This window comes from Oncorhynchus clarkii, chromosome 25 (genome assembly GCF_045791955.1).
Source record: "Oncorhynchus clarkii lewisi isolate Uvic-CL-2024 chromosome 25, UVic_Ocla_1.0, whole genome shotgun sequence".
Taxonomy (NCBI): domain Eukaryota; kingdom Metazoa; phylum Chordata; class Actinopteri; order Salmoniformes; family Salmonidae; genus Oncorhynchus; species Oncorhynchus clarkii.
In genome coordinates this window covers 15,453,634-15,709,818 of record NC_092171.1, presented here as the reverse complement: position 1 = coordinate 15,709,818, position 256,185 = coordinate 15,453,634, and the positions used below count along the sequence as shown (strand labels likewise).

The 256,185-nt window shown below is 44.2% G+C and overlaps 10 protein-coding genes across 14 annotated transcripts; 6 read left to right on the top strand and 4 right to left on the bottom strand.

Annotated features, from left to right (window-relative positions):
- The first annotated feature begins 10,547 nt into the window (after window positions 1-10,547).
- LOC139383317 (polyadenylate-binding protein 4-like) lies at window positions 10,548-21,081 on the top strand. The gene is made up of 15 exons (XM_071127802.1): window positions 10,548-11,194; window positions 14,308-14,501; window positions 14,596-14,711; window positions 15,759-15,898; window positions 16,058-16,152; window positions 16,316-16,453; window positions 16,625-16,720; window positions 16,825-17,094; window positions 17,363-17,453; window positions 19,266-19,385; window positions 19,510-19,643; window positions 19,800-19,890; window positions 20,076-20,206; window positions 20,311-20,415; window positions 20,665-21,081. The coding sequence occupies exons 1-14, from the start codon at window positions 10,999-11,001 to the stop codon at window positions 20,410-20,412; spliced, it is 1,914 nt and encodes a 637-aa protein (XP_070983903.1). The 5' UTR covers window positions 10,548-10,998; the 3' UTR covers window positions 20,413-20,415; window positions 20,665-21,081.
- Window positions 21,082-21,664: 583 nt separating this feature from the next.
- LOC139383474 (peptidyl-prolyl cis-trans isomerase E) lies at window positions 21,665-26,077 on the top strand. The gene is made up of 10 exons (XM_071128029.1): window positions 21,665-21,714; window positions 22,050-22,148; window positions 22,324-22,367; window positions 22,764-22,790; window positions 22,952-23,033; window positions 23,128-23,231; window positions 23,341-23,464; window positions 25,067-25,252; window positions 25,389-25,531; window positions 25,651-26,077. Exons 1-10 carry the CDS (start codon window positions 21,684-21,686, stop codon window positions 25,717-25,719), a joined length of 909 nt encoding a protein of 302 aa, XP_070984130.1. The 5' UTR covers window positions 21,665-21,683; the 3' UTR covers window positions 25,720-26,077.
- Window positions 26,078-28,717: 2,640 nt separating this feature from the next.
- LOC139383932 (gap junction beta-4 protein-like) lies at window positions 28,718-33,804 on the top strand. The gene is made up of 2 exons (XM_071128547.1): window positions 28,718-28,807; window positions 30,924-33,804. The coding sequence occupies exon 2, from the start codon at window positions 31,056-31,058 to the stop codon at window positions 31,878-31,880; it is 825 nt and encodes a 274-aa protein (XP_070984648.1). The 5' UTR covers window positions 28,718-28,807; window positions 30,924-31,055; the 3' UTR covers window positions 31,881-33,804.
- A 15,103-nt stretch (window positions 33,805-48,907) lies between these two features.
- Window positions 48,908-51,780, top strand: LOC139384028 (gap junction beta-3 protein-like). The gene is made up of 2 exons (XM_071128658.1): window positions 48,908-49,027; window positions 50,235-51,780. The coding sequence occupies exon 2, from the start codon at window positions 50,313-50,315 to the stop codon at window positions 51,150-51,152; it is 840 nt and encodes a 279-aa protein (XP_070984759.1). The 5' UTR covers window positions 48,908-49,027; window positions 50,235-50,312; the 3' UTR covers window positions 51,153-51,780.
- Window positions 51,781-55,299: 3,519 nt separating this feature from the next.
- On the bottom strand, window positions 55,300-65,610 carry LOC139383320 (hydroxymethylglutaryl-CoA lyase, mitochondrial-like). The gene is made up of 9 exons (XM_071127809.1): window positions 65,456-65,610; window positions 65,007-65,096; window positions 64,686-64,793; window positions 60,140-60,235; window positions 59,797-59,945; window positions 59,593-59,656; window positions 59,240-59,428; window positions 56,593-56,718; window positions 55,300-56,335 (listed from the first exon to the last, which is right to left on the bottom strand). The coding sequence occupies exons 1-9, from the start codon at window positions 65,552-65,554 to the stop codon at window positions 56,234-56,236; spliced, it is 1,023 nt and encodes a 340-aa protein (XP_070983910.1). The 5' UTR covers window positions 65,555-65,610; the 3' UTR covers window positions 55,300-56,233.
- A 9,885-nt stretch (window positions 65,611-75,495) lies between these two features.
- LOC139383423 (UDP-glucose 4-epimerase-like) lies at window positions 75,496-80,735 on the bottom strand. 2 transcript variants are annotated; one of them, XM_071127966.1, is made up of 11 exons: window positions 80,546-80,735; window positions 78,417-78,550; window positions 78,143-78,258; window positions 77,847-77,960; window positions 77,351-77,527; window positions 77,099-77,212; window positions 76,884-76,950; window positions 76,619-76,704; window positions 76,381-76,458; window positions 76,055-76,169; window positions 75,496-75,880 (listed from the first exon to the last, which is right to left on the bottom strand). In XM_071127966.1, exons 2-11 carry the CDS (start codon window positions 78,535-78,537, stop codon window positions 75,810-75,812), a joined length of 1,059 nt encoding a protein of 352 aa, XP_070984067.1. In that variant the 5' UTR covers window positions 78,538-78,550; window positions 80,546-80,735; the 3' UTR covers window positions 75,496-75,809. The 2 variants fall into 2 exon arrangements, with proteins under 2 accessions (XP_070984067.1, XP_070984068.1); XM_071127967.1 differs by having other exon boundaries at window positions 78,143-78,255; window positions 80,546-80,710.
- Window positions 80,736-81,738: 1,003 nt separating this feature from the next.
- Window positions 81,739-83,918, top strand: LOC139383823 (kazal-type serine protease inhibitor domain-containing protein 1-like). 2 transcript variants are annotated; one of them, XM_071128397.1, is made up of 4 exons: window positions 81,739-82,808; window positions 83,036-83,196; window positions 83,354-83,501; window positions 83,636-83,918. In XM_071128397.1, exons 1-4 carry the CDS (start codon window positions 82,328-82,330, stop codon window positions 83,752-83,754), a joined length of 909 nt encoding a protein of 302 aa, XP_070984498.1. In that variant the 5' UTR covers window positions 81,739-82,327; the 3' UTR covers window positions 83,755-83,918. The 2 variants fall into 2 exon arrangements, with proteins under 2 accessions (XP_070984498.1, XP_070984497.1); XM_071128396.1 differs by having other exon boundaries at window positions 83,327-83,501.
- Window positions 83,919-89,564: 5,646 nt separating this feature from the next.
- On the bottom strand, window positions 89,565-90,815 carry LOC139383566 (uro-adherence factor A-like). The gene has a single exon (XM_071128151.1). The coding sequence runs from the start codon at window positions 90,813-90,815 to the stop codon at window positions 89,565-89,567; it is 1,251 nt and encodes a 416-aa protein (XP_070984252.1).
- A 21,570-nt stretch (window positions 90,816-112,385) lies between these two features.
- Window positions 112,386-114,045, top strand: LOC139383869 (insulinoma-associated protein 1a-like). Its single transcript, XM_071128456.1, has one exon. The coding sequence runs from the start codon at window positions 112,386-112,388 to the stop codon at window positions 113,802-113,804; it is 1,419 nt and encodes a 472-aa protein (XP_070984557.1). The 3' UTR covers window positions 113,805-114,045.
- Window positions 114,046-116,987: 2,942 nt separating this feature from the next.
- Window positions 116,988-255,013, bottom strand: LOC139384186 (ral GTPase-activating protein subunit alpha-2-like). Of its 3 annotated transcripts, XM_071128905.1 has the most exons (40): window positions 254,788-255,013; window positions 226,307-226,417; window positions 222,990-223,039; window positions 208,162-208,219; window positions 207,043-207,086; window positions 206,736-206,916; window positions 206,131-206,246; window positions 205,789-205,927; window positions 204,744-204,949; window positions 204,137-204,379; window positions 203,559-203,738; window positions 202,974-203,108; window positions 202,706-202,854; window positions 200,296-200,407; window positions 199,817-200,054; window positions 197,169-197,342; window positions 194,978-195,127; window positions 192,337-192,459; window positions 191,776-191,861; window positions 191,378-191,642; window positions 186,380-186,573; window positions 186,156-186,254; window positions 185,837-185,992; window positions 180,266-180,394; window positions 179,854-179,982; window positions 179,605-179,663; window positions 179,277-179,385; window positions 178,464-178,574; window positions 178,280-178,348; window positions 177,851-177,988; window positions 175,116-175,296; window positions 172,903-173,698; window positions 172,352-172,423; window positions 170,731-170,854; window positions 170,496-170,651; window positions 167,048-167,206; window positions 162,018-162,145; window positions 127,603-127,727; window positions 123,343-123,383; window positions 116,988-120,571 (listed from the first exon to the last, which is right to left on the bottom strand). In XM_071128905.1, the coding sequence occupies exons 1-39, from the start codon at window positions 254,891-254,893 to the stop codon at window positions 123,379-123,381; spliced, it is 5,805 nt and encodes a 1,934-aa protein (XP_070985006.1). In that variant the 5' UTR covers window positions 254,894-255,013; the 3' UTR covers window positions 116,988-120,571; window positions 123,343-123,378. The 3 variants fall into 3 exon arrangements, with proteins under 3 accessions (XP_070985006.1, XP_070985005.1, XP_070985007.1); XM_071128904.1 differs by lacking the exon at window positions 123,343-123,383 and having other exon boundaries at window positions 254,788-255,003; XM_071128906.1 differs by lacking the exon at window positions 194,978-195,127 and having other exon boundaries at window positions 254,788-255,003.
- Between the last annotated feature and the right edge of the window lie 1,172 nt (window positions 255,014-256,185).

The window sequence follows — 256,185 nt, the reverse complement described above, 5'->3', positions numbered from 1 at the left end:
AAATAGCTGTGGAGCTCCGTTCCCCATCAAACTGCAGAGACGAATGGGAGAAACTCCCCAAATACAGGTGAGCCAAGCTTGTTGCGTCATACACAAGAAGACTTGAAGCTGTAATCACTGCCAAAGGTGCTTCAAGTCGTGTCTCTCTTTTTTTTTTTTAAAGAGACAAGAAGTTGGAAGGAACTATGTGGACTTCACTTTAGAGCATGGAAGAACTGATAATTTGTAGATGTATAGCTTGTGCCAAACACTTCGGACTATCGGATTGGAATGGCAACACGTGGAAACCATCAAATTAAAATGAATGGAATCCGACTAATGAATACACCTCTGATCAGCAGTGTCCGTGAAATGTTTAGCATTGTAGTTTGTAAGTGAAGGCAGGACTTTGTGACCGACCTGGATACAAACCAATCATACACACGCCTCAAGGCCGCATTAGCCCACACCAGAGACCCACACCTAGGCTTCAGCTCTTTAGTTCTGTGAGCTATTGCAAGTCTTCAGGTCAGATAACTCCTCATTCATGTGAGGGTAGTTAGTCAATGCCAGGAGGGTAGGCCATCTTCCTGGGTCTCCTGCACGTGTGGAGAAAGGTTCCCTAGTGAGGAACAAAGGCGTGAGTATGGTATTTTAGTCGAATAGTGTAAAAGCCTGTCACATGCTTCCCAGTCGAAACAGTTTGCGCATATATTATGACAATTTTGTGACGTTTTTGTATGTTTTGGTGTTCACCAGGGTTTTCTTTTGGCTCTTCATGCACATCATTTTTTTATTCAGGCAAGTCAAAGTTCAGTAGCCAAAGTTTACGCCCATTCATCTGTGATTGGTCAACAGTACTACTAGTAGGAGTGGGAACTATGGACGGGATTCTTCAATTAATTGTTTGTTGTCATTCAACGAGAGAGGACTCATTTTTATGCAAAAAAAAAATCTTATTAAGATGTAAAATTGCTCGCAGACGTTCACTCATTTTGCCAAGCCAAGTTATTCTAGGTGCAAACTGAACCTATGTATGCAGACACCTTTTTCGTCTCTGCATGTAAACAAATAACCTCACTACTTACAGAATCTGTTCAATCAATTCAACTCTTCCATTTTTGAAACTTCAATATATTCACACAAGTGTATCTCGTCTACTAGCTTTTTATTAAAGGACTTACATATATCCTTATGGGATCAAAGGGGCACTTGTTGGTAATGCTAGAGTAGCCAATGGCATCAGGGACCTTGTAATGCTTCAGCAGGCCCTGACCTCCACTTATAATGGCCTTAACCATGGAAATGGATAACCCCACAGTGGAGGTGGTTGCCAAAAGACCTGACACAAAACTGCCCACCAACAGCACCCACATCAGCAAGAGGGCAGGGATCAATTAACAAAAAAGCAATAGAGACAGTAGATCTTTTTTTAAGAGGCTCCTATGTCCTCCACTCGTTACCTGTATTAATGGCACCTGTTTGAACTTGTTATCAGTATAAAAGACACCTGTCCACAACCTCAAACAGTCAAACTCCACTATGGCCAAGACCAAAGAGCTGTCAAAGGACACCAGAAACGAGGCTGGGTCTTTCAGCATGACAATGATCCCAAACACACCGCCCGGGCAACGAATGAGTGGCTTCGTAAGAAGCATTTTAAGGTCCTGGAGTGGCCTAGCCACAATAATTTGCAAATATATTAATTCAAAATCCTACAATGTGATTTTCTGGATTTTTTTTTCTCATTTTGTCTGTCATAGTCGAAGTGTACCTATGATGGAATTACAGGCCTCTCTCATCTTTTTAAGTGGGAGAACTTGCACAATTGGTGGCTGACTAAATACTTTTTTTGCCCCACTGTATAGATGCACACACACACACACACACACACACACACACACACACACACACACACACACACACACACACAGTACCAGTCAAACGTTTGGACACACCTACTCATTCAAAGGTTTTTCTTTATTTTTTACTATTTTCAACATTGTAGAATAATTGTGAAGACAACAAAACTACGAAATAACATATGGAATCATGTAGTAACCAAAAAAGGTGTTCAACAAATCTAAATATATTTGAGATTCTTCAAAGTAACCACCGTTTGCCTTGATGACAGCTTTGCACACCCTTGGCATTCTCTCAACCAGCTTCATGAGGTACTTGCCTGGAATGCATTTCAATTGTGCCTTTTTAAAAGTAAATTTAATACATTTGAGCCAATCAGTTGTGTTGTGACAAGGTAGGGGTGATATGCAGAAGATGGCTCTATTTGGTAAAAGACCATGCCCATACAATGGCAAGAACAGTTCAAATAAGCAAAGAGAAACGACAGCCCATCATTACTTTACGAAATGAAGGTCAAGCAGTCAAGGAAAATGTAGAGAACTTTAAAAAGTTTATTCAAGTGCAGTCGCAAAAAACATCAAGCACTATGATGAAACTGGCTCTCATGGGGACCGCCATAAGAAAGGAAAACCCAGAGTTACCTCTGCTGCAGAGGATACGTTTATTAGTTACCAGCCTCAGAAATTGCAGCCTAAATAAATGCATCAGAGTTCAAGTGACACATCTCAACATCAACTGTTCAGAGGAGACTGTGAAATCAGGCTTTCATGGTCGAATTGCTGCAAAGAAACCACTACTAAAGGACACCAATAATAAGAAGAGACTTGCTTGGGCCAAGAAACACAAGCAATGGACATTGGACTGATGGATATCTGTCCTTTGGTCTGATGAGTCCAAATGTGAAATTTTTAGTTGCAACCTCAGTGTCTTTGTGAGACGCAAAGTAGGTGAACGGATGATATCTGCTTGCATGGTTCTCACCGTGAAGCATGGAGGAGGAGGTGTGATGGTGTGGGGGTGCTTTGCTGCTGACACTGTCTGTGATTTATTTAGAATTCAAAGCACACTTAACCAACATGGCTATCACAGCATTCTGCAGCGATTCGCCATCCCATCTGGTTTGGGCTTAGTGGAACTATCATTTGTTTTTCAACAGGACAATGACCTAACAAACCTCCAGGCTGTGTAAGGGTTATTTGACCAAGAAGGAGAGTGATGCATCAGATGAACTGGCCTCCACAATCACCCGACCTCACCCCAATTGAGATGGTTTGTGATGAATTGGACTGCAGAAGGAAGGAAAAGCAGCCAACAAATGCGGGAACTCCTTCAAGACTGCTGGAAAAGCAATCCAAAAAAGCATTCCAGGTGGTTGAGAGAATGCCCATAGTGTGCAAACCTGTCAAGGCAAAGGGTGGCCACTTTCGAAGGAGGCAGACGTTTTACGTGTCCCCAACCAATGTTTTTTTTCTCGTTTTTTAAAAACGTATTTTGTACATAATTTTGCCGTTACCGTCTCTTATGACTAAAAATAAACTCTGGACATTAGGACTGCGATTACTCACCACGGACTGGCAGAATTGTTTTTTGCCTTCTAACGAGTCTGAGGAGCCCGCCGCGAACGATATACTGCTTTCTCGGGAACAGGCCCAGATCCCCGTTATTTGCGTGAAAAGGTGGTGGAGAAAAAGGGGCCAAAGGGTGGGCTGCCTTCTGAGAATTCGTAGGCGATCAAATAAAACCCCACTTCCTTCCATTCTGCTAGCAAACGTGCAATTGTTGGAGAATAAAATAGATGACCTACGCGCAAGATTAAACTACCAACGGGACATTCAAAACTGTAATATCAAATGCGTCACGGAGTCGTGGCTGAACGACTACACCATCAACATACAGCTGGCTGGTTATACGCTGTACCGGTAGGATAGAACCGCGACATCTGGTAAGACAAGGGGTGGGGGGCTATGTATTTTTGTAAATAACAGCTGATGCACGATATCTAAGGAAATCTCGAGCCTGAGGTATAGTATCTCACAATAAGCTGTAGACCACACTATGTACAGTTGGAGTCGGAAGTTTACATACACCTTAGCCAAATACATTAAAACTCAGTTTTTCACAATTCCTGACATTTAATCCTAGTAAAAATTCCCTGTCTTAGGTCAGTTAGGATCACATCATATTTTAAGAATGTGAAATGTCAGAATAATAGTACAGAGTGATTTATTTCAGCTTTTATTTCTTTCATCACATTCCCAGAGGGTCAGAAGCTTACTTACACTCAATTAGTATTTGGTAGCATTGCCTTGAAATTGCTTCACTTGGGTAAAACTTTTTGGGTAACCTTCCACAAGCTTCCCACAATAAGTTGGGTGAATTTTGGCCCATTCCTCCCCCTTTTTCCTCCAAACATAACGATGGTCATTATGGCCAATCAGTTCTAATTTTTGTTTCATCAGACCAGAGGACATTTCTCCAAAAAGTACAATCTTCGTCCCCATGTGCAGTTGCAAACCGTAGTCTGGCTTTTTTATGGCAGTTTTGGAGCAGTGGCTTCTTCCTTGCTGAGCGGCCTTTCAGGTTATGTCAATATAGGACTTGTTTTACTGTGGATATAGATTCCTCCAGCATCTTCACAGTACATCCCTGGGGCCAAGATTCCTGCCATCCAGGACCTCTATACCAGACGGTGCCAGATGAAGGCCCTAAAAAGTGTCAAAGACTCCAGCCACCCTAGTCATAGACTGTTATCTCAGCTACTTCACGGCAAGAGGTACCGGAGCACCAAGCCATAAGACTCTTGTACACCTAATCAAATGGCTTCCCAGATTATTTGCATTGCCCCTCCCCCCGCCCCCCTCTTTTACACCGCTGCAACTCTCTGTTATCATCTATGCATAGTCACTTTAATAACTCTACCCACATGTACATATTACCTCAACTAACCGGTTCCGCCACACATTGACAGGTACCCCCCTGTATATAGTCTCGCTATTGTTATTTTACTGCCGCTCATTAATTACTTGTTACTTTTATTTCTAATCCGTATTTTTTTGTTTTTTTTAAACTGCTTTGTTGGTTAGGGGCTCGTAAGTAAGCATTTCACTGTAAGGTCTACCTGTTCTATGTGACTAATAACATTTGATTTACATGATTCCATGTGTGTTATTTCATAGTTTTGATGTCTTCTATTATTCTACAGTGTAGAACACAGTAAAAATAAAAACCCTCAACTTTTGACTGGTACTGTAAGTTATAACATTCCGTTAGTCGATGACACAGTTCAATGACGTGGCACTCAACCATTGGTTGATGCATGCAACATCTGAGCAGGGGAACGCGACCTTTGCAAATGAGGAGTTTTTGTATGGGGGGGCAATGAGAGTGTGTCAAATTAAAGATAAAAATGATTTGCTATTTTGATAGGTGAGGCTTATTTGAGTGAATAGAAGTTTAATAATGCTTAGATTGTCACAAGCGTATTGATATGTTTTCTACAGAAGGTCATTGGTTCCCACCTGATCTCGCTTCCCCCCCGCCTGCCTTTCGCCTTTGGGGACATGTATTTCCATTGTTAAGTGCGATCAGTCGACCATCTTGTCAATATTATAGACAATTGTTGCCTGTGCATCAGCATGATTATGCTACACTTCGCCTAGCTACAGTTTGTGACACAAGATATGTGATAACTATGTTTCCATACTCGAAGTTACAGCTTAGTTTATACAAAATGTTGCCATAGGGTTAAATCTATCTGATCCTACCTCAGGCCAACAGCCTGAGATACCACTCAACACACGCTGTCTCGTACCCCCAAGTACTTCTCTGCAGCTGCCACCACAATATCTATTTTCTGCATTTTTGGAATCCATACGTTCCATTGTGGCGTTTTGTATGCGCTGTAACCTCATCGAGTATGGGTCATTCATAGTTGAGTCATTCCAAGTTTGCGGATGTGCCTTTTCTGTCCCCAGGAAATATAACTTTTTATGTGGTGTAAATATGGATTCCAAAAAAGCTTTAAATAAGATCAGGTGTCCTTTACCTTAAAAACTAAAAAATATGGACCTTGAATGGGAATTGTATGCATTTTTTAAACTTTTTTGGATGTAGGTGGTTTTGCTATGACCCTTGGTGTTACATCAACTTCCACAAGAAATAAGCCATACAATATTCAATCTTTCACTATTTTATAGTCCTAGTTAAATTCTCTCATCAATAACGTTTTTTTCACGGTTGTATTTATTTTTTTATTTCAGATTTTCTGTGTGGCCCTGATATCACTGTCCACGTTCTTAGTTTGCTGTAATTCTCCATTTAAGATAATAACCCCTTCCTACAATGACACCACATTCAGGAAGTGTCATCATTTCTTTGGTGGGAAAACAATGGTGCAAAACTAAATAAATGTGAGTGCACGGTGTTTCCTCCGACACATTGGTGCGGCTGGCTTCCGGGTTGGATGCGCGCTGTGTTAAGAAGCAGTGCGGCTTGGTTGGGTTGTGTATCGGAGGACGCATGACTTTCAACCTTCGTCTCTCCCGAGCCCGTACAGGAGTTGTAGCGATGAGACAAGATAATAGCTACTAAAAACAATTGGATACCATGAAATCTGGGAGAAAAAAAAACTCAGTTTTATGCACCTAACGGGTTGGAAAATGCACCTAAAAAAAGTCAGTGCCCGAGCTTGACCAATATGTTTTTCTGAAAGTCAAACGTGTCCTTTTTCTGATAGAATACACATTTAAGAAATATACCTTTTCCCGAAATGTTATGAGGTCCAAGAGACACTGTATGGTTGGAATGACCCAGTTTTCACATATCTTTGTCTAACTAACTGTAACTACGCCCCACCTCTATTACCTGTGAAATAGTTGTCTGTCAATACGGAGCAGAAGGGAATTTCAATTGTACTTCCAAAGATGTATGGCCTAGGCCTACCTACACATACATACATACATACATGTTAGGGTAAAGTAATGTAAAAGACCGCACAATCAGACTAGTTATTACAATTGAGTGTAACCAACCAGCCAGTAAGCAATTAATTTGCAAATATCATCTCTCATTGATTTTATAGGTTCCAAACTTAAAATGCTGGGCACATGCGTGCACTTACTGAATGCACATTGATTAAGGATTATCAACACCTGTGCTTTGCCAACCTGACGCTACAAATAGAGCCATCGGAGAGTCCTTGATTGACTGGGACTTTACCAGTGCTACAGGTCAGATTGGAGATTGGAGAGTGGCTTAGTGTGGTTGTGATAGAGGAGGATGGGAGCAGTTGTGGTATGCCTGTGGTTTACCATAGGGATTTGTCTAGCTGTAGAAGACAAGGCAGTGGTTTTCTCTGCTAGTACCATAAATAATGATATCCCCCTATGACACCATATTCAGTTCTTGGCTCACTGGGGTGCTGAACTTCCGCATGCGTGCAGAACTACCTCCATGTGTTAATCTCCCCAGAAATCCGTTAACATGCAGTGGAACACAGCTAACCCTGCAGGTAGATCAGCGGTGTTGTGGTGAGGAGTTCATGTTTGGTGTAGAGTACCAGAGCAAGGGAGCTCATGGGAGTGCATTTGTCTTCACTTATGAACTCACCCAGTGTGGAACTGAGATGTGAGTAGCGTATCCCAAATGCTGTTCTGACAACTATACTTTTCAATAAAATGTGTTGTCGTGTCTTTGCTATACCGGATTAAGTGATATGACATGCTATTGTATAAAATAAGTTCTCTGTAATTAATATTACCTGATTGAACTAATCATGTAAATGTAATTAACTAGAAAGTCGAGGCACCACGAAATAATGTTTATAGAGCTGTTATCTTCCGAATAAACTCTTAAAGACCTGGCAATCTTTTGCAGTCAAATCTTAATCATCACCTTATTTAGTCTCATCTGAAGTTGTAGAATTATTGGTTATCTTCACGAACCCTGGCTAACAAGTTGAATCAGCAATGCTAAATTTGGTTTAATTATTTATTTACTAAACAATCACACAGAATTACACATACACAGGATGGGTCATACATTGATGACTAATTATGTCATAAAAGAAAACGTCCCTAGCGGACGGAACAGATATGACAGCTGGTTACACAAAAAAAGGGGGTTGGGTTTTGAATGAAAGCGCGGGAAGACTGAGGAACAAAGGAATTTGGTCTCTGATCGGACCTTGTAAAGCTATGCTATCGTAAATACAGAATCTTATGCATTCTAAATAACTGCCCATTTGGAAAAGGAAAATGCAAGAAATATTTACTCTGAGCTGTGCTTCAATAGGTTGGTCGTAGATGGAAGGCCGTGTTGCCCAACAGAGATCTTCCTGTCCTCTGAAGAATGTCTGGTAGAACGGAGGCGTTGTAGTACCGTTGTGTGTTTGGTAGAAGAGATACTTTGTCCTTCCTTTCCTAGCCCACGTTTACAGCTGCTGCTGCTCACTCAACGGCTAGGAGGTATCACTTCTTTAATGAATAAGAGTTCAAAGTTCCTACCAAGCTGCCATACTTTAAGCTCACGCTGAAGTTGGCTTAGTACTGTTGTTTGATATTAGCCCTTTTAACGTATGGACCATTGTCCTCATGTCCTCGGGAACACACATGTTTTATTTTTTGTAAAGGGCTTATGTAGCAGGGCGAGAAGGGCGTGTTTCTTAGTTCACAGCCAATGTCTGTTCACATGGGCAGGGCCACTGAGTTGAGCCTAGTTCACTTATGAAAACCAATTTTCTCATTTAGAAGATAAAATTGCATTTCATCTGTTCACAAATAGTTTCATATTTAAACATTTAAATTGCACAACAATTCCATGTGAATCTGATAACTATAATGTGTAGACTTTCCAAGATACAGTTTATGTCATCCTATCATCAGTAATAATGTTTCAGATGACAACTGATCTGATATCATATTCTTTAAGTACCAACACATATTTTCAACTGGTTGGATTACCGAAATATGGTTCTGTTCACCATTCTTTTGATGTTAACAGACTCTATGTTAACAAAGGGCTTTCCAAGAGTCACATCTGTAGAGTAGAGAGAGGAAAGGGGGAAAACCTCACCAACAGGCCAACGTCATGACAGTTTCATGATTTCAAGACATGTATAACATACTACACACAATGGATTTGAGACCTATTCCAATGTCCTCCACTTAAACCCTAGGAACTCCCACCTGGTGGCTGTCTGCTTTTGTACTGTCGATACCTTCATGCCACAGGTTTGTTTCAAAGCTTCTACATTTGTGTTTAAGTAATGTGGGTGTTGTATGTTGCTTAATTACAATATTGTTCTATCTCAGGTCTGAGGTGAGTCCCTCTACACTTGTTTCAACACCAGCTCACTAGACTGGAGTCTACATGCTATGAATGTGATGAACTGCGAGTCATGATAAAGGGGACACTGTGAAATTGACACTTTTTTTTACTAATCTCTTTACAAATATAATGTTTGCATGGAACATGCAGCATCTGAAACCAGTATCTATCAAAGAGGGCAGCTAATCCACCTCCAGGTATGTGTCCACCAGGCCTGCCCATAGGACAATAAGTTCTCTGTCCACATTAGACTCCATTCTGAATTAATCTGTCCTTCCTAGACCTATGTGCACTGCAGTGTGGTCATCTCTAATCATGGTGTCTCCAGATGCTAAGTCTTGCAACAAGATCAAACCAAGGTATCTGGGCATGGGCTAGGGAAACATTGATTTATTCTATAACATGTAGCTTTAATGGGTGGCCAATCTGTTACAGATGAGAGAAGCTTAGTGGGGATGTTGTGTGCAGCTGCTGTGGCTCCAGGTGTAAAGGCTCTGAATAAGAACTTATTCATTGGTCCAGATCTATGATTTTACTTGTCTTAATGTGATTATACTATCATGGCTGTATAGTAATCTTCTAGGACTTGACAGTCCATTCATGTTTCAGGCTTATTTTAATGTATTGTCTTCTCTTAGACAGCCTCTATTGAATTCTGCCATTGATGGGGTCTGGAGCCAGCAGACTGAAAAGTTGGTGACCAAAGCAACAGACTCCCAGTTTGTGGTCCACACTAAGCTCCAGTTGTCCCAAGCCGCTGACGGCTTTCAGACACGAATTTATGAGGATAGGAGGCCTAGACTGAAGGAACCAGGGATCAGGAGTTTTGGCATGGAGGAGAGGTTCCCAGTGAAGAGGCTGAGGGCTGGGCAGCGGAACCTGGTGTTGTCCCTCCTGGATCTGATGAGGTCATTTGTAGTTTGGACAGGTTTAATTTTATTTATTCATTCCACTTGTATCCTTTAGTTAGTGTAACTTTTTCCACTGAATGGTTTTTCATTCATAACTGTTTTTATTTGTAATTTTTCTTTAGGGAGCTGGACAAGGCAGAGTAGCCTAGTCCAATGAACAAGGTGGAGTAGTCAATGAACATGTTTATACATTTGTATAAATGAATAAACTCAGTTTCTGTTATTGTAACTCCACTTTTTCAATTTAAATGTGTAACTTTGGCGAAAATATTCTCCCTTATCCTTAAAACTTAGGCGTTTTGGGCCCCTTCACACTATAGCGGGCCCCTGCTATAATGACCACGTAGTCAAACCCAGATGTCGCTGTAGGGATCTGTGGTGGGTAGTTGTGACCGTACACCCGCCGCTCTCCCTTTTACACCTCATGCACTGTTTTTTTTCTATTCCAAGTTTGACCCTGTCTATTTCCTCTGCGCACTGCACTGTCTATAAAGTGACCATGCTTTTCCCACGCAGTCTCTTTCCCCGGCCACAAAACAACCGTGAGTGTCTAACTCACCGTTCTTTAACAACTTTAAAAAACAAAAAAATATAAAAAATACAAAATAGAAAATCTTAAAAATAAATAGGCCTTCCGTAATATACAAAATAAATATACGTCGCTAAATTGTGTTACCAGGAGGCCTCGGGCTTAACCCGACGTTTAAGACAATTATATTTATCAGGAGAATACGCCGAGATTCCATTCTGTTTTAACTGTCACTTTTCCTTGTCAGCGAGTCTTGAAACTTCGATCTGAACACAAGTCGCATTCTGAGTGTTTTTACTCACAGATTCGGCCCCGGGGAACATTTCTTATCAACAATTCCCGTGATTATAGCGCGAAGGAAGAATTCATACATTTTGTGCACTCCGAGAAATGAACACAGAGACTACAGGGAGTTATCCAATGGCTTCTCTCTATGTTGGCGATCTGCACCCTGATATCACGGAGGCTATGCTGTATGAGAAATTCAGCCCAGCAGGACCGGTGTTGTCTATTCGAGTATGTCGTGATATGATCACCCGACGCTCTCTGGGTTATGCCTATGTGAATTTCTCGCAACCCACCGACGGTAAGCAATCAAGCATGCCTCCAAGATAACGGCGTAAAGAGTTGCTTGGATGTTGGATTTATTTGAGCATGTCAACAGTTCAGTGCATTCGTCCTATAGAGAATACAATGTAAAGCACATCTTGATTTTATTGAGTGTAAATCAGTTGTGATGTGATTTCCTGTTAAAGGTATCTACAGCATTCACACCTGTCTAGCACTCAGTGGTTACCTCCAGACGACATAATAGAAACATACCGATACACAGGCAATCTAAGAGGTGTAGGCTAAGCCCCAATGCTGCATGTAACAGAATGAATGAAAAACTATAGTGGGAGAGAATGTTTTCCACACAACTTGCACTGAACCATGCCTGGCACAGTGAATCAGACAACTAACACATGCAGTATGGACTCAGAATGCTTTTTACCCTTCATGGACTAACTGGTGAGTGGAGAAGTACAACATTTGGAATATCTCTTGACCCATATAGCAATAATTGTGGCCCACTTCAATGTGTCATTGTTTGAGGATTGACCAGGATATGCTCCAGGACTCCTGTTTTCACATGTACAAGACCCCTGCTTTGGATATGTTGTAACCAGCCTACTGTCTGTGTTGTGCCTCTAACTTTGAAACGGGTGGCTGCAGCTTTGCTCCAGAGTCCTGCTCCACAGTGCCTAACCCAAAGTGACCCATTTCTGCTCCTATTTAAAGGGCCATAAGGGAACCGTTCTGTAGTGAAATTAATTCCCAATACATTCCCTGCTGCCTTACAGACAGAGAGCGGAAGAAACAGCCCAGCTGAACAGTAAGGCCACGTTCCCAATGATTAGAGGTTGCACGCACCACAACCAATGGTTGCGTACCACTTTATTGACTGTGCTGTCGGGCACCAGAGTGCTAAAACATATGTGGTTTGCTGATACCTAAAATACCTATCCAGGCGTTGTAAGATCTGGCATGAGTCAGGTCGTGTTCTCCTGCTTAGACATTTCTAACTTGCATTTCCCTGCTTTCTGGGGATCATGTGATGTCCTCTGATCTGAGGAGAATAAGTCTGAATAGATTGCTTCTGCGAATACAATTCTGCTGAAACTTTTGATGTGGATTCAACACCCTTTTCTGGTTGGTTTTCTTGAGTAATTGTTGAAGTGTGTCATTCTCAACACCTCCATGTTCTCTCCTCTACATGTTGATCTGTGATGTTTTGCTCAGGTCGTAGTGGCTTACCATGTACGTGCTTGCAGGGTACACTGGAGGAATTTCCAACATTTGTTTCCAAGCCCCTGCTCCTATTGTAAGAAGTCTGAACGTTTAACACAGACTTGCACTCTTTGAATTACCACTCGATTCAACAATCACTCATCTTTTAATTGTCCAAAGTAGTGCTTTTATGTGCAGTAGAATCGTGTATTTGTTAGGAGGTGTGACCTGACACGATTGAGCTGTAGCATATGGGGTGTGTTCTACGACAGTGTGTCCGCCAACTTGTTAAGCAGTGTGGACCTATGGGGCTGTTTTCATTTCACACCTGCCACCAGATATCTGACTTAGTGTAGCTAGAGAACTCTGTGGTCACAATATAACCTGAAGGTTGTACTTTTATGACAATACACAATCAATATAACATGTCAGGAAGTAAAAGTGTAGTACAACTACCACAGATGTAGGCCTACAACTACAACCACATATTTGAGGGGAGTAGTGTTCCTTCGTGTGACTAAACTAGCTTTGGCTGACCGTCTCCACTTGGGTTTCAGCATGTCACAGCTGCATTTGTAAATAGTTACAAGACCTGGGGTTGCTTATCTGAACATTCTTGTTGAATGTGTCTCCCTCCATCAATGGAAGAGAATGAATAAACTCACTCCACACCAGCACATACCTCTCAGGACCCCTCTCTAAATATAGTCGCTCTCTCAGGCAGTCCAAATGTTGCCTGCCTATAACATCTAAAAAGTTTTAGTCTTCATACAAGGGTAATGTTTGACAATTAATTAGGGTGGCTATCAGCCTCGCCTAGAATAAACTATCCAGTTTTCAGTTGTATGACAAAATGCATTTACAGTATAATATCTTCAAACTGACCAGTGAAGTTCACTTGTTTTGTGTGTCACGTTCACTTGACCTCTTATTTGATTTCATCATGTTTATCTCTGCTATTCATCCATTGAGCAATCTCAGCTCCACATGGTGCTCAGGGTCTTTCATCAAGCATGGCCATGGGAACCTTCGAGAACTAGACAGACAGGGTGACCGTCACACACCTTCTCTGAGCTGGTTTGTGTGAAGTACAATTGCACAGCAAACTGCTGATGCCAGCAGACGCAAGGGAGCTCCGTTTTGTTTAACAGACATTTTTAGCTCTAAAGCCCGGGTGTGTGTTGCTGTGGAGTGACAGGAACAAAGGGGAGCTCTCTGGTTGGCATGTGTACCCAGATGGACAAGGGAGAGGGGGCAGGAAAATGAGAACTGGCACAACAGAAATCATGATCGGCAGATCTGGAAACGTAAATCAAAGTTACACACACTGACATAGGTAGTATGGACCATGAAAAATAATGCAATGGCTGGTGTTTATTGGAGAACCTATAAGAGAATGTAAAGTTTAAGAGCCATTTGCCTCACTGAATTATATCTGTACATGCACTATATGTCTGCCATTGTATCTATTCATTATGAGAGGATGAATCAACTATTATGACTTGTGTCTTGTGGCACTTCTGGTCCCATTTGTTGGGGTGTTAGCGCCATGTGCTCCTGCCTAGCCAACTGCCCCCCAACAGCTGCTCAGTGTGGTGGCAGGCTGAGGTCAGACTCCATAGACACATGGTGTAGTAGTTCGGACAATCCAGTAGTAGCATGGTTTCTTAAGTGTGCAATAAACTAGGGCCAGTAGTTTTTCCTGACCACATGACTTGACCAGGAGTAACTCCTGGTCCTATCCATCACGACACAATGTGGTAGTGTGAATGATTTGGGAGATGTACGTATGGTGCAGCATGGTGCGGTGTGCATGATTTGAAGTGAGCACTATATAGCATAAACAACATGGTGTTTGGTGGTGTACACAGTGGCTGATATGTTTTTGGCTCCATGATGTAAGTTAACACTCTGACCTCTCCCCTCTAGCCGAGAGAGCCCTGGACACCATGAACTTTGATGTGGTGAAAGGGAAGCCAATCAGAATCATGTGGTCACAGAGAGACCCCTCACTCAGGAAGTCTGGGGTGGGCAACGTGTTCATCAAGAACCTGGACAAGACCATCGACAACAAGGCCCTCTATGACACCTTCTCTGCCTTTGGGAACATTCTGTCTTGCAAAGTAAGATTGCAGTGTTTCTGACCATAGACATCTGGTATGACCATAGACTTGTGTACTTTTTTTAAAAAAGAGCATCAACTTGTCTCTCAAACAGGTTGTGTGTGATGAGAATGGATCCAAGGGATACGCGTTTGTGCACTTTGAAACGCAGGACGCAGCCGACCGCGCCATTGAAAAGATGAACGGCATGCTTCTGAACGACCGCAAGGTGTGAGTGTCTGATCAACGAAGAGCGGGTGGGGAGGTGTGGGGAAGGGGCTGAACTGGAGTTACATCATTGTGTAGAAAGTGGACAGTTTAGATCAATCAAGGGCAGCTAGGATATTGATGAGGATTGTACATGGTTTGAGTCTGAAGTAGGCCTATACTGTGACACGGAAAAAGGGTGAGGTTAGCAGAGGAACAGCAACCTGTAGATCAGGGATCGGCAACTGGAGGCCCGCAAATCTATCTTATTTTGTGGCCCCCGCCCCCATCAAAGTTGCCCATCCCTGCTGTAGATGCATATAACAAGCCTCTTTCTCACACTCAGTCCCCATACACCCTGTCTTTCTGTGTGATTTGCGTGAATTACACAACTAACAGTGAATGTTTTTTGCAGTGCTTACAGGGAAATGTGCCTTTAAACCTATACAACAACCCATTTCGACTCTCTGTGGTCACCTCACTCCATGTGTCAGCTGAGCATCCTTCTGTCTGTACGTTTGTCCACCCGTCCACCTGCCTGTCGTGTGTGTGTGTGTGTGTGTAACCACGCTTGTGTGTTTTAGTGATGGAGCGAATGCAGGAATGCAATACTGGAGCCAGATTGGGAGAGGTCTGCATAACAAGGTACAGTCTGAGTAGAAAAATATGATCTATCAACCTAGTCTGGTCCTCAGCTTTCCTTTTTATGGACCTCTGTCCCTCCATGCCTCAAGTCTTGGACCAGGAAACGTCATTGTGTCTGGTGTGTTCTGGGTGTATAGCATGAATGCTCACTTTGCCTGATTGTGGTGCCATAAACAGTGCAAGAAGAAGTGTGTTCAATGTTGTTCCTGAGAGGTCCTTGACTGACTCACTGTGCTGCTGTTCTATACAAAGTGCTTCTTTCATTTAATAGTCTGGGACTCCTCAATGTCAGTGCTGTGAAAACCTGCTTGCAGCCTGAAAACATGAATCTCAGAGGGAAAATATAAGAGATGGATCACAGTCCCTTTCTCCCTCCTGCTCAGGACCGTTTTACAAGAGTTGTCATTGCTCTCGCGTGGTGTTTAGGTTCGTTGGACGTTTCAAGTCTCGGAAGGAGAGGGAGGCAGAACTCGGGGCCAAAGCAAAGGAGTTCACCAACGTCTACATCAAGAACTTTGGAGACGACATGAACGATGACAAGCTAAAGGAAATGTTTGACCAATACGGTAAGCTGTGACTGAAACATACACAGTTTGCTTATTAGTGGAGACGTTTTTGTTTATCACATATTTGTCTTGCAATCTTTTCAAGGAAACTAGACATGCACTTGCATTTCTCAAAACGCATATAACTGAGTCCCATTTGTTCTTGTTTCCTCCCTGCAGGTAGAATTCTCAGTGTGAAGGTTATGACCGACCCTAGTGGCAAATCTCGAGGCTTTGGCTTTGTGAGTTACGAGAAACACGAGGATGCTAACAAGGTACTATTATACCCTCATAACAACAGTCATGTTAATACAAGTCAGCAGGCTTTTGTGGTTGGTGTAAAAAGACTAAGTGAGACAATCGTACAAATAATCGCATTGTGTTAACTTATGGGTTTACGGCATATAGACTGGCTGTAACAAATAGATCTCTACTCAGGCATGTGAGGAGATGAACGGCCAAGAGTTCAATGGGAAGACTGTGTTTGTGGGACGCGCTCAGAAGAAGATTGAACGGCAGGGGGAGCTGAAGAGGAAGTTTGAGATGCTGAAACAGGAGAGGATCAGCCGTTACCAGGTCAACTAGCATGTCACTCTCCTCTGGCACCACTATGTCTAATAGAACACTGATTACAACCAAATGCCATTAATCAACCTGACATCTTGTTTCATAGTACCCGTCCATTAAGGGAACAAGCCAGGCTGAATATGTATGTTTGTGGTCATGACACTGTTTTTCTGGTTTCAGGGTGTTAACCTTTACATCAAGAACTTGGACGACACCATTGACGACGAGAAACTGCGCAAGGAATTCACCCCATTCGGGTCCATCACCAGTGCCAAAGTAAGAGAGTGCAGCAGAAGCCAAGACAGTGCACCACAATTACTATTTTCAGTTGTGTATTTGGAGTGTGTTATCCAGATATAACACGGCTTCTCTTGCTGCAGGTGATGCTGGAGGAGGGGCGTTCCAAGGGCTTTGGGTTTGTCTGCTTCTCCTCTCCTGAGGAGGCCACCAAGGCTGTGACTGAGATGAACGGGCGCATTGTGGGCTCCAAGCCCCTCTACGTGGCCTTGGCTCAGCGCAAAGAAGAGCGCAAGGCCCACCTCACTAACCAGTACATGCAGCGCATCACTGGCATGAGGGCCATGCCTGCCAACGCCATCATCAACCAGTTCCAGCCCGCCAGCGGATACTTCATGCCTGCAGTGCCTCAGGTTAGTGAGGGAGGGAGAGAGGGTTAAAATGGGTTTGAGAGAAAGTTATGTGGGATTTACTGGAAATGCCCTTAAAATGCCCTTCAAAAAGCCATGTCAAGGTTCTGACAGTTGATATGATAAATACTGCTGTGCAAATGCCAGTAAGATAATTGGCACTGTAACAAGTGAGTCAGTTGTTGTTTATAGGATGTAGAACTTTAATTTTGTGCAACATTATTGCATACATGGTTACACTTCTGTCATTAACTGTGTGTGTGTGTCCCAGGGCCAAAACAGGACCACCTACTATGCACCCAATCAGCTGACCCAGATGAGGCCCAACCCCCGCTGGCAGCAGCAGGGTGGCAGAGGCCAAGGTGAGGGTTAGAGATGACATCATACATAATAACTAAATGTATCATGGGCTATATACAGTGCCTTGCGAAAGTATTCGGCCCCCTTGAACTTTGCGACCTTTTGCCACATTTCAGGCTTCAAACATAAAGATATAAAACTGTCTTTTTTTGTGAAGAATCAACAACAAGTGGGACACAATCATGAAGTGGAACGACATTTATTGGATATTTCAAACTTTTTTAACAAATCAAAAACTGAAAAATTGGGCGTGCAAAATTATTCAGCCCCTTTTACTTTCAGTGCAGCAAACTCTCTCCAGAAGTTCAGTGAGGATCTCTGAATGATCCAATGTTGACCTAAAGGACTAATGATGATAAATACAAGCCACCTGTGTGTAATCAAGTCTCCGTATAAATGCACCTGCACTGTGATAGTCTCAGAGGTCCGTTAAAAACGCAGAGAGCATCATGAAGAACAAGGAACACACCAGGCAGGTCCGAGATACTGTTGTGAAGAAGTTTAAAGCCGGATTTGGATACAAAAAGATTTCCCAAGCTTTAAACACCCCAAGGAGCACTGTGCAAGCGATAATATTGAAATGGAAGGAGTATCAGACCACTGCAAATCTACCAAGACCTGGCCGTCCCTCTAAACTTTCAGCTCATACAAGGAGAAGACTGATCAGAGATGCAGCAAAGAGGGCCATGATCACTCTGGATGAACTGCAGAGATCTACAGCTGAGGTGGGAGACTCTGTCCATAGGACAACAATCAGTTGTATATTGCACAAATCTGGCCTTTATGGAAGAGTGGCAAGAAAGCCATTTCTTAAAGATATCCATAAAAAGTGTTGTTTAAAGTTTGCCACAAGCCACCTGGGAGACACACCAAACATGTGGAAGAAGGTGCTCTGGTCAGATGAAACCAAAATTGAACTTTTTGGCAACAATGCAAAACGTTTGGCGTAAAAGCAACACAGCTCATCACCCTGAACACACCATCCCCACTGTCAAACATGGTAGTGGCAGCATCACAATCAGCAGCATCATGGTTTGGGCCTGCTTTTCTTCAGCAGGGACAGGGAAGATGGTTAAAATTGATGGGAAGATGGATGGAGCCAAATACAGGACCATTCTGGAAGAAAACCTGATGGAGTCTGCAAAAGACCTGAGACTGGGACGGAGATTTGTCTTCCAACAAGACAATGATCCAAAACATAAAGCAAAATCTACAATGGAATGGTTCAAAAATAAACATATCCAGGTGTTAGAATGGCCAAGTCAAAGTCCAGACCTGAATCCAATCGAGAATCTGTGGAAAGAACTGAAAACTGCTGTTCACAAATGCTCTCCATCCAACCTCACTGAGCTCGAGCTGTTTTGCAAGGAGGAATGGGAAAAAATTTCATTCTCTCGATGTGCAAAACTGATAGAGACATACCCCAAGCGACTTACAGCTGTAATCGCAGCAAAAGGTGGCGCTACAAAGTATTAACTTAAGGGGGCTGAATAATTTTGCACGCCCAATTTTTCAGTTTTTGATTTGTTAAAAAAGTTTGAAATATCCAATAAATGTCGTTCCACTTCATGATTGGGTCCCACTTGTTGTTGATTCTTCACAAAAAAATACAGTTTTATATCTTTATGTTTGAAGCCTGAAATGTGGCAAAAGGTTGCAAAGTTCAAGGGGGCCGAATACTTTCGCAAGGCACTGTATCTAGGCTATATATACAGGCTATATTTATTAAATTACTATATGTCCTAGTGACATTATGTTGACTTGAACTGCTGTCCAATAGTAACACTGCCACCCCCCCCCCCCCTCTCCTCTAGGTGGTTTCCAGGGGATGCCCAACTCCCTGCGCCAGCCTGGTCCACGTGCCAACCTGAGACACCTGGCACCCAGCGCCCAGGGCCCACGAGGCATGGGGCCTGCTGGAGCTCAGAGAGTTGGTAAGGCTGGATTCCCTCAGTATATCTGATAGCCACTGATTATAATTTACATGGTGGAAATATTACCTCATCAAGCTTGATTACTGGCTCATCATACATCCTTATGTGTCATCCCTACCATTAGGAGGTGCTGGCCAGGCTATGGGTCCTCGTCCCTCCATGGGAGTCCCTGCCCCTCGTGCCATGCCACCCTACAAGTACGCCACCAGCATACGCAATACTAACACCCAAGTGGTGCAGCCCATCGCCTTACAGCAGGTAAATCTCACTAACCTCCATCTTTAGCATAGTTAATGCTGCCTCCTTCATCCTTCATCTCTTCTGTCCCTCAAATCTCTATTTTCCCTTCCACTATTTTTCTGTTCCATCACTCCCTTGTTTTAACCACTTTCTTCCCTGTCTTCTTCCTCTCAGGCTCAGCCAGCTGTACATGTGCAGGGTCAGGAGCCTCTCACATCCTCCATGCTGGCTTCTGCACCCCCTCAGGAGCAGAAGCAGATGCTGGGTGAGTGCTGGAACAGATTGGTGGTGTGTCATATTGGTCCTTGGAAGTTCAATGCCAAATTCTAGAGTCTAGAACCTTTGGAGGGATTTTGAACATCATTGCAATAAGGTGCAATGATACAGTAACATTTGAAACCGTGAAAGCCAATCTTAACCCTCCCTGTCTCTTGTCTCTCTCTCTCTCAGGGGAGCGCCTGTTCCCCCTGATCCAGGCCATGCACCCCAGCTTGGCAGGGAAGATCACTGGGATGCTGCTTGAGATTGACAACTCTGAGCTGCTGCACATGCTGGAGTCCCACGAATCCCTGCGCTCCAAGGTACCAGGAACAGGATAATATCAGATCATAAAAATGAATCTAGGATCATATAGTGTTGGCTAAGGCTCTAATTGTTTCTCCTATTTCTCTGTGTGTTTGTGCAGGTGGAGGAGGCTGTTGCCGTTCTGCAGGCCCACCAGGCAAAGAAGGATGCCACACAAAAAGTGGGAGTCATCCCTACAACCACTGCTGCCTCTACTTCCTGATGTGTAAGACCGCTTACTAAATGTTTGTTAGATTAGTTTTGTTAATAGATGAGAAAATGTGAGCTATGATATCACCGAATCATGAGCTTTTGCCCTAGCACTGATATAATGGTGTCTACTCAAACTTTTTGGCAACATACATTAATGGTGTATAGATTTGCAAATTTAATCCATTGTTTTTGATTAGTTAAATTGTAGTGGGTTCATATTTCTTATCCAATGCTTTTTGTGTCCCCCCCCCCCCCCCCCCAGGACACAATCAACTGAGAAAAAGATGTGGAGAGATCACTACATTGGCTTCAAATGACTGGGTCATCTCTACAAAATCCTATGCAAAAATAAATAAAAACAAGGTTGAAAAAAATTGAAAAAATCTTTTAAAAACATACTTAAATATTTTTTTTAAGAGATTACAGTACTTAATTTGTCTAGTTAGCTCTGTAATACATTTGAACTTTACCAAAAGCAAAACTTCCAACTAAATAAGGCCCTTTATTTTGTGGCCAGGACAGACCCCTTTTCTCTGATGAAAATTTGCTTTGCTCTTATTCTCTGTTTGAAGGTTTTGTTTTATGATTTGATTTGGACAATTGGATTCCTCCGTCCCATCATGTTATCATGGGTGGTGTGGTATATGGTATTCTCAATAAAGGGATGAATATCAAAATTACAATGTTTGTTTTTCTTTTCCACAATAGTTTGCATACTGCCATAGCCCCATAGTAGGCATGTTCACACTGCTCATTACCCCAGGGCTAAATCTTAGGTTAACCAATGCTTGTTTGAACCGGATAAGCTAGTCCACGGACTCTTAACCCGGAGCTAAGAATAATGCAGTGTAAAAATGCCTAGTGTGTACACATTTCATTGCTCAAGTGAAGCATTGAATAAAGATTAGATTATTGGTTATTGATCAAATTATTCATTCATTTCACAACCAAAAAGCTCATTAATGTTACATGAATAACACTAGCTACCTTAGCAAGAACTGAGGACCATACAAAAAAAATTGGTTTGGGGAATTGAGAAGACAACTATTATACCAACTAGCCAGCAACAGTGATTGAAAAAAAATAAGGTACTATACTGTATTTTGAGTTGAGCTGTAAGATTTCAGCTTTTGGAGAGTCCCACTGGTTAAGATTGAGCGATAATTGTTAAATGGAAAAGACAGGTGGCGCCGGAGCTCAAACGTAAATCAACAGAGGTGGGTTTTGGTTGTAACGCACCAATCACGAGTCTTGTTGGGTTCAAGGGTTAAAGGTTACAAGATGGCGGCGACCAAACGAGTGCTGTATGTTGGTGAGTTGGCTACTCTTTGCAAAAGATTTTGTACGTAGTTACTGTGTAGTTGAAATAAACATATCTTAGTAATCTCCTGGCAATTAAGCTACACATTATTTATGTGTAAAGTGGACCAGTCTGTGAATAAGCTGGCTAGATAGTTAGCTAGTTGCAGGCAGCAAGTGTGAGTAACGTTAGCAATTTAACGTCTATCAAGCTGTTGGTTGTTGTAATGCCCCATTCGTGATATTATATGAACACCTTTAGTTATAAAAGCTTGAAAGAGCGTTTTATCTGATTTGAATCGACTCATAGTAAACTAACTTGATTGTGTGTGCCTGTTGTGTTGACAGGTGGTCTCACAGAAGAGGTGGACGAAAAAGTGCTGCACGCGGCATTCATTCCGTTCGGGGATGTCACAGACATTCAGATTCCAATAGACTATGAAACAGGTCAGAATAAATGGCTTTACCATTCAAATTTGGCATAAACAATCAGCTAAATCAGTAAAAAGAAAGTAATCTATCCGTCCTGTCTACTTAGCCGGAGCAAACTGCTACTGTTTGTAGATGAAACCCTGAAGTTTAGAGCAGACGTTAACGTCTCATGTTATTGTTTACTTTGCAGAGAAGCACAGAGGATTCGCCTTCATTGAATTTGAATTGGCAGAGGTAAGTTTAATGAAAACCTCAATGTAAGTATACAAAATTATGTTGGAGATGCTAGCTAGCATGGATCGCGGTATGCTTTAAAAATTATTTTACATACATTTAGGGTCATTTTACATAAATATCATATCGTACAGTATTGTGATTTTTAGACATGGTTAACAACGTCCACATTCATGTTTTCAGATTTATTATGTATTTTGATCACATTATTGACGTTTAGTGAAAATTGATTTGATCACTGCTGTGTTTTGTAGAATTCTAGCATTGCGCCCGTTGTTTGTCGAGTCACCTAACATCCTAATCTAGGGGTATGGTGGATGGTCATTAGTCATCATGGTGATTGTGTTGTACTGGTTTGCTGTGATTGTCTTTCATCCCCCTCTTCATCTTCCACAGGATGCTGCAGCTGCTATTGACAACATGGTGAGTGTTTGCTTCCCACTAACAAATTGGTTTAACTAACAGTGATTTGCATTATCCCTTGTTTTGATAGTATGTACTCTGAGACAGTGACTCACATGTTTAAAAGCTGTGGTATTGGACAATTCTCATTGATGCATGTTTTCCCTCTGTTTTATTGACAGAATGAGTCAGAGTTGTTTGGAAGAACCATCCGGGTCAACATTGCCAAACCTATGAGGATCAAAGAGGGCTCTTCTCGTCCAGGTGAGTGATATGCGTTAGTCTCTCTATAAAGACTTTAAACTGTCCCATGGCTTTTAAATGTGGTAAAACCGCTAACTGTATACCATTTCCTCAGTTTGGTCGGATGATGATTGGCTGAAGAAGTTCTCGGGAACGACTGTCGAAGACGCTGAGGTTACGGAGTCCACTGGAGAATCAGCCAAATCAACAACAGCAGATGTAAGTTGACTGTGTGTTCCTGCCTGTCTCTCTGCGAGTGTAGTACATTGCATAGTATCATATTATGATCTAAAAGCCTGACACAATAATATATTATCATTGATTGCAGGGCGAGCCCCCAGCCAAGAAGGGCAGAACGAACCCCCAGGTTTACATGGACATCAAGATTGGCAACAAGCCAGCAGGGAGACTGCGCTTTCTGCTCCGAGCAGACATTGTTCCTATGACAGCAGGTATCTATGCTCCTCCTTGTTATAAAGTACCAGGGACATTTCTGAAAATAGAACACTTAATCATTAGACTTCAGGGATTATTTAGGGATATTCAAATAAAATTGTATTTGTCACTCTGTATACAATAATAGTTTAACATGATTTTTGAATTACCCCACACATACAATTATCTGTAAGGTCCCTCAGTAGAGCAGTGAATTTCAAACACAGATTAACTACAAAGACCAGGGAGATTTTACAATGCCTCGCAAAGAAGGGCACCTATTGGTAGATGGGTAAAAATTAAAAAGAAGACATTGAATATCCCTTTGAGCAAGTTATTAATTACACTTTGCTGGTGAATCAATACACCCAGTCACTACAAAGATACAGGCGTCCTTCCTAACTCTGTTGCCGGAGAGGAGGGAAACCGCTCAGGGATTTCACCATGAGGCCAATGGTAACTTCAAAACAGTTACAGTTGAATGGCTGTGATAGAACTGAAGATGGATCAGCGTTGTATTTATTCCACAATATTAACTTAATTGACAGAATACAAATATTAATCAGTGCACTAAAGTAATGTGGCAAAGCAAGTCACTTTTTGTCCTGAATATGAAATGTTATGTTTGGGGCAATCCATTACAACATAATACTGAGTACTTCTCTCCGTATTTGCAAGCATAGTGGTGGCTGCATCATGTTATGGGTATGCCTGTAATTGTTAAGGACTGGGGAGTTTTTCAGGATTAAAACAAATCTACGGAATGGAATTAAATCAAATCACATTTTATTTGTTGCATGCGCCGAATACAACAGGTGTAGTGACGACCTTACCGTGAAACGTTTACTTATAAGCCCTTAACTCTTATTTTTCTTAAAACAGCATTGTTGGTTAAGAAAATATTTACTAAATAAACTAAAGTTTTAAAAAATGATATACAAAAAAAACACAGTAAAATAATGACAAGTCTATATACGGGGTACCGGTACCATCCACAGGCAAAATCCTAAATGAAAACCTTGTTTAGTATCCTTTCCACCAGACACTGAGATTAATTCACCTTTCAGCAGGACAATAACCTAAAACAAAAGGCCAAATCTACACTGGAGTTGCTAACCAAGAAGACAGTGAATGTTCCTAAGTGGCTGAGTTACAGTTTTGACTTAAGTCTACTTGAAAATCTATGCTAAGACCTGAAAATCGTTGTCTAGCAATTGTCAACCAATTTGAATAGAATAATGGGAAAATGTTGCACAATCCAAGTGTAGAAAGCTCTTAGACTGCCAAAGGTGCCTTTACAAAGTATTGACTCAGGGGTGTGAATACTTATGTGAATTAGATATCTGTGTTTCAAAAATTCTGTGAACACTTTCACTTTGTCATTATGGGAAACATTTTGAAACATTTTGAATGCAGGCTGTAACAACATTGTGGAATAGGTCAAGGGGTATGAATACATTCTGAAGGCAGGGTGAAGTGACTGGGTATCAGGGCGTATCAAATCAGAGCTCCTATGTAAAGCAGGAAACATGCAGCTAGTCTGAAGTACTGTATGCTTGTTAAATAGAAGGAGCATCCCCTAAAATCTCCAACCCTCTCGACCCTGATATCTCCTATAGAAAACTTCCGCTGCTTGTGCACACATGAGAAGGGCTTTGGCTTCAAAGGCAGCAGTTTCCACCGCGTCATCCCTCAGTTCATGTGTCAGGGAGGAGACTTCACCAACCACAACGGTACTGGGGGCAAGTCCATCTACGGGCGCAAGTTTGACGATGAGAACTTTGTCCTCAAACACACTGCTGCAGGTGAGACACGCCCAGGTCTAAATGGCTGTCTGTGAATTAATGTGTAGAGTGGTGAGGAAGTGCACGAGTGGCATTGCCATACGCAGATTTGGTTGAATATGGTTTCTGATCACAATGCTCTCCTCATGTGTAATAGGTCAGCTCTCAATGGCTAACTCTGGAGCAAACAGCAACGGCTCTCAGTTCTTCATCACCTGTGATAAAACGGATTGGCTGGATAACAAACATGTGGTGTTTGGAGAGTTGATGGAGGGCATGGAGGTGGTCAAAGCCATGGAGGTAAGTGGAGGAGAGGGACATGCATGGAGGTGGTGAAGGGGAAGAATGGTCCTATAGGTGGTTACAGACTGTGAAGAAGTTGTGTACTAAGACTCTCATGTTGTTTTCTGTCCCCACAGGCAGAAGGAACAAAAGAAGGCAAGCCCAAGCAAAAAGTGATCATTTCAGACTGTGGAGAGTATGTTTGAGTTGAAGTACAGAAGAGTGACTGTTGTATCTCTGTGTGACTGAATGTTTGAGAAAAATGAGCAGTGTCAGACTGCAGAATTGTTAAAAGGGCAAATGTTGTATCATGTACTCCAGTTGCCTATGACTCATCTGCTGTACATGGATTGTTCCTGTTGGTTCTACCTTCTCTGTGATGTAAATATTGCAAACACTTTTTTTTATAATGAACATGAACAGCTTCTGTGTCAATTTCACATTTTCCAGATGTAAAATGAAACGTTTTGTTGTATTTCACAATTCTGTACCAACATCTACTCACTATAAAATTGACCTGTTTTAGATTAGAATGTTTTTGGTCAGGTATTTTCTCTGCTATTTTTTTAAATAAAATGTCTGAAATGAAAGCCTATGTTCAGCAGCTCCAGTCCAAATTATACTGAACTAAAATAAACGCAACATGTAAATTGTTTCATGAGCTGAAATAAAAGATCCCAGAAACGTACCATTTGCACAAAAAGCTTATTTTTCTCCTTTAGTGCACAAATTTGTTTTACATCCCTGTTAGTGAGCATTTCTTGTTTGCCAAGATTATCTCACACCTGTCAGGTGGATGGATTTCAACAAGCTGATTAAACAGCATGATCATTACACAGGTGCACCTTGTGGACAATAAAAGGCCACTCTAAATGGTGTAGTTTAGTCACAACAATGCCACATGTCAAGTTGAGGGAGCATGCAATTGGCATGCTGACTGCATGAATGTCCACCAGAGCTGTTGCCAGACTGTTCATTTCTTTACCATAAACCGCCTCCAATGTAATTTTAGAGAATTTGGGAGTACGTCAGACCGGCCTTACAATTGCAGACCATGTGTAACTATGCCAGCCCAGGACCTCCACAACTGGCTTCTTCACCTGCGGGATCGTCTGAGGCCAGCCACCCAGACAGCTGATGAATCTCTGGGTTTTCACAACTGAATAATTTCTGCACAAACTATCAAAAACCATCTCGGGGGAAGCTCATCTGCATCATTGTAGTCCTCACCAAGGTATTTACCTGACTGCGGTTCGGAGTCGTAACCGACTTCAGTGTGCAAATACCTTTGATGGCCGCTGGAGAAGTGTCCTCTTCACGGATGAACCCCGGTTTCAACTGTACCTGGCAGATGGCAGACCGCATGAATGGCGTGGTGTGGACGAACGGTTTGCTGATGTCAACGTTGCGAACAGAGTGCCCCATGGTGGCTGGGGGGTTATGGTATGGGCAGGCATAAACTACAGACAATGAACACAATTGCATTTTATCGATGGCAACTTGAATGCACAGAGATACCATGACGAGATCCTGAGGCCCATTGTCGTGCCATTCATCTGCCACCATCACCTCATATTTCAGCATGAGGCAAATGCTGATCCACGCCCCTACTTTTTCTAATGTAGACTATACAAAAGTATGTGGAAACAAGTTAAAATGAGTGGATTTGGCTATTTCAGCCACACCCGTTGCTGACAGATGTATCGAATTGAGCACACCGCCATGCAATCTCCATAGACAAACATTGGCAGTATGTCTCAGTGACTTTCAATGTGGCACTGTCATAGGATGCCACCTTTCCAACAAGTCAGTAAGTCAAATGTTTGCTCTGCTAGAGCTGCTGCAGGGAAAACTGTACGTGCTGTTATTGTGAAGTGGAAAAGTCTAGGAGCAACAAAGCTCAGCCACAAAGTGGTAGGCCACACAAGCTCACAAAACGGGACCGCCGAGTGCTGAAGCTTGTACCGCGTAAAAATGCAACACTCACTACTGAGTTCCAAACTGCCTCTGGAACTGCTTCTGGAAGCAACGTCAGCACAAGAACTGTTCGTTGGGAGCTTCATGAAATGGGTTTCCATGGCCCAGCAGCCGCACACAAGCCTAAGATCACCATGTGCAATGACAAGTGTCGGCTGGAGTGGCGTAACGCTCGCCGCCATTGGACTCAGGAGCAGTGGAAACGTTCTCTGGAGTGTTGAATTAAGTTTCACAATCTGGCAGTCTGACAGACGAATCTGGGTTTGGCGGATGCCAGGAGAACGCTACCTGCCCCAATGCATAGTGCCAACTGTAAAGTTAGGTGGAGGAGGAATAATGGTCTGGGGCTGTTTTTCATGGTTCGGACTAGGCCCCTTAGTTCCAGTGAAGGGAAATCTTAACGCTACAGCATACAATTACATTTTAGACCCCTCAAACTCAACTCTGGACCTCAAAGACAGTTCCACTGCATGTTTTCATTGTTCCCCTCTAATCAGGGACTGATTTACACCAGGTGTGTGCAATTAACCATCAGGTAGAATAGAAAACCAGCATGTTCCGGACCTCGTAGGGTAAGAGGTGAGTACCCCTGTTCTAGACCATCCTGTGCTTTTAACTTTGTGGCAACAGTTTGGGGAATCCTTTTCCTGTTTAAGCAGGACAATGCCCCGCTGCACAAACCAAAGTCCAAACAGAAATGGTTTGTTGAGCCAGGCCTAATCGCCCAACCTCACTAATGTTGTTGTGGCTGAATGGAAGCAATTCCCTGCAGCAATGTTTCAACATCTAGTGGAAAGCTTTCCCAGAAGAGTGGAGGCTGTTATAGCAGCAAAGGGGGACAAACTCCATATTAATGCCCACGATTTTGGAATGAGATGTTCGATGTGCAGGTGTCCACATACACTACCTGACCAAAAGTATCTGTGACCAACAGACTCATATCTTTATTCCCAGTAATGTGAAATCCATAGATTAGGCCCTAAGGCATTTATTTCAATTGACTGATTTCCTTAAATGAACTGATAACTCAGTCAAATATTTTTAATTAATGCATGTTTATATTGTAGTTCTGTACATTTAAATGGCCCGTGAAACCGCTCATCTGCAAGGTTCACGAGCCCCACCCGCCACACCTGAACAAGTTCATTGTTGCACGACAACATCGTTATGTGTGACTGACTGCTCCACCCACACGCCTGCGTTGAGAAACCGATTTTCATTGGTAGGGTCGCATTCAAAGGGTGTTTCTCCGTTCCTATTCGGACTGCAACTTCCCCGACTGAGTTTATGGTCCTTTTGTCATAGACATTTTGAAGTGTAAGTACATGATTTGTTTACATTTCCACCTGTGTATCAATACTAGTAGTGTAAGGTTATTAGATTACGATAGAGAAAGTTTGGGTTATTTTTCATTGGTTGAAGAGACTGCGTTCGGGAAAGGTTTTCTCTATTATTTTTCAGCGAACTCACTAGAATAAACAATTGGGGAATAAAGTACTGTAGTTGCTGCATAGCCTGTCGGTGTTAAGACCTACTCTGAACATTTAACTTGCCTTTTTGCAATAGTTAACTTGCTACTAAATATGAATCTTGTCATGTATTTTTAGGACATGGGTGCTTTTGCCATCCTTGATACATACACAGTATTATTCATCATTCAATCTAATTTTGAAAAAGACGGTAAGTGTGAAAATAGCTCCCAGTTATGCCTATTTATTGAGCATTTTACACAGGGGAAAACCAATTATGTGTGAATAAAAAATGGGAATAATGTACCAAGTCAGTTGTCCAACTGAATGTATTAAACTGAAATGGGTCTTCTGCACATTTCAGTTTAAACCCCTCTAAATCTGCCTTAATCGACATCCACGTCTTCAGCGCCCGGGGGTTAAATATATACAGGGCCAGTCAAAAGTTTGGACACACCTACTCATTCCAGGGTTTTTTTTTTTTTTTTTTACTATTTTCTACATTGTAGTATAATAGTGAAAACATCAACACTATGAAATAACACATTGAATCATGCAATAACCAAAAAATGGTTAAACAAATCAAAATATATTTGAGATTCTTCAAAGTAGCCACCCTTTGCCTTGATGACAGCTTTGCACACTCTTGGCATTCTCTCAACCAGCACCATGAGGTAGTCACCTGGAATGCATTGAATTAACAGATGTGTCTTTGTGGAAGTTAATTCGTGGAATTTCTTTCTTTCCTTGATGCGTTTCAGCTAATCAGTTGTGTTGTGACAAGGTAAGGGTGGTATACAGAATATTTAATTTGGTAAAAGACCAAGTCCATATTATGGCAAGAACAGTTAAAATAAGCAAAGAGAAATTACAGTCCATCATTACTTTATGAAATGAAGGTCAGTCAACGTGGAAAATGTCAAGGACTTTGAAAGTTTCTTCAAGTGCAGTTGCAAAAACCATCAAGCGCTATGAAGAAACTGGCTCTCATGAGGACCGCCACAGGAAAGGAAGACCCAGAGTTACCTCTGCTGCAGAGGATAAGTACATTAGAGTTACCAGCCTCAGAAATTGGAGCCCAAATCAATATATTACAAGTTGAAGTAACAGACACATTTCAAAATAAACTGTTTAGAGAAGACTACGTGAATCAGGCCTTCATGGTCGAATTGCTGCAAAGAAACCACTATTAAAGGACACCAATAATAAGAGACTTGCTGGGGACAAGAAACACAAACAAAGGACATTAGAACAGTGGAAATCTGTCCTTTGGTCTGATTTTTGGTTGCAACTGCCATGTATTTGTGAGACACAGAGTAGGTGAATGGATGATCTCCGTATGTGTGGTTCCCACCGTGAGGCAATGGAGGAAGAGGTGTGATGGTGCTTTGCTGGGGACACTGTCAGTGATTTATTTAGAATTCAAGGCACACTTAACAAGCATGGCTACCACAGCATTCTACAGCGATATGCCATCCCATCTGGTTTGGGCTTAGTTTAATTTATTTTTCAATATGACAATGACACAACACACCTCCAGGCTGTATAAAGGCTGTTTTTACTAAGGAGTGTGATAGTGTGCTGCATCAGATGACCTAGCCTCCACAATCCCCCCGACCTCAACCAAACGGTGATGGTTTGGGATGAGTCTGACCGCAGAGTGAAGGAAAAGCAGCCAACAAGTGCTCAGCATTTGTGGGAACACCTTCAAAACTGTTGGAAAAGCATTCCAGGTGAAGCTGGTTGAGAGAAGGCCAAGAGTGTGCAAAGCTGTCATCAAGGCAAAGGGTGGCTACTTTGAAGAATCTCAAATATAAAATATATTTTGATTTAACAATGTTTTGCTTACTACATTATTCCATGTGTTATTTCATAGTTTTGATGTCATAACACCAGTTATGTTTTTGTTCACTCATACTCAAAGGCCATCTCTTCCACCTACTCCCTCTCTCTCTCTTCTATAGATGGCTGGAGGTAAAGAACACTCCAGAATTTGACTTGAGATCTCAACCAACAGTTTTCAACCGAAAAGGGTTTCTCACACCATCCTCCATCTTAACTTCCGTCAGAGAGGTAGATTGTGAGTCAGCTTCCCAATGAACTGGGCATTCCTCCAGGGCCTCCTCAGTGGGGTGAACAAGTACTCCACGGCATTCGGCCGTGTGTGGCTGTCCGTTGTCTTCCTCTTTAGGGTCATGGTGTTTGTCGTGGCAGCAGAGAAGGTGTGGGGGGATGAGCAGAAGGACTTCCAGTGCAACACGGCCCAGCCTGGCTGCCATAATGTCTGTTACGACCACTTCTTCCCTGTGTCCCACATCCGCCTATGGGCCCTGCAGCTCATCTTTGTCACCTGTCCCTCCTTCATGGTGGTGATGCACGTGGCCTACAGAGATGAACGTGAGCGCAAACACACGCTCAAATATGGCGAGGGCTGTCGGAAACTTTACAAGAACACCGGCAAGAAGCGCGGGGGGCTGTGGTGGACCTACGTCCTGACTCTGATCTTCAAGATAGCCGTGGACGGCACCTTTGTGTATTTAATCTATCATATCTACGAGGGCTATGACTTCCCCTCTCTCATCAAGTGTGAGCAGAAGCCCTGTCCCAACAAGGTGGACTGCTTCATCTCTCGCCCCACAGAGAAGCGCATCTTCACCATTTTCATGGTGGTCACCAGCCTGGCCTGTATCCTGCTATCTTTCTTTGAGATCCTGTACCTGGTGGGGAAACGATGTAAAGAGTGTTTCACCCAGATACGCCAATCACGCAACTCCACCATCCAGTCACGCCAGGTGGTCATGGCTACGTCTCTGGTGATCGGTGGCAAGAATCAAATGGAGTCCAACTCTCTAAAGTTGCCCAGCAAGGATGCCTCAGCCCCATCTTATACTCAAGGTTGGGGAGTAACTGATTACATGTAATCAGTCACATGTAACCTGATTACTAAAAAAAAAAAAGGTAATCAATTACATTACCAACAAAAATATTGTAATCAGATTACAGATACTGTTGATTACTTTTACATTTAGAAAAGATTTTTGGCAAAAGAAAATACATGAACACCTTTCTGTTTTCTCAATGACATTCAATTCAGCATTGAAAAAAGGTTTCAAGTTTAAGTTTGTTCCACCTGAGCGAGTCTGACCACAAGTGAAAGACCACTATGATGACACACCAAAAAGAGAGAATGTAAAGAAGTCGAATAACGAGTCTGGAGGCAATGAGAAGTATCTTCCATTTCTCTTCTGGATAGGCAAGACTTGGCCAGAGTTCTTCATTGTTCCTCTGTAGGCAGTGTTTACTTACCTTTGTGTTGATGACCGGTGTTTCCCCTCCCCCCCACTCCCGCACACTGACTCGGTACCGGTACACCCTGTATAGCTTCTTTATTGTGTTACTTTTTTAAACTTTAGTTTATTTAGTAAATATTTTCTCAACTCTATTTCTTGAACTGCATTGTTGGTTAATTGTTTTATTCGGCGCATGTGACCAATTTGATTACAACACAATCAAATTAATTCAGTCACTTTAAATAAAACATCCATCATTAGCAGAGTTTTGCACCAGGGCTGGGCTATGTGATATATTCTCAAGTTATTTGTTTGCTGTCTACCACACCTCACAACTTTACCGTTGTTATTTTTCGGAAAGGACTCAACCCTTGCCACACTGTGCCCACACCATTGCTGTTCTTATGCCCTGGGAAGTGTTACCTGTCTCATCCTCCATTACTAATAGCAGAGGCGGCTTTAGGCTTTGTTGTGAAAAGATGGCGCATACGTCAATATTGTCAGATGATGATAGATTTTTTGAATCCTTCTGGATATTGAGAGTGTATTTTTCGGGTCATGTTGTTTGTCAGTAGGATATGCACAACTATGGCTTGACTACTGACGATTCATTTCTGTGTTCATGTGTATGATAGATTATAAAATACATGCACTCTGCACAAAGCCAGTAAAGCGTGTTGATTTGAATGTGTTTCAGTAAACATAGTTGTTGATGATATGTCCCAGAATGTATATTACATGGATGCAAACAGTGAGGTCCACTTATAGGTATATTTACATATTTTTATCAAAGTGCAGTTGATCTATTTCACTTTTTTGTTTGTATATTTATACAATGCAATTTATGTGTTTTTCAAATAAATTTGATAAATACAATGACTGAAGTGCACAACAGACAGTATTCAAATGAAGGGTTTTTTTGTTCAAAGATTCTTAAATAAGGATCAAGACCATGAATAAAGTCCCTGAGTATGGTAGGAAAGATACTTTATTTCAGATTAATCATAATTTCTGAATTATACAGTATCAGTCCCATTTTACTCTCTTGTGACAGCCTTGGATGGTTTGGTTCTGGGTGCTGATATTAGTCCCATATCATCAACAGTGCATTAGTCACAGCAGTTATTCATGAAGCTCATTCTATATGGGGACCAGAACATATGAAGCACACTCTCATTGTATAAGAGGACCTGTCCATTTGTCAGTGGTGTAAAGTACTTAAGTAAAAATACTTTAAAGTACTACTTAAGTCGTTTTTTGGGGTATCTTTACGTTAGTATTTATATTTTTGACTACTTTTACCTCACTACATTCCTAAATAAAATAATCAGCTTTTTACACTATCAATTTTCCCTGACTCCCGAAACTACTCGTTACATTTTGAATTCTTAGCAGGACAGAAAAATGGTCCAATTCACACACTTATCAGAACATCCCTGGTCATCTCTACTGCCTCTGATCTGGCGGACTCACTAAACACACGTTTTGTTTGTAAATTATGTCTGAGTTTTGCAATGTGCCCCTGGGTATCTGTAAATAAAATAAAAACAAGAAAATGGTGCCGTCTGGTTTGCTTAATATAAGGAATTTGAAAATGATTTATACTTTTACTTTTGGTACTTAAGTATATTTTAGCAATTACATTTACTTTTGATATTTAAGTGTATTTAAAACCAAATACCTTTAGATTTTTACTCCCAAGTAGTATATTACTGTGTGATTCACTTTTACGTGAATCCTTTTCTATTTAGGTATCTATACTTTTACTCAAGTATGACAATTGGATACTTTTTCCACCACTGTCATTTGTATGAACAGAGGTTGGGTCCCCAGTTTAACACGTCAGCCAGAACTGTAGACCCCCCCCCCCCCCCCCAGTGGAGGAATTTGACCATCTCTGGGACAGGTTCTGAGTTGGTGACTCCTCTGTTTACATGGAAAGGAGAGAAAAGAAAAGGGATGATATGTGTAGTAAAGGTGAACACAGGGCTGTGAGGTGAAATCAAACAAGTTACTCTCACTTGGTATTCCAGAAAGAGGCATTTAAAGTTGTTCAATGATGTGTATGTTTTTGTCTTCTGTAATAGTCAACCAGGAATCAAGGACAGACCTTGTCTGTTGACACAGTGAACGTAATCTGCCTGTATCCTTTCTCTCTATTCAGCGTCTTGAGTCAGGACTTGTGGGTCTTTTACTGCGTATACAAAGAAAATAACACACCTTTGCAGTAGCAAGACTGTACAGGATTCTCTGTTAGTTCTGCCCCAGCTCCTCATCTTCTGTTTGTACACCGCCCTATAAGACAAGTACTGACACAGAACATTGGAGTATTTTTCCTGTTCTATTCTCTCAGCGTGTGGAGACATGCGCTGCACAGCGGTTGAGTCATGGGCTGCATTCCATCAGGTGTGCCCGTCCAACTGCCTGGATCAGTTGTCATTAAACTGGAGCCAAAAAGGAACTTTCCACTCCGTCCCTGTCTCCTAGACCTAGTACATAAATTACAGTAAGTGTTGCCAGGGAAGATGTTGACGTGTCTTATAAGAGGCCTATGACCATTGTAAAGATTCCTGAAGTGTGATATCTGGGAGGATCTTTTCTTACAATACCTGATGACAACTTTTAGTCTAGTGGTGAACCATTACCATCATGCCTCATTCTCAAAAGCTAGACAGAAGTCACATCCTTTGTCTATGTAGTTATGTTGAGCCCAACTGTCATATTGGCTGCATTTACACAACCCAATTCTGATATTTGTTTCCCTAATTTGTAATTTGACCAAACAGATCAGCTCTTTTGACAATCATTTGGCAGAATATCAGGATTTGTGTAAAACGCAGCCCTTGATTGAGCGACTAAAGGATTGCATTGATCTATTGGATGAGTCGTTGTGAATAGCCTGTGGAATATGAATAGAGGTAGAATACTTCTCCTTGGTGGATGTGAACAAAAGACAGAAATAGAAACCAGTTCAAGGTCAGGAATGTATGTGGGGGAGATTGCCCATTCACTGAGCTGAGACCTCTGATGCGTGGGCAAAGTGGATGAACAGTAAACACTAGTTGAGAGAGGTGTTATATGAAATTAAGAAAGTGTTTGATGTCATTGAAAGTTCACATCCCATGGGTACATACTTGTGATCCCAGTGTGTTATAATCCTGCAGCATTAGTACGTATCAGCCTGTATGAAATATAAAATATGTCAATAGCTCAGGTGTGTTTGTGTGTCTGTTTGAGAACATGGATGCTCAAATACATACTAGTTACACACAGTAAAGTTGAATGTACATGTAGGAACTGTACATTCATATAACATAAGCCTTTTTGCCTTTGTTGTTGTGTCATGTGTGGGGACATACAGTAATGTGATAGCGTTGAATAGAGGCAATCCTCCTCATAGAGCTGATATGTTCTGACATGTTTGGGGAATTATCACAAGTAGATATTTGATGATGTTTTCCATACACCACACATCTGGGATTTTTTTTTTTTTTGGCCCACAAATATTCTCCCAACAAAGATGTTCTTATGGCCATCTGAAAATATACTGATACTCTTTGTCCTGGGAACATCAACACAGCCATCCAGTAAAAGACATTGTGAACATCTTCTATGAAAGCTTATCTCCAAAGTTTGCTCATAAAAGTGGGTGGTTGCTGGTCGTATCAAGGAGAAAGGAGCCACAGTCCATTTCCTTGGAGATTTCGATTTGGGATGATCTCCATAGTAAGCAAAAACCTTCTAGTTCAGTCCATCCCTGGCCTCTCGATAACCATAAAGAATAAGAATAAGGGAATAAAGAGACAACAAAGGAAGGTCTCTGCATGTCAGTGAAACAAAAAAAAGTAAAAATAACATTTGTTCAATGAAAAGAGGGTAGAGAAACAATGAAAAGTCAGGTAACTTAAAAAAAAAACAACAATAGGTAATATGATAAGGAATTGCTGTGCCTTTATTAAAAAAGTTGAAAGGATGAATTCTCTAGCTGATTTGAAAGTGCCCCCCTCCCTCTCACCCACTGCCTCGCGCTTTCCGCTGGCCCACCTCTCGATTCAATAATAGAGTTGCCTTGCACCAGGTAAGCCTTTGATGCTTTCCACCAATCAGGTGTAAGGAACAGCAGCCAAACAAAACCTCGTATTCACCTCTGGGTGTGGCGGTCTCTTATGTTAGTGGAGGGCTGGAAGCATTCCGGAACAAGTTTCAACTGGAAGAAAGGACTGCATAGAAACAGGAGCTGGAAATCAAGACCAACACACAAACAAAACATGCTCAAGCTGCTGTTTCCTTATATCCATTTGTCCTGGGTTAAGTTAATGGAGAGATGGCCTATCAATAATATGATAATACCAATTTATTGTGTATGTAACTTAATATGTGTAGGTAGTATATACACTGCTCAAAAAAATAAAGGGAACACTAAAATAACACATCCTAGATCTGAATGAATGAAATATTCTTATTAAATACTTTTTTCTTTACATAGTTGAATGTGCTGACAACAAAATCACACAAAAATGATCAATGGAAATCAAATTTATCCACCCATGGATGTTGCAGGCAGCAGAATGTTCTCCACGGCGTCTCCAGACTCTGTCACGTCTGTCACGTGCTCAGTGTGAACCTGCTTTCATCTGTGAAGAGCACAGGGCGCCAGTGGCGAATTTGCCAATCTTGGTGTTCTCTGGCAAATGCCAAACGTCCTGCACGGTGTTGGGCTGTAAGCACAACCCCCACCTGTGGACGTCAGACCCTCATACCACCCTCATGGAGTCTGTTTCTGACCGTTTGAGCAGACACATGCACATTTGTGGCCTGCTGGAGGTCATTTTGCAGGGCTCTGGCAGTGCTCCTCCTGCTCCTCCTTGCACAAAGGCGGAGGTAGCGGTCCTGCTGCTGGCTTGTTGCCCTCCTACGGCCTCCTCCACGTCTCCTGATATACTGGCCTGTCTCCTGGTAGCACCTCCATGCACTGACAGACACAGCAAACCTTGCCAAAGCTCGCATTGATGTGCCATCCTGGATGAGCTGCACTACCTGAGCTGCACTACCTGAGCCACTTGTGTGGGTTGTAGACTTTGTCTCATGCTACCACTAGAGTGAAAGCACCGCCAGCATTCAAAAGTGACCAAAACATCAGCCAGGAAGCATAGGAACTGAGAAGTGGTCTGTGGTCACAACCTGCAGAACCACTCCTTTATTGGGGGTGTCTTGCTAATTGCCTATAATTTCTACCTGTTGTCTATTCCATTTGCACAACAGCATGTGACATTTATTGTCAACCAGTGTTGCTTCCTAAGTGGACAGTTTGATTTCACAGAAGTGTGATTGACTTGGAGTTACATTGTGTTGTTTAAGTGTTCCCTTTATTTTTTTGAGCAGTGTACATGACCACTACACTACATGACCAAAAGCATGTTGACGCCTGCTAGTCCAACATCTTATTCCAAAATCAGGGGCGTTAATATGGATTTGGTCCTCCCTTTACTGCTTTAACAGCCTCTACTCTTCTAGGAAGGCTTTCCACTAGATGTTGGAACATTTCTGCAGGGACTTGCAGCCTGGCTCGCTGTCAGCGTTCCAATTCATCCCAAAGGTGTTCGATGGGGTTTAGGTCAGGGCTCTGTGCAGGCCAGTCATGTTCTTCCACATCAATCTATACAAACCATTTCTGTATGGACCTCGCTTTGTGCACGGGGGCATTGTCATGCTGAAACAGGAAAGGGCCTTCCTCAAACTTTTGCCACAAAGTTGGAAGCACAGAATCGTCTAGAATGTCATTATATGCTGTAACGTTAAGATTTCCCTTCACTGGAACTAAGGGGTCTAGACCGAACCATGAAAAACAGCCCCAGACCATTATTCCTCCTCCACCAAACTTTACAGTTGGCACTATGCATTGGGCTGATTCTCCTGGCATCCGTGAAACCCAGATTAGTCCGTCAGACTGCCAGATGGTGAAGCGTGATTCATCACTCCAGAGAACACGTTTCCACTGCTCCAGAGTCCAAAGTTGGCGAGCATTACACCGCTCCAGCCAACGCTTTGCATTGCGCATGGTGATCTTTTTTGCGGCTGCTCGTCCATGGAAACCCATTTCATGAAGCTCATGACGAACAGTTCTTGTGCTGACATTGCTTCCAGAGGCAGTTTGGAAATCGGTAGTGAGTGTTGCAACCGAGGTCAGACGATTTTTACGTGCTTCAGCACTCGGCGGGCCCGCTCTGTGAGCTTGTGTGGCGCTTGTGTGGCCTACCATTTTGCGGCTGAGCCGTTGTTGCTCCTAGACATTTCCATTTCACAATAACAGCACTTACAGTTGACCGTGGCAGCTCTAGCAGGGCAGAAATCTGACAAACTGACTTGTTGGAAAGGTGGCATCCTATGATGGTGCCACATTGAAAGTCACTGAAAATCAAATCACATTTTATTTGTCACATGCGCTGAATACAACCTTACAGTGAAATGCTTACTTACAAGCCCTTAACCAACAATGCAGTTTTAAGGAAAAAAAGTGTTAAGAAAGTATTTGCTAAAATAAACTGAAGTTTAAAAAATTTACTTACAAAAACAAAACATGCCGAAAAAAATATGAAAAATTAAATAATAACACACTAATAAGGAGCAACAATAAAATAATAGTAGCGAGGCTATATGCAGCGGGTACTAGTACAGAGTCAATGTGCGGGGGTACCAGTTAGTAGAGGTAATTGAGGTAAAATGTACACATAGGTAGAGTTAAAGTGACTATGCATGGATAATAAACCGAGAGTAGCAGCAACGTAAAAATGGGGTTGTGTTGGGGACAATGCAAATAGTCCGGGTAGCCATTTGATTAGCTGTTCAGGAGTCTTATGGCTTGGGGGTCGATGCTGTTAAGAAGCCTTTTGGAACTAGATTTGGCGCTCCGGTACCGTTTTCCATGCTGTAGCAGAGAGAACAGGCTATGTGTCACGTGTGCTCCCTCTCCGGCCTCTAGGTCACTAGGCTGCTTGTTTCAACTGGAAGAAAGGACTGTGCATAGAAACAGGACTTGCTTCCTGACTCCCAGTCAGGATGCTTTCGATGGTGCAGCTGAGGAACGTTTTGAGGATCTGAGGACCCATGTCAAATCTTTTCAGGCGTTGTTGTGCCCTCTTCACGACTCCCTATAGGCTGTCTCACCTTTGTCGGTGATCAGGCCGACCACTTTTGTGTCGTCGGCAAACTTAATGATGGTGTTGGAGTCGTGCTTGGCCATGCAGTCATGGGTGAACAGGGAGTACAAGAGAGGACTGAGCACGCACCCCTGAGGGGCCCCCGTGTTGAGGATCAGAGTAGCAGATGTGTTGTTACCTACCCTTACCCTTGAATGTTGACCTATTTAAAGGTCTTACTCACATCGGCTACAGGCTGTGCTTGCCTTTGTAGTCTGTAATAGTTTGCAAGCCCTGCCACATCCGAGCATTGAAGCCGGTGTAGAATGCTTCGATCTCAGTCCTGTATTGACGCTTTTCCTGTTTGGTGTTTCGTCGGCGGCCGTAGCGGGATTTCTTATAAGCGTCCGGGTTAGAGTCCCGCTCCTTAAAAGCGGCAGCTCTACCATTTAGCTCAGTGCGGATGTTGCCTGTAGTCCATGGCTTCTGGTTGGGGTATGTACGTACTGTCACTATGGGGACGACGTCATCGATGCACTTATTGATGAAACCAGTGACTGATGTGGTATACTCCTCAATGCCATCGGAAGAATCCCGGAACATACTCCAGTCTGTGCTAGCAAAACAGTCCTGTAGCTTAGCATCTGCTTCATCTGACCACTTCCTTATTGAGATAGTCGTTGGTACTTCCTGCTTTAGTTTTTGCTTGTAAGCAGGAATCAGGAGGATATAATTATGGTCAGATTTGCCAAATGGAGGGCGAGGGAGAGCTTTGTACTCGTCTCTGTGTGTGGTGTAAAGGTGGTCTGGAGTTTTTTCCCCCCTCTGGTTGCACATTTAACATGCTGGTAGAAATGAGGTAAAATGGATTTAAGTTTTCCTACACAAAAGTCCCCGGCCACCAGGAGCGCCACCTCTGGATGAGCATTTTCTTGTTTGCTTATGGCCTTATGCAGCTCATTGAGTGCTGTCTTAGTGCCAGCATCGGTTTGTGGTGATAAATAGACTAAGGGTGAATTTGTGTGTGAGAGATATATTATGCATAACCTACCTAAAAGCAAAAGATCGCTATGTACACAGGTAAGATCAGGGATATTGCCTCTGCGTATTGAAAAAGGTAAGATCAGGGATATTGCATCTGCGTATTGAAACAGGTCAGATCAGGAATATTGCCTCTGCGTATTGAAACAGGTCAGATCAGGGATATTGCCTCTGCGTATTGAAACAGTCAGATCAGGGATATTGCCTCTGCGTATTGAAACAGTCAGATCAGGGATATTGCCTCTGCGTATTGAAACAGGTCAGATCAGGGATATTGCCTCTGCGTATTGAAACAGTCAGATCAGGGATATTGCCTCTGCGTATTGAAACAGTCAGATCAGGGATATTGCCTCTGCGTATTGAAACAGGTCAGATCAGGGATATTGCCTCTGCGTATTGAAACAGGTCAGATCAGGGATATTGCCTCTGCGTATTGAAACAGGTAAGATCAGGGATATTGTCTCTGCGTATTGAAACAGGTAAGATCAGGGATATTGCCTCTGCGTATTGAAACAGGTAAGATCAGGGATATTGTCTCTGCGTATTGAAACAGTCAGATCAGGGATATTGTCTCTGCGTATTGAAACAGGTAAGATCAGGGATATTGCCTCTGCGTATTGAAACGGGTCAGTATTGTGGTGAAATGGAAGAGGAAAGACTATGTAACTATTGTGACCTCGAAGAAATAGAGAATTAAACAAATTTTATCCTCTATTGCCCTTTCTACCACGATATACGCTTGCTCTTATTCCAAAAGCACACCAGATAGCACACCTGGCGTTATGTGGCTGAGTGCTGAGGAGAAAATAAAATGTGTATTTCCGTTTGCGGAATATTTAGATAAAGCCTGAGATAAAAGAAAAAGGATGTGAGTATTGTTTGGATAACCTTATTGTATTGATTTTTTTCCTTACTTTTTTTTTTACTCTTAATGCGATGCAGAAAACACCGGAAGAAGAATTATAATTTAATTACCATAGTGAGTTATTGTATTGTTTGTTTGTGTCAATTAATCCCATAAGGGATGGGTTGCCAATTGGCGATTTGACACAAACAATTAAATGTAATTTCATTTAATAAAAAAATTAAAATAGCTATGAAAAATATAGATAAACTCCCTTGGTAAATAGTGTGGTCTGCAGCTTACCATGAGATACACTACTTCAGGCGAGCAAAACCTTAATATTAGATTTTGTGCACCAGCTGTCATTGACAAGTAGACACAGACCTCCATCCCTTGTCTTACCGGAGGCAGCTGGTCTATCTTGCTGAGACACGTAAATCCCAGCCAGCTGTTTGTTATCCATGTCGTCGTTCAGCCACGACTCTGTGAAACATAAGATATTACAGTTTTTAATGCCCTGTTATTAGGATAGTCTTGATCAGAGCTCATCCATTTTGTTACCCAATGATTGCACGTTGGCTAATAGAACTGATGGGAGAGGGGAATTACTCACTTGCAGTCGGAGCATTACAAGGCCTACGTCCCCGATATCTCCGTCTTTTCTTCATGCAAATTACGGGGATGTGGTCCTTGTCGGGTGTCTGAAGTAAATCATTTGCGTACAACTCGTTAAAGAAAAAATATTTGTTCAGTACGAGGTGAGTAATCGGTGTCCTGATATCAAGAAGCTATTTTCGGTCATTTTGTACAAAATAAGTTACAAATAACGTGAAGAAACACACACAATAGCACAATTGTTTAGGAGCCCGTAAAACGGCAGCCATCTCTTCCGTCATCGTTAAAAGATCTTCAGGAAGATCTATGAATATCGCATGGCTGTGTGCTCGATTTTAAATCTGTCGTTCTGCCCCTGAACAAGGCAGTTAACCCACTGTTCCTAGGCCGTCATTGAATATAAGAATTTGTTCTTAACTGACTTGCCTAGTTAAATAAAGGTAAAATAAATAAATATACCTGCCAGCAACAGGTGTGGCTGAAATAGCCAAATGAAACACATTCCTAATATTGTGTTGCAAAGGATGTCAATGCAACAAACAAAAGTAAAAATGAAATGTGTTCAATGAAAAGAGGGTAACTTAAAAAAAACAGCTAATATGATAGGGAATTGCTGTGCCTTTATTTTACTTTCACTTCACTACATTCCTAAAATAATGTACTTTTTACTCCATACATTTTCCTTGACACCCAAAAGTACTTATTACATTTTGAATGATTAGCAGGACAGGGAAATAGTCCAATTCACGCACTTATCAACAGAACAACCCTGGTCATCCCTACTGCCCCTGATCTGGCGGACTCACTCACTTATTTCATTTGTAAATGATGTCTGAATGTTAGAGTGTGCCCCTGGCTTTCCGTAAATTTTAAAAACAAGAAAATGGTGTAATCTGGTTTCTTTAATATATGGAATTTGAAACGATTATGTATATTTTGCCAATTACATTTACTTTTGATACTTAAGTATATTTTAAACCAAATACTTTTAGACTTTCACTCAAGTAGTATTTTACTGGGTGACTTTTACTTGAGTCATTTTCTATTAAGGTATCTCTACTTTTATGACAGTTGGTTACTTTTTCCACCACTACCTAGCACCAGGTAAGCCTTTGATGCTTTCCACCAATCAGGTGTAAGAAACAGCAGCTGAACAAAAACTCATATTCATCTCTGGGTGTGGCGGTCTCTTATGTTAGTGGAGGGTTGGAAGCATTCTGGAACAAGTTTCAACTGGAAGAAAGAACTGTGCATAGAAACAGGAGATAGAAATTAACATCAACACAAACAAAACATGCTCAAACAATCTGCTGTTTCCTTATCCCCATTTGTCCTGAGTTTAGTTAATGGAGAAGAGATGGCCTTTCAATTATATGCTAATACCTATTTCTTGTGTATGTAACTTAACATGTGTGAGTAGTGTATATAAACTCAGCAACAAAAAAAAGTCCCTTTTTCAGGACCCTGTCTTTCAAAGATAATTCGTAAAAATCCAAATAACTTAACAGATCTTCATTGTAAAGGGTTTAAACACGATTTCCCATGCGTGTTCAATGAACGATAAACAATTCATGAACATGCACCTGTGGAACGGTCGTTAAGACACTAACAGCTTACAGACAGTAGGCAATTAAGGTCACAGTTATGAAAACTTAGGACACTAAAGAGGCCTTTCTACTGACTCTGAAAAACACCAAAAGAAAGATGCCCAGGGTCCCTGCTCATCTGCATGAACGTGCCTTAGGCATGCTGCAAGGAGGCATGAGGACTGCTCATGTGGCCAGGGTAATAAATTGCAATGTCCGTACTGTGAGACGCCTAAGACTACAGGGAGACAGGACGGACAGCTGATCGTCCTCGCAGTGGCAGACCACGTGTAACAACACCTGCACAGGATTGGTACATCCGAACATCACACCTGCGGGACAGGTACAGCATGGCAACAACATCTGCCCGAGTTACACCAGGAACGCACAGTCAGTGCTCAGACTGTCCGCAATAAGCTGAGAGAGGCTGGACTGAGGACTTGTAGACCTGTTGTAAGGCAGGTCCTCACCAGACATCACTGGCAAAACGAAGCCTATGGGCACAAACCCACCGTCGCTGGACCAGACAGGACTGGCAAAAAGTGCTCTTCTCTGACGAGTCGCGGTTCTGTCTCACCAGGGGTGATGGTCGGATTCGCGTTTATCGTTGAAGGAATGAGCGTTACACCGAGGCCTGTACTCCTGAGCGGCGATTGATTTGGAGGTGGAGGGTCCGTCATGGTCTGGGGCGGTGTATCACAGCATCATCGGACTGAGCTTGTTGTCATTGCAGGCAATCTCAACGTTGTGCCTTACAGGGAAGACATCCTCCGACCTCATGGGGTACCCTTCCTGCAGGCTCATCCTGACATGACCCTCCAGCATGACAATACCACCAGCCATACTGCTCGTTCTGTGCGTGATTTCCTGCAAGACAGGGATGTCAGTGGTCTGCCATGGCCAGCGAAGAGTCCAGATCTCAATCCCATTGAGCACATCTGGGACCTGTTGGATCGGAGGGTGAAGGCTAAGGCCATACCCCCCAGAAATGTCCGGGAACTTGCAGGTGCCTTGGTGGAAGCGTGGGGTAACATCTCACATCAAGAACTAGCAAATCTGGTGCAGTCCATGAGGAGGAGATGCATTGCAGTACTTAATGCAGCTGGTGGCCACACCAGATACCAGAGGTGTGGCCTCGAGTCACATGACTTGGACTTGAGTCAGACTGAGTCACAAAGATGATGACTTGCAACTCGACTTTGACTTTAACACCAATGACTCGTGACTTGACTTGGACTTGAGCCGTATGACTTGATACCCTCCCCAAGCCCAAATATTAAAAATTATGCTATTTAAAAAAGTGTGCAGCACATCAACTCTTCATTTGACGGATTACAATTTGAATCGGACAGCAGCCAATCAAATTGTGCCAGCTGAGAAAAAGTTGTGCATGGCACAATGAGCCTCCACACAGTCAGTCAGTGCAGGAACGTGATCATTGCACCCAAGATTGAGCTACATCTGGCTAGGCAGTTGGTAGCCTAAATCCTCCCTGATGTTACTGCTGTTCCTAAAACCATTGACATACATTAGCCTACTGTAACCAGACAGAGAGAGTGTGTGTGTGTGTGTGTGTTAAGGTTGGGCGTTTGTGTACAAACCTACACCGCCCCATAGCGATCCTCGATAGTCGATCACTATTGGGGGGTGTCTTTCTTTTGTTGTGTTACATATACAGAATGAGTATATGTTTGAGAAAATCACATTTCATCGTGTCATTGTGGGTTAGTCCAAGTTGAACGAAAGTTACCAAACCACGTCAGTCCCAGTACTAGACAGTCCCACTACTACGGCATGCCTAAACTGTGCAGGAAGTGTGGCCAATGTCATCTGGCTGCAGACTGCACAGCCATCTTCTGCAGAATCTGTAAAGGGGACCATCCCACCTCGGACTGTACTTCCACACGACCCTGCAACCTGTGCAGGAAAGGGGGGCACTTCTTTGAAAACCTTCCCCAATTCCTATGCCGGCAGGGCAAGTGTCAACACCAACAACACCGACCCCACCAAACCCACTGACAACACCAACTCCACCAACCCCCTACCAATCCCACCAACACCAACAACCCCCCCACCCCAGACAACAACAAAGACCCAGACCACAACCAGAGCCAGACCATTCCACAGGCACCATCCAACCTACCACCCAAGATGTCCCAGAAACGGACCCCACCCTTGTCCTCACCCAAGATGTCTCAGGAATGACCCCCTCCCCTGCCCCCATCCAAGATGCTCCAGAAACGTCCCCCACCACCTCCCAAGATGCCCCAGAAACGAACCCCACCCTTACCGGGCCCTCCATCAGCTCTCCCTTCCTGGCCACCTCTACCCCTCTTAAAACCCGGGCTAGAGGGGAGCCGGTTTCCAGGCCCACCCGCCAAAATACCTAAACAACACACCAACAAGAGACCAGGTAACAAAACAATCCCCGAATCAAAACCCTAACCCCAAAGCCAGCATGCAGGCCCCTCAAAAGCCCCCACCCCCTCAAAGGAACGTCTCCCCTTCCAAAACCTTTCCCCATACTACTCCCTACCTACCCTCCACTCTTTACTAACCCTGATCCCACACAGCTAACCAGCCAGCCTCAGTCCAGACCCCCATTGTCCTCCGAACCACCTTCATCCCTTCTATCACCCTTTATCCCATCATCCAGTCAGTACAGGGGGCCACCAGGCAGTCAGTGGGGAGTCAGGTCAAGACCCATTGACAGCCAAGAACCACCCAACAACACCAATGACCCGCTAGAGGCTCTCATCCACATCTACAATGAAATGATCAACCGCAGACCCGGACACCCCCTTGTTAATTTTTTTATGTTGATCTTGATGACATTTGATTTGCCTGAGTTTACAGTTCATATAAGGAAATCAGTCAATTGAAATTAATTCATTAGGCACCCATCTATGGATTTCACATGACCGGAAATACGGATATACATCTGTTGGTCACAGATATCTTAATAAAACAAAGGTGGGCCTTAGATCAGAAAAACAGTCAGTATCTGGTGTGACTCATGACTCATTTGTGACTCATTTGCCTCATGCAGTGCGACACATCTCCTTCGCATGGAGTAGTTGTTGATTGTGGCCTGTGGAATATTGTCCAACTCCGCTTCAATGGCTGTGTGAAGTTGCTGGATATAGGTAAGAGTTGGAACACGCTCTCGTACATGTCGATCCAGAGCATCCCAAATATGTTCAATGGGTGATGTCTGGTGAGTATGCAGGCCATGGAAAAACTGGGACATTTTCAGCTTTCAGGAATTGTGTACAGATCCTTGCGACATGGGGCTGTGTATTATCATGCTGAAATATGAGGTGAAGGTGGCGGATGAATGGCAAGACAATGGGCCTCAGGATCTCATCACGGTATCTCTGTGCATTCAAATTGCCGTAGATAAAATGCAATTGTGTTTGTTGTCTGTAGCTTTTGTCTGCCCATACCATAACCCCACTGCCACCATGGGGCACTCTTCGCAACATTGACGTCAGCAAACTGCTCGCCCACACCTCGCCATACACGCTGTCTGCCATCTGCACAGTACAGATGAAACCACGATTCATCCGTGAAGAGTAGACTTCTCCAGCGTGCCAGTGGCCATTGAAGGTGAGCATTTTCCCACTGAAGTCGCATACGATGTTGAACTGTAGTCAGGTCAAGACACTGGTGAGGATGACAGGCACGCAGATGAGCTTCCCTGAGATGGTTTCTGACAGTTCATGCAGAAATTCTTTGGTTGTGTAAAGCCATAGTGTCATGAGCTGTCCGGGTGGCTGGTATAAGATGATCCTGCAGATGAAGAAGCTGGATGTCGAGGTCCTGTGCTGGCGTGGTTACATGTGGTCTGTGAGGCTGGTTGGACGTACTACCAAATTCTCTAAAACGTTGTTGGAGGCGGCTTATGATAGAGAAATTAACAAATGAACATTCAATTATCTGGTAACTACTCTGGTGGACATTCCTGCTGTCAGCATGCCAATTGCATGCTCCCTCAAAACGTGAGACATCTGTGGCATTGTGTTGTGTGACAAAACTTTATTTGTCCCCAGCACAAGGTGCACCTGTGTAATGATCATGCTGCTTAATCAGCATCTTGATATTCCACACCTGTCAGGTGAATAAATTATGTTAGCAAAGTAGAAATGCTCACTAACAGGGATGTAAACAAATCTGTGCACAAAATTGGAGAGTAATAAACTTTTTGTGCGTATGGAAAATGTATTGGATATTTTATTTCAGCTCATGAAACATGGGACCAACACTTTACATGCTGCGTTTATATTTTTGTTTGGTATACATATTCACTATCAGCAATTGCTGAATATTTGTTGCTGTATATTTAATGCAGCATACTGTAAATTTTTGTTCATCGTGGAAAAATATTCTGGGAGGGAAAATAATCGCTGGCTCATTAACATATTTTGAGGTGTGTCTTCTAAAAGGCTATAGTTGTTGCACCCGTTAGTTCTGTACTGATTTAAGTTATATGAGGTACTACTACATAAGGGACAGATCAGAGTGATGGCTGGTGTTAAACCTTTAATGGTTGACTATTTAACCAAATCTGTTATGCCCTGTAATTACAACCAGTTTGGAAGCCTTTGTTTAGGCCTCTAGAAGTGCAAGTGATATAAAACACCAAGTATTCATTAATATGCTATAATATACAAATGCCTATCAGCCAACTTGCTTGCGCCAATCCTTCGTAATTACAGTAAAGTACTGTAAAAAATGACTTTCTTACCGTTTCTTTGTCACTTTTACAGTATTGTACTGTCTTTCATTGCTTTGACATTATAGTAATTTACAGGAAGCAGGCATCCAATTACCATGAATATTTCAGTAATGTATTAGCATTATCCAGAGATAGTCAGAAATATACCATAAGATATCTTGTTGTAATTACAATTATTTTGAAGATATCCTTAACTACAACAGGATTTTCAGTAACGATGACAGAAAAGTTTTATTTGCTATGACTATGATGTTTTTTTTATTATCAATCTTGGTTGAATGCACCAACTGTAAATTGTTAAGGACAAAAGTGCCCGTTAAATTACCAACATGTAAATGAAAATATAAAAATGAAAACTTGCAAAAACACTTGGTAATACGTCACTGGGTAATTTCAATTATATGCTGTAATTGTAATTGGTCTGTAAATTATATTACAGTAACTGACGTGGTACTGTAAATTAGATTACATGAACATTTTTGGTACCATAAAATGTATTACAGTAGCTGTACTGTAAAATCAAATACAGTAACTTACTACCAATTACTAACCAGTGAGTTACTGTACATTTTACAGGAAATGTTTTACAGTGTGGTGTAGGCCCATTCCAGGAAAAAAAAAATCTGGGCCTCAATTGGTAGGCTACAAGTTTATTTTTTAAACCCCACCCACAGACAAACGCCAAAGACACATCAATCATGACAACAGCATTCTATCTGTTGAGCGGGGCTAATCTATGCGTAAAACGAATTAACTACAGAAAACAGAAGAAAACTGATTACGAACTGAAGCACAAACAATGGATTGACATTTGTTAAGTAAGTGAAAAGTAGGCTATCTATTTTTATGAATGTATCTGCTCCTTACTTTGTGGATGAGTTTAAGAGAGCATGGTGTAAAAAGGTATTTTGATTGTTTTACTCCGCTGATGTTGAATTGTAGCCTAAAGTTTTGGCGTAACCAGATAGTCCATTTAATTTACTCTGTTACTACAAAAGTCTGAGATTTACTCTGTTCCGACATATCATAAAGTTTATAGGTTACTCAGCCACCTGAATATGCGCAATAAGAAGAGCAGGTAAAAAGTATTCTACTTTCAACTGTATCCATTCCTTTCTTAGGGACACTTTTTGAACAGTTCACATTGGCTTTATACCAAAATGTAAAATGTATAAGCAGACATAAACAATGAGGGAACAAAGAACAAATAACCATGATGGCATTGATTTCCTTCCCTGTACAGCCACACAGTAAAACTCTGATTTAATTGGAAAATTATTCTTATCCAATATATCACAGACAACCCAACTGTTATAGCCTAGTCAGTGCGTGGTAAAGTTAGTCATTTTAAGGCCTACTATAGTAGCATAAGCCTTAATTTGTATGCCCACCTGGCCCTAACCCATTGTTCCCGGGGCGCCGAAGACGTGGATGTAGATTAGGGCAGCCCCCCCCCCCCCCCCCCCCACACCTCTCTGATTCAGAGGGGTTGGGTTAAATGCGGAAGACACAATTAAGTTGAAGGCATTCAGTTGTACAACTGACTAGGTATCCCCCTTTCCCCAATTCTCATCTACTGTCATCAGTTTTTAAAATGTATTAATTGCCACATTGACTTTATATGAAGGTTGTGTAAACCTTAGATATTAATAGTTAAATATTACAAGGAGAAATAAACTATTCTAAAGCGATCTTTGTTGACAAAGTTGACTATATGAATATGAATATGTGGGATATGTGGAAGTAAACTGATAAAAAAAATCGATTGAAAAAGGGAAACAAAATCTCAGTCAATGTAGAATACCTAAGTTCTCAAATAAGAAATAATGTACTTCTGGTTGCTATAAAATGCTGTAGATTGAGGTCTACACATAAACATAGGCCTACACCCAAAAAGCTGAAAAGCTCCTCTTGTTTGTGTGGATTGTATCATACCATTTTGAAGGGCATTGTGCAATTAATTCATACCAGGATCCAGGTTACATTGATGCCTTCCCTCAACCATCTTCTCTTTTATCTACTCAGGTTGCTCCAGTGTTCCATAGTTATTGAACAAAAGGAGGCAAGTTCTGAAAAAGAGACTGTCAACATCCAGCCTCAACCATGGATTGGAAGACCTTCCAAGCCCTCCTGAGTGGGGTGAATAAGTACTCCACGGCATTTGGTCGTATCTGGCTCTCTGTGGTGTTTGTGTTCAGGGTAATGGTGTACGTGGTGGCGGCGGAGCGTGTGTGGAGCGATGATCAGAAGGACTTTGACTGCAACACCAAGCAGCCCGGCTGTGCTAACGTCTGTTACGACCACTACTTCCCCATCTCCCACATCCGCCTGTGGGCCCTGCAGCTCATCTTCGTCACCTGCCCTTCCTTCATGGTGATGATGCATGTGGCGTATCGCGATGAACGCGAACGGAAGAATGCCATGCACGGCAACAAGGACAAGCTGTACGAGAACACAGGGAAGAGGCACGGCGGCCTCTGGTGGACCTACCTGCTTAGTCTCTTCGTCAAGACGGGCATCGAGATCTCCTTCCTCTACATCCTCCACAAAATCTACGACAGCTTCTACCTGCCCCGGCTGGTCAAGTGTGAGGTCAGCCCCTGCCCCAATCAGGTGGACTGCTACATCGGCCACCCCACAGAGAAGAAAGTTTTCACCTACTTCATGGTGGGCGCCTCGGCCCTCTGCATTGTGCTCAACGTCTGTGAGATCATATACCTTGTCTCCAAGCGGATCGCTCACATAGCACAAAATACGAGGAGAAAACAGAACACCATGGCCTTGAATGAACGGTACAGCAAGGATAATTCCTGCAGCGACTGCACTCTGCCCATGTCTCAGCTGGAGAAACAACCATTAAGGTTCCAGTCCCCAGGCCACCTTCAAGCCCCTTTACCGACTCACATGCGGGCGTCTGCCCCTAACCTGTCCTCTGCAGCATAGGATGCCTGAACTATCCCAAGATTCAACCACAACATGTATGCATATGGAGCCAGGTCTCACCTTATTGATCAAACCTGCTCATGCTTGTCCTCCTTTAAGACTGTATGAGAGACAGGTTTTTCTAAGACTCTACTGTCCTATTACTGCCCTATACTGCCATGGTGCAAGGCTTTGTACTGATGTTCCATGACCCTGGGGCTAGACAACCCTGATCTTCAGCCACACCCCATTTTATACAACTCAGCTCCCACTGCCAGACTGAATACAAAAAATACAAAAAAATCTATAATTGTCTACTGTAACATCTTACAAAGCTTTTCCAGTTAGTCTCACTTTGTTTTCACATTACTTTGGGGTTTCTTGCCAGGGGTAAAGGCGCCCGCATACTAGATTTGGTTTGTTCATAGCAAAACTCGGCTAGGCGAAGTGAACGTCTGTGTTCGCATACTCCCTAAAGACTTTCGCTTGAAAAACAAGAAAAAAGCAGCAATATTACTGTTGTTTGTCCCTTGTAAGCCACCGTAGCAACAACATAGCCAGTAACACATCCTCAAAACAGTCAGAATTAATCTAAGATAAATCAAGAAATCTGTAATACATTTTTTACCGAGGATGTCTGTCGCACAATTGTATAAAGTGGATAAAATCTCAGCCTTACAGTGTTCCTCATGGAACATTGGTGTGGATACCTGATAGCCTCACATTGTCAGGAGCAGAACCTTCACAATCAGCTTCAAACTTCCATTTTGAACATTATTATTTTGATAAATAAAATGTTTACATTTAATTTACTTCAGTCTCATGTTACAGTAGTTATTTGACATTCCTGTTGACTTATCTTTTTCTGGATTCTAGACAAGTACTTGACTTTTGGCCCCATTCAGGTGTCCCTGACTGACTCGATCAGAACATCTCTAGTCAGGACATTAAAACAGACCCATGTGACATACAGGACCACAAGCGCAAAGACATCCTGTTATAACCATGTAATACAGTATGTCGTATTGATGTAGGTCCACACACGTACAGTCAGTGAAAGGATGTTTCTAACACTAAATATTGCTTTAGTGTTCATTTTCAATTAGATGTTGGAATTTCTCTGATGTGTATGTTCAAGTCATCAACTCATTGGCCCATATCTGCCAGCTAAGGACAACATCTACTTTACCGTTTCCTGTTCTGCATTCTCCCAATCAATGATGACAATGACAAAAATGGACCAACAAACATTCAAATGACTGAGTCAGATCTAGACAATTATTGTTTTACCATCTGCCTATTTCCTCATTGTGGCACAGAAACATTTGTTGAGATTCTCTGGGAGTCTGTGTTAGCAAGCTAAAGGAATCTGCATAGCAGGTCCAGCTTGTCATTCAGGTTTCTCTTTGCATTAGGACAAGGAGTGGAGGACAAACACTCCTTGTCCTAATGCAAAGAGAAACCTGAATGACAAGCTGGGCCTGCTATGCAGATTCTTTTAGCTTGCTCACACAAATTCTCAGAGAATCTCAACAAATGTTTCTGTGCCACAATGAGGAAATAGGCAAATGGTAAAACAATAATCGTCTAGATCTGACTCAGTCATTTGACTGGAACATGTTCCGGGATTCTTCCGATGGCATTGAGGAGTACACCACATCAGTCACTGGCTTTATCAATAAGTGCATCGAGGACGTTGTCCCCACAGTGACTGTACGTACATACCCCAACCAGAAGCCATGGATTACAGGCAACATTCGCACTGAGCTAAAGGGTGGAGCTGCCGCTTTCAAGACTCGGAACCCGGAAGCTTACAAGAAATCCTGCCATGCCCTCCGACGAACCATCAAACAGGCAAAGTGTCAATACAGGCTAAGATTGAATCATACTACACCGGCTCCAACGCTTGTCTTATGTGGCAGGGCTTGCAAACTATTACAGACTACAAAGGGAAGCACAGCTTCGAGCTGCCCAGTGACACGAGCCTACCAGACGAGCTAAATCACATCTATGCTCGCTTCGAGGCAGGCAACATTGAGGCATGCATGAGAGCATCAGCTGTTCCGGACAATTGTGTGATCACGCTCTCCGTAGCCGACGTGAGTAAGACCTTTAAACAGGTCAACATACACAAGGCTGCGGGGCCAGATGGATTACCAGGATGTGTGCTCCGGGCATGTGCTGACCAACTGGCAGGTGTCTTCACTGACATTTTCAACATGTCCCTGATTGAGTCTGTAATACCAACATGTTTCAAGCAGACCACCATAGTCCCAGTGCCCAAGAACACAATGGTAACCTGCCTAAATGACTACAGACTCATAGCACTCACATCCGTAGCCATGAAGTGCTTTGAAAGGTTGTTAATGGCTCACATCAACACCATTATCCCAGAAACCCTAGGCCCACTCCAATTTGCATACTGCCCAAACAGATCCACAGATTATGCAATCTCTATTGCACTCCACACTGCCCCTTCCCACCTGGACAAAAGGAACACTTATGTGAGAATGCTATTCATTGACTACAGCTCAGCGTTCAACACCATAGTACCCTGAAAGCTCATCACTAAGCTAAGGATCCTGGGACTAAACACTTCCCTCTGCAACTGGATCCTGGACTTCCTGACGGGCCGTCCCCAGGTGGTGAGGGTAGGTAGCAACACATCTGCCATGCTGATCCTCAACACTGGAGTTCCACAGGGGTGCATGCTCAGTCCCCTCCTGTACTCCCTGTTCACCCACGACTGCATGGCCAGGCTCCCACAACTCCAACACCATCATTAAGTTTGCAGACGACACAACAGTGGTAGGCCTGATCACAGACAATGACGAGACAGCCTATAGGGAGGAGGTCAGAGACCTGGCCGTGTGGTGCCAGAATAACAACCTATCCCTCAACGTAGCCAAGACTAAGGAGATGATTGTGGACTACAGGAAAAGGAGGACTGAGCACGCTCCCATTCTCATCGACGGGTCTGTAGTGGAGCAGGTTGAGAGCTTCAAGTTCCTCGGTGTCCACATCAACAACAAACTAGAATGGTCCAATCACACCAAGACAGTCGTGAAGAGGGCACGACAAAGCCTATTCCCCCTCAGGAAACTAAAAAGATTTGGCATGGGTCCTGAGATCCTCAAAAGGTTCTACAGCTGCAACATCGAGCATCACTGCCTGGTATGGCAATTGCTCGGCCTCTGACCGCAAGGCACTACAGAGGGTGGTGCGTACGGCCCAGTACATCACTGGGGCTAACCTGCCTGCCATCCAGGACCTTTACACCAGCCACCCCAGTCATAGACTGTTCTCTCTACTACCGCATGGCAAGCGGTACCGGAGTGCCAAGTCTAGGACAAAAAGGCTTCTCAACAGTTTTTACCAACAAGCCATAAGACTCCTCAACAAGTAATCAAATGGCTACCCGGACTATTTGCATTGTGTGCCCCCCCCAACCCTCTTTTTATGCTGTTGCTACTCTCTGTTTATCATATATGCATAGTCACTTTAACTATACATTCATGTACATACTACCTGAATTGGGCCGACCAACCAATGCTCCCGCACATTGGCTATCTGCATTGTGTCCCACCACCCGCCAACGCCTCTTTTACGCTACTGCTACTCTCTGTTCATCACACATGCATAGTCACGTTAACCATATCTACATGTACATGCTACCTCAATCAGCCTGACTAACCGGTGTCTGTATGTAGCCTCGCTACTTTTATAGCCTCACTACTATTGTTCACATAACACCTTTTTTGCACTATTGGTTAGAGCCTGTAAGTAAGCATTTCACTGTAAGGTCTACCTGTTGTATTCGGCGCACGTGACAAATAAACTTTGATTTGATTTGCATCACTTGCTTTCCAGTAAAATTGCAAAATCACAACCTCTCAGACTATATCACTCAACCATTAGGGACATACACGAATCCAATGGTTTACAAATATCTCAATGGATCCACCTTTGATTGGTTTTGTAGTGCCTATGAATGAATGCCAAATCCTCAACTAGTCTACTGTTATATAATCACCAGATCCCTAGGTGAGTCATTTCTTCATCCTAGCTGGTAGACATTTTGGCTACACTGTAGACGTGTCACAGACACTGGCTGTGTAAATGCACTAGATTATATAACCTGTTCTGTTAAATATACAAAACACATTCATTAAAAATGTTTGTATTTATTTTTTGAAAATACAGGAAAAAAATGTGCTTCCTTAGATTTGAGACAAACTTTTCGAATGGCTTTAATTCAGAAGTGTAACCTTTTACAATAAATATTTACATTGAATGAGACACACCAAAACCAAGAATTAAACAGAAAAAGAAAGACAAATTCCACTCAAACTGCAGGAATGGTGGACTTGAATTGTCCTAATATGGTAGGCGTGTAACTCCTAAGTGGTTTTCAAGTAAGGATAGTTGGAAGTTTGGTTAAATGGAAATAAACATGACATCAGAATGACTAAATCCTGTGACTTCCTGTCCCATAATAGAAAACAATTGGTTGATTCTTATCAATACATGTATTTTCTATTCCACTCTGCAAACATCAAGATCTGTTTAGGATACCTACTGCAATACACTGGCAGGACCCATCCCTTTGCCACTGTTACGACAACTGGCTAAACATAAGGATTGACAAATAAGGACAAGGCTGTTTGTACACCAAGCAACTGAAGTACAAGTCAGGCAATCCCTTCTTTTAACTTTGTTGTTCATGTAACTTTAAATTATATTAAAACAGCATACTTTATTCAGAATAACGTTTCCTTCCATGACTAGTGTATTTGCAATAATCATGTAACACACAAAGGTAGCGGGCAAGGCACCAGGTTTATGTAGGACATGATGTGAATGATAAGGCACCACTTGAGCAAGGCTTTCCAACTATTTCGATTTCTTCATTTATAAGCGAGGTACTTGACTTATATCAAATAATGGAACACACACAGTTCTTACAACCATTTTTATCTACAGCTAATCAAAATATATTACACCTCGGTGGCACAGGTGTGTGTTGCCTTAGTTATGCCTTTTAGCCTTGTCTGTAGGAATCACTCGTGACATCCCTCTTCTAGGCCTTTGTGGAGCCAGGTTCAGAGTTTGCAGGTGGCCTGGGCCACTTTCGAGCTTGTCTTCTTGTTAAGGGAACGACAGATAAAAGCTCCAGCATCCATCAGCTTTGGCAGGTCCACTCCCTGAGATAGAGGGAGAGGAAGGACAGAGTCACACACAAACAGGGAACTCATTGTGTGCACTGACTAGTTTAAAAAAGATAACTGGTTCTCCTACAGATCAAAACGCTTTGTGTCGAAGTAAACACTGATGACAATGATGCTGTCAATACAGAGGAAGTAGAACACTATCTCGTAACAGTTTGCCAGATTCCATTGAACTGAGGGAGGAAGTGAAAGTGGGAGACCGGTAAAAAGAGAGGGAAGAGGAGAATTCTCACCGTCTGAATGCCAAGTCCGTGCAACATGTACACCACATCTTCTGTGGCCACATTGCCAGAAGCCCCTTGTGCATATGGACACCCGCCAAGGCCAGCCACTGACGAGTCCACAACACTGATGCCCATCTGCAAAAATCAAACAGCATCTTCATCAAATGCATGCCAGTAGAATTCCAGTACTATTCATACAGCAATCAGAGTCCTCTATATTGCACTCAGCTTCAGAGTCGATATTCACGTCATAAGAAGGAATTCCCCTCGACCACGCCCAGAAATTGGGGTAAACATACCCCCATTGTAAAAGAGCCAACTTCGTCGTAGATTTTTTGTTATATGTTGTTCAATGTACAGTACATGTAACCAGGTTTTTCTAACTTCTGAACTATAGTTTGCAATGCTCCCACGTAGGGAAATAGAGCCTGCGAGAAGAGCCCTGTGGCTTCAGGCTATTCGGGTTGGGAGAGTAGGAAATGTGGGCACCCGGTGTCCAAGTAGGCTACACTTTACTACCGGTTAAAAGTTAAAAAACACCTACTCATTCAAGGGTTTTTATTTATTTTTACTATTTTCTACATTGTAGAATAAGACATCAAAACTATGAAATAACACATAATAATGTAATAATAAATAATGTAGTAACCAAAAAATTGTTAAACAAATCTAAATATATTTTTAATTTGAGATTCTTCAAAGTAGCCACCCTTTGCCTTGATGACAGCTTTGCACACTCTTGGGTTTCTCACAACCAGCTTCATGAGGTAGTCACCTGGAATGCATTTCAATTAACAGGTGTCCCTTCATAATTTGTGGAATTTCTGTCCTTCTAAATGCGTTTGAGCCAATCAGTTGTGTTGTGACAAGGTAGGGCTTGTATACAGAAGATAGCTCTATTTAGTAAAATACCAAGTCCATATTATAGCAAGGACAGATCAAATAAGCAAAGAGAAACAACAGTCCAACATTTCATTAAGACATGAAGGTCCGTCTATACGGAACATTTCAAGAATTTTGAAAGTTTCTTCAAGTGCTGTTGTAAAAACCATCAAGCGCTCTGATGAAACTGGCTCTCATGAGGACCTCCACGGGAATGGCAGACCCAGAGTTACCTCTGCTGCAGAGGATAAGTTCATTAGAGTTACCAGTCTCAGAAATTGCAGCCCAAATAAATGCTTCAGAGTTAAAATAACAGACACATCAACATCAACTGTTCAGAGGAGACTGTGAGAATCAGGCCTTCATGGTCGAATTGCTGCAAAGAAACCACTACAAAAGGACACCAATAAGAAGAGACTTGCTTGGGCCAAGAAACACGAGCAATGGACATTAGACTGGTGGAAATCTGTCCTTTGGTCTGGAGTCCAAAATTGAGATTTTTGATCCAACCGCTGTGTCTTTGTGAGACGTGCTGTGTGTGAACGGATGATCTCCGCATGTGTATTTCCCACCGCAAAGCATGGAGGTGGTGTTATGGTGTGAGGGTGCTTTACTGGTGACACTGTCGGTGATTTATTTAGTATTCAAAGCACACTTAACAAGCATGGCTACCACAGCGATACGCCATCCCATCTGGTTTGGGCTTAGTTTAATTTATTTTTCAATATGACAATGACACAACACACCTCCAGGCTGTATAAAGGCTGTTTTTACTAAGGAGTGTGATAGAGTGCTGCATCAGATGACCTAGCCTCCACAATCCCCCCGACCTCAACCAAATGGTGATGGTTTGGGATGAGTCTGACCGCAGAGTGAAGGAAAAGCAGCCAACAAGTGCTCAGCATTTGTGGGAACACCAAGACTGTTGGAAAAGCATTACAGGTGAAGCTGGTTGAGAGAAGGCCAAGAGTGTGCAAAGCTGTCATCGAGGCAAAGGGTGATTACGCATTAAGAAGGAAAGAAATTCCACAAATTAACTTAAGGCACACCTGTTAATTGAAATGCATTCCAGGTGACTACCTCATGTAGCTGGTTGAGAGAATGCCAAGAGTGTGCAAAGCTGTCATGATGGCAAATGGTGGCTATTTGAAGAATCTCAAATATAAAATATATTTTGATTTGTTTAACACTTTTTTGGTTACTACATTATTCCATGTGTTATTTCATAGTTGTGATGTCTTAACTATTATTCTACATTGTAGAAATTAGCAAAAATAAAGAAAAACCCTTGAATGAGTAGGTGTTCTAAAACTTTTGACCGGTAGTGTAGCTTGTGTGTGGAAAACATTTCATCACAGGTAAGACATTTAACTTGTATAGTCTAACTCTACTCACTCTTGTAGCTGTATCGTCTATTTGTTTGTGTTGTTGGTCTTGGCTAGCTTAATATTCTTGTTGGTAGCAAGCTAGCACCTGCGTAGCTGCTAGCGCCATCATTAAAAGGGGCATAAGAGAAGCCCTACAACATTACATTTTTGTAAGATGTGAGAAGGCTCTAGAGCAGGCAATGTTGAAAAGTCATCTTTAGACATGTTGTACCTTTCTTAAATGTAGTTTTGCAATTGACTAAAACAAGCAGAAAACAAGAAAATTACATTTGAAAAAAAGTCAAGTTTTTTTTGCTGTGAGCCAATGGGGTAAACACGGGTTGGAATCCCCATAGGCGAGTGGGGCCGCAATGTTCTATCTAATGCCAACTGGGACTATACAGTACCTGCAGGGCAATGAGAATGTTGGCCAGGGCCTGACCGTAGGTGTCATGGCAGTGGACTGCCAGAGCGTTGACGGGCACCTCCCTGCTCACCGCCTGCAGCATCTCAGTCATGCCACCTGGGGTACCCACACCTATGGTGTCACCCAGAGATATCTCATAGCAACCCATGGAGTACAGACGCTTGGCTACCTGCATTAAAGAGTTACAAGTGAAATCCTCAAGCAGTTTTAAAGCTCTATAACAATGTTCAATTAAATATATTTGGAGGATAATGACATGTATAAGGGAAGATGAGATATTTCTCAGTGAAAAGGGAAAGAATGCTAGGCTTGGTCTGAGTCAGAGGAACTTACCTGAGCCACTTTGTCTGGTGACACCTTGCCCTCATATGGGCATCCCAGCACACATGACACATACCTGAGGGAACAGAGCATGGACATAAGAGGAATGTGACCAACTCTAAAGAATGTGACCAACCCTACAGATTTTCTCCATTGACAATCACTGCTCCTCATTTTCTACCTCAGCTTCTTTGTCCGTCTGTCAGTCCGTCTTACCCTCTGACTGGCACGCCGGCCTCTTTGGCTGCTTTGGTGACGACCTCAAAGCGCTGCAGGCTCTCATCCACAGAGCAGTTTATGTTCTTCTTACTGAACAGCTCCGAGGCTGCACCAAATATGGCCACCTCTGCAGCTCCTGCATTCACCTGGGAAAACAAACAGCAACATACTTGCTCAATACCTACAATATAAAATAGGACACTGATTTTACAACAGTGTATGATGACGCTTGATGGAATTCATTAGTTATTCTAACTTCTCGCTTTTTAAGTAATTTGTGTATAGATATGATATTGCGGTGACATAAGCAGAGTGCCATGGAGCCCAGGTAGGAACTTACAGCTGCCAGGAATCCCTTGAGGTTGGGGGTCAGAACGGGGTAGGACACACCTGGCCTTCTGCGGATCCCCATCATCACCTCCACCTGGTCTGCCATCTGCCAATCAGGGGGGAAAAGACACCAAAGATGATGGATAAATGAAGATGTCCCACTCAGGCCATTTACCATTTAAAATAAATTGTAAGTTCTGTCTGCTTAACAGGGTAGCTCTCCCATAGACACCAATGCATTAGCAGCTGGGTCTGATCTGCTTAGTTCATTGACTGTATATGAACTCGAAGAAATGAAGGAGTGTGATGTCTCGCTTCCTCTTCCGTCTCTGAGGACACATCACAAACTATGCAATGGAGTCTTCGCTAAGTCCCGGGCACCCTTGGTTATTGTTACAACCTTGGACAACATTTTTCCGGGAAGTCAAATACATCCACTGGCAAAATCCCCTCACAATGATCTCAAACTGTGTTTCTAATACACAATTAAACACACTATTTTGTATGTATTAAGGATCCCCACTCTTCCTAGGTTCCAGCAACATTAAGGCGGTTATTTACAATTTGAAATATTATACAACATTACATTTCATAACACTTTACCCAATACATTTAGTGTGTTCCCTCAGGGCCACTTGCAAATCAGGAAACTCTTAGGGTATGTTGTGGAGAACGGTCATTACAATTGCTTCATGGGAACCTGGTAAAATGTTTGTAGTATAGCAAACCACTGAATGGCTCTGAATTCCCTGTAAGCATGCAATCAAAGCTATAAACACACTTGGAACTAACAGCAGATGGGAGTTGTATTCATAACAACTTGGCTAAACATGCATTTTGAGAAAACAAGTTATATTAAGTGGCTAGCTAGCGTTAGCAACATTTGGTGGTCAATGAGACAGAGCTAGCTAACCAGCTGAGCTAGGAAACTATGTAACAAAAGTATAATTTAGGAGTCGAAAAATACTCCTACAGGCTCTGCATTTCAGGAATCACAATGGCAAGTACTCCTGGTGCACTGCTCAATTACTTAACAATTTACACATTAAAGTTAAAATCTCAGTTTTCATGCCATTTAAACGTGAGCTTGGCTCAGGTTAGCTAGCTAAGTTATATTCATAATATAATATATAACTCATCTGCTGTCGATATCAGGATATGATCTGAGTGCACTAGTTACAGTGCCTCCAGAATGTATTCATACCCCTTGACCTATTCCACAATGTTGTGTTGTAGCCTGAATTCAAAATTGATAAAATAGTTTACACACAATACCCCATAATGACAGTAAAAACATGTTTTTCAAAATGTTTGCTAAATGTACTGAAAATAAAATACAGAAATATATAAATTTACATAAGTATTCACACCTGAGTCAATACATCGTATAAGCAACTTTAGCAGCGATTACAGATTTGAGTTGTTTTGGCTATGTCTATCACATTTGCACATCTGGATTTAGGTATTTTCTCCCATTTTTCCTTGCAGATTTTTTCAAGCTCTGTTAAGTTAGATGGGAAGCAGCAGTGAACAACATTCAAGTCTTTCCATGGGATTAGCACCATAGCATGCTGCCACCACCATGCTTCACGGCAAGAATGGTGTTAGACAGGTGATGAGCTGTGCCTGGTTCTCCAGACATAGTGCTTTGCATTCAGGCCAAAAGTGTAAAACTTTTGTCTCATCAGACCAGAATATTTCATCTTATTTACGCAGTCTTTCACATTCCATTTAGCAAATTTCAGGCATGCTGTCATGTGCCTTTTTCTCAGGAGTGGCTTCCATCTGGCCACTCTCCCATAAAGCCCAGATTGGTGAAGTGAGGTAGAGACTGTTGTCCTTCTGGCAGTAGTTGCATATTCAGAGTAGTTGCATATTTATTACATTTCCTAATGATGGAGACCACTGTGCTCTTTGACATCTTCAACACTATAAACTTCCCCAGATATGTGCCTCAACACAATTCTATCGCAGAGATCTACAGACAGTTCCTTGGACTTCATGGTGTAGCTTCTGCTCTGACATGCACTGTCATCCGTTTCTTTCTAAATCATGTCCAAACAATTGAAATGGCCACAGGTGGACTCCAAGTTGTAGGGACCTCTCAAGGATGATCAAAAGAAATTGGATGCACCTGAACTCAATTTGGAGTGTCATAGTAAAAGGGGTGTGAATACGTTGTTGTGGAGCTGTGTCAGGAGCTCCCTCGGGGCAGTCCCGTTAGTTCTCTTACATATTGCTTACACAGACAAGTTATATATGCATGATTTACATGATTCATTATTTACTTTTGGTTCATGCATGTGACCAACCAATACCACATGAGGCTTCTTTTCCAAGCGGAGACCTTGAAACTGATATACCCATTTATGTTCTCAAAACAATGTTCTGGGTGTACTGCCAAATTGCTTATACTAATAGTGAGGATTCCTCCGGAGCCGGATCAATCAGTCACTTGCATGAACCCAGTCGAAATGGTTATTAGAAAAGCACAAACATGACATTTTCCTTCACAATATAAATGATATATTTCTGTATTTCATTTTCAATAAATTTGAAAATATGATTTTCACTGTCATTGTATTGTGAGTAGATAGGTGAGAGAAAAAAATATATTGAATTTAATTATTATTTTTTTTTTACCCCTTTTTCTCCCCAATTTCGTGGTATCCAATTGTTGTAGTAGCTACTATCTTGTCTCATCGCTACAACTCCCGTACGGGCTCGGGAGAGACGAAGGTTGAAAGTCATGCGTCCTGCGATACACAACCCAACCAGCCGCACTGCTTCTTAACACAGCGCGCATCCAACCCGGAAGCCAGCCGCACCAATGTGCCGGAGGCTACACCGTGCACCTTGCAACCTTGGTTAGCGCGCACTGCGCCCAGCCCGCCACAGGAGTCGCTGGTGCGCGATGAGATAAGGACATCCCTACCGACCAAGCCCTCCCTAACCCGGACGACGCTAGACCAATTGTGCGTCGCCCCACAGAGGGCCACCCAGGAGGCCTAAAACATTTTTAATTCAGGCTATAACAACATGTGGAATAAGTCAAGGGGTATGAATACTTTCTGAAGGCATTGAAGCTCGAAAAGTGGTAAGTAGCTTTGACTGCGTGCTGGCAGTGCATTTAAACCCATCCAGTGGTTAGGCACACTTCAAACTTCATTTTACCAGGTTCCTGTGAAGCAATTGTAACGACAGTCTACCACAACACACGTAAGAGTCTCCTGAACAGAAATAGTTTAATAATGTTTCATCTGTATATTCTATAAAGGAAAAATGGGTGTCAAATGAAGCTCTACAGTTTCCTCTGTAATATAAGCAGTATTTTGATTTCAATAATTTTCTTACAAATAATCAATATTGAAAAATATAAACATGAATATTGAAAATATAAAATATTTGATTTGTCTAAATTCTCCATATATTGAACATAATCTACTGTACAGGCATATCAAAGTTCTAGAGTGGGATCTCTGCTAGTTTGAGTTATGTTCCAATTTGTAAGCATTTCCAACAGACTGAATGTGAAAACTAATCAAAATTGGTCACCCTCTGCTGGTTATTTGCAGGATGTGCAATGATACAATCCAACAGCATACCACCCTGCATCCCACTGCTGGCTTGTCTCTGATGCTAAGTAGGGTTTGTCCTGCTTAGACCAGATGGTCCTGGATGTAGTGTTGGAGGGCCAGTAGGAGGCACTCTTTCCTCTGGTCTAAAACAAATATCCCAATGCCCCAGGGCAGTGATTGGGGACATTGCCTTGTGTAGGGTGCCGTCTTTCAGATGGGACATTAACTGGTGTCCTAACTCTCTGTGCTCACGAAAGATCCCATGGCACGTAAGAGCAGGGCTGTTAACCCCGGTGTCCCCGCTAAATTCCCAATCCTGCCCTCATACCGTCATGGTCACCTAATCATCCCCAGCTTACAATTGGCTCATACATCACCCTCCTCTCCCCTGTAACTATTCCCCTCCTCTCCCCTGTAACTATTCCCCAGGTCGTTGCTGTAAACGAGTTCAGTCAACTTACCTGTTTTTTTTAAAAATACAAGTAAAAGAGGGGCTGTGATTGCCAACTATGCCAATTTCTCTGTAGAAAAATGGGCAATAACTCTAAAACTACCTGAGATTCCACTCTGGAACTTTGATATGCCCGTAGAGTATATTATGTTCAACAATATATTGATATATAACAATAGACATGTTTTATATTTTCTATAATTGTGTTTATATTTTTCAATATTCATATATGAATGTAATACAATTGTTATTGAAATCAAAATACTACCCATTCTACAGAGGAAGTAGTAAAGCTTCATATGAAACACATTTTTCCTCTGTAGCACATACAGATGAAACATTATGGAGTCTTAAAGGAGGCCTGGGTAAGGCCAAAATGTAAAATGTTCGATGTTCAATGAATTATTTCTCTATTAAGATACAAATGTCAAATATATGTCAACAATCCTTCCAAAGGACCCTTCTATGGCATTGAATTTAGTTAAAATCCCCCAAATCATGGTCTCAAATCACTCTAGTAAACTCACCTGTGGAACCCATTTCGGGGAGACAAAGCTCGTGGCTTCGATGACAGAAAGACCCGCCTCTGAGAGCATGTCAATCAGGTGAATCTTAACTTCAGAAGGAACGACAGTCTGACAGGGCCAACAGGAGAGAGACAGGAGTTATGACAATAACATCTGCAACCGGTGGCTTTTGACCCAGTTCCCCATAACTGGAAGGACTAACTTTTTCCTCATGACTTTGAGTGACACGCCCACCCACTCAATCCAATGGACCGCCAAAAATATGTAATTCACTGGTGGACTGATTTAAAAGTGTCAAATCTTAATAAAGTGAAATATTACCTTCTCATTTTGCAGGCCATCCCTGGGTCCCACCTCCACTATCTTTACCCTCTCTGGGAGAGTTTTCCCTGCAGACGCGCCATCCTGAACCTGTCAACAGAGCGTTGTGAGGCAGTGCACGTAACGTTAGTTAAAAGCAACACACACAAGAACCACACACGCTCAGATTAAGTCAAACCATATCGCATTATGGCTATGACATTGACGGTTATACCAAAATATAGTATCACACACACATTTTAAAAGCGGCCTTTATAATCAATTCTAACAAAACAGCTAGCCAACCTAGTATCAATGATACTGGTACTGTAGTCGCTAGCTAGCAAACTTAGGCTAACAACAGGCGCTTGTGTTTATTAAAGGGCACTCATTTGCAATCAAATGTAGCTAGTCAAAAAAGCAAGCCACTGCATTGAGGAGACATTGAAAAAGAAAACATATGGACTTACTAATTTTGCCACTGCTACTGGACGACTCAAGGATAAACATTGAAGACCCATTCTAGAACCAAAACAGCTTCTGTTGGCAAATCTCATGACAGCCGCCATTTTAGTCCAACATTAGCGTTAACGTCAATTTCTTCTTCTTCTTCTTCTTTGGTATCATGGCGTTCGCACATTTTGTTTGTGCATGCTGCCACCTACTGTGCGGTAGCGTGTGTTCTATCACGTTACATTTGTGATACAAAAATAAAAAAGGAAGCGAGAGAAAATACAAAATTGCACCACCAACCAACCCTACACCTATATACCACAATATAATAAAAAATCAGTCTCGAAATATCTTATAACTCTTCTGCAGTCAAATCTCATACACCCAGATACTTCTCTGCAGCTGCCACCTACACTCATTAAAAACCCACTGCCCCATTCCACTACGTTGACCCTAACTTCTCCTGAACCATGCCAGCGGCCTGGGAGGACGGGACACCACTACTCAACACACCCTGTAACTCTTCTGAAGTAAAATCTCGTAAACCCAAATACTTCTCTGCAACTGCCACCACATCTATTTTCTGTGATTTACAGTGCGCTCCATTTCTGCAGCACAGAAGATAACCGTTGCTATGAACGCTAAGAAGCCAACCTTACTGAAGCATATATCACTCGTTGGCTTATCCCTCTATTCTGGCACCAATCTACTCTCACGATCCCTCACCCTTGACCCCATCCTCCTCTACTTTCTTCACTGCCTCATCATATGACACCTTCTGCACAACTCTGACTCTGGGCATTTCAATCTGCCTCTCTCGCACCGGACACTTCCAATCCCGGACAACATGGGCACCCCTACAGTTGATGCACACTACTTTATCCACTGAAACTACACAATCATTTGTCCCATGCCTATGGGGAGTGATTCAGGACAGAATTCAGCCTAGTGAAGCTACTGATACCTCTCACCAAGTCCCCTAACATCTTCCTAACGCAATAAGATACTGCCATCAATTAACATGGATTGTCAATGGAGTTTTTTTCTATGGCGTCAAACCGCCGACACGTTCATGTCATGTTCAACTCATGTCACGTGACACATCATATAGACGTTTCTTATGAAAGATCTCACCTTGAAAGCCTTAAAAACATCTACATAACATCTACGTGTACATCATGCTTTCACGTTGTGTACACGCAATACTTATGTGTCACAAATTATTTTATGTGAAAGTTTTGTTTTTATTAAAGATCTCACCAAATATGCATTTCACCTCTATATAAAAAATATGTATATGGCTAGTTGATTTGCAGCCAGCTCTCCTTCTACGTGGCTGACGTGAGTAAGACATTTAAACGTGCTAACCATAGCAAGGCTGCCGGCCCAGACAGCATCCCTAGCCGTGTACTCAGAGCATGAGCAGACCAGCTGGCTAGTGTGTTTACTGACATATTCAATCTCTCCCTATCCCAGTCTGCTGTCCCCACATGCTTCAAGATGGCCACCAATGTTCCTGTACCCAAGAAGGCATAGGTAACTGAACTGAATGACTATCGTCCTGTAGCACTCACTTCTGTCATCATGAAGTGCTTTGAGAGACTAGCCAAGGATCATATCACCTCCACCTCTACCTGCCAACCTAGACCCACTGCAATTTGCGTACCGCCCCAATAGGTCCACAGATGATGCAATGGCCATCACACTGCACACTGCTTTATTCCATCTGGACAAGAGGAATACTAACTATGTAAGAATACTGTTCTTTGATTACAGCTGAGCATTCGACACTATAGTACCCTCCAAGCTCATAATTAAGCTGGAGAGCCTGGGTCTCAACACGACCCTATGCGTTTGGGTCCTGGACTTCCTGATGGGCCGCCATCAGGTGGTGAAGGTAGGAAACAGCATCTCCACTTCGCTGATCCTCAACACTAGGGCCCCACAACGGTGCATGCACTTCAGCCCCCTCCTGTACTCCCTGTTCACCCATGACTGCGTGGCCATGCACGCCTCCAACTCGATCATCAAGTTTGCAAACGACACAACAGTTGTAGGCTTGATCACCACCAACAACGAGACAGCCTATAGGGAGGAGGTGAGGGCACTCGGAATGTGGTGTCAGGAAAACAACCTCTCACTCAACGTCAACTAAACAAAGGAGATGATCGTGGACTTCAGGAAACAGCAGAGAGAGCACCCCCCTATCCATATCGACGGGACAGCAGTGGAGAAGGTGGAAATTTTTAAGTTCCTCGGCATACACATCACAGAAAAACTGAAATGGTCCACCCACACAGACAGCGTGGTGATGAAGGCGCAACAGCGCTTCTTCAACCTCAGGAGGCTGAAGAAATTTGGCTTGTCACCTAAAGCCCTCACAAACTTTTACAGATGCACAATTGAGAGCATCCTGTCAGGCTGTGTCATCGCCTGGTACGGCAACTGCACCGCCCACAACCGCAGGGCTCCCCAGAGGGTGGTGCAGTCTGCACAACGCATCACTGGGGGCAGACTACCTGCCCTCCAGGACACCTACAGCACCCGATGTCACAGGAAGGCCAAAAAGATCATCAAGGACAACAACCACCCGAGCCACTGCCTGTTCACCCCGTTACCATCCAGAAGGCAAGGTCAGTACAGGTACATCAAAGCTGGGACGGAGAGACTGAAAAAAAAATTATATCTCAAGGCCATCAGACTGCTAAACACCCATCACTAACAAAGAGAGTTTGCTGCCTACATACAGACTTTTAAATATTGGCCAATCTAACAAATGGATCACTAGTCACTTTATTATTGCCACTTTAATAACAATGTTTACATATCTTGCATTACTCATCCCATATGTACACTGTATTTTATACCATCTATTGCATCTTGCCTATGCAGCCATCCATATATCTATATGTATATATTCTTATTCCATCCCTTCAGATGTGTGTGTATTAGGTAGTTGTTGTGGAATTGTTAGATTAATTGTTGATTTTGCTGCACTGTCGGAACTAGAAGCACAAGCATTTCGCTACACTCGCAATAACATCTGCTAACCATGTGACCAATACAATTTGATTTGATTTGATTACCATGTAGGTATGCCTATTTCTCAAATCAATAAGGACAACAGGGCTTCTTTGTTGGATGGAGCCCTATTCAGAAAGAAGATGTAGCCTATGTCTCTAGCACAGAGTTCAAACAACTGGGAACTCGGCAATCTCTGAATTCAGACTTCAGTGCATTCAAGACAACTGGGAACTCGGAACTCTGCAATCCCTGAATTCCGGCTTCAGTGTATTCAAGACAACTGGGAATTAAAAATAAATAAAAACATTTGAACGGTCATCCAAACTCGGGCATCTTTCTGATGTCGTTTCCCCCCCAGAGTTCCCAGTTTACCACAAGTTTACCTGTTTAACAGACACAGTCACTGTCACCATGCAGCCCTTAGGCTAGTAATTTCTATGGAGATGTCTTATGGCTAAAAGCAGGGCAGGGCAAAAAGCATATGCTACCCCTTGTTAGCTTAGCCTTAGAAAAAACAACAGTCCAGATTATATAAAGCGATCTAGGTTATAACAATGATTAACTCCATGATTATTTCTGCAAAGTCTACTAGCCTATTGAAGGTCTTGCCCAGCCTCAACAAGGGTTATTGGTAGGCCTATGGGCTTATGAAAACATTTACTTTGAAATGTAATGCAAGTCATTATCCCAAGATAAATATGGTCATTTTAAATGCTCAGCAATTTAGAATATTAGTGGTAGGCTATGCCTATAACAAAAGACCAAAAAGATAGAAGCAGTATAGAAGCAGTATTGGTCTATTCATAGAGCAAAGAGCTGAACAGATAACATTTTTATCTCTCAGAATCACATTGAATCAGGCTATTAATTTCAGTTAATAAGGCTGCAATGTTTTCAGATTAATTTGCATAGGTAAACCATTGTGATTAATGATATTTACTATCTTCTGCTTTTTATTATTAAACAGGCACCATTAATAATAATTGTTTTCAATGCTCTGCATGGACTTTGATTTTTCATTTGTTTTCCATAAATGACTACTGCTTTATACCTGACCACGTTGTTAAGGTTACGCCTAGGCCTGTTCCTTGTAAAGATTGTATTGAGTGGAATACAAAAACAATGTCTAGACAAGAAGGTGGGAATGGGTGTGTGGTGAAGAGCCTCCAAAGGCATGTTTCTGTCTCCTGACAAATCGTGCGTTTTAATTGTGTCATTGTGTGAATTGTTTAGGCTACCCTTTGTTTGTTGATGTTGATCAATTCCGTTATATACAGGACCAGTCAAAAGTTTGGACACACCTACTCATTCCAGGGTTTTTCTTTATTTTTGACCATTTTCTACATTGTAGAATAATGGCGGTTGGAACCAAAAATCTCACATTTTGACTCATCAGACCAAAGGACAAATTTCCACCAGTCTAATGTCCATTGCTTGTTGTTTCTTGGCCCAATAAAGTCTCTTCTTCTTATTGGTGTCCTTTAGTAGTGGTTTCTTTGCAGCACTTCGACCATGATTTATTTAGAATTCACCACCAGTAAATGTCCACCGTTAATTCCCATATTTTATCATCTTCAATGTTGATTTACGGCAATTTCTGTTCATGCAATTCGAAATGCTACACAAAACAACAGGTTTTGTCTTATTTCATAACATTGACGAATTCTGTCAATTTCTTTATTATTTTGTCAGTTTCTTCATGGTCTTTTGTTGGCGTGTGAGCGTGTCTTTTTTGTAGAAGTAAGCTACTTTGCCTGCTTGCAAATGTATGCTAAAAGTGGGGATGTTTCATTGTATTTCTGATTATCTTAACTCACCACCAGAAAACCATGGAACCACCAATACAATATAGGCCTACACTCTTAGGAAAAAAAGGTGTTATCTAGGATTCTTCCACTGTCCCTATAGGAGAACCCTTTGAAGAACCATTTTTGGTTCCATTCCACAGAGGGTTCTAAAATGGAACCCAAATGGGTTCTTACTGGAATCAAAAATACTTCTACCTGGAACCAAAAACGGTTCTCCTTTGATGAGAGCCAAAGAACACACAGAGGGGCACATCACACTCATGTATTTTCTTGGAACTCCATCCATAACCACACACACACACACACACACACACACACACACACACACACACACACACGCACACACACGCACACGCACGCACACACACACACAGACACACACACAGACACACGCACACGAACACGCACACGAACACGCACACACACAAACACACACGTCTGTAGCATCTTGTTTACATTTCTCACATTTTAGGCATCCAACTGAGGCCTTGGTTGAATCGTGTTGCACTGAGATAGGCACAGAGGTATGTACAGCCCTTTTCTGTGCGGCTGCAAATGAGTTGAACAGGAGAGGGAGAGTGTTGGAGGTAGTGGGTTGAACAGTTTCAGTGAAGCTGATTGGTTGATCTGGCTCATGACATCATCTTGAATAAAAGAAAGACTGATTTAGAAATTAGTTCAACATTGTCATAGTTCAACAGCTGAATAAACTTCATTAACATGGTCCCAGAGATAGCAAGATATTCCGTTTTCACTGAATGAAGTAGCCACCCTACCCATTCCGCATATACAATTTCATTCTAAAAATAAATTAATCATACTATAGTACATTCAATGACTTTATTATGTAGACTATAGGCTACTCCTGTATCTACCTTGTACAATGCTGTACTCATTGAATGAAGTAGCATACCCATCCGCATTTACAATTTAATTGATCAATTAGATAAATAATACAAGCACATACAGTTACATATTGTAGAATAGGCTACTCCTGTATCCACACTATAATAGGATACCGTTATGATACTGGCGTGATCTTAGGTCTTCAATCGAAGTTGTATGTTGTATCTCATTTCCGTCCATCATGGAAAAGTAGTTATGCATCCCCCATTAAATTAAGTCTGGGTGTGAATGTCCCATAGCTCCAGCACACAATGGCATGTAGGGGTAGTGTATTACAATGTAAAACGTGTACATGTCCTATAGCACTCCGTGTGTATATTTTAATTTACAATTGAATTAATCCATTAAATAAATAATGGGGAATTGCGGGGGTCTGGGCATCTAAAGCTAATTTTCTGCATTTCTACTAAATCTAATATGGAGATTCCATGGCTGTGTGCTCAATTTCATACACCTGTCAGCAACGGGTGTGGATGAAATAGCCGAATCCACTATTTTGAAGAGGTATCTACATACGTTTGTATATATATATATATACATATATTGTATATCCCCTGATTTGGGCATGATTTCAATACAGAATCCTTTTGTCATACAGTATTCCACATAAAGCATCCAGAACTTATGAAAGTTGCACAGTATACTCTACATTTTGTAATAACTCAAATCTAGTGATACATAACTTGACATTTCTGCCATCCATTGTGACATTGTGGGAGGATGCCCAACCTTCCAATGAATGGCAATGCATTTCTTAGCCGCTATAAGTGCTAGGTTACACAGTTTCTTCTGATAACAGTCTCCAGTATCAACATTTCCAAGCAAACAAAAACAGGGAGAGGGTAGAGTCTGTAGACATGCTGAGATAAAATAACATACTCTTTGCAAAAATTCAGCCAGCCTTGACAAGACCATAACATATGCAAATATGTCCCCTTTTGTGTTTTACATCTCCAGCAGAGGAATGACATTTCTGAGTGCGTGATATTCAGTTTCACTGGCATATAGTACGTTCTATGGGTGGTCTTAAACTGCAGTAATGTCAGAGTATGTCTGAGATAATATGAATATGACTGGGCATTCAAACACATCTGTATCCATTCATCATCATCAATAGTGTCTCCCAGGTCTTCCTCACATTATTGTTTTATATATTTTGTGTCATCGGAAAAAGCCTCTATCAACCCTTGATACAGTTTGTAAATCAACTTTAGAGGTTTGTCAGACTGCCTTAGAATAGTTTACATCTTTGAAGCTTCTGGCCTGTCCAGTGTTTGCAGCACAGAGAGAATAATGTGTTACATCTGCAAAAGTTCACTTTAGCGCCGTCACACACTGGTCTTCCCTGGTTGCCTGACCTTGCTGTGATCCCTGTCACCATCTGATTCTGCTCCGATGAGGCAAGACGCATAATTACCTTGGCGTACATTTATACATTTTATTATGCAAGAATAGAATCAATGGTTAATTTACTGAAATGCCCATCATTCCCAGATCTCAGACTGTAGCCTGACCATCAACTCAAGATGGAACATTGTATCCATTCACTGACTGTTATAATGAACTGCAAAATTCCCTTGAGCTCCATAGACTGGTCTTCTCTGACTGTCTGACCCTGCTGGGACACCTTTCACCATTTGATCCTGCTAAGACATGATGAGCATAGTGTTGTGTACTGACTGTGCACCATGACAGTGAAGCCTGTGGAGCTGTTCATACCATGTCAGTGTGAAAAGTAAGGAATTACCTAGGGAAACTGACAGATCAATAACGTTACATATACTGACTCAAATAAAAACTCACATTGCGCTCTCAAAAAACGTCAGAATATCCATCTTCAATCATTTGGTCGCTGGTTTCATTATTTGATTCAGGTCTAGTGTGATTGAGGCAAAAGTAATAGCTAATGTTAGACAACTTTTGGCTAGCTCTAATGGTACATTAACTGGCGAAAACGTTTACTTCTATTGAGACGGGACAAAACAAAGGCTACAAAACATTTCCATACATACAACAGCTGTTATATATTGCTACCTGACAGATAGCTAGAGGCTAGAGCTGAACTGGTTGTGGTAGCTACTAGCTACTAAATTAAGACAAAACTTCAGTTGAGAAGGGATGAAACATTAGCTTACGTTACACGTCACTTACACTACTAGCTCAGCACTGGGAATAAATGCTTTTTTTTCAATTAAGTCAAACAGCAGTTATCTTGCCAGCTACATCAGTCAAATAAGGAATAGCCAGTTTCTTCTCTGCTTGCTGTTACAACTCGGAGAAAAAGCACAACACACAGACAACAGCTGCCTCTGTTCACACGCTCTGTGGTGTCCACGTGGTACTAAATCCAGCCGTCTCAAACTACCAAACAGCCCACCCGACCACTCTGAGGGGTCCGCATGGTCCTAAACCACACCAACACCGCTTTTTGTAGGAACATTCAAAAATGCAATTCCAGAGTGTGTGGGTGCCATGTCCTCCCATCCCCAGTGACACTAAACTTAACCACTTTGCATTTTTACTTGATTGAGATAGGGACATATAAGGATCCTGGATAGCACGGACCCTCTGGGAAATCCTATGAACTGGTCTATTCGACTGAAAGTCACGGACACAAACCCTATTGGTTGTCTGACGTAGTGGGAACTGGTAACAACACAGTCTGTGATTGGCTAACAATGTTTAGATCTGTATACAGCGAGATAAAATAACGTACTATCCCATGAGTTGTTGAGGAAAAGCCAGATTAGGAATGTCTCATCCTATGTTCAAGAATGGCCTTTTCCCCTTTATTCAGATTACACCTGCTCACTTTCGGTTGTTTGAAAAGGAAATAATCTCCAAAATATCGTTATTTTTTAAACACGCCTAAGAAAGTTGGCTGCAATTTCAGTTTAATCTACATATTGTGGTTAAACTTTTGTTATTGACCAAATACTTATTTTCCACCATAATTTGCAAATAAATTCATTAAAAATCCTACAATGTGATTTTCTGGATTTATTTTCTCCATTTTGTCTGTCATAGTTGAAGTGTACCTATGATGAAAATTACAGGCCTCTCTCATCTTTTTAAGTGGGAGAACTTGCACAATTGGTGGCTGACTAAATACTTTTTTGCCCCACTGTAGGTATGTGTATGTATACATGTGTATATGTATACATGTGTATGTATATGGAAATATATATTTACAAAAATATATATATGGGGTATTGGAAATGATGCAGCCAATTACATTGATGGAAGCAACAATCTTTTCGCAATATTAAGCTGATCCACCCTTTATAAAAATAAAATATAAACCCTATTGGTTGTCTGATGTAGTGGGAACTGGTAACAACACAGTCTGTGATTGGCTAACAATGTTTAGATCTGTATACAGCGAGATAAGATAACGTACTATCCCATGAGGTGTTGAGGAAAAGCCAAATTACTTATATATTAGACGTAATCTTTTCTAGGCCATAATAGCCAGAAACACACAAGCTGTAGGCAACACTATAGGCCAATGTGGCTAGCTACATCGGCTTGCATGGGGAAAACGGTACGAATATAAAACTATGCACTTTAGGATTTCTATTCATACGCAGGCGTCACGCAGACGTTAGTAAGGCATTGGTATCACCTCATTTCAGCCGGACATTCAATAGCAGACGACAGCCACATGGTGGTACTGTTGCCTAGGCTTAATTTTGACCTGAATCATTCCCCATACCCAATATCCTGCTTACACGTGCCCGGTCTCTGCCAATGCTCTACCACTTCAAAGGTATCGATATTCTACGGTGACCTGGTTCGCCTGGTGCCCGATATGCTCTATTCCCCCCCCCCCCCATCTCTGTCATCATTGCCACTTTAAAAAAAAAAGTATTGGGCAATTTTCTTTTCTTTTACACATTCACTTCCTGCTCAGCCCTAAAGACCGAAACCCGTTTGTTAGACGATTAAAAAATAGACAGTGCAGGCAGCGCTGAGCGCCCGAAGACCAAAGAGCCACTTACAGTACAAGTGCCCCCTTTTAGAGACTCTACTCACCTTTTTTAGGGCTTGACATTTGGTAGTATTGAAATAATAACATTCCTAAGATTAGTCCAACCAGATCCTCCTAATTTTTGTAAAAAAAACAATTTGAACTAATTGTTCCAAAAACATAGCCCTCCCACATGTTGTAGCACTATAGCTACCACTCAGTTATATGGTTAACTCAAACAATCCATTCAATCAAGCACCATATACACTACAGAATCTCTTACCAGGGTCAATGAAAAATGATTGATGTGACCAATGAAATCAAAATGATTTCACAATGACACAATATATTTTCTTTGTTTAGAAAATGTATTTATTTCCCCATTTTTATGGCTATTGACTCAGCTATTATATCATTAGAGAAAATGTTTATGACAATACATACAAATGACAAGAGAGACAAGACATGGTATTTTTCACCTAAGCATTAGAGAAGTACCTGTATGGAATCAACAACATAATATTAAGTCATTATGAAATATAAATCATTCATTTTGTCTTGAGGTCTCTTCATGTGTGAACACGAAAGAAAAATTAAGAACTTTATGATTTGCTCTGGCCCAGTAACATAGGAGTACGTGAAGAAGATGAGCATTGAGTGACATCATATTGAAGACGGGCTGTTATTAGTGAATCCGGTTGGGTTTTTGGACTGCCAGCGCCACAGGTCCTCACCTTCGGAGACAACCAGAGGTATGACATTATGAGAATAAACATTCGCTCTTTGTAATCAAGATTGTGCATTGAACTGAGGCCTGGAGCTGTCGTGTTGTGTTGACAAATGATGTACAGACTCAGAGTAACAATGAAAGTAAAAGGGTAGTGGTAGTTCAATAAAGGTGTACTTACACATTCTCTCCAGGTCGAAGTCAGCTTTCCAGCCCAGCTCTTTCTCAGCCAGAAGGGGGTCAGCATAGCAGGATGCTACATCTCCTCCTCGCCGAGGGGCGATCAGGTACATGATCTGTGGCAAAGACAATCATTACAGTACAACCACCCCCACGTGAAATGGTTTGATCTGAAATTAGCCGCCAGACAGGCATTGCTTGAAGTAGCCGCTTTCTACACATGTAGTTCTAAAAATGATACCATTCCCTACAATCAAGAGGAAATAAATCTAGGAATACTGATGGATGAAGGCTCTGAAGTTTTTAAAAGAGTCTCAAGTCACTCACTTCCTTCCCTGAGGCCTTCTCCATAGCCTTCACCATCTGGAGCACAGAGTAACCGGTTCCTGTTCCTAAATTATACACCTAGAGAGTGAGATACAGGGAGGGAGAGAGAGGGGGGAAATGTCACATTTCTATATGAACATGGCCAAGACCTGAGAAATTGTGACTGAATGAGGAAAGACAGGAAAAATCACTCAGGTAATAGTGTGTTCAGGTAATTCAGGCAGTCGGTATACTGTACCTTGCATCCACAATTGTCCTTCAGTTTCTTGAGGGCAGCTATGTGTCCTTTGGCCAAATCCACAACATGGATGTAATCTCGCACTCCTAAAGAGAGAAAGAGGAGAAGGATTATTTTCCGAATTGGATGCATTTCACAAAAAAAAAAATATGACTTGACATTTACCATCAGACGGTTATGATTTTGATTTAATTCTATTCAATGTTGTTTTCAATCAATGTCAATCAACCCACTTTTGTTTAAGCATAAAGTCAGTCATTGTTACCTGTTCCATCAATAGTATCGTAGTCATTCCCAAACACATTGAGATGTTTTCTTCTCCCAATGGCCACCTGGGTTAGCGACGAGAGAACCACAGCACATAAAGTGAAGTCAATTACAATACTACATCCCAGTGACAAGAACAGAGATTAGAAAAGGAATAACTCAAAGTGGTATATATCGCGCCATTCAAGGTGGATAAACATTGCTTGTGGTTACCTGGGCGACATAGGGCAGCAGGTTGTTGGGGATGCCCTGAGGGTCTTCTCCGATGAGCCCAGAGGAGTGAGCCCCGATCGGGTTAAAATAGCGCAGCAGCACCGCGTTCCAGTCCTGTGAATACATACAGTAGTATTGTTGTACACATTGGTACACACTGTTATTCAGGACATCTATCATGCATGGGACGTATGTGACAGATGGCCAGGGTGTGTGTGATGTTGAATAGAGAACCTGGGGTAGGTACAGTACCTTCTCTGCCTTACACTGGTCAATAATCATCTCCTCTATGAAGAACTTGGTCTTGCCGTAGGGGTTGGTGCACCCCCCAACAGGGTGCTGTTCGTCTATGGGAAGCCGCTGGGGGTCTCCATACACCGTGGCTGAGCTGCTGAAGACCAGATTGCGCACGCCATGAGTCTGCATCACCTGGGAGGCATGCAGATGCACACACATACACACACACACACGGACAGACAGCAGCCCTTGAGACAGCAATCTAAGGCACACACACGCTTAAGCATGCAGACTAACATCAGGAAGCGGGTTGAGATTATTGCAAGCGACACAAACACTAGTAGTGGGTCAAAAGTAAAAGACAAGTACAGTGCTACAAAGTTATAAAATCAACCCACAAGCACTCGTGCCCGTTGGTAGCAGTTCTAGGCAAGCAGCAGTGAATGCCATGACATATTAGGTCGCTTCAAAAAAATGCAAGGCAAGTTAAGATTGAGCTGTTCTCGCTTACCTCAAGCAAGTTCATGGTTGCAGTGAGGTTGACCTGATAGTACCTCAATGGCTGCTCAACTGACTCACCCACCGCTTTTAGACCAGCAAAGTGCATTACAGCACTGAATGAATGCTGTTAGGACATGAAGACAGAGACAAACAGGTAGAAACCGAAACAAAGACAAAAGGTCTTGAGCAAAAATGCTAATAGGGCCAGGAGTTGTCCCTGACTCCATGACCTGAAGAGGAAATCCTCTGGGGCCTAGTTGAAGCCTGTGAACACTGTTCAGCAGGGATACATGTGTAGTTTTAAACCTGTTTGAAGAGCTTCTCCAGGCCTGGGCGGTCCAGCAGGTCCAGCTCATAGAACTCAATGCTGGTGTCCAGGATTTTCTCTATCCTCTGCAGGCTCTCAGGGACATCCCTTTCTCCTCCAAAAAACAAAAGGATGTGGAACAATGATCAACACACATACACAAACACACCTATACTGTAAGTGTCAGCATCACACACAAAACAAACAGATTGAGTGTCATAGGCCGTATTAGCCTACTCGCAAAGCCGCACTAGGCAAACTAAGGACATTTACCTTGGACGGCATTGCTGAAGTTATCTATGACCACAGGGCAGAATCCTGCCTCAATCAGTTCCACCACACAGTGGCTGCCGATATAGCCTCCTCCCCCAGTCACCAGGACCTTCTGTGCCATCGTGACCCCCTGCCTTACAAAGACAAAACACATCACACACCAGCAACACACGACACACAATCATTAGTGCACATAGCAACATTCTAGAGATGTGCTCGGTCTCAGATCTACCTTAGATCAATGCCTGGCTTTAATGAGACTGTCACAATATTTCAGGACAGCCCAGGTTACCTTTTGTCTTAGAGATAACAACCCATAAAACCTGGAGGGCTTGTAAAGCTAGAAAATAAATGGCAAGAGGTATGTAGTTCAACTATTCAATTTCAGTGCCCCACCCCACCCACGTCACCACTTAGTGCACCTGTACAACCAGGAAACAGATGATGAAAAGGTAACATACAGTGCCTTCGGAAAATATTCAAACCCCTTGACTTTTTCCACATTTTGATGTGTTACAGCCTGAATTTAAAATGGATTACATTTAGATTTTGTGTCACTGATCTACACATAATACCCCATAATGTCAAATTGGAATTTTGTTGGTAGAACATTTTCTAAATTAATAAAATATTAAAAGCTGAACGGTCAAGTCAATAAGTATTTAACCCCTTTGTTATGGCAAGCCTAAATAAGTTCAGGAGTAAAAATGTAAGGAATCGCATAATAAGTTGTATGGACTCATTCCATGTTCAATAATAGTGGTTAACATGATTTTTGAATAACTACCCCATATCTGTACCCCACACATACAGATAATTGTAAGGTCCCTCAATCGAGTAGTGAATTTCAAGCACGGATTCAACCAAAAAGCCAGGGAGGTTTTTCAATGTCTCGCAAAGAAAAGGCACCTATTGGTAATGTGTAATTTTTTAAAATAAAGCAGACTATGAATATCTCTTTGAGCATGGTGAAGATATTAATTATGCTTTGGATGGTGGGTCAATATACCCAGTCAATACAAAGATACATGCGTCTTTCCTAACTAAATTGCAGGAGAGGAAGGAAACTGCTCAGGGATTTCACCATGAGGCCAATGTTGATTTTAAAAAACAGTTACAGAGATGAATGGTTGGGATAGGAGAAAACTGAGGATGGATCAACACCATTATAGTTAATCCACAATACTAATGTAAATTACAGAGTGAAAAGAAGCAAGCTTGCACAGAATAAAAATATTCCAAAACATGCATCCTGTTTGCAACAAGGCACTTAAGTAATACTGCAAAAAAATGTGGCAAAGAAATACACTTTTTGTCATGAATACTGAGCGTTATGTTTGGGGCAAAGCTACATCATTGAGTACCACTCTTCATAATTACAAGCATGGTGGTGGCTGCATCATGTTATGGGTATACTTTTCATGGTTCAGTCTGCTTTCCAACAGACACTGGGAGACAAAGTCACGTTTCAGCAGAAAAATAACCTAAAACACAAGGCTAAATCTACCCTGGAGTTGCTTACCAAGATGACATTGAATGTTCCTGAGTGGCCTAGTTACAGTTTTGACTTAAATCGGCTTGAATAATTTTTTAAAAGAATAATGCGCAAATATTGTACAATCCAGGTCTGCAAAGCTCTTAGAAACGTACCCCAAAAGACTCACAGAAAAGGTGCTTCTACAAAGTATTGACTCAGGGGTTTGAATACTTATGTAAATTAGTTCTATAATTTCATTTTCAATATATTTGAATACTTTCTGAAGAAAGTGTCTCTGCCAGATCACATTATAGTGCAGTTGCAATTAACTCCAAGACATAACCGGAATATGACTGAGCCCAGGCAGAATCTTTTTTTCAAGACACATCAGCAACATATTAAATTCTAAAAAGCAACTGAACTGCTATATTATGCGTGACAATCCTGCCTGTAAATCATCAGCCACTGGAGTCTGAAGTCTATTATCCAACTAAAAATCGGCAGTTAACAAGAACATTATTGATGTGGTAAAGTTAGCAAGACATTCACATGAAACTCTTCTGATTGAGTTATTGCAGCTAAACTGTCACCACTGGATGAAAGTTACCACTGTCATTCACCCAGGAGATCATACATGAATTAAAATACTTACTTGAACCTCTTCTCCAGGAATTGTCTTCGCGGGAAAGATGACGTCCGAAGAATATAGTACCGATAGAGTGTGTGTCAACGACTGGCAATAAAAAATAAAGATATCACCTGAAATAAGTCTCCCTTGTCCAGTGCAGTTGTTTGGACATATTTCTTGTTTCCTGTTCAGATACGTGGACCATGCGTAAGTCAGAACAATCAAATACTACATCCGGTAGCGTATGCGCGTTTCTTTCAAATTAAAAGCCCATTTAAAGCCTTTTTCCTGACTTTTTAAGCAGATATAATTAATGCAGGAAGAGCTCGATTTTCTTAGAGACTTAAAGATGTTATAATTGTGTTATCAGAAATGATCATATTTGACTTTCTATTTCTATTTATCAGAGAGGACTTTTATTTTTGTAGCGTCACCCAGTTCATTTGGAACATTTACGGACCACATGCGCTAACTTCTTGGCACTGATACGTGGGCGGCGTCAAACAACGAAGCCTCACATGCTCTGACGTCAGAATTCACCGGATGAAACCATGCCTTTGACTATTTAGAGACAGTACCGTAATTGTGGTGGCAATGAGCTTGTGCATTGGATTGGCCAGCTATGGCCACATTGGAGGAACAGAAACTACAGAGTTAGAACAAAATTATTACCCTGACACAAAAAATGTACAAGCATCGTTAACATATTCTTTTGGCAGGAGGAAGTAATGAATCATCATTATGAACAGATATTTAAAAACATAAAAAATGCAAACTTCAATTCTAATTTGGACATGATTCAAGCCATCCTCTTATCCAAGATGATGTTATATCGTTGCAAATGATACCCCCAAACTCTCAAGGCAGAACAATATGTTTCTTTGTATCTCAGCTTTAAACAATTTGTTTACCAAATAATAACAAAAAACATGTGTTTAAAAAATGCACAAAACAACTGAGAGATATTAAATAACATTCTTGCATGTGTATTCCCAAAATGCAGACAGATTCACTGGCAGACACAAAGCATTGCCAGACCCAGGAATGTCACATGGCTCCACTAGCCAGAGTGGCTCTGATAGAAAGTGAGAGAGAGAGGGATGATAAAATTGAAAGGATGTCATCATAAATGGACATTTACGTGCCATCTTAACGTAGATACATGTTTCAGTGTGTATGGGAGATTACTTATGGTCTGTGCGGATGACAGATTTGTAGGAGAGGAGGCCTATGTGAAATAGACATTGAGGGGCATTCTTTTATATGGTGTGGCATTTTTGAAACTCTTGCACCATTCCAGGCCTGCCGAGGAACACTGGCACATGAAGAAAGGCAGTCATTGTGACGGAGGAGAGAAGACGGGAGAAGAGAAGAGAGAAGTATTCCTTTACGTGCAGAATTGAATCGCTTTCTCTAAAACTGGAGAAACACAAACGGGAGACACTATTTGAGAAAGGTGAACAAAAGAAGAAGGCATTTGGAACAAACACAGAAATCCAACAATCCAGAGGAAGACCAACCCAACGTGGCACTGAAGACAGAAGGGAACATTTATTATATTACTTCAGCTCAGAGAAGAACAACACAGCCACAGGCTTTTACACAATAACAACCAGATCAACATTCTCCAGCTTTGGACAGAGCCAGGGGTTTGGGTTCTACAGAAACGAGCCATTTGCAGTTTGGTGCTGGTTTGGGGTTCTGCAGTGTCTCCTCTTTCTGTAAGTTTCCAAGGAGAAATTGCTCTGACAGTGACTGACTTAGAGAGCATTTGCGCTTGTGTGTTTGTTGTGGGAAGCACATACCATGGCCTGGGCTGGGGTGTGGTTGTGTATGTGTGTCGGTGTGAGTGTATCTGTCCATCTGATCCTTGGGGTGCCCCCCCAGCACCGCGGCTGGCTGCGTCTATGGGAGGAGGGCGAGGGCTGTGGGGAGTGTGAGAGAGAGCGCTGCCCTCTGGCGCCCTCTAACTGTCCAGCAGGGCAAGTGCAGGACAGCTGCGGCTGCTGTGAGCAGTGTGGCAACGTGGAGGGGCAGCAATGTGACCCGGATGGGGCGCAGTTGTTCTATGGGCGCTGTGGAGAGGGGTTGGTCTGCGAGAGGAGAACCAGGAGAGGACGGAGGGGCCGCAGGAGGGGTGAACCAGAACCTAAGTGTGTGTGTGAGGCACAAGGCTCTGTGTGTGGCTCTGATGGACGCACCTATCCCAACCTGTGTCAGCTGAGAGAGGCAGCCAGCCGGAAAGGAACCACACTGAGGCTCACTGGACAGGGACCATGCTACTCTGGTGACTATAGTCAATTCTTATTATAGCATCAGTCAGGTTAAAGCTATTGGTCTAATAATAGAGTAGAGAGACTGCTGTTGTGACATGGTTTTAAGTTATTAAAAGAGCTACAGCTTTAAAGATTCACTACATTATTTATATTTTAAAAAAGTAATGTGGATATGTTCTGTGAAAAGAGCCACAATGTAAACCCTGGTCTCTCTATATGGCGTTCCTCTCTGGCTCAGCTCCTCGTATCTCCAGAGCCCCCAGAGACCTGTCCAACTACACTGGAAATGACATTGTGTTTGGCTGTGAGGTCTCTGCCTTCCCTCTGCCCAACCTCAGCTGGAGGAAGAAGGGCAGTGACAACTTCCTGCCAGGGGACGATCCACACATCTCTGTCCAGGTCTAATGATGTCACCAGTGTACCACTTTACTATTTATTTATGTCAAAGTTTACATTCCGTTGTTGAAGTTGGACTTGCACGTGACATCTGGTGTATTTATGTGGCCTGTGTCTGGTCCTGTATACCCAGACTCCGCCCTCCCTCTCCTCCTCCCAGGCTCGAGGTGGCCCCCAGAGGTACACAGTCTCTACCTGGCTGCAGATACAGAATCTTCACCTCTCAGACGCAGGGATCTACTCCTGCATCTCCCACAATGCACTGGGGGAGACGTCTGCGTCCGCCCGTCTCACAGTGCTCAGACAGGGTGAGACAGGGCAGCAAATACTATCCATAAAGCATTCCATCTGTAAGATCCCAGTCCAACACTGCATTTGATTTGTAATGGGTGTTTTCACCATTGGCTTCTTCATTTTTCCCCCCGATCTGTCTCTACATCAGAGCTGAGGGTTCTGAAAGGCCGTCTGAATGAAGAGGAGGATGAAGAGGAGTATTACTATGACGACACTGAGGAAGGCAGCGATGATGGGCAGACAGAATCTGGAGACTACCTGGGATGAACTGTGGGTCTATATAACAACAAGTGTTTAACTTACAGAAAATGAACCAACTGACCAAAGGAGAGGAGGAGCAAGAGCATGTAGTCTGCATATCCTCATACGTAGAATACCACATATCAATAGACTAGTTTTTCTATTAGTGTATCATACTATGGCACGCATTATCATAGCACGAAGACAATAAAACATTGTTGTTAACTTTTTGTATGTTTGTATGTCATTATTTGCAACTTGTTTTCCATTTGCATTCTGCATGTTGTTCTGAATCACAGCAGCAGAGGGTGCTATGCCCATGCATGACACTTTTTCTCAATTGCTAAAACACAATTTCTGAAACCTTGCTCCATTTCCTGAAAACATTAAACACAAAACCTCATCTTCAAGCAGTATTTACATAACCTCTGACTCCTCTCGCAAAATGAAACATTCGCCTCAAAACAATTTTACATGTGTTCAAAATCAAACACTGCTCTCAAATCATAAACAAAGTGATCAAAATGATATACACTCTCAAGCACTCAGTAAACAATACACCGAAAAATAGAAAACACATTGTTCAAAACATACAATTCTCAGGGAGAAGTACATTTTTTATCTAAAAAAATATTCATATTTTTCCGTCATTGTCTTTTGATGAACGAAAACATGTTCTATCATAGTAGCTCAAAATTGATCAGAAATTACTACTCTGCTTTGCTCTTTGCAATTTTGTTTTTTGTTCTTCCTCCTCCTTGTACCCCTATTTTTACAGTACTGTACCCTGCATCTCACAAACTTGTCCTTTGTCTCTGTGATACTGTAATTCTTGTTCTTTGTTGATATGAACCTGCAACCAGGCAAAATTTATTGAGCCGTCAGTACTGTTAATAAATGGAAAGCACAATGTTCAGGGCCATACAATTCATCCACTGTACAGTATACAGCCTACAATGCACTGTACTACAGTATCCATTCTCAGACTTTCTCCTTCCCACCTTCAACAACCTGTTTGCTCTCTGAACTGGCTTATATTGGTTGTGTCGCATCATTTGAAACAGGTTAAATCAATTTTGAGTGGTTGTGTTCAATCAATGACATATGTTCTCTATTTGTATTTGATTGTTGCCACTTGTGTGGCATCCAGTATGGATGACATGTACGTTAGAGTGCAGAATGTGTTTTGAGAATGAGAATGTGTTTAGAGTTTTGCTGAAAAGTCTAAGTGAGATCTGCAAATTGTGTTTTACCATGTGAAATGGTTTAAGGTATTGACAACAGACTGCATAATTAGCTAAATGAGTCGAGGCAACTGAGAAATTTGTTCAGTAAATGGGTTTTAGTGTTTTAGCAATTGAGAAAAACTGTAATACAGTCAGTACTGTACAGTTTAAAGCCTACAATGCACTGTACTACAGTATACAATACTAAAAGGGACAAAAATCAAAGGAGTAAACATGTGATCAATGTGCTTCTTCTTGTCTTTGGGCTGGGTCAGGCCAGAGCACTTCGTCGACATCACAAGCAATATTGTCCCTCCTGAGGCAACGGGGGAAGAAGCATCTTGTGTGCCGTATCCAGCCCTGACATGATTCCTCACCTATATCACCACAGGCTAAATCCATGGCTTGCAGCAGATTTACTCTGGTGTAGGGTTGTCTATCATACACTTTCCATCTCCAAGAGGAGAAAAACTCCTCAATCGGATTCAGGAAAGGCGAGTATGGAGGGAGGTACAAGTTCATAAACTGCCCATTGATGTTAAACCATTCACTTACCTGAGCAGCTCGGTGGAAACTGACATTGTCCCACACTATCACATAGGTGGGAATGGGATTATCATTTAGCTCTTGCCCCTCTGCTCTTGAACCTGCTGCTCAAATAAAATATCTCTTAGATTGGCAATACATCTTAGAAGGTGCTGGGTGTTATATGGCCCGAGTGTAACATGGTGATGTAGAACACCATGGTTGCTGATAGCAGCACAGATTGTGACATTGCCACCTCGTTGACCAGGGACTTCAACAATGGCCCGCTGTCCAATAATGTTTCGGCCTCTCCTTCTCCTCTTTGTTAGATTGAAGCCTGCTTCATCGACAAAGATGAACTCATGGGGTCTGTCCAAGGATTCCAAGTCAAATATTGTCTGTGTAGAAATACAATATACCGTATGTAGGATTTTGTAAGTTGCACAGAGGCAGTGCTATACTGTAGAGTACAATTAGGCTTCTGATTCACATACATTGTATGTACTGAAGAGTAATGTCATTCACATAGTATGTGTTAGTACTGTAGACAATCTGGATTACAGTAAATGTTTCTGAATGTACACTTACTTGCACATACTGAGCTCGCAGTTCTTTCAGCCTTGGTGAGTTGCGCTCAAAAGGTACTCTGTATACTTGTTTCATTCGCATCATGTTACGATGGAGGACACGGTCAATTGTGGAAATGCTCACACTGTCGATTCCCTGGAAGTGTGTGTTGTCTTGTATCACTCGTTCCTGGAGTTCTCTGAGTCGTATTGCATTATCTTGAAGGACCATGCCAACTATAACGGCCTCTTGCTCCCGAGTGAATATAGCGTTCCTTCCACCTGCATGTGGCAGCCTTGCAATTCTACAAAAAGTAGTTGTGCAGTTACAAAACATATTCATGCAGTACAATACAATACATACAGTGATTAACTTTACAAATGTCTATTGAAACAGCTGCATATAGTGTAGTACAGTAAATTTGCAATTACAAAAATACAGTAGTATCCTGTACCTGTTCTCTTCTCTGAATGTCCTTACTATGGTGGACACAGAAAATCGGCTCAAATTGGGTTGCACTCTAAGTCCTGCTTCCCTCATTGTCAGTCCATGGACAAGAACATGGTCTATAACTGTTGCTCGAATTTCATCAGATATTTCCACTCCTTGTCTTCCTCTTCCTCTTCGTCCTCCTCTTCCTCTTTCTTGCCCTCCTCCTCCTCTTCCTCCTCGTCGTCCACCTCGCATACACACTTGTCCTCGTCCTCTCACATTGTTTCTTCTATCCATTCTAAGACTTTCTCCTTCCCACCTTCAACAACCTGTTTGCTCTCTGAACTGGCTTATATTGGTTGTGTCGCATCATTTGAAACAGGTTAAATCCATTTTGAGTGGTTGTGTTCAAGCAATGACATATGTTCTCTATTTGTATTTGATTGTTGCCTCTTGTGTTTACCAGTATGGATGACATGTGCATTAGAGTGCCGAATGTGTTTTGAGAATGAGAATGTGTTTAGAGTTTTGCTGAAAAGTCTAAGTGAGATCTGCAAATTGTGTTTTACCATGTCAAATGGTTTAAGGTATTGACAACAGACTGCATAATTGGCTAAATGAGTCCAGGCAACTGAGAACTTTGTTCAGCCAATGGGTTTTAGTGTTTTAGCAATTGAGAAAAACTGTAAATACTTACTAGGAGTTTGTAAATCACCGGTCCCTTCCTATAGTTCCAAGTCCTTAGTGTTTGCAGATCTGATATTTGTTTAGGTCTTGTATATGTTTACATTGAGATACTATTGACATAGTGGTTCTGTTGAAACAAGGACGCAGTCTATATTTTCCAGCCGACAGGCTGGCCATCCTTCTCTTTCTCTCCACACACTCGAGAAATATGGCAAGCAGTTGTTAGCTGCTGTAAATAAGATCAAGCTGACATAAAGTTGGGAGAAATATAACCAGAGAGACAGGAAGAGGCAGGAATACATGGAGAAGGAGAGAGAGAGAGAGAGAGAGAGAGAGAGAGAGAGAGAGAGAGAGAGAGAGAGAGAGAAAGAGAAAGAGAGACTGACTGAAGGACTGGAATATGTGACCCACCAGAGGGAATGTGTGTGTGTGCCACTCCCTGCCTGGCTTGTTAATCCTCTCCTCTCTTCAGTTCATCCACTGGTCCCTGCTGGATACAGAGGCTTCATCTGAACAGCAGCCTGCATTAGCACTTAGACTGCTGTGAAAGGTTCTATGTTAGTCAACGCTGATAAGAGATTAGAAACTTGGGGGGAGACACAGTCCATCCAACCTTCTCTCTTTCCCGCCACCTCTCCTTTCTCTCTCGTCCCCTCTTTTTCTCACACATGTATTACCTCTCTCCCATTCTCTTCTCATTAATTCCATTCTCCCAGCTTTCATTGACACTCATCTCTGAAGGGACCAGACAGATAGAAAAAAATCTTTCCTATTGCGTGCAAAGAGATTATGTCATAATGAGACATCTCCTCATGGTGTGGAGGCTCCCCTTCCTCTGCTAATTACCTTGTACAAACTAGAATCTGATATAGCGGATATGAGGCACAAATACAATTATTGCAGTCCAATAAAGACAGATTGAGATTAAGGGAGCGAGTGACAGAATGAGAGCAAGAAAGAAAAAGAGAGAGAGAGCAAAAGAGGGAGAGAGCGAAAGAGAGAGAGAATGATTGATATATACAAACGGAGCGAGAGAGAGAGAGAGAGAGAGAGAGAGAGAGAGAGAGAGTTATGTCAATTTACTGTAATTCAAAGCAGGAAAGAACGAGTGACACACCCACACACACACACACTACCACTTGTTTTCCCATCCATTCCCTCAGATACGGTAATGTCATTACTGTGGTAATTATCCTCATTAGTGACAACAGCTGTAGAGAGCTCAGTGTGGCTAGCCTTTCAGACCCCACCCCAACCATCTCTCTCTTCACTGTGCACCAATGCTCATCTGAGGAGCAGATCTCAACGGGTATAACCCAACATTCTATTTAACTTATAGTAACACACACATAGCCTGGTTCCTCTCTAGGTCTCTTCCTAGGTTTTGGCTTTTCTAGGGAGTGTTTCCTAGCCACCGTGCTTCTACACCTGCATTGCTTGCAGTTTGGGGTTTTAGGCTGGGTTTCTGTACAGCACTTTGAGATATCAGAAGGTCTATATAAATACATTGGATTTGATTTGATTTGACATGTACACAAATAATTTTTTTTTTAAAACAAAAAACATATGCTTGCCCAGCATTACTGTCCGTTGAGGGATATTGCTCTTTGAATTGAATTGACACATCTACGCCCTATAATTCTAATATTTGGATGCCTTTGCCAAGTCTCTTCCATCTGCCCGAATGCCCATCTATTTAATGAGGATTGGTGTGGAACAGAAGTGGTCTGAGAGGGAGCAGGATTAGCTGAAGAGGATGTTGTGGAGTACACACAGCGCTTAAATTGAGTCAGCGATACGCGGTAAGGGTTAGGTTTAGGGTTAGGGTTACTGCTGTAAGTACAGTGTAATAATGAGTTATTACATTACTTGTTACACTGTAATTACATCAGTAGTTGCACAGTAATAAGGGCACTATAATGTAACGTATTACCAGAGAGGGACTACATTTATAAACATGTATTTGGACATAAAAAATATGACTTGTTAGATTTGACAGTGAGATTGCATGCTAAAATGCAACAGACACTTTTTTGTAAATGTAGTAATAGCTACAGTAGAATCTAACACCTGAAATGAGTTCATTAAAAACAATAAATAAGAAAAAACATTTTGGTGTTCTAAAAGCAATTAAAAGCTCTCTAAAGGTGTGTGTGTGTGTGTGTGTTTACCTGCATGTGTTTTTGTATATCTGCCCGCCAATATGTTTGTATTTACAGTATGTGTGTGTGTGTGTCTACATACCAGCTTGCTAGCTTGCGTATGGGCGTGTGCGTGCGCGCATGTGTGTGTCTGTGCTTGTTTGTGTGTGTCTGTGTGTTTGTTTGTCTGTAGAACAGTCAACTACAATCTCATTGGTCCATTTCATCAAAGCGTAGCATGCCAGGTCATTCCAGTTATTCAGCACAGATTTGGTACGGTAGTAAAGGCAGACACAGTTTCCACGGCTGACACAGTTTCCAAGGCTGACACAGTTTCCAAGGCTGACACAGTTTCCAAGGCTGACACAGTTTCCAAGGCAGACACAGTTTCCAAGGCTGACACAGTTTCCAAGGCTGACACAGTTTCCAAGGCTGACACAGTTTCCAAGGCTGACACAGTTTCCACGGCTGACACAGTTTCCAAGGCTGACACAGTTTCCAAGGCTGACACAGTTTCCAAGGCTGACACAGTTTCCAAGGCTGACACAGTTTCCACGGCTGACACAGTTTCCAAGGCTGACACAGTTTCCAAGGCTGACACAGTTTCCAAGGCTGACTCAGTTTCCACGGCTGACACAGTTTCCAAGGCTGACACAGTTTCCAAGGCTGACACAGTTTCCAAGGCTGACACAGTTTCCAAGGCTGACACAGTTTCCACGGCTGACACAGTTTCCAAGGCTGACACAGTTTCCAAGGCTGACACAGTTTCCAAGGCTGACACAGTTTCCAAGGCTGACACAGTTTCCACGGCTGACACAGTTTCCAAGGCTGACACAGTTTCCAAGGCTGATACAGTTTCCAAGGCTGACACAGTTTCCAAGGCTGACACAGTTTCCACGGCTGACACAGTTTCCAAGGCTGACACAGTTTCCAAGGCTGACACAGTTTCCAAGGCTGACTCAGTTTCCACGGCTGACACAGTTTCCAAGGCTGACACAGTTTCCAAGGCTGACACAGTTTCCAAGGCTGACACAGTTTCCACAGCTGAAACAGTTTCCAAGGCTGACACAGTTTCCAAGGCTGACACAGTTTCCAAGGCTGACACAGTTTCCAAGGCAGACACAGTTTCCAAGGCTGACACAGTTTCCAAGGCTGACACAGTTTCCAAGGCTGACACAGTTTCCAAGGCTGACACAGTTTCCAAGGCTGACACAGTTTCCACGGCTGACTCAGTTTCCAAGGCTGACACAGTTTCCAAGGCTGACACAGTTTCCAGGGCTGACACAGTTTCCACGGCTGACACAGTTTCCAAGGCTGACACAGTTTCCACGGCTGACACAGTTTCCAAGGCTGACACAGTTTCCAAGGCTGACACAGTTTCCAAGGCTGACACAGTTTCCACGGCTGACACAGTTTCCAAGGCTGACACAGTTTCCACGGCTGACACAGTTTCCAAGGCTGACACAGTTTCCAAGGCTGACACAGTTTCCACGGCTGACACAGTTTCCATTCCCACCTCTATTATTAGGCTCTCCAGAATTCCAGAACCTACATATTCCAAATCAAGTGTATTAAGACTTGTTGAGGTGACGAAAACAGGTCACCATCTCTTACGCTGTGGTCAGTGGGGTTCCGTCCACCCATTTCCAGGTCCCCTCAGAAACTCTATCAGTCAGACCAAGCCAGGGCTTGCTGTTCAGTCCACTGATAAACACCTTGGAAGAAAGAGAGCAACAGTTAAGTCATAATACAACTGTACTGAATGCAATGCATTCGCGATGAGACCTGTAGCCTGAGGATTATTGGTTTGAATCTTGAAAGATTTGAAAAATCTTAAAACTTCAAAGGGTAATTTCTCTCTTTCTCTCTCTCTCTCCCGCTCTCTCTCATCTGTTCCTCTTTGCTGTTTATGACCGCCAGGCCTGCTCCTCTCTTCACAGTCCTGTCTGCTCCTCTCTTCAGACAGTCCTGTCTGCTCCTCTCTTCAGATAGTCCTGTCTGCTCCTTTCTTCAGATAGTCCTGTCTGCTCCTCTCTTCAGACAGTCCTGTCTGCTCCTCTCTTCAGACAGTCCTGTCTGCTCCTCTCTTCAGACAGTCCTGTCTGCTCCTCTCTTCACAGTCCTGTCTGCTCCTCTCTTCAGACAGTCCTGTCTGCTCCTCTCTTCAGATAGTCCTGTCTGCTCCTCTCTTCAGACAGTCCTGTCTGCTCCTCTCTTCAGACAGTCCAGTCTGCTCCTCTCTTCAGACAGTCCTGTCTGCTCCTCTCTTCTGATAGTCCTGTCTGCTCCTCTCTTCAGATAGTCCTGTCTGCTCCTCTCTTTAGGTTTTATACTGGTTGGAGATGTAATACCAGCTGGAGTTAAACTTCCTCCATTCTTTCAGACAGCAATAAGAATACACAATGTGAATTGCTTTCTATTCATTGGTGTTTGTATGCACTATTAGTTGATCCAACACACACACTCAAACACACAAACATACACACACATTTTATTACTCACCCAGCTCAAACTGAATCCTCTCTCTCTTTAGCCAGGTTCTTGTAACTGATCTATAGCTGATCTCTCTCTTTAGTCAGGTTCTTGTGACTGATCTGTAGCTGATCTCTCTCTTTAGTCAGGTTCTTGAAACTGATCTGTAGCTGATCTCTCTCTTTAGTCATGTTCTTGTAACTGATCTCTCTCTTTAGTCAGGTTCTTGTGACTGATCTGTAACTGATCTCTCTCTTTAGTCAGGTTCTTGTGACTGATCTGTAGCTGATCTCTCTCTTTAGTCAGGTTCTTGTGACTGATCTGTAACTGATCTCTCTCTTTAGTCAGGTTCTTGTGACTGATCTGTAGCTGATCTCTCTCTTTAGTCATGTTCTTGTAACTGATCTCTCTCTTTAGTCAGGTTCTTGTGACTGATCTGTAGCTGATCTCTCTCTCTAGTCAGGTTCTTGTAACTGATCTGTAGCTGATCTCTCTCTTTAGTCAGTTTATTGTAACTGATCTGTAGCTGATCTCTCTCTTTAGTCAGGTTGATATAATTGGCCTCTAACCATTTTATTAGTTCCTGCCATAAGTTAGCTGGAATAAGACAGGAAGCTGTGGTTGAATAAGACAGGAAGCTGTGGTTGAGTTTCCTGAAAGAAGCTGTGAGTCTATCAGTTATTTCATCAGTACACAGAAACGTGCTTATCATTTGAGAACATCTGAAAGAAAGGTGACATTTCCACGCTACAGCCCTGCTCAACAGATCTGTATCTTCATTTTAAAAATGTATATGATTTTTTCTTCATTGTGCCAGATATTTGTCTTCATTTTGCAATCTAGCGATAAAGCGTATCATTAAAAATCACACCCTACATAGAAGATATTGGACTCACAGTGGGCCAGAGGCAAGGAGATGTTCAGAGTGACGTGTAGAACACACTGCAGCCCAAAGCTGACAGCAATCAGTCTGTAGAGTCTTCTCTTTGCAGGACCTGAGGACTAACACACATTTAACCTGGCTGCTCTCCAAATGGTACACTATTTTCAATGTATTGCACTACTTTTTACCAGGGCCCATAGGGCCTAAAAACCACTGGATCTTCTGTTTTTTAGTCCAGAACTTTTAATCTGTGTCTGGGCAACCAGCCCATGGCTTGAAGTCCTAATCTATTTTATGACAATGACAACTACTGACATCACAAATACAAGACAATAACAGAGAACATCAATTTATTGGAGAGTATTGCAACCCACAAGGATGTAAGTTCAAACATTTCTCCTTCCCACCTTAGCAGCTCACAAATACAATTGTCAAGGCTATAATGCAATTTGCTCTCTTACCTGATTTTTAGACAGACCGTTTTTTTTGCTGTGTTGGTCTTCATATTGACATACTTTGCCGAATCCTCAGAGAGGTTTGTTTCAAACTCAACGATTTCAGAATCCCCTGCACTGACAGACACTGGCATCTCTGTTCTCTTGGTTCGTGTGTTTGTGTTACAGTGTGTTTCTCCACACAGAAATGTACTGCTCTGTGTGTGAGAGTTTTAACCCATCTAAAGACAGGAAGCTGTCATATCAGTCAGGGGGGGGGGGGGGTATAACTAAGGGGACATGGGTGGCTTACGTGCAAAGGGTTAGGATTAGATTGACCATGAGACGTGGCTGAATTGTGTCACATTTTCAGCTTTTATTTAGAATTTGATTGTACGACGTACACTGACCAAACAGTGATCATTCTTTTGTCCAACGTCGACACACATTGAACATTGTCTTCTTCGGAAGACAAATCTAACACAAGAGGGCACTGTTCTGCAAAAAGCAACATCTTGACAAGTCTTCATGGTAAAATTGCATTTATTTGACATCCAATCCACCTATAGGACCACAATATTCACTGTTCAGTTATCAACAAACCACACACTGTCCACCTAGGTAAATGCATGACATTTCACCCAAAAAGTACTTTTAAAAAAACTTTATTGTAGCGAATTCTTTTCAGAATGGGTCAACCCCAATTTAAGAATATAATGATATTCACCCTTTGTAACAAAACCTATGGGCTATTAGATCACCTGATGTTGAAAGCAACATGAGAATCAGCACTGCCTTTAATTGTACAATCTTCCGCCATCCCCGCAAAGAAAAATATGGCATCCTTGACTAAAACAGACTTTTACACAAAGAAACCTGCACTCTCTGAAATGCCCTGTCTTTTATTGGAAGAGCACAGAGTACAGTGCAACCTGTGTGGAGCTAAAGCCCTGTATTAGGAGCTAAATGTCATGCATAGCCTTTTTTTTATTCAGCGTTGTGGTGCAATCTGCCCTTTTCCCTTCCCAGAAGCCATTGTTAAAGAGGTGGTATTAATGCGCTGGGCCAGATGGTCTCTCTTACAGGTCGGACTGGGAGTGTTTACCATGCAGTGGTGTGTGGATAACAGGTGAGCAGCATATCATATCCCCATTAGCCAATCAGGACATAGCAGATGTCACATCTCTGCCTGTTAACCTGTATTTGGCATATGGTGCTGTTTAGGGGATAATGGAAGGAGAGGGAAGAGAGTTTGATCATGACATTTGTCAAGGTTTATCCAATCGACTATTTAAGCCATCATCTTTTTTGATGGATCTGAATATGATTGGATGTTAAAAACTGATTTGTAGGCCTATTGAACAAACAAAACATTTTAACATGCTGGGATGTTGTCCCTTTAACTATAACAAATTCTCTTATGTGAATCAAGTAAATACAATAGTTATTAGAAGTGGGTGACTAACAAGTTATTTCCATAGTTTCAACCTATGTTATACCCCTCCAGTCCAGTCGAGTCCAGTCATTCTCCTTATTCATGTTTCAAACAACTATCCACTGTGAACATAAGGTAAATAAACTTTATTGCAATGTGGTAGCATGGCAACCAGGTAAGGGAGAACAGAAGGGAGTCTCAGAGCTCTGAATTACTGTAGTTGTCTAATAGATCACCTACAGCTTGCAGCCAGGGCCAGACCTGGGCATAAGCGACATAGGTGGTTGCCTAGGGCCCTCGGCCGCAAGGGGGGCCCCAACCCCCCAAAATATACACACATATATATATAGATATTACCAGTCAAAAGTTTGGACACACATACTCATTCAAGGGTTTATCTGTATTTTTACTATTTTCTACAATGTAGAATAATATTGAAGACATCAAAACTATGAAATAACACATATGGAATCATTTAGTAACCAAAAAAGTGTTATATAAATATATATAAATATATTTTATATTTGAGATTCTTCAAAGTAGCCACCCTTTGCCTTGATGACAGCTTTACACACGCTTCGCATTATCTCAACCAGCTTCACGAGGAATGCTTTTCCAACAGTCTTGAAGGAGATCCCACATATGCTGAGTACTTGTTGGCTGCTTTTCCTTCACTATGCGGTCCAACTCATCCCAAACCATCTCAATTGGGTTGAGGTCGGGTGATTGTGGAGGCCAGGTCATCTGATGCAACACTCCATCACTCTCCTTGGTCAAATAGCCCTTACACAGCCTGGAGGTGTGTTTTTGGTCATTGTGCTATTGAAAAACCAATGATAGTCCCACTAAGCGCAAACCAGATGGGATGGCGTATCACTGCAGAATGCTGTGGTAGCCATGATGGTTAAGTGTGACTTGAATTCTAAATAAATCACTGACAGTGTCACCAGAAAAGCACCCCCACACCATTACACCTCCTCCTCTATGCTTCACGGTGGAACCACACATGCAGAGATCACACGTTCACCTTCTCTGTATCTCACAAAGACACAACGGTTGGAACCAAATTTCTCACATTTTGACTCATCAGACCAAAGGACAGATTTCCACCGGTCAAATGTCCATTGCTCGTGTTTCTTGGTGTCCTTTAGTAGTGGTTTCTTTGCAGCAATTTGACCATGAATGCCTGATTCCTCTGAACAGGAGACAGATGTATCTGTTACTTGAACTCTGTGAAGCATTGATTTGGGCTGCAATCAGAGGTGCAGTTAACTCTAATGAACTTATCCTCTGCAGCAGAGGTAACTCTGGGTCTTCCTTTCCTGTGGCGGTCCTCATGCGAGCCAGTTTCATCATAGAGCTTGATGGTTTTTGCGACTGCACTTGAAGAAAATGTCAGTTCTTGACATTTTCCGCGTTGACTGACCTTCATGTCTTAAAGTAATGATGGACTGTCATTTCTCTTTGCTTTTTTGAGATGTTCTTGCCATAATATGGACTTGGTCTTTTACCAAATAGGGCGATCTTCTGTATACCACCTCTACCTTGTCACAACACAACTGATTGGCTCAAACGTATTAAGAAGGAAAGAAATTCCACAAATGAACTTTTAACACCTGTTAATTGAAATGCATTCCAGGTGACTACCTCATGAAACTGGTTGAGAGAAAGCCAAGAGTGTGCAAAGCTGTCATCAAGGCAAAGGGTGGCTACTTTGAAGAATGTAAAATATATTGGGGGGGTTCAGGGTTCAACTTACTGTTGAGCGTTAGAATAGAAGAATAAACAAGGTGGATCTGGAAATGTGGTGGTGCATCAGCAGTTTTCTTCCTCTTATGTCAGTCAGTGACAGTCACTCAATTAGCAACAACAGTTTGTATTGGTAAGTTAGTCTACCCAGCTATCGAAACCTGCAGAAATCATGGCAGAATTACCAACCGGGTAAAACGTGCCCAAGGGCCCTGACTGCCAGGGGGCCCTCACTAATTTTGTTAGTCACTCTCACTCAGACATCACATTAACATGGCATGTCATGGCAAAATGTGTAGAATTGCAGGAAATGTACTTTAAAACGAAAAAAAATTATCTCCGCCATCAAGAGGGGGGCCACTAAAATGTCTTTCCCACGAGGTGGGGGGTCCCCCAAACCAAATCTTGCATAGGGCCCCCAAAAGGCTAAGGTTGGCCCTGCTTGCAGCATATGTGAATTGGATCCAGTCAGACTTAGGGCACCTGTCCCATTCTGTCAACATCAGATCAGGTTACCTGTGGCATCCTGGAGCGCCTCACCTCACCCTGCTCTCACCTGGCTGGGTGGCTTCTCAATAGGTTGCACAACTTCCTGTTATTAGAAATAGACTGACCATGTTTGGCAGTGCCTTCACACAAATATTGCATTCACTGACTCCGTGAATGGGCTCCCACTGGGCTCCTGAGTGGCAGCGGTTGAAGGCACTGCATCTCAATGCCTACCAGAGTAGCTTACCATCAAAAACAATGGAGAAAAGGCTTCCCATAACATTAAAATATGGAAATAGCTGTTCTATCGTTCAGCCAACAGCAGCAGCCAATGTGTGGTGTTCAATGTAGGCCTACATTCAATGAGACTTTTGAAAAAAACATGCTTATCCACTGTGACTGAAAATGTTGTTGTTTTATTTGACGCAAGAAACCACTACACAAAATAAAATACATTATTATTCCCATTCCATTACAGAGAATCAGACAAATTATGCTACCCTCTGCCTATTGGCTACTTAGCTTATTCAAGTCTGTCTCAAAATACAACACTGCCTCTTTAACACACAAAAAAGCAATTTTCCTTGCAAAAGGTGTCTAGAAATGCACATGTTTTGTGCTCCTGTAGGAAGCAATCCCTCCCCCATTGCTGACTACAAATGATATATAACTGGGCTAATAACTCACTAACTAGCAGAGGATATTAACAAATGTACAAATATGCACATGTTGCTACATGTAGCGCTCACTTTGATCAACAACAAAACAAGTGCATCAACTGACTCATGCTATAAAAACAGTCCAGTTCAAAGTGAATGGCAGATCCAAATATAAATGGTCTATTGCCTATAGGCCTACTGCAGCTCTTACGGGTTATGGCCACAGGTCTGTGTGGAGTATGGCCCTGAGTCATGCCTGTCAATGCAATAGAATCCTACTCCGATGTATTCTGCCTACAACAACATCGCATTGCATTGTTTCTTTTTTTTCGGTATGCTGCATTGAAAGTGACTAATATTGTGTTGATTCAATCACAAATCCCACAGTAAAGGGAAATGTTGATAGTGTTAAACTAATGGGGAAAACTGAGTGAAGTTCAATCTCCTGCTTCTCGGGGCGCGTTGATATTTCTTATGTGCGCAGCTTAGAGGGAACATTGATCACAACTATAGACAACTATTAGAGATAGATGAATGACACTTGATTTGGAACCAGAGCCCAGTGTTTTTTCTGGTCACGAAGTCGGGGGAAAACGCCTAGCCTCGCCCAAGGTTATCTCATATGTATCCCCACATCCCTCCAGCAACACTGTATTCCGAGTGGAGCTCCAGAGCTTGTCATAAGGGCCTCTCAGGTTGATTAGGGTGCTAAGCTGCTGGAGCAGGCCAGTGGAGCGAGGCTGTGTTTAACAACCTTCCAAAGGTATCCTCTCTCCGCTGGTTAACTCTTATATCATACTCTCACTGGCAGATTTCTGGGAGCGCTGGAGGACGAAGAGGAGACAAGCTGGAACATTGCTCAGGTGTAATGAGATTTAGAGATCATCTTTATTTAATTTTCCTAATGTTGGGTATGGAAATTGATTTTCAATTAAATGTTATATTCTCGAGAAACTCAAAAACACCATGGCAATGGTTCAGCAGTTATTACTGAACAAGGCAGGTGTTCACTTCAGAATACCCAAACTCAATAGATACCTATGTCGGCCTCTTCCTTGTGTAACCATTAACCACTCTTCAAACACAATACAGTATGACCTATCTGGTCATGAATACACCTTCTGTGGTGGCTGCAGTGTTGACTCTCAGTTGCTAGAAACCCCAGGAAGAAAGCATACAGGGACACACGTTTAATACAGCTGGCCTGCTGGAATACGGCACCTTGCAGCACTTAGGTCCCCGTGGACTGACACTCCTAGCAGGGCCTCACTGTCAGCCTGCGTCTGTTGTCATCACCATTATATCCCTCTGATGATGAAACGATTAGCAGACACTAGGCTAATCACAAAGCGAGCGGGTGATGGATGGGGTGGCTGATAGACTCAGGGGGTTGGCTGGGGTGCTTTGTCCAGGCACCCCTCGATCTTGTGATACCGGCAACCCCCACCCCCTATCCAACCCCTGTTACCCCCACCAGCTGCCCTGACCCCTAATCATACCCCTGCCTCTGCTCACCATGTGCTGAGAGTCAAAGGGGTCCTCCCATCAGTCATCAGAATGGAATCCCCCCTACCCCACGTCACAATCAATCGCCCCCGGGACATAGATGGATGGGGGCATCCACGGCCCTGTATCTTCTTGGTAAAGACACTCTCACAATGGGCTTCTGTCATTGGTAGATAATTGAGCTGGTCCCAGGCATGGTGCTCAGGTCAGGTTAGCTGCCCCTGGAAGGAAATATCAGAAGGCCCCGGACAGAACCCCATTTATCTGTTGACATAGCTGCCTGTTCTCCTGGACGCCACAGTCTGTCCTGAAGCCCAGGGGTACACACCAATACAATAGAATGAACATGATTTTCCTGAGCTGAGTACTGTGCCAGCCTATTGTGTCTTTCACATGCTATTTGATGTTCTTAAAAGGAGAAATGGCCCTATCTTTTGACGAATTGCACTTTTCTGTCTTGTGTATCCTTACATACATTTGAAGTGCAGTTTTTCTCGTAAATTATGATTTTCTTGACCATTGATTGACTCCTCAGTTGTGAATAACACGGATAATTGCGCAGTTAAACTATAGGATTATGATGCCATAACACTATGATTGAGAGTGAAAGATCCTATCATATATTCACCACTGTCTGTTGCCTACTATCACCATTCACATGCAGATTCATCCTCCCTGAAGTGCAACACAGTATAATTTCCATTTAGATAAGGTGTACACACAAACATAGAAAGGACAGAAATCTAGAGAATGGGGATCTTGATTTGATTAACTAATCATACTCTTTGTAATCCCACTCGGCCGTGGAGGGCAACGCATGACTGTGGACTCCAATCACACAACACTTGATTGTTAAGGGTATGGAGCAAATCAGCTCAACGAACCTAAGTCCATACACTACAGAATGGCAGTGATTAACCACACAATTATGAGGTACAGCGTTTATTTCAGTCACAGCCGGCCTCCAGTGCAGGCAGTATTGGGGTATTTTAATCCTCTGGCAAATGCATGCAGGTTGTTTGTGATTAGGTGGGACAATAAGGTGCACTACCCTGTACCCAGAATGGAGCATTGTTTTAAAGGAGGATCTCAAGCCACTCAAGATACATTGAAGCACATATATACTGTATGCACATTATTAATATCCTCCAGGTTCTTTGACCCTACCTAATACTAGCAGAAGCCCAACTAGCTGAACCGCTAAGCTCCATGTTAATATTTTCATCACTCCCAGCTGGCTGACAGGCCTCTCTACAGGGTCACAGAGTACATGGGTAGGTGGTGGAGGCAGTAGGGGTAGAGGGGTGGAGGCAGTAGGGGTAGGTGGTGGAGGCAGTAGGGGTAGGTGGTGGAGGCAGTAGGGGTAGAGGGGTGGAGGCAGTAGGGGTAGGTGGTGGAGGCAGTAGGGGTAGGTGGTGGAGGCAGTAGGGGTAGGTGGTGGAGGCAGTAGGGGTAGAGGGGTGGAGGCAGTAGGGGTAGAGGGGTGGAGGCAGTAGGGGTAGAGGGGTGGAGGCACTAGGGTAGAGGGGTGGAGGCAGTAGGGGTAGGTGGTGGAGGCAGTAGGGGTAGGTGGTGGAGGCACTAGGGGTAGAGGGGTGGAGGCACTAGGGGTAGGTGGTGGAGGCAGTAGGGGTAGAGGGGTGGAGGCAGTAGGGGTAGGTGGTGGAGGCAGTAGGTGTAGGTGGTGGAGGCAGTAGGGGTAGAGGGGTGGAGGCAGTAGGGGTAGAGGGGTGGAGGCAGTAGGGGTAGAGGGGTGGAGGCACTAGGGGTAGAGGGGTGGAGGCAGTAGGGGTAGAGGGGTGGAGGCAGTAGGGGTAGGTGGTGGAGGCAGTAGAGGTAGGTGGTGGAGGCAGTAGGGGTAGAGGGGTGGAGGCAGTAGGGGTAGAGGGGTGGAGGCAGTAGGGGTAGAGGGGTGGAGGCACTAAGGGTAGAGGGGTGGAGGCAGTAGGGGTAGGTGGTGGAGGCAGTAGGTGTAGGTGGTGGAGGCAGTAGGGGTAGAAGGGTGGAGGCAGTAGGGGTAGGTGGTGGAGGCAGTAGGGGTAGGTGGTGGAGGCAGTAGGGGTAGAGGGGTGGAGGCAGTAGGGGTAGAGGGGTGGAGGCGGTAGGGGTAGAGGGGTGGAGGCAGTAGGGGTAGAGGGGTGGAGGCAGTAGGGGTAGGTAGTGGAGGCAGTAGGGTGGGTGGTGGAGGCAGTAGGGGTAGGTGGTGGAGGCAGTAGGGGTAGGTGGTGAAGGCAGTAGGGGTAGAGGGGTGGAGGCAGTAGGGGTAGGTGGTGGAGGCAGTAGGGGTAGGTGGTGGAGGCAGTAGGGGTAGAGGGGTGGAGGCAGTAGGGGTAGAGGGGTGGAGGCAGTAGGGGTAGAGGGGTGGAGGCACTAGGGGTAGAGGGGTGGAGGCAATATGGGTAGGTGGTGGAGGCAGTAGGGGTAGAGGGGTGGAGGCACTAGGGGTAGGTGGTGGAGGCAGTAGGGGTAGAGGGGTGGAGGCAGTAGGGGTAGGTGGTGGAGGCAGTAAGGGTAGGTGGTGGAGGCAGTAGGGGTAGAGGGGTGGAGGCAGTAGAGGTAGGTGGTGGAGGCAGTAGGGGTAGAGGGGTGGAGGCAGTAGGGGTAGGTGGTGGAGGCAGTAGGGGTAGAGGGGTGGAGGCAGTAGGGGTAGAGGGGTGGAGGCACTAGGGGTAGAGGGGTGGAGGCAGTAGGGGTAGGTGGTGGAGGCAGTAGGTGTAGGTTGTGGAGGCAGTAGGGGTAGAGGGGTGGAGGCAGTAGGGGTAGAGGGTTGGAGGCACTAGGGGTAGAGGGGTGGAGACAATAGGGGTAGGTGGTGGAGGCAGTAGGGGTAGAGGGGTGGAGGCACTAGGGGTAGAGGGGTGGAGGCAGTAGGGGTAGGTGGTGGAGGCAGTAGGGGTAGGTGGTGGAGGCAGTAAGGGTAGGTGGTGGAGACAGTAGGGGTAGAGGTGTGGAGGCAGTAGGGGTAGAGGGGTGGAGGCAGTAGGGGTAGAGGGGTGGAGGCACTGGGGGTAGGTGGTGGAGGCAGTAGGGGTAGGTGGTGGTGGCACTAGGGGTAGAGGGGTGGAGGCAGTAGGGGTAGGTGGTGGAGGGGGTCTCGGAGCATCCAGAGGGTGCGTCTGCGTGGCAACTCCACAGGCCACTCCATGACTGATCTCATCTAGTTTATTATGCAAACGGCTCCCAACTCCCACTGCATAATTAGGACTTAATTAACATGAGAGGAATCTTTCATCTGTCTGGATCCGGCCTGCTCCTTACTTCCATTTACAACATGATATTAATTTCGGAGGGAGGTATGGTGCCCTTGCTGATGAAAAGATTGATATAATTAATTAAGTTTTTTTTTTCTGGGAGAAAATAATATGTGTGATGAGCAGAGTCTGATTAACCCCATTATAGTGACTAATTAGGGGGCTCATTTAATAATCAAAGAAGAATGCTAATTACGCCATCTAAATCAGGACTGTGTCCATTTTGGACAAGCTTTGGGAAATGTGACATTGAAAACTCATCACACATGGTCATGTTTGTGTGTGTGTATATGTTGTGTATACTTGAGGACTGTCTGAGTCTCAAATTATTCCATCTAATTGTTGTATTTCTCATGCATTGAAGAACATCTTACTGAAAAAATGTATTAATTAACAAAGGATGACAAGTTTGCAACATATATACAAATGATTCATGACAAAGCAGCTGAATAAATCATCTCATTGATACATTAGTACAAACTTTAATTAACATGAAACATTCATCCGTTTCTTAGCCGCTGAAGTCATTTAGGCTCCTTTGATATCAGGGTTTTCCCCTCTGTAAATCATAATGACAAATTAATGCTAAGTATTCTGAGTAGAAGAAGGGTACGCCTAATAATCACCTAAGGATAAATTAAATGGATTTGACTAACTGACCTAAGGTTATCCTACAACACACACCCAGTCATGTCTTCTTCATCTCATCTACCCTCATTCTAAGTCATAAGTTAAGATACAGCACCATGGACAGCTACCACAGTGCCGCTCTCCATCCAGAGGGTTCTGAAGTGACATCCTTTACTCTAGCCTTTAACAGCTTGGTGGGTGTCTCAGGTCAAAGCACTAAAACTAATACCAACAGTTTCTGATATCGATCAAAACATTGCAAACAAGTCATAGGTAAATATGCCACAGGGTTCTCCAAAGGGTGGTGCAGTCTGCCCAACACATCACCGGGGGCACACTGCCTGCCCTCCAGGATATCTACAGCACCCGATGTCACAGGAAGGCCAAAAAGATCATCAAGGACATCAACCACCCGAGCCACGGCTTGTTCACCCCGCTATTTTCCAGAAGGCGAGGTCAGTACAGGTGCATCAAAGCTGGGACCGAGACTAGCCAGCTACAACCCGGGTACTCAACCCTGCACCTTAGAGGCTGCTGCCCCATTTAAATAGATATGGAATCACTGGTCACTTTATTAATGGAACACTAGTCACTTTAATAATGTTGACATTCTGTTTTACTCATTTGATATGTATATACTGTATTCTATTCTACTGTATTTTAGTCAATGCCAGTCTGACATTTCTCTATATAATATTAATATATTTCTTAATTCCATTATTTTACTTTTAGATTTGTGTGTATTGTTAGATACTACTGTACTGTTGGAGCTAGGAACACAAGCATTTCGCTACACCTGCAATAACATCTGCTAAATATGTGTATGTGATTTGAATAGGCCTACATTCATACTTTAAGGCTGCGTTCTGATGTGATTGGTCAAAATACCCCAAACCCTAACCCTAACCTGAACCCCTACTCTAACCCTAACCCTGACCCAACCCTAACTCTAACCCTAACCCTGACCCAACCCTAACTCTAACTCTAACCCTAACCCTGACCCAACCCTAACTCTAACCCTAACCTGAACCCCTACTCTAACCCTAACCCTGACCCAACCCTAACTCTAACCTTAACCTTTACCTTAACTATTTTAAATTTGAACTTCAGTGGGGTAGGTAAGCTGTGACCTGATTCTCTGGCAGGTTCTGAAAGGGGATGGGGGTTGATGTATGGTTCACAGGAAAATGGAGAATGTAAGATGAAGTGCTGAGCGCTCCATTTGTCAATCGAGGGAGGATGTGGCTCATTAGGTTTCAGAGCGGCCATCTTTCTTTCTTTTTCTTGATGATGCCTCTGTCTTCAGCAGTTTCATCAAGATAATGGTGACCTCAAAAAAGAATCCATATGAGCGATGTTTCCAGTTTCATTTCTGTACATTGAATCACTACGGTCATTATGGTTGGTTGTTCATGACCTGGGGTGTAAATGGACATCACCGTAGGTTCTGATCTTAAAGGAAAAGAAATACACAGCTGTTAAAACAAACTTTAAAAAAAACACTAGGTCACCATGCTGCCGCACTACCGACAATAATATCTACAGTCATGAGTAAACATCTGTTAATAGAATCCACCAGGGAAGAAAATGTGAGCGTTTGTTGTTTCAAAATGCATTTGGAGAATGGTTGGATTGTGTGTGTGTGTGTGTGTGTGTGTGTGTGTGTGTGTGTGTGTGTGTCTCCACCTGTATGTACCTCAATTTCCCTCTCTGCACCCCCATAGTGCGGCTCTGTCTCAAAGAACTCTTGTCAGATAATTGAATGAGCTGTAGCAGAGAGAAAACCTGCAGTGGGGAGCTTGGCGCCTGCTGTCCTTATTATCTGTAACACAGCAGTCGCACTGCTTGCTCTTTGTGGTTCGCTCATGAATAGAGAAAAGGAATGTGTGGAATGACAGAGGTGAACCCTGAGGAGAGAGACAGGGCATCACATTTTAACCAGCCCAGATGGAACAATCACTGTATCCACCTCCATGGCTCTGAGGTGAATTAGCGTTTAACAATTTAACATTCCAGGGCATGCTTGGTGACAGGAGGCTCTGGTGGAACACAACCAACGGACTGGAGAGATTTCTGAGCAGCTCTCGGAAGTTTCAGATGATTGAATTTATGCCCCGGGGCTAGGAGACATCATGTTTCAGGGAACCATTTCCATATGCTAGCTAAGGGGAGGAGAGGTTACAGAAGGATTTTTAAGCCTTGACAATTGAGACATGGATTGTGTATGTGTACCATTCTGGGGGTGAATGGGCAAGACAAAAGATTTAAGTGCCTTTGAACGGGGTATAGTAGTAAGTGCCAGGCGCTCTGGTTTGAGTGTGTCGAGAACAGCAACGCTGCTGGGTTTTTCACGCTCAACAGTTTCCCGTGTGTATCAAGAATGGTCCACCACTCAACGGACATCCAGCCAACTTGATTGGAGTCAACATGGGCCAGCAACCCTGTGGAACGCTTTCAACACCTTGTAGAATCCATGCCCCAACGAATTGAGAATGTTCTGAAGGCAAAACTCAGTATTTGGAAGGTGTTATTTAGGAAATCATTGTACAATTCAGATATTTGTACAGTACCAGTCAAAAGTTTGGACACACCTACTCATTCAAGGGGTTTTATTTATTTTTAATAATTCTCTACATTATAGAATAATATTAAAGACATCAAAACTATGAAATAACACATGGAATCATGTAGTAACCAAAAAGGTTTTATACAAATCAAAATATATTCTTCTAAGTAGCCACCGTTTACCTTGATGACAGCTTTGCACACTCTTGACATTATCTCAACCAGCTTCATGAGGTAGTCACCTAGAATGCGTTTCAATTAACAGGTGTGCCTTGTTAAAGTTAATTTATGGAATTTCTTTCCTTCTTAATGCGTTTGAGCCAATCAGTTGTGTTGTGACAAGGTAGAGGTGGTATACAGAAGATAGCCCTATTTGGTAAAATACCAAGTCCATATTATGGCAAGAACATCTCAAAAAAGCAAAGAGAAATGACAGTCCATCATTACTTTAAGACATGAAGGTCAGTCAACGCGGAAAATGTCAAGAACTGACATTTTCTTCAAGTGCAGTCGCAAAAACCATCAAGCGCTATGATGAAACTGGCTCTCATGAGGACCGCCACAGGAAAGGAAGACCCAGATTTACCTCTACTGCAGATGAAGTAACAGACGCATCTCAACATCAACCGTTCAGAGGAGACTGTGTGAATCAGGCCTTCATGGTTGAATTGCTGCAAAGAAACCACTACTAAAGGACACCAATAATAAGAAGAGACTTGCTTGGGCCAAGAAACACGAGCGAAGGGCATTAGAACGGTGAAAATATGTCCTTTGGTCTGATGAGTCCAAGTTGGAGATTTTTGGTAACAACCGCCATGTGTTTGTGAGACGCAGAGTAGGTGAACGGATGACCTCCACATGTGTGGTTCCCACCGTGAAGCATGGAGGAGGAGGTGTGATGGTGTGGGGTGCTTTGCTGGTTACACTGTCTGTGATTTATTTAGAATTCAAGGCACACTTAACCAGCATGGCTACCACAGCACTCTGCAGTGATACGCCATCCCATCTGGATTGAGCTTAGTGGGGCTATCATTTGTTTTTCAACAGGACAATGACCCAACACACCTCCAGGCTGTGTAAGGGCTATTTGACCAAGAAGGAAAGTGATGGAATGCTGCATCAGATGACCTGGCCTTCACAATCAACCGGCCTCAACCCAATTGAAATGGTTTGGACCGCAGAGTGAATGTAAAACAGCCAACAAGTGCTCAGCATATGTGGGAACTCCTTCAAGACTGTTGGAAAAGCATGGAAGCTAGTTGAGAGAATGCTAAGAGTGTGCAAAGCTGTCATCAAGGCAAAGGGTGACTACTTTGAAGAATATAAAATACATCTGGATTTGTTTAAAAAAAAAATTGGTTACTTCATGATTCCATATGTGTTATTTCATAGTTTTGATGTCTTCACTATTATTCTACAATGTGAAATAAATAAAGATAAACACTTGAATGAGTTGGTGTGTCCAAACCTTTGACTGGTACTGTATATCGTAAAATATTGTAGAAAAAAACAATGATTTCCTAAATATTGTTTCAGGATCTAATAGGTCAAATGTCGGACAGACATGTTGTCCACCTGCAAGGAGACAAAGTCTGTAAGACTTTCTTCCCTGGTTCTTAGAAACCCCCAGTCCCTGATTCAATCTAGATTCCTCACTGGCCCTGTCCTTGATGCTGAATGGATTCTCCCTAGCAGATTACACACAAGCACAATGGCCCTACAGCTCATCCATGACAATCATTGATTGACAATGCCATTCATGGAGCCCATGTCATGATGAGTGTAAATTACAGTGACATCCTTTGAGCATTCTAACAGGATGGGGGTGGGTGAGATTCAGACAGTGGGTGAACAGAATAGGTGAAATGGATATCTCGGGGATCATTTATTTATTTTGTATTTAACTAGGCAAGTCAGTTAAGCACAAATTCTTATTTACAATGACGGCCTACCAAAAGTCAAAAGGTCTCCTGTGGGGACGGGAGCCTGGGATAAAAAATATATCCAATATAAATATTGGACAAAACACACATCACAACAAGAGAGACAACAAAACACTACATAAAGAGAGACCTAAGACAACAACATAGCAAGGCAGCAACACATGACACCACTGCATGGTAGCAACACAACATGCTAGCAGCACAAAACATTATTTGGCACAGACAACAGCACAAAGGGCAATAAGGTAGAGACAACAATACATCACACTAAGCAGCCACAACTGTCAGTAAAAGTGTCCATGACTGAGTCTTTGAAAACTGTCCAGTTTGAGTTTGTTGCAGCTCGTTCCAGTCGCTAGCTGCAGCGAACTGAAAAGAGGAGCGACCCAGGGATGTGTGTGCTTTGGGGACCTTTAACAGAATGTGTCTGGCAGAACGGGTGCTTTATTTGGAGAATGGGGGCTGCAGTAGATATCTCAGATAGTGGGGAGTGAGGCCTAAGAGGGTGTTATTTACCGTAAAGAGAAATATGGTTTGATAGTTTTTGCGATCTTTTTAAATTATGTTTCATTTCTAGCAACCCAAAAGGATTCGACCAGAAAGGGAGCCAACAGTTATTCAGGGTGATCCCCCTTGCTTCAATTTCTGCATCCTAATTTCACCTGTAGGTGGTGCTATAAAATAGGCAGACTGTGAGCTGAGTCTGAATTGAATGAACACAGAAAGAGGTTCATTCTGGGTAAATGCTGTAGGCCTGTATCATCATGCTGTACAAAAGTGGCATACAATGTTTGATATTTAACTTTAGTGTAATTTATTAAAAGTTGCCACTTGCAGCACATTAGGGAATTGTGTTTTGTTAAATAGGCCTACATCAGTCAATCAAAAGAGCAGCACTAAGCAGAAACTCTGGACATGAATGGTTCCCCACATCACTAAACATTATTTGACATTTAGAGAGAAGACCCCCTTCCCAACATTAAACCAGGCCGAGTGATGATGTGGCATAGGGCTCAGGGCTCCAAATTTATAGTCTATTTAGGGGCGGATTAAGATTACTTTATGGATGGATGGAAAGGCAGCTGTATGCTAATGATGCACCGATCCTTCAGTGCTTCCACTCTTGCAGGGCAGCACGCGCCACTGAGCAAACACGCACACGCATCCGCTGAAACCCCAACATACCGGCCCACGCGCTCTTAGAAATGATCACAGGGTGGAGAGGAACTCCTTAAAATGCCATCAAAGCGTGTAGCTCCACGAACCACGAATAATAGAACTGCCAGCAAAAACGTTGTGGAACAAACACGGACTACAGCCAAAATATATTCAGTTGAAGTCGTACACTTAGGTTACAGTCATTCAAACTCGTTTTTCAACCACGCAGCAAATTTCTTGTTAACAAACTATAGTTTTGGCAAGTTGGTCAGGACATCTACTTTGTGCAGGACACAAGTAATTTTTCCAACGATTGTTTACAGACAGATTATTTCACTTATAATTCACTGTATCACAATTCCAGTGGGTCAGAAGTGTACATACATTACGTTGACTGTGCCTTTAAACAGCGTGGAAATTTTCCAAAAATTATGTCAAGGCTTTAGAAGCTTCTGATAGGCTAATTGACATCATTTAAGTCAATTGGAGGTGTACCTGTGGATGTATTTCAAGGCCTACCTTCAAACTCAGTGACTCTTTGCTTGACATCATGGGAAAATCAAAAGAAATCAGCCAAGACCTCAGAAAACAAATTGTAGACCTTCACAAGTCTCGTTCATCCTTGGGAGCAATTTCCAAACACCTGAAGGACCCATGTTCATCTGTACAAACAATAGTACACCAGTATAAACACCATGGGACCACGCAGCCAACATACCGCTCAGGAAGGAGACACGTTCTGTCTCCTAGAGATGAACGTACTTTGGTGCGAAAAGTGTAAATCAATCTCAGAACTGCAATGGACCTTGTGAAGATGCTGGAGGAAACAGGTACAAAAGTATCTATATCCACAGTAAAACGAGTCCTGTATTGACATAACCTGAAAGGCCGCTCAGCAAGGAAGAAGCCACTGCTCCAAAACCAACATAAAAAAGCCAGACTACGGTTTGCAACTGCACATGGGGACAAAGATCGTAATTTTTGTCCCCATAATTTAATGTCCTCTGGTCTGATGAAACAAAAATAGAACTGTTTGGCCATAATGACCATCGTTATGTTTGGAGGAGAAAGGGGGAGGCTTGCATGCCGAAGAACACCATCCCAACTGTGAAGCACGGGGGTGGCAGCATCATGTTGTGGGTGTGCTTTGCTGCAGGAGGGACTGGTGCACTTCACAAAATAGATGGCATCATGAGGGAGTAAAATTACGTGGATATATTGAAGCAACATCTCAAGACATCAGTTAAAGCTTGGTCGCAAATGGGTCTTCCAAATGGACAATGACCCCACGCATACTTCCAAAGTTGTGGAAAAATGGCTTAAGGACAACAAAGTCAAGGTATTGGAGTGGCCATCACAAAGCCCTGACCTCAATCCCATAGAAAATGTATGGGCAAAACTGAAAAAGCGTGTGCGAGCAAGGAGGCCTACAAACCTGACTCAGTTACACCAGCTCTGTCAGGAGGAATGGGCCAAAATTCACCCAACTTAGTGTGGGAAGCTTGTGGAAGGCTACCAAAACGTTTGACCCAATTTAAACAATTTAAAGGCAATGCTACCAAATACTAATTGAGTGTATGTAATCTTCTGACCCACTGGGAATGTGATGTAAGAAATAAAAGCTGAAAGAAATAATTCTCTCTACTATTATTCTGACATTTCACATTCTTAAAATAAAGTGGTGATCCTAACTGACCTAAGACAGGAATTTTTTAAATGTCAGCAATTGTGAAAAACTGAGTTTAAATGTATTTGGCTATGGTGTATGTAAACTTCCGACTTCAAATGTATAAGGGCCGATTCATGAACGGTTGTAGGCCTACGTGGGCCGATAATGTGACTGGCCTTTAGCCTAGACCTATATATTGTTGACTATTTCACATTTTTACAACACTATGGCCTGATAAGGGGAGAAAACTAGTTTTTAAACTTGTTAATGTAAAACGTTAAACGTAGAAAGACGTTGCTATATATGTATAATTTAAGAGAGACAAAATGTGAATTGCACAAAGCTAACGGTTTGCTTTCAAACAAGCGAAAGCGCATCAGAACAGAGCCACCCATTCAAAAGGCGCATGTTTCAACTAAAGATGGTGTAATTATTTGACTTGGTCATACAGCAGCTTTATGCAAATTAGGAGAACAATAGGCCTCCCCGATTATTCTTGCCTTGCTTCCCCACGCAGAGAAAAAGAAAGCACGCTCTGCCAAGTGATGCATGCACGCTCATCTGAAGATATTATTATAAAACGCAGGCAACCATAACTCTAGGCCTACTAGACAAAAATAATCGTAGATGATCGACCTTGTAAGCATATAGCGTACTCTCTAAACTTGATGGCTGTAAGATTGTACAGGCCTACATTTAAATGTAATGTATGCACAAAACTGACAATAAATCATCAGAAATAACCCTGACTACAAAACACAGTATGAAAATGCTCAATTTACATATCCTTTGGAAATACATTTTCAAAGAATTGAACCATGCAAGATTTCAGATTTTCTGAAAGTGTTTTATAATAGCCTACATGCAACTTAAAGTGCCTAAATTAAAAACATCAAACCAATCTTGATTTGAAGAAGGTAGACGATATATTAATTCCAAATGTAAACTTCAGAGTAAAACTTTGAAAACCAACTAATATTTCACAAAATGAATAATAGTAGGATACAGATGCATGGATTTGTTTCCAACAAGAACGTAACCTTATCAAACAAGAACAGTTTGTAAAAGGATATTTTTACAGACATAAAAATGTTTTATCGTTGCACATGACATCCATATCACATTCCAGACAGAGCAACATTGGGCGCGCTCGGGCAGTGATTGGCGGTGAGTCTTATTTCACAGTGAAGGGGTCAATTTGCCTTTCAAACAAAAACGGGATATCCAGTGTGGGCAGACGTTCCCGTGGCTATTGTGTACCATGACCAGAACCCTTCTTATTACTTATAGTGGGATGTCTGATGTATAACTCCAGTTAAACTGCCGAGACAGACTTGTGCCCAAATAAATACATTCATACCAAATGATGTTTATTTTCAAGAAGTCTTGCCTTGTTTGTGTAAAACAATAACACTGCGTATCGACTTTTTGAAGATAGGGCCTTATACCAATGTCACACACACACATGTTGTTATGTTGTTGGAGGTTCGTGCGTAAAGCTTGCTTTTGACTGGGGGGGAAAGTCCCATTAAACCACAATAGCCTACAACAACACGTGTGTGCCATTGCTTTACTATCGCCACTGACATCACTTTCTGCCCAAGTTTGTAGATTTTCATTTTGTTGTCTTTTATTCTAGTAATGCAAATAACCCCTTTGCAACGTCTTTGTTGCCTTCTCAACCGGACCCCTCTCCAGTCCAGTCCCCGTCTTAATTCACAATTCTGATGATTGTGGCAGTGACGGACATTTCCTTTTGGCAGCTCCGTGGCCCCCAAAGGAGAGGCACAAAGCGGTGGCACGTGTGTATTTGTATAGAGAACCATCAAACCGTAAAAGGAGGAGGGCCCGGCGTGTGCCTCTGTCGGGGAGTGGCCGAGCGCACACATTAATGTAATAAACCGCAAGTACATCTGCTAAGCTATCTGCACATCCTTCAACGAAATCCACCAAACACGGGCTTTGAACCCTCCCACATCCAAATCCACTGGGATCTTCGTTTCGTCTGATTGGTTGAGGATGCGGCAACAAGGGGCGAGAACAATAGCATCATTCTGGCATAAAAAGAGTGCAGCTATGCCTTGGAGACGAAAACATTTCAGCACCACAGAGATCAATAGCTTAGCGAAAATATAAGTTAGCAACCGAGGCTCCTGGCGTGACTGTAATTTCACAAACCTGGATATCATCCGAGCCTTCGCCCACCTCTCCAAAGTGCCTTTCTGTCATTCGCAAAGATGCCTAAAGGATTCCTGGTAAAAAGAAACAAGAAATCAGCACATGTTTCCTACAGGACTCGTACAGATGAATATGAGCAAGAGCATCACATCCCAGCCTTTCAGAGTCAGGTGGACTCATCTCCGCCTGTCTCTATTGCGTCCAGTCCGGACCGCGCAGCTCCATCACCAGACATCGCAGCAGACGCCCCGGTCCCCAGTCTGGATGCTAAAGGGGTTCAGTTTGGCAACCAAGAGGCTGTGTACCAAGCCCTCTACAGCCCCACCAGGCCCATCAGCAAGGACCACGAGAGGAGATATTACGAAAGAAGTTTTAATCTAGGTTCGCCAATTTCTGCTGAATCATTCCCGACACCTGCCTCCCTCAGCAGTTTAGATCATCTCCTGTTCGCCCCCGTGGATTTGAAAATAGGCACTAGCAACAGCAACCGCAGCGGCACCACCAGCAGGATCCCTGCTACAGCCATCAGGGGCGGTACTAAGAGGCCCGCATCCGACACTGAGCGCAAGAGCAAACCTGCCTCCAAAAAACCCAAAGCCATCAGAAAACTGAATTTTGAAGACGAAATGACAACGTCTCCGGTACTTGGTTTGAAAATCAAAGAGGCTCCTGTCGACTTTAAACCCAGAACGCAGACGTCGGCAGGTGGGAAGCCGTTAGGAGAGTTTGTCTGTCAATTGTGTAAGGAAGCATACGCTGATCCATTTTCTTTGGCCCAGCACAAGTGCTCTAGGATAGTGAGAGTTGAGTACAGGTGTCCTGAGTGTGATAAGATGTTCAGCTGCCCGGCTAACCTCGCCTCTCACCGGCGCTGGCACAAACCGAGAGCGCAGAGTGCAGCCGGGATACCATCTACCCCGAGCATCAAATCTGAAATCGCCAAAATTCCCCCCGGTGTCAAGTCCACCCCAGAGGAAGCCAAAGACCCAAGAATCGAGCTTCTGAGTGACAGAGACTCCCCCAGCCCGGGTATGTCTGAATCGGGCTCAGAAGACGGTTTATACAACTGCCAACACTGTGGGAAGAGGTTTAAGCGCCAAGCATACCTAAGAAAACACATCCTGGGACACCAAGCCTTGCAGAATAAAATGTTCGAGGACCACACGTTTCAAAACAGCGACAGAGTGGAAGAGCAGGTGCCAGTGTCCTTAATCTCAGAGGAAAATACAAACCAAAGTCCCCTGAATCTAAGCCCCGTGGACTGCCTTCTCTGCCCCGTTTGCGGGGAGAATTTCCCCAACAGGGCCAGCCAGGAGAGACACTTGCGTCTCATGCACTCCTCCCAGGTGTATTCCTGCAAGTACTGCTCTGCCACTTTCTACAGCTCACCGGGACTCACGAGGCACATCAACAAATGTCATCCGTCGGAAAATAGGCAGGTGATCCTGCTTCAAATGCCCGTGCGCCCTGCTTGCTGAGCAAAGGGAGCGTTGGAAAACAAGTTAATTGCCTACACTACTGAAAGACAGGCAACTTGATGTTTAGATTGTGTGTTCGATGAGAGCTGTCCTATCCATGCCAATCAGATGGTTGTTAAATGCTTATCTATTTCTTGAAATAAAAAATAGGCATATATTTTGAGATTTCTCTCAAATAGTTTATTGAAAGAAAACAAAGTGTTAGTTTGACTGTTAAAGGTATTTTTCTAGGACAGCTGCACACGTGCTCAAGTAGCCTAATAGCTTCTAGACCTAAGAACTGTTTCATTTTCCCTCATAAAAGCCTTTTAATTCACAGACTGTGAATTTCTGTTTCATTAAGCTTTATGCTAACTTATGAATCACAGGACAGATTTATCAACTTTGTCTTAAAAACGTGCAAATATCGAATCATTCCCTTTTAGTAGAACCACAAATGCCTTTAGAATATAGCCTAAACACATCTAAACTCTGCTGTACAACTGCCTTAAAAAAGTCAACTTAATGATTGTTTTAATTTTGAATGCTGGCACATATTTTATTATTAATTGTTGCAATATTGTTTCGTCATATTACTTGTATTTATTTATTTATTCTATTTGCAATTCTATTCTGTAATTTATTGTTGTATTGTGTGATTATTCTGTGTCATTCTGGCAGTTCACATGTGGTAGCCAAATGTTTTGTCAAAATTAGGAGTTGTGATAATTGTCGTGGACCGGTCTAAATCTTCACTCTCCACAGCTCTTGTAAAACGTAAAGCTCTTATCTTAGATACAATCTTTTTCTATGAACATTTTTATTTTCTTAAATGTCGGCTTTTATAGCGCTTTGATTGTATGTGTACACTGTTGTCATCTATCTGTCCATCCAAATAAACAAATATTTTCAAAATGAAACCATTTATTTTGCTACAGTTTGACATGGACACAAACTGTCTTGAATAATACTACTCCTACATCACCCAGGTCTGCCTGCCCTCCCTGAGAAAATAAACGGACCTATAGGGAAGCATTCATTAAAATGGATGTCAGAAATAATTATTTGTCCTTTAGAAAACCAAAACAATACCATTTTTATCGTGTAAATGATATATTATGGAAATCCACCTGGGTAGAAACTCAAGAGACACAATCTTCAGCCGAATAATTCTAAATGGTAGGCTATTGGGAAATGGGTGCATATGGGGAAAAAGTCGTCTTGAAAATCATTCTTATTCTTTCATTTTCTCCGCTGGACTTCGCCTACACAACAAAATATCATATACAATTTCTCTCAGCTTCACAACATTCATTTGGCTATTTGTGTGAATCTTCAGGCTATGTGAAAGCTCAAAACAAAACATAGATGAAGCCTACTCAAGTGGGTAATTAGTAAAGGATGTATAATAGCCTAATTACCATGGATACTCAAGCCATGATGCAGGCATATTCACTACGGATGCATCATTTCTACAATGATGTGACTGATGTCAGAGACTACTTTTCAAGGACTGTACTCCTCTAAACAAACCAACCTAATTCCTCGAAGACCCCTTTCAGGTTTCATTTAACTGGGATTGCATCAGATGCCAGCAATTTTTTTATAGGCAACGGAAAAGATACCCTAAATTGATCGTCACTGTAATATTGATATGATGATTCAAGCCTGGTTTTGGTTTCTATAAAGAAGAGACAGAGAGCACTTAGCTTCCAGTCATAAATTGCCATAATGCTTGGTCAGAACATGGCTCAGGACAAAGAGGTGATGACCACACAACTCACCTCAAGATCAGGACATTTCTCTTTTCTTGAGGAGACTCAGAATTTGATTTCCCCTTTTTAAATGGCTGCCTGACTGTCGAGGCTGAACATCCAGGTTCACATACACTCCCCATGGAGAGAAAGATTGGTAACAACTTCCAGAAGTGCGTGTGTGGCTTCAGCCAGCCCATGAGAGGGTAATGATCACAGTTAGGTCAGGACTGTAGATACCGTCATATAGTTCACTAATGAGGACAGGACAGGACTTAATATGTCACAATGTGAAAATTAGACTGTTCACATACACTGAGTGTACAGAACATTATAAACACCTGCTCTTTCCATGAAATCGACTGACCAGGTGAATCCAGGTGAAAGCTGTGATCCCTTATTGATGTCACTTGTTATATCCACTTCAAATCAGTGTAGATGAAGAAGAGACAGGTTAAAGAAGGATTTTTTTTAACCTTGAGACTTGGACTGTGTATGTGTGCCATTCAGAGGGGGAATGGGCAAGACAAAAGATTTAAGTGCCTTTGAACGAGGTATGGTAGTAGGTGCCAGGCACACCGGTTTGTGTCAAGGTTTTTCACGCTCAACAGTTTCCAGTGTGTATCAAGAACGGTCCACCACCCAAAGGACATCCAGCCAACTTGACACAACTGTGGGAAGCATTGGCGTCAACATGGGCCAGCATCACTGTGTAGAGTCCATGCCCCGATGAATTGAAGCTGCTGTGAGTGCAAAAGGGGGGAGGGGGGGGGGGGGGGTTGAAACTCAATATTAGTAAGGTGTTCCTAATGTTTGGTATACTCAGTGAGTCTTGAACCTATACCTTCTGCAGATCACTTTTAGTCTCCTTTCTTAACTTGTGAATATTCAAATCACATAATGTAGACAAACGCAGGAGAGCTTCAGACGGTCCAAAGGGACATGGTCAGGCAAGATAGACGGACAGACACACATCACCAATTATCCTCTTAAGTCTAACAAGTAACAGTCCTCCCAGTGTTGGCTAGGTGCTGTAGACTTTGCACCTGTACCTTCGGTGGGGGCCCATTATCCCAGCCTCCTCTCCTGGAGCAGCAGGGGAACAGATGGGAAGGGGGTCAGGTTACCCCGGCTGCTGCTTCTGGGCCAGGGTTGAAAAACCAAGACAACAGCACCATCAAGTCACCCCTGCACCCCATCGACCCCCCCCCCCCCCCCCTTCCCCCAAAGCCAGAGGTTACAGTCAACCTGTCACTGCAGCCAAAGCAGCAGATTCTCACGAGATGATTCATGGAGGATAGGCGTTACTGTGACAGGGTTAGGTAGTAACCATCTCTGTAATGACAGTTTTAAAGGAAAAGGTTGAATTTACTTTCTCTACTTCCGCACCACTGCTATGAAAAAAACCCATTCAGATCAATAGACCCATACAAATAACACAGAGAACACATAGGATTTCAAATTGATTTAATGAAATGTTTTTGATTTTCACATTTCTAATAAAGATAGCATGACTTCAGTCATAAAAAACAGTTTGATATGTTAACAAGTAATGATGAAATCTTCAAGCCTTTTTCCCCTCTTCCTCTTATACAAATATTATATTACAGGCATTAATATATTTATGGTAAAGGACTAAAACCCTCAATTTGACACAATGTACAGGATTCCTAAACCAAAACCTAGAATTAACACTAACTCTGTTGCTTCACATGAGTTGAACCAGTCTTGAGTAAGACACAATCCTTGCCCTGGTCAAATCAAACCTTACGCCCATTTACTCCCATATATAACAGGGATCCCATCCACAACATCTAATCTACAATCTAGACTCCATAAGAAGACTGGTAAAAAGAGCTGGGTAGTTCTTTACAGTGGCTACTGGGAAGGTGAAAGCATTGATCTGACTCAGGTCAGTATTTACATACATTCTTCAAATTCACAAAATGGACTTCATTATCTCTGAACGAACTCTCCGTTCATGCCTCCTATGTTATTAATCAGTGCTTGGGAAAGAAAGGGACACAAAAAAAGAGAGAGAACAAAATGAAAGAAAGAGAGGATGTACAGGTAAGGCAAAGTAGTGCAACAGACAGGGATGCAGCTCTGATGGAACCCTGCATAATGTGTGCGTAACACCTGGCTTCCATGGCAACCCAAAGGCGCAGGTTGTGGAGAAGGAGGCAGCGTGAGTAGCATAGCGCCAGCCTGCCTGTTGCTACGAGGGTCGCCAGAGTACAGCGCTGGTATGCCTTCTAACTCCCCAGCCCCCCACCCCTCCACTGTGGCCTCACGAGGTTACTCAGGGTGCATCATGGGAAATAGGAGGAGTAGGTGCCATTTGATTCCAATTCAGAGAGAAAGGAGAACAGAGCACCTCAAATAAAGACGAAACAAAAGTGGGCCAAACCCAGTCAATCTGTTCATATAAAACGTGTGAGGACGGGGAGGACAAGACGCTGACCTTTACAGTCACACAGGGGGAAAAAACAGTCTCTCCCTCTAGAACAAAGACATGAGACAGGAAGGCAAGGCTAGCCGTTTAGCTCTTGCAATGAACAGAAACAAAATAAATCCAATGATGTCTAACAGTGGTTTACAGTGGTGGGGGTCTTGGAATGGATCTTGGTGGACAGACATTACACAGGCACTGTGAGAAGCTCCTTCACAAATACACCCAGCCATACAGACACACACACGGATGCGCATACACACACACCAGTGCATGGAGTTAAGATTCACCTGAGGCTCTGGTGGCGTTTTCCTCTAAAACAACACATTATACAACACCACAAACATCAAATAAAGCAATTTACATCCAAGAATAAAGAGAAAATACACATTCATTGCTAGTTTATCAACGACAGTGAGTGCAAAAGTTCATCTGTAGGAACATTGGAATGTCATTCTTAACTTTACAACACGAGAGAACAATGTCAGAGGAAGAGCCAGATGGAAGTTACTGGATTACAGGTTATGAACCCAGGTTAAACAATCCTACACAGGGTAACATCACTAAACAATTAGAAATGCAGTATTTTCTCATTTCCAGCAGAGTTGCATAAATCAAAGGAAGACAAAAACCCATCAGAATCTATTTAAAAAGGTCCTTACAGCGATAAAAAAAAACGTTTCGATTCACCTCGGGGTTGGAAAGACATCATTGATTGTCCACTCCAGGTTCATAACTATTAAAAACAGACTCCTACTGCATTGGCTCACAGCCCTCCGTAACCAGGAAGTGTGTGGTGTGGTGCAGCATTATGCTAGAGCAGCACCTCCTATGTCAGCCCTTCCACCTCTCCACAACATGAGGATGAGTATGGTCCAAACAGACAGACAGGCTTCCATGGCTCAAGGCCAAGGACAAAACAACACACTTAAATATGATCCTATCCTGTCAGCAGTAAGAGTATCATCAGTGATTTACAGAGCAGAACTGCAGGGGGGGGGCATGAGATGGGAAAACCATGAAATGAGTCCCTTTTGGGTAGTGTAACTTGGTGAAGAAAAATATGTTTTATTTCATATAATTTTAACATTTAACATGTGTTCATAAAGAACACATGTTCAACTTAATAAAAAACTGGTTTTACCATCTCAAGAAGTTAAATAAAAAGATTAAGTGCCTATTAAGTGCCAAAAAAAGTAACAGGGTTGATGATTTCACCCTGAACAAGGCAGTCAACCCACTGTTCCTAGGCTGTCAATGTAAATAAGAATTTGCTCTTAACTGACTTGCCTAGTTAAATAAAAAAGGTTAAATAAAAAAAATGAAATAAAATTCTTAAATCCGCCATAATTCCCCTTGCGACAGGGGGATTGGAAGCTTGTGTTCAGGGACAGGGAGGGGCAATTGAATGCAGCTTCACCACTTTAGAAATATAAATAAAAAACATTTCTAGCCTGTCTATCTATGAGTAACAGGGTTAATGTGTCATGCTCGACCCGCTCAGTTCTCCACCACAAAACACCAGAAAATAGGCAAAAAGATAACCAGCTCATCAAGAACCTGTTTAAACACTAGGATTTTACTATGAGAAGTTCAACGTTTCTTTTGAAAAAATGATTACTAGTACATTATAGTAAAAGTTCACATAGCAGGGTTGACCTTAAAATGAGGGAATTACTTTGTTAAAGTAATACTTGGAGGAATTTGGGGGTTAAGTGGGTTAACATCTTCCGGAAAGTCAGAGGGAAATGTCAAAACGCTGCATTTTGGCACTTCAGCAAGTCTTTATTCATGAAAGAAAAACAGATTTATTGAATTCTCCATGTGGAGTCTTTTAAAGAGCACTTAATTTAATATAAGAGGCTTTTAAAATTCAATATTGGTGCACAATTTCTACTTAGAAATATCAAAGGGGTACAAAAGGAACTCATTTTGTGGAAAGACCTTTACCAAAATGCATATGGGTGATCATATTCCTTTTCTATGTCACAACCATAGAGATCCTTGTTGTCACATAGAAAGGGAATTTTGAAATGTTGATGATATGTGGACTTTAAGCCACCAGACATGATTGTTCAGTCAATTCCCTGTCTATATTTAATCGCTGTACTGACTGACAAGTGATATTAATCAGATTCTTTCAGAAAATGCAGCAACATCGGAACAAACTTCAATAGCTTAAATATTTTCTTCAGGTCAAATATGCAGTTTAACAGTAAAACAATTGGAAATGTATCAACGTATCAATAACTGCTACATAAATAAAAAATTGCAATAGGCTCCAGTTATATGTTTAAACAAGATATAAAACAAACAACGCACACACCCAAACTGCAGTCATGAGGGGTTAAGGTATGAGGTTTCACAGCAGGACCTGTAGTAAAGACGAAGCAGGGAAGGTTTGGGAGGTGGGTCGGGCGAGAGAGCTCAGTTGGAAGATTTGCTTATGGCGCTGGCTGATCGGCGGAGTTTTCCGGAAACTCTGTTCTTTGTGGCACGGGGAATCGTGGGGGAGACCTGGTCCGCCTGGTCCGTTCCTAAAGAAACACTGAGCTCAGCACTCGTGCTGCCGCTGAGAGAGCCTGGAGAGAGAGAGGGAGGGGATGAGAGAAGGGATAGAATTGGGGAGAAAGATGGAGAGAAGTGGTGAGACGTGGCAGGCTAACAAAGCGCTGATAAGACTGGCATACTCCATGTTCTGACTGCCATGCATGTCATCGCTCCCTGTCCCCCAAAGCAGACACCCCAAACGGCTTACTCCCTCTAAGGTCAAATGTATAATAACAAAACAAAACAGAAACAGGTGTATAGATTGATTTGAACCTTTAATTCCTCACAGTTTGCAAAGTGGCACGTGTGTGGTCTAGATCAAGCTATATACACAATCAGATGCAATGTTCACCATTCTTTCATCACGTGCTTTGACTGGCTAGACTAGAGGCTACTAGGGGAGAGAGGCTGGATATTTCTCCCAACACTTTGGGTTTGGGAGGGCAGATGCTTGCATGAGTAGGGGAAAAAAAGGCAATCTATTTTAAACCACGTGGTCCTAAGAATAAAATTGCCTTCGCTGTTCAGTGACAGATTGTTCAAGTTCTAAAATGGTGTATTGTAAAAAGTGAATGGAACATTATGTTAACTGGACAGGCATGTCGCGAGCATGTGGAGAGACGCCTTTTGTTCAACATTGTGGATCGGGGCTCCCGAGTGGTGCAGCGGTCTAAAAGCACTGTATCTCAGTGCTAGAGGGGTCACTACAGACCCTGGTTCAATTCCAGGCTGTATCACAACCGGCCGTGATTGGGAATCCCATAGGGCGGTGCACAACTGGCCCAGCGTCGTCCGGGTTAGGGTTTGGCTGGGGTAGGCCGCCACTGTAAATAAGAATTTGTTCTTAACTGACTTGCCTAGTTAAGTAAAGGTTAAATAAATACAAAATAAAAATGATTACAGGCTGCAAGCAGTGAAAAGTGAGGGGGAGGCCGGTAAGCGCAAACATATTTTGCGTACACCCCCCAACGCATCTTAGCGATGCCTCAAGTTGAAACAACTTTCCTGCTTTGGCCAAGATGGCATCTGGTTGCCTATTTTCTTTCCTCCACTTTTTTCTCTCCATCTTTCTGAAGCATCTCAAGTTCCTGCAGCTAAAAGGGACAGCAGATGGCTGCAGTAACAGACACTCAGCCCAGCGGACACAAGCATCCCCGACTTCCACTCAGTCAGAGGGGGAGGGGTTAAGGGTGTGTGTGGGTGTGGGTGTGTTAGCAGAATGGATCTTCATGATGCATGTGAAAAGAACAGAGGAGGGCTGTGAGTCGACGTAGGGGCAGACCTAAACCAAGTCCAACCCTGCAGCCCCACTTCCAACTCCAGAATTCCACTGACCATTCCACCACTTGAACTTCCCCGCTGGCCCTGCCACGCCCCACCCTCTCGTAGAGTTGTTGGATAATGGGGAGGGCCACAGATAAGATAACCCTCTCAGGTAAAGGCCTCCACACAGATGTTACATTTACTAGCCCACCAGCATGCTACCTAGAACCCACCCATGCAATGGACACCTCTATAGATTGAGTGATCGGTTTACTACCCACTAACAACACACTCATGCTTGTTTCAAATTGCAGCACTTTGAGCTGCATATATCATATATGTCATATGCAGCCCAAAAATGACACAAACTTAAGTTGATTATTAAAATAACACATGCATAATATATCTCCAGGGTGAAACAAAAATCTCCCAAGACTTCAATTGGCCGGTGTTTGACTGGTTCATCATTACCCTCAGACTCAGAGCAACCAAGGTAATTCCTCTGAGCTCCCCCTTAAAGGGATACTTCGGGATTTTGGCAACTTCCCCTGAGTCAGATGAACTCAGGGATACAATTTATGTCTCTGCATCCAGCATTAAGGAAGTCAGAAGTAATTTGGCAAGCCGGTGCAAACTAGTGTTACCATTGACTTCCAGTCGTTGCAATATCTACTAGCATGCTAGCAGTTTCCATAGACGTCCAGTCTTTGTGCTAACGGCAGTTAGCAATTGCGCTACCGTTAGTTAGTAACTTACTTTAAACTGCCTGCTGAGACATAAAACTGGTCTCCTCGAGTTCATCTGACTCTGGGGAAGTAGATAAAGGGCTTTATTGCCAAAATCCTGAATTATCTCTTTAACAACTATCCTGAGAGAGGCCATGATGGGGCAGAGACCTGCACAGGGTGCCTTTAATCAGAGATCCATTCATAGAAAGAGAAAGAAAGAGAGAGAAAGAGAGAGAGAAAGAGAGAGAGAAAGTGAGAGAAAAAGGAGAGAGAAAAAGGAGAGAGAAAAAGGAGAGAGAAAAAGGAGAGAGACAACCCCCCCCCCCCCCCCCCCAAAAAAACAAACAAAGGACATAAATGGGCCTCATCCCCATCGGTCCCCTGCAGCATTTCAAAAAAGCTTAAATGACAGACGTTTTCTTCCAGTAGGGCAGGTGTTAGTATCACATTCTGCCCCAGGCGAACAGGGGAGAAAAACAGCGCTGGGGAGATAAATATAAAGGCGTGACATGCAGAAGCTTAGCCAGAGAGAAGAGTGGCTGTGTTGCTCATGCTACTACTGAGGTGCTAATTGTCCCGAACCGTGCAGCGTCACTCGCAATTACCGCCTGGATAAATAGAGAACACAATCCCCATATAACGTCATATCAACCCCCCATACAACTTTATGTTAACGTTCCTTTAAAAAGCGGTAGTTGGGTAAATAAAGCGTGTTAGTACCAAATAAAGGAGAAACCAGAGATGAGTGAACGGGTGAGCGAGGGTAGGCTCTAGGGCGACACACAAGCTTCCGGCCGGTGCTCGGGGCTTACCTTGTTCAATTACTGTAATGACACCTTTAACATGTTTTAATCTAAAAGAAAAACAGACAGTAGAGCGTCACATTAAGACAGACAGTCACCACAACACAGCCCTGCTGTGGACCGACAGTCACCACAACACAGCCCTGCTGTAGACCGACAGTCACCACAACACAGCCGTGCTGTAGACCGACAATCACCACAACACAGCCCTGCTGTAGACCGACAGTCAGGGAGGGAGGTGAGGGGGACATTCAGGAAGCCTGTGTGGTTAGTTAGTGTCACAGTGATGATCACAGTCATACAAGAAACAAGGAAACAGGACGCATCCAATAAGACATTTAATATGTTAAGAGACGGCAGCATTATCAGACAGCGAGACGTCCACTTTTGTGTTGGTTGGAGTCTCTTGGGTGCTCTTGATTGGTAAATGATTTCTGTAACTTTACATTGCATAGGTTGGTATGACTCATGTGAAAAGCTCCTGAACCAGTTAAACACCATGAGATAGAGATCAGTGTTAGAGGAAAAAAAAGGCATATTACCATATCTGTGTTTTACAACTCATTATAAACCGGGTGGTTCCAGCCCTGAATGCTGATTGGCTGAGAGCCGTGGAATATCAGACCATATACCACGGGTATGACAAAACATGTATTTTTACTGCTCAATTACATTGGTAATCAGTTTATAAATAGCAATAAGGCACCTCAGGGGTTTGTGGTATATTGTCAATATACCACGGCTAAGGTCTGTATCCAGGCACTCCGCGATGCGTCGTGCATAAGAACAGCCCTTAGCCGTGGTATATTGGCCATATACCACAGCCACTCATGCCTTAGTGTTTAAATATACCACGTACTAATGAAACAGTGCTTGTGTATGTGTATATGATAACACAATTAATCTGCACTGAAGTACATACAGCGTGCTGTCCCGCGAACAAACAAAAACCACCGACCAGGTTGACCTCTCTGACACATGGTGAAAGCTAGAGGCTCTTCAGTAGCCAACCGGTGCTGTTAAAGCAGAGGTAGACGAGGAAAGCAGGTGAAGAGCTGTTGTCTCCAGACAGACAGTGGTTTAAGGGTGAGAGAGGGAGGCCTGTCTAGACTCTGGGGAGTTGAGAGCTCTTCAGTTTGAATCCATTAGCAGCTGGGTCTCATGAGACAAGTTGTTTACCTCTTTAAAAATCCACATTTATTCAACCCGTTGAATAATCATGTGTAACTCCAACTTCACATGTATTGCAGCCAGTGTAGAACTCCATAGGAAAACACACAGTCCATAGGCAAACCAACAAACACTCAAACCACATGAATCCAAATCCAGATTAGACAGAGCACAACCCTCTAATGAGTGACATTGCAGACCCTCAGTGCGGAGGATGACAGCAATCTACTGTGTGTTATAAGATGGGTCATGCAGGAGGAGGACGATGGGGGGGGGGGGGGGGGGGGGGGTGACTGAGGTTCACTGAGATGGCGTAGCTGTCTCTGAGGTGAAGGATAGGTTAATGTTGCTGGTGGAGGGTAGACAATGGGCATCCAGCTTGGCCCAGGGGTACTCCACGTCCCAAACCATCCCCGGCCAACACCTGCACGCTGCCCATCATGGATGACATGTTATAGTAGAGCAATGAGCCAAAGCAGGAGTATTGACAAGCACACACACTGCAGCAGCATATGGAACGACAAGCACCACAATAGATTCAGCTGCGGGACGATTTCCTCTTAAACGCACGGTCAGGGGGCCAGAACCTAATTACAAATCATTTGTCAATCGCCCGCAAGAACATATACACTGTGTGCACAAAACATTAGGAACACCTAAACAGAACAGCCACAATTCGTCGAGGCATGGACTCTACAGGGTGTTGAAAGCGTTCCACAGGGATGTTGGCCCACGTTGACTCTAATGCTTCCCACAATTGTATCAAGTTGGCTGGATGTTCTTTCGTTGGTGGATCATTCTTGATACACACAGGAAACTGTTGAGTGTCATTTCTATACGATCACTTATATCGCTCTATTATGCGTGAGAATACTTTGGGGCAGATTTCCTAAATTAAAATCACTTGGAGCAGATTTGCTGGTGTTTTTAACGGTCTTATGTCCAACAATATGTTGCTTTTCCTTGTTCAAAAACTCGGTGGGCTAAATAAAATAGGGAACCCTGTATTAGAGGGTAGTACACAGCAACGATACACTAACAGGGAGAAAACTAAAGGAGCCTGTTGTGAGGATATATTAGTGACCACCTGTTGATGCATAGAACCATACACAGGACATAAACATGCCGTATGTTATGAACATAAATGTGTTGCACATTATCCACACTACTGCTAGAAATACATGAAAATATGGTGACAAAAAAACGACCATTTCAAAACAACTTCTCAGAAAAGACGGGAATGCCTGGTTTATCACTGGAAGAAGCTGCAAGCACCTGTGTGTTCATTTTTATTTGACCTTTATTTAACTAGTCAGTTAAGAACACTCTTATTGTCAATGACGGCCTAGGAACAGTGGGTTAATTAACAGCCTTGTTCAGGGGCAGAACAACAGATTTTTACCTTGTCAGCTCGGGGATTCGATCTCGCAACCTTTCGGTTACTAGTCCAATGCTCTAACCACTAGGCTACCTGCCGCCCGTATGCGTGTGCGTGTACTACTAGGACTTAACCTCCCCCTTGTTTAAAAGATTACCAGGTGAAGACCGCATGCAGACCAAGAATGAGTCCTGAAATTGCCCTGCATCTCTGTGGCGTGGAGCTGTGCCAAGAAACAGTTGATGCAGAGGGCCAGCTGATTACAAACCCACTCTGGACAAAAGCCTAAATCCTGGACACACACAAATGTATGCATACACCACACACACTTTTACATAGACACACAAACAGAAGCAATAGCCCAAAAATGATGTTTGCCCATTTATTTCTATATTTCCACTGCATTAAAGAGGGTTAGTATATTAAGTCTTGCTGTTGGCTGGTCTCAGCAGACACAGCTGATGCACAATACTGTGAAACCAATCCTCATTTAACAATATGAGAAAATAATGGTTTATTGTCTGGCCTCTGCTCCCATAATCCCAATGAGGAGCCAACCAGGTATCCTACTCCTGCCCCACTACAGAAGAGCCCACTGCTGAAATAACCCACAACAGCAGAGGATAGACGTGACCCGGCGCTGAGTAATTACATGTCTTTTCTCCATCACTCTCTCTCGCTCGCTGGTTCAATCTCTCCCTTTCTGTTTACCTCTGCCTTTCTATCGCTCCCTCCCACTCCCCGAGGAATAGTCCCTGTTTAGTATTCTGGATGATGAAAAAGGTCAATAGAGGTCAGTTTAGGACTTATTTTATTTGAGAAAATATTTATTTGCACCAAAGTAAACTATTGATAGACAACAATACAGATAAACAAATAAAAACAGTGTGCAGGTGTGGTTGGGACTCCTGTCCACCTCTGCAGTAAAGGGAGCAGACTGTAATTATGTTAATAGACCTGCTACCCCCTGCCTCCGCCAGTCTGCTTATCAACCCTGCCTTCTGGGGCTGCTCGCTGAGATCTGGACAACACACACACACACACATGCACACACGCACACACACACACACGCGTAGGCCAGACACACGCGATAACAGATTCAGTTATCACAAAGTAGAACAGGACAAGTGTCCAGTTTTATCATTGCTGTATCGATTGGATGCTAGTGGTGTTGTTGTTGTTATAGACCCATCAGATCTAGGCCAGGCAGGACAGGAGGAGGAGACATTGTTTAATGAAGTCCCCCTCCCTCTCCTCCTCCTGACCTCTGGAGGACAGCAGTGTGAGCCCAGTGTTCACCCTCAACTGTTAGTTACTACACATCTCTGGTACGGGGACGGAGGCTCCGATAAGAAGAGTCCGATCACATACACTTGGCTTGACCCACATTCAATCATGTCATATGTATATTTCGATCTGGCTGATTAAATGAGAGGGAGACAAAAAACAGAAAAGAGGAGGTGAGATGAAACAGTACACAGCGAGACAAGGAGCAGGGCCCAACTAAGTTGTTGAGCCACGGGTGAAGTCTTTGATGCTGCTGCTCAGACAGTGGAGAGAGATTGGCCCTGTTGCCTTTGATATTCATCAGAGTGTGGGTGTGAGGAGACAAGGACCAGGAAACAGAGATGGAGGGGCCTGAAGAGGGCTAACAGGTGTGCTGCTGTGGAGGAAGAAAGGAGGAAGTGGAGGAAGAGAGGAGGAGAGCATGGGATTCTTACCTGTCCCACTCATTGGGTAGTAGCTGGGCGAAGGGGAGAAGACCTGCGAGGCAAAGTCCTCAAAGGTCATGACCTCCCGGTGGTTCTGCACGATGGCCTCCAGGTACAGCGCCCGCTCCTCATAGCTGGGGCCAGGGTTAAGGAAAACCAGAGGAAGAGACCAAGAAAACGGATAATTTACAGCCCAATGAAATCGAAACAAAAGTGCTAAATTCATCAATACAGGAACTTAGTCAATCAAGACAAAACAACCGGTGAAGAAAACCCATCGCACCGTCACATAATAGAGAAATGAGCCTCTCTGACCAACAACAGTAGCAGACACAGACAAAAGGCAGCATGAGTAGACAGAGGAGTAGCAATAACCAGACCGTTGGAGAGGACACTCAGCTTGGCCACGCAGCCACAAATGGGAAAGCAGTCACCAAATAAAAACACTACAGGCATGACCCTCCTCTCGCCTCTCCTTGGCCTAGTGGTTAGAGCATAGGACTAGTAACCGAAAGGTTGCAAGATCGAATCCCCGAGCGGACGAGGTAAAAATCTGCCGTTCTGCCCCTGAACAAGGCAGTTAACCCACTGTTCCTAGGCCGTCATTGAAAATAAGAATTTGTTCTTAACTGACTTGCCTAGTTAAATTAAGGTAAAATAAAATAAAAATCCTTGGGCACTCTAATAGAACTCCTGCTGGAGGCAGAGAGATGCTTTCGGACATCCCTCCCACCCTGGCACTTCTCCAACAGGGAGAAAATTGTAGACATTTCAAATTCAGAGTGGCAGGCAGGGAGAGCAACCTGGGAATATGGTGCCGGATGGATACAGACAGACAGTCATAGAACATAACAGAATAACAAAAAGGGCTCAAAATGCTGCTCTCTCTGTGTGTGTGTGTGTGTGTGTGTGTGTGTGTGTGTGTGTGTGTGTGTGTGTGTTAGAATGTCACTAACTATGCTAGCTGTAGGTTTCCGTCTTTCCTTCTAGATAACTGCACCTAACAAATGGTTATTCAGTCACCACGTCAAGAGTCGACCCAAACAGGCATCTACTACAGCCCCCGACTCCAGGAACCTGCTGGCCTCATTCCGCTCTCATTAACAGACTGCTGCTTGTAGTAAGTGTTGCTAGGCTGTTGCTAGGGCCCCTCTGCTCTGGTAGAGTGTTGGTGAGAAGAAGGGCTGGCACTGGTAGTGGATGTTACAGGGAATGTGTATGGGCTGGACTAAGCTGGGTTGGCTAAAATGGAATGGACTGGGCACATGCTGGCACAGCAGGGGTTGAGGCAGGCATGACGAATGGCTGAAAGGCAGCCGTTTCAAACTGGGGCTGACGGGCACCTGAGCCTAGGGCCTGGGCCAGCCTGAGGACAGGCAAGCTGCTCACCACACGGTGGGAGGGAGAGCGGCATGGAGAAAGAGAGGGAGATAAGCTTCATTGGTGCAGCAAGTCTGTTCTAAATCCACGGAGTAGGGGCAACACAAGGGCATGGGTTAAGATCACCTGAACTGTGTGTGAGGCTGCCAGTAAAGATAGCTGTGAGGCTGCACAGTGATATTTTACCTGCCTCCAGATCCCGCTGATTCAACCAGGAGTGGAGACACAATAGAGAACATCACAGACTTTGCTGCCATAGCAACCCAGGTCACAGCACAATGTGACGGGTCAAATCCCGGGTTTTATGAATGTACGTGAAGAGGGGGGGGAAGAGAAAATCTGTAAATCGAGAGAGAGCGAGCGAACGAGCAAGAGAACTCCAGTCCACTGAGCCAACAGAGCCATATGGTTGTCCATTATCAGAGATGCAGATGACTGTGTCCCGGCCTATTACTGAGATTCTTAGAGCAAATATTGACTCCAGCTGGGGTGGCCCTCCACTCTCCTCTGACACACACCTCTCCTACACTCTGTCGATTCCTCTACCCACTATAACCAACGGGGAGAGAGAGAGAGATCAGGAAAGAGATGGAAAGAGAATCGACTGTGTGCAATCAGTAAATGCACGGCTTCTGCGGATTTGAATCTTGTAGCACAGATATTCCTAGAAAAGCTCAGATACAAGGTGAGTGGTAATGTTGAACTAGAGACTCTATTTCTATGGTTGTCCCCTCCCTCTGTCTCTGTCACTAACGACTATAGGCTTGGTACAGGATGTTCCCCTACATGTGCACAAAAGCTGTTCCTGCTTGCCTAGCACCCAGTAATTAAATCAAAGGACAACAACGGAAAAAGCATGTCCACGTCGCATTCGCCAAACCCACTGACCCTTCCCTGGGCGACAAACATGCGGTCTCTCTCTCTCTGTGGCAACACATATCTGTTAAGGAATTACCTCTTCAGGTGGAATGGCCATTACCCGAGAGATGGCTATGTTGGTATGTTATTTATCATTTACTGATAATGTACCTGGCTACTACTGTTGGCCTCTGGCTACTACTGTTGGCCTCTGGCTACTACTGTTGGCCTCTGGCTACTACTGTTGGCCTCTGGCTACTACTGTTGGCCCCTGGCACTCAAACCATTAGGCTATACTACAGGGACCTTGCCAGGATGAAAACAACAATACGTTTCCGCAGTATCAACGCAATACAAGTCATCCGTAGAATAATTGTCATTTCACAGTTGAACTGTTAAGTTAAAAAAGAGTGGTCGAGAGGCTTCCAGAAGCATATTCCCCCAAGTTCCAAGCGGCTGCACATTCCCATTAGGGAGAGGAGAGGAGTGGGAATATCATGTCTGTGAAGCGTGTCAGAACACTGCGTGAGCAACTGACAAACCTCTTCAGTCAGACGAGATTGGAAACAACCTGTAACGTAAAATAACGCTCTGACGTCACTCAACAACAAGGTCAGCCTTTAAAAGAAACTGTGAGAGAAGGAGAAATCACAAAGGTATTGGTTATGACCCAAAAAAAGCACATTTCAAATCCACTTGACAATGGTAATGACAATGTAGGCATTTAGTAGATAAAAGTCATCCTCCAGCTCTATAAAAGCCTGTCCCCTAACTCTGCCCCCATGGTGCTCACTGGGACAAAAGGCAGTGACTTATGGCTCAGATAAAGCCGGTGTGTGGCTGTTGGGTGATGTGAATTGTACACACACCACACATGGAGCCTCCACCTCTGGCACTCTTATAAACAAGCCGATGTGTGTTCCCTGAAACAGAGGTCACACACAATAGTGCACGTGTGCGTGCATGTGTTAATGCATGATGCATATGTGTGTGTGTGTGTTTGAGCGTAATGTCCAGATGGCAGGGTGGCCAAGGGGGAATCCAGGGTCAAGCGCCTTTATGGAACAAAACCAAGGTCAGGCAGCAGCAGTGGGCCATGTTCAAGGTGAATAGGACCTCAGATGGCTCTTAACAGGCTGCTCTGGCCCAGGACCCCTACACCCTCTCTCCCTCCCTCCAGAGGGATCCGTCCTCAGTATCTCTCTGCACCCTCCCAGTCCAGAGGGACTTATATTGAACCTCTGTGAATCCCCCACGCCCCTGTCCTCTCCCTATCAGTCATTTCAGACAGACAACTTTGGGATGATACATTTTTGTTTCCCCGCAGATTATTTGGAAACTGTGGTCTTTCTGTTTTGTACAGTCGTGGCCAAAAGTTTTGAGAATGACACAAATATGCATTTTCAAAGTCTGCTGCCTCAGTTTGTATGATGGCAATTTGCATTTACTCCAGAATGTTATGAAAAGTGGTCAGATGAATTGCAAAGTCCCTCTTTGCAATGCAAATGAACTGAATCCCCCAAAAACATTTCCACTGCATTTCAGCCCTGCCACAAAAGGACCAGCTGACATCATGTCAGTGATTCTCTCGTTAAGACAGGTGTGAGTGTTGACGAGGAGACAAGGCTGGAGATCACTCTGTCATGATGATTGAGTTTGAATAACAGACTGGACGCTTCAAAAGGAGGGTGGTGCTTGGAATCATTGTTCTTCCTCTGTCAACCATGGTTACCTGCAAGGAAACACATGCAAAGACTTTTGGAGGATGGCCTGGTGTCAAGAAGGGCAGCAAAGAAGCCACTTCTCTCCAGGAAAAACATCAGGGACAGACTGATATTCTGCAAAAGGTACAGGGATTGGACTGCTGAGGACTGGGATAAAGTCATTTTCTCTAATGAATACCCTTTCTGATTGTTTGGGGCATCCGGAGAAAAGCTTGTCCAGAGAAGACAAGGTGAGCGCTACCATCAGTCCTGTGTCATGCCAACAGTAAAGCATCCTGAGAACATTCATGTGTGGGATTGCTTCTCAGCCAAGGGAGTGGGCTCACTCACAATTTTGCCTAAGAACACAGCCATGAATAAAGAATGGTACCAACACATCCTCCGAGAGCAACTTCTCCCAACCATCCAGGAACAGTATGGTGACGAACAATGCCTTTTCCAGCATGATGGAGCACCTTGCCATAAGGCAAAAGTGATAACTAAGTGGCTCGGGGAACAAAACATCGATATTTCGGGTCCATGGCCAGGAAACTTCCCAGACCTTAATCCCATTGAGAACTTGTGGTCAATCCTCAAGAGGCAGGCGGACAAACAAAAACACAAATTCTGACAAACTCCAAGCATTGATTATGCAAGAATGGGCTGCCATCAGTCAGGATGTGGCCCAGAAGTTAATTGACAGCATGCCAGGGCGGATTGCAGAGACTCTTTGCATCAACTTCATGTAATTGTCAATAAAAGCCTTTGACACTTGTGAACTTATGAACACTTGTAATTATACTTCAGTATTCCATAGTAACATCTGACAAAAATATCTAAAGACACTGAAGCAGTAAACTTTGTTGAAATTAATATTTGTGTCATTCTCAAAACTTTTGGCCACGACTGTACGCGTTAGCCTAGGACATCTTTGCTGCATTATTCACACTCTCAGAATCCAGTAGCCTTCCTCTCTAGTTGGGCTTGCGAGATCAAGAGTGCCTAGTATATGTGTGTTCTCAATGAAATAGAGTAGACTGACTATGCACGGGCAGAGAATGACAGGCAGTTATCTTTCCAAGGAAATGTACTAAAATAGGAATAGGCTATAGTTTACTACAGTGTCTGTACATAAATATTGATAATGGAAAGTGGAGGATGCTCAACCAACCTTAGTCGAGGTGCAATCCCACAAGTGTCCACTCATCATTATTTTATCTTTTTCTCCCCAATTTCATGGTGTCCAATTGGTAGTTAAAAAAAACCTTTTACACTTCTGCTACTCCCTGTTCATCATATACAGTGGGGCAAAAAATAATTTAGTCAGCCACCAGTTGTGCAAGTTCTCCCACTTAAAAAGATGAGAGGCCTGTAATTTTCATCATAGGTACACTATGACAGACAAAATGAAAAAAAAAATCCAGAAAATCACATTGTATGTCTTTTTTTATTAATTTATTTGCAAATTATGGTGGTCTTGTTGTGAGCCATGACCAGCCTTTCAAAGCACTTCATGACTATCAACATGAGTGCTACAGGGCAGTAGTCATTTCAGGTTACCTTCGTTTTTTTGGGCACAGGGACCATGGTGGTCTGCTTGAAACATGTAAGTATTACAGACTCGGTCGGGGAGAGGTTTAAAATGTCAGTGAAGACACTTGCCAGTTGGTCTGCGCATGCTCCGGGTACACTTCCTGGTAATCTGTCTGGCCCTGCGGCCTTGTGAATGTTGACCTGTTTAAAGGTCTTGCTCACATCAGCTACGGAGAGCGTGATCACACGGTTGTCTGGAACTGCTGGCGCTCTCATGCATGCTTCAGTGTTGCTTGCCTCGAAGCGAGCGTTAAAGACATTTAGCTAATCTGGTAGGCTCGCGTCACTGGGCAGCTTGTGGCTGGGTTTCCCTTTGCAGTCCGTAATAATTTACAAGCCCTGCCACAATTGACGATTGTCAGAGCCAGTGTATGTTATGTTTACACATTTTGATATTGTCTATAGGGCACACAAATGCTGGGACCATGGCTGGCAAGTGAGGTGTGTCACATACGCCTAAAATAACTTTGCGGGACTGCAGTTGGGTTCGAGAGCAGTTCTTGCTGTAGCATGTTTGAGTCTGACAGAAAGCCAGGGGGGGAGCGATATGAAAAGCTTCGGTAGCGGGCGGGAGAGGGATGAAGAAATCAGTCCCGTGCAGACCTCTACCTTGCACAACATCACTCACACATAGTGCTCTACACACAGAGTAGGGAGGGACATACACGTACATTGCTGGGATTATCATTCATACCGGCCAAAGGACTAGGATTATTAGTTCACCAGAACAGCACAAGGACAGACTTAATGGATAGCAGTGTGAAAACATGTATTTCCTTTTCTGTCAAGTGGAACTTCCAGAGGACTGGAAAGCAGCCCTCTCATCCTCTGAGAATTGTACAAAGCAAAAGGAAACCACAATTTTAGGCTGTGGGATGGGAGCTGGCAGTGTGAGAGTTCAGGACACACCAAGAGGTTAATCTGTTGAGAGGGCCTCACAGAAGGGGGGCTCCACACTACTAGTTTAGAGTCCAGAGGAGAAAAGGGCTTTAAAACCCCATCCTGAGGTCTCCCTCTCACAGGCTAGACAGGAGCAGTTATAGAGTGAGAAATTATGCTGGCTCATCTAACCAATAGGCGGCGCTATCACCGGTCCTAGGTTGGTAACCGTGAGCAATCAAGAATGTTGAGTATTGGTCTCCATGATAGATAGCAGTGTAAAACGGTTCCTAATAAATGACAAGTAAAGATTACATCCTGTGTCCTCCAATTATATGTTGGTGTATTCAAGATACTACATCCGGCGACGAGGCAAAAATCAGAAGTTTTCGGCGAGACTACGGAGTTCGAGTTGGACGGTGAAACTACCGTGAGTGAATATTAGCATGCTAGTTAGCTAGGAAAGGCTAAGCTAAGCGAGTGAGAGCCATCGACGTGGGGAAGCTAGGAAATACTTTGCCTTCTCTTTGGCAGCAGTGACTGGACGACGGACAGGATGGCAGGCACAGTAGGATCGGCAGCACCATTTGACAACAAGACACAGTTGTGTGAAGAATATTGTGAAATTCTCAACATTTAAAAAACTTAAATAAATGTGGCGGAGCTAAGGAAGCTAGCACAGGACTGTAACTATGGAGACACCATCGCAGTGATGCTACGTGACTGATTAGTATGTGGGGTAAATGAGGATAAGATACAGCGGAGCCTTTTATCTGGGGAGATTTTGGACATTTGACAAAGCACAGAATTACAGTCACAGACAAAAAGAGCACGAAGGCTCCTATAACGATTCGAGGGGGGAGAGAAAGACATTCGAAAAATGCACATTTCATATAGGAAGAGGAAGAGGGTCGTGGGGATGTGTTTACTATTCACAATACGGACACTACCCATTACTAAGGTATCTCCGCTTAGACCGTATTTAACAGTACATGGGATGAAAAGTGAAATAAGAAACAGATACTGGCTGTAGTATAACAATAATGTCACAGTATGCTAGGCTAGGGAAGAAAGCAAAGGTTCCAGAGTACATGTTTTATCACTCTGAAAACATATACAGGACAGAAAGTGGACATTGTAGGATCAGCTAATGTGAAAGTTGAACACAAAAGAATAGTCAAATAGTTGTAGCTGGGTCAGGACCAAACCCGCTGGGGCGAGGGTGGATCACCATGTTGGATGTGGACTGGCATACCATGAATATGATGCTTGACAGCAAAAGATGCTCTACAGGAAGTGTTAAAGAAACATGAGGAAGTGTTCAACGATGAGTTGGGCACGTTGAAAGGATTCACAGCAAAGATGCATGTATCAAGTGATGCCACACCCCGTTTCTTCAAACCAAGGTCAGTACCGTTTGAAATGAAAACTAAGATAGAGGCTGAGTTAGATCGTTGCCAGGACAACAAAATCATGGAACCAGTGAGATTCTCAGACTGGGCAGCACCGTTAGTCCCAGTGTTAAAACCAGACGGTACAGTGAGATTGTTTACCGTTACTTTATAGTCACCACAGAGTGTCATCACTAGAGATTGTTTACCGTTACTTTATAGTCACCACAGAGTACCCAATTTCTAAAATGGAGGACATGTTCACGTCCTTAGCCGGAGGAGAATTTTTTTGCCAACTAGACATGAGTCATGCTTACCAGCAAATTGTGCTAGATGAAGATTCAAAGAAATATGTCACAGTGAACACGCACAAGGGACTGTTCACATATGCCAAGTTCCCATTTGGTGTCAGCTCCAGTCCCGCTATCTTCCAGCGCACTATGGATGAGACTCTACAAGGGATTACACAGTGTCTCTCGATGATATTCTCCTGACAGGAAGAAATGATCAGGACCACATCCGAACACTGGACAGAGTGTTACAGCAACTGGATGAGGCTGGGCTACACTTGAAACAGAGTAAGTGCACCTTCATGGAGAAGGAAGTGACATTCCTAGGCCACAGGGTGGACGCTACTGGACGGCATCCAGTGCCAGAGAAAGTAAAGGCGGTGCAGGACGCACCAATGCCTACCACAGTCACAGAACTGAAATCGTATCTGGGCCTATTAAACTACTATAATTGGCGATCAGAACAACAAAAAGCCTTCAAACTGTCAAAAGAACTGTTGCAGTCTAGCAGAGTGTTAGTGCATTATGATGAAGGAAAATAACTGATAGTTTCCTGTGATGCCTCCCCCTACGGGGTAGGGGAGTTAATGTCTCATTGTTTGTTGTTTCAGACAATGCTCAGTGCTTTGTGTGTGAGAGCAGTAAGGAGTTCATGACAAAGAATGGAATCACACACGTCACTTGGGCACCACACCATCCTGCGTCGAATGGTTTGGTAGAGAGAGACGCTCAGACATTCAAAGAGCTAATGAAAAAGAGAGCAGGTGACTTGTTGGAGACAAAACTGAGCAGAGTGTTGTTTAGCCAACGCGTCACGGCCCACTGGACTTTTACCGGCTGAGATGATGATGGGGAGGAAAGTTGAGGTGCACGTTAGACTTGATACACCCAGACCTAAAGAGTAAGGTGCAGGCTAAGCAAGCAGGACAGAAAACTTAGCATGACAAACACGCAAAAGCTTGCAGTTTTGTAGTCGGAGACTCGGAGTCGGAGTGTATACCAAGAACTTTGGATGTGGACCTAAATGGATAACTTGGTTGGTTCAAGAAATCACTGGGTCTGTTTCGTACACTGTGATAGTGGGGGATAGTAGAGGAGTACGTAGGCATGGTGATCCAGAGCCAGTGACATGCAACACAAAGCCCAGTCCAGCAGGCAAGGAGTTACCACAGGACACAGGTACTCCAAGGCCAGCAACGGACAATGCACTTGTTAAATTAAGGAAACCAACAAAGGTTCACCTAGAGGGGAATTGCGACACTCTCAAAGAGTTAGGAAACCTCCAGCTCATTTTGGAGAGTTTGGAAAGTAATGGATATATTTGTTTCTCCTTTAGGAAGTAAGGTAGTCTACCCTTGCTTCCAATAAACAAAAGTGAAATGACAATGCAAACATTGAATCAGTTGTTCAGTTCATATAAGAAACACACTGTAAGGTGATGTTATTAATGCTAAGTGAAGAGATGACTTACCAGCTACAATGAGAATGGTTACTGTTATTGGAATACTCATACAGTAGGTGTTAGATCTGAAAATGTTAAACTAACCAAGAGTTAGTTCAGATTTATGGGGGAAGGAGTGTTGGAGTGATAAATGATGCTGGCTCATCTAACCAATAGGTGGCGCTATCACCGGTCCTAGGTTGGTAACCGCTCTGTGAGCAATAGAGCTAGTTGAGTACTGGTCTCCATGATAGACAGCAGTGTAAATCAGTTCCTAATAAAGGACAAGTAAAGATTACATCCTGTGTCCTCCAATTATATGTTGGTCTATTCAAGATACTACAGGAGCCATACAGGTCAATTAGCTCCACTCAGAGCCTGCAGTGGGGAGCCTATGTAGTGGCCAGAGTCCCCTCAACCTGACTTGACTGGGAGCCAGGTTAGAAACATAGGGCAGGGCAGGAGCCTGAATGAGATCAAGGATCTTGACGGCCAGGCTCTGGCCTCTCTCTATGGGGAGGAGAGGATGTCTTTGCTCTGAGTGGTACGCACATCACACTCCGCTCCGAGCTGCTACCCACACCCCACTGAGCTGCTATGATACATGTGAAGGATTGACCCAAGAGACACTCAACTAGCCTCTATTTAAGCAGTCAGTAGCCACTAGGTTTGGTACCATTTCACTATCCTTTAAACTGACCTTTCACCATCTATTATTTGTATTACCTCCAGTATTACACTCTACCAACAAGGTAATTACAGAATCGCACAGAGAATTCAGTCTCTCCTACAACACTAGAGAGTAAGTAACTGCTGAGAATGAAGAGCCAAGGTTAATCGTGCTGGTATAAAAGTCCTCTTGCTAAATGACCTCTCGCAGTTTGGAGACGGGGTAGACTACCTGTGGGTGCTTGACCCCCACTCTCATCCTCTCTCGCTCAGATCTGCCCATTAATCTCCCAATCAGCTTGACCTTCCAGAGGAGAGGAGAGGAGTGTGGGGGCGGCCACCGCATTTACTAGCATCAGTCACATAATCGGCCCGTTAAGAGGGGAAAAAGGCCTGATACTTCAGCGATGTTAGTGCCGCATGAACAGGAATACCACACACACACACACACACACACACGACTCCTTCCTCCTGAATTAAATGTACTACCCCTATCCCCCTACACACCCACCATCCATTAGTCAAAGTGGATTATGTACATATCTCATTAATTTGGTCCTGGCAGGTGTGTATGGCATTGCATGAAGCCATTCAAATTAATAAAAAGTGTCAAGGTGTCATCTCCTAAAAATAAATGGTGTGGAGAGGAGGAAAGGAGACACCAGCCATTACACAGGCAGAGTGTAGTAGAGAGATGCTTAAGAGAGAGGGAGTGAGAGTGATAAGGAGAGTGAGGGAGAAAGAGAGAGTGCAGGTGTTGATTGGACAGGGGCTGGGCGGTGAGTGCCAGGCAGGCCAGCGGTACTGGTTGTCACAGAGCATGCCAAGGTGTGAAGCTCGTCCCAGTGGAAAGCCCCAGATGTGTGAGGTGATTATGGGGAAGCGGGACAGAGAGAGAGACATTTCAAATGTCTATATTCGTTTAAAACTTTTGTGAGTGTAATGTTTACACATTTGTCCCTTGTTAATTACCCTTTTGTTTACTGTTTCCCATGCCAATAAAGCCCTTTGAATTGACAGAGAGAGAGATAGAGAGAGAAAGAGAGAGAAAGAGCTCTGTCACACGTTGGGTCTGTACATTGTCAATGGTAAGTTTCGTGGAGACTCCTATGGTAGGTACACCTACAGCTAATCGATTGGCAGTAGTACTGTAGATTACTTTTTGACTGACCACGACCGAGAGTCTGTCTGAGCGTTCACAGTCAGCCCACTGACACCCCTATCAGATCATAGTAAAAATCAGTCTACTTGAACTGATCAATACTCAATCATGAGGCATCAAATTTATTTATTCGTTATTTTACCAGGTAAGTTGACTGAGGACAAGTTCTAATTTGCAGCAATGACCTGGGGAATAGTTACAGGGGAGAGGAGGGGGCTGAATGAGCCAATTGTAAACTGGGGATTATTAGGTGACCGTGATGGTTTGAGGGCCAGATTGGGAATTTAGCCAGGACACCGGGGTTAACACCCCTACTCTTACGATAAGTGCCATGGGATCTTTAATGACCTCAGAGAGTCAGGACACCCGTTTAACGTCCCATCCGAAAGACAGCACCCTACACAGGGCAGTGTCCCAATCACTGCCCTGGGGCATTGGGATATTTTTTTTTTATACCAGAGGAAAGAGTGCCTCCTACTGGCCCTCCAACACCACTTCCAGCAGCATCTGGTCTCCCATCCAGGGACTGACCAGGACCAACCCTGCTTAGCTTCAGAAGCAAGCCAGCAGTGGTATGCAGGGTGGTATGCTGCTGGCAAAGCCAAAGGAACTGCAAAATATTGAGGACAGATATAGTAGTGTAGGAACCAACCAAAAAACAATTAGGCAACAACAAATACAATCTCTTTTAGCCAACTTCCTGGACAAAACATTTCACTGTATAAATTTGGCAGTAGAAAGCCTAAACAGTATATTTCACCTTTCAGCTTCCCTATCAAATCAAAAAATGTCAAGTGGACAACCTAAGAAAAAACTATTAATGACAAATGGTTTGATGAAGAATTCAAAAACCTAAGAAATAAATTGAGAAACCTATCCAACCAAAAACATAAAGACCCAGAAAACCTGAGCCTACGCCTTCACTAAGGTGAATCACTAAAATACAGAAATACACTACGGAAAAAAGAAGGAATAGCACGTCAGAAATCAGCTCAATGTCATTGAAGAATCCATAGAGTGGAGACAAATTTATCCCCAATAACTACCGTGGAATATGTGTCAACACAGCAGACTCATACATTTCCTCACTGAAAACAATGTACTGAGCAAATGTCAAATAGTTTTTAAACAAATTATCCTACGACAGACCACCTATTCACCCTGCACCTTCTAACTGACAAACAAAACAAAGGCAAAGTCTTTTCATGCGGATTTAAAAAAATCCTTTGACTCAATTTGGCATGAGGGTCTGCTATACAAATTGATGGAAAGCAGTGTTGGGGGAAAAGCATACAACATTATAAAATCAATGTACACAAACAAGTGCGAAGTTAAAATGGGCAAAAAAAATATATATATTTCCACAGGGCTGAGACGGGGATGCAGCTTTCTTTCCATGGGGTGAAACAGGGATGCAGCTTTCTTTCCATGGGGTGAAACAGGGATGCAGCTTTCTTTCCATGGGGTGAAACAGGGATGCAGCTTTCTTTCCATGGGGTGAAACAGGGATGCAGCTTTCTTTCCATGGGGTGAAACAGGGATGCAGCTTTCTTTCCATGGGGTGAAACAGGGATGCAGCTTTCTTTCCATGGGGTGAAACAGGGATGCAGCTTTCTTTCCATGGGGTGAAACAGGGATGCAGCTTTCTTTCCATGGGCTGAAACAGGGATGCAGCTTTCTTTCCATGGGCTGAGACGGGGATGCAGCTTTCTTTCCGTGAGGTGAGGTCAGCTTGAGCCCCACCCTCTTCAACATAAATATCAACGAATTGGCGAGGGCACCTAGAACAACCTACAGCACCCGGCCTCACCCTACTAGAATCTGAAGTCAAATGTCTACCATTTGCTGATGATCTGGTGCTTCTGTCCACAAACAAGGAGGGCCTACAGCAGCACATATATCTTCTGCACAGATTCTGTCAGACCTGGGCCCTGACAGTACATCTCAGTAATACAAAAATAATGGTGTTCCAAAAAAGGTCCAGTTGCCAGAACCACAAATACAAATTCCATCTAGACACTGTTGCCCTAGAGTTCCCAAACCTTTTATAGTCCCGTACCCCTTCAAACATTCAACCTCCAGCTGCATACCCCCGCTAGCACCAGGTTCAGCGCACTTTCAAATTTTGTTTTTGTCCATCATTGTAAGCCTGCCATACACACACTATACGATACATTTATTAAACATAAGAATGAGTGGTGTTTTTTCATTACCCGGCTTGTGGGAAGTAACAATGAGCTCTTACAGGACCAGGGCACAAATAATACAATTTATTTAACCATCATACATATAAAACCTTATTTATTACTTGAAAATGATGAGTAAATCACCACAGGTTAATGAGAATAGTGTGCTTGAAAGGATGCACATACAGTTGAAGTCAGAAGTTTACATGCACTTAGGTTGGAGTCATTAAAACTCGTTTTTCAACCACTCCACAAATTTCTTGTTAACAAACTATAGTTTTGGCAAGTCACTTAGGACATCTACTTTGTGCATGACACAAGTAATTTTTCCAACAATTGTTTACAGACAGATTATTTAACTTATAATTCACTGTATCACAATTCCAGTGGGACAGAAGTTTGCATACACTAAGTTGACTGTGCCTTTAAACAGCTTGGAAAAATCCAGAAAATGATGTCATGGCTTTCATTTGAGTCAACTGGAGGTGTACCTGTGGATGTATTTCAAGGCCTACTTTCAAACTCAGTACCTCTTTGCTTGACATCATGGGAAAATCAAAAGAAATCAGCCAAGACTTCAGAAAAAAAGTTGTAGATCTCCACAAGTTGGGTTCACCCTTGGGAGCAATTTCCAAACGCCTGAAGGTACCACGTTCAGCTGTACAAACAATAATACACCAGTATAAACACCATGGGACCACACAGCCGTCATACCGCTCAGGAAGGAGACGCGTTCTGTCTCCTAGAACGTACTTTGGTGCGAAAAGTGCAAATCCCAGAACAGCAGCAATGGACCTTGTGAAGATGCTGAAGGAAACGGGTACAAAAGTGTTTATATCCACAGAAAAATTAGTCCTATATTGACATAACCTCAGCTAGGAAGAAGCCACTGCTCCAAAACCAACATAAAAAAGCCAGACTACGGTTTGCAGCTGCACATGGGGACAAAGATGGCACTTTTTGAAGAAAAGTACTCTGGTCTGAAGAAACAAAAATAGAACTGTTTGGCCATAATGACCATAGTTATGTTTGGAGGAAAAAGGGGGAGCCGAATAACACCATCCCGTGAAGCACGGAGGTGGCAGCATCAAGTTGTGGGGGTGCTTTGCTGCAGGAAGGACTGGTGCACTTCACAAAAAAGATGGCATCACGAGGTAGGAAAATGATGATGGATATATTGAAGTATTTAAAAAAATTATTTTACCTTTATTTAACCAGGCAAGTCAGTTAAGAACAAATTCTTATTTTCAATGACGGCCTAGGAACAGTGAGTTAACTGCCTTGTTCAGGGGCAGAACGACAGAACGACCTTGTCAGCTCGGGGATTCGAACTTGCAACCTTTCGGTTACTAGTCCAATTCTTTAACCACTAGGCTACCTGCCGCCCCATCTCAAGATATCAGTCAGGAAGTTAAAGCTTGGTCGCAAATGGGTCTTCCAAATGGACAATTACCCCAAGCATACTTCCAAAGTTGAGGACAACAAAGTTAAGGTATTGGAGTGGCCATCACAAAGCCCTGACCTAAATCCTATAGAAAATTTGTGGTCAGAACTGAAAAAGCGTGTGCGAGCAAGGAGGCCTGGGCCAAAATTCACCCAACTTATTGTGGGAAGCTTGCGGAAGGCTCCCCGAAACGTTTGACCAAAGTTAAACAATTTAAAGGCAATGCTACCAAATACTAATTGAGTGTATGTAAACTTCTGACCCACTGGGAATGTGATAAAATAAATAAAATCTGAAATAAATAATTGTCTCTACTATTATTCTGACATTTCACATACTTAAAATAAAGTGGTGATCCTAACTGACCTAAGACAGGGAATTTTTACCAGGATTGTGAAAAACTGAGTTTAAATGTATTTGGCTAAGGTGTTTGTAAACTTCGGTCTTCAACTGTAACTCTGCGATGTTGGGTTGTATTGGAGAGAGTCTCAGTCTTACATCATTTTCCACAAATAGTCTGTGCCGGTATTTAGTGTTCACGCTAGTGAGGGCCGAGAATCCACTCTCACATAGGTACGTGGTTGCAAAGGGCATCAGTGTCTTAACAGCGCGATTTGCCAAGGCAGGATGCTCTGAGTGCAGCCCAATCCAGAAATCGGGCAGCGGCTTCTGATTAAATTACATTTTCACAGAACCGCTTGTTGCAATTTCGATGAGGCTCCCTTATTCAAATATCGGTAAGTGGACTGGAGGCAGGGCATGAAAGGGATAACGAATCCAGTTGTTTGTGTCATCCGTTTCTGGAAAGCACCTGCATAATTGCGCATCCAACTCACAGGTGCTTTGCTATCACATTTGACATTGTCTGTAAGTTTGAGTTCATTTGCACACACACAAAAAAAAATCATACAATGATGGAAAGACCTGTGTGTTGTCCTTGTTAATGCAGACAGAAAAGAGCTCCAACTTCTTAATCATAGCCTCAATTTTGTCCCGCACATTGTATAGTTGCGGATAGTCCATGTAATCATAGATTCAGATCATTCAGGCGAAAAAAAAACATAACCCAGATAGGCCAGTCGTGTGAGAAACTCGTCATCATGCAAGCAGTCAGACAAGTAAAAAGTATGATCAGTATAGAAAACTTCAAGCTCATCTCTCAATAAAAAAAACGTGCCAATACTTCTGTATGTTGTAAAAGCGTTAAATGGTTGCTGCCCATATCATTGCATAGTGCAGAAAACACACAAGAGTTCAGGGGCCTTGCTTTAACAAAGTTAACTATTTTCACTGTAGTGTCCCAAAAAATATTTAAAGTGGTCAGGCATTCCCTTGGCAGCAAGAGCCTCTCGGTGGATGCTGCAGTGTACCCAAGTGGCATCAGGAGAAACTGCTTGCACACGCGTTACCACTCCACTATGTCTCCCTGTTATGGCTTTTGCACCATCAGTACAGATACCAACACATCTTGACCACCAAAGTCCATTTGATGTCACAAAGCTGTCAAGTACTTAAAAATAAATACAAATATCCTCTCCTGTTGTTTTGGTTTCCAGTGGTTTGCAGAAGAGGATGTCTTCCTTAATTGACCCCCCATAAACGTAACGGACAGGAGCTGTGCCAGGCCGCCATGTCATCCAGCTGTAACACATAGAATTCACCGGCTTGTATGCGAAGCAGTAATTGTTTCAAAACATCTCCTGCCATGTCACTGACGAATCGTGAAACAGTGTTGTTTGATGAAGACATTGTCTGTATTGTTTTTTTTTGGCCTTTGCCCCAGCATTGTTTCCCTGTGTTGTTTGGTGCTTGAGATTCACAACTGTTAGTGTCCATGCTAGCTGGGCTAACAACAAATGTAGAATTACTGATGCTAGCATTGGATGTGCTCGTGGAAGCAGAACAAATGTGTATCGTCGACAGGTGCTGGTGTAGTACTGCTGGTAGTAGCAGTACTACCAGTAGAGCTGGTGTGTGTCTCTATTGACATGGGCCGTACCTTTTTAAAACCTTTGATACATTTTCGAGCAAACGGAATGAGTAGCAGCTACGTTTGGCTACATAAGGACTGTTAGTGGAATTTCCGCGAGAGTGTAACGGTAATGAGGTAAATGAGTAATGTGATTGGATGTTAAATATTTGACTAGGCTAGCTGTATTTGACATTGTGTTGTTATTTCGCTGAACACTAGATGGTTAAATGTTATTTTCAGCAGTGAAACGAGGCTACTCAAGCGTGAAAAAAAACCTCACCCAAATGTATAGCCCCGTTGGTGAATCTAAACGGACTGTTTGAAAATGTGAAAAAAAGAAGAAAAAAACCCCATTTATTTGGAGTATCCCCAACGGCATTGCGCATACCCCAGTTTGGGAATACATGCCCTAGAGCATACAAAAAAAACGATACATACCTCGGCCTAAACATCAGCACCACAGGTAACTTCCACAAAGTTGTGAATGATCTGAGAGACAAGGCAAGAAGGGCCTTCTACGCCATCAAAAGGAACATCAAATTTGACATCCCAATTAGGATCTGGCTAACAATACTAGAATCCGTTATAGAACCAATTTCCCTTTTTAGTTGTGAGGTCTGGGGTCTGCTCACCAACCAATAATTCACAAAATAGGACAAACATCAAATTGAGACTTTGCATGCAGAATTCTGCAAAAACATCATCCGTGTATAACGTAAAACACCAAATAATTAATGCAGAGCAGAATTAGGCCGATACCTGCTAATGATCAAAATCCAGAAAAGATCTGTTAAATTCTACAACCACCTAAAAGGAGGAGAAACCCAAACCTTCCATAACAAAGCCATCACATACAGAAAGATTAACCTAGAGAAGAGGCAAGGTGGTCCTGGGTCTCTGTTCACAAACAGGACAGCAACACAATTAAACGCAACCAAATCATGAGAAAACAAAAAGATAATTACTTGACGCATTGGAAAGAATTTACAAAAAAAAACAGCTAAATGGAATGCTATTTGGCCCTAAACAGAGAGTACACAGTGGCATAATACCTGACCACTGTGACTGACCCAAACTTAAGGAAAGCTTTGAATATGTACATACTCAGTGAGCATAGCCTTGCTATTGAGAAAGGCCGCTGTAGGCAGACCTGGCTCTCAAGATAGCCTTTCCTATGTGCACACTGCCCACAAAATGAGGTGGAAACTGAGCTGCACTTCCGAACCTCCTGCCAAATGTATGACCATATTAGAGAGACATATTTCTCTCAGATTACACAGACCCACAAAGAATTTGAAAACAAATATTATTTTGATAAACTCCCATATCTATTGGGTAAAATACCAGTGTGCCATCACAGCAGCACAATTTGTGACCTGTTGCCACAAGAAAAGGGCAACCAGTGACTAACAAACACCATTGTAAATACAACCCATATTTATGTTTATTTATTTTCCCTTTTGTACTTCAACTATTTTCAGATTGTCATAACACTGCCATAATATTACACTTTAAATGTCTCTATTCCTCTGAAACTTTTGTGAGTGTAATGTTTACTGTTCATTTGTATTGTTTATCTATTTCACTTGCTTTGGCAATGTAAATATATGTTTCCCATGCCAATAAAGCCGTTTCAATTGAATTGAACAGAGAGAGAGAGGTGCGATTGCTTCAGAGAACAAGTTGGTTTCAGGTAGAGAGGAACTGTCGAAATACACAAAGAGGGGATACAGAGTGCGAGAAAGCGTATTCCAGAAACTACTCCGCATGCTAAGTACACAAAGTACCCATGGTGTCTCATTAGACAGATTGTTCCTGTGAGAATCAGAAAGGAGTGGGTGAGAGAGAAAGATAGAAAAATGGATTTCTATTCTGTCACCTGGGATGTGAATTGAGAAGCTTCCAGAAACGACCTGGCTAAGATGCAAAATGTTCTGTACTGCAGTCTGTGGTGTAATGGCAGGTTACAGGAGCTTTAACAAGGGGACTAATTAGGATCAGAGCCCCAGGGGATTACGCTGGCATTAAGGCCAGGTTAACGACACCTTCAGGGGGATGAGTCTCCCTCGGCGTCAGTCTCTCAAGCCAACCTCCACACCTCACCACCGTCCATCTAAGAGCGAGACAGAGGCACGAGGAGTTATGGCCGTGACATCACTACTAACCCGTGACATCACTGCTACAGCAGCACCAATCCAGACAGAGGGCTGTGTCTGCTAGCTGGCATGGACCCTTATTTATGACTGGACCACAGTAAAGAAGTAGCCCATTCTCTCAAGCATGCCATGTTACCGCCAGCTTACAGTTCCCTGAGGCGCACTAAAAATCGATTAGTACTTCATAGCAAATCAAATAAACGCAATCTTTACCAGAGTTATGGTCGACTGGACTAAAAACTATGCCATAGTGATGGGTCAACTGGGGATGGTGAGCCATAGAGACTCCTTCTTAGTGTTGAGATGGTAACACTTTACATTAAGGTATACTTTATGGGTAACTAAGTCGTTTATAAATCCAGGGATAACAATTATCCTTTTTCTGATAACGTAATAAATTCGGACATTGTCAATTGGTTATTCCAACATAACGGTTCGCCATCAACGGGCAGGGCTGGTTGTGTAGTCAGATGAGTATTCCGATGTGTAACAAATCTCCTGTTCAAAGGGCCGTCTATTGATCCATGCCAGTAACGTGTCCGCCTTAGATGTGGAGCACAACGGAGACATGATTGATCAAACCCAGAGAGATGATTAAAAGCAGCCAGTCACAGGGCTCCATCACATTAACAGAAGATTGCCTGGCCGACATGCTCAAGGAGAAAGAGACTAGAAGTGGGGTGGTCAGAGAAACCTTTGAAGATGGCCTTTTTTGGTCCAATCTGAGCTGAAGTAATCAGGTTTGGATGAAAGCTTCCGTGGCCTGGGCACTTTGTTTGGCTGGAGTAATGGTGGGCCTCAACAGAGCAGGGGAGGTGAATATGTATGTGCAGTGCCTGGGTGGACATGACAAATCTGAAACCGTGGACCAAAATGGCTATTTTCAGACATGTATTCAACATGTGAGTCGTACCACCTGTATCCTGCTTCAATCCCAAACCAGCAACAGAGCAGAGAGAGACCGCCTTTGGCCCGTTTGACACGTCAGCCCCACTCCACAGAGAGATTCTGATGTCCGTAATAGCCTGCAGGGCCACATACAACACGGTGTTATGCCAAAGGGTTTTGGTTTAACCCAACGATAACACAGTGTTCCACAGAACGCTAATGAAACATTTACCACACAGGTGAGGCCTCTGAACTTTTCATGTGTGGGTAAATGATTGCTATGCGTTAACGTGTGGAGTCGGTGTCTGGATTCATGCTTCAGAGTGCCTTCTCCCGCCCCTACATTAGCCTGGCAGTGAAAGGTTCAGTAAATAGAGCTCTCGAGCCTTATGCAAAATGGCAGGCATTTAGCGGAAATGCTAATGATAAGCACAGGGCTACAGATGACCACAGTTATCATCGCGTTATGAATGCATTGGAGAGCCAAGGTTAGTTACAGGGACAAAAAGGGAATTAATTTGCCCTCATCTCTGCATTACAGCCATATTTCAATCAATGTCGTTACAATCATAATGAGGTTGGGGCTCTTAGCAAAAAATTACAACCAGTAGCAGACCGTATCGCTGGCCAATTTGTCCTCAGGATCGTCTCCACTTTGTTCTCCTTGAAGATCACGGTAATAATGCGGCTGTGAGCGAGTGTCAGATTGGAGGACAGGAAGTGTGAGATAAATGTATGTGACACATGAGGGGAGCGCATAGGGAAGGGCAGAACTATGGGGCCCTCTTCTAGTCTACAGCGTAAAGAGCAGAACTATGGGCCCTCCTCTAGTCTACAGCGTAAAGGGCAGAACTATGGGCCCTCCTCTAGTCTACAGCGTAAAGGGCAGAACTATGGGGCCCTCCTCGAGTCTACAGCATGAAGGGCAGAACTATGGGGCCCTCTATTCTACAGCATGAAGGGCAGAACTATGGGGCCCTCCTCTGGTATACAGTGTTAAGGGCAGAACTATGGGGCCCTCCTCTAGTCCACAGTGTGAAGGGCAGAACTATGGGACCCTCCTCGAGTCTACAGTGTGAAGGGCAGAACTATGGGACCCTCCTCGAGTCTACAGTGTGAAGGGCAGAACTATGGGGCCCTCCTCTAGTCCACAGTGTGAAGGGCAGAACTATGGGACCCTCCTCGAGTCTACAGTGTGAAGGGCAGAACTATGGGGCCCTCCTCTAGTCCACAGTGTGAAGGGTAGAACTATGGGACCCTCCTCTAGTCTACAGTGTGAAGGGCAGAACTATGGGGCCCTCCTCTAGTCCACAGTGTGAAGGGCAGAACTATGGGACCCTCCTCGAGTCTACAGTGTGAAGGGTTAGGAGGAGCAGATGGAGTTCCAAAAGCTCCCGTATAGACACGGACTCGGCTGTTCTGGAATACCGGAAAAACTCCCCGCTCTGTCTGACGCCTCCTTTCTTCCTTTTCTTTCCTCCCCCTCATTTCTTTCATTGTCTTTCTCTCCAGCCTTCCTCAAACCCACCCACCGCTGCCCCTCCCCAAGCCTGAAAGCACAGCCGGATGTAGGGTAGGCCTGGAGTGAATGAGGTGGGGGAGGGATGGGGAGTCTCCCTACTACCTGGAATGATTAGTGGGGGTGGGATGGCAAGAAAGAGGTATGAAAAAAACTGGGCAGAAAGACAACTGATGTCTTCTGTGCTGGCAACAGCCTTTTCTAATCCTAGCCCTGGGGCCACACTATGCAGTCAAGCGGGCTATTACATGGCAACAATTAGGGGGCTGGAGCCTAACACCTGGTCCTCCCCATTCTGGCCCTCCACTGGCAGCTGACTGTACAGTCTCGTCGCCAGGTGGTCCTACTTCAATGACATTAGCTAGTCACTCAAGAGTTAATCAGGAGCCTGTCTTAGCCTAGTGTTGGCTGCATGGATCCCATTTACCAGCTTCAGCCCCATCCAAGACTGGCTGTCTTTTTATGGGGATGTACGGAGACAACGTTGCTTAGAAAACTTGTTCAAATGAAGATCTCTAAGAGGGAGCTCAAATAATTAACCGACGGACTGAGGCCTCTAGGATTCCATCCTGTTTAGCAACACGAGGTGCGTCCACATACAGCGAGGGACTATAATGGGCCTTTTCATGGACGCACAAAAACAGATGGAGGAGCTGGGAAGTGCTATACATCTCTGCAGATGGCCGCAACAAAGTAGGGGGAGGGAAACGGGATTTGGTCAAAGTCGGCAGATACAAAAACAAGTGGGTGTAGACTATAGCAGCCAGGGCCACTCCATCTATATCCCCCTGCCCTGAAGATCTGAGAGTAAATAACACTCATTACAATGACAATACATATAGATTTGTAGCCCAAACTGCTAGAATCTCATCAATAGTAATTAGTGGCTATACATAACTAATGAAGATGTGCACAGCACATAAATCTGAAGAGCTCAGGGCCTTTGTTTTCCTGCCAAAGCCTTTTGGAGGAGTGCAGGTCTGGTAAACAAGGTTTTCTGTCAACATTTAAAATGGAAAAACCTAGAGAGGAACATCTACAATGACAGGGAGCCGAAAGTCTTGTTTTAGAAAGAGACTACTAAGAGGTTATAAATCTAGAGCTGATGACCAGATAACCAACCAAGCCTTCTCTTTGTCCAGAGCAACAACAGCAGCACAGCAAATACATTCAGGCCACCAAATGACAATGCCAATCATAGAAAGGCCTACTGTACAGTATGTTGCTCTGTGGCCAAATCAATGGCTGCCACTTGACAACGTACACATACTCTCTCCATTACCACATCAAAGGGAGCCTTCTGGAAATGGCAGAAAATGCACTATACACACTTTAATGTTTCGCTTGTCTCTCTATTTGGAAAATTCCATTTAATGCAAAAATGCAAATGCTCAGGACAAGGACATCCTACATGGGGAAACAATGGAGCCTGGGCCAGAAGAGGAATAGGTGCTGCCTTTCAACTGTTTAAAGAGGCAACATATATATAATCAACTAATTCCTCTTTAAAAAATAACCAATTAAGGCTGTGACATTTAACGCAATGTGAAGAAAATCTTTAGACTAACAGTGGTTCTAGTCTCATTATGATAAAAGAGAATTGAAAAGCTAGCCTAATGCCAATTTTAGGACAAAACAGAGCGAGGCCAAAGGTTTCCAGACAAAAGAAGTCCCTAACCCAGGGCCACGTCACAGAGACTGAGAGAATCCTGGGGTATGTGAGGAGTGACATTTTGCTGACATTTCCCGGTAGCATTGAACACGGGCCGTCTCGAGACGACTACAGAAATATCTGTGGATATGCTTGAATGTGACAGAAGAGAGCGAGAGAGGAGAGAGAGCCCTGGTCTTTTCAGGGGACAGTCTCAGTGCTCGGGCCGGTGATGATGAGGGACACAGAGATTGAATGGTAATAACTGGTGCGCAGACAATGGATGATTGAAGGCTCTCTCCGCGACGCTGAAGGATTTCAATATCAGAGCGGCCCTAGAACTGGGATCCTTATCGGGGCAGGCCTCAGACAAAAGGGGAGCTGCGCGTGAAATGTGGGCTAAAACATGGGCACACGACCACACCGATTAGCAAAAGGCTGCGCACACAAAGAAGCCAGCTTTATGTGGACAAAGGCTGTCCAGTGCCTGTTGTAACGAGAGAGATAGAAGGAGAGCGGAGAGAGAGGACGAGGAAGAGAGAGACAGAGGGAGAAAGGGAGCGAAGGAGAGAGAGGCTTTACATATATTCTTTCCTCCATCTTCTACAAGATGTCAGGCCTAAGGAGTCTGGAGACTAGAGAAGGGAGGGGAAGAGAGCCCGGTGTTTGAGTGCTCCAGGCCCTCTGCTTCCAATGAGAAATAATGGACTAGCAACACCAGAAAACTCCCAGGACCCTTCCATCGCTAAAACCTTCCCCATCCTATTCATATATCCACACAGACACTCATGAACACGTATGCCACACACCTGCACGGTTCTGTTTTTCTGCCCCCAAAAAAACAAAAAATACTAAAAATGTGCAGAGGCTTCCCAGGGAAGCTCATTAACCCTCCCTCAAGAACCCTGAGACAAAAGAGAAGAAACAAAACCGAACTAATCAATGACAACGCAGCCATTGTAGTGGAAACAAGAACAAGCATCAATTTGGATAACCTGAGAGGGCTAACAGCTTTCCTTTAGTGGCGTTTGGCTGGCTGGGAGGAGAAAGAAAGTTCATTAATTAAACAGGACTAGGGGAACAGATGGAATGGCTAGTTGGATGCTAATCACTTAAAGCAGACAGACCGGTTTTACACCCGCCGTAGAACCACACACACACACACACACATCAATCCCTATTAACACGTCCTGCGTTACCAGCACTGAAGTCCGTTACGGAGTCTGTGATCGGCAGAGCGGATGGCTTTCCATATACAAGGACTAAAACTATTGATGCACACTGGGGCTGGCCAATCCACGGAGTTGAACAGTGGAATGCACACACAAGTGCACAGAGTAGTACCACTGAAGTCCACGGTTATGACTGCTTACAAAGACAAAACACCTAGCATCCATCAGCACCAGTCCTCTCAGATAAATACTTTTCAACCAGGGATTCCTTCAAAGTATGTTTTTCCTCCACAGATAAAAAGATACATGATTTCCATAACAACAAGATATGGAAGAATGGCCTAGGTTTTGATGGCTGGTGATAGAGACAGCTTTCACAGTTATCAGAACTAGAGGTGTCTAGTGGATACCAAACACCTCTGTGGCTTCACCCGACAGGTTCATATTGATACAGCCAGTCTGATACTAGTAACGCTACCCGACACCTCCCTACCGGGGCTGGCTTGCTGAATGGTGGGAGAGAGAAGGGGATCTCCCACGCAGACCTGGCAACCTCTCAGCCTTTCACTGCACTCTTACAAAACAGACAGATGTCAGGCATGAATGCATAACAGACGGAGCAGGGAGGGGAGGGTTGTGAGGCGTTCAAGTTTAAAGATACACGGAGCATGACATTCTTTCAGTAACATGCTGTGCTGTAATGTGTGTACATTCCCAGGACTTGAAATATTTAGTGATGGAGTGGCACAAGTATAGAAAACAAAAATTGGTCTGTTCTGCAAATGGCGGACGGCGAATCTTTTTAAATTAACATTTTTCAAAGAGACCCATTTAAAATTCCCTTGGGTAACACAATCACAAGAGTGGACAACGATCAGACAAAATGATAGGTTACATTCTCCCATTTGGAGACAGTTTAACAACCTTAGTAAAACATACCCCATAACACAACAAAAAGATGAAGAAAAAAATAGCACTTCAATGCTTCCGACAAACCCACAGTAACTACTCATCAACTCTCTGTGCTGCTCTCATCCCCAGGATCAGTACACAGACCGTGTCTTTATGGTCTTTCAGGGCCCTGTGCTGTTATCAAGCCCCCCAGCCCCTGCCATCAGCCGTCTGTTTCCATGCATGCTCTACCTGTGTTTAAGAGTGGCCCTGCTCTGCTCAGCCGCCGCTCAGCCACCGGCCCCCAGGGCTTTCACTGGGAGGGTGAGTGGGGGACGCCTTTTGTTAGAGGCAGGGTGGAGAGGAGATGGAGGGGAGAGGGAAAAAACTATAATGCTGTGAGTCATTCTGCATTAGCAGCGGGGGGGGGGGGGGGGGGGGGGGGGTACTTTTGCATGTTGTATGAAGCTAGACGCCATATGCCATCCGGCCAGGCTGCCTCCTGAGTCAAGGTTGGGTTTGACAGGTCTGTGCGTGTCTCCCCCCCCCGCTCCCTTGGCCCTTCTAGGCCCCAGCGGCAGAGCTGTCTTCTGCTCCGAGCGGAGCGGCCGTGGAGTGGTGGTGTGTGGGCGGGGAGGGGACTCAGTGATGTGAACACATCAGACATTGTCGTGAGCCCCAGGAACAGCTGGTCAGCTGGAGAGATGTGGGGGCGGGTTGAGGGCGGAGGAGCGGAGGGGTTGAGGGCAGAGGGGTTGAGGGCGGAGGAGTGGAGGGCGGAGGAGTGGAGGGCGGAGGAGTGGAGGGCAGAGGAGTGGAGGGCAGAGGAGTGGAGGGCAGAGGAGTGGAGGGCAGAGGAGTGGAGGGCAGAGGAGTGGAGGGCAGAGGAGTGGAGGGCAGAGGAGTGGAGGGCAGAGGAGTGGAGGGCAGAGGAATGGAGGGCGGAGGAGTGGAGGGCGGAGGAGTAGAGGGCGGAGGAGTAGAGAGGTTGAGGGCAGAGGAGTAGGGGGGTTGAGGGCAGAGGAATAGAGGGCGGAGGAGTGGAGGGCGGAGGAGTGGAGGGCGGAGGAGTGGAGGGCGGAGGAGTGGAGGGCGGAGGAGTGGAGGGCGGAGGAGTGGAGGGCGGAGGAGTTGAGGGCAGAGGAGTGGAGGGCAGAGGAGTGGAGGGCGGAGGAGTGGAGGGGTTGAGGGTGAAGGAGTGGACCTAATCCCACTGATCATGGGATTAGGTTAAAATATTCAGTAGAGGAAACTCCCTCCATCCCAAAATGTCATAAACCCCAACCATAGCCCCCCTTTCATCCACTCCTCAGCCCCCACCAAACTCAAACTACTCCAAAGTCCTGCTTCTCCCAACAACAGTCTCCAACCCAACCGCCTCTGACAACCCCGACCTCCACCCTGTCGAGCAATCCACCCTGCCCCAGACTTCTGAGTTCCTATTGGGTCAGGGTGGTCTTTGGGAATGGATGTCCCTGAGAGCTGGACTGCGACAAAGCTGAGAGCTGGACCGTGACAGAGCTGGACTGTGACTGAGCTGAGAGCTGGACTGCGACAGAGCTGGACCGTGACAGAGCTGAGAGCTGGACCTTTTCATGGCGTCAGACCGAGGCTCTGCATCTGTCCTCGTGCTCCTAGACCTTAGTGCTGCTTTTGATATCATCGATCACCACATTCTTTTGGAGAGATTAGAAACCCAAATTGGTCAACACGGACAGGTTCTGGCCTGGTTTAGATCTCATCTGTCGGAAAGATATCAGTTTGTCTCTGTGAATGGTATGACCTCTGACAAATCAACTGTAAATGTTGGTGTTCCTCAAGGTTCTGTTTTAGGACCACTATTGTTTCCATATACATTTGACCTCTTGGGGATGTCATTCGAAAACATGAATGTTAACTTTCACTGCTATGCGGATGACACGTAGCTGTACATTTCAATGAAACATGGTGAAGCCCCAAAATTGCCCTCGCTAGAAGCCTGTTTCTCAGACATAAGGAAGTGGATGGCTGCAAACGTTCTACTTTTAAACTCAGACAAAACAGAGATGCTTGTTCTAGGTCCCAAGAAACAAAGAGATCTTTTGTTGAATCTGACAATTAATCTTGATGGTTGTACAGTCCTCTCAAATAAAACTGAAGGACATCGGCGTTACTCTGGACCCTGATCTCTCTTTTGATTAACATATCAAGACTGTTTAAAGGACAGCTTTTTTCCCCATCTACGTAACATTGCAAAAATCAGAAATGTTCTTTCCAAAAATGATGCAGAAAAATGAATCCATGCTTTTGTCACTTCTAGGTTAGACTACTGCAATGCTCTACTTTCCGGCTACCTGGATAAAGCACTAAATAAAACTTCAGTTAGTGCTAAATACGGCTGCTAGAATCCTGACTAGAACCAAAACATTTGATCATATTACTCCAGTGCTAGCCTCCCAACGCTGGCTTCCTGTTAAGGCAAGGGCTGATTTCAAGGTTTTACTGCTAACCTACAAAGCATTACATGGGCTTGCTCCTACCCATCTTTCTGATTTGGGCCTGCCGTACATATCTACACGTACGCTATGGTCACAAGACGCAGGTCTCCTAATTGTCCCTAGAATTTCTAAGCAAACAGCTGGAGGCAGGGCTTTCTCCTATAAAGAGCTCCATTTTTATGGAATGGTCTGCCTACCCATGTGAGAGACGCAGACTTGGTCTCAACTTTTAAGTCTTTACTGAAGACTCATCTCTTCAGTAGGTCATGTGATTGAGTGTTGTCTGGCCCAGGAGTGTGAAGGTGAACGGAAAGGCTCTGGAGCAATGAACTGCCCTTGCAGTCTCTGCCTGGCCAGTACCCCTCTTTCCACTGGGATTCTCTGCCTCTAACCCTATAACAAGGACTGAGTCACTGGCTTACTGGTGCTCTTCCATGCCCTCCCTAGGAGGGGTGCGTCACTTGAGTGGGTTGAGTCAATGACGTGACCTTCCTGTCTGGGTTGGCGCCCCCCCTTGGGTTGTGCCGTGGCGGAGAACTTTGTGGGCTATACTCAGCCTTGTATAGTAAATTGGTGGTTGAAGATATCCCTCTAGTGGTGTGGGCACTGTGCTTTGGCAAAGTGGGTGGGGTTATATCCTGCCTGTTTGCCCCTGTCCGGGGGTATCATCGGATGGTGCCACAGTGTCTCCTGACCCCTACCGTCTCAGCCTCCAGTATTTATGCTGCAGTAGTTTGTGTGTCGGGGGGCTAGGGTCAGTGTTATATCTGGAGTATTTCTCCTGTCTTATCCGGTGTCCTGTGTGAATTTAATTCTCTCTTTCTCTCTCTCGCAGGACCATGCCTCAGGACTACCTGGCATGATGACTCCTTGCTGTCCCCAGTCCACCTGGCCGTGCTGCTGCTCCAGTTTAAACTGTTCTGGAACGCTGACCTGTTCACCGGATGTGCTACCTATCCCAGACCTGCTGTTTTCAACTCTCTAGAGACAGCAGGAGCGGTAGAGATACTCTTAATGTAGTTGCACCCTCGACAACTACTGTGATTATTATTATTTGACCATGCTGGTCATTTATGAACATTTGAACATCTTGTCCATGTTCTGTTATAATCTCCACCCGGCACAGCCAGAAGAGGACTGGTCACCCCTCATAGCCTGGTTCCTCTCTAGGTTTCTTCCTAGGTTTTGGCCTTTCTAGGGAGTTTTTCCTAGCCACCGTGCTTCTAGACCTGAATTGCTTGCTGTTTGGGGTTTTAGGCTGGGTTTCTGTACAGCACTTTGAGATATCAGCTGATGTAAGAAGGGCTATATAAATACATTTGATTTGACCGTGACAGAGCTGAGAGCTGGACAGTGACAGAGCTGGATCGTGACAGACCTGAGAGCTGGACCGTGACAGAGCTGGACTGGAAACAGAACAAGACCCTAACCTATTGGAAGCAGGTTTCTCTTCCACACAACGTCACAGAGCCTCTAATTCAAAAGGCAAAGACACAGAGGAGAGTTAGGGCTGTACACATCACTTCTCACTGAGAGGCTTATGACAGAGGGAAGATGGCCCAGCTCACCCTTCTCACTGTGCCAAGCCAAGCACTCAGTTCATGGGCTTGGAGATGTCTGCAGGAGACTGTTATGGCACACTAGCTGACAAATAAGAGCCTATCAGCAACACTAAATAGTACATGTTCAGCTACAGTACACTAACATGGCAGCTCCCATTCATAACCTCCTTTCAAAGACTCCGAAAGATGCTTTCCTCCTGACTAGGTAATGAAACTTCTTGTCCTAAAGCTCACATTGTTATCCATGTAGGGACAATGAGAGAGAGAAACAAAGCCTTATTCAGAAGGTACACAAAGCAGTAGGCCAATATCAGTGGCAAGAGTCACACATATATGATGTTTTCATGAGCGTGCAAAGGCAGAGCTCCAGATCTGGTAGACAGTTGGTTAGATGAGGCAAGGACCTGCACCTCTGGAGGTTGGCAGCCCTAGGTTCCACTGGGCTCTGTGAGCTTCCCTGAGAAGATCAAACCTCTCTCTGCCACTACACTGCATGTCCCCCACAATGCCACCTAAAAGTCCGGCTCGCATGACTGGCCACGTGCAGGAACAGATTATGGCTATTGATTGCTGCCCGGAGACGGATCTCTCTGTGTATGTGTGCGTGCGTGTCTTAGGGGAGGGTAGTAAGGGCACTGGGGCGAAAAAGCTATTGATTCTGTCCAGCGGGGATGTTGCGTTTCAGAATGAAGGTCAGCTCTACTTCGCCTCCCACTATTAGAGGCTCCTGCTACCTAAACACACAGCACACGTTTACTCTGGAGTGAGTGCTTGTTTAGGAGAGAATAACACTTAGTGACTGGATCAAGCCTCCCGTCAGAAACCCAACAGGCTATGTGGAAGCAGAGGAAGTCCACCACAGCCATTTAATATCTATAATAAATATGCCATTTAGCAGAACCTTATCCAAAGCGACCCACTATCCTGGCGTTGCAAGCGTCCATACGAGACCAACTGAACTACAGTAGGACCACATACAGTAGTTGAGGATGAATGACACATTGCATGTCAGGGGGAAATTCTCTTGATAAATGGTGTGCTACTTAAATAGCGGGAACTTGGCCGTCAAGAGTATTCTCCTCCCGCATGTCAGGACCTCACCACTCACAGTGAGTTTGCGTTCCCCTCTGGCAGTGGAGGAGACTGCAGCACGCTGCTCAGTGTTCATACAGGGTGACTATTAGGATTCACACAGCCTCCTCTAATAGGGCCATGTTAATGACACGGGTGATTTCTGACAGCCTTGTAATATAAAAGGTATGTGGGGTCAGGACTGTCTCTTTCACGTTGCACAGCGCCGAGGGCTCTGAAATAACATCACTGCGTTGTCACTGAATAGAGCAGAATGCTGTACATAGTTGGAGTGGAATGACACACGTAAACCCACTTGGATAGACATCTTAAACACTGACCATGTGTCACACATACACCGACACACAAACTCAAAAAAAAATAATCTCTCACACACGAACTACTCCAAGTACCATGGTGTAGAGCCAAAAATGAAACAGCGGATTGTAGAGGAAGGGAGGATTAGTGTGTGTGTGTGTGTGTGTGTCTCCAGCAATGTGGCTGGTGGTCATATTTCAATATCAAATCCAATTAGCCGGAGTGATGGCGCAGCAGAGCGCCAGGCTGCTGGAGACTCCAGTTCTGTGGCGGACGGAGCGGGAGAGAGGAAACCAGAGAGCACCACAGAGCCAGGCCTGCCTTTATGGGGACGCAGAGGTCATGTGGCTTTTCTTTGTAGAAACATCAAACAAATGACCTTGGAGAGCGGCCTGGCTACAGACAGCAGATTGGGGAGCGGCCTGGCTACAGACAGCAGATTGGGGAGCGGCCTGGCTACAGACAGCAGATTGGAGAGCGGCCTGGCTACAGACAGCAGATTGGGGAGCGGCCTGGCTACAGACAGCAGATTGGGGAGCGGCCTGGCTACAGACAGCAGATTGGGGAGCGGCCTGGCTACAGACAGCAGATTGGGGAGCGGCCTGGCTACAGACAGCAGATTGGGGAGCGGCCTGGCTACAGACAGCAGATTGGGGAGCGGCCAGGCTACAGACAGCAGATTGGGGAGCGGCCTGGCTACAGACAGCAGATTGGGGAGCGGCCTGGCTACAGACAGCAGATTTGGGAGCGGCCTGGCTACAGACAGCAGATTGGGGAGCGGCCTGGCTACAGACAGCAGATTGGGGAGCTGCCTGGCTACAGACAGCAGATTGGAGAGCGGCCTGGCTACAGACAGCAGATTGGAGAGCGGCCTGGCTACAGACAGCATATTGGGGAGCGGCCTGGCTACAGACAGCATATTGGGGAGCGGCCTGGCTACAGATAGCAGATTGGGGAGCGGCCTGGCTACAGACAGCAGATTGGGGAGCGGCCTGGCTACAGACAGCAGATTGGGGAGCGGCCTGGCTACAGACAGCAGATTGGGGAGCGGCCTGGCTACAGACAGCAGATTGGGGAGCGCCCCGGGCGGGGAAACGCTGGATAGGGATTTAATCTCGGCTACACAAACAGCCTGCTCTGAAACGAGCCAAGGTTATTGTTCCAACCCAAAATAAAACACCTACATTTTGCAGAAGACGAGAGGCAGATGAGATGAGGAAGAGAAGGGAGCATACATGGAGGAGTGGTACAATGCAGAAACCATTGGAGGAATGGGTCATGCCTTTGGGTCAAGTCTAGATACAGTACCAGTCAAAAGTGTGGACACCTACTCATTCAAGGGTTTTTCTTTATTTTTTTTACAATTTTCTACACTGTAGAATAATAGTGAAGACATCAAAACTATAAAATAACACATATGGAATCATGTAGTAACCAAAAAAGTGTTAAACAAATCAAAATATGTTGTATATATGATTCTTCAAAGTAGCCACCCTTTGCCTTGATGACAGCTTTGCACACTCTTGACAACCAGCTTCATGAGGAATGCTTTTCCAACAGTCTTGAAGGAGATCCCACATATGCTGAGCAATTGTTGGCTGCTTTTCCTTCACTCTGCGGCCCAACTCATCCCAAACCATCTCAATTGGGTTGAGGTCAGGTGATTGTGGAGTCCAGGTTATCTGATGCAGCACTCCTTCACTCTGCTTCTTGGTCAAATTGCCCTTACAGTCTGGAGGTGTGTTGGGTCATTGTCCTGTTGTAAAACAAATGACAGTCCCACTAAGTGCAAACCAGATGGGATGGCATATCGCTGCATAATGCTGTGGTAGCCATGCTGGTTAAGTGTGCCTTGAATTCTAAATAAATCACCAACACCGGTCCCAGCAAAGCACCCTCACACCACCTCCTCCATGCTTCATGGTGGGAATCATATATGCGGAAACCATCCATTCACCTATTCTGCGTCTCACAAAGACACGGCGGTTGGAACTGCATCATTCGTTTTGGTGTTCCTGCTCTTTTTTGAGTTATTAAACCTCAAATAGCATTCTAAATTATATCTTAAAACATTCTTCCAAAAATAGTCAGAACTTTATTTACTGGTAGGAGTCTTTTTTCTTTTAACAAATCCTGAGAAATCTTCTGAATTACAAAATAGTTTGTGTTTGTTTGTGTGTGCGCCCTATCTTGATAAAAAAAATAGGTCTCATCGCCTCGATGACTCATTACTATTTCTTTGTTTTAACGTAATCCTCCAGCCATCCAGAAAAATGTCCCACACACAGACACCAGTGCTGGCATTGACAGCATCCATTGGCTGGGAGCATCCATTTGTCAGCTCATCTTCCAGAGCTGCAGTATGTGGGGCCTCACCCTGGCTGGCTGCTTCACACTGCCAACGCTCCAGCCCAGCCAGCGATCATCTCATCTCGCAGATCAGGCCGTCATGCTGCTCTCTTCTTGCTAAGGAATGCCAGGTAGGCCTGGTCTGGCCCGGCCCGGCCCTGGCTCCCTTCCCCCTTGGCTCCCAGTGCAGACTGGACTATGGTAGCTAGGCAGCGCTGGCAGCTCAGCACATCTCACACTGGAGTAATTCACTTGGCTTTGGGTTACAGACATCTGCCTCTCTGCTGTCCCACTGATGCCCCCAGGGACCCTGAGAGGGGCTGATATGAGCCTCGCTGATGGGTGGGTGGGATGGGGGGGGGGTGACACCCGTGCATACAAATGCAAGCACATACACATCAAACACTCAGAATGTACAGCCACATACACCTGTAGCCAAAGTTTAGTGCACATTATTAGCTTAAAAACATACTATAGGCTACTGACATTATCGCGCACCCTTGCCCACTTTCCTTACAAACCATAAACCAATGACAAATTAAATACTTGAGAGCGGTGCACAACTTGGGTCCAATCTCAAAAACTGGAGATTGCTGGTCGCCATGGCAACACCCAGAGAGCTACTGTGGTCCCTGCGAGGCCACTCTGTACAGCCTGTCCCTGTCCGGGGAGAGGTGGAGCTGCAAGGCTTTGTGGGAGATCAGATTTCACCCACAGGGGCCCGCTCCAAAAAACCTTCCCTCCCCTCCTTCAGTCCTCAACTTATTCACATGCAAATTCATCTCCATCGCTGATTACGCTCGTCTTAAACCAACTGACATGTACAGCTGGAGATCAGGCCCTTAACGACAGGCAGGCTGTTACAGGGATGGAGGGGAGGACGGGTTAATGACAGTCATGTCTCTGCTGCTGTCGTCTAAACCCACTGCATCATACAAGACGACAGAGAGGTTCCACAAGATCCCCATTAGACCCAGATGGACACATGCGTCCTCACATGTCACTACGGGCTGCGCGACACACCGCAACACCTCATCCCGGTGCCCTGTTAATCGCTGTATGTAAATCAGCCAGCGCATCAAGATCAGTGTCAGTGTTCACCCATGCAGATCACCCAACACGCTACACACACCACATGGGAATCCACCCAGGCCAACCACTAGAAGGGCTAACGCCACAATCAACACGTTTAGAAATTCTATATTTTCACATATGAGAACAATCGGAGTGTGAGGAATAACATTCATTAATATAAAAAATAATACATATAAAAAGATAACCGTCCCTGGAAAAACTTGCACTGCCTAACTGCTGAGGCTCTGTGGTCAGTTGTTAACCTTGTGGAGGCAGACAGGGCTGTAAGGGTAGGGAGGACAGAGTAAAGAGTTCACACAAAGGATACAAGCTCTGGTAAAGCGTCAGGCGGGACTTGACAGCTCTGCTGGCGTTGATGCAGGTGGCACGCACAAGGCTGGGCAGCAGCGTTCCGGTGACGATGGCGCCGTTGAAAAGAGGCCCAAAGAAGGGGACCTACGAGGGGAAGGAGAGAGGGAGGGAGGGAGGGAGGGAGGGAGGGAGGGAGGGAGGGAGGGAGGGAGGGAGGGAGGGAGTTACCATCTTAAATAAACGTCATAACTGTTGAATTCTTCTTTTTGTCTGTGGAAGGAAAAGTGAAGACAGGACGGCCGGGCATTCGTGTGGTTGAGTCCGTTTCCGCGGTTACATGGACTCATTACAACATGATGAAACTTTGTTGCTCCGTGCTGAAACAAGCAAGGTGCTGTAGCAAACCAGTCTGGTTGCCTAGGCAACGCTCCCGCCCATGCAGCATGAGCACATGCAGTCAAGAGCGGAGGGAAGGAGAAAATGTGCGTCATAAAAATAAAAATGCTATTCAAACGCAGTACTAGTGAAAAGTTTGGACACACCTACTCATTCTAGGGATTTTTTTTATTTTTAACTATTTTCTACATTGTAGAATAATAATGAAGACATCAAAACTATGAAATAACACACCAAAAAAAGGTGTTAAACAAATCAAAATATATTTTCTATTTGAGATTCTCAACCAACTTCACCTGGAATGCATTTCAATTAACTCTGTCAGAGTGACCATTGGGTTCTTGGTCACCTCCCTGACCAAGGCCCTTCTCCCCCGATTGCTCAGTTTGGCCAGATCTAGGAAGAGTCTTCCATTTTAGAAAGATGGAGGCTATTGTGATCTTGGGGACCTTCAATGCTACAGAAATATTTTGGTACCCTTCCCAAGATCGGTACCTCGACACAATCCTGCCTCGGAGCTCTACGGACAATTCCTTCGACCTCATGACTTGGTTTTTGCTCTGACATGCACTGTAAACTGTGCCTTAAATTGACAGGTGTGTGCCTTTCCAAATCATGTCCAATCATTTAATTTACCACAGGTGGACTACAATCAAGTTGTAGAACCATCTCAAGGATGATTAATGGAAAAAGCACCCGAGTTCAATTTCGAGTCTTACAGCAAAGGGTCTGAATACTTATGCAAATAAGGTATTTCTGTTTATTTTTAATAAATGTACTTTTTCCACGGTGTGCTCAATTAAAGACATGAAAATGCATAATTGTTTGTGTGTTATTAGTTTAAGCAGACTGTGTTTGTCTGTTGTTGTGACCTAGATGAAGAAGAAATCTAATTTTATGAACAATTTATGCAGAAATCCAGCTATTTCCAAATGGTTCACATACTTTTTCTTGCCACTGTAGTGAGCAATATGTTTGGAACATCAAATCGCAATAAATTAGAAGTATTGAATCACATTACATATGCTATTGGCACCTAAGTATCATGATAACATTATCTTGTTGGGGTCCCTGGCAACTCCCAGCCCAATATCTAATATTGCTACAGGGTTAGATTCAAGTTTGAGTGACTTAGGACTAAGTGTTGAGCTTATTTAGCATAGAAAACACACACACACACACACACATCTAACGCAAATCAATACCGGAGAAAATACTTTGATTGAACTGTTGAACAAATACAGTGGGAGCTCTCTGTGTTTGAGAGCAGTGTGCATGTGTGTGTGTGAGTGACACATGCGTCTGTTCATGCTTTTTGTGGAGATCTTAAATCTGCTGAGTTTAATGATCATTGACCTGGAATGTGACGTGCGTGTCAGAGCCTCTCCATAAGTCCTGCTGTCTACTTGACATGGCATAGCTCATTATACAGACAGTCCCTCCACTTCAATAATTAGACTACACTTCAAACTGACAGCTAGCCCATTCAATCTCTACTGGTGTAAAAAAAAAGAAAAAAGCCAAACTTCTAGAGGTCAACTCAGGACAATGAAGCTCTAGAACAATAAAGGGTCTGTGTAATGGGGGACTGGGTGGTTGTTGGTGGTGTCTTTCTGTCTGTCTGTGTGGATATTGGGAGGAGGCCTAGGTGGATGGCCAGACAGAGGTCTATGGGCATCATCCCCAGGTTGGCAGAGTCCTGCTGGCAGGTCAGTGGAATGAGAAAGCTGCCATGCATTCTGGCCCCATCTTTTGCTCCAACACACCAAAGCCCCTCGTTTGGCCGACACAGTCTCTTTCGGCACTCTTTAGAAGAGACTGGAGATATTGTGTGAGGTTTTCTTATAGATCATCGATGTGGAAGTCCCAGTGACGGACTTCCAATTGTATTTTTTGGGTCACGTTTAGGATGAATATTAGAGTATACCAATCTAAGTATATAGTGCCATAAGAACATAATCACACGCGTTCATTTTTTCAAAATTTTGGTGTGTTCCAGCCTGAATGTAGTGCAATTGAGATGTTTTGTCACTGGCCACACACACACACACACACACACACACACACACACACACACACACACACACACACACACACACACACACACACACACACACACACACACACACACACACACACACACACACACACACACACACACACACACACACACACACACACACACACACACACACACCCACCCACCCACCCACCCACCCACCCACCCACCTTGTGGAATTATGCTTTTCGAAACTTTTACAAATGAATACAAAATTTAAAGCTGAAATGTCTTGAGTCAATAAGTACTCAACCCCTTTGTTATGACAAGCCTAAATAAGTTCAGAAGTAAAAATGTGCTTAACAAGTCACATGTTTTAAATTCATCTCATCTCTGTACCACACACATACAGATAATTGTAAGCTCCCTCAGTCGAGCAGTGGATTTCAAACACAAATTCAACCAAAGACCAATGCCTCGCAAAGAAGGGCACCTTTTGGTAGATGAAAAAATAATAAACTAGAAATAGCAGACACTGAATAAACCCATTTGAGCGTGTGGAATTTATAAATTACCCTTTGGATCGTGCATTAATACACCAAGTCAACACAAAGATAATGCCGTTCTTCCTAACTTAGTTGCCAGAGAGGAAGGAAACCGCTCAGGGATTTCACAGTGAGGCCAATGGTGACTTTAAAACAGTTACAGAGTTTAATGGCTGTGATAAGAGAAAGCGGAGGATGGATCAACAACATTGTAGTTACTCCACAATACTGACATAAATTACAGAGTGAAAAGGAAGCCTGTACATTATAAAAGTATTAAAAACATGCATCCTGTTTGCAACAAGGCACTAAAGTAATGCTGCAAAAAACATAGCAAAGTAACTCACTTTTTATCCTGAATACAAAGGGTTATATTTGGGGCAAATTTAATACAACACATTACTGAGTACCACTCTTCATATTTTCAAGTATAGTGGTGGCTGCATCATGGTATGGGTATGCTTGTAATTGTTAAGGATTGTGGAGTTTTTCAGAAAAAAAAGAAAAAAAAATTGAGCTAAGCACAGGCAAAATCCTTGTGGAAAACCTGGTTCAGTCTACCTTCCACCAGACACTGGGAGATTAACTCACCTTTCAGCAGGACAATAAAAAAGTCAAATCTATACTGGAGTTGCTACCAAGAAGACAGCGAATGTTCCGGAGTGGAACTTACAGTTTTGACTAAAATCTGCTTGAAAATCTATGGCAAGACCTGAAAATGGTTGTCTAGCAATGATCGACAACCAATTTAACATAGCTTGAAGAATTTTGAAAAGAATAATAGGCAAAAGTTGCACAATCCAGGTGTGGAAAGCTTAGAGACTTACCCAGAAAGACTCACATCTGTAATCGTCGCCAAATGTGATTCTACACCGAACCAAAATATAACATGTAAAGTGTTGGTCTCATGTTTCATGAGCTGAAATAAAAGCACAGACATTTTCCACACAAAAAAAAGCTTATTTCTCAAAAATGTTGTGCAAAAATGTGTTTACATCCCTGTGTTAGTGAGCATTTGTTCTTTGCCAAGAAAATCCATCCACCTGCCAGGTGTGTCATATCAAGAAGCTCAGGGATTGAATACTTATCCAATCAAGATATATTAGTGTTTGATTTTTCGTATTTTATATATATATATATATATATATATATATATATATATATATATATATATATATATATATATATATATATATATATTTTACTTTGGAAAAAAAAAGTATATGCGTGTATGTATATGTATGTATGCATGTATGTGTGTAATTAATATATATATATTTTACAAAAAAAATATATAAAATATATATATATAACACATACATGTATAAAAAAAAAAATATGCATGTATGTATATGTATGTATACATGTATGTGTTATTAATATATATATATTTTATATATTTTTTTCGTAAAATATATATATATTAATAACACATACATGTATACATACATATACATACATGCATATACTTTTTTTTTATACAACTGTTCACATTTTTCTTCCACTTAGAGTATTTTGTATAGATCGTTGACAAAATAAATGTTAATCCCACTTTGTAACACAAAAATGTTTGGAAAAAGTCAAGGGGTGTGAATACTTTCTGAAGGCACTGTATATAATAACCTAGCCTACCGTAGATGGTTACATTGTGACCTGTAGTCTTTGACCCAGCCAGTCAGTCTATCCAGAGCTGTGTGTGCAGCGGCTCAGAACCAAGATGAAAGCTAGCTGAGCGACACCGACTGCCTCAGAGCACATACCCACAGTGAGGGTAATGGACTGGAGTGAAAGAGGAGGGCATTAGAGCGTCCATCTCAGAGTCACACAGGCAGACCGACAGACAAACAGGTAACCCACTCAACCAACAAGGCAGTCTGGAGGGACATGAGTAAGGAGAGGGGTTCTCTAAGTGAAGATCAGACAGCTTTTTCCAAACAAAGAGTTGGATATGCTGAAGCAGTGAAATGTTGAAGGAGTCCCATAATATTTGTTTAGTGCTAAAAAGACAGTAAGTAAAATAGTGTCTCCATTACACAGGTAGATTGAGTGGAAAATAATCAAGCAAGTGCAGAAACAAGCCTGCCAGCTGATCTCTAGTACCAGTACCTGTGGTTTCTTCATGATCTGGATGAAGAATGTGTGGTTCTTCATGGGGTACACGATGATCAGCACATCTCCAAAGTCAGTGGGGATGATGCCGCGTCGGTAGTCCCTGCTGTGCTCCGACCACACTATGTGAACCTCGTCGTTGCCCAGGTGACGCAGCTGCACCAGAACAAACCACAGGGTTTAGACACGGCTACGGCGATCACAACGGTCAGAAAGAACATCTTGTTATTCCTATAGAAAGGTTTTTAATATTAGGTTAGAGATTACCACAGCTCTGGATGTTGTGACAAAGCTTCTTATCATTTGAATTTCCACTGGAAATTCAAACCACAAAAAAACATTAAATTGAGCATTTTAAAACCAATCATTGAAATTAACTTTACTCCAAAGACATAAAATTGCATCCAATTTCCATGTTCTATTCATAAATACAAATAAAGTTAGGACAGAAATTACACAAATGACAGGAAATTGGCAGATAGTTAATGTACTGTAGAACTCTTTTTCAACCAAGGCAGAGGGGAAGTGAGAGAACAGTCTTCCCTCGGTATTGTGGCTGACATGGACATTGAGTGATGGGTTTAAGGGCGGCTATTCCAACCTCACTGGCCTTTACCCATCACTCGTGGGGAAACCTGTTTTTTTGTTTGTGACCTGGATAAGGATAAACTGGGCCTTGTAAGGGTTAGACAAAAAAAAACTCCTGGCCCTGATTATGTGGCAACATCAAGGCCTTGCCTCCTCACCGACTGACTCACTTAGAGGAGGAAAACATCTGCCAATGTACTTGGGTCTAATGAGCCATTAAGAAAACATGGCCTCGCCACCCAAAAAATTGCAATTAGTACATTCTTATTATAAGCCCTTAATTATGGTAATGGGATAATGTTCAACAAATCCACAACACAGTGATTGAACACCATGCTCCCTGGTTCATCTCATCTGTACAAGGATCAATGGCTCCAGTGCAGGTCAGGTCAGACAGGCACAAATTAACCAAGAATGTTGAATATGCATGTCGAGGTTACCGACAAAAATCCTAAGGATTTTAATTAACATTTGAATATTACACTGAACCAAAATATAAAACGCAACATGTAAAGTGTTGGTCCCATGTTTCATGAACTGAAATAAAAGATCACATACATTTTCCATACACACAAAAACATTATTTCTCTCAAATTATGTGCACAAATTCATTTACATCCCTGTTAGTGAGCAATTGTCCTTTGCCAAGATAATCCATCCACCTGTCAGGCGTGGCATTTTAAGAAGCTGATTAAACATCCATAAGTACACAGGTGCACCTTGTGAGGGGGACAATAAAAGGCCACTAAAATATGCAGTTTTATTACACAACACAATGCCACAGATGTCTCAAGTTTTGAGGGAGTGTGCAATTGTCATGCTGACTGCCGGAATGTCCACCAGAACTGTTGGCAGAGATTTTAATGTTCTAATTTCTCTCCGGTGGGTGAGTGGTTTGCTGATGTCACCATTGTGAACAGAGTGCCCCGTGGTGATGGTGGGGTGATTGTATGGGCAGGAATAAGATATGGACAACAAACACAATTGCATTTTATCCATGGCAAGTTGAATGCACAGAGATACCATGACGAGATCCTGAGGCCCATTGTGAGGCCCATTTCCTTTAAGGTATCTGTGACCAACTGATGCATATCTATATTCCCAGTCATGTGAAATCCATAGATTAGGGCCTAATGAATTTATTTCAATTGACTGATTTCCTCATCTAAACTGTAACTCAGTAAAAGACCAGGGGATGTGATTAGGAGTCAGGAGAACATGGAAAGTCAGGAAAGAGAGGATATTGGTTTGTGGGTAGGTAGATTTCAATGATAGAGGGGGATGTGAGAAAGGCAGGAAATTCTGATTAAATCAGGTGAAGAATCACATCCCTGAAGTTATGTGTGCCAATAGAATCACACCTGTGTGTGGCCTAAGTCAAAGGCCCTTGTCCAATTAACCCTCAATGACCTCCCATCCACACAGCACAGCAGGCCTCTCAGCAGCGCAAGTGCTCCATTCTAAAAACACAGAGCTCAGTTAAGCCCTGGTGCTGGTTATGAGTGTGGGGCCGGCTGAGCGCCCCCTGCTCTGACATTAGGACCCTACGTGGCCTGACCCCCACCTCCCAGGTCGCCCCAACAACCGCATTACTACAGCCAGCTGCTGCACCACTCTGCCCTAAAGCCCACAATTGGATTGGAGGAATTTATGTTTTTTTTTCAATTTTCCTTCTTGGTGTAGCTTGGGGCCCATTGATTCTTTCCCTCAGACACTCTGGCCAGCGAAAGCGTCGCCCTACCCCACCCGACACAGTATGCAGTTAAGAGCAGGCGGTCGGGCGAGGCTGAAAGTTTTATTTGTAAATTGACTGAGAAACTTCCTGCCCGATAAAGCCTCTTTTTCATCCCAATTTTTTATCCCCCTCCCTCCCGTCCCTGTTAGCCTACACACGCGCCGCCGAGCTGCCAATATCTGTCTCGCCTTGGCTAGCGCGGGGTTCTGGAAAGAGTGGGGTGCAATTACAGGGGCTCCCAATCAAATGAATCGAAGCGGGCCGAAGGCATGCACCGACCCCTCCAGCGCCTCACACCAGCTAGCCAAAATCAAACTAATTTCCGCAGCCGCTGAGCACAGGTTCAGTATGGGGTCGGTGTAGGGCTGCTTTTTTTAGGGGGAGAAGGGCATATGTGTCGATGGAGGTTGGGGGTATATATGAGGATGGCCTGATGAATTTCCTCTCTCCGTGGGACAGCATATGAGAAGACTGGTGGCTCGGGCAGGGGCCTCGCGGCTCATTTCTCCATGCTAACTGCTGCTGGTGTGCTATAGCTAGGGAAACCGCTGAAGCACCATCGATCGCTCCCGCAGTCACAGCCGGAATGGGATAAAAACGTCCTGCAGGCATCGGCCCGGCGCCTGCACTGACAGGGACAGCTAATGGCTGAATCTGGGCCCCGGTCACAGCACCCAGGGAGGGGGGAACAGGTCTGGGAATCACGGTCATTACCATAGCCACACATGCCCCTTCTTACACGCCTGCTTCTCTCTCTCTACTCCTCATCCCGCCCAGAGATTACTAATCAGTGCCAGAACCCAGGAGTTACACCACCTGACCTCAGTTTAGCACAGATTGAAGACCCAAGACGGCACACAGACAGACAGGGCACGGCTCGGAGGCCATTTCACTCTGTATACACTGTGTTTGGAGCCTAGTTTTGTACGCAGACATTACATTGTTTGAAGGACTGTGGACCGTGCTACATTATTAGTGTAGTGATAGGTATTTAAAACAGTTTAGGTTAAGGAGCTTTTTCAGTCAATGGCAAACCAACAAACACGTTTTTATTGTTGATTGTCTTCCCTTTTGCAGGCTTTTCTGACGTTAACTTCTTGGATCTAGAGGGAGTAATAGTACCTTTTTGGTGAGGCAGTCGTCCGAGTTGGACGGCATGCGTGTGGACACATGCAAGATGACTTCCACCGTGGAGGTAGCGTAGTATGGAGCAGTGTGTCCTGTGCTGCCGTTCCTCTGAAGCCCTCCCATGAAGCCACAGTGGGTGGCTAGATCAACCTGAAGGCACACAACACGGTTAGGAGAGTGATGTCAGTGTGTGAGAGCGAGACGAGAGATACGGCAGGGGTGTGTGTACCTCCCATCCCAGGCCAGACACAAAGTCTTCGTAGGCCTGGCTGCCTGCGCTGTTGGACAGGATGGAGCACTTATCTTCCTGACCCTCTCCGATGTAGAACACAGCGATCTTGTGCGTCTCTCTGCTGTAAGACGAAACACACAAGACTTGTTGTTAGAACAATGGCCCTGATGATGTTACACTGTTCTACCTCGGTTTGAAATGATTTCGAATGGTATGATGAATTGTGGTTGGATATCTGGATATTCTAAATGTGTGTGGTTTTGGTAGCATACGTTTTTAACCTGAGCACGGCTGCGAGATGGTGAGGCGCTCTATTGCTGCAGCTGTTGAGCGGCTGGTGATTTGGGAGTGAGCAGATGGAGGCAGAGAGAGAGACGCAACTTGGCTACAAATCAAGACTAGCTAACGTATAGCAGGCGTAATGTTATTTATCATTCCATATAACAGTGCTTGTCTGTCTTGACTGGAGTAGCCTAGAGAATCTAGAATCTATCGCCTACCTGTTTGGTTGCTCGTTGTAGCCTACTCCTTCTCATTTCGCTAACTTTTAATTCCGTAATTGTAGTCCATATCGCATTGCATTCGTGAACTCTCACTACACATGTTGCCTCTGTGGCATTGATTGGCAAACATTCACAAACTCCCCCCGAAGGCAACCAGTCATTTTCATGGGGCGCATATCATACAATCTACGTTTTTTTGTTATTGCTTTTATTACCTTAATAATTTGAATATATCCTTGTATGTAACAATGCCACATTAATATTGTAATTTAATTTAGAAAAATCCTTTGTGTTACAATAGGCCTATAATTTTTTTCTCTCAGTATTTTAATATCCGTGTTAAGATCAGCGTGCTCTGAAATGTGAACCACACACCTCCAAACGTACACCTCCACACAATACTGCAAATATGGTCTAATATTAGAGCAGTGTGTGTGTGTTAGAGTGAGTGCACAATAGTACGTGTGTTTACTTTCCCCATACCCCCCAGCCTCATGTGACAAACAAAACAAGTGCAGAGTTCCACCCATGTGCTTCAGTGTTGCCATGGTGGTGCATGGCTCTGTGTTAAATCGGGGGAATTTTGCATGTTTCGACACAGGTTGCCATGAGCGGCCCAGGTATGCTCGCTGGTCTGGCAGAATGAGGCCCGATCCTGGGGGCATTCTTTAATAAGCCCCGGTCATTAACAGTGTGGAGTGCCTATTGATCGCTGTGCGTGTGTGTGCTGCCGAGCTGTGATCAGCCTGAGACGGTGTGGATTAGGAGGAGAGGAGGAGGGAAGTGTGGAGCTGTTTTAATACGTGTCGCCTTGAGAGTGTGATCTTTACTGATTTTGAGGAAAGGATGCTTCATTAGTGGGCTTAGGTTCAGAGAAATGGCGGATATGGAATGCAGGCTTAACTAAAATATAGCCAGCTGAAATCTAGGTTGGTTTATAAAAAAATAAAAAAAGGTTTTCATTGGAAATTAAACACTATGATACATCATTCAGTAAAAATTATTATTATTATTATTTTTAATACCTAACAAGAAGCACATCATGTGTACCAATGTTATCTAGGGATACAGTGTGTGCTAAAGAGGCCCTAAATAATTAGCGGGTAGGAACATACCACTGCCTGGAATCCAAATTCTTCAATTCTCTCAAGAGTTTAGAGTTCTTCTTCAGGAGATGAAAACTTTTCCTGAAAAGGAACAAACAAAACTGAACTTGAATGCACCCATTGACAATTAGAATTTTCAAAAGTATCAACCAGATGGTACTTTACAGTGTACCAATGCAAAGCTTGTGCCTGTTAATTATTATTTGAATGGTAAAAGACAGACTGAAAGTAGGATAGGAAAGTTTCATGTTTTCAGTTGGGTTTTTGGTCTGAGGAATAACAGGTGTAGAGGTTTAAATTGGGCTCGGAGACATTACTAATCTACTGGAGGGGGTCTCTGCTTCCTTCCCCAGAGGTGCGAGCCTCTCATTACAAGGATGCCACCTGTCGAGGTGGACCTGAGTGAAAACAGTTGGGCACAGTTGCCCTGTGGAGAGAAGATTAACAGGCTACACACCCTGCCATGCCTTTCCGGCCTTTCTTTTTCCTCTCTCTCTGCGAGGTATTCTCCTAACTAGTCTACAGCTGTGTTCGTGGTGGTGTTGTGCTCGGCTCTGTACCTGTGGTCCCATGAGTTCATGCCCAGGTCGTTGAGTAGCAGTCTGCAGAAGTAGAAAGGGGCTTTGGGCTCCTGTGGAGTGGGTTCTCTCTGGCTGGCGGCCTTGACGCTCACGTCTGCATTCCACCTCTTCACCTGCTCTTCTTCCTGCTGTGTCTGCCTGAGGATGGCCTCCACGATGGCCCCCTCCAGCTCCAGGTTCATCCCACAGGGAGAGGGGGCTGGCTGGTTGAGCCTCAGCCGGGGCTGGGGCAGGCACTCCGGGCTGCTGTTGCCAAGGTTCTCCAGGAGTTTGTCCAGGACATCCACCTCCTCACAGCCTGACTGGGAGTCCCAGCCTGGGGGGTAGGAGAGCTCAGAGGTCCCCAGCGAGGTGGGCTTGGTGGTGGAGTGGTTGGAGGAGTTTTCACTCGCCTGATGCATCCCATTGACTCCCTCCTGGGTGCGGTAGAGAACCCCTCCGTCCCAGGAGTACTTTCCAGAGATGTCCCTGACGATGACGCGTACCTGGGAGGAGTTGTCGTGGGGTTCCCCTGGACCAGAGGGCTCCGAGGGCACCTGGAGGTAGGACACCAGGGTGCTGTCGTTGAACACAAACAGCTGCAGGTTGGGGCTCTTGAACACCTCAGAGGAGAGCTCTGATGACTCCACAAAGGGGTTGTCGTGGTTCTCACTGACCAGGCTGTGTAGGAGGGCGGGACCACCGCTGAGGGGATGGTGGCCCAGGTGGTTCACAAGGTGGGTCATGATCATCCGTGCTGTCAGAGGAATCAGCTCCACGTTCCGCCTTTTCTTCTCTGTAGGGCAGAGACAAACCATTTCAAAGTCCGCGTGCAGTCGCCAGATGTGATCAGTGTATTTCATACAGTGGAGTCAGGATACAGAATTGAACACCTTGAACTTGGGCCGCCGTCTTTCTGAACCACATTACCACGGGCAGACGTGCTCTCAATCCGCTCACCTTTTCAACACAAAGCTAGCTTACCCATTATAAATCACTAATGGGGTCGTTTTTCATTTCTCACAATGGCACACCTCTGCCGCAAGTAGGTAGCATCTAATCATAGGAGACGACTTTGAAAAGGCTATTGAGTCTGTTACAACGGCAGGAGAGAAAAGACCAGCAGGGTGCTAATGAGACGGACAAGTTTAAAGCAACAGTGAACAGAGCACTACTCCCCCGAATCAGATCTATGTAAATGATCCACATGCTCAGGACGACGCCAAAATGAAAAAGGGATGCCATGTTACGACGTGGGGAAAACAAGACAAGCTCTGCATAGTGACAGTGCTATCAATACCATCATGGCTCATCAAAGTGGAGAAAGCTCTTTAGAGAGCGGGCGGTGCGCCGCATTGTAGATGCACAGGGCCTTTGATGAGACTTAATCAATGTGAGCTGAAAGGGAAATGCATAGTGCTCTTTGGCTGGTCTTCTGAGGCCGTTTGTTATTTCTATCTGGACTTTGTAGCGCTGTATGAAAAGTAATGACATAAGCTAGATATTTCAGCTAGGCTTCGCCAACATTGCATCAACGGTTAGGTTCTTGTTGTCGAAACAACGGACTTCTGGATGAGCAGAGGAATACTCTAATACATAACCTAATGACACTACAAGGTCACTAATAAAAATCATTTTTAGATGTCTCTTTTATATAAATGGGCCCTCTCTCTGGGGCAGAGCGCTAATGCCTACCTCTTAAAACATTCCATTCCATGAGTTAGTCTCGTCAATGTTAGTTAAAAACATTTACATTTAATGGAGTAGCAAGCTCCAAATGGAAGGGAACATATTAAAGGTTACATCGCCATGTAGTTCACCCACTGCTCATTTCCCAGGTGGTTTGGAAGAGGAAGAGTAATGTAGAAAACCAACAGCAGCAGCTAGGCACACACACCTTAGATGACAGGGCACTCACAAGCATTCTCGCTCTCTGTCACACACACAGTCACACAAACGCACACTCTCTGTCACAAACGCACACTCTGTCACAAACGCACACTCTCTGTCACAAACGCACACTCTCTGTCACAAACGCACACTCTCTGTCACACAAACGCACACAGCCCTCCTTTCATTTCGCCGTCAGCCCAGCGCAATCTCCCACACAGCAGGTATTAAACGGGTGGCACCTCGTCTCCCCATTCTGCCCCACGCTGTGCTGGAGACAGTAGTGAGGCCGGTGACGGCGGCGATGTCTCTGGTCTCCTTACCCTCGGCCACGGTGAGCAGGCTGCCCAAGTCTGCAGCGGTGTGCGAGAGAAGGGGCTCTGAGCTCTGGACCTGGCCCAGCATGAGGAAGGGGTCGTAGTCAGTGGAGAGGTCAGACAGACTCAGGAGGTAGTGGCTCTGCTGGGTGTGCAGGTTGGAGCCAGAGACACAGCAGTGTAGCACCTACGGGACAGAGGGTAGGAGTTAAAAACACCACAGGAGAAAGACAGTGGGAGCCTTGCATGCAGTCACTGCTGTGGTTTCTTTGTGTGGCTTGCTGCACAGCATCAACAAATACATGGTACTCAGAAATTAGACACATTGCACACTCATACAAACAGTACTCAGTCTGCCTGAGAGTTACAGAATATCAGTTGGGACTGGCCGGCAGCGGGAGACAGTGAACACCTGAACAACATTGACCTTCCAGTAACTGAAACAGAGTAAGGAAGTAACTAGGCAAGTCAATGTAAAAGGATACAGTAATCTCAAACGCAGACGTTCCGGGTAGGGACGCGAGCATTGAATGGTTCAGGCACATACGTAGGGGTACTATATGGTCTGTTGCCATGGTGAGCCTCCACCTGAGGGAGAAGAGGTGCTTCACTGCCATATCTCTCCTGTGATGAGTGAGTATCGATCTGCATAACAGATGGTGCGGCATCTGTCCGTTGGTTTGGCAGGGCTAGATAAGACGTGGTAGTCCAGTTGATTACACTGATTGGACAGGTTACCTCTGTTTGATTTAATTAAGACTTTATCCCTCTGCTCATGTTGCCACAAACAAGCACCCGCACCCGCATGCACACACAAACACACGCACTCAGACACTCACACAAACACCTATGTTTGGAAGTAGGTGGAAGTATGTAAATGATAAGTTGTCTACTGGTTTTTGTCAAAGTAGGTTTTTGTTTATTGTAAAAAAAAAAAAAATGTAAAAAGGAAAATAACATTTGGAAGCTACGCCTGACATACCAGACAATAGCAACTGTGGGGCCTCTCACACTGAGAGGGTGGACTTGGTAAACCCATTGTGGAGGCTGGTCTATGTAAATGAATGGCTAATCCCATTCAAAACACACACACACACTTGGCTGAGCCTCAGAGGAGAGGTGCAGGTCCTGTCATCTGAAACAGTATTGTGTGGGGAAATGCAGACAGTATGTGGATTATAATGCCTTACAGTCCTCTGGGCATGGGGGGGGGGGGGGGGGGGGGGGGGGGGTTTATGGTGAAAAGACCAGAACCAAACAGCTGCCACACCAAAGCCCCAAAGTGGTTCCTCTGTGGACGGGGGAAAAAAAGCTTCTGCTTGCTTGACGACTAAGTGGCTGCACCTCGCATAGCAACAGTTCCAGGAAGGTAACACATACCCGAACAAACATGGATACGTGTAGACACATATGCACACACACTTATGGATGCACAAAAACATGTACACAAGCAAACACACAACAACAGAGTGAGGGTGCAGCTGCTGAGGCAGGCAGAGAGCAGATGGAGTACACGGCATGGAGGTCCAGTGAACCAATAAGGTCCAGAGCAATCATGCCTTTTGCACAGACCAGCCTCATGCTGTTAAGACACAAATACACCAACTACCAAGCTCAAATCCTCAGCAGAGGTGCAGAAATGTTCCATTGTTATTCATCAGCGTATGAATGGGTCACTTTTAAGTTGAATCTGTTCATTGACGATTTGGTATGAGAAACAACTAAATAGTTACTATAACAAATCCAAAAGAGATGCACAAACTAGACAAAACGCTCTACTCATTTTGTGAGGTTTACTGGTATGTAAATGAGTGCCTAGCTGAAAAGACAGAGAATCAAATATTTTAAAAAAGGAGGGGGGGGGTATAGTTTAAAGTCCATTTGGTATGGGAGACCAGTAGAGACGTGTATTTTGTGTGATTGCGATATTTTTCTGGTTTTATTACATTAAATGTTGTCCAAATATAAAACAAGAGGACCAGCATTTCAGTAAGGTCAGGGTAACGCTGATTTACCAATGATGATACTAAAAGGGACACTTTACTTGTATGTGCACAATAGAACCACCAATGAAATGCATTTATTTCCTACATAGCAGCTGCAGTCTCTCCCATATTAAGAGATATTCAACTCAAAAAGTAGACAGGCTTTTAAATCCAGGCTTATCAAGAGGACAAAGGCATATTTAAATAATTTGACCATTTCTTATCAGGGTTGACATCCAAATAAAGGTGTCTTTGACCGCATCTGTCAAACCTCCACTGAATAATACCTCATTTCTCAGCCTCTTCCTCTGCGTTTAATCACAAAATCATTTTTAAAAAAACAACATTTATTTTACCTTTATTTAACTATGCAGGTCAGTAAAGGAACAAATTCTTATTTTCAATGACGGCCTAGGAACAGTGTTTATCTTGTCAGCTCGGGGATTCGATCTTGCAACCTTTCGGTTACTAGTCCAATGCTCTAACCACTAGGCTACCTGCCGCCACAAATAAGGATTCAAACACCCAATCGGGGAAAAAGTCAGATAAAATACTTCCCTTTTATAAATTTATGTTTTTGAGTATCACATGTGCATTACCAAACAGGTGAGGTAGTTTGGTGGACATTCTCACAAATTGGATACTTAATTTCCAAGGCGGCATAGAACACATTTTAAATGTCAAATAGGGCTTCTGAAGAGGGCTGTGTTGGGGGTTAGACAAATTCCTATGACACTATTCTTTTCTTTTACCCACCCTGTAGATGTAGTCGAGCAGAGGGGCCTTGTGGGATGTGGGGTCCTCCAGCACGGGCATGGTGATGGGCTCCAGCAGCATACTCAGGGGCATGGCCATGCACCAGTCCAGCAGGCACAGCAGCAAAGACACGATTAGCTGAGTCACACAAAGAGAGGAGAGGCTTTTCCATTAGCCCAGTGCCCTCCACACACACAATGAAGCCTCATGCAGGCTAATATAATTAGTAAAGCAGCTAGGGAGGAGATGAGCAATGCTGAGAGGTAAGGAGGGACTGAAAGTGAGAGAGTCAGGGCTGGAGAGAGAGAAAGAGACAGAAAGCAGGATGGGGGAGACCGAACAAGATTCCTGAGCAAATGCACTTGCTACATCTAGAAAGAAAGGGTCCTTCAGACTTCAGCCATTTTATGCTCGTTCAATTTCCTGTACCTTTTTGTCAGCCTCCACTGTCGAGTGCTCTGCGCTCGGCAACAGAAATGCTATAGTGGCCACAAAGATCTGCATGGGACGAAAAAAAACAAGATATGGATACTTCGACGACATGTTTTTCGCGAGTGATAGTGAATATGAATGTCTCATATCAGGAAGGTGAAGAGGAGCTGTGTTAACCTGCCTCAATGATTTTCTTTGGGAGAGAGCGCTCTAGCCTCTGGAGGTGTTCCCAGTGAGAGATGAGGAGCTGGAACAGGTCACAGGCTACCTGAGCCACAGCTTTGTTCCCAAACTGACCAGAGAAGGGACAGGAGAACAAGATTAAGGTTAAACAACTCTGGGAAGTTGTAGGATGAGTAGTTGTACAAAACTAGGATGGGAATCATCTGGCACAACAGAAAAACTTATGAAAATGTCTTGGTTCTGCAATGACCTTTCTTTCAAATTACAGTTCATTAATGGACTGACTGGCAGACAGCTGAACATAGTGATTTGGAATTCAGGGCACAGAAATGGAACTTCCTGTTTTCTGGCTGAGTGCCTCTTGACATATAACAAGGGTAGACAATGCAGAAATGGCCCAACACAAAAAGAGACCGTGAGAGTTTAGCACCTGCTTTTAGAAAAGCAGCCCTCCCTCGCCTCCACCCCCCCCCCCCCCCCAACATCTCCTTTATTTTGGGCCAGCTGAGTGTGTGTCAAGTTGGGTTGGGAAGTGATTACTGCGCCATTAGAGAGAAGGACTGCAATAGTAGTAAACTAGAGGGGAGAGATGTGGTTTCTTAAATTGGCCTGCATCCACTGAGCGAGTGGCCTGGAAATTACGCCACAGCCCTCGAGCTCTTTCCCCTCCCCCAAAAAACAGAAAGCACTAGTTCCCTCTGCATCTAACCACCGATAGACGGGGGAGCAGAGGTCTTCAAAAATAATATGTTTCAGTCACACCACAGAGCATGTTGTCACTCACAGGCGCTGACGCATAAAACACACTGACCTTTAGTGTTACGCCCAGAACATTGATGGCATCCTCGACCTGGTGGTGAATATTCTGCTGCATCAGCTCCTCACATACCCACAGGCCCAGACTACATACAGCTATACACCTAGAACACACAGCAGACCAGTGAGAATACTGATATACGCTATGGGACCATTTACTCACTTTCTGGTGTTGTATCTCTGTTCAATTTCACTACCACAATTCATCAAATATTTTATTTCAATACACTACTTATTTGAAATATGAACCATAATCCACTCGATACAAAATCAGTCCCATTGCTTCCAAACCACCTTTATTCTGCACCCCTAACCCTCCATACCTGGCCGCTTCATAGGGTTCATTCCGTGCCGTTTTCAGTAAGATGTTGACCAGATAGTCCTGAAGGGAGAGGGCAGAGAGAAAAAATGATAATGATCAATCCACTTCACATACCATCCAAACATTCCATCTTATCCATCAAAGTACACATTTTGTAACTACAGGGAACTGCTACACATTTTTTTTTAAATGGGTTTGCTGTCTGAGTATTTACTAAAAGGTCAAAAGGACATGGAAGAACTCTGAATACCTTGATGTCCTCGTTCCCGACGACGATGTCATCAGTTCCGGGAACGGTCTGCAGTAGTGGAATCTGCAGGTAAAGGTTGGGAAAACAGACCAGCGACCCAAGGACGGTCTGTGCTTCTATCCTCGGAGCCTTTCAGAGGAAAATAAAAGACTTCCATCATCACGGCTACAGAACATGAAACATTATGCTTCCTGGAAATTCATCCAAGAGCGGCTGCCTTATGGCCTTGTGTTGAATTCAACACACTCCAATCTGAACTTCAGAATGATGTTCAGTACAATATGTTTAATGACCTTAAATGTTATTACATCAAATATTGCATTTTAATATTTACATTAGCCAACTGATATAATTCAGTTGTAGCTATTACAACGTAAGACTTGTCATATTGTGAGTGTGTAGACCTGCGTACCTCAGAGGAGTCGTTGCTGAGGACGCGTGCTGCAGCGGTGATGAAGTCTCCCACCAGCATGGTGAAGCCAGGCAGGCCCAGGAAGAAGAAGCGCGGGGAAAAGGAACGGATCACCGTGTTCAGAACGTCCTGGGAGGGATCACACACACACATACCACACAGATGGTTATGGTCAATGGATTGATTGGTTGAATGATCAGTAAAACCACACCTGTTTTGTAAGCAGGACGCATGTATTTCTGAGTGTATTTGTGGGAATGGACAGGCACTGAGCTCTGGAAAGGAATGGTAGCATAGTAGTCCTTCCAAAATTAGCATAAACATGACAACAGTGCACTCAGGAGTGCACCTAATTTCCCAGTCCATCTTATACAAAAACAAAAAAATGAGAGTGGGAACGAGGTGGAGGAGGAAAAGAGAGGGGAACGAGGTGGAGGAGGAAAAGAGAGGGGAACGAGGTGGAGGAGGAAAAGAGAGGGGAACGAGGTGGAGGAGGAAAAGAGAGGGGAACGAGGTGGAGGAGGAAAAGAGAGGGGAACGAGGTGGAGGAGGAAAAGAGAGGGGAACGAGGTGGAGGAGGAAAAGAGAGGGGAACGAGGTGGAGGAGGAAAAGAGAGGGGAACGAGGTGGAGGAGGAAAAGAGAGGGGAACGAGGTGGAGGAGGAAAAGAGAGGGGAACGAGGTGGAGGAGGAAAAGAGAGGGGAACGAGGTGGAGGAGGAAAAGAGAGGGGAACGAGGTGGAGGAGGAAAAGAGAGGGGAACGAGGTGGAGGAGGAAAAGAGAGGGGAACGAGGTGGAGGAGGAAAAGAGAGGGGAACGAGGTGGAGGAGGAAGAGAGGGGAATGGGAGAAAGAGGCAGCAGCAGATGGGTTGATAACAGCACAAAGGGGGGAGAATGGTGGAACAAAAGACCTGCAACTTTCCACACACACGTAATTAAAGCCAGGGATAAGGTATTGTTCAGGTACACAGTGCGCTCTCTGTGCCAGATGGGTGCTGAAATTAAAGAGGTCTCTATACGTGGGCAGATAGTACAGCTCCATAATAACAATGGTCGACGACCATCTTATTACCCCGATGTCAAAGTACAGCCATGTTGCCTTAAATGTCAGGAGTGAACTGAAATTCTTTATGAGATAAGAATGGAAAGGCCTACATAAGGGGAGGCTGGTTGGCCCGCTTATCTTTGTTAAGTCAGTTTGTGTGTGTGTGTGTGTGTATATGTGTGTGTGTGTATATATATATATATATATATATATATGTGTGTGTGTGTGTGTGTGTGCACAGACAAAATCCAGGCCCGGGAACACCTGCCTTCTGGGTAGCTGTAAATGTGTGTAAATCAGGTCGTTCAAACAGTGGCCGTGTCTCCCCGAGTCCTAAACCCCAGTGCACCTCAACAAACACCCGGCATACTCTGCACACCTCCACCCCCACTCTGCCCCTCCCAACCCACCCACCCGCTACATTAATCACCTCAAATGAAGCCTTTGTAAACACAGAGCAGGAGGAACAAAGGAGGAATATAAAAACAAGCAGGCAATAAGGAACAAGTCAAAACATACACAGTGCCGGCAGAAGACAGAAATTGGTTTGGAGCATTAGGGCTTGGAGGCCCATTTTACCGTCATTTCTGACGTAATTGACCTCTGAAAGGCGTAATGTGGTGAACAGTCTGTGGTAATTAGCTGCCAACAAACTGTCGGCTGATTGCCTGAAATGAGCATTTTAAGGCAAGCGACAAACCTACAAAGCATTTCCATTGTGCATGTAAGTAGAGGGAGCTTGGTTGTGAAATGAATGTGTGGTAGTAGAGATGGGAATTGGTCCTGTGTGGTGGGGCTGAGGGTTGGCAGTGGGATTGGCCTGTTCTGCTCTTCTCAACAAAAGGTGCATTAACACTACCCCGACAGGAGGCTTCGTAAAACCCTTTCATTCCGCCGTGTTTGAAGGCACACAGGAAATGAGCCTCAGTCTTTCCAGTGCCTTTAGAAAGTATTGACACCCCTGGACTTTTTCCACTTTGTTGCATCACAGACTGAATTAAAAATCTATTACATTTTGATTTTTTTGTTGTCAGACAATACCTCATAATGCCAAAGTGGAATTCTGTTTTTACAAATGAATACAAATTTTACGCTGAAATGTCTTGAGTCGATAAGTATTCAACCCGCTCGTTGAATACTTATAAAAATACTTTTTGGATATAACAGGTGCAATACGCAGAAATCGCAAAAATTCAAATAGTTTGCCAAATTGAAGTTTGTGACTAAACAAGCAAGCAGTGTAGAGAATCACTGTCAGGATTTAAAAAAAGGAAATGGAGCTAAGCACAGGTAAAATCCTAGAGGAAAACCTGGTTCGGTCTGCTTTCTAACAGACACTGGGAGATAAGATTCATTCAGCAGTAACCTAAACTAACCTAAAACACAAGACCAAATCTACAATGGAGTTGGTTAACAAGAAGATAGTGAATGTTCCTGAATGGAACTTACAGTTTTTACTTAAATCTGTTTCAAAATCTATGGCAAGACTTGAAAATGGTTTGACAGAGCTTGAAGAATTTAGAAAATAATAAAAAAAATGGGCAAATGTTGCAGAATCCAGGTGTGGAAAGCTCTCAGAAAGACTTGCAGCTGTAATTGCTGCCAAAGATGCTTCTACAAAGTATTGACTCAGGGGTGCAAATACTTATGTAAATGAAATCATTCGGAATTTCATTTTCAATAAATTTTCTATAAAAAAATATATACAGTATATTTTGTCATGATGGGGTATTGTGTGTAGATGGGTGAGAAAAAAATAATTTCAGAACTTTTCAATTCAGGCTGTAAGAACAAAATGCGGAATAAGTCAAAGGGTATGAATAGTTTCTGAAACCACTGTATTGTATGAGTTTTTTTTATTTTATTTTAATATGTTTTACAAATGTTCACATTTGTATTCCACTTTGACTGTTTTTTTCATCAATGATCTACACAAAATACTGTCACAATTTTAAATCACACTTTGTAAAAAGAAAAATAAAAAAAAATGTGAAAAAAGTCAAGGGGTGTGAATACTTTTTAAAGGCTCTGTACAAATGAAATATTTCACAATTTACTGGTCATTATTGTATGAGACTGAAATCATAGCATGACTTTAAGTTCTGATGACAGCTAGTGTGTGTAGAAGAGGGGTTTCCCAGTCGAGGCTAATCGATAGACCCCTCCTGTTAATCTGTCAAGGTGTAGAGGTCCTTTTCAAAGGTTTCATCATCAACTAAGCCACTGAGGTTTTCAACCGCTAAAGAACTCAACCGTCACATTTCCCCCTCCCTCTCCCCAGACCTCCGTTACACAGATGAAACAATCCCTGTTCTCTTCACTGATAAGTTGAGGTGAATAGAAAAACCTCTGGTTGTGCATAGGGAGAGCAGGTGTGAGAGAGATGTTTACTGACTGGCTCACACCCAGCAAACAAAACACACGGTTCATAGAAGGCCCATTTTGATGCACAAAAAAGAAAAACAACCCTTCACATTAGGCTGATATACATACAGCACTCTTAGAGTTAGAAAATAGATTACTACCATTGGCCCAAGGCCTTGCCAATTGTCTCGTGGCCATGCCACTGCAGGCTCAGTGGACGGAGACAGAGAGAGCCTGGACAATACCATTGACCTTGGCAGCCAGGGGGTGTACACTCCTTCACAGCCCCTCCTTTTCAGTGAAAAACGTTGCCATGTTATATTTGCAAACGTGCAGTGCTTTAAAAAGTACCAGACAGCCCATTAAAAACAAAGAAATGTGGACAAATATGTGGGGAGCGTAGGAGTGGGACAGAGTAGACTAAAGAGAGAAGAACATTAGATTTGGAGGGATACTGTAAGGGATGGTGGATAGAGCAGATAGAACAGGGGTCAAACGTACAGCATACACAGGAAGGGTCCGGGGGGGGGGGGGGGGGGCAAACTCAATATATTTTAAAATGACTAAAACCAAATCAAAACTGTGTAGCGATAATGGACCTATATTTATACCGTTTCTTGGCTTTGTCCAGCTCACTAATGATCATACAAATTCAGCTAGACAGTCGGGGACGACAGGGAGTATCGACAATTCCAAAAACGACGGATAGAGGACTATCTTCAGCAAATTGTGACGACAAGGAAATAAACAAAATGAGTTTAACATCCCTGGGATAGAGGGAGGGGGATGGAGTAAGAGGCACGTTCTTATGTAAAGCAGGCGTGCGGCTGGGCTGTCCCTCCATTGTGTGACATTAGGACTCTTTCTCTGGCCAATTTGAGCACGCTCCAGCGCCCAGCCAACTCAACACTGGCGGCCCAGGCCCCATATTATATTTAGGCACAACAAAAGCTGGAAAGGAGAATGCCACGCTGTCCCTCTGCACCGGCCCCCTCATTTCTCCACAGCGCGTACCCCAGGACCCCCCTCTCCTCCACAGTCCCCCCCCCCCCCCTCCCGGTCCTCTTCAGCCCCAGCCAACGTGTCACTCCAACGGAGTGCAACAGACGTCAATCCTTAATTAATCACGTATACACGGCAGGAGCTCAAACATTATTTAACGACATGGAAAACATTCTAATAAGCTTGTCGCTCTGCCAAAGCGCAATATAAACCCGTGGGCAGAGCATACACGCACAAAACAAACTAATTTATTCACAGTTTCCCCCCCCCCCTTTCCTCATCAATCTCTTTCTCTCTCTCCCTTGCCTGTCTTTGTTTTTTTTGTGTGTGTGTGTGTGTGTGGGGGGGGCTGTTTTATCCCCACTCAGTAGGCTGGACTGGACCTCCGCCAAATGTGAAGAGCAGGCAGCCAGCTAGGCAGGGAGTGGCTAGCTAGAGGAGGACCATGCTGAATTGAGACGAGACAACATGCCAAAACAGTGTGCCATCACAATCACCACCGGTTGGCTGTCCTCCCAAAGAGACAGAGAGAGAGGTCTAGAGAGAGTAGAGGACTAGAGAACACTTAACTCCACTGATCTGAACCCAGGTGAGCCTTACCTACACGCAATATAATACTTAACCAGCTTCATCAACCATCTTCACATTTACCTCAGCCAGTCCAGATTAAGTTAGAACGGTAAAGGTTAGGTATACACAATGTCATCATCAGCAGGACATATGTCAACACATGACAACAAACATGTGCTATGTACCGGCAAAGGAGCATCTCATCATTCTCCTCCTCTATCTAGAGGACCATGGAACAAAAGCTAAGATGCCTTTGATGATAGCCCCACCTAGTGGTTATGAGTGGAAGTATAGCCACAATGCAACAGATCCCAGCTGTACAGTTTATTGGCAGGTGGCTGCAAGAGCAGTCCCATTCTCTTGTGTTTGACAGTGGCTCCTTCTTCTGGCCTTAGTTACTGGAATCTACATCAAGAAAAGCACATGAACACAGGAGAATGACAGTACAGTTTAGGTGCTATCAGAGTTATAGAGGCAATGTTTCAAATACTGTGGCTCTTCGTCAGGCTTCCTCTTGGCCTTACCTGTCTCACATGAACCCCTCCTACTGGCTAGTTAAAGCATGCTTAGGATAAAACAGAAAATTACCTGGTCCACGCTGGTGAAGCCCTTGTGCATGACGTGGTAGAGATGGACCAGGAAGTCACTGTTGGGCAGCACGTCCTGTTTCCTGGTCATCATCTCACAGATGAGTTTATAGGCCTGCAGCTTACCCGCCTTGAACTCTGCAGGCAGCATGGTGGCCTGGGGGAAAAGGAGAGGAGGACAGAGGGAGAGAACGGGAGTGAAGGAGAGAGGCAGAAGGGAGAGAGACCAGGTCACACGGTTATAGTCACATGCATGTCTTTGATAGTTCTTAGTTAGGTGATGCATGTAGAGACAGTGGACCTCTGAACCGCTGAGTCACCTTGAAGAGCCAGGAGGCCAGCATTCTGAGAGGAGGGATGAAGACAGGCCGAGGAGGAGATGACTGGTTATCCACACTGATGCCCAGGTTGTCCCGGATCTGGAATTAGGGCACTACTGCATTAGCCAGACTGAAAATCTACAGAACAAAATATTGACTGTTCTGACTGTACATGACATGTCATGAGGGCTGATAAGAGTGTTTGAAGGCTGGGCAGTGCTTACCTTAGCCAGTTTGTGCCAGAGGTCGTAGAGGTAACTGAACATCTTGGCGTGGATCCTGGGGCAGCGGATGCTGTTGACGTCCCCCAGGATACCCAGAATCCTTCTCCAGAGCACAAAGGCGGAGTCAGCGTGCCAGCCGGTCAGGCTCCCGCCTGCGATGATGCTGACATCATCAGTCAGACACTCACGGCTGTCTGCAAGACCAGATAGAGCAGAGAGAGAACTCAGATTTACTACTGTATAAACTCTAGGGTATAACACTAGAACTATGATTTAAACTCTAGGGTATAACACTAGAACTCAGATTTAAACTCTAGGGTATAACACTAGAACTCTGATTTACTACTGTATAAACTCTAGGGTATAACACTAGAACTCAGATTTAAACTCTAGGGTATAACACTAGAACTCTGATTTACTACTGTATAAACTCTAGGGTATAACACTAGAACTCTGATTTACTACTGTATAAACTCTAGGGTATAACACTAGAACTCTGATTTACTACTGTATAAACTCTATAGTATAACACTAGAACTCTGATTTACTACTGTATAAACTCTATAGTATAACACTAGAACTCTGATTTACTACTGTATAAACTCTATAGTATAACACTAGAACTCTGATTTACTACTGTATAAACTCTAGGGTATAACACTAGAACTCTGATTTACTACTGTATAAACTCTATAGTATAACACTAGAACTCTGATTTACTACTGTATAAACTCTATAGTATAACACTAGAACTCTGATTTACTACTGTATAAACTCTATAGTATAACACTAGAACTCTGATTTACTACTGTATAAACTCTATAGTATAACACTAGAACTCTGATTTACTACTGTATAAACTCTAGGGTATAACACTAGAACTCTGATTTACTACTGTATAAACTCTATAGTATAACACTAGAACTCTGATTTACTACTGTATAAACTCTATAGTATAACACTAGAACTCTGATTTACTACTGTATAAACTCTAGGGTATAACACTAGAACTCTGATTTACTACTGTATAAACTCTATAGTATAACACTAGAACTCTGATTTACTACTGTATAAACTCTATAGTATAACACTAGAACTCTGATTTACTACTGTATAAACTCTATAGTATAACACTAGAACTCTGATTTACTACTGTATAAACTCTATAGTATAACACTAGAACTCTGATTTACTACTGTATAAACTCTAGGGTATAACACTAGAACTCTGATTTACTATTGTATAAACTCTATAGTAACACTAGAACTCTGATTTACTACTGTATAAACTCTATAGTATAACACTAGAACTCTGATTTACTACTGTATAAACTCTATAGTATAACACTAGAACTCTGATTTACTACTGTATAAACTCTAGGGTATAACACTAGAACTCTGATTTACTACTGTATAAACTCTAGGGTATAACACTAGAACTCAGATTTAAACTCTAGGGTATAACACTAGAACTCTGATTTACTACTGTATAAACTCTATAGTATAACACTAGAACTCTGATTTACTACTGTATAAACTCTATAGTATAACACTAGAACTCTGATTTACTACTGTATAAACTCTATAGTATAACACTAGAACTCTGATTTACTACTGTATAAACTCTATAGTATAACACTAGAACTCTGATTTACTACTGTATAAAATCTATAGTATAACACTAGAACTCTGATTTACTACTGTATAAACTCTATAGTATAACACTAGAACTCTGATTTACTACTGTATAAACTCTAGGGTATAACACTAGAACTCTGATTTACTACTGTATAAACTCTATAGTATAACACTAGAACTCTGATTTACTACTGTATAAACTCTATAGTATAACACTAGAACTCTGATTTACTACTGTATAAACTCTATAGTATAACACTAGAACTCTGATTTACTACTGTATAAACTCTAGGGTATAACACTAGAACTCAGATTTAAACTCTAGGGTATAACACTAGAACTCTGATTTACTACTGTATAAACTCTAGGGTATAACACTAGAACTCAGATTTAAACTCTAGGGTATAACACTAGAACTCTGATTTACTACTGTATAAACTCTATAGTATAACACTAGAACTCTGATTTACTACTGTATAAACTCTATAGTATAACACTAGAACTCTAATTTACTACTGTATAAACTCTATAGTATAACACTAGAACTCTGATTTACTACTGTATAAACTCTATAGTATAACACTAGAACTCTGATTTACTACTGTATAAACTCTATAGTATAACACTAGAACTCTAATTTACTACTGTATAAACTCTATAGTATAACACTAGAACTCTGATTTACTACTGTATAAACTCTATAGTATAACACTAGAACTCTGATTTACTACTGTATAAACTCTATAGTATAACACTAGAACTCTAATTTACTACTGTATAAACTCTATAGTATAACACTAGAACTCAGATTTAAACTCTAGGGTATAACACTATAACTCTGATTTACTACTGTATAAACTCTATAGTATAACACTAGAACTCTGATTTACTACTGTATAAACTCTATAGTATAACACTAGAACTCTGATTTACTACTGTATAAACTCTATAGTATAACACTAGAACTCTGATTTACTACTGTATAAACTCTATAGTATAACACTAGAACTCTGATTTACTACTGTATAAACTCTAGGGTATAACACTAGAACTCTAGGCCTGTCCACACCCCGGACACAGGTGATTCAACACAGAGGTTTATTTTCCCCAGTCACCAGAGTCACACACAGCTGAACACATGTGATGGGTGGGTATAGGATTAACACAGTGCAACACAGAGGGTGGTGGGCAGTTCAGGCTAGAAAGGGGGTGTAGCAGTACCCTGGTCCTGAGGCATGTGCAACACAGACTGATGTATGGTGTCTAGAGGTCGACCGATTAATCAGAATGGCCGATTAATTAGGGTCGATTTCAAGTTTTCATAATTGGAAATCGGTAAATTTGAGCGCCGATTTGCCAATTTTTTTAATTGTATTTTAAAATGTTATTTTACACCTTTATTTAATCTATATTTAACTTGGCAAGTCCGTTAAGAACACATTCTTATTTTCAATGACGGCCTAGAAACGGTGGGTTAACTGCCTCGTTCAGGGGCAGAACGACTTTCACCTTGACAGCTCGGGGGATTCAATTTTGCAACCTTACAGTTAACTAGTCCAACACTATAACAACCTGCCTCTCTCTCATTGCACTCCACAAGGAGACTGCCTGTTACGCAAATGCAGTAAGCCAAGGTAAGTTGCTAGCTAGCATTAAACTTCTCTTACAATCAATCATAAATCACTAGTTAACTACACATGGTTGATGATATTACTAGATATTATCTAGCGTGTCCTGCGTTGCATATAATCTGACTGTGCATACAAGCATACAAGTATCTAAGTATCTGACTGATAGCGTTGTGCGTCAAGCATTGCGCTGTTTATGACTTCAAGCCTATCAACTCCCGAGATGAGGCTGGTGTAACCGAAGTGAAATGGCTGGCTAGTTAGTGCGCTAATAGCGTTTCAAACTTCACTCGCTCTGAGCCTTGGGGTGGTTGTTTCCCTTGCTCTGCATGGGTAACGCTGCTTCGATGTGGTGGCTGTTGTCGTTGTGTTGCTGGTTCGAGCCCAGGTAGGAGTGAGGAGAGGGACGGAAGCTATACTGTTACACTGGCAAAAGTAGTCACTAAAGTCACTAAAGTGACTATAAGAACATCCAATAAACAACGGTTAATGAAATACAAATGGTATAGAGGGAAATAGTCCTATAATTCCTATAATAACTACAACCTAAAACTTCTTACCTGGGAATATTGAAGACTCATGTTAAAAGGAACCACCAGCTTTCATATGTTCTCATGTTCTGAGCAAGGAACTGAAACGTTAGCTTTCTTACAAAGCACATATTGCACTTTTACTTTCTTCTCCAACACTTGGTTTTTGCATTATTTAAACCAAATTGAACATGTTTCATTATTTACTTGAGGCTAAATTGATTTTATTGATGTATTATATTAAGTTAAAATAAGTGTTAATTCAGTATTGTTGTAATTGTCATTATTACAAATATATATATTTTTTAAGTTTTTATTTTTAAATCGGCCGATTAATCGGTATTGGCTTTTTTTGGTCCTCCAATAAATCGGTATCGGTATTGGCGTTAAAAAAACAGGGGTGCTGCTGGTGGTGGGACAGGGGTGCTGCTGGTGGTGGGACAGGGGTGCGGAGTGGGGAGAGAAAACACAATGAATCAATGTAAGAGTACAGACGAGGTGGGGATGGTGTCGGGTCAGGGGTTACGCTAAGTGTCAGGGGTTACGCTAAGGGTCAGGGGTTACGCTAAGGGACTTTATTTTTTGACAAGAATTGACAGCTATTAGTCACAGCTGTTTTTTCCAAATATTCACCTACGCTGAACCACGATAATATTTTGAGATACTTTAGCAAGGAGACTCTCACCTAACATTTCCCAGTAAACATGTAACAGTAGTAATCAATCCATCTTTATGTGCCCTCCCTCAATAGCCATAATGCGTTAACCTAATACCAAAAACAGCTTAATAAACAAAAGGCCCAGCTGCCTGCTGAATAAAGACCCCTGAGCAGGTGGTAAAACCAGAACACGTCCAAGGCTAGATAGAGGTGGAGAGAGAGGGAGTGTTTTCTCTGTAAAGCTTCATAGGCCAGGGTGAGGGAGGGCAGGCAGGGCAGGGGAAGATACTGTAGAGCAGACAGAGGCTGGCCATGAAGGTTATGCTAATCCTCTGAAAGGTCAGGCTGCTCTGAGATTAATCCCCACACGACCCACGGACAAACACCTGAATCTGACAAACCCCACAGAATACAAATCTACTGAACCTGAAGGCCATATGCTACAGTATTTATCCCATATAAACCAATGCAATCCTAGCCTCGGTTAACAAAATCAGTCCCCCCAGAAACCTTATCAACATCCCCCCCCCAGTACAGTTCAGTACCTGCCAGGGCCTCATTGTGGCTGAGCAGCAGGTTCCTCTGGCTCCCTGTGTCTGCTGTGACATCTATCTGGGCTGACTGGGTGTCTGCCTCCTCCTCAAAGGCCTGCCAGGCCAGCAGGCTGCCGTCAGCGTCGTTCAAGTAGCCGTTGGACGTCTCGCTGCTCACACTCACACTTTTCTCCTGGAGCGTGGGCCTTGCATAGTTGTTGTGTCCCTCTACAGAGTAGTCCAGCTCGACCGGACTGCTGCTCCGCCGGATCAGAATCTGGGAGCACAGAGGGAGAAGTCATCAGTGGTTGTTTCAGAGATGCCTCTATCAGACCGCCACAGATGCCCTGCTGAAATAACCAAACAAAGTAAGAGGGTCACAGATTTTGCATCGGGTGTGTGTTTCTCACCACTGGCGGGTCGCCGTCTGTCCTCGCTTCCGACGCCCTGCCATCGGAGCCACAGGAGTTGTTGGGGGAATAGTCCCTCTTGTGTCCTGGAGGTCACAGTGACTGTTAATCACACTGGACACACAAACAGCCACCCCCCACAGCAGACTGGTCATAAATACTGTTCTAGTCTTATCCCTACATCCTCTAGATGCATGATCAGAACGAGTTGTAGCCCAGAGGTTCCAACCTTTTTTCGGTTACTGTACCACCAACTGAATTTAGCTCTGCCCGGAGTACCCCTGAAGTACCCCCTCATGTACATTTAACCAGCAGACCTATGGTCTAATCAGACTTCTCAAGTAGCCCCTGTGGATAGACCAAGTACCCCCAGGGTTCCTAGTACCCCTGGTCGGGAACCACTGTTGTAGCCTGTAGTCTTCAAAGCACATCAATCACTGTATAGATGGGCACATTGTTAGCGGCAGTATAGATACTTCCACTAGAGGGCAGCAAAAATGGCCTACGTTAGAACACGCCCTCACGCTGTGTGTGTTCGCGCACTCATTGGTGTATCCCTACCTGGGAAGGTGTCAGTCAGTTGCTGTGTGATGTCAGAGGTGCTGCTGCTGCGTGGTAGAGGGCTGTCTCCAGCCTCCAGCTCCCCGTCTCCCCCACACTCAGACAACTGGCCCTCCTCCACATCTGGGCACCACGACCAGGGAGCCAGGAGAGGACAGAGGGTTAAGAGCAATGCATCAGGCATCTCATATCCGGCACACAAGACATGCTCTACCACACAGAACTCCAGCAACTTCAAGGTGCGACACATAGGATTTCTCGAAAAATGTCAAAAATATATTTGGCACTAATAGTGGAATGATAGTGTTTCACAGTATTACTTACCCACCAGTGTTGTGATTGGCTGTGATATTCGGCTATTGATTCCACCCGACGGAGCGGCATCTGTTGTCAAACCGGGAAAATTGTTCTGACTTTGTGTTTGTGTGTCTACTGAAAATCACTGTCATGTCCTGGTTGCTAAAATTCTACACTGTTCGCTCAATTTCAGTTTATCTGAGAAAACAAGCACTGAATAGTGTAGGGAATCATTGCACCATCAAAATCACTGTGAAATATCATTTTTACAGCTGTTTCAAGCTAGTGGACCAAAATGAAAGTTACTTTCGGTTTTGGTCCACCAGCTTCAAACACCTGTAAAAACGATATTTTTTTTTCAGTTGAGATGGTACAATGATTCACTACCCTCTTCAGTGCTTTTTTTCTCACAAAAAACTGAAATAGAGCAAGCTCTAGAATTTTAGCAACCAGGAAATTAGCTATTTCCGCTACTCTATCTATCTATATCTATATCTATATATATATAGATAGATATAGACATACTTTGTGTGTGTGTATATATATATCCACAGGATATATACTCTATCTATCTATATCTATATATATATATATATATAGATATAGATAGAGTATATATCCTGTGGATATATATATATATACACACACACAAAGTATGTGGACACCCCTTCAAATTAATGGATTCGGCTATTTCAGCCACACCCGTTGCTGACAGGTGTGTAAAGTCGAGCACACAGCCATGCAATCTCCGTAGACAAACATTGTCAGTAGAATGGCCTTACTGAAGAGCTCAGTGAATTTCAACGTGGCACCGTCATAGGATGCAAGTCATTTCGTTAAATGTGCTGTTATTGTGAAGTGAAAAAACGTCTAGGAGCAACAACGACTCAGCTGCAAAGTGGTAGGTCACACAAGCTCACAGAACGGGATGCGGAGTGCTGAAGCATGTAAAAATCGCCTGTGCTCCATTACTCACTACAGAGATCCAAACTGCCTCTGGTTTCCATGGCCAAGTAGCCACACATAAGCCTAAGATCATCATGCGCAATGCCAAGTGTCGGCTGGAGTGGGGTAAAGCTTGCAGCCATTGAACTCTGGAGCAGTGGAAACGCATTCTCTGGAGTGATGAATCCCGCTTCCACATCTGGCAGTCCGACAGACAAATCTGGGTTTGGTGGATGCCAGGAGAACGCTTCCTGCCCCAATGCATAGTGCCAATTGTAAAGTTTGGTGGAGGAGGAATAGTGGTCTGGGGCTGTTCTTCATGGTTTGGGCCAGGCCCCTTAGTTCCAGTGAAGGGAAATCTTAATCAATGACATTCTGAACGACTCTGTGCTTCCAACTTTGTGTTAACAGTTTGGGGAAGGCCCTTTCCTGTTTCAGCATGAAAATGCCCACATGCACAAAGTGAGGTCCATACAAATCAAATCAAATGTATTTATATAGCCCTTTGTACATCAGTTGATATCTCAAAGTGCTGTACAGAAACCCAGCCTAAAACCCCAAACAGCAAGCAATGCAGGTGTAGAAGCACGGTGGCTAGGAAAAACAGAAATGGTTTGTTGAGATCGGTGTGGAAGAACTTGACTGGCCTGCACAGAGCCCTGACCTCAACCCCATCGAATACCTTTGGGATGAATTGGAACGCAGACTGTGAGCCAGGCCTAATCAGTGCCCGACCTCACTAACGCTCGTGGCTGAATAGAAGCAAGTCCCAGCAGCGATGTTCCAACATCTAGTGGAAAGACTTCCCAGAAGAGTGGAGGCTGTTATAGCAGCATAGGGGGACCAACTCCAGCCGTATTAATGCCCATTATTTTGTAATGAGATGTCTGACGAACAGGTGTACTTTTAGATAACATTGCCAGAACAGCCTTCCCAGTTTGACGCTCCGGTGGGAGAAATCAATAGGCGAATATCTTAGCCAATCACAACACTGGTGGGTAAGTAATACTGTGAAACACTATCATTCTACTATTAGTGCCAGATATATTATAGACATTTTCTGAAATTACAATCCCAAAATTCTAGAAAATCTTGTGTAGCACCTTTAAAATGATAAAATGGTTCCATTGTTTTAGCCACATAGTGAGATGGAATAGGAACATGCAGTAATAAACATTAGAACAGATTAGTATAGAATTCTCAGACAATTATCCTTTTTTACTTTCAATCCAAAACGACAGTAAGTAGCCGTGAGAAACAACAAGGGTTTCAACTTCACTGAGTGTTAATAAAACAGTGAGGGACTGACAGGAGAATAGGAGACGGGAGATAGAGTAGTGACAGACAGACGGAAGAGACAGACAGGACACCACATAGACAGCTCTCAGAAACACTTTACCTGAAAGCCTGTGAGAGCAAGAGTTACCGGAAGAGGAGGAGAGACCAGGCAAGAAAGAGCTCACAGTGTGAAGCAGCATAGGAACGCTTTTAGTAGCGGGAAGAGCCTCGTAAAGATGGACACAGCTGCTGATAGACTGGCTTCGCTTAGCTTCCATCACAGAGCGAGAGAGAGAAAGAGAGAGGGGGAAGGAAGGAGGAAAAATAAGAGGAAGAGAGAAGGGGGGATAAGTCAATAAGATCATAGAGCAGAATGGCAGAAGGACACCACTGGCAAATACATTTAACCCTTTGCATAACAATTGTAAGAGGGGAAGAAATAGTGCAGAAAAATATAACTAAAGACAAAATCCACTAAGGGTTGAATCCTAATTTGAGATCTGCAGGTGTAACTTGAACTGTCATTCATGTCAATTTGCTCAAAAAATGTAAGAAGGTTTTTTGTTGTTGTGCGACTCCAACTTCAGCCCTAAGACATTAAGAGGGAAACAAACAGGCAGAGTGAAATTACTGAGACAGGAAATTAAGAACTATTAACTGAGACTTCTGCGTAAAGAAAAAATAGAGAATATATTAAAGCCTAAACCCCGAGTCTGGATCTCGTATTCATTTGACACTTGAGGGCTCTTCACCAAAACAAAGACACTGCTCTACCAGATTTGGCGTTGCATATTCAAAAAAAATAAAAAATAAAGAATAAGGTTCTGGTTTGAAATGAGTAGACCTAGGATCTTAATTTGATCACCCTGTTGTAGGAGAACCTTCCTGCAATGCAGGACATTTGAAATGTGTCGTGTAATTGAGGTTTAAAAAGGGTTTCTGAAGTTTGTACATTTCCACTTTGCAATTTCAGACTTGATTTTCCCTTAGGAAAAAAAGATCAACCCCTACAAAAATGTAAAATGTGCTATAATCCGCATTTCCTGTCGCTGCGGGACTATTTGTCATGCTGTGGCAACCTGGCTCAAATTCAGATCATACATCTGTAGTCAGTCAATAGGACAATATGACCATATTTATTATTAGTTCCCAGTCATTTCAACACCATGTCGCAGGAAATACTCATCAGAAAAACATTGCCAAGTACGTATTGGCATAAATGAGATTACACACATTTTCAGTTTTCAAAGATAAGGCGTTGGGGAAGTGTGTGTGGACAGCACTTCAGGCCTAATCTAAAAGAGAGAGGAGCATTGCAAGAGAAAGAGGATTCTATTCTCTGCCTACACCACACTTTAATTAGTCACTTTCATTTGGAGATAGCATCGTCTCCACTACAGACCGCTACGGTTAGCCATTTTATGCATATTAATGAGCATTAATTACACTCTTAATGAAACTATCAAAAACGTCCATGGATTGATGTGTGGGCCCTCTCTCAAGGATAAGGGGGGGGTGGAGGAGGAGGGATATCGGGATGTTTGATGATCAATGTGGGAGAAATCCAATTAGACGAGAGAAAAGGAAGAATTTAAGGCGGTGGCGTTTCATGTCGGCCTCTGTCTGCATGCACACACACACTATTTTAAGAGTCCTCCTTCAGGCCCGACTACATCTGGTCCAGGCTCAACAAGCTCTTCAGCGAGCAGAGATGCTATCAGTCATTACACAGAGAGACAGAGAGACAGAGAGACAGACAGACAGAGAGACAGACAGAGAGACAGACAGAGAGACAGAGACACAGAGACACAGAGACACAGAGACACAGAGAGACAGAGAAAGGAGGAGGGTGAGGAAACGAGCAAGGCGGGTCACACTTTCATCCCCTTCCGTTAGGTATTAGCTAGTTTAGAGACAACTCATCTCTGCTCTGGATCGCCTGAGAGCTCAACTGATCATTAGACTGAGACATCTCCATCAGTCAAGTGGGTGTTGTTCACTGTATATGAACAATGAAGTAACAACGTCCGTCACCAGGGGAGTGTGTGTGCGCCGGGGAACTGACACAGAAACATGTTGACTTTGGCCAATGACATCTGACAGGAACAATGGAGACCATCTGCTGTCCCTTTGTGCTTAGAGCGGAGCCCCTCACCAGCACCTGGGCTAACGTACACATGCCCTGCTTTTATATACACTCACTGTGGAGTCTATGGAGGGTCTGGTCTACACTGTAGTGTCATAGAGGGACTCTGAGAACTGGCACTTGCCAAATATGACTTCATTACAATAGCATGTGTGTGTATGTTCACCTGTGGCTTTCTGTCGGACGTTGTTGCGTGCCTTCTCCACGCCGGGGGCCCCTGAGGTGGTAGCGCTGCGGAACCTCATGGGCTCCTGGACCCCCTGCTGGTCTCCCTGGTTCCTCCAGCTCAAAGAGAAGGACCTGGCCACCGCTGCTGCCTTCTGGGAGTCCTGGATCACCCCTGAGACACAGACACACGCAAATAATATAAATACAGAAGCATAAAGAGAAACTGAATATTTTGACCAATGTTGCTCTATTCTCTGAGGCTTACACAGCGTCATCCCCCTCGATCCCTACATCCATCCAGGGCTCTCAATTTAAAAAAACGCATTGGTGCTTCCAACTTCAACAAGTTAGGAGCATCACATAAAATCTAGGAGCACCAGACAAATTGAGATAGAGCCTCTATTGGGCCGGTATGAATTCTAGCTAAACTCAGCAAAAAAAGAAACGTCCTCTCACTGTCAACTGTGTTTCTTTTCAGCAAACTTAACATGTGTAAATATTTGTATGAACATAAGATTCAACAACTGAGACATAAACTGAACAGGTTCCACAGACATTTGACTAACAATGGAAAAATGTGTCCCTGAAAATGGAAAAATGTGTCCCTGAACAAAAGGGGGATGGGTCAAAATCAGAAGTAACAGTCAGTATCTGGTGTGGCCACCAGCTGCATTAAGTACTGCAGTGTATCTCCTCCTCATGCACTGCACCAGATTTGCCAGTTCTTGCTGTGAAATGTTACCCCACTCTTCCACCAGGGCACCTGCAAGTTCCTGGACATTTCTGGGGGGGAATGGCCCTAGCCCTCAACCTCCGATCCAACAGGTCCCAGACATGCTCAATAAGATTGAGATCTGGGCTCTTTGCTTGCCATGGCAGAACAATGACATTCCTGTCTTGCAGGAAATCACTCACAGAACGAGCAGTATGGCTGGTGGCATTGTCATGCTGGAGGGTCATGTCAGGATGAGCCTGCAGGAAGGGTACCACATGAAAGAGGAGGATGTCTTCCCTGTAACGCACAGCATTGAGATTGCCTGCAATGACAACAAGCTCAGTCCAATGATGCTGTGACACACCACCCCAGACCATGACGGATCCTCCACTCTCCAAATCGATCCCGCTCCAGAGTACAGGCCTCAGTGTAACGCTCATTCCTTCAACCATAAACGCGAATCCAACCATCACCCCTGGTGAGACAACCACGACTCGTCAGTGAAGAGCACTTTTTGCTAGTCCTGTCTGGTCCAGCGACGGTGGGTTTGTTCCCACGTTGTTGCCGGTGATGTCTGGTGAGGACCTACCTTATAACAGGCCTACAAGCCCTCAGTCCAGCCTCTCTCAGCCGATTGCAGACAGTCTGAGCACTGATGGAGGGATTGTGCGTTCCTGGTGTAACTCGGGCAGTTGATGTTGCCATACTTAACCGGTCACGCAGGTGTGATGTTCAGATGAACCAATCCTGTGCAGGTGTTACACGTGGTCTGCCACTGCGAGGACGATCAGCGGTCCGTCCCGTCTCCCTGTAGCTCTGTCTTAGGCGTCTCACAGTACTGACATTGCAATGTATTGCCCTGGCCACATCTGCAGTCCTCATGCCTCCTTGCAGTATGCTTAAGAACATTCACGCAGATGAGCAGGGACCTTGGGCATCTTTCTTTTAGTGTTTTTCAGAATCAGCAGAAAGGACTCTAAAGAGGCCTAAGTTTTCATAACTGTGACCTTAATTGCCTACTGTCTGTATGCTGTTAGTGACATAACGACCGTTCCACAGGTGCATGTTCATTAATTGTTTATGGTTCATTGAACAAGCATGGGAAACAGTGTTTAAACCCTTTACAATGAAGATCTGTGAAGTTATTTGGATTTTTACGAATTATCTTTGAAAGACAGGGTCCTTCTTTTTTGCTGAGTTTATGTTGTGCCCTAGAAACGCACAAGCCTATAAAGCCATGTGTTTATTATAAAAAGCTAAAATGTCGATAATTTGTGGAATATTAAGTTTCTACATTGTTTAAAAAGCAACATTTCCTAAGCTATCCCTTTTCCATTGTTTCTGTTCCGCTAAATGTTTGGATGTACTGGTAAAGTTACCAGGTTGTTAGCTTGCTAGATAATGAGGTAACATAACTGAACAAGCTGTTTTAGAATCGTTTTAGCACATCCCACGACGTGGTTTATGAATGTAAAAAATACGGCCCGCCAATGGAGATGCATCCAGCCAATGGAGATGCATCCAGCCAATGGAGATGCATCCAGCCAATGGAGATGCATCCAGCCAATGGAGATGCATCCAGCCAATGGAGATGCATCCAGCCAATGGAGATGCATCCCGCTGCGACGCCAATGAAAAAAACCTAGAGGCAGTGATATGGATGACAACTTTGGAATGGTTTGGGCTAGAGACAAGTGGCTTTCTCTGTAGTAATGGTGCAACCACCACAGTCACGAATCTGTGTGTTTCCTCTAGGGAACTCCTAAACAGCAATACAGCTAAGCCTAACCATTATAATAATTGTTATATGGCGGATGTTTTCTAGGCGCACTGGTGCTCCCAAATTAAAATATTAAGGAGCATTCGCGACCAAAAGGGTTGCACTTTAGAGCCCTGCCTCCATCCCCCCCCCTCTCCCCCTGCCTCCTCACCCCGTCCCCTCTGTTTCTTCTCCTTTTGTTCGCTGAGTTTGTCCAGGGGCAGGTTGCTCATGTCCAGGCCGTAGACGGAGCGGGCCAGGACCGCGGTCAGAGAATCCATGATGCTGGCCCACTCGGTCACCAGCTCCTCCCAGCCTGTCAGAGACGACAGCACAGACAGCAGCTCGTCCCACAGCTCCCGAGAGATGAACACACACAGGTTGGCCCGTACCCATGCCACGATGATGGTCTGGGGGAGGATGTTCAGGGGCACAAAGACAGGAGGACGAAACAGAACATCTCATTAATCACCATAGGCAGGCAGCTGGTTCAAAACACTAACAAGCCATTAGAGCTGTAACATTGTTTCCACATTATATTAACATCATGGGCAACAACCATTTCCAGGAGCTCAGCTGGACTTCTTCTAACAGAGGTATCAGAACAACTCTAACAGTAAGAGAGGCTATATGATCCCCAGGCTGACTGACCCGGAAAAGGATGGCAGCCAGGCTCTCAGCAAAAATGTCTTTTCTTTGGTTCTCCTGAGGCCTCTTCATCACCGCCTCAGTGATCCTCAGCAGCACCTGTAGCATCTGCTCCCTACACACAGCAGAAGATATGATTAGTACATCATGGTGTATCAGTAGATGATCATATAACACAGTGGAACTGTCCAGGCCTGTCTGACAATACAGTCCTTCAGGTAAAAAGCAACCGCTTGGTTTAGAATTTGTTTTCCTATTTAAGCCAGTGGGTGTACACAAACAGTATATACAGTGCATTCGGAAAGTATTCAGACCCCTTTTTCCACATTTTGTTACATTACAGACTTGTTCTAAAATGTATACAATTATTTTCTATTCCTCATCCATCTACACACAATACCCCATAATGACAAAGTGAAAACAGGTGTTTAGAATTTTTAGCAAATGTATAAACATTTTGGACATGATTTGTAAAAGGCACACACCTGTCTATATAAGGTCCCACAGTTGACAGTGCATGTCAGAGCAAAAAAACAAGTCATGAGGTCGAAGTAATTGGTCGAAGTTGAAGGTCCCCAAGAACTCAGTGGCCTCCATCATTCTTAAATGGAAGAAGTTTGGAACCACCAACACGCTTCCTAAAGCTGGCCGCCTGGCCAAACTGAGCAATCGGGGGAGAAGGGCTTTGGTCGGGGAGGTGACCAAGAACCCAATGGTTACTCTGACATGGCTCCACAGTTTCTCTGAGGAGATGAAACAATCTTTGAGAAGGACAACCATCTCTGCAGCACTCCACCAAACAGGCCTTTATGGTAGAGTGGCCAGACGGAAGCCATTCCTCAGTAAAAGGCACATGACAGCCCGCTTGGAGTTTGCCAAATGGCACCTGAAGGACTCAGACCATGAGAAACAAGGTTCTCTGGTCTGATGACACCCAGTTTGAACTCTTTGGCCTGAATGCCAAGCTTCATGTCTGGAGGAAACCTGGCAACATCCCTACGGTGAAGCATGGTGGTGGCAGCATCATGCTTTGGGGATGTTTTTCAGCAGCAAGGACTGGGAGACTAGTCAGGATCAAGGGAAAGATGAACGGAGCCAAGTACAGAGAAATGCTTGATGAAAACTTGCTCCAGAGCACTTAGGACCTCAGACTGGGGCAAAGGTTCATCTTCCAACAGGACAACAACACCAAGCACACAGCCAAGACAACGCAGGAGTGGCTTCGGGACAAGCCTCTGAATGTCGTTAAGTGGCCCAGCCAGAGCCCGACCTTGAACACGATCGAACATCTCTGGGGAGACCAGAAAATAGCTGTGCAGCGACATTCCCCATCCAACCTGACAGAGCTTGAGAGAAGAATGGGAGAAACTCCCCAAATACAGGTGTGTTAAGCTTGTAGCGTCATACCCAAGAAGACACGAGGCTGTAATCACTCCCAAAGGTGCTTCAACAAAGTACTGAGTAAAGGGTCTGTAAAGGGTCAGTTATTTATTTTGAAGAAATTAGCAAAAATTCCTAAAAACCTGTTTAGAAATTGTGAAAAACCTGGAGGGTAGCCTCACGATATCTCAAAATATTGGCCACCATTAATTGGATATTTGAGTGCCGTAAAATAAAAAATGAGCTATACCTGACAGGTTGAGTGGGTTAGGTTAATTGTCCCATCCTTTGTGGGATCTGCCTGTCAAGCAGCAGCTACCAGTAGAAACTTTGTACAGTTGGCTTAACATAGCAGTAAGTAGAAGTAGGTACTTTTTTCTCCAACCGACATAGCTAACTTCGCTGGGTAGGCTTAACATTATTCCATTTTCAACATTGTTTTTAAATAGTGTTTAGTCACGATTGCTGCTGACAAACATGGTAGGCTACATTGATTGACGGACCACGTCAAATTGGCTAGCTAGCTAATAACAGACCACATCAATCAAGCTAACTTTCAGGGGATAAACTAGATGACTATATCTAAATATGGTTTGATTTACGGTGATGACAGCAGTCCGACAGACAACTTTACCAGGACGATGTCAAGCTCTTTCCAAAAGCCTAATCTCTGATAAAGCAAGCTAAATGACACATTGCTTCTGATAGCGAGCTACAATTGGCCAAACGGATCTGACCCTCGCGCATCTGAAAATACATGATCAATTGATGTTTACTATATAATTCTGATGAGAGCTAAATGTGGAATAATCAGAAATGTGTAGTTTTGACTACGCTCTTCAAGAGGAGATATTACAATAAGGTGTAATTGATCTTGAAAACAGCACGTAGTGGTCAATGGATTTAGTGTAGATGGGGATCTCCTTGCCCCCCACCGGGGGCCCCAGCAGCCAAACTGAACACTATTGTGACATTTTATTGATCATGCTTAGTGTTTTCAGTATGTACGTTGATGAGGTGCTGACTGACGTACCATGTCTGCGTGTTCATGGCGTGCTCCATGATCACGTGGCGGTAGATGCTCAGCACCCCCTTGCACACCTCCACCTGGTTGTCCAGTAGCTTGGCCACGTCTGGGCACGGCTCCAGCAGAAACACGTTGGCCGAGTTGGTCAGGAACACCTGGGGGGGCGGTAGAGCATGGAGATAAAACTACGGTCAGGGGTTGATGAGATACATCTGGACACGCACAACAACAAAAAACGTGTCAAAAAAGACAAAACGCGCTCGCACGCACATACCTGCAGGGTGGGCTGGATGCCAGCCTTGATGTCTCTGTTCTGTTCCTCAGTGAGACAGCCCCGGCTGATGGCACTGCTGAAGGAGTATGTTCTGCCCCAACTGGATGAGCGTTTGTGACCATGACTCTCCAACGCCTGCAGGAGGACACGACCGTCCATTCAGCGTGGCGAGTATGAAATTGAGTGTTCAGAGTTAATTTTAGTCTGCGTATCCACTAACTTGTGCTGTGTGTGTGTGTGTGTGTATGTGCGTGTAGTTGTGTAATAATAATAATTAGGTTAGTGTTTATATTTGTGTTTTATACACGTGTGAAATGGAAATGTGTTTTTTGTTTAACCCAATGTGCAGAAATGTGTTTTTTGCAAAATTGGGGAGAGTAGGGTCACAGGCAGGGTCAGCCATTATCAATGGCGATCCTTGGACCAATTAGGGGTAAGTGCCTTGCTCAAGGGCACATTGACAGATTGTTCACCTTGTTGGCTCGTGGATTCGAACTAGCGACTTTTACATTTAATGGCCCAACGCTCTAACCACTAGGCTACCTTACGCCCTGTGTGTGTTTGTCTGTGTATCACTGCCATTACCTGTGTGTGTGTGCTATTGGTCTCCGTGATGAGCAGCTGCTCTGGGTTCTCCTCCACCTCGGCCTGTCTGCTCTTCTCTGGCTCCGTCATGAAGCCTGGCTTCTCCTGCAGGATCCACTTCCTGTACACCTTGATCACCTTCCGGGTCGCTGACGCCTCACAGGAGGGCAACAGGAAGGCCTGGAGATATAGACAGATATTACACAGTATAGTGCAAGAGAAAATAGGATAATGGGCGTTGGATAATGAATAAATGTATTTTCAGGATCCTAATAAGGTGTTTGCTAAATGACACAAAGCAGATGTGGTGGCTAAGGACATTTAACTTGAATTAACTTGAATTATTGAATTTGCTCCAGCTAAGTGGATCACTTTGATGTAGTGATAGTGTCTTTGCACTAGATGGCAGCACACAACAGATACGATGGTTTCCTACTCAGCATCATGTTCCAAAGCTAGTGGGGAACCAAAGGAAATCAGCTTCACAACTAAAACTGTTCCTGCAGAGGAAAAGTCTAGTTTATACTCTCATTGAGTCATTTGGAAACACTTTATCATCATCTCTCTGTGGGCTGTACCTGGTGAAAAACCTCATTGACGAAGTTGATGTTGTCCCGTGTGGAGAGCAGGATGGCGTGCACCATGTCGTAGACGCTGCGGTGCTCCTCGTCGATGCTGCACAGGCTGGAGTCGCTGGGGCGCCGGTCAGACAGCGTGCTACTGTTAGAGTGGCTCTTCTCTGGCTCTGTGGGGCCGTTGGGCTCCCCCTCGCCACCACGGTCTTTATCCTTCTCCTGACTGCTACTACCTGCAGTGACAGTCTGAACACATACACAGCAAAGGCAGCGGGTTGTACAGGGTACCAGCGAGAGGGTTTAGGGCTGGGTTCCAGTATAAATTATTAAGACCAAGACAAACACAGCATTAACTGTTGGTTGAATAAAATTATTCCAAATCAACATTAAAATAAACCTTGCCTTGGAACTGACCATTCAATCCTTTCTGCATTAAAGGGATACTTTATCTACTTCCCTAGAGTCAGATGAACTCGTGGATACCATTTGTATGTCTCTGCGTCCAGTATGAAGGAAGTTAGAGGTAGTTTTGCGAGCCAATGCTAACTAGTGTTAGCGCAGTGACTGGAAGTCTATTGGCATCTACTAGCATGTTTGACATCGGTCCTACCTGGATAAGTTTGGGGATGACCTCGTTAGTCCCGTTCTTGGCGCTGGGGGTGGCGGTGCTGACGTACTTCTTCTCCAGGAAGAAGGTGACCAGCCAGGTGATGAAGGCCACACGGGGAGCCAGGTACTGGTCTCTCGTACAGAACGTGCTCTCGTTGTTACGGGTCACCGGGACATACAGAGGCTTTGGTCTGTGGTGGGGGAGGTCTGGGGGAGGTAGGGAGAGGGAAGGGTCAGAGACACAGAGAGGGAAACGAGGGTGATATATACACAGTGGGAGTTAGAGAAAGATAAGGATATTACACGAGATCTAAACACGCTGCTCTTTCAGTCAACATCAGGTTCTTTGCTGTTACTGGCCATTATATGACAATATTTAATTCAGCCCACAAAGTAACTGACCTGAACAACCCTGATAATTACAGTGAACCACAGCCTTGTGGACCAGGTTAATGTTTCAAAGGATTTTAATTTCTATAATTCATGAAACCTCATTTAAACATGGGTTGAATACCATTGATTTGACTGGCAATTAGCTAAAAATAGACATTCCCTCTCAGACAGAGTAGATCATTAGAACAGGGGAAATGGAGGAAAACATCAAGTTCATGACAAGATGTCTAAATTGCATGGCCTCAGGAATCTGTGTGCATCGACTGTATTAATTAGCTTTGCGGTCAAGTTTTTGACTTGGCAAAGGCCTGTTGCTGCAATTATAAATTAGAACTTCTGACTTGCCTGGTTTAATAGAGGAGCATGATATTACACTTCCCCTCCAAAAAAATAAATAATTTATCCAAAGCTGCTTCTTAGGAGAGTAGCTAATACCCAATTTGCATGCCACTTTAAAAAAATAAAAATAAATGTAAAAAGCTACCAGGAGTGTGTTAGAGTCAAGCTGCACATTCAGAATCTCAAATGGAGTAAGCCCTTGAGTTTTTGCAAATTGACCCACGGTGACATAACGGTATAAAAAAAAAAGATTGCTCATAGCAAAGGGAATTACAACCCTACATGCACGGACTCACCCACACCCACACCCCTACCTAAAAGCGGCTTGTAAAGGTTGGTGAGCTTGGTGAAGGAGGGGAAGAGGTGAGGAAGGTAGTACTTCTTGAACAGACTGAAGAGAAACCTGAAGCCGGTATCCTGGTTGTCTTTGTTCTTCCACTCTAAACTGGACGCCTTTCAGACACAAAGAGGCAGACCGAGTCACAACACAGCCAGACAATAGGCCCCATACAAGCTTGGTACTGGACACATGACTTTGTTTTTACAGGAAAGAATGGCCTCATTTGATTAGATTATGCATTTTGAAAGTATTAGACCAATCCCACAGAGTGATCCAGTGTTGTCTAGGAAGGACAATATTGTAGCAGGAGCCTCACCTGGACAACCATAAACTTGAGCAGGGTTTGGAGGATGTAGCAGGTCTGGTCGTCTGCCAGCTTCTCCCCTGGCACAGCTGGCACCAGTGGTGTAATCTCCTCAGGCACCACCTTGGCTGTTGAGCCAGAGAGAGAAACAGAGCGAGAGAGGGAATGAGGAGTGAAGACGGCCTTCATCTCACTCCAGCAGCCCATTTCATGAAATAATCAGTGTAGTTCCCCAGGACCCAGACAATCCCAGTCAGCTGCCCCAGCTCAAATTTCACAACTTCCAGATGGCACTGAAACAGGTCTGAACAGCAAACTGAGACACATTCAACTGTAAGGACAGGGGACCAGAAGATGGAGCACCTTGGGGTGTGCTGAGCGTGTGTGATTGGTTTTACTATCCTTGCGGGGACAAAGAGTCCAGGATAGTAAAACAAGGAAAATTCCGGACAACTGGGGACATTTTGCCGGTCCCATCAAGGAAAAAGGCTATTTTAGGCTTAGGTGTTAGGATTGGTTATGGGTTAAGGAAAATAGGATTTTGAATGGAAATCAATCGCTTGGTCCCGACAACGATAGTAAAACAAATGTGTGTGAGAGACGTTGAGGGGTCTCACCATCGGGCGGGTTGGAGAAAGGGTTGTAGATGATGGTATCCAGGGTGCAGGGTCCTCTGGTGGAGGGCACGGCAGGGAAGCCTGGCACCAGGCAGGCGAAGATGAGGAACTGCTCCTCTGCACAGTTATTCTGCAGGGCCTGCAGCCACAGCAGGAACAGACGAATTCCCTCACATCTGATCTGCATGCAGGAGGACAGGGGACAGGTTACTGTACACGGAACAGGATCAGACTGCTCCGTCTCCTTCACAGTCACGTGGGAGTAACATGTGCAAGTTTGTGTTAGAAAACGCAAAACAAGTCTCACCTTGAACGAGTTTCCAGTGTGCAAAAGCTTTTTCAGAATAGAACCTGCAACGGAAAGCGAGAAAGCATGAAGAACAGAGGACAACCCTGACACCAACAAAATATATATGCCTTCCACCTGATGTGTACTAGAGACACAACACACTACTCTCTGCACATAGTTACACTTAACACAGAGAGACAAGCACGTCGGTCTGTTCCATCAGTAAATATTGACCTTGGGGGTGGTGATAAACCAGTCAGAGAGGGAAGGCTGCTCATTCTCCTGATGAAAATGAACATCAATTGCCTGGCGTGCAGTTATGAAGCCAATCAGGTCTGCGGTAATCAAATGAGACATTGCTCTGATTGCTAAATGCCTGCTTCTCCACTCATCAGGTTAAATCAATGCGTTGAAAAAAATGAAGAATAAATTGCTTCCAATCCCAACTCCTAGGCTCCAAGAGATTGGAAATGAGACATTAGGAGACCGAGATACATTTTCCACCAGGTGACGGTCTGTAAATGCTTGTTTCTCTAGTGGAGGGGGCCCTAAAAAGACATCACTGGGCCCTGTCTTTCTGCATCTGACTATAAGTAGGCAACAGTTGTCTAGGTGAGGTGACTCCTTAAGGATGAGGCTAGGGAAGGAGGGACAGGTTTTAGCTGGTGTTTTGTGGACTAGGGAGCGTGTTTGGGGACTGCCGAGGGAAGATGAGCCTCCATAGTGGGAGCAATAAGCCCCAGGGGTTGATCCGCGGCGACGATCTCTGCCTCGTCGCTTTAGGGAAACGGCTGACAAACAGAAGATTATAATTGAGGTTATCGCTGCTTGCGAGGCTGAAACCGAGCGACGCATAATTCAATTACCAATTTGCATTTCAAATGAAGCTCTCATTTGCATTTTTCATTTACCTCTCCTTCCGCGACTAATTATTTTCTTCTCACACAAACTGTTAAAGAGTGGTTGTGCCGATAATCTATGCTTCTGTGGTTTATTTCGGTGGTTGTCGTAACACAGGAGGGGGCAGACCTTTGACTAATGTACCCATGCAGAAGAATGCAAATATTACCACTGTAGGCCTATTCAAGGAGGGTAGAGTGAGTACCAACTTAGAAACAGCTGATTCACTGGACATACCTATACTGTGGAACTGCCATCGGCTGTAGATTCGTTCTGGTAGAAGTTGCAGAATTTTCTGGAGAAGATGGGAAGGAACGTGTAAAATATTAGCACAAATGCCTGAAGCGTCTTTCTCCGTACAGACAAATCAGAACACAGAGACAGAGCAGCGAAACCTGATCACAGATGGAGAGGACAGATTTTTTTTTTACTCGATAGGCTTTAAACAAGTCACTTTTGCAGTAATTTGCACACCACACACTAGACAGAGCCATGTTGCTAAGCTGCTCAGACATACATCCTAAACAGAGCCCACTTTAAAAAAGCATAGCAGCCTTGTCAGTCAACCAGTAGTCACTGCTGTCCGTTCCTCCTCCTCCTCTGTGTGTCTCTGGCCTGCTATAGTGGTGGCCCCGGTGACACGGGACAACGCTGGAAATGTCATCACCTCGCCAACCATGAAATTTACAACTCAATTAGAGCGTGTGACCTTTCAGCAGGCTATAATTACTCCTAGACTGAGGGAGGGGTTAACTGGGTCCCTCTGGGGGGATACAAAAGAGATAGGGGGGGTGAGGGTTGGGGGGGGTGAGAAGAGAGGACACCACTGTGGAATGTGCAGTGTGTGGCGGCTGGTCCGGTAATGGCCAGTGGATTGTGGGTAATTGATGAACCACTTGGTAGAGCAACCCTACCCTGGCCTGCATGATAAAGCTCTGATCTGAGAGAGAGAGAGTGAGAGAGAGGCCTCTGAACATTAAGTCCTCACCAGCAGTAGCTATACATGCAAACTGAATTTGCAGTGAGTCTTGAGAAATAGAGACTGAAGGAAGAGTCCACACATGCAGAGCATGGAGAAAGAGCGAGAGAGACCAGATCCTGGATCAGTAGCCAAGAGGAGAGCAGCCATGCCACATTATGGCTTCCAAAACGCATCTCATGTTTCGAGTACAGCACATCTCGGTTTATCAACACCTCCCCCCGCTCTGTATTTCTCCCCTCCTCCACCTCTCCTCTCTCTCTCGTTGTGCATCTCTCCTCGTGTCTACTCCACTCTCCGTCTAAATCCCTCTCCTTCTCAGTGATAGAAACAGAAATCTGACAGCCATCACTCCTGGTGTCCCTGTGTCCTGGTTGACTCCTCTCTGATCCAGAGCGTGACGATACATGTCCTTCTCTATTGCACCTTTCTATTGATCCCGGCTGGGATTAGACAAGCCCAGCTCCCAGCACTGATGCTCTCCTTGGAGATGCAGACATTACTCTAGGTGGTAAAACAGTGGGGGGTAAGTCTAAGCCTGTGTGGTTTCCAGAGAGGGAGGGTGGTGTGTGTGTGTGTGTGTGTGTGTGTGTGTGTGTGTGTGTGTGTGTAACACCCACCCTTCGTCCAGGGGAAGGCAGGGAATGCAGAGCAGAAGCGGGGAGACTCCCCGCGGCGGTGAGAATGGCAGCCGCAACAATGGGACTTTACTGGCTGATATGAAGCACTGTGAGCCTGACAAAGGGGCTGAGCAGAGCGGGCTGACTGAGTTACTCTAATCTGGAGACGTACTCCAGGCATAAAGATGGGGTATTACGGAGGGACGCGTCCGACTCCAACCACATTTACATGATCCGTACTTAGGTTTCCAGCCACAGGGCGTACATGACACAGAATACACTTCTACCAGAGGTGTCCCACAAGGGCTTTCCAGCGCTCACAGACAGCCTCAGGGGAACTTTGAAGACTTTGTTTTTGTCATTGTACCCACTGATTTAAGCTTCACTTTGGTAGGATGTAACACCGCACCTGTGGAGTCTTTCTCATCTCTTGTTTCGACGCAACAACGAGAAAAGTTGGTGAATAAGTCAACAGGATTCGGTGGAGTTTCAACTCATGTTAAGAGCGAGCGTACTTTCCAGAAAAACATGAGGAAACGTTTCTTAAACCAGCCATATATGAGCCAGAGACAGTTTCTATAGGGCAGTCAGTCACAGTGGAGTTGGGAGTGAACGGCATGGCAGGCATGTGACCATCACAGCCCAGAGAGCCACAGCAAGCGAATAGAGCAGGGTCACAGTTCACTGTCATTTAATTCAACTATCGCGTGAACCTGCATTGAAAATGTTGGAGTAACTCAAATGTGTAGGACAGTATAGTAGATCACTAGGCCTTCACCACCTACAGTGGTGAAATAATATGGGACAGTAAAATGTCCGGTCATACAGTGGAAGACTGAAAATGTTTCCAGGCCAACCCCCACAGTGTAAACAGTGGATTACTCATTTACACTGAAACCAAATCACCAGCCGTTTGTAGAAGTAGATGCTGAGCTCAAATGATGACAGCCGATAGACTATCAAATAGAAGTAGGCCTAATATGGATCTGATCGGATTGGTTAAGTAGCCTATCAAACAGAGTTCTTGCTTGCGCGAAATCTAAATTTGATCGTAACAAGCTTATCAGACATGCAATGTAGCACACATATAACCAAAAAGGCATTTGTGATACGGCTTCATACTACTCTCTGACCAGTAGGTGGCAGCAACAACACACTGTAGCTCTTCCTCAAGCTAATGATTACCAGTCCGATCAGTATTCACATATTCCACTGTTGTCAAAGTCAAAGCAAGCGGAATTCGCTGACCCTTACGTTTCATAGCAGGTCTTAAAAAAAACCTTTTAATGATCAGCTAGGATTTGTTTTTGACAGGGCCGGCGAGTTCAACCCACTGCCAGTGAGGCAGAGTAGGCAAATAAGGCAAACCCAGTGATGGTTGCCTAATAGATACCCAGAGGTTTAGACCATAATAGCAACCTACAAAACGAAGGCCTAGACTACTACTCGACAGCAATGCATCAAATGACAAATCTAAACTCTAGTGGTCTCTAGTGACATTTATGCTATTTGGCAGACACCTTATCCAAAGTCACGTACAGTCAATGCGTGCATGCATACCTTTTGACATATGGGTGGCCCCGGCGGGAATCGAACCCACGACCATTGACTTTGCAAGCGCCAACGCTTGTAAATAAGCATTGATACTTGCACCAGAAGTCTCCTGCGGAAGATCTGACAATCCTAATCCAAACCGGAGAGGAGGAAAAACGCACAATGGCTCCATGTACATTCTCCTGAAGGATGTTGGCTAGTAGAAAACAAGCCAATAAAAAGCCATTGAGCTCTTTCACCCTTGATGCGGACGAAGGGGGAGATGAGGCCATTAACCCAGAGACACAGAGGAGAAGTATAGACGGGCAGCCACAATACAGGTTGACATTATTTTATTCATGACCTACTTGGAACATTCACATTTACATACCCAGCATTTTAATGGGTCGGCTCTGCAGCGAGCGGTTAAACTGACATCAATCACGGCCAATCGTCTGCCCCCGTGAGCGACGGCAGAGACTGACACAGTAAATCATGAGAGCTGTGTAAATCGAGCTCGTTCCTCTCCTCCATGTCCTCTTGCCTTCATAACATGATTACCGTCCTGTCTATACTACAGCACTGACTGGAGAGTAGGCTGGCCTGAGTCCCAAGGGTCTACACACAGACAACCACAGTGTTCAGTTGCTGGCTGATATCCAAAAATAGTGGAGTAACATCAATTTAGCTCTCACAGAGCTCTCCTTTTATATCTGCTCTCCTTTACCCAAAGGCATATTTGTTGCATCAAATAAGGTATATTAAAAACCCTCTGAGCACCACCCTATTGAAGTGTATTCTGTGCTTTCCCAGTCTGTAGGTCAGAGCAGCCTTGAGCTCAGAGTGGTGAGTCAGGGGCTGGGTGACGGATGGCTGGGCTCAGAGTGGTGAGTCAGGGGCTGGGTGACGGATGGCTGGGCTCAGAGTGGTGAGTCAGGGGCTGGGTGACGGATGGCTGGGCTCAGAGTGGTGAGTCAGGGGCTGGGTGACGGATGGCTGTGCTCAGAGTGGTGAGTCAGGGGCTGGGTGACGGATGGCTGGGCTCAGAGTGGTGAGTCAGGGGCTGGGTGACGGATGGCTGTGCTCAGAGTGGTGAGTCAGGGGCTGGGTGACGGATGGCTGTGCTCAGAGTGGTGAGTCAGGGGCTGGGTGACGGATGGCTGTGCTCAGAGTGGTGAGTCAGGGGCTGGGTGACGGATGGCTGTGCTCAGAGTGGTGAGTCAGGGACTGGGTGACGTATGCTGGGCTCAGAGTGGTGAGTCAGGGACTGGGTGACGTATGCTGGGCTCAGAGTGGTGAGTCAGGGACTGGGTGACGTATGCTGGGCTCAGAGTGGTGAGTCGGGGGCTGGGTGACGTATGCTGGGCTCAGAGTGGTGAGTCAGGGACTGGGTGACGTATGCTGGGCTCAGAGTGGTGAGTCAGGGACTGGGTGACGTATGCTGGGCTCAGAGTGGTGAGTCAGGGACTGGGTGACGTATGCTGGGCTCAGAGTGGTGAGTCAGGGGCTGGGTGACGTATGCTGGGCTCAGAGTGGTGAGTCAGGGACTGGGTGACGTATGCTGGGCTCAGAGTGGTGAGTCAGGGACTGGGTGACGTATGCTGGGCTCAGAGTGGTGAGTCAGGGGCTGGGTGACGTATGCTGGGCTCAGAGTGGTGAGTCAGGGGCTGGGTGACGTATGCTGGGCTCAGAGTGGTGAGTCAGGGACTGGGTGACGTATGCTGGGCTCAGAGTGGTGAGTCAGGGACTGGGTGACGTATGCTGGGCTCAGAGTGGTGAGTCAGGGACTGGGTGACGTATGCTGGGCTGAGAGTCAGGTCACTGCCCGGATACTGGGGAAGCAGACACACACACACACACTTCACTCGGAGGTCCCCTGGTTACAGAACCACAGGGCCACAGCCAGTCTCAAAACCCCTAAACTGGTCAGAACCACAGCCAGTCTCACAACTCCTAACCTGATCAGAACCACAGGCAGTACCACAACCCCTAACATGGTCAGAACCACAGGGCCACAGCCAGTCTCACAACCCCTAACCTGGTCAGAACCACAGCCAATCTCACAACTCCTAACCTGATCAGAACCACAGGCAGTACCACAACCCCTAACATGGTCAGAACCACAGGGCCACAGCCAATCTTACAACCCCTAACATGGTCAGAACCACAGGGCCACAGCCAATCTCACAACCTCTAAACTGGTCAGAACCACAGCCAATCCCACAACCCCTAACCTGGACAGAACCACATCCAGTCTCACAACCCCTAACATGGTCAGAACCACAGGGCCACAGCCAGTCTCACAACCCCTAACCTGGTCAGAACCACAGCCAATCTCACAACTCCTAACCTGATCAGAACCACAGGCAGTACCACAACCCCTAACATGGTCAGAACCACAGGGCCACAGCCAATCTTACAACCCCTAACATGGTCAGAACCACAGGGCTACAGCCAATCTCACAACCTCTAAACTGGTCAGAACCACAGCCAATCTCACAACCCCTAACCTGGACAGAACCACATCCAGTCTCACAACCCATAACCTGGACAGAACCACATCCAGTCTCACAACCCCTAACATGGTCAGAATCACAGGGCCACAGCCAGTCTCACAACCCCTAACCTGGTCAGAACCACAGCCAGTACCACAACCTCTAACCTGGTCAGAATCATAGGGCCACAGCCAGTCGCACAACCCCGAGATCAACAAAACTGTATTTTATCTATGATTGAAATGCACTGTATTCAAACTTGTGTACTGCACACAAAAATAACTTACTTTTTATGTGTGCCTCTCACGAATTTCCAATGATGTCCTGTCCACTGACCCGTCACCTCTGCCATGAGGGAGGGTAAATAACCATGAGTCAGTGGGTCTGGGAGTCCTGTCATGTGACCACAGAGCTCCCGTCTTGTGACAATGATGCCAGAGGTCTAGAGCGATGTCCCATGACTTCCACCTACATACACTTGCTGTATTTAGTGCCGCTCTCCCACAGCGTTCCTCAACTGTTCCTCATCCACCTACTCAAATGTGCTGCAATTTGTCAGTACAGCAGGAAATGATCTGTAATTAGTGTGAAGACTGATGCTGATGTTCTGTATCTACACTGACTGTACAAAACATGCATGAACACCTCTTCTTCCACGACACAGACTGACCAGGTGAATCCAGGTGAAGCTATGATCCCCTATTGATGTCACCTGCTAAATCCACTTCAAATCAGTATAGATGAAGGGGAGGAGACAGGTTAAATAATAATTTGTAAGCCTTGAGACAAGCCGTGGACTGTGTATGTGTGCCATTCAGAGGGTGAATGGGCAAGACAAAAGATTGAAGTGCCTCTGAACGGGGTATGGTAGTAGGTGCCAGGCGCACCGTTTTGAGTGCGTCAAGAACTGCAACGCTGCTGGGTTTTACAGGCTCAACAGTTTCCCGTGTGTATCAAGAATGGTCCACCACCCACAGGACATCCAACCAACTTGACAACTGTGGGAAGCATTGGAGTCAACATTGTAGAGTCCATTCCCCGACCAATTGAGGCTATTCTAAGGCCAAAACGGGGTGCAACTCAATATTAGGAAGGTGTTCACACACACACAACCTAAAGCATCTACATCCAGTGTGGCCTCGACATATGAACAACTGCAAGGACGTTGTCATTGACTGATTAGCCCACTTGTAGGCTAGGGGCAGATACTGTGCAGTCAGTGAGTACCTATTCTAGAGTGTAGTGTCCGCTGCAGTGGCCTAGCCAAAGCCTGCTCCCTCTCGGCAGTGAAGACACAGAGGAAAGTGAGGAAGTGATGGGGAGAGGCAGGCCAGGGCTGGGAGAAAGCAGCCGTTATGCCCACTGCCAATCTGAGAGTGAAGGCAGGCAAGTGTTTCATGGGAGGCAGCCAGGGTCGATCAAGTTCAACAGAGGTGGTATTCACAGCATGACTTCGCAAACACGCAGCGTGTAGCGCAGGCCAGCAGCCCTCTGTCCTCAGCTTCTATGTCACGCTGCGACATCTCCTCTGACGGTTGCCTTTGAACGTGTGATACGCGGTTAATGTGATGCGTCTGGCTGAGAGGACTCGGTCCATTGCTGTTGTGCATTAGATCTGTGCGTGAGATCATTCAAGAGAAAACAGGCATTTGACTGTGGCACTAATAGGTTGTCCAAAACATGGACTGAATAAGGGACGGCCTTGACAACGGTTCGGTATTGCCAGGGGCAGGTATTGATTAGGCTGGTTACTGAACTCTTTAACTGTGTATTGAAGGGCAGATGTACAGGTATGCTATGACATTCTGTGTCTGTGGCATGAAGAGCAGTACACAGGCTCTCTGCGCCTCATCATACCGTGGTGTAACCACACACACTACACACCAGTGCAACAGCGCAAGCTGCCCCTGACAATGCCACCACACACAGAGAAGGCAGGGAGGTGGCGGGAGATGACGGCAGGGGGTGGGGGTGCTGCGTTGAGGGAGAACAGAAAAACCCATTACCCCTCTAGCAGGCTCTGCTACACAGAGGATGACCCCCCACCCAAAACACCCTCAGAAAAGCGGGCTCACATACCGCACCACGGTGACAGTAAGGTCATCTCCACAGCACAGCCAGGTCAAAACAATAACACGATGGGGACACGTCAAGCAGGCCCAGAGATGGGGTCTTAGTTTGATGGATGGGGAATCTGTAGCCTAGTTTCTCATCTTTCCTTGGAGAGCGGAGACAACTGGAGCTAGTAGCTTGTAGAGCAGAGACAACTGGAGCTAGGAGCTTGGAGAGGGGAGACAACTGGAACTAGGAGCTTGGAGAGGTGAGACAACTGGAGCTAGGAGCTTGGAGAGGTGAGACAACTGGAGCTAGGAGCTTGGAGGGGAGACAACTGGAGCTAAGAGCTTGGAGGGGAGACAACTGGAGCTAGGAGCTTGGAGAGGGGAGACAACTGGAGCTAGGAGCTTGGAGAGGTGAGACAACTGGAGCTAGGAGCTTGGAGAGGTGAGACAACTGGAGCTAGGAGCTTGAAGAGGGGAGACAACTGGAGCTAGGAGCTTGCTACCTTTAGTGAGGTATCGGGAGACTTACAGGGATGAATTCATGAAGTGGGTTATTGAAGGCAGAGAGATTCTTTATTCTTGGCCCGTCTGTCAAACCGAATGATAAAGTGTGTCACAAAGTGTGGAGTCACTAATGGCTTTATCCTTGCAGTCATCCAGTCACACACCCACCTCTGTGCTGTCTGGGGATGACTTTATGGTTGATGGACGAGTCTAACTAAAACTGATGATACAGACCTGCTACAGTACTAGGGGTATTGCAGTTCCCAGCACAAGATGTCGGCAATTTGAATCTGATCCAAAAGTAAGAGTACAAAGACACAGCACAGAAGGGCCCCGACAACAGGCACATGCCCTCCCTTGAGAACAGAAGGGCCCCGACAACAGGCACATGCCCTCCCTTGAGAACAGAAGGGCCCCGACAACAGGCACATGCCCTCCCTTGAGAACAGAAGGGCCCCGACAACAGGCACATGCCCTCCCTTGAGAACAGAAGGGCCCCGACAACAGGCACATGCCCTCCCTTGAGAACAGAAGGGCCCCGACAACAGGCACATGCCCTCCCTTGAGAACAGAAGGGCCCCGACAACAGGCACATGCCCTCCCTTGAGAACAGAAGGGCCCCGACAACAGGCACATGCCCTCCCTTGAGAACAGAAGGGCCCCGACAACAGGCACATGCCCTCCCTTGAGAACAGAAGGGCCCCGACAACAGGCACATGCCCTCCCTTGAGAACAGAAGGGCCCCGACAACAGGCACATGCCCTCCCTTGAGAACAGAAGGGCCCCGACAACAGGCACATGCCCTCCCTTGAGAACAGAAGGGCCCCGACAACAGGCACATGCCCTCCCTTGAGAACAGAAGGGCCCCGACAACAGGCACATGCCCTCCCTTGAGAACAGAAGGGCCCCGACAACAGGCACATGCCCTCCCTTGAGAACAGAAGGGCCCCGACAACAGGCACATGCCCTCCCTTGAGAACAGAAGGGCCCCGACAACAGGCACATGCCCTCCCTTGAGAACAGAAGGGCCCCGACAACAGGCACATGCCCTCCCTTGAGAACAGAAGGGCCCCGACAACAGGCACATGCCCTCCCTTGAGAACAGAAGGGCCCCGACAACAGGCACATGCCCTCCCTTGAGAACAGAAGGGCCCCGACAACAGGCACATGCCCTCCCTTGAGAACAGAAGGGCCCCGACAACAGGCACATGCCCTCCCTTGAGAACAGAAGGGCCCCGACAACAGGCACATGCCCTCCCTTGAGAACAGAAGGGCCCCGACAACAGGCACATGCCCTCCCTTGGCCCCCGACAACAGGCACATGCCCTCCCTTGAGAACAGAAGGGCCCCGACAACAGGCACATGCCCTCCCTTGAGAACAGAAGGGCCCCGACAACAGGCACATGCCCTCCCTTGAGAACAGAAGGGCCCCGACAACAGGCACATGCCCTCCCTTGAGAACAGAAGGGCCCCGACAACAGGCACATGCCCTCCCTTGAGAACAGAAGGGCCCCGACAACAGGCACATGCCCTCCCTTGAGAACAGAAGGGCCCCGACAACAGGCACATGCCCTCCCTTGAGAACAGAAGGGCCCCGACAACAGGCACATGCCCTCCCTTGAGAACAGAAGGGCCCCGACAACAGGCACATGCCCTCCCTTGAGAACAGAAGGGCCCCGACAACAGGCACATGCCCTCCCTTGAGAACAGAAGGGCCCCGACAACAGGCACATGCCCTCCCTTGAGAACAGAAGGGCCCCGACAACAGGCACATGCCCTCCCTTGAGAACAGAAGGGCCCCGACAACAGGCACATGCCCTCCCTTGAGAACAGAAGGGCCCCGACAACAGGCACATGCCCTCCCTTGAGAACAGAAGGGCCCCGACAACAGGCACATGCCCTCCCTTGAGAACAGAAGGGCCCCGACAACAGGCACATGCCCTCCCTTGAGAACAGAAGGGCCCCGACAACAGGCACATGCCCTCCCTTGAGAACAGAAGGGCCCCGACAACAGGCACATGCCCTCCCTTGAGAACAGAAGGGCCCCGACAACAGGCACATGCCCTCCCTTGAGAACAGAAGGGCCCCGACAACAGGCACATGCCCTCCCTTGAGAACAGAAGGGCCCCGACAACAGGCACATGCCCTCCCTTGAGAACAGAAGGGCCCCGACAACAGGCACATGCCCTCCCTTGAGAACAGAAGGGCCCCGACAACAGGCACATGCCCTCCCTTGAGAACAGAAGGGCCCCGACAACAGGCACATGCCCTCCCTTGAGAACAGAAGGGCCCCGACAACAGGCACATGCCCTCCCTTGAGAACAGAAGGGCCCCGACAACAGGCACATGCCCTCCCTTGAGAACAGAAGGGCCCCGACAACAGGCACATGCCCTCCCTTGAGAACAGAAGGGCCCCGACAACAGGCACATGCCCTCCCTTGAGAACAGAAGGGCCCCGACAACAGGCACATGCCCTCCCTTGAGAACAGAAGGGCCCCGACAACAGGCACATGCCCTCCCTTGAGAACAGAAGGGCCCCGACAACAGGCACATGCCCTCCCTTGAGAACAGAAGGGCCCCGACAACAGGCACATGCCCTCCCTTGAGAACAGAAGGGCCCCGACAACAGGCACATGCCCTCCCTTGAGAACAGAAGGGCCCCGACAACAGGCACATGCCCTCCCTTGAGAACAGAAGGGCCCCGACAACAGGCACATGCCCTCCCTTGAGAACAGAAGGGCCCCGACAACAGGCACATGCCCTCCCTTGAGAACAGAAGGGCCCCGACAACAGGCACATGCCCTCCCTTGAGAACAGAAGGGCCCCGACAACAGGCACATGCCCTCCCTTGAGAACAGAAGGGCCCCGACAACAGGCACATGCCCTCCCTTGAGAACAGAAGGGCCCCGACAACAGGCACATGCCCTCCCTTGAGAACAGAAGGGCCCCGACAACAGGCACATGCCCTCCCTTGAGAACAGAAGGGCCCCGACAACAGGCACATGCCCTCCCTTGAGAACAGAAGGGCCCCGACAACAGGCACATGCCCTCCCTTGAGAACAGAAGGGCCCCGACAACAGGCACATGCCCTCCCTTGAGAACAGAAGGGCCCCGACAACAGGCACATGCCCTCCCTTGAGAACAGAAGGGCCCCGACAACAGGCACATGCCCTCCCTTGAGAACAGAAGGGCCCCGACAACAGGCACATGCCCTCCCTTGAGAACAGAAGGGCCCCGACAACAGGCACATGCCCTCCCTTGAGAACAGAAGGGCCCCGACAACAGGCACATGCCCTCCCTTGAGAACAGAAGGGCCCCGACAACAGGCACATGCCCTCCCTTGAGAACAGAAGGGCCCCGACAACAGGCACATGCCCTCCCTTGAGAACAGAAGGGCCCCGACAACAGGCACATGCCCTCCCTTGAGAACAGAAGGGCCCCGACAACAGGCACATGCCCTCCCTTGAGAACAGAAGGGCCCCGACAACAGGCACATGCCCTCCCTTGAGAACAGAAGGGCCCCGACAACAGGCACATGCCCTCCCTTGAGAACAGAAGGGCCCCGACAACAGGCACATGCCCTCCCTTGAGAACAGAAGGGCCCCGACAACAGGCACATGCCCTCCCTTGAGAACAGAAGGGCCCCGACAACAGGCACATGCCCTCCCTTGAGAACAGAAGGGCCCCGACAACAGGCACATGCCCTCCCTTGAGAACAGAAGGGCCCCGACAACAGGCACATGCCCTCCCTTGAGAACAGAAGGGCCCCGACAACAGGCACATGCCCTCCCTTGAGAACAGAAGGGCCCCGACAACAGGCACATGCCCTCCCTTGAGAACAGAAGGGCCCCGACAACAGGCACATGCCCTCCCTTGAGAACAGAAGGGCCCCGACAACAGGCACATGCCCTCCCTTGAGAACAGAAGGGCCCCGACAACAGGCACATGCCCTCCCTTGAGAACAGAAGGGCCCCGACAACAGGCACATGCCCTCCCTTGAGAACAGAAGGGCCCCGACAACAGGCACATGCCCTCCCTTGAGAACAGAAGGGCCCCGACAACAGGCACATGCCCTCCCTTGAGAACAGAAGGGCCCCGACAACAGGCACATGCCCTCCCTTGAGAACAGAAGGGCCCCGACAACAGGCACATGCCCTCCCTTGAGAACAGAAGGGCCCCGACAACAGGCACATGCCCTCCCTTGAGAACAGAAGGGCCCCGACAACAGGCACATGCCCTCCCTTGAGAACAGAAGGGCCCCGACAACAGGCACATGCCCTCCCTTGAGAACAGAAGGGCCCCGACAACAGGCACATGCCCTCCCTTGAGAACAGAAGGGCCCCGACAACAGGCACATGCCCTCCCTTGAGAACAGAAGGGCCCCGACAACAGGCACATGCCCTCCCTTGAGAACAGAAGGGCCCCGACAACAGGCACATGCCCTCCCTTGAGAACAGAAGGGCCCCGACAACAGGCACATGCCCTCCCTTGAGAACAGAAGGGCCCCGACAACAGGCACATGCCCTCCCTTGAGAACAGAAGGGCCCCGACAACAGGCACATGCCCTCCCTTGAGAACAGAAGGGCCCCGACAACAGGCACATGCCCTCCCTTGAGAACAGAAGGGCCCCGACAACAGGCACATGCCCTCCCTTGAGAACAGAAGGGCCCCGACAACAGGCACATGCCCTCCCTTGAGAACAGAAGGGCCCCGACAACAGGCACATGCCCTCCCTTGAGAACAGAAGGGCCCCGACAACAGGCACATGCCCTCCCTTGAGAACAGAAGGGCCCCGACAACAGGCACATGCCCTCCCTTGAGAACAGAAGGGCCCCGACAACAGGCACATGCCCTCCCTTGAGAACAGAAGGGCCCCGACAACAGGCACATGCCCTCCCTTGAGAACAGAAGGGCCCCGACAACAGGCACATGCCCTCCCTTGAGAACAGAAGGGCCCCGACAACAGGCACATGCCCTCCCTTGAGAACAGAAGGGCCCCGACAACAGGCACATGCCCTCCCTTGAGAACAGAAGGGCCCCGACAACAGGCACATGCCCTCCCTTGAGAACAGAAGGGCCCCGACAACAGGCACATGCCCTCCCTTGAGAACAGAAGGAAATAAAAATAAACCTGTGCACACCTTCAAAACCTTCTTCTGGGAACGTATTTCCAGGCCTTTTCTACTGTACAAATCTATCCCATTACACTGTGAAGTGAATGCTTTCTTTGGGGGCCGAACACAAAACGACACCCATAGGTGCCAGGCGTACGCTCGCAGATAGACCTGGTATATCAAGTCCGTACTGTTATAAACAGCCACGTACGATCCAACATGTCTAATCTGGCAGCTCAGAGAGAAGGGAAGACAGTGTGTCAGTTGAGGATCAAAGCTGTTCGTATCGGTCCTGTACACACTACTCAGTGAGCTTATCTTCTCGGCACACTGTAAAAGCACACGGGGCTAAAGGGGAACACTCTTGGGTTAAGCTGCTTTCAATATTAGTTATTTTTCAAAGGATAACCTAGAAATATTTTTTTTAAAGGCATGTGGAATCCGAGGCCATATGACTGGGCGCGTGTAGAGGGAGACAGACTTCTCATGCTGTGGAGGGAGGCAGAGAAAGCCAGACTGAAGCCTAGCTTCGTGCCACATGAACAGACAGAGCGCACTTCCTGTCAATACCGGGTTGGATGTCAGCTTGACTGGAGCCCAGGTTTTTAAAATGTACGGAGAGAGGAGTTCAGTCAGGTGCAAGTCAGGTATGACAAATACAGTTTGAACTCCGTTGGTGAAGTTCTCGCTCAACAGTCAATACAGGAGAAAGACTGTAAGCAGCTGACTGTCAATAACACAGGATATCACATACACCTGCGATACGAGCATGCTAATTTAGCACAATATATATAGCATGTTCTGCACCTCACACCCGTCAGTTTGCGAATAACAAGCCAAACGCAGTCCACATATGGGGATACATTTTGTGTAAAATGATAATACGTTGAAGATGCCTGGGTAGCTCTCAGACAGATTGGAGAAGGGACAGGCAACTTGGACTGGAGTGGGGGCCACAACAAATCTGAACTGGACACAGTGGCTGCCAGTTGCCCGTCCCTGGAGTAGAGTATATGGCCTGCTGACACCGTTAAGCCTCGATCTCACACTGAGAGACCAGTGGGCCCATGTCCAGACCACAGCCCTGGGCTCCTCTTCCTCTGTCCTGCCCTGCTAGAATTACCTCTGTCGACACAGTGAGAAGAACACTCCCCTCACACACAGACTCCATTTCCACTGAAAGGACCTTGACATATGCTCTCTTCTAGCTTCTCTCCACCTCTCTTCTAGAGACTGACAGCTTGTATTGTTTGTATTGGAAACTGCCTGTTTGTATTGGAAACTGGAGCTGCTGTTTGAGTCAGGTGGGAAAACAAGGTGGGGGACTTTAACCTCCAGGAGAAGCACCAGACTGGAGAATGACATCAGTCAAGCTGTTTATAAACCATGTAGCCCACGCAACACTCATCTCTACTGAACAAAAACCCTGCAAATGAATACAGTACACAGCAAGGTTTTTGCCATATCTGTGTGCAGCCTTCAACACTGGTGAAAAACAATCAAGCAGGGTCTATTTATTCCTTAACAACCCCCTTTCCTTTTCTATTTGAGGTCAATTCAGGAAGTAGGCAGGCGGGTCGAATTAGCACCAAGGAAACGGTGTTGGCCCCTCCCTTCAGCTGACTGCAGAGCTGAGTAAACAGGTTGAAATGCCGTAAACACAGAGACAGATCTGATCCATGTCTACGGCTGGAACTGTCACTAGACATCAGACAGGGAACCATCAACATGATTCAGAACAGAAAGGTACAGCAACTTACTTCAAAAATAAAGAGGATAGAGTCCAGCTCCTCCCTCTGAGATTTGTTCCCTGAAAGAGAGAAAAGAGTCAGTTTCATCCATAAGAGGAAAGACAGTTCAACATTGGGGTTTGGAACCTATCAGAAATGTGTAGTTCATTTCACTTCAGTGGTTTCCAAACTTCCTTCTGTAGTCCAGCATCTGATTATCATCCAGATCACTTTTGTAAGTCCTAATTGATCACAACACTGGGGATGCGAGTTCTCTCTTACAATGAAGTGAGATATATTGACTTGGATGAGAACTGGCAGACCCTGCAGCTCTCTAGGGCCAGGATGAATGTGACTAACGTACTTCATCATTCCAAAGCCCTGACAGTTGTGCGACTTTCATGATCTTGCCTGTGTACTATAAACCCTTCACAGTGTGTGTGTGTGTGTGTGTGTGTAAGTAAAAGATCTCTACGAGTTATGAGCACTACAATGAGGCAGCTGCTGGTATACCGACGGTCACTTCCTCCCAAGGTCATGATCAAAATAGAGCTAGGGGCTGAAGCTGTGAGGAGGACAACACGGAAGCTGAAGTCATCCCTCTCAACCATGTCATCAGAACAGTGCTTTAAAGAGTAGTGAGAATGGGGAAAGTGGAGGGGGTTAATTATTGAAGGCCCTACGATGGAGCATGCATTAAACATGGGGGTAGTCACGCAGGGCTCGGTAAGTGCTGGAAGGGGACTTGGGGAGAGGACCCACAGAGGGGTGTGCGTTACAGAGCCCATTCATCAACAAACAGACTGACAGCAGGGGGGGAGAGAAGGCCCTGTCCAGAAACCACCCCTGGCTGTGCCGTACCCACTAAGCACTTAGATCGGAGGGTAGTGTAGCGCCACCTTGGGTTAGATAACGGGCCAGATCAAGCTCTTCTCTGTTCTCCTCCCTCTATCTAAACAAGTTTACCTAGAGTACGTCTCTGAGAATCCTGCACTAAACTCAAGGAGTAATGTCAGTGTGGAGTGTGGTATGTGTTCTGAGAAGGAGAGGGTTCTGGGAAATGTACTGTGCTGTGATGCACTTTCTAGGTTATTATTAGCTCCCAGCAATACTAATCCAGGGTTTGCAGAGGTCTGCATCCAGAATATTGCTAGCAACAAACTAAAAAGTTTGTAGGGTACTGTCACGCCCTGGTCTTAGTATTTTGTGTTTTCTTTATTATTTTGGTCAGGCCAGGGTGTGACATGGGTTATTTTATGTGGTGTGTTTTGTCTAGAGATTTGTTGTAGGTATGGGATTGTGGTTAGTAGGGTTGTCTGGAAAAGTCTATGGCTGTCTGGAGTGGTTCTCAATCAGAGGCAGGTGTTTATCGTTGTCTCTGATTGGGAACCATATTTAGGCAGCCATATTCTTTAAGTGTTTCGTGGGTGATTGTTCCTGTCTCTGTTTGCACCAGATAGGCTGTTCAGGTTTTTTCACGTTTGTTGTTTTTGTATACTGTTCGTGTTTTTCATCTTTATTAAAGATGTATACAAATAACCACGCTGCATTTTGGTCCGATCCCTGCTACACCTCTTCAGAGGAAGAGGAGAAAGAAAACCGTAACAGGTACAATATAATATTATTCATCCACAATTTATGTTCTTAAACCCTGAGATGCACAACATGGGCCTGGGAGGCTCACAGGGATATTGGTATCCACAGCACTCAATCATTGATTAATTTCCTCAACTCCATTCTTCCTGTATTCGCCAAAAATGTTGTTCTCTGCACCAAGGCAACATGTGTAGAATTGCGGGAAATTAGATTGGAAACTGCAACATGTTCTCTCTGATGCCAAGAGGGGGGCATTTAAAATGTTCTTTCCCAGGACCCTTTCTTGCTGAGCGGCCTTCAGGTTATATTGATATAGGAGTCGTTTTACTGTGGATATAGATACTTTTGTACCCGTTTCCTCCAGCATCTTCACAAGGCCCTTTGCTGTTGTTCTGGGATTGATTTGCACTTTTCATACCAAAGTACGTTCATCTCTAGGAGACAGAACGCATCTCCTTCCTGAGTGGTATGACAGCTGCGTGGTCCCATGGTGTTTATACTGGTGTACTATTGTTTGTACAGATAAACGTGGTACCTTCAGGCGTTTGGAAATTGCCCCCAAGGATGAACCAGACTTGTGGAGGTCTACAATTTGTTTTCTGAGGTCTTGGCTGATTTCTTTAGATTTTCCCATGATGTCAAGCAAAGCGGCACTGAGTTTGAAGATAGGTCTTGAAATACATCCACAGGTATACCTCCAATTGACTCAAATTATGTCAAAGCCATGACATCGTTTTCTGGAATTTTCCAAGCTGTTTAAAGGCACAGTCAACTTTGTATGTAAACCTCTGACCCACTGGAATTGTGATACAGTGAATTATAAGTTAAATAATCCGTCTGTAAACATTTTGGGGAAAAATTACTTAGGAAATCTACTTTGCCCATGACACAACAGACTTGCCAAAACTATAGTTTGTTTACAAGAAATTTGTGGAGTGGTTGAAAAACAAGTTTTAATGACTCCAACCTAAGTGTTTGTAAACTTCCGACTTCAACAGTATGAAACAAACCGTAAAATAATGACATTCCTATAGTTCCCCAGAATCCCCACTGTGGGCTGAGGTGGTGTTAAATTAAATTTGAACATGTAGTACATACAGGGTCCTCTGGCACTGGCCTTTTAACTTTACCAAAGCCTAGAACCAAGAGGCATGGAGAGACAGCCTTTAGTTACTATGCTCCCAGCCTCTGGAATAGCCTGCCAGAACCTGGGGGAGGCCGAAACTGTGGACATATTTAAAAGAGATCTTAAAACATATTTTTAGCTTTTCTAGTCTTTCAGTTTTTATTGTGATGCTTTCATTTTTTTTATCCTCATGTTTGTTGTGTAGTAAATGTATATAATTTTTTATTTAAGTAGCTTTCCCTGTGAAGTACATTGTATTGCATTCATGTTTGAAATGCATTATATAAATAAAGCTCGATTTGATTTAGGGTTTTGTGCCTCGTCTTGCTAGTTGTCTTTTTCACCTCTGAATGGTCCCAAAATCACTGATCATCACCTTGGTTGCACACAAATCATTAACCTGCTGCAATGTAATACCAGATCTGAATTTATGTTACTCTAATTGGCTTTGAACAGCTAAGGAAAGTCATGGAATGAAAACTACAACCCCCCCTGCAGAATTGAACACACCGGCTCTGAACGAGCTGAAAACGTCTTTACCCAGCTAGTTATACACTCTCCTACTGGGGTAGTAGTCATAGGCCCTGTTTTAAAACACACACACACACAGCACACCCTTCCTTACCTTTTTGCTTTAAGTTACTTTCCAGTGTAATGAAATTTTCATAGAAGATAAAATAAATCTGCGAACAGTTGCTTTCGAAGAAGGTCTTCAATTCACTCTTCTCAATGATATCTGCAAAAGGAAACAAACACACTGTCAGATCAACAAATCACAAGGATTGTTGTTTAGTGAAACTGGCCAAAATGTAAAAATCGCTGCCATTACAATGAAAGATTCCAGTGAGAAGAGTACCCATAATTCTCTCCCGTGTCTCAATCAAACATATGTTGTCATACATAAATCAGAAGCTTAAACATCCTTGGTAATTCAGCGGATGTGAGGATTTACATAACAGCACACCAAGGGGTTTGAGAGGGAAACCGTCTAATTAGGCTAGCCCACCATGCTATAAAGAAAGCGGTTAACTCTGTGGATGCTGTCTGTTTAAATGGTGTAGATCATTAAGGGGGGGGGGGATACACGTGGAGGACGGAATCCCCAAGGAGCATCACTGATGAGCAGGGACATACTGAGGTACAGGGGAGGGCAGAGCCATAGAATTTCAACAGAGCGTAGGCCTCGCTCTATAAGGACAGGCCCATTACACATCTGTCAACGGGACTTCACTAGCGCAAGCTGTGTCCAATTCCAGAATCTGGGACAACCTTACTTTAACCTACAACTCTCCTCCAATCCTCTGCATAACACCTTGATTCAACGATGGCTTTTTGTCTTTGTTTGTTTGTTAAATTAGTTGAAATGAAACTAATAGCTCACCAAACTGTAAAAGCTCTTAGCCATGTGTAGTGTGTGAGCGGTGCTGTGCTGGTGGTTGAGGGTGATCTGTTATGGAGATGGGGAGAGAGTGTAGAGGTTTCCAAGGCCAGGGTCGAGGCATGTTGACCTCAGGTGATGTCTGGGGGAACAGGACCAGCAGTCATACATGCACAGTAGGTCTTGGCTAGCTCTAGCCTGCTAGCAGATCTATTCTTCAGCCAAGTCTTCTTGTATTCGCTGGCATGCTAAAAAAAAACATGACAAAGATGACTAAAAAGCACATCGCTCTGCGACCAGGCTAGAATGTCATCATGTTGGATGTAAACCAATTAGACTTCTTCCCCCTAATTGAGCAATTAAGATTCACCTTCTGTTGAGGCTCTAGTCTGTCCTGGTCCTCAGTTGTGTTCAATACACCATCAACCACCAGTCAACTGGACGAGGCCCGAAGGCCCGAACCAAGCCCAGATAGTCTCCAGTAAATGGCTCAGGGGGACTGCTGGTAGTTGTATCCAGCCAGCCACTGTGGGACAATGACAGTCTGTCTTGTGATTTATGTTTGCCCCCAGATTAAAACACAGATAATGAAGAATCATGGATATCGCCCTGGCAATAAAGTTTGAACCGGTGTTCCATGGATCTGGCCCACAGTTAAAGGCAAACAACGGCCATCACAGAGTAAATGGTCCTGGATGAGACAGGAGCTGCTCTTGTCCTTAGTTCTCAGGTTAATCTGACTGCAGCTCTGATTGAATCGAAAGACAGGCCTTATTCGGGGCGGCAGGGTAGCCTAGTGGTTAGAGCGTTGGACTAGTAACCGGAAGGTTGCAAGTTCAAACCCCCGAGCTAGGTACAAATCTGTCGTTCTGCCCCTGAACAGGCAGTTAACCCACTGTTCCTAGGCAGTCATTGAAAATAAGAATTTGTTCTTAACTGACTTGCCTAGTTAAATTAAGGTAAAACAAAATATATATTCTCACAATCATCTGCAACAGAGTGGAAATGCAGCACCACAATAACAACAACAAAACGACAGAAGAAGCAGAGTAGCCCATTTTATACGGCATTCCCATGTGACACTGTCCTTTTTAATACCGGCAGCAAAACAGGGAAAAACACACAGTAGCACATAAATCAGTGAAATGTTGGGACTAGGGGGGGGGGAGACGAGAACACAAGAAAATGTAGAGCAGAGATGACCATTCTCCAGCCTGCATACTCCTCCTTTCATTACATTCTGCAGATCCCCGACCAGCTATAGACAGATTTCCAAATCCTTAAGCAATGTTTACAAAAATAAGAGAGTACTCGATCAGGTTAAACATTACACTTGACCTGACTGCCCTAAGCAGTGTGCCAAAAACAACAGCATGGCAAATAAGTCTCCTTCACACAAAGTGTCATATTTCGCAACAAGGGAAATTCCATTCAGATCCTAATAACACACTGGCATAATACCCTTTCCTGCACACATTCACTAGCAAACTAAGCACTTTCGAAAGATTGTGAATCATTTGGGGGGGGGGGCTTAACACTGCATCTCTCCCGACATCCATGTCATATCTCCCTCTCTTATTTAGTATGCTGGTGCTGGTATGCAGTCACTGAGCTAAATCACTGTCCTGTAAGTTCACACCACGCTGTCATACTTAGAACACACACACACACACACACCTCAGCCCATCAATACAAAACTCAGTGTCTGCTTTAAGTTGTCTGCGTGCTTCACAGCCAAAACAGTTCGGAACGGTTTGTGCATATATTATGATACATTATATAACATTTTGTGACGTTTTTGTTCGTTTAGGACTTCAGCAAGGTTTTTTTGGGGCTGTTCGGGCACACATTTGATTTATTTTTCCTCTCAAGGCAAGCCCAAGTCAAACGCCCAAGTCTATGTCCCCATTGGCAATTGGTCAACCGTAGGAATTCTTCAATAATGTGCCTGCTGTCATTCAATGAGAGAACTCATTCACATTTTGTTCACTTGAGAAATACTGCACCAAACATCCGAGTCAGATGCAAAATTGTGCAACTAAGATATCCTTTGCAAAAACGGCACAATTTATGACAGATTTCTTAAAATGAACAGATGAATTCCGACTATTTTGAGGAAGTGTATACTGGCTACTGTATACCGTGTGTATATACTACTGTATACCGTGTGTATATACTACTGTGTACTGGCTACAGGGTCTTAAACAGACAAACTGTATTAATTCCGCTTTTCTTTTTTCAAGTGAAGGTTCTTTAAGGGAGTATTCGAGCACACTAGCCGAGTTGGGGTAGCCGCCAGCCAAATCGAAGCATGCCTTCATAAGGCACAACAAATCAGTGGTAGATCTAGGAATAGATCCAATGAGCCAGCCAAATCGTTGAGCATTTTAGCTAGCCTTAGGCTACTAGGTCTAATGAATAACTTTCAGGTCTAATACCCTGAAGGTGAAAATCCAAAAGGTCTCTATTCAGATAGGGGCTGGAATAATAACACACACACACTGTGCTCTGCACCTTACCAGCTCTATTCTCTGTGACAAAAGACAGTACAGACCCAGTACCAAGGGCCAAGGCAGCGCTCTTATCTCAGCCCCTCACATGGTCCACTTTTCAGCACTGCTCATTGTGTTGGAGCGCTTCCTGCCTACCGCTCAGGAATACATGTTGACTCATCAGCAGCAGTACCCACCCACTAACCCTTTAGCCTGCTGGGGGAGAACAGGAGAGGAGAGAAGACCAGCAGGCACATCCTCAGGGAAGAAGGGAATCAGGAGGGCTTGAGGTTCGTGCGTGTGTGTGTGTGTGTGTGTGTGAGAAAGAGAGAGCATAAAAGAGAAAGGAGTGCACGCGTGCAAGCGGCGGGTCATTGGTCAGGTGATAAAGCCATTCCCAGGTCACTTCCTCCCATATTCCTGTCCTACAGCTGTCAGGAGACCCACTAACCCCACTAAACCCACTAAACCCACTAACCTTTATTGTCCAAAGGGAGTTCTTCTTTGGACAACAAAGTAGCTTCACAGAGTGTGCATACATGCAATAACAAACATTTTGTTCTAACGACTAGCCAACTTGGCTGGCTCTAGTCAACAACCAACATAGTTTACATGTCTGTCCATCATCAACATCTGAATTTGATAGATTGACCTAGATCTGTGTTTAAGCCTATCCCTTGAACACGATGCAGTGTGCGTGCGTATGTGTGTGTGCGTGCGTATGTGTGTGTGTGCAAGCGTGGAGTTGGATCATTTCTGTTTGACGTCCTGCATGTCACAGACCCATCAGAGCCTGTCATCCGGCTCTTTCTACCTCACACATTGACTCACTGCTCTCCATCTGCTCAAACCAAACCCCTCTCGCCAGGTTGTGGAGCGTGACGGATGGAGCAAGAGACAAGTTCACAGAGAAGACGGGACGATTTCTGACAGAGGGAAGAATTCTCAAGAGATCTTCCACACAGACAATACAGTACTGTTGATCTGCTGTTTACACTGGTGCATTTCAATGGACTTCCTTTGCACGGTTAGTGCTTTCAAGAGTTTTGGTAGGGCTTTATTGAACCCTGTGGGACCCCCCCCCCCACCCACTCAATGGGCTCTCAGTTCCCTTGTTGCCGTGCCGACAGACGTAGAACCGGTTCTGCAGGTCCGGGGAATGCAGGAGGCTGATGTTATATTGAATCCTTCAGAGAGACACAGAGCTGAGCTGCCTGACTGCATGATGAAACAGGAGGGGGAACGTGGCTATCACCAGCCATTCAGCTGTCATCTACACACAGCACTGACTGTTACAGCGGATGGATGGATATGTGAGGAGAGGAGATGTCCTGCTGTTCACTGTTGAGGGGAACAGGGACTGCTGCTCCTCAGAGAGACCTTTGTGTGTGGAAGTGAGCGAGTGCCAACATTTCACTGATCCCGACACAATAGCACCTCTCTCAGTACAGAGGAGCAGAGAGGAGAGGAAGGTGTTGGTGTGATTGTTGAGTGTGGCTAAAGGAGTTCAGGACAAGTTCAACAGCAGAGGACAGACTAGAGGTCGATCGATTATGATTTTTCAAGGCCGATACCGATTATTGGAGCACCAAAAAAAGCCGCTACCGATTAAATCGGACAATTTTTTTTTTTACCATTTATTTGTAATTTTATTTTACCTTTATTTAACTAGGCAAGTCAGTTAAGAACAAATTCTTATTTTCAGGAACAGTGGGTTAACTGCCTGTCAGGGGCAGAATGACAGATTTGTACCTTGTCAGTTTGGGGATTTGAACTGAACCGTTCCATATTTTATCTAACGGGTGGCATCCATAAGTCTAAATTCTAAGTTAAATATTCCTGTTACATTGCACAACCTTCAATGTTATGTCATAATTACGTAAAATTCTGGCAAATTAGTTTGCAAAGAGCCAGGAGGTCCAAACTGTTGCATATACCCTGACCCTGCGTGCAATGAACGCAAGAGAAGTGACACAATTTTACCTGGTTAATATTGCCTGCTAACCTGGATTTCTTTTAGCTAAATATTTAGGTTTAAAAATATTCTGTGTATTGATTTTAAGAAAGGCATTGATGTTTATGGTTAGGTTTTAGGTTGGAGCAACAGTCCTTTTTCGTGAATGCGCACCGCATCGATTATATGCAACGCAGGACACGCTAGATAAACTAGTAATATCATCAACCATGTGTAGTTATAACTAGTGATTATGATTGATTGATTGTTTTTATGAGATAAGTTTAATGCTAGCTGGCAACTTACTTTGGCTTAATGCATTCGCGTAACAGGCAGGCTCCTTGTGGAGTGCAATGAGAGGCAGGTGGTTAGCGCGTTGGACTAGTTAACCGTAAGGTTGCAAGATTGAATCCCCGAGCTGACAAGGTACAAATCTGTCATTCTGCCCCTGAACATTGAAAATAAGAATGTGTTCTTAACTGACTTGCCTAGTTAAATAAAAGGTGTAAAAATACAATTATTATTATTATTTTTTTTAATCGGTGTCCAAAATTAGCGATTTCCGATTATGAAAACTTGAAATCGACCCTAATTAAATCGGCCATTCCGATTAATTGGTCCACCTCTAGAACAGACCCGGGGTCAGTTCTTATTCCAAACAGTTTATTTGTAATTCCACTCGGCCAATCGCTAATCCGCCTCTTGGCAATTGCAGACCGGACACATAGTTAATGCTTTGTATCTTAAACGATAGTAAGCCACAAGAGTACTATTGAGTCAGTCACTCTGTAGGGGGAGGTAGTAACATACGGGCCATATCCCAGAGGAGTTAAGAAGTGGGCTACCGGAGTAAGTGTTCTACACTGAAAATTAAACCCCCCCCCCAAAAAAAAAAACTGTTTACGAAATCACAACGGAATACGAAAAGGAATCCTACCTTGGGTCTAAGTATTTCAAGCGACTGACTGTTCCTGATCGTGTGCTGGAAGATCTCCTGTTGTCAGTCAGAGCAGAGCAGCTGTTGAGTCCCCATGAATAACAACCTGCAACAGCTATTCAGATGAGCCGATACCTGATGGCCATATTAAATATTCAAAGGGAGGTAACTCAGGAAGAGAAACACAACATGTTCTCCACGCTGACATGTATAGTGCTGACTGTCTATCCTCACTGTTCTCTCCGACCGGCTCCAAAACGTCAGATAACATCGAAAAAGTCACGACTGTTTGACACCTAGGTCTCGGGATGTCACATGACATCACGTCAACACGGGAGTCTTGTCTGCGTCGGTGTGACGTCAGCGCCATCGACGGTTAAACAATACAAGACCACTCCGACATGCCTCCGGACCAAATCAACTAGACCGGAGACACTAACACAATTCGAATGCTTTTGGTGGAGAAAGTGAATTGGGTGAGAAGCATGCATGGTTGACATTCTATACTAGTGAATGTTTAACGGTACCTACATTACAACTAGGAGGTGATCTAACTGATTAAGGGTCCACTGGCGTGTGCATTAGGCCTAGCCAATCACGTTGAACTGGTCATCCAGTCATCTGAAGCCGCATGGATATTTACACTGCACTGTAAAAACATCTGGACACTTAACCTGTTCAAACTGAAACACTTCCTGTAGCCATAACGACAAGAAGCCATTTACTGTAGAAACGTGTGTGAAATGTTTCCTAGCTGCAGGGAGATGAACGGGAGCCATTCACACCAAGCAGAGTCATTAATATGCTATGTCACATTCATACAGGAGGACCTGGCTGATCAACCTGTGACAGAGGCTCATTAGCATTTAGACCTAGCTCTGTCCCTGCTCTGGCCGCCTGTCAGGAGGAGTGAGATAGAGCAGACACGCACGGGGGGGGGGGGGGGGGGGGTCTTTAACCAGGCTAACTCGCCTGGGGGCAACAACATAGAGCTGCTGCTAATGTGGAGGCTGATGGATGGATGGATGCAAGGTTAGCTACCTGAAACCCCCATCACTCTGGCCCACACACAGAGAGAGAGACAGACATACAGAGAGACAGACACACAGACATACAGAGACAGACTGACATACAGAGACAGACTGACATACAGAGACAGACTGACATACAGAGACAGACTGACAGAGACACCGACGGACAGAGACACCGACGGACAGAGACACCGACGGACAGAGACACAGGGAGAGAGAGAGAAACAGACAGCCAGAGAGACAGAGAGGGACAGAGACAGACAGGGACAGACAGGGACAGAGACAGACAGGGAAAGGCAGGCAGGGACAGACAGGCAGGGACAGACAGGCAGACAGGGACACAGACAGACAGGCAGGCAGGCAGGGACAGGCAGGTAGGGACACAGAGAGACAGACAGGGACAGAGAGGGAGGGACAGAGAGACAGACAGGGAGGGACAGAGCGACAGACAAGGACAGGGACAGGCAGGGACAGACAGACAGGCAGGGACAGACAGGGACAGAGAGACAGACGGACAGACAGACAGACAGGGACAGAGAGACAGACGGACAGACAGACAGGGACAGAGAGACAGACGGACGGACAGACAGACAGGGACAGAGAGACAGACGGACGGACAGACAGACAGGGACAGAGAGACAGACAGGGACAGAGAGACAGACAGGGACAGACGGACAGACAGGGACAGACGGACAGACAGGGACAGAGAGACAGATGGACAGACACACAGACAGAATTGTATTTTAAAACAACATACTTTTTCTCTGGTTTTGATTCAGTGCTGGTGCCTTGGGCCAGAGAGAGATGGATAAGAGAGAGAGAGAGAGAGAGCCCCCCCCCCCCCCCATTGGAGGAGTGTAGGCTTGACAGTAGTCACTGTGTCACTAGGCAGGCCATACAGTACTGTGCTGCAGTTCAGTCACCGTGTCACTGCCTCAGTCAAGGAAACCTTGAGCAGAACTGCTAGCTAACACAGCCACAGTGTCCTCAATTCATTCCATACACCTTACATAGCAGGCACCCGTTCTTTCACCCCGGTCCATCCACAACAGTCACCCCAAGGGGGCATCAGTAGGGCACAGCAGGCGCCAGCTCACCTCTTCATCCTCCTCCGAGTGTGCTAACCGCTAAGAAATCAGAATCTCAACACCGCCACAGCTCAGCTATTTTAAAACCAAGTACCAGGAAGCCAACCTGAGAGAAGCAATGGAGGAAAGAAAACACCCCCCCAAAAGAGGTGCAATCAGCCAGCAGCAACCCAGCTCGGAGCGCCCCCTCCACAGCCCTCGGAGCGCCCCCTCCACAGCCCTCTGAGAGCAGCGCTGAATCGCTGACTTTGGACCACGTTAAGAGGAGGTTCATGATAAATCCATAGCAACCAGCGAGGGAAACTTCACTACCGCCTGTCACATGATGCAATTCACAGGGAGGGAAAGGGTAGTGCTAGGAAGAAAATTAAGGATAGCAGGAGCAGGGTCATTCAGAGGCCTAACACACAGAGGATCCCACTGATAGTAAATGAACCAGAACCAGGGACACCAGCAGAGCAGCACTGAAGCCCCTGAGCTGTCAATCATATATATTTTTTTTATTTCACCTTTATTTAACAAGGTAGGCCAGTTGAGAATAAGTTCTCATTTACAACTGCGACCTAGCCAAGATAAAGCAAAGCAGTGCGACAAAAACAACAGCCGAGTTACAAACAAACGTACAGTCAATAACACAAAAGAAAAGAAAAATGGAAAGATCTATGTGTGTGCAAATGTAGAAGAGTAGGGAGGTAGGCAATAAATAGGCCATAGAGGTGAAATAATTACAATTTAACATAATACTGGAGTGATCGATGTGCAGATGATGATGTGCATGTAAAGATACCCTCTTGCTCTTTTGCACCCCAGTAAGTAATAATATGGGGATGAGGTAGTTGGGTGTGCTATTTACAAATTCATTGTACCTGTACACAGCCATCGGTAAGCTGCTCTGACAGCTGATGTTTAAAGTTAGAGCGGGAGATATTTTTTGCAATTCGTTCCAGTCATTGGCAGTAGAGAACTGGAAGGAAAGGCAGCCAAAGGGAATGTTGGCTTTGGGGATGACCTGTGAAATATACCTGCTGGAGCTTGTGCTACGGGTGGGTGTTGCTATGGTGACCAGTGAGCTGAGATAAGGCAGGGCTTTACCTAGCAAAGACTTATAGATGAACTGGAGGTAGTATATGGGACTTTAGTGATCAAATGGATGGCACTGTGATAGACTGCATCCAATTTGCTGAGTAGAGTGTTGGAGGCTATTTTGTAAATGACATCACCGAAGTCAAGGATCGGTAGGATAGTCAGTTTTACAAGGGTATGTTTGGCAGCATGAGTGAAGGATGCTTTGTTGTGAAATAGGAAGCGGATTCTAGATTTAATTTTGGATTGGAGATGCTTAATGTGAGTCTGGAAGGAGAGTTTACAGTCTAGCCAGACACCTAGAATATGTGGACAACTACAAATACCTAAGTCAGAACCGTCCAGAGTAGTGATGCAAGTCGGGCAGGCAGCAATCGGTTGAAGAGCATGCATTTAGTTTTACTTGCATTTAAGAGCAGTTGGAGGCCACGTAAGGAGTGTTGTATGGCATTGAAGTTTGTCTGGAGGTTTGTTAACACAGTGTCCAAAGAAGGGCCAGATGTATACAGAACGGTGTCGTCTGCGTAGAGGTGGAGCAGAGAATCACCAACGGCACGAGCGACATCAGTGATATATACATAGAAACTGCCAGAAGTCCGGACAACAGGCCCTCCGATTTGACACACTGAACTCTATCTGAGAAGTAGTTGGTGAACCAGGCGAGGCAGTCATTTGAGAAACCAAGGCTGTTGAGTCTGCCGATAAGAATGCGGTGATTGACAGAGTCGAAAGCCTTGGCCAGGTTCGATGAAGTTGATCTCACTGAGTCAAATTGGAGTCTCTTATGAGGTCAATGGGAGTGCTTTCAGAGAGCTACCACCAGCGCTGACTCTATAGACCGATGCACGGAGCCGTTGAGCTGATAAAGCCCTCAGCCAGCCAACGCCAGGTCTTAGCAACGTACGGACAGAGGCTGTGAAGGTAGAAGGCACCAAAAACAGCCTGAGCAACATGCATCATCTTTTGTAAGCAGTGTATTTACAGAAGATAAACTCCTGACTGTCTGGGTAAAGCCATGGGGCGAAGTAGCTCTCTGTCAATGGAACGGAGGTCGTGGTACAGCTGATGTGGCCTCCTCATCCACCGTGATCATATAATAGTGGTTTACAACCGACTGTCAACAGCCGTGCTACACCTCTCAGGCAGTGAGGTGTGATCTTAGCAGCTACTGTAAGCATGTCATGCCACTGTCAGACACAATCACTCAGGTCAACCTTGGTAATATTAGCCTATTGCAATTTGCAAACGTTTTCCCCCTACATACTGTGCAAAAGTCAATACTTGACACTTCAGGAAGATGGAAATGAAAGGCCATATTTTCAAACTGTGGGGCCTTTCATTAGGACCATGTAACAGATTGAATGTTTGACAGACGTGGTAGCAGTGGCTGGATGCACCCTGACCTCAGGCCAGTCTGTCTGTGTTCACAGATCAGGGAGCCGCTCAGCTGCCGAATGCCTCTCTTCCTCATGAGGTCGCCCTCAAATACCTCCCTTAATTAACCTGGGATGGCAAGCAGCGGGCTAGAGGCAAGCTGCTGCCTGGTTGTCGCTATCTGGCCATGCTGCAAAGGACAGTAAAACAAAATCAGATTTTACCACTACCTCGAACCAAAAATTAAGAACAAATGGGTTAGTACATGTTCTTGCTCATCAATTCTGACAATAGGCCTAGGAATTCTGTTCTTAGGAGCATGCCCAGCTAGTGTAGGACAACCGGGTTGAATTTGGGTCCCGAGGCAAAACCTGTTGAGCCCCACTGATCTAGTTACCTTACAGCCCATGCGGAGTCCTCCCTCCATGCCTTTTGATTACCTCACCATAAAAAAACAAGAAAAAACACCCTATAGATTTCAATGGAGATGACAACCTGGGTTGTGTATTGGGGCAACACACACTTGTAGGAATTCCCAGTTATTCCAAACATCCTGGAATAAACAAGAAATCTGGAATCCTCCAAACAGAATTTCTAAAAAAATAAAACTAGGAAATGTTGAAAAGTTACCAGAATTGTACAACCCTGTTCAGTGCATTCTGTTATTTGAACTTGCGACCATTAAACCAATCTGACCAGACTTTCATGACCTGTGTAAAGGACATAAATATTACTCAGTGCAAAACATAGACTAGGTTACTCCTCATCCTTTGATGCATTGCATTTGTCCTTGTCGTGTGCCTTTGGCCCTCAGCCTTTAAAACAAAACAAAAAAAATGGTTTTGTTGTTGCATTTTACCCCCTTTTCCTCCCCAATTTCCATTGTCTCATCGCAGCAACTCCAAGGTTGTTATTCAGTCCGGAATGGGGCTGACGCCTCTAGCACTAAGATACAGTGCCTTAAAGCGCTGCGCCACTCGGGAGCCACCTTGTTCTTCAGTTTCTCCTATACGCAGTGTTTCCCCTATATGCATTTAAAATCGTGGCCGCCACTGCAAAATAAAATAAACTCTGTAGACTTGCCGCAACAAAGCCTGCACTTCAACAATATGTCGGTTTCATAGAAATGGTTGCAGCCAAACTGAACTATAGACCACTGGTTTAATGTTGACTTCGATATGTAAACAAACACCAGCCATCATCAGCCTCGGGCCATGCAGCGAGAGGTGAGCCCGAATTTCTTTTATTTAAATCATTTTAAGAAAAAGCTGTAACAACAAAATGTGGAAAAAGTGAAGGGGTCTGAATACTTCCTGAATGCACTGTAGATTCAGAACAGAATGATGGCTAATATATTATTGTACCTCATCGTATGGTAAATGTTATTCTCGTCACTTGGCTGAGTTGAGACATATAGTGCCCTGTGTGAATCTCAAAGGAACAGACAGTTCACCCAACAAAAAAAACACTTTGTTCACTATGACTACCTGGTATTGACCAGCCTAACAAGTACACAGTCATAACGGACAACCATGGAAGTGGCAAGGAGGAAACAGCTACGTGAGATCAGGCCAGGCTGCTCTCTCTCTTCTGTCCCTCAGTCTCACCCTCAGAGTCAGTGTAGCCATGAGCCCTGCAGACCTAGGGAGGCCTACAGTACTATAGGAGAGAGGTGTGGAGCTAGCAGCGCCAGGGTGATAATGACATTAGCTGCCATCCTAAATGGGCAACACTAGACAGACCTGCTAATGGCTGTCTAGTGTCACCAAACCTGCATAGGACAGTTCACATTTATGCCCAGCTATTCACAATGGATTTGAAGTTACCGCATATTTTTTACACTTAACCTGTGTCCAGGAAACAGCCCCCCTTGTGTGTGGTTTATTACCTTTAAAAAAAAGGGTCTGGATTAGTTACTGTTAGACCATTCCTGCTGTATAAGCATATTATTAGTTCTAACAGTCTCAATGTTATGGTCTCTAATGTTCTTCAAGTTGGAAAAGTCTCACAACTGTAGTGTTTTGCAATGGTACAGGGGTCACAATATAATTCTTCTTTTTTTAAACGCAGATTTAAAAAAATCTGCATTTTAAACCATTTCAGCTGAGTTTTAGATTGAAAATTAGAACAGTGAACGGGGGGGGTGCATCTAGTTTTCACAGAAAATAGATTAGTGAAACACATTTGGCAGAAAACAGAAGTGGAGAAGTGCAACTGAAGCACAAAAGTTGTCTGATGCCGATCAGAAATGACAAAACACAGCAAGATATTTATTTTTTCCTGCATGTGAAAAACGCAGAATTCTGCAATCCCTGTTGGTAACGGTATTGGGTTGGGTTTAATGCTAAAGCTCACTAATCACAATACATATAGAGTAGGGCTGGGTGATATTTTTCACATTATGACTACATTTGATCTTTCATAATAAAAAGTTGTAAATATGCTTTATAAGTAGTTCATGACACTAGGGTGGCAACACATACATTATATGTGATTTCAAATGGGGCTGTTCTCCATGCTGAACGAAGTTGTATTGAACAGTGTAAAATAAAACAAAAATACCGTTCTGCATTTACTGCACTTTTGTTATCATTTCCACACTGTGCCACACAGGGCCACATGATATGGGCAAAACTAGGCCTAGTTCATTGGTGAACTGCTGGAATCATGGAAATAGAATGATTATTCTAATTCTATAGTTGGAATCAGTGTTCATTTTGGCAGCTACTTTAGATTTAGTTAAAATAATTGAGTCTTAGTCACACATTCGTCATTTCATCCTTCATTAGTTCTAGTTATTACCAGTCGACTAAAACTCTGGAAAATGTCTCTCTAGTTTTAGTCACATTTTCTATTAAATTATGAATATTTAGGGCACCTCTTAATGTGCACATGATGAAAGTTAGATAGCCTTGACCAAATACAGTAAACTTAAATGAATAGCCCGAGCTTAAATCACTGAACACAGGCACTTAGACAGGTTTCTATTCGAGCCAGGCCTCTATTTCCTTAATGCACACAGATGTATCTCATTTACATTTCAATTGTTTAATTCCAGCATTCACTTCCAGAATTGTAATCAATTTCTTCATTTCCTGCACTAATGTGTTATTATTTACACACTGTGTCATGTTTCTTTTATCTTAGTATTGCCCTATTGTGGGAGAAAAAAAATCCATGACAATAATTATTCTCCCCAGACTGTATTTTCAGTCGTTCTTACTTTTGCCACTAGAGGGCGATCGGCTGATTTCTGGGGGTCAGGTTCTTACTGGCATGAAAAACAGATGATCGCCACCATTTGAGCCATTACTGAATTATTTAATGTAACAAATCAAACCTCAAACAATTCATGGTAAACTCGTATACAATTCATTTAGACCCGGCATTTATTTGAAATAGCCGTTGACAGTAAAAAAGGGACAGGCAGCTATTTGAGACTAACCAATACCAGCCTTAATTAACAATATAGGATATAAAGCCTTGGCTACAGGTTAATCAATTTACAGCTAAGATTTTCTCCCCATCAGAGCCGTCAAGAGGGTAAATAACAGTGGTTTAATTGAAAAGGAGAGAATTTGATTTTTACAAAAAATGCCAGAACAATTACTATACTCCTAATATTGGACAAAACAGATGAAAAGGAGGTTCATATCAAATTAAAATGTCCTCATGTGGAATTTGTCTCGTCACATTTGTCGACTAAAAAGCAAAGCAAATTGTACTCGTTTTTTTTTCTCCCCAGGGCATATTGTCTCGTTATCATAAATTTCTGTCAGGAAAAATAGGTTGTGGACGAGTATTTTTTGCCGTAGTTATTGTTGACGAAATTAACACTGGTTGGAATATAGTGGGCAGCACCTTGAACACGTTTGACATGACGACTGAATGAGCCAGGGAGGAATTGACAGGGTAGGAACAAAAGGGTTGGTCAGTGTTCCCAGATGACCCTAATTAGGTTTTACATGACATGTTTTCATACCTCATGCAGCTAGCTAACATATTCATGCTTCGCCGATTCCTCTCTGATTTAGAAAATGCCATTGAACAAACAGGCTTATCTAGGCCTACACCAGCACTGGTACCAGGCCGTATTAGATAGCCATGTTTCCTCTGACTAGCCAGCCAACTAGCGATTACTATTAGCGGCTAACGAGATTTACTTTAGCCCCAACTTGCTAAGAAAATACAAACTAGCAGACAGTAGTTTTCAGACAGTAAGACACACAAACTAATAGTGTAACTATAGAACGCTTATGGAAAGCAGCATTTCACCAACAACATCTATCAGACTGCAGAGTGAACGGCAAAAAAGTGCTTGAGGCTCCTTGATCGAGCAACTGCTCTCTCCTTGAGTGACAAGGGGTAGGGCAGGGTGGTGGCATGCAGACATTCTTGCTATACCGCAATGCATGCAGCAGGAGGTGAGGGAAAAAGACGATAAACGGACATTAAAACGCGCAAGAGTAGGTAAAATAAAAGCCCAAACCGGTCCCTGCATCAATACCGATATATAGTACAATATGCTATACTGCCCAGCCCTAATATAAAGCTGATTTTCAATTTGATTGAAAACACAAGACTGCCATGGAGCGGCATTTACTGGTTAAAACCTGGTACATTCACACTACTTTATGATAAATAATGCAACCCGACTTCAATTACTCATTTCTCTGAACAGGTGGGAAAAAAAACATGGTTGGATGTTGGGTACTACATTTATTGAATATTATCTGAATCCTACCCATTTAAAATGAGGGCAGTTTACCACTCAGCCCAGTCCAAGCTCTTCTTTGTCCTGGCACCCCAATGGTGGAACCAGCATCCGTGCCAGTCTTCCCAAAAATATCTAAAACTCTACCTCTTCAAACAGTATCTTAAATAATCCTCCTTACTCACCTCGAGCCCCCCCCCCCCCCCCAAAAAAAAACATTTTTTTACACACATACATGCACAAACACCCATCAAAAGTTTGCACGCACCTACTCATTCAAGGGTTTTTCTTATTTGTACTCTTTTCTACATTGTAGAATAATAGTGAAGACATGAAAAATAGGAAATAACATATGGAATCATGTAGTAACCAGAAAAAAAGTGTTAAACAAATCAAAATATATTTTCTATTTGAGATTCTTCAAAGTAGCCACCCTTTGCCTTGATGACAGCTTTGAATTCATTCAAACAGCTTCATGAGGTAGTCACCTGGAATGCTTTTCCAACAGTCTTGAAGGATTTCCCACATACACGGAGCACTTGTTGGCTGCTTTTCCTTCATTCTGATGCTCCGACTCATCCCAAAAACCACAACTCATCATTGTGGCCAGGTCATCTGATGCAGCACTCTCCATCACTCTCCTTCTTGGTCAAATAGCCCTTACACAGCCTGGAGGTGTGTTGCGTCATTGTCCTGTTGAAAAACAAATTATAGTCCCACTAAGCACAAACCAGATGGGATGGCGTATCGCTGGTAGCCATGCACACTTAGTGCCTTGAATTCTAAATAAATCACAGACTCCTCAGCAAAGCACCACCACAGCATCACACCTCCTCCTCCATGCTTCACGGTGGGAACCACACATGCGGAAATAATCCGTTCACCTACTATGCGTCTCACAAACACATGGCGGTTGGAACCAAAAATCTCCAATTTGGACATCAGACCAAAGGATGGATTTTCACCGCTCTAATGTCCTTTCTCGTGTTTCTTGGCCCAAGCAATTCTCTTCTTATTATTGGTGTCCTTTAGTAGTGGTTTCTTTGCAGCAATTCGACCATGCAGGCCTGATTCACACAGTCTCCTAACAGTTGATGTTGAGATGCGTCTGTTACTTCATCTGCAGCAGAGGTAACACTGAGTCTTCCATTCCTGTTGCGGTCCTCATGAGAGCCAGTTTCATCATAGCACTTGATGGTTTTTGCAACTGCACTTGAAGAAACTTTCAATGTTCTTGACATTTTCTGTATAGACTGACCATGTCTTAAAGTAATGATGGACTGTTGTTTCTCTTTTCTTAATTGAGCTGTTCTTGCCATAATATGGACTTGGTCTTTTACCAAATAGGGCTTTCTTCTGTATACCCCCCTACCTTGTCACAACACAACTGATTGGCTCAAACGCATTAAGGAGGCACACCTGTTAATTGAAATGCATTCCAGGTAACTACCTCATGAAGCTGGTTGAGAGAATGCCAAGAGTATGCAAAGCTGTCATCAAGGCAACGAGTGGTTATTTGAAGAATCTCAAATATATTTTGATTTGTTTTAACACTTTGGTTACTACATGATTCCATGTATTATTTTGTAGTTTTGATGTCTTCACTATCATTCTACAATGCAGAAAATTGTTTTAAAAAATAAAGAAAAACCCTTGAATGAGTAGGTGTTCTAAAACCGGTAGTGTATGCCTAAAATAACATTGTGGTACCGCGGTTGGGTTCAGGACCAGGTCCTGCGGTAGCAGGCGGGAGTCAGACAGAAAGCCAGCGGGAGCAGTATGAAAAGCTGCGGTAGCCGGACAGAAAGCCAGCGGGAGCCGTATGAAAAGCTGCGGTAGCGGGCGGGAGCCAGACAGAAAGCCAGCAGAAGCAGTATGAAAAGCAGCATCTTGCTAAGATGTGCATTTAAACTGTGGCGCATGAGCAGCATCACAGAATTAAGCTATGGTACAATGAACACGGGCAAGTGATTGACAGAAGGCTACACTGTGGACAGGGATGAAAGAAAACGAGATTGTATCTATCCAGTGTTTTTTGAAAAGGTGAAAATCACATGTCAAGGTCTCAGCTTGACTCAGCAGGGAAAAGGACCTCGCTGACTTTGTTTCCGATGTGGCAGTGATTGTTTCCCCAGAGCTTTACCTCCTAACAGCAGCCATCCTAGTTGACCCTGACCCCACCATCACTCACCGCAAAAGCATGAAGAGGAAAGAGGATGAAGTGACACTGTGGCCAACATTCTGTCTTCTCCTCTCTCTTGCTCACACTCACACTTCTGTGTGGTGTGTGCATACACATGTACTGTGTGTGTGTGTGTGTGTGTGTGTGTGTGTGTGTGTGTGTGTGTGTGTGTGTGTGTGTGTGTGTGTGTGTGTGTGTGTGTGATCCAAGTTAAGGAATAGCCATGCACAGCTCCAGTCACAGAGCCATGTGTGATCAGGTGGTCTAGCAGGCTCCTGTAATTAACAACCTCAGGCAGATCCAGTCAGGCATGACCAGCAAATTAACATGCAGCAGCTCACACACTCAACATTACAGATATCCTCACTGGGCACAAAACCAACAAAAAAAAACTCTGCTGAAAATAGACTCTCTGCAGAATTCCCCTTCAAGTAAGCTACAGCAGTTTTAGGTCTGTGACTATTTCCTGACCATAGACCTTGGTATGGTCTACTGATGCTGTCATGTCATACTGTGATATTGGGCCTAAATCAAACTTGAGTCAAGCAGTGTTTTCCACTAGTGCTGAATGCAGGCTATACAGTAGGTTACACAGCAATTTTCAGCCGTGTACTTTTTCAACTTAAATTAACTAGGCTACTTTTCAATTAGCAAATCAGAAAAAAAGGCTGTAGAGTCCTCTCCCGCTAGAGGTAACAATAAGTCGAAATCAACTTAGCCTATTGTTTTCTGGTACATTCAGTTATTTTCTTTTGCGTGTTTCATATGCAGCCACAAAGTGTTGCCGCATCAACTTCCTGTACGTTGATTGGTGAACAGCAAGCTTGACTGAATAAAGTCGATCTCATATATTCTTGACACTACGTTGTATTTCGGAATGGCAAGTCTTGACTATCTTAAATGTGTTTGTTTTTTTATAAAATAATGACACATACCATGATCAATTATTACGCGATTAAATGAATCATGTAACAATTAATTAAGTAGTAATCTGGGGAACCACGGGAAAAGTTATTTTACGAGTTATTATCTCCCGACTAAACTCTAAAGACAACTCCCTTTCGTCAGTCAGTCCATTCATTCATTCTTATTACCTCATATCAGTCTCATTCTGAATGTCGCAGAACTCTTGGATATCTGCACGAACCCTAGCATAAATGATGAATCAGCAATAAACTAATTGGCTTAATTATTTATTTACTAACTAACCACACAGAATTACATAAAAAAACAGGATAGTTTTCACATCGATTACTACACAATGGAATGAAAAGTCCCTAGTAGACTAAACCGGTATGACGGCTTGTTACACAAAATGACGGATTCAAAAGAGAGGGAAAGGGAGAGACAAAGGAATTCCACGATTGTACAGACAGCCGATTTACTATGCTCACGGAAATGTGAATAATTTGCACATGAACGGCCGCTCATTTGAAAGAATTGAAATGTACATATTTACTAGGGGTGCACAATAAATCTGCGTATTCCCCCAAAGCTCAGTTGTCCTGAGTCTGCACAACTTTGCCAGGACCTAGGATCAAGGGACACACTCAAGTGTTTTAGTACTATATCTCTTGAAACAATGATGAAAATAATCATGGCCTCTAAACCTTCAAGCTGCATACTGGACCCTATTTTAACTAAACTACTGAAAGAGCTGCTTCCTGTGCTTGGCCTTCCTATGCTGATCATATTAAACGGCTCTCTATCCACCGGATGTGTACCAAACTCACTAAAAGTGGCAGTAATGAAGCCTCTCTTGAAAAAGCCAAACCTTGACCAAGAAAATATTTTTTTAAACTAAAATCGGCCTATATCGAATCTCCCATTCCTCTCAAATAATTTTAAAAAAGCTGTTGAGGCAACTCACTGCCTTCCTGAAGACAAACAATGTATACGAAAAGCTTCAGTCTGGTTTTAGACCCCATCATAGCACTGAGACTGCACTTGTGAAGGTGGTAAATGACCTTTTAATGGTGTCAAACCGAGGCTCTGCATCTGTCCTCGTGCTCCTAGACCTTAGTGCTGCTTTTGATAACATCGATCACCACATTCATTTGGAGAGATTGGAAACCCAAATTGGTCTACACGGACAAGTTCTGTCCTGGTTCAGATCTTATCTGTCGGAAAGATATCAGTTGGTCTCTGTGGATGGTTTGTCCTCTGGCAAATCAACTGTAAATCTCTGTGTTCCTCAAGGTTCCGTTTTAGGACCACTATTGTTTTCACTATATATATTTTACCTCTTGGTGATGTCATTCGGAAACATAATGTTAACTTTCACTGCTATGCAGATGACACACAGCTGTATATTTCGATGAAACATGGTGAAGCCCCAAAATTGCCCTCGCAATTGTGGATGGCTGAACATTTTCTTCATTTAAACTCGGACAAAACAGAGATGCTTGTTCTAAGTCCCAAGAACCAAATAGATCTTCTGTTGAATTTGACAATTAATCTTGATAGTTGTACAGTCGTCTCAAATAAAACTATGAAGGACCTCGGCATTACTCTGGACCCTGATCTCTCTTTTGACAAACATATCAAGACTGTTTCAAGGACAGCTTTTTTCCATCTACGTAACACTGCAAAAATCAGAAACTTCCTGTCCAAAAATTATGCAGAAAAATGAATCCATGCTTTTGTCACTTCTAGGTTAGACTACTGCAATAATCTACTTTCCAGCTACCAGGATAAAGCACTAAATGAACTCTAGTTAGTGCTAAACATGGCTGCTATAATCTTGACTAGAACCAAAAAATGTGATCATATTACTCCAGTGCTAGCCTCTCTACACTGGCTTCCTGTTAAGGCAAGGGCTGATTTCAAGGTTTAACAGCTAACCTACAAAGCATTACATGGGCTTGCTCCTACCTATCTTTCCGATTTGGTCCTGCCGTACATACCGACATGTACGCTACGGTCACAAGACGCAGGCCTCCTAACTGTCCCTAGAATTTCTAAGCAAAGAGCTGGAAGCAGGGCTTTCTCCTATAGAGCTCCATTTTTATGGAATAGTCTGCCTACCCATGTGAGAGACGCAGACACGGTCTCAACTTTTAAGTCTTTATTGAAGACTCATCTCTTTAGTAGGTACTATGATTGAGTGTAGTCTGGCCCAGGAGTGTGAAGGTGAACGGAAAGGAACTGGAGCAACGAATCACCCTTGCCGTCTCTGCCTGGCCGGTTCCCCTCTTTCCACTGGGATTCTCTGCCTCTAACAGGGGCTGAGTCACTGGCTTACTGGTGCTCTTCCATGTCGTCCCTAGGAGGGGTGCATCACTTGAGTGGGTTGAGTCACTGACGTGATCTTCCTGTCTGGGTTGGCGCACCCCCCTTGGGTTGTGCCGTGGCGGAGATCTTTGTGGGCTATACTCGGCCTCGTCTCAGGATGGTAAATTGGTGGTTGAAGATACCCCTCTCGTGGTGTGGGGGGCTGTGCTTTGGCCAAGTGGGTGGGGTTATATCCAGCCTGTTTGGCCATGTCTGGGGGTATCGTCGGACGGGGCCACAGTGTCTCCCGACCCCCCCTGTCTCAGCCTCCAGTATTTATGCCCCAGTAGTTTGTGTCCTGTGTGAATTTAAGTCTCTCTCTGTTCTGTTATAATCTCCACCCGGAACAGCCAGAAGAGGACTGGCCACCCCTCATAGCCTGGTTCCTCTCTAGGTTTCTTCCTAGGTTATGGCCTTTCTCTGGAGTTTTTCCTAGCCACCGTGCTTCTACATCTGCCATGCTTGCTGTTTGGGGTTTTAGGCTGGGTTTCTGTACAGCACTTTGAGATATCAGCTGATGTAAGAAGGGCTTTATAAATACATTTGATTTTATAAAAATGCCAACATCGGTATTGGCCGATGTCTAGTTTAACGGCGATGTGCAAAACCGATGTCAAAGCTGATGTGCTACATAACGTAGGTACATGACATAATGATGCCACGTAAAATTGTGCACTATATGTGCAACACAGCATTATACATTAAACTAGCCCACAATGTCTGCTGTGTGGATCGAGCAGTCAACAAGTTGAGCAGTCATTTGAAAGAGTTACAAAATTTCAGCGAGACAACTCATAGGCGATATCCATTAAAAGCCTAGATAATGGAATTCCTTGTCCTTGACAAACAACCGTTCTCTGTCGTGGGTGATGTTGGCTTTTGCCGACTGGACTAGCACCGGTACACACTACCAAGTGCACAATTTTTCAGATGTTGCCCTACCGGAATTACACGGTAATAGCATCACTGCTATTAGCTTCACGACATACATACTATGGAACGCCGTTTGGGTCTTTGAGTGTCAAAAAAGTTACAGTAGCACTGTCAAAGCTGTACAAAATAAGTCAGCAAACACCGGCCACGAACAATGTGTTTACAATAATGCGCTGGTAATAAAGCATCATTTGTTCGACCTCAACTTCGACCGCAAACTCAGCAAAAACATCCCTTTTCAGGAAACAGATTGTCGTTTTGCTATGTTTTTGGAAGAACATTGTTTGCATCCATGCGTTAACTAGCTTTTTTATGACCAGCACTGTAGGTGTGCGAGACGACTTTACCAGCATCATAGCAAACGTAGTGATGAATCTTTGTGAAATATGAAATACAAGTGACAGTGTAATTAATCAATGCTCAATAAATGTATGAACCCGTTAAATTATGTGGCGTGCAGTCATATTCAGGTCCTGATGGGTCAACAAGCTTATTTGACACGTCAAATAGTGTTAAATAGTATATATGTTTTGACATGCAAAGACCCAACCGGCGTTCCATGGAAATCTGGTTAAGAATGAAACGACTGAACAACGAAACAGCACATCAAGTAAGTGAATGAAATAGGTTTTGATGATGTTTTACTGGTAATGGGGACATAGGTAAATGCCATCAAAATATATTTTTGGTCAGTGTGGTGTGTGTCATCTTTATTTAACTACGGAAGTGAGTTAAGAACAAATTTTTATTTACAATAACGGCCTACCCCGGCCAAACCCGGATGACGCTGGGTCAAATGTGCGCCGCCCTATGGGACTCCCAATCACAGCCAGAGGTGATAGAGCCTGGATTCAAACCAGGGACTGTAGTGATGCCTCTTGCACTGAGATGCAGTGCCTTAGACCGCTGCGTCCATGTGTGTGAGTTAAATGTTTAACTGTACTAGAATGCTTAAAAGGCAGCTAAAATTTTTAATATCGGCATGTTTTTTTTGGCAAGGAAAATATCAGATCTCGGTATCGGCCAAAAATGTCATATCGGTGCATAACTAATATTTACGTGTGTATGTCTTTGCTGTCTCTCTGTTGAAAACACTTGATGGACCTACAAGGAATAATTTGACAGAAAGTATTTGGTTGTCCACCAGAGGTCACCAAGCCTTTGTAGATGTAGTAGGTTTCCGAGTGTCTGTGAGAACGGATCCTCCATAGGTCTACCCCATATTGTTCAGTGGGCTCTGTTGGTTAGAAAGAGGCATCTATAGTGGTGAGAGTAAATTGTTGCGTCTTCTCGTCTTCGGTCAATTTTACTAGACTAAAGTACTTAAACAGCTGCAGACTGAATGTTCCTGTGTAGTCTTCTTCTTCTTCTTCTTCTTCGAGAGAGAGTTTCTAACCATTCCGTACCTTTCAGCTCACACTGTCGGTCACGCTGGTCTAATGTAGAGCTAGAAACATTTTACACGCCCGTAGCAACCCGGCAACGTACTGGTCTCTAGAGATTTCAATTTCTTAACCATTTGTTACGTAATCAGCTGGTGCTGCATGCAACTGGTCTCCATTTAAATGTAAACCATTTCAGTGTGTGGACTGCGTCCTCGCGTTCTCTGGTCTAATGTAAATTTCATTCAACTCTGGCAAAAGGGGCGTTCCATGACGCCAACATAATGTCTGTGCTCCCGTGGGTGTGGCCACTGACTGGTTAAAACTTTGATATGAAAAACAATTCTCATTTACAAGGCTAACATCAAATTTCATCTTTTTACAAATAGTTTCATATTTAATTGTATAAGTTCCACAACATTTAGATGTAAATCTGATAAGTGGGAAATATACACATTCAGAGATTCAGTTGTTCTTATACCGTCCTTAATGAGATCCCAAAACAACTGTTCTGATATAATTGTTCTTTCAGTACCCACGGACCATTCCAAATGTTTGGATTACAGAAATATTGTTTCATTATTCAACCCTTTGATGTTACTGTTAGTAACAAAGAGGTTTCTTTCCCCTCCTCCTGCAAAGCCCAAAGGCAGAGTTTCCACAAGGTATTTACGGCCGTCATAGAATGTCCGACTTCACCCCTCCCCCTCTGCGGGAGAGAGAGGGCACTGTAGAGCGGACCCACCTGTAACCTGATCCTTCGGCTCCTCACAGGAGAGTCATGACAGTAGTTACATGTCAATGGTATCGAAACAGGACAAGTGAACTAAAGATCTCGTTTGTATTTTCGATATGTTTTGTTTGTATTTTAAAGTCCATCAGGACTAGCCAGACAGTGACGTTAAAGTCAGTGACTCGTCAGTAGCCTACCGAATCGCATTGGTAAGAGAGCTGATGTTTAGGCTCCCTATTTTACATACTGGTAGGCTTTTTGGAAATTATCTGCAGATAAATTATAAAAACATTCAATGAAGATGGTGAATCCTCCTCACTGCAGGAACAATGGATAGGCTTGTGGCGAGAATGCCTTACTCTGGTCCAAAATATGATAAAATAAAACAGATTGAAATGTTTTAAAAGCTATGATATTTGTATGGTATTTTCAAAGATGTTGATATAGATCTACTGATTTAATCAAAGTGTTGACAACGGAGTAATTAACTGCAACTTTCTGTGTAGCAAAGCCCATGTTTAACACCTGCGTCATTCTTCAATCATACCTGTATTGCAGATAGCTGAGAAAATGCCTCTTAAGAAGAAGCTTGAAGCCTTCACAAAGAGAATTGCAAATAATTTCACTAACTTAACTGATATTGTTCTCCCTCTTAACACATATGGACCCATAACTTAACTGAGCATCTGTTCTGTTTATTTACGAGACCCCATTTTTCCATTTGAAAAAGTGCCCATCACACAATTTCAAGATAATTTGGGCTATTTTACTTAATTCTTCTGTTTTCATATCTTGCGGGAAATTTCATATATTGCAGTACAATACTTTAAATCTCAAGAGAAGACAAGGTTAAATGTTTAAAAAAAGGTTGATAGGTCTCTTACTTAGAAAATAGTCCTAGACAATCCCCCCCCCCCCCCCCAAAGAAAAAGAAATAGGCATACACTGTAATTTCCTGTAATTCAAACAAATACCACAAAAAAATCCACTCGGAGGTAAACTCAATGAAGCATTCAATCATTTCACCGTGTATTTCAGATGGAATAAAAGCAGTAGAATGTACCAGAGGCTACCAAAATCAAGATTTTTTTTACCAAACAAGCTCTGAACCCCCAGCAGGCTTCTTTTTCAATTTGGATGGCTACTCCATGTGCTTGTGGAAAACACTGGTCAAGCTGAATCAACATGGATAGGGGCACCAGGGACAGTCCAGACTCTCACTGGTTTCAGGATGTTCCTGACATGTAGAAGGACCGTTAATATAATTCCAATCTTGATATCAAAAACATCAGAAGTGGCATATTTTATCTTTCTGTAAGAATTGAGGGAGTGGCATTTGTCTGTGTTCTTTGGACAGTGTGTGTAAAAATCTGTCCAGGTTCTCATCAAAATATGCCTTTTTAACACAACAATAAAAACCACATAGCTTTGTAAGCTTTCACCATGACATAACAGCACAATTTTTTTTTTCTTAAGAGGTCAACGTTTCCCCTAGACTCCCTGCTGTGTCCAGCACCCCATCACTCATCCCCACTTCCTGTCCACACAGGAACCAGCCAGCACCAGACCAGGAGGAAATCCTTCTTTGTTGAAAACACTGACTGCAGGAGGGAGGGGGGTGGCCAACAAACATCAATATGGAGGCCCAGCTATCAGCTGCTGCACAAACAGACCTGCCTTATCTTTGCCCACACATGAGGACAAGAAAAACCGTAGAGAAGTAACAGACTCCCTAGGACCACTGTTGACCTCTATCTTGACTGTACAAGTCTTGACATTGAATGTGCAGCGTCAGCAGGAAAGTACCCTGATAGGCTAGACTTTTTGACAAATTAACCACCTTTGCGCTAGTTCAGCACTTTTTTGAGATGGAGATTTGTACACAGTGTAAAGTGGTTGATAGGTAGTGCCTGACAGGGGGCCAGTCCCGGATAAAGGTGTTCTACAGGTCAGCGAGCCTGTTAAAAGATGGACTCAGGCAAGGGGAGTCAATTGAAATGGTCCAACTAGCACACCGCTCCACAATGAGCTTCATAAAAGACACTACACAAGAGAGGGGGAGTCTGATATGGAATGGTACTGATGCAGAGGGAAATTAGGCTAAATTACCATACAGTATGCATATAACCTAGGCCTACAACACAGAATGACGCTTCCTGTTCAAAGGCAGACCCTGGGTTAACAAACAGGACTTTCTTTAAAAGAGTCCCATCTGCAAATAAATGGAGAAGATACTTTTTTTAAACAGCATTCAATGGGAAAGAGTGTAATATAATGAGGCGTCTATATGTCCTCGATTTACAGTCAGGTTCACAATTATTGGCACCTTTGATAAAGATATTGTATGCTCCAAAAAAAAATATATTATATTATTTTAAGTGATGAGAAAAAAATGAGAAAAAAATCTGAGAGATAGGGGTGCCAATAATTTTGGCCCCTGTGTTCAATACTCTAGCACTCTCCCCTTGTGAGGATAACAACACTGAGCCTTTTATAAAGATGTTTTATGAGGTTGGAGAACACGTTGGGGCTACTACTGGTGTGCGTGGCCAAAGAGCTCTATTTTCATGCCGGTACTATGGTCAGACAGAGTACTTTGGCCACGGACACCAGTGGTGGGTTTGGCATTGAAAAACAGAAGCTTATGCAGAAAAGTATATCATACCTACAGTAAAATATGGTGGTGGATCTTTAAAGTCATGGGGCTATTTTGCTTCCACCAGTCCTGGGGCCCTTGTTAAGGTCAACAGCATTATGAACTTTACCAAGTACCGTGACATTTTAGCCAAGACCCCTGGTTGCCCTCGCCAGGAGGCTGACACTTGGCTGCAAATGGATCTTCCAGCAAAAAAACAAAAACCCCAAGCACTAATCAAAATTAACAAAGAAATGGTTAATTGACCACAAAAATCAACATTTGAAATGGCCATCTCAGTCTCCGGACTTGAACCACATTGAAAACGTGTGGCGTGAATTGAAGAGGGCAGTCCATTAGCGCAGACAAAGGATATCAAGTATCTGGAAAGATTCTGTATGGAGGAATGGTCTAAAATGTTCTCCAATCTCATAAAACATTGGATAAAAAGACTTGAGTATTGAAAACTGGGGTGCCAATAATTTTGACCAGTATCTTGAGATTTGTTTGTATTACTTGTTAAACAAAATATTTATCTGAGCAATTGTAGTATAAAATAAATGTCCCTTTGTTTTGTTGTATAGAATATAGCTCAGTATAATTACAGTATTTTTTGCTCATCTTTATTAAGGGTGGCAAAAATGATGGACCTGACTGTACGTCCAATTAAAAAGAGTTAGATCCACAATCTGTCATTCCAAACATATCTGCAATTTTTACAAATGTATTTTCTTGTCCTTGCAAGCTTCTGAATTTTTGCATAAGATGAGTGATATAAATAACATTGACCATTAAAACTCTAAGTAGGAACTGATAGTGAGATAGACTTAAAACACATTTTAAACACAAAGCCTGGTAAGATAAATTCCACAAAAATAAACTGAAACAGTAGTTCATTTCCCCAAAGAGAACAAACTAGCAGAACTACAGTCACCTGTCACACACACCCCCACACCCTTTCTCTGATAACCATAAGATAAGCCTATACAATGGGAAGGCATCTTCTATTCAATACCTATATTTTCACTTTGTTTTTGATATATAGACAATGTCTTAAACAGACAAAATTATAAGATACTTTACTTGCAGGTAATAGAAAAAAACGTACCTAATTGTTGGCTGGCTATTCCTATAATTTCCTACTGCCTGCATCAGGACAAAATAAATGGCATTCAATAAGAATAGGTAGCCATGTCATGTGACAACCACCTATGAATTATGCAATACTATCTGAATATATAGCTAACTGGCTAGGTAAGAAATTGAAAGTACACCCAAAGCCTAAATTAATTTGTGGGACTAGCAAACTAGCTACATGTTTCAACAAAGTGTCATGTGCATTCTGTTCAGATGTCATCTCCAAATGTTGGCTAACGTTACTGAATGGCTCTTTTGTTAATGCTAGCTAGCCTAGCAATATACATTTCATAGAGTTTAGCAAGCTAGACAGTGCCAGTTGCTAGGTTAGCTAACAAGCCCTTGAAGGACTAGAGGTTGATAGCTAGTAAGCAAACAGCCAACTTGGAAACAAAACGGTCCATCTAGTTAGTACCTAGGACGTGAAGCGAAGCACCTTGTTAGCTCAAAGCTAGGTTTTTGTAACCTGCCTGCTGCTGACTGGCATGCTAATCAGCTAGCTCTGGCTAAACGTTCTACAATGACACTACTGGTGGCTTGCAAACAAACGTTAGACAGACGCGCTAACCACAAAGGATGGCTTGGCTTAGCTAGCTAACGTTAGCCAGCTCCACGTTTATCATATAGGTTAGCATGATACCACATATATTCGACGTGGTAAAAAAAAACAAAAAAACATTGGACTCAAAGGTTAGCTAGCTAGCTTACTAGGAGGCAGGCACCATCAATAATCGAGCGAGTCACTGGTGCTGCATCAAAGCTCGATGGCATGTCACTCACCTAACAGTGACCGGAGGTGCTTCAGTCGGGTCAATACATCCTTCTTTGGGTCCAGAACTTTCTGTGTAGATTTCTTGACGTCTCCATGGCCCCTTCGAGTGAACATTCCGCTGTAAAACGCAATTTTGAAACCTAGAATAAGTTACCTCTTCTTTACCATATAGTGAGCCTATGCTGTGACACCGTCACTTTCCTCACCACCGCTCTACGCTTGCTCCGCGAGCATACTTAGCGCCGCTAGTCCCCTCCTTTTTCGTGAGTGTGTAAACACGGAAGCGCAGCTCCTAACGTGGCCACGCCCCCTGTAGTACGTAGCCAGCAAGTGCTCAAGCGCTTGCCCCATGCTTACAATTTCACACAAACTTAATAGTGGCACTGTCTTTGAGAGCTACCAACTCTCACGCATTGGCCGTGAAACACGTATTTGACCCTCTTCTCACACACCACAGTTCTTATATCTCACGCATTGAAAAGCACTGCTTTTTCTAATAAGTCAGTGCGTTAACTTTGGAGCGAGAGAACGTTCTCCTCTGAGTTTATAAAACTGTAAAAATAGCAGCATGGTAGCGCTGTTTTATGTTTAATGTTGTCAACAAAATTTGGTTGCTGTTACTCCCGTCCCTATTGCAGAATGCTGCATTTTGACAGCATGTACTAAAGTTGATTTATTCCACACTTGCTTTGGCCCCCTCGTTTGGTGATTGGCATTTAGGCTGTGACAACGAAAAGGCAGCAGACATACCTACCAGGAGTGGTGCGTTGTTTGCTATTAATTGTGACCGTGATATATTGGCCTAAAGGCCGAGACAACAAAACCGATCACAAAACCGGATAGCAACCTCTGTCAGATGAAGTCCACGACGCATATGGCATGTAACAGACAGCCGGTGTAGGCTGTCATTGTAAATAAGAATTTGTTCTTAACCGACTTGCTTAGTTAAATAAAGGTTAAAAAACAGATAAATAAAATAAAAACCAATGTCATTCTCGTTTGGACCAGACAGTATCAGATAGATGGCCTACACTTAGAGAAACAGAGGGGCGCTGTTTCGCTTGCTCGGATGCTTTCTGCTGTGAGATACATTCAGATGAAAGATACATTACTTAGTGTCATTTGTTATGTTTTTTTGTGGTATTTTTTGGGCGTGAATACACGCCACTGAGACCTACAGTCTGTTTTAGCAGGAATACACGCCACTGAAACCGACAGTCTGTTTAAGCAGGAATACACGCCACTGAGACCGACAGTCTGTTTTAGCAGGAATACACGCCACTGAGACCGACAGTCTGTTTTAGCAGGAATACACGGCATTGAGACCGACAGTCTGTTTTAGCAGGAATACACGCCACTGAGACCGACAGTCTGTTTTAGCAGGAATACACGGCATTGAGACCGAC

Bases quoted from the DNA above. Each gene is read 5' to 3' on its own strand.
- LOC139383317 (XM_071127802.1), top strand. From the start codon at position 10,999: ATGAACACAGAGACTACAGGGAGTTATCCAATGGCTTCTCTCTATGTT. The intron at 14,502-14,595 runs GTAAGATTGCAG...TCTCTCAAACAG, and splicing joins GGAACATTCTGTCTTGCAAA to GTTGTGTGTGATGAGAATGG. The intron at 19,644-19,799 runs GTAAATCTCACT...TCTTCCTCTCAG, and splicing joins AGCCCATCGCCTTACAGCAG to GCTCAGCCAGCTGTACATGT.
- LOC139383474 (XM_071128029.1), top strand. From the start codon at position 21,684: ATGGCGGCGACCAAACGAGTGCTGTATGTTG. The intron at 21,715-22,049 runs GTGAGTTGGCTA...TTGTGTTGACAG, and splicing joins CAAACGAGTGCTGTATGTTG to GTGGTCTCACAGAAGAGGTG. The intron at 22,149-22,323 runs GTCAGAATAAAT...TTTACTTTGCAG, and splicing joins TCCAATAGACTATGAAACAG to AGAAGCACAGAGGATTCGCC.
- LOC139383932 (XM_071128547.1), top strand. From the start codon at position 31,056: ATGAACTGGGCATTCCTCCAGGGCCTCCTCAGTGGGGTGAACAAGTAC.
- LOC139384028 (XM_071128658.1), top strand. From the start codon at position 50,313: ATGGATTGGAAGACCTTCCAAGCCCTCCTGAGTGGGGTGAATAAGTAC.
- LOC139383320 (XM_071127809.1), bottom strand. From the start codon at position 65,554: ATGGCGGCTGTCATGAGATTTGCCAACAGAAGCTGTTTTGGTTCTAGA. The intron at 65,097-65,455 runs GTAAGTCCATAT...CTCTGTTGACAG, and splicing joins CAGTAGCAGTGGCAAAATTA to GTTCAGGATGGCGCGTCTGC. The intron at 59,429-59,592 runs GTAAGTTCCTCT...TCTTTAATGCAG, and splicing joins CACCAGACAAAGTGGCTCAG to GTAGCCAAGCGTCTGTACTC.
- LOC139383423 (XM_071127966.1), bottom strand. From the start codon at position 78,537: ATGGCACAGAAGGTCCTGGTGACTGGGGGAGGAGGCTATATCGGCAGC. The intron at 77,528-77,846 runs GTAAGCGAGAAC...CATGCCTCCCAG, and splicing joins CAACCATGAACTTGCTTGAG to GTGATGCAGACTCATGGCGT. The intron at 76,170-76,380 runs GTGAGTGACTTG...TCTTTGCCACAG, and splicing joins AGAAGGCCTCAGGGAAGGAA to ATCATGTACCTGATCGCCCC.
- LOC139383823 (XM_071128396.1), top strand. From the start codon at position 82,328: ATGGCCTGGGCTGGGGTGTGGTTGTGTATGTGTGTCGGTGTGAGTGTA. The intron at 82,809-83,035 runs GTGACTATAGTC...TCTCTGGCTCAG, and splicing joins ACAGGGACCATGCTACTCTG to CTCCTCGTATCTCCAGAGCC. The intron at 83,197-83,326 runs GTCTAATGATGT...CTGTATACCCAG, and splicing joins ATCCACACATCTCTGTCCAG to ACTCCGCCCTCCCTCTCCTC.
- LOC139383566 (XM_071128151.1), bottom strand. From the start codon at position 90,815: ATGGAAACTGTGTCAGCCGTGGAAACTGTGTCAGCCTTGGAAACTGTG.
- LOC139383869 (XM_071128456.1), top strand. From the start codon at position 112,386: ATGCCTAAAGGATTCCTGGTAAAAAGAAACAAGAAATCAGCACATGTT.
- LOC139384186 (XM_071128904.1), bottom strand. From the start codon at position 254,893: ATGTTCACTCGAAGGGGCCATGGAGACGTCAAGAAATCTACACAGAAA. The intron at 186,255-186,379 runs GTAAGCACTGCC...CCCTAATTCCAG, and splicing joins TCTGGCACAAACTGGCTAAG to ATCCGGGACAACCTGGGCAT. The intron at 162,146-167,047 runs GTACTGGTACTA...TTCCCCTCGTAG, and splicing joins AGATCATGAAGAAACCACAG to GTCCCCTTCTTTGGGCCTCT.